This window comes from Salvelinus fontinalis, chromosome 1 (assembly GCF_029448725.1).
Source record: "Salvelinus fontinalis isolate EN_2023a chromosome 1, ASM2944872v1, whole genome shotgun sequence".
Taxonomy (NCBI): Eukaryota; Metazoa; Chordata; class Actinopteri; order Salmoniformes; family Salmonidae; genus Salvelinus; species Salvelinus fontinalis.
Genome location: NC_074665.1, coordinates 41,805,099 through 42,079,735, shown reverse-complemented (window position 1 = coordinate 42,079,735; position 274,637 = coordinate 41,805,099). Strand labels below are relative to the sequence as shown.

Genomic DNA, 274,637 nt, shown 5'->3' with positions numbered 1-274,637 from the left:
TTGTCTTTTAATATTGGATGAGATGAAATAACTGCAGTGAATAGATGCAGCACAAAGCTATTACATGAAATGAAGAGCCTCTATGTTGTGTACACCTCTCCTCAGCTAGCATCAAAGCAGACTCAGGGCTCTACAGTGCATTCGGAAAGTATTCAGACCCCTTGACTTTTTCCACATTTTGTTACATTACAGCCTTATTCTAAAATGGATGAAAACATTTATTTTCCTCAATCTACGCACAATACCCGATAATAACAAAGCAAAACAGGGTTTTCTATTTTTTTGGAGCAAATATAGAAAAATATAATTTAAAAAATAACATTTTCACTATCACAATTATCAGCGCACTTGCTTATGTTGGCCGAAAGAGATGGGTTTTGAGGAATAATCAAGTTGTGGGTGTGTCGAGGCTTGGCCAATCAGAATGTGCTCCATGGCAAAATATGTGGTTGCTTCCAGTTGTGTATTTACGGTATTTTATGGAATCAACTCCAATACCAATGTAGTCCGTTAAAGTTTGTTAAATGGCTTACAGAAACTAAATAACAAAATGTAGACCAATCTTTGCTAAATACGTTAACTTGAACCCTCATGCAGTCCACATTGTTCTAAGTAATTGCATGGCTTCAACAGCATTCACATGGATATAGGGGCTAGGCCAACTGTAAATTGCATTATGGCTGAGCATGGGCATGCCAAACATTGTTAATAAGCATTATTGAATTCATTATTGATAAGGCCTAAAAAGATAATGAATAATTCTAGTCAAATTTTTTACAAAACTTGTTTTAAATACACTGTCACACTTACAGGCACAATAGTTTCTCCCCGTGAGCATATCATTGTAAAACATTGCAGACTATGAGGGTTTTATGCACATCCAAACTTTTCACAGCAGCTGGTCAAAGATCCAATATAAAGAGAAGGGGAGAATGTCCAATCACTGTTAAACTGCTCCCAAATAGGCCTATGTTTTCTGAACATAATCAGAACCATTTTACAGATCATAGATTGCATTCACACATCTCCAGAAGTTGCATTTCATGCATGCCAAGGACGTTGTAACCATCCAACCAGGAAGGTGAATCATTCTAATAAGATTGGTTGTAATAAAATGTAACTAAAAACAAGCACTGTTTTTTTAAACAACAATAATAAATACGTGTCAAATGTAATGATATCATAACATCGTCAGGATAAAAAAAAAAATGCATTATTGTTGAACGAGCCTTCGTTAAAGTAGGCCTAAGGAAGGGCTTGGGTTTTGAACATATGAAATGGAAAACAAGCAGTTCTTACAAGTTACAGATCACTTCACCAAAATTCTCCTCTCTCTTCTCATGATGGGCATGGACACATCATGGACAGGGTTTTACGCACGTCCAAAACGGGACCTTCATGGCCAAAGTAATGTGGGCCTGCCTACAATGCATAGATTAAAAGGGAATGTCAGCTCACTGTTCTACTCATCTCAAGCTTTATATTTTCATAAAGCTTTGATGATTAAGATTGACTTTCAAGCGATCTCAGGAGCCAAACCTTTTATCGACAGTCTTGACTACTTCCCGATTGCATTGGGCAGGACAAAAAAAGCCTTCATTGAGAGGAGTGGAGATTTTTAACCAAATGCAATGAAATGGGAGAAAAAACACACGTTTTTTATGTTTCTAAATAGGTCGACCGATTATGATTTTTCAACGCCGACACCAATTATTGGAGGACAAATAAAAGTCTATACCGATTCATCTGACGATTTTTATATATATATATATATTTGTAATAATGACAATTACAACAATACTGAATGAACACCTTTATTTTAACTTAATATAATACATAAAAATATATTTAGTCTCAAATAAATAATGAAACATGTTCAATTTGGTTTAAATAATGCAAAAACAAAAAGTGTTTGAGAAAGTAAAAGTGCAATATGTGCCATGTAAAAAAGCTAACGTTTAAGTTCCTTGCTCAGAACATGAGAAAGCTTGTGGTTCCTTTTAACGAGTCTTCAATATTCCCAGTTAAGAAGTTTTAGGTTGTAGTTATTATAGGACTTTTTCTCTCTGTACCATTTGCATTTCATATACCTTTGACTATTGGATGTTCTTATAGACACTATAGTATTGCCAGCTTAATCTCGGAAGTAGATAGGCTTGAAGTCAAACAGCACTGTGCTTCAAGCATTGCAAAGAGCTGCTGGCAAACGGAGGAAAGTGCTGTTTGAATGAATGCTTACGAGCCTGCTGCTGCCTACCACTGCTCAGTCAGACTGCTCTAGCAAATATCACATCATATACTTAATTATAATATAATAAACACACAAATACGAGCCTTAGGTCATTAATATGGTTAAATCCGGAAACTATCATTTCGAAAACGAAACATTTATTCTTTCAGTGAAATTCTGAACTGTTACGTATTTTATTGAATGGGTGGCATCCATAAATCTAAATATTACTGTTACATTGCACAACCTTCAATGTTATGTCATAATTAGGTAAAACTCTGGCAGATGAATTACGGTCTTTGTAAGGAAGAAATGGTCTTCAAATGTTCGCAACGAGCCAGGCGGCCAAAACTACTGCATATACCCTAACTCTGCTTGAACAGAACGCAAGAGAAGTGACACAATTTCCCTAGTTAATATTGCCTGCTAACATGAATTTCTTTTAGCAAATTTCAATTTACACAAAAAAAAAAAGTTTTAAACTTTTGAGCTTCTAGTCATGAAATCTAAGCAGCCTACTCAATCACTTTTTATAGCTACTGTTTACAGGCCTCCTGGGCCATATACAGCATTCCTCACTGAGTTACCTGAATTCCTATCGGACCTTGTAGTCATAGCAGATTATATTCTAATTTTTGGTGATTTTAACATTCACATGGAAAAGTCCACAGACCCACTCCAAAAGACTTTCGGAGCCATCATCGACTCAGTGGGTTTTGTCCAACATGTCTCTGGACCTACTCACTGTCACAGTCATACTCTGGACCTAGTTTTGTCCCATGGAATAAATGTTGTGGATCTTAATGTTTTTCCTCATAGTCCAGGATTATCGGACCACCATTTTATTACGTTTGCAATCGCAACAAATAATCTGCTCAGACCCCAACCAAGGAGCATCAAAAGTCATGCTATAAATTCTCAGACAACCCAAAGATTCCTTGATGCCCTTCCAGACTCCCTCTGCCTTCCCAAGGACGTCAGAGGACAAAAATCAGTTAACCACCTAACTGAGGAACTCAACCTTGCGCTTTTAACCTTGCGCAATACCCTAGATGCAGTTGCACCCCTAAAAACAAAAAACATTTGTCATAAGAAACTAGCTCCCTGGTATACAGAAAATACCCGAGCTCTGAAGCAAGCTTCCAGAAAATTGGAACGGAAATGGCGCCACACCAAACTGGAAGTCTTCCGACTAGCTTGGAAAGACAGTACCGTGCAGTATCGAAGAGCCCTCACTGCTGCTCGATCATCCTATTTTTCCAACTTAATTGAGGAAAATAAGAACAATCTGAAATTTATTTTTGATACTGTCGCAAAGCTAACTAAAGAGCAGCATTCCCCAAGAGTGGATGGCTTTCACTTCAGCAGTGATAAATTCATGAACTTCTTTGAGGAGAAAATCATGATCATTAGAAAGCAAATTACGGACTCCTCTTTAAATCTGCGTATTCCTCCAAAGCTCAGTTCTCAACTCTGCCAGGACCTAGGATCAAGAGAGACACTCAAGTGTTTTAGTACTATATCTCTTGACACAACGCTGAAAATAATCATGGCCTCTAAACCTTCAAACTGCATACTGGACCCTATTCCAACTAAACTACTGAAAGAGCTGCTTCCTGTGCTTGGCCCTCCTATGTTGAACATAATAAACGTCTCTCTAGCCACCGGATGTGCACCAAACTCACTAAAAGTGGCAGTAATAAAGCCTCTCTTGAAAAAGCCAAACCTTGACCCAGAAAATATAAAAACTATCAGCCTATATCGAATCTTCCATTCATCTCAAAATGTTTAGAAAATTCCTTAAGACAAACAATGTATACGAAATGTTTCAGTCTGGTTTTAGACCCCATCATAGCACTCATACTGCACTTGTGAAGGTGGTAAATTACCTTTTAATGGCGTCAGACCGAGGCTCTGCATCTGTCCTCGTGCTCCTAGACCTTAGTGCTGCTTTTGATACCATCTATCACCACATTCTTTTGGAGAGATTGGAAACCCAAATTGGTCTACACGGACAAGTTCTGGCCTGGTTTAGATCTTATCTGTCGGAAAGATATCAGTTTGTCTCTGTGAATGGTTTGTCCTCTGACAAATCAACTGTACATTTGTGTTCCTCAAGGTTCCATTTTAGGACCACTATTGGTTTCACTATATATTTACCTTTTGGGGATGTTATTCGAAAACATAAGGTTAACTTTCACTGCTATGCGGATGACACACAGCTGTACATTTCAATGAAACATGGTGAAGCCCCAAAATTGCCCTCCCTGGAAGCCTGTGTTTCAGACATAAGGAAGTGGATGGTTGCAAACTTTCTACTTTTAAACTCAGACAAAACAGAGATGCTTGTTCTAGGTCCCAAGAAACAAATAGATGTTCTGTTGAATCTGACAATTAATCTTGATGGTTGTACAGTCGTCTCAAATAAAACTGAAGGACCTCGGCGTTACTCTGGACCCTGATCTCTCTTTTGACGAACATATCAAGACTGTTTCAAGGACAGCTTTTTTCCATCTACGTAACATTGCAAAAATCAGAAACTGTCTGTCCAAAAATGCAGAAAAATTAATCCATGCTTTTGTTACTTCTAGGTTAGACTACTGCAATGCTCGACTTTCCGGCTACCCGGATAAAGCACCCGGATAAATAAATTTGATTTGATTTAACTAAATATGCAGGTTTAAAAAAATATACTTCTGTATTAATTTACAAAAAGGCATTGATGTTTATGGTTAGGTACATTGGTGCAACGAGTGTTTTTTTATGCACTTGTTAAATCATCACCCGTTTGACGAAGTAGGCTGTGATTCAATGATAAATTAACAGGCAAAACATTGATTATTTGCAAAGCAGGACAAGCTAGTTAACCTAGTAATCATCAACCATGTGTAGTTAACTAGTGATTATGTTAAGATTGATTGTTTTTTAAGTTAAGTTTCATGCTAGCTAGCAACTAACCTTGGCTCATTGCTGCACTCGCGTAAAAGGTGGTCAGCCTGCCACGCAGTCTCCTCGTGGAGTGAAATATAAATCGGCGTCCAAAAATGCAGATTACGAAAACTTAAAAAATCGGCCGACCTCTAGTCCCCTCTAACTCAGTTGCCGGAAAGGAAGGAAACCGCTCAGGGATTTCACCACGAGGCCAATGGTGACTTTAAAACACGAGTTTAATGGCTGTGACAGGAGAAAACTGAGGATGGATCAACAACATTGTAGTTACGCCACAATACTAACCTAAATGGCAGTGAAATAAGTGCAAATATGAATCTTGTTTGTAATAAGGCACAAATGTAAAACTGCAAAAAATCTGGCAAAGAAATTCACTTTATGGCCTGAATACAAATTGTTATGTTTGGTGCAAATCCAACAACTCATTACGGAGTACCCCTTCATATTTTCAGGCATGGTAGTGCCTGCATCATGATATGGCTATGCTTGTCATCTGCAAGGATTAGGGACTTTAGGTTAAAAATAACAAATAGAGCTAAGCACAGGCAAAATCCTAGAGAAAAACCCATTTTCGGTCTGCTTTTCAACAGACACTGGGAGACAAATTCACCTTTCAGCAGTACAATACCCTAAAACGTAAGGCCAAATATATACACTGGAGTTGATTAGCATGAGGACATTGAATGTGCCTAGTTAACAGTTTTGACTTAAATCTACTAGAAAATCCATGGCAAGACATGAAAATGGCTGTCTAGCAATGATCAACAACCAACTTGACACAGCTTGAAGTGTAAAAAGAATAAATGTGCAAACATTGTACAATTCAGGTGTGCAAAGCTCTGAGACTTACCCAGAAAGATTCACAGCTGTAATCGCTGCCCAAGGTGATTCTAACATGTACTGACTTACGGGTGTAAAATTATGTATGGAAGATATCTGTATTTTATGTTCAATAAATTTGCAAACATCTCTAAAAACATGTTTTCACTTTGTCATTATGGGGTAGTGTGTGTAGATGGGTGATAAAATCCATTTTATCCATTTTGAATTCCGACTAACAACAAAATGTGGAATAAGTCAAGTGGTATGAATACAAAACATGTTATCACACAATGAACCAAGACTGTGCTGCATTCATTACAAAATAGCTGTGGTTTATTCCTTAGGGAAGAAAAAAACGGCAATAACTAAGCATTACCAGACATGTCTACAGGAAAGAAACGGTTAATTTGCAGCCAGGTAAAAACCGTAGTGAATTATTAGATTTTATACTTAGTTTTCACATTCTGGTTATTCTCTCCCCCCCCCAAAAAAAAACTGCTTTTCAATTTTATGGTTGAAATGTTTTGTTTACATTGTTCAAAAATACATTGTGTGTGTCTGTACAAATTCCTATGAAAAACAATGAGGACAGTTCTGAGGAAAAACAACTAGAAAGTAAATCACAAAAAATATATATACAAGCCTGATTGAAGCCAAATGTAAAATTGTAACTGATGCACAATATCTTCTCTGGGTTGTTTTCAAACAGAAATCCCGAGATTTCAAGACAGATCCACACACAAAATTACAATTAGATCATGAACCCCCCCCAAAAAACATTTTACATCCACTCTTTCTTTTCTATTGATAAAATAAGATGCAGATCAAGCAACATTCCATATAGGAGAGGGTTTTCTTTTCTTTTTGTGTCTTTTGCAGAGAATTTAGCTTTAATCCTCAAGCTTCCAACATATTTTACATATGTGGATTTCCAACTGTTTAGCGAAACAATGGAAGTGGTAGGGGTTAATGCATGCTTAAAAGAGTAAGCCCAAATCCTCAAAGTCACATTAAATCAAATTGTATAGCAACCAAAATATCTTAACAAGTGACATGTAAAATATTATACAGATGTAGGATCTTAAATTTGGTCACCCTGTTGTTGCAGGAAACGTCCTGCACAGCAGGTAATGTTAACTTGTAGAGTATTCGAGGTTTAAAAAGGATTTTTAAGTTTATAATTTACGCATAAAAATTCAGACTTGATTTGCTTTAAAACATTTATCAACCCCTACAAAAATGTCCATTAATTATAATCCACATAATAATTGACATTTCCTGTTGCTGCAGGAGCACTTTCCTGATGTAGCAAACTGTCTCAAATTAAGATCCCATATCTGTAGGAATTCTGGTATTTATATAGCATTTCCATAGAATTTTTTCTTCTGAGAATACACACCAATACAGCACTATATGTACATTCAGAGAATAGCTGGTTTCTGTATTACAGTTCTACCAAGTATTCATACCACTGACAGACTTTTATAAAAGGTGTTTTGACTGCAACTAAATCAACTGTAATTTGGATTTTGTATACGCTCATACCTAGTAATAACCAGTTATAACCAATGCGAGTACATAAGGTGCTCCATCTCTGCAGGTGATCCGTCTTTCAGGACAAGATCACTGCAACAGGTTCCCCTCCACCCTATGATGATATGCATTACTTAATATTATGTCTCTAGAGAAACCTGATATCACAACTTTTTTAGATTTTCCCTACAATAACTACTTTTTGGATAATACACCAATACGACTCTCTGTGTAGATTCAGAGTATCTGAGTTCTGTATTACAGTTCTATCAAGTATGTATACCATTGGCAGATTTGTATTATGCACAAATATAAGGAAATTTTGGTTTTGTACAGTCATAAGATACGTGGTATAGAAAAGTACAATCTTAGGTGAGTACATGGAGAGCTACAGGAAACTGCCAAAATAAAAGGAAACACTTGAGCAAATGAGGAATACAAAGGATACTGAAAGCAGGTGCATTTACACAGATGTGGTTCCGGAGTTAATTAAGCAATTAACCGCCAATCATGCTTAGGGTATAAAAGGCCCAGTTGCCTATTATTTTGACTAACATGGCTAGAAGAGATTTCAGTGACTTTGAAAGAGGGGTCTCAACGGAGCATAGGACGATAAACCTAAAATTAGACACCGGCATTGCTTTGCTCTTACTGAAGCATTTTCCATACGTAGGCAATGTTCTGCTTTTCTGTAGCTTGTTCTAAAACCATTATTGGGACAACAGTAATAGCCTATGCATTATGCTGATTCCTGCTATTTAAGTGTCTGCCTGTCCACTCACTCTCCCCACTGTGCGCACGGAGCAGGGAGAGATGCATTCAGAGAAGCACAAGCATATGACCAATGCCCAAACTGCAATTGTGGGAAAAATTGTTTTCAAAGCATCTACTATCGTTCTAGTTAAGAGAGGAGAGCCAGAGCTTTGTGAGTATATCATTTATTTCTCACTTCTTAATATTGAGTTCAAGGCACCACTTTACAACCGGAGGAGGCTATAGTTTTGATGCAGAGCACACCATGTGCAGTAAATAGGCCAACATCACATAGCCTAGGCCTAGCGCTGCAAAGTGTTTGTAGGATATTAGCTGATGTTTACTGCTATATTAATAAATAAGCCTAAATGGCTATCTAGCAACAATATCATATTTAGAGTTAGCAATCTAGCTAAGTGTTTTGAGACCCCACTTCCTCAGGTGGTGAATAATATAGCCTATTAAGCCGATATGCACAAAAATGTCAGCAAATTCTCTGATGAGCCTAAAATAAATCTGATCATTCGGGATCCTATTTTGACAGGTTGCAAATAAAAACATTACAAATCATGCATTCCCTGGATGTTAAATCAAATCGCTTACTTTTCGAATCATAGGGTACCAAGACAGACAACTGAGATGGTAGCCTACCTGTCTTGACACCCTATTAAGACACGTTATGTTGGCGGTTCCTTTATTTTGGCAGTCACCTGTATACAGCATTTCTGCAAATGATCTGTCTATCTGGTCAAAATCACAGATACAGGTCTCCCTCCACCCTCTGATGGTATGGCTAACTTGTTTTTAAAAAATGACTCCAAAGCAGTATAATTTTTTTAAGAGTCCACATTGATACAGAAACACTAAACAATGATTTCGATTTATTAAGAACAAGTTGATTGATAAAGTCATGAAAAATTTAAAGAATTTAATAAACCATCTCTGGGCTATGATTAAAAAATATGCCTCAGGAGTCAAAATGACCCATCGCTAGCTTGAAGGTTAAAGGGTATTTGTCCTTGGCGGTCCAACGGTTTCGCCCACTAAGCTTGCGTTATGTGTGCTTCTCTACTACAGTACTCTGTATCACTGCAGCTGCAGCGGCATTTGACAAAGGGCTGACCTGTAACATTAGTGCAACATTTTCCCCACTACTTTAAAAACAGGGTTTCCACAGTCTTTGAACAGGCCCTTGGCCCTGGGCTCCTAGGTCATCCTGGTAAACAGGCCCATTCCTTCATGCTGCCTCTACTTAACCAGTCTATCAAATAGGCCCTTTTCGCCCTTTTTTCGATTGACACCTGCGCCTATGGTTGTCAACCAATGAGAACAGAGAAAGGGACAGACAAAGCTAATCTACACATGTGCAGTGAAGGCCTTGCTATGCGCCAATCCACTTTGCTCTTGTCCTCTTGTATCCTCCATGTTCGAAAGAGTGTTTCTTGTGGGCTTGGTTGGATTTGTCAATTTCTTCCCCCCCAATCTCCTATGCAGTTGGTAGACTGCATGTCATCGAAGGACGCAGGCCTTCTTGTGGTTACGGGTTCACAACAAACACCGACCTCATTAAGCCAGAGCTGAGGAGAAAGAGGGTTTTTAGCGTAGCCTAGCAGCTCATTGTAAACAAAACATCCCCTTCTTATCCTGACTGTTGGCCCTCTCCTCCATTTCCCCCCTCTATCTCAGAAGACAAATACAGCAGGTTCAGATATGGGACGGAGGGGTTGAGGGAGAGGCGTTAACTGTGGTGGGGAGGGATTTCCCCTGTGCGTGCGAGGAGGGCGGGTGGTGGCATGTGTGTTAAGACTGTTTGAGGCGTTTCCGGGGCGGTCCCAGGAAGGGGTACTGGGCCGAGGCCAGTGAGCGGTAGGCTTCGGCCACCAGGTGAGGATGGGACGCCACCATGGACTTCCAGCCCGCCGTCTCCATAACCTCGGCAGCATGGCTAGAGAGAGAGAGAGGGGGGGGACAATTTAAAAAAATAAATGTGCACTGGGTACCCTGGAACAAGATTAAAAGCTGTTGAGGACAGAGGGCGCTGTTTTCACTTTGGGGGAAAATCGTGCCCAATTTAAACGGCCTCGTACTCAATTCTTGCTTGTACAATATGCATATTATTATTACTATTGGATAGAAAACACTCTCTAGTTTCTAAAACCGTTTGAATTATATCTGTGAGTAAAACAGAACTCATTTTGCAGCAAACTTCCTGACAGGAAGTGGAAAATCTGAAATCGATGCTCTGTTCTAGGGCCTGCCTATAAATGTCCTTGATATTTAATAGTATACATGCACTTCATACGTCTTCCACTAGATGTCGACAGGCAGTGAGAGAAGAATTGGAGTGTATAACTTGATCTGGGGTCGAATAAAAGCTCTTTGTATGACGTGTCACCAGTTTCCTGTTTTCTGGAGCGTGCGCGAAGGGACCTGGTATTGCCTTCTGAAAAGCTGTCGTTATAGACGACTAATATCTCCGGCTTTGATTTTATTTGATAAATGTGACAATATCATCGTAAAGTATGTTTTTTCAATATAGTTTTATTAGATTATTGAAATTTATTCGGGACGTTAACCTGTTGAGGCTAGGGGGTGCTGTTGTCACTATTTATGTAAATCGTGTAATTTTTTAAATTGCTTCCTACTAAATTCTTGATCGTACAATATGCATATTATTACTATTATTGGATAGAAAACAGTCTATAGTTTCTATAGGCGTTGGAATTTTGTCTCTGAGTGGAACAGAACTCATTCTACAGCAATTTCCCTGACATGGAGTCAGATTTCACACATTTTGGCCCCTGATCTGAAGTCAGTTAAAAGGCCACTGTTATTGCTATGAGTATACAGACACTGCTTACGTCTTCCCCTGGATGCCTTTACGTGATGACGATTTGAATGGTGTCGATTGCCCAATCACAGCCACTATAAATAAAAAAAACCTGTAGGTAGGAACTCTTTTCTAGCTGCGTCAGGCGCGCGGTGGCCACACTTGTTCCAAGCATTAGTGTAGGGAGTAATATTTCTCCGGTCATGTTTCTACTCGTTATAGGAGTTAAAAACATCATAAGGTAGTTCATTTAAACCGTTTTATAGCAATTTATACCCGTTTAGTGCGATTTTGGGACATTTATTTCTGAGACACTGTGAATCTCTGGGCACCGTTCCAGTTCATGCCGAACGCAATGTGCATTTCTACATGGCAAGAGGACAGCTTTCGACCAAAAGACGATTAGACCCAAGAAAGGATTCTTTGACCAAGATTCTGATGGAAGAACAGCTCAAAGTAGGAACAATTTATTATGATAAATCGTGTTTCTGTCGAAAAATGTTAATGGCTTAGGACGCCATCTTGTTTGACGTAGCTTCGCTTGGCGCAAACTGTATCGAAAAGTAAGGATAATTTAAAAAATGCAATTCCGCGATTGTATTAAGAATTAAATTGTCTATCAATTGCTGTCCACCCTGTATTTTTTAGTCAAGTTTATGAGTATTTATGTATAAGACTAGATCACTGTCTAATATGGTGCACGACATTGTCTGACCAGCTGAGCTACTTTTGTCATTGTCTAACCATGATTTTGGTGGCTAAATATACACATTTTCGAACAAACTGTATATGGATTGTGTAATATGATGTTACAGGAGTGTCATCGGAAGAATTCTGAGAAGGTTAGTGAAAAAATTAATATATTTTGGCGATGTTTACGTTATCGCTCTCTTTGGCTAGAATCAATGCTCTGGTAACGTTTGCATATGTGGTATGCTAATATAACGATTTATTGTGTTTTCGCTGTAAGACACTTAGAAAATCTGAAATATTGTCTGTATTCACAGGATCTGTGTCTTTCGATTAGTGTATGCTGTGTATTTTTACGAAATGTTTGATGATTAGTAGTTAGGTAAACACGTTGCTCATTGTAATTATTCTAGTCCATTTGTGACGGTGGGTGCAATTGTAAACTATGACATCTACCTGAAATATGCACATTTTTCTAACAAAACCTATCCTATACCATAAATATGTTATCAGACTGTCATCTGAGGAGGTTTTTTCTTGGTTAGTGGCTATCAATATCTTAGTTTAGCCGAATTGGTGATAGCTACTGGTGTTGGTGGACAAAGAAAAAAATGGTGGATTATGCTAATGTGTTTAGCTAATAGATTTACATCTTTACATATTGTGTCTTCCCTGTAAAACATTTTAAAAATCGGACATGTTGGCTGGATTCACAAGATCTGTGTCTTTCATTAGCTGTATTGGACTTTAATGTGTGAAAGTTAAATATTAAAAAATAAAAATAAAAATAAAAGAATTTCGCGGCTCTGCCTTTTCAGTGGGGGTGGGGGGGCGGCACCCCAGTCCTAGACAGGTTAAGCGTGTTGCGTTGTGTGCCTTTGTTCAGGAAGTAGAGCTTCGCGCCACTTTGCTAGCTTTCTGTGCTAATTGACTGGAGAAGAGGACATTCTAAAACCAAACAACGATTGTTCTGGACAAAGGACCCCTTGTACAACATTCTGATGGAAGATCATCAAAAGTAGGACCCATTTTATGATGCTATTTCATATATCTGTCGAACATGTTGTACTAGTAGTTTGCGCCCAGATTTTGGGCACGCTCTCGCTATAACTAAGCTGGATGTCATAATGAAGTTATTTTTAGAATTCTAACACGGCGATTGCATTAAGAACTAGTGTATCTATCATTTCCTATACAACATGTATTTTCTAGTAACGTTTATGAATAGTTATTTGGTCAGAATAGTTGAGTGTCATAAAAATATCCGCACATTCTGGGAAAAAGATGCTACGTTAGCACAATGTATAACCACTGATATCAGCTCTAAATATGCACATTTTCGAACATAAGTGTATGTATAACCTGATGTCATAGGACTGTCATCTGATGAAGGTTTATGAAGGTTAGTGAAAATTAATATCTTTTGCTGGTTTATTCCCTAACGCTAACGTGCCTATTGCTATCGCTAACGTGCCTTGATGAATGAATGCGGTAGTGTGGTAGGCTATTTTACTAAGCTAATATAATGCTATATTGTGTTTTCGCTGTAAAACACTTTAAAAAAATCTGAAATATTGGCTGGATTCACAAGATGTTTGTCTTTAATTTGCTGTACACCATCGATTTTTCAGAAATGTTTTATGATGAGTATTTAGGTATTTGACGTTGGTGTCTAATTACTCTGGCTGCTTCGGTTCTATTTCTGACGGTAGCTGTGATGGTAGCTGCAATGTAAAACTGATTTATACCTCAAATATGCACATTTTTCGAACTAAACAGATTTATTGTATAACATGTTATAAGACTGTCATCTGATGAAGTTGTTTCTTGGTTAGTTAGGTTGGCTTTGTGCATGCTACCTGTGCTGTGAAAAATGTCTGTCCTTTTTTCTATTTGGTGGTGAGCTAACATAAATATATGTGGTGTTTTCGCTGTAAAATATTTTAAAAATCGGACGTGTTGACTGGATTCACAAGATGTGTATCTTTCATTTGCTGTATTGGACTTGTTAATGTGTGAAAGTTAAATATTTCTCAAATATTTTTTGGAATTTCGCACTCTGCCTTTTCAGTGGAATGTGGGAGGAGTTCCGCTAGCGGAACCCCGGTGCCAGACAGGTTAAGAAACACTGGTATAGGAGACTGCTAGCTCGTTGTGCCCCCCCGAACACACACAGTAGTTAACTCACTAGTTGATGAAGTCCACAGCCTGTGTTTTGAGCTGGTCGGCGCTGTGCAGGTCTGCCAGGATGAGGATCTCTGCAGCGTTCTCCACAGACAGACTGGTGCACAGCGCATCCTCACACATCACCTTCAGCCTCTCAAGAGCATACTGAGACGCACAGAGAGACAGACAGAGACACAGATGGATGAGGTGGGTTAGGGAGAGAAGGAACATGAAAACGAGGACAAACAAAACACTAAAGGAAAAATGTATCTTCTATGAAAATTGTTCTTCTAAGTGGCAGGCAATGTGCTCAGGTGGAGGCATAGGGTTTTTACAGACACAATCTTTCACGGGTATTGTACAGGGCTCGACAACCCTCCAGAGCAGTTCATCATCCATGTCAGAGGCCCGCCTGGGCTTGTAACACTTTGTTTTGTAATAATGCAATTTTCAATCTAGGCTAAATAATTGATAGGAAAAAAAGACGAATTCCTAAAGCCATTAGTTCGTTAAGTAGATTCTTTATCACACTCGCGCCGCACACATAACCTAGTTTGAGCGGAATAATCCGTCAGGTAGCCAGAGAGTGCAGCTCTTAACTGGTTGTCGCGTGGAGCAGCTCACATAATTCAAAACGTTTGGTCTGAAGTCTTGGGTGAGTCTTTACGATGCGCAATTCAGTCATCATTCTCCATTTGAATGAACATTTCTTAAGGCTTTCCCAACAAATCTTCCCAATTAAATGTTTACTGCAAAGTAGGCCTACCTGGCAGAATGATACTACTACCAATCTTGGGGTATTGGTTTTGCAAACTCTGCTGTCACATGTAGCCTACACTTTTAGTGCATTGGCGTACAGTACAAAAACACAGTACAGAAATACAGCTAGCCAAACAATGGTCTCTTGCTAGGTGCACAATTGAATTTAAGGACAACTACACCTCCTACATGTTTCTTTTTTATTGTTCCATGAATTTAGCAAAATATACGATTTTATAGTCCCCTACAACAATAGACTGCTGACTGTTCAAAATCGCTAACAATAACACCCTTTTTACCCTCCAAACAATCTATGTTAATATGATATTGACAAGTTAAATTGTAACTATTTGTGTATGAAGGGTAGGTCATTATAGGCTATAGGCTACTTACTCAGCCAGAAAACTAAAGATAAAATGTAAATTATGCTTTGAGTTGGCACTGGCCCAGTATACTGGCAAATTTACCTCAATGTCAAACCCTGTTTCAAGAGTAGATTCAGCCCAATTGCGTAATTTTATATAAATGGGGTACACTGTACATTTCACGTCTTTATAAACATCAGGTTTGAAACATATCCTTCAATGTATTAGTGTTATTGAGGGGGAAGAAGAAGGGGGAGGCATTTCAAAGACATTGTTGGAAGGAATATTTTGAAAACGGTGAGGAACTGCCCGATTCATACGCAAACAGAAGAAAATCGGAGGGACTATCAGCATTTGTACAATAAGAAACACTTGAATTCATTTTCTGTGTGTCTTCATGAAAACGACCGTGAACTTGTCCCCAGAAAAAAATGGTTTTGTTTTCCATTGTGAAACGTTGCTACAGTGGGCTCTACCGAAGACCACTCTAATTTTTTTACATGACACCACAATTTGCATACCGCCCCAACAGATCCACTGACGAAGTAAACGCCATCGCACTGCTCTCCCACCTGGACAAGAGGATTACCTATGTAAGAATGCTGTTCGCCAATTACTACAGCTCAGCCTTCAACACCATAGTGCCCTCCAAGCTCATCACTAAGCTCAGGGCCCTGGGTCTGAAGCCCTTCCTGTGCAACTGGGTCCTGGACTTCCTGATGGGCCAACCCCAAGTGGTGAAGGTAAACAACAACACCGGGGTGTGTGCTCAGTCCCCTCCTACACTCCCTGTTCACCCATGACTGCCTGGCCATGCACATCAACTCAAGTTTGTTGATGACAACAGTGGTAGGCCTGATTACTAACAACAAGACAGCCTACGGGAAGGAGGCGAGTGCCTTGGCGGAGTGGTGCCAGGAAAATAACCTCTCCGTCGTCAATGTCAACAATACGAAGGAGCTGATTGTTGACTAAAGGAGACCGAGAGAGCATGCCCTCATCCACATCAACAGGGCTGCAGTGGATGGTCAAAAGCAGAGGTTGGGACAGAAGGAACAGAAGACCGGAAAATAACTAAATCAGAAACGAAAGTGATATCTATACTGTTCCCTATCTGAGCATGAGAACCGGTTAATGTTCTTTCACGTTTCGGGCATTTTTTTCAGTCCCACAAAACAAGGCTCCTATAACAAAGCCCTCACTCTGTCACTCAGAAAGGTATTCCAGTGTCTGCCTGTCAGTTGAAAATCTTTGTGTGCATGTGTAGGCAACGTGGATTATCTTTTTCAATGCTAGTTAAGGATACTATAGTTCACATTTCACATTGAATTTATTAACTATAAAAAGGCAAGACGTGTTTTTAATTCGGTTTCCGCTCTGCACACACACAAGCTTGTTAGCTCTAGTCCAACTCTCGGAAGTTCAAAGATATTCAAAAAGTATATCTTCCCCCATAGAAGCCGCTCCTCCGTAAGTATAATTCTGTGGGCCTAATTAAGATAATGTATGTCATAAGATCTCTAGCGCTTCAAGCCATGCCTCCTACTCCTCAACCTTCTCTCGCAACCTGCAAAATCCAGTCGCAACTCACGCCCTACACTTGGTTGTCCATCGCGCATGTAAACAACTATAGCCTAGGCAGCCAATAGCGCCTAGGCTAAAACAACTATAGTTTGCCCGCTCCATAGCAAGCTGCTCTATCCCCGGTGAAGTAATTTAATGTTGAGCTAATGTAAAAAAATGAAATAAAATAAAAAAGGAACAGAAAGGAACTATACAAACCGGTACTTTTTGTTGTTGTTCGAACCAGTTCAGAAATGCATTTTGTATGTTGGAAGAATGGAATGAAACAAAAAAAATAACCCAACACCCTGCAATTCTATCAATTTTGCTATGGGGGTTTGTAGTGTATTTATATGCTGTATTCTTCACATAGCTCATTCTAATATTTCTACTACTGTAAATTGCATTTTAGTTACACTGTTTACACACACACCACATATTGAATTATATTCTGAATTCTTGAGTTTACTGTATCTACTGCTGTACATTTAATTCCTAGTACATCTTGTGTAAATGCATCTGGTGTAGATTGCATTTGGATTACTGTTAGTGCTATTTGAGTTGTTGTTTTTTCTTTTGTTGTTTTATTTAGTTAATTATTTGTGTACCTGTCTTGACATTTTACTGCATTGATAGGTGCTAGTAATATAATCATTTTGCTGCACACGCTATAACATCTGCTAAACTGTGTACGTGACCAATAATGCTTCATTGTCGCTACGGGGTGAAGTTTCCCCTAGGTACAGATCTAGGATCAGCTGCACATTACTTTTTGCCCTAGCAATACACAGTGGATTCAAATAATAAAAGCTTAATAATGAGTTGGTTATTTCAATCCGCTGTGTTGTGCTAGGGCAAAAACAAAAAAACGTGCGCCCCTTAGGATCCCCCAGGACCAAGAATGGGAACACTGGTCAAGGGTCAACTTCACCCTACCTTGTCAGCGGCTGCTAGAAGGTCGTCAGCCATCTTGTCCAAGTTGGGGGCCTTGTCTGTGTAGATGAAACACATCATCTCCTTGAAGACCTCTGGCTCCACGTCGTTGATCTCCACTCGGTTCTAGAGAGGTGGAGAGAGCAGGTGAGAGAAAAACGGTGAGGCAGAGAAAGGGGGAAGGAGAAAGCCAGAGAGAGATTCGATACATGTAAATTGCACAGTTTTAGTAGTTTAATATTGATCCACGTGAGAGGAAGCCGAAGTGGAATAACGTACAACATGTGCATGATACATGTTTTTGTGGGGAACTTTGAGAGCTGCCCTTTCAATTACAAAATAGGAAACACAACTAAAACATCAGAGAAAATAGATTTCGGCGTCTTCCCCCTCATCGCTGTTCATTGACCATTGTGTGTCTGAAATTGTAAAAGGTGGACCATTTCTTTCGGTTTCAAAAAAGTTCAATTTGAAAAAAAAGAGAAAAAAACCTTGCTCCATGACTGAAAAATGGCCTTGTTTTCTGAAAAGGATTTCAGAATGGTTGAGGCATCTCACACAATTTAATTTCTTATTGTTGCAAGCACACAAAGGATAAGAAACGCAATTCCTGGGATCGGGCTTCCTGAGATGATTCTATTTTAGAAACCCTATTGTTGGGTTTCGTCAAACAGCCTTGTGCAATAGAATGGTCTACGAAACACCTTTCACTATGAACTGACAGTAAGTCGCTGCAGATACTATAAGTATCTGCATTCTGTTAAATTATGCCATTACACCAGCAGATTGGGAATAAAATAGTGAAGCAACCATTTTTTACAGAAATGTTTTAAGCCAAGAACAAAAAACATGACTTTGAAGTCAATATTATAAAAGAGGATGATTTACCTGGCTAAATAAAGCCAGGAATATATTTTTAGACGTACAAACATGTTAAGAGGATCCAAATGAAGGAAGATTGAGGAAAGGGGCCCCTGACTCACCTTTTTGCTCTCCTCCATCTCATGCTCAAACATGGCACTGAAGACAGGCGAGCGTGCTGAGGAAAATACAAATATTTATTTAGATTAAAAGATTAGATCATGCCACTGGGCCTCAATAGAAATTGGAGGCGTCTGCATTTTATGAATGTGTGTGTGTGTGTGTGTGTGTGTTCTGTCTGTACCTGCTAATATGGCTTTGTGGGCCTGGAACTCCTGCCCGGCCACACACAGGGAGCAGTCGGTGAAGCGCGAGTTCTCCCACAGCCCGCCCAGCTCATCAGCCAGTCTGCAGTCAGGCACCTTCACCATGTTCATGGTGTTCTGACCCGAGATGTTCACAGAGTCCTGCACCACACTCACCTTGAGAAAACAGAGGCCGCGTTTAGACAGGCAGACCAATTCTAATCTTTTTTCCGCTATTTGGTCTTTTGATATCAGACCTGAAGACCAATTTGTGAGAAAAAAAAAACAGAATTTGCCTGCCTGCCTGTCTAAACACAGCCAGAGAGTAAGCCCACCAAACCAACCTGGTCACAATTATCAACAATGTGAAGCCACTAAAGCTGCTCTGTCTAAATACATACTGCCTGAAGCAGAAATCAGCAAGTCCACAGATGATGAGAAGCGATAGTCCGGAGTCCCATTGTGACATATCTGACACCACCATCTGTGGGAGACGCACAGCCCGAACATGCACCTCCCCACAATTCCCAACAGACATGGCTCCGGTAAGAGTCCTGTTAACAGCTGGAAAAATAGCTTGAGCTGCACTGAGAAATCTAAAAGTATGAAAGCCAAAAGGTCCAATATTCTAGAATAGTTTTGGACTATGATAGATGCTTTGCCCAACGATCAAACGGATCCCATCAAAAAGAGACATTTATATTAACTAAGCCTTCCAATGTGCTCCAATGAAACAAAGACAACCACATCGACCCCCCAAAACAACTAAATCATTTAAAACAATGACAACCGCAGCAGCCCACCCAACCTCAGAGACATGAATAGCTGAGATACAGGGAGAATGTAAACCAGGCCACCTGAAATGAACACAAAGGACAGTCTGTACACTCTTGAATTTTCCCCATCTTCTTGTTTAAAGGAACATTTCACTACAAAATCAAAGTTTGTCAGATGTTTTCAGACCTGAAAAATAGCCTAATGTCTAAAGATGATTCATTGATTTGACAGGAAAATTTCCCCTTTTAAGCCTATCTCATTTAGTGGAATGGGGTCTTACCTCACAAAACAAGGTGAGCTTGTCGTCAGGCAGAAGACCGTTGGCCTCGTCCAACAGGAAGTCTCGGCGGATGAACTTCTTAAAGCCCCAGTCCTTCCCCTGGACAAACCGATATGCTCTCTGGCTTTCTGCAGAGGCAAGGAGAGAGGAAACGTTTGTGAGAAACACTTCTATTTATACATAGACTCATGTGTTGAACTAGAGTAAGGGTTTTCAACAGGCAGGCGGCCGATGAGCCAAATCTGGCCGGTGAACTGATTTGACCCGCTAAAAGGTTGTCTTGATAATACTTCAACAATTTGCAAATCTACTTTAGTTTATTTCATGATGTACACATTTGCAGCTAAACGCTGAATTGCAATGCAGACAAGAGAGACCAATGACAAAAATGTTCAAGCATACTATTCTAAAGGGGTTTGCCGATCTGGCCATACTAGTATTTGTAATCGTATCGTATACTCGTAATAGGAAAAACGTAAGTGCTTCAAAATGGTTCTTGGCAATAGCCTAGACCTACCTAATAATCTCCTTGCATGTTTATAGACCACAAAAAGCTCCAGGAACAGCGGAGGTGTGTGTGTTCTCAGAACTTGCAGCAGGCATGTTTGCTGTCACTCAGCATGGCTTCATATTTTTTTCCTACATCCTCGCTCACTTATTTTTTATCATATAAACAGCTGGCAGCAACAATCTAAATGACCGGAGCAAAACGTGAGAGGAGAACTGACTGAAGAAACTGTCATGCAATGAGGAGCTGAAGAGCGTTACAGCTGCGCTCTATCCAATCGTAGCAGCAGCATCAACATACAGCCCACCCATTTCTTTTTTAGACAGCTGAACGATCCAATTGAGTCATTAAGAGCATGCAGCATCTCTGACGTGAGAAAGATGCGTGCTGGCAGCTGAAAATGACTTTTTTACGATCACAAAAAGACTTGTATCACAATTGTATCTGGAAAATGTCCCATATATGTTACGACACTTGTTTTATCCGAGTACTCGGCACACCCATCCTATTCTTTACATTTCTCAAAGCTCTCCATCAGAGTGGCTACTGCTAACCCCACTCACCCATGGCTTTGGTCTCCTCTCCCTTGGCGTTGAGGATGGAGAACTTGAACTTGGCACGCACCTCAGCCTTGGGACAGCTAACCAGGAGCAAGTAGAGGGAAAGGTAGTCTTTGCTCTCCTCATCCAGCCCTTTAGGGTTCACCCGCAGACACCTGTTAGAATTATGAGCGAGGAAACAGTCAATATTCAACAGTTAAACACAGCACTCTCATCAAAGAGGTTAGCTACCATTGACACAAGAGTTGGGCTGTTAGCAGCAAAATTTGCACTGGTGCCATTGCTAACTCTCCAACCAACAACATCTGGTGATAATGCCTTAGTCATTGTGTCGAATTTTGATGGTCTTTCATAACAAATGCAACATCTTGAAACATGTAAAGAAAAATATTTTCCACCACGCACCATTTGAGCTTGTCATTGGCGCCTGAGGAGAAGGTGGAGCTCTTAATGACCTCGCCCATCTCCTCGCGACAGAAGCTGAAGTTGTTGATGGTCCACATGTAGGAGAATTTTACCACTTTGATCTGTGGGGGGGAACGCCGCCAGAGATGGGAGGCAATATAATGAAGAGATGTGTGCTCTGACCTCCTGAGAAAATAATTATTCTAATCCCCAACCCCACACTTACACCCATCCCTTACCTGAGTGTAGCACCAGCTCTCCGCCACAGGCCCGCTGGACATTTCCGCAGGGGGAGGGGGACTCGGGACTCTTGACATCGCCAGGGTGGCAGCAGGTCGTGGCGGAGTGTGGGAGAATCTGTTCTTTCAGAGGTCCAGATTCACGCCAGAGTCTAAGATGTGTCGACAAACCTCAGGCGGTAACAATTTGTGCCCTAAAAAAAACAGGGGACAGGTCTGAGCAGGACTTTCAAACGAACATGTTCCAACTCCTGACGCAGCCTTATGTAAATAGAAAATTATCCATTTCATGTTTCTTTTTTAATTCCTGAATTATATAGACCACTTTCCCATCTAGCCCAGGCTAGCGCTCCCAAGTCAGCAGTCTGAAAAATATGCAATTGATTGACCTCACCAGAAGCCTAACCACCATGCAACATCCTCCATACAACGCCCAACAAGGATAGATGCTGCCCATATCTCATTAGTCTAGACCAGGGTTTTCCAAACACGTTTTAGTTTTTGCCCAAACACTACACAGATGATTTTAATAAATCAACTAATCATCAAGACTTAATCATTTGAATTAACTGCGTAATGTTAAGGGAAAAAAACAAAAAACGTGCACCCCTTGGGGTCCCGAAGACAAGAGTTTGGGAAACGCTGGTCTAGACTCATGTAAACTCAATATAATTTCAATTAATTCTCCCTAACTCTGTATGAGGCAGTGCTGCACACCTAGAGATTGCCAGTGAGGGCCATGATTCAGGCTGGATAAATTGTCCATGACCCTTTGGGGACAGCGGACGATTGATGCCCATGGCCGGGCCACTCCAGGATCAATAACCTCCACAATGGCAATTAAGTCTCAAAATGAACTGTAAATAAACCAGGGAGAGCTACTCCTGTGTGGAATTCGCTGCCGACCTCTCAAGCGCTAGCGAGCCACACAAACAGTTTGTTAGCCTACTGCTCATAGGATGAGAAATTATGGACAATTAGCCTTGCGAACAAACTGACCGTGTTTTCTAAGCAGTCTGACAGTATACACTACATGACCAAAAGTATGTGGACACCTGCTTGTCGAACATCTCATTCCAAAATCATGGGCATTAATAATAAGGAGTTGGTCCCCCATTTGCTGCTATAACAGCCTTCACTCTTCTGGGAAGGCTTTACATTAGATGTTGGAACCTTGCTGCGGGGACTTGCTTCCATTCAGCTACAAGAGCATTACATGCTGACCACACAGGTAGCGTCGCATGAGCGAGCGTTGCAAAATATATGTACACATACATGTTATTCAATCATTGCACCCACACTGCTCACGAGCGTCTGCGTTGCCAGGTGCTAAAATTGCCAGGTGCTAAAGTGGATTCTATTTGTGGACGCGCTGCAAGTCCTGTCTCTCCAATCTCCTCATTGGCTTTTAGAAGTATATACCCACGTGGCATCTCCTCATTGGTTACACCTACGTGGGTGCTTGAAAGATGAACTGAGGTCAGTTATGGTAATACACCTTCTGAAAATTTGTTACCAATTGCCATATAAAGTCCAAAAAAGAAAAAGCCTGGAAGGAGGAGAGATGACTAGAAACGATGCGGTTGACTGTTGTGTGTGGATTAATTGTCCGAGTAGTGGACCTTGTGCATTTCAGGGAAAATAAGTCAATGTATATATCCCAGGACAAATTAGCTAGCAACAGCAAGCTAGCTATCTAAATACAAGGTAGTTTTGTGTCCATGGTATCGCAACACGACAAGTAAACCAAATATCTTGTTTGTATTTTCCTAGGATTCAAAGCCTATGTCAAAGAATTGTCATGGAGCACGTGTGCGACTAAGTTGAAAGATGTTGGCGCACCAAGAAATTTAGGAACAGAATAAAACATATTTGCGATATTAAAGCAAGAATCGTACATTTTTCTAGGTGCACTAGTGCTCCCAAATAAAATTCCAGGTCGCAGAGCAAAATACTTAAGCGCATATGCGAGTAAAATAGTCACATTGTACAGCAGTGTAGAGCATTTTTCCCCAAAAAATGTTGCCGTCTAAAGAGCACAAACTTGAATGTTGTGCAAATTCTGTGCAACTTCCGGCGTGCGTTTACTGTGAACACAGAGGCTGTACCAGCTTTAAATGTACTGTTTTAACAGTGACCAATTAGGCTACTGTGGCTATTTGATCATAATGTAGGCCTACCAGATGTAGAAAATGTACAGAACCGACACTGAATCGCAGGAGCTAACTTCTAGCTATGTAGAAGATGGACGGAAGAACCACCCAGTGCTGTTTACCTGAGATTCCATCATCACACAGTCCTTCTCGTATGTGTCCGCTATGACTGCCTTTGTGTCGGAAAGAAAGGCTGAACAGTATTGGTTGTAGCCAAATTGACACTCAAATAATGGCTGACCAATGGACAAGCATCATCCACACCTCCCACTAAAGCCCGCCCACAGCTGTTGGGTCAAAAGTGCACACGAAGAACGAGTGTTTCAATCCCCCAATAATAAAAAAAAAAGCAACAACAAAAAAGCACTGCAAGCAAAGGGGGCAGCCTAGCCAAAATGGAGCGTGGTTGATAGCGAAATTAAATTGTTTTGTTTTCAAATACATTTTTTGTTTGAAACATTTTTTGGGAATAAATTGCATAGTTTATTGCTGTATTACAAAAAATATTGATTGCAAATTATTATATTTTTTTTTACTTTGAAGCATCGTTTTTTTGCTTTCAGAACAATTATTTTTGATTGAAAATAAAAGTTTTGCTATTGACAAAAAGACACAAATGTACCTCCATAGAACATAGTCCTAGAGAGAGAATCAGCAAACTCACACATGCACACCCCCGTAAAAGCACCCGTCAATCAAAGCCATCCGCGTACAGTCCCTTCAGAAAGTATTCAGATCCCTTGACATTTTCCAGGTAGGTTACAGCCTTATTCTAAAATGTATTACATTGTTTTTTACTCTCAATCTACACACAATACCCCATAATGACAAAGCAAAAACAGGTTTTTAGAAAAAGTTTCTAATTTATAAAAAAAATTACTTAAATATCACTAGGGTAGGTGGCAGCATTCAACATTTTGGATGAAATGCATGCCCAAATTAAACTGCCTGCTTCTTGGGCCCAGAAGATATGATATGCATATAACTGGTAGATTTGGATAGAAAACACTCTAAAGTTTCCAAAACTGATAAAATAGTGTCTGTGAGTATAACAGAACTGATATGGCAGGCAAAAACCTGAGAAAAATCCATTCAGGAAGTACTTTTTTTGGTTTTGTAGTTTTCTATTCAATGCCATTACAGTATCCATTGACTTAGGACTCAAATTGCAGTTTCTATGCCTTCCACTAGATGTCAACAGTCTTTAGAAATTGTTTCAGGTTTGTATTCTGAATAATGAGGAAGTAAGAGCAGTCTGAATGAGTGGACCCTAAAGTGTCACAGAGCTTTTTCATGCGCGAGACCGAGAGAGTGCGTTTCTTGTTTACGTTATTGTCCGGGTGAAATATTATCGATTATTTAAGCTAAAAACAACCTGAGGATTGAATATAAAGATCGTTGACATGTTTCTATGAACTTTACGGATACAATTTGGATTTTTTTTGTCTGCCTGTTTTGACTGCGTTTGAGCCTGTGGATTATTGAAGAAAACGAAAGAGGTTTTTGGATATAAAGAGACTTTATCGAAAAAAAGGAACATTTATTGAGTAAATGAATGTCTGCTGAGTGCAACCATATGAAGATCATCAAAGGGATTAATTGTATCTCTATTTCTGACTTGTGTAACTGTTCTACTTGGCTGGTTACTGTTTGTAATGATTTGTCTAGTGGGCTATGTTCTCAAATAATCTTAAATTATGCTTTCGCCGTAAAGCATTTTAAAAATCTGACACTGTGGTTGGATTCACAAGAAGTTAATCTTTAAACCTTTAAACCACAAGAAGTTAATCTTTAAATCTTTAAACATATGTAAAATATGTTTTGTTATTTGATATAATGAGTATTTCTGTATTTGAATTTGGCGCCCAGCAGTTTTCACTGGCTGTTAAAGAGGTGGGACGCTAACGTCTCACGTACCCAAGAGAGGTTAATCAGTACTTTGTAGAAGCACCTTTTGCAGCGATTACAGCCTCGAGTCTTCTTGGGGATGACGCTACAAGCTTGGCACACCTGTATTTGGGAAGTTTCTCCCATTCTTCTCTGTAAATCCTCTAAAGCTGTCAGGTTGGATGGGGAGCGCTGCTGCACAGCTTTTTTCAGGTCTCTTCAGAGATGTTTGATGGGGTTCAAGTCCAGGCTCTGGCTGGGCCACTGAAGGACTTTGAGACTTGCCCCGAAGCCACTCCTGCATGGAGTGAAGCAGGTTGTCATCCCAGATCTCTCTGTACTTTGCTCCATTCATCTTTGCCTCAATCCTGCCTAGTCTCCCAGTCCCTGCCGCTGAACAAAATCCCCACAGCATGATGCTGCTACCACCATGCTTCACCGTAGGGATGGTGCCAGGTATTCTATTCTCATTTTGTTACATTACAGCCTTATTCTAAAATGGATTTCAAAAATATATCTTCATTCTACACACAATACCCCATAATGACAAAGCGAACAAGTTTTTAGAAAGGTTTGCAAATGTATTAAAATAAAAAACCTCATTTACCTAAGCATTCAGACCCTTTGCTATGAGACTCAAAATTGAGCTCAGGTGCATTCTGTTTCCATTGATCATCCTTGAGATGTTTCCAAAACTTGTACGTCCACCTGTGGTAGATTCAATTGATTGGACATGATTTGGAAAGGCACACACCCGCAACACTTTATAGTAAAACATTTATAAAAACCCTTGAATGAGTAGGTGTGTCCTAACCTTTGACTGGTACTGTGTGTATATATAGCCACCCTTTGCCTTGATGACAGCTTTGCACACTCTTGGCATTCTCTCAACCAGTTTTGAGGTAGTCACCTGGAATGCATTTCAATTAACAGGTGTGCCTTGTTAAAAGTTAATTTGTGGAATTTCTTTCCTTAATGCGTTTGAGCCAATCAGTGATGCCTTGACAAGGTAGGGGTGGTATACAGAAGATAGCCCTATTTGGTAAAAGACAGTCCATATTATGGCAAGAACAGCTCAAATAAGCAAAGGGAAACGACAGTTCATCATTACTTTAAGACATGAGGGTCAGTCAATACAGAACATTTCAAGAGCAGTCACAAAAGCAGTCACAAAAACCAACAAGCGCTATGATGAAACTGACCCTCATGAGGACCGCAACAGGAAAGGAAGACCCCGAGTTCCCTCTGCTGCAAAGGATAAGTTCATTAGAATTACCAGCCTCAGAAATTGCAGCCCAAATAAATGCTTCAGAGTTCAAGTACCAGACACATCATAACATCAACTGTTCAGGGGAGAATGCGTGAATCAGGCCTTCATGGCTGAATTGCTGCAAAGAAACCACCACTAAAGGACACCAATACAAAAAAACTTGCTTGGGCCAAGAACCACAAGCAATGGACATTAGACCGGTGGAAATCTGTCCTTTGTGATTAAACTGGTGGAAATAACCTACTCTGTGTCTTCTTGAGAAGCAGAGTAGGTGAACTGATGATCTCCACATGTGTGGTTTCCACCGTGATGCATGGAGGTGGTGGTGTGATGGTGTGGGGTTGCTTTGCTGGTGACACTGTTGGCGATATATTTAAATTAAGGCACACCTAACCAGCATGGCTACCACAGCATTCTGCAGCGATACGCCATCACATCTAGTGTGCGCGTTTACATTTTTGAATTTTTTAAACCGTTATTTACCTAGGCAAGTCAGTTAAGAACAAATTCTTATTTACAATGACAGCCTACACCGACCAAACCCGGACGACGCTGGGCCAATTGTGCGCCGCCATATGCGACTCCCAATCACGGCCGGTTGTGATACAGCCTGGATGATACAGCGCTTAGTGGTACTATCATTTGTTTTTCAACAGGACAATGACCCAAAACACACCTCCAGGCTGTGTAAGGGCTATTTCACCAAGAAGGAGAGTGATGGAGTGCTGCGTCAGAGGACATGGCCTCCACAATCACCCGACCTCAACCCAATTGAGATGGTTTGGGATGAGCTGGACCACAGAGTTAAACAAATATATATATATTTAACCTTCATTTAAAAATAGGCAAGTCAGTTAAGAACAAATTCATATTACAAATGACAGCCTACCGGGGAACAGTGCTTTGTTCAGGGGCAGAACGACAGATTTTTACCTCGTCAGCTAGGGGACTCGATCCAGCAACCTTTCGGTTACAGGCTCAACGCTCTAACCACTACGCCACCTGCCGCCCCCAAAAAGCAGGCAACAAGTGCTCAGCATATGTTGGAACTCCTTCAAGACTGTTGGAAAAGCAGTCCAGATAAAGATTGTGCAAAGCTGTCAAACGCAAAGGGAGTCTACTTTGAAGAATCTAAAATATATGTTGATGTTTAAGACTTTTTTGATTACTACATGACTACATATGTGTTATTTAGATAATTTTGAAGTCTTCACTATTATTCTACAATGTAGAAAATAGTCCAAAAAACCCACAAAAAAAACTTGAATGAGTAGGTGTGTCTCTAGGAGAGAACGCGTCTCCTTCCTGAGCAGTATGACGGCAGCGTGGTCCCATGGTGTTTATACTTGCGTACTATTGTTTGTACATATGAACGTGGTACCTTCAGGCGTTTGGAAATTGGATGAACCAGACTTGTGGAGGTCTACAATTGTTTTTCTTAGGTCTTGGCTGGTTTCTTTTGATTTTCCCATGATGTCAAAGCAAAGAGGCCCTGAGTTTGAAGGTAGGCCTTGAAATACATCCACAGGTACACCTCCAATTGACTCAAAGGATGTCAATTAGCCTATCAGAAGCTTATAACGCCATTTTCTGGAATTTTCAAGCTGTTTAAAAAGGCTCAGTCAACTTAGTGAATGTAAACTTCTGACCCACTGGAATTGTGATACAGTGAATTATAAGTGAAATAATCTGTCTGTAAACAATTGTTGGAAAAATTACTTGTGTCATGCACAAAGTAGATGTCCTAACCGACTAGCCAAAACTATAGTTTGTTATCAAGAAATTTGTGGAGTGGTTGAAAAACGAGTTTCAATGACTCCAACCTAAGTGTATGTAAACTTCCGACTTCAACTGTATGTATGTATGTATGTATGTATGTATGTATGTATGTATGTATGTATGTATGTATGTATGTATGTATGTATGTATTTACCCCAAAAATATGGGGGATTGGAAATGATACAGCCACAATCTGCAATATATGAAAAATGCAATTATGTAATTCTGAGCCTTCATTCAACAGAGCAGTACAGACTTTTGTTGCACTTAATTAACCTGTAGTCTATTTGACCGAAGCACCTCTGCCACTCGTTATACTGTCCAGCTTAGGCTGCAGCAGAAGCAAACTCCTTTGTTAGAGACGTTTGCCCGCGTGCATTGGCTGATTAACGGCTGGCTCACGGAGAAACTCGTAAAGGCTCAATTTTTTTTACTATTTTGATTAAGTATACCATGTTAATATTATTTCATACCTTGATAGCGCTTCTTGGTCTATAAAAAAAATCTGAGCTGAATGTGAAGTCACAGGAAGCATAAGCTGCATTCGTTCACATGTGCAGAAAATATTTGGATGGTTCAAGGCTGACATTTGGTCATTTCAATAAAATAAAAAAAACACTTTGTAACATGACTAGCTATAGAAATGGAAACATTGTGATTTTAGTGTGCGCAGAACAGCTGGCTGGGGAACTAATTTACACGCACCTATAGGCCTACTATATCTAGGCCTATATCTAGTTTCTACAATGTTGACAGAATAAATACAGGAAAGTGTACATACTGTGTGATGATAAGACTTGGGCAGTATCCAGATTGTCATATCGACCTTGTGCCATTCTGGGATATTCGCTAATACCGGCACTCTACACAATGGACACCATTTTCAAACCTCACTTTGCCTCTGTAATCCAAAAGGTTAGCAATTCTAACAAGTCCATGTAAAATACGACAGAGAAAGCAAACTAAATGCTAATGAGCGTACCGAACATTTTATAGTCTCTGACCTAAACTATTTGCAGGGCCGACATCCCAGCTCCTAAAGTTATACAAGTAACAAACAAAACAATGCTACTCAAACTTTCCTGCACACACAAAACAAATATTAGATAGCAAAGCTCTTGATTAAGGAGGGGATTCTTTGCTATCACCTATCACATAGGTTATGAAATGTCATGACAAAGAAATATTTAATTATTGCCCTAGTTCTATTGTTGTTAAACCCAATGTGTCTCTCCTCACTGATGTCAATGAATGATCAAATGGTGAATGTGACTTGAATTATGTGAATAGCCTAATGATAAGGATGATGGCGAGAGCCTACAAACAGATTGACTGTAGTCCCCTTAAATCATAGGATATTGTTATATTGTGTCTCTAAAATCACAATGTTTCAATTTCTATACACGTAAGCCTATTTGACAGATCCCATAAAACCATAGAAAATTAGAGGTTAGAGCTGTTCTGTCGGAACAGAGTTTCCGTTGGGTAAATTAAAATTCTGCAGGCACCACATTTTCCTGACACTGAAGACATTTACAGGACCCATAGGCATTGGGTGCGTAACCTGATTAGGGCATCCACCCACAATGCTCAGAAAGACAGAAATCACATTTAGATTATGGTAATTCATCTTAATAGAACATGCAACTCGAGGATGTAAAGGGGTGCGTCCTTCTTACCAAATTGCGATGCGCAATTTGAAAATCCAATTATTGTCCATGTTCACTTTTCCTCATCCAACAAGACAAGTAACCAACAGCGAAATAACTAGCCGATGTAGTAGAAAAAAAAGTGTACTTATTCTATTGGTCAGCTTGTCGTTCTGGGCGAAAAAAATAAAATAGCCCATTCCAAAACAGACTCTAGGACAGTTGTGGGAAGATAGATAGGCTACATAAAAAAAACATTAAAGCCTCCCGAGTGGCCGAGTTGTCTAAGGCACTACATCGCAGTGCTAGCTGTGCCATTAAAGATCCTGGTTCGAGTCCAGGCTCTGTCGCAGCCGGCCTTGACCGGGAGACCCATGGGGCAACACACAATTGGCCCAGCATCGTCCGGGTTAGGGGAGGGTTTGGCCGGCAGGGACCTTCTTGTCCCATCGCGCACTAGCGACTCCTGTGGCGGGCCGGGCACAAGGCAAGCTGACACGGTCGCCAGGTGTACGGTGCTTCCTCCAACATATATTGGTGCGGCTGGCTTCCGGGTTAAGCGAGCAATGTGTCAAGAAGCAGTGCGGCTTGGCTGTGCTTCCGAGGACGCATGGCTCTCGGCTATCACCTCTCCCGAGTCCGTACGGGAGTTGCAGCAATGGGACAAGACTAACTACAAATTGGATACCATGAAATTGGGGAGAAAAAGGGCTACATTTTTTAAATAAAAATATAAATTGCTCATGCATTGCTCATGCAACAGATCAGAACGTTTAGCTTAAAATGTTGATAAACTATTATTTCTTCACATTATAAGCGCAGCAATGCGCAAAAGGCAATAAACAACACGCAAATGTTAGTTCCATAATACAATTAGCATCGCATATGCGAGTGAGACAAAGATTAAAATATCGGTTCAATATTTTAAGAGGGGAAAGCTAAAGATGCAACAACTAGCATGGGTTGCTTATATCACTAGGATTATGCCTTTGGCTACTAGACAATGAAAGAAAGTTGATTTTGAAAACCAATAGAACATGAAAGAAATAGGCTACTGGTTTCAATGGCATCTGGTAGTATTTATAAAAAAATTGCCTTCAGGTTTGGTTGGATTTTGCCAAGGCTATTTTGAAGCAAGGTAAGACATGCCTCAATGTAGTAACACGTTCAGGTTTCAAACAATTAAGTATATGATTTCAAAATGCATACTGCCTCCAACTAATTGCAAAGTAGTGTGTGTAAGCTGGAGCCTGCTTAGTTGCCTATACACATGAATGGGGAATGGGAAACGTGCTTCAATTGCCAGTTGAGAAAATAAAAAATATTAACTCTAACTTCTTTGGGGTAGGGGGCAGTATTTTCACGTCCGGATGAAAAGCGTGCCCAGAGTAAACTGCCTGCTACTCAGGCCCGGATGCTAGGATATGCATATTATTAGTAGATGTGGATAGAACACACTGAAGTTTCTAAAACTGTTTCAATAATGTACAGTATATCACAAAAGTGATTACACCCCTCACATTTTTGTAAATATTTGAGTATATCTTTTCATGTGACAACACTGAAGAAATGACACTTTGCTACAATGTAAAGTAGTGAGTGTACAGCTTGTATAACAGTGTAAATTTGCTGTCCCCTCAAAATAACTCAACACACAGCCATTAATGTCTAAACCGCTGGCAACAAAAGTGAGTACACCCCTAAGTGAAAATGTCCAAATTGGGCCCAAAGTGTCAATATTTTGTGTGGCCACCATCATTTTCCAGCACTGCCTTAACCCTCTTGGGCATGGAGTTCACCAGAGCTTCACAGGTTGCCACTGGAGTCCTCTTCCACTCCTCCATGATGACATCACGGAGCTGGTGGATGTTAGAGACCTTGCACTCCTCCACCTTCCGTTTGATGATGCCCCACAGATGCCCAATAGGGTTTAGGTCTGGAGACATGCTTGGCCAGTCTATCACCTTTACCCTCAGCTTCTTTAGCAAGGCAGTGGTCGTCTTGGAGGTGTGTTTGGGGTCGTTATCATGTTGGAATACTGCCCTGTGGCCCAGTCTCCAAAGGGAGGGGATCATGCTCTGCTTCAGTATGTCACAGTACATGTTGGCATTCATGGTTCCCTCAATGAACTGTAGCTCCCCAGTGCCGGCAGCACTCATGCAGCCCCAGACCATGACACTCCCACCACCATGCTTGACTGTAGGCAAGACACACTTGTCTTTGTACTCCTCACCTGGTTGCCGCCACACATGCTTGACACCATCTGAATCAAATAAGTTTATCTTGGTCTCATCAGACCACAGGACATGGTTCCAGTAATCCATGTCCTTCGTCTGCTTGTCTTCAGCAAACTGTTTGCGGGCTTTCTTGTGCATCATCTTTAGAAGAGGCTTCCTTCTGGGACGACAGCCATGCAGACCAATTTGATGCAGTGTACGGCGTATGGTCTGAGCACTGACAGGCTGACCCCCCACCCCTTCAACCTCTGCAGCAATGCTGGCAGCAATCATACATCTATTTCCCAAAGACAACCTCTGGATATGACGCTGAGCACGTGCACTCAACTTCTTTGGTCGACCATGGCGAGACCTGTTCTGAGTGGAACCTGTCCAGTTAAACCGCTGTATGGTCTTGGCCACCGTGCTGCAGCTCAGTTTCAGGGTTTTGGCAATCTTCTTATAGCCCAGGCCATCTTTATGTAGAGCAACAATTATTTTTTTCAGATCCTCAGAGTTCTTTGCCATGAGGTGCCATGTTGAACTTCCAGTGACCAGTCAGTAAGAGGGAGTGTGAGAGCGATGACACCAAATTTAACACACCTGCTCCCCATTCACACCTGAGACCTTGTAACACTAACGACATTTTCACTTAGGGGTGTACTCACTTTTGTTGCCAGCGGTTTAGACATTAATGGCTGTGTGTTGAGTTATTTTGAGGGGACAGCAAATGTACACTGTTATACAAGCTGTACACTCACTACTTTACATTGTAGCAAAGTGTCATTTCTTCAGTGTTGTCACATGAAAAGATATACTCAAATATTTACAAAAATGTGAGGGGTGTACTCACTTTTGTGATATACTGTATGTGAGTATTACAGAACTCATATGGCAGGCAAAAACCAGAGAAAAAAATCCAACCAGGAATTGGGAAATCTGAGGTTTTTAGTTTTTCAACTCATTGCTTATCCAAGATACAGTGGAAATGGGGTCATGTTGCACTTCCTAAGGCTTCCACTAGATGTCATCAGTCTTAAGAACCTTGTTTGATGCTTCTACTGTGAAGTGGGGGCGAATGAGAGGGGAATGAGTAAGGTCTCTCCCAGAGTGCCACGAGCTGACCATGCGCGTTCATGTGAGAGTTAGCTTGAGTTCCATTGCATTTCTGAAGACAAAGGAATTCTCCAGTTGGAACATTATTGAAGATTTATGTTAAAAACATCCTAAAGATTGATTCTATACTTTGCTTGACATGTTTCTACGGACTGTAATATCACTTTTTGGACTTTGTCCGTACTTTCCTCTGGACTTGCACGCGCGTCGTGAGTTTACATTGTGTACTGAACTCGAACAACAAGGAGGAATATGGACATTATCGAACAAAATAAACATTTATTGTGGAACTGGGATTCCTGTGAGTGCATTCTGATGAAGATCATCAAAGGTAAGTGAATATTTATCATGCTATTTCTGACTGTTGACTCCAAAACATCTTTATGGCTTATTTGGGCTCTGAGCGCTGTACTCAGATTATAGCATGGTGTGCTTTTTCCGTAAAGTTTTTAAAAAATCTGACAGCGGTTACATTAAGGAGAAGTTTATCTAAAGTTCCATGTTTAATACTTGTATCTTTTATCAATGTTTATTATGAGTATTTCTGTAAATTGATGTGGTTCTCTGCAAAATCACCAGATGTTTTGGAACGACTGAACATAACGCACCAATGTAAACTCAGATTTTTGGATATAATTATGAACTTTACCGAACAAAACATACATGTATTGTGTAACATTAAGTCCTATGAGTGTCATCTGATGAAGATCAAAGGTTAGTGATTAATTGTATCTATATTTCTGCTTTTTGTGACTCCTCTCTTTGGCTGGAAAAATGGCTGTTTTTCTGTGACTTGGCTCTGACCTAACATAATCGTTTGGTTTGCTTTAGTCGTAAAGCCTTTTTGAAATCGGACACTGTGGCTGGATTTACAACAAATGTATCTTTAAAATGTTGTAAAGTACATGTATGTTTGAGGAATTTTAATTATGTGATTTCTGTTGTTTTGAATTTGGCGCCCTGCAGTTTTCACTGCCTGTTGATGAGGTGAGACGCTACCGTCCCACATACCCTAGAGAGGTTAAAAACAGGACCATCAAAACTGTTAACACGCGATTGCATTTAGAATTGTTGCGCAATGATTTGACTTATAAAACGCGTTTCACTCCAGCAGCATCAGGAGCTGTAGCAGCAGCTCTCACACTAGATTGACTGGCATTTCAGTCAATAAATATGAAAATGCAATATAATAAATATAAAATGCATTATTTCAGTGATTTTTTTTATTCGACCATGACAATTGATCGGCGCCAATTATATTTATCGGCTTTTCATTATTATTATTTTTAGCAAAAAGCCAGCTATTACCGGCTAACAGAAACCCTGCACCGGAACAGGTTTTGTGGGATGTCTAAATCTGGGGTGAACAATTCTAGTCCTCGGGGGCCTGATTGGTGTCACAGTATTGCTCCTCCCCAGCTAACACACCCGACTCCAATGATCACTTAATCATGATCTTCAGTTTAGAATGCAATTTGATTAAATCAGCTGTGTTTGCTAGGGATGCAGAAAAAGTGTGACACCAATCAGGCCCACCCTTGGTCTAAATCAAGCAGCCTATAGGGTCACATTGTCTTATATTGAACCAATTCCTCCACTAAAACATTTTTAGGAAGAGAAAGTCCTTTCCTTTAAGCCCCAAATAAATATTAGTTAAAAACATAGAAATGCTTCCAAAAAGCAATAGTCAATTGATGTTGAGCAATTGCAATTAAAATCAGGAACAAAATGCCACTTCAAAAAACAATTTCCTGTACAGATTAAAGAGTAGAAGAATACAGGCATTTCTGGTGGCAATGTCCAGCAAAAAATCGAACTTGTCGAAGTGTTAGCGAACACAAGGTCTGTCAGTGTTCACGCTGCATTCATTTAGCTGTGGCGATACGCCACTGCAAAATCATTGCCGCCACCAGTGGAGACCCAAAATTCAGGGTAGGTGGGTCAGAAGCCCACCAGTTGAGCCCCACCTGTTTATTCCCAAAAATAATAATTTGCCTGTTATTTTTTGGCATTAATACGTGCTCAGCACTTCTGTGGGGGTGGGGCAGCCAGCGAAAAATACGTAACGTATGGGTTGGTAATGTTCTTTAGTTGCGCCGTGATTGGATTAGTGTTCTGTCACTCATGGGGACACTACGTCGACCTGAATGCCAAGCATCAAGACTGGAGGATGGTGATGGAAGCATCATGCTATGGGGATGTTTTTAAGTGGTAGGGACTGAGAGACTAGTCAGGATCGAGGGAAAGATGAACAGAGCAAAGTAGAACCTTGATGAAAACCCGCTCCAGAGCGCTCAGGACCTCAGACTGGGGTGAAGGTTCACCTTCCAACAGGACAATGACCTTAAGCGCACACATCTTTGAGTGGCCAAGCCAGAGCCCAGACTTGAACCCAACATCTCTGGAGAGACCTGAAAATAGCTGTGCAGCGATGCTCCCCATCCAACCTGACAGAGCTTGAGAGGATCTGCAGAGAAGAATGGGAAAAACTCCCCAAATACAGGTGTGCCAAGCTTGTAGTGTCATACCCAAGAAGAATGGGAGAAACTCCCCAAATACAGGTGTGCCAAGCTCAATCCTATAGAAAATGTGGGCAGAAATGAAAAAGAGTGTGCGAACAAGGAGGCCTACAAACCTGACTCAGTTACACCAGCTCTGTCAGGAGGAATGGGCCAAAAGTCACCCAACTTATTGTGGGAAGCTTGTGGAAGGCTACCCAAAATGTTTGACCCAAGTAAAACAATTTAAAGGAAATGCTACCCAATACTAAATTGAGCGTACGTAAACTTCTGACCCACTGGGAATGTGATGAAAGAAATGAAAGCTGAAATAAATCACTCTCTACCATTATTCTGACATTTCACATTCTTAAAATAAAGTGGTGATCCTAACTGAACTAAAACAGGGAATTTTTACTAGAATTAAATGTCAAGAATTGTGAAAAACTTAGTTTAAATGCATTTGGCTAAGGTGTATGTAAACTTCAGACTTCAACTGTACATGTAGTCCCTAACAGTTTGTTGGCACAGTTTGTCACTGTTATAGTGGAATTAGTCAGACTGTTCTCTCTGCTACCGCACGGCAAGCGGTACTGGAGTGCCAAGTCTCCATCCAAAAGGGTCCTTAATACCTTCTACCCCCAAGTCATGAGACTGCTGAACAATTAATCAAATGTCCACCGCCTTTGTTTTTACAGTGCTGCTACTCGCTGTTTATTATCTATGTATAGTCACTTTACCCCTACATCCTTGTACAAATTACCTTGACTAACCAGTACACTGACTCGGTAGCCCCTGTATATATCCTGCCTATTTTGTGTTACTTTTTATTTTATTTAGTAAATATTTGCTATACTATTTTCTTAAAACTGCTTTGTTGGTTAATGGCTTGTAAAGTAAACATTTCACCTGCTGTATTTGGCGCATGTGACACATTTTATTTGATACATTTAGTGTTGTATTGTGTAGTGGCTTTGCTGGTATGCATCTAAAACAATTTTTAGAGTTTGCCCCATCAAGAGGTACATGCTACAATCGCCACTGGCCGCCACGCCCTAAACAAATATGAAACATGAAAAAATATTTCTGCCGAGGTGCACTTTGAAGATGCTAGAACAATCCACATTTTATTTATCTGCAATCAAAACGAGTAATGAATAGACAACCCCATAGTAGAATATTTATCTATTTACCTAGTCAGCTTGTTGTTGTGCGTTCAATGCAAGATAAATATTCCTCTTACGGTGCATTCATATTGTGAATGCCACAGGGAGGGAAACATGCATTCTGGACAAGCATTCAATGCTTGTCCATTCATACTGCAATCACAGGGAAAACTGCCGTTTTAATGGCCTTTGTTAAAAAGATGGGGGTCCCAGCTTTCCATTGCTACTTATTTATTTCTCGACTCCTAAATATGTGTGAACTACAACATTTTAGCTTTTAGCAGAGGCAGGGTTAAGTACTTTCACAGCTCAGCAATTTGCCATGAGTGCATAGGGCAGAGTTGGATTGAATGTAACATGTGTCAATTGTAGTGTTACTTGAGGTAACTAAAAAAAATATGATTAGGGTTAATTGAGATGAGACATGACATTTTTAGTTGTACAAGAGTAGTGGAAACCAGGGAATGTGTTGGGGGGGGGGGGGCAGTGGTTTCAGTGAAAAGTACAAGCAGGGTGGCGTTTACCCCAATTTCCCCTAACAGTCAGGCCTACATTATATTCACTGTGTTTATGCAAGTTTTTTGGGAACATAAAATGTATCAATATAATGCTCCTTAGTTAAAAGAACACATGTGGGATCTAGCTAATGATTAGCTCAACAGGCTAAATGCAGATAGGCTAAAGCATGGGGATGCCCATTTATAGCCACTATGGTGCTATCAGTTGGGGGGCTACAGGTGATAACGTGTATTGCTAATAACATACCCGATAATATGGACCATGCATAGTAAAACTGGGCCACATGGACAAAAATCCATGTCGAGATAAATTGCCTGAATTGATGTGACAACGATAAATTTAGAACATTAATGTGCACCAGTTCTCTTTGTATTATCCTTAACTTCTACTGCACTGAACAAAACAACAATTATCAAGATTTTACTGAGTTTCAGTTCATAAGGAAATCAGTCAATTGAAATAACTTCATAGGCCTAATCTATGAATTTCACATGACTGGTATTACAGATATGCATCGGTTGGTCACAGATACCTTAAAAAAAAGAGGTAGGGACGTGGACCAAAAAAAAACAATCAGTATCTGGTGTCACCACCATTTGCCCCATGCAGCGCGACACATCTCCTTCGCATAGAGTTGATCAGGTGATTGTGGCCTACGGAATGTTTTGCCACTCCTCTTCAATGGCTGTGCGAAGTTGCTGCATATTTGCAGGAACTGGAACACTGCCGTACACATCAATCCAGAGTATCCCAAACATGCTCACTGGGTGACAGACCATGGAAGAATTGGGACATGTTCAGCTTCCAGGGGCTGTGTACAGATCCTTGCGACATGGGGCCGTGCATTATCATGCTGAAACATGAGATGATGACGGCAGATGAATTGCACGACAATGGGCCTCAGGATCTCATCACGGTATCTCTAAATTCAAATTGCCGTCGATAAAATTAAATTGTGTTCGTTGTCCATAGCTCATGCCTTCCCATACCATAACCCCACTATGGGGCACTATGTTCACAACGTTGACATCATGCAAACCGCTCACCCCCACAATGCCATACCAGGATTTATCAGTGAAGAGCATACTGCTCCAGCGTGCCAGTGGTCATCAAAGGTGAGCATTTGCCTACTGAAGTCGGTTACGACACAGAACTGCAGTCAGGTCAAGACCCTGGTGAAGACGAAGAGCACGCAGATGAGCTTCCCTGAGAGGGTTTCAGACAGTTTGTGCAGAAATTCTTCGGTTGTGCAAACCCACAGTTTCATTGGCTGTCTGGTCTCACACGATTCCACAGGTGAAAAAGCCAGATACAGTGGTCTTAGGCTGCCGTGGTTACACGTGGTCTGCGGTTGTGAGGCCGGTTGGACATACTGCCAAATTCTATAAAACAACGTTTGAAGTGGCCTATGGTAGAGAATTGAACATTAAAATGATCTGGCAACAGCTCTGGTGGATATTCCTGCAATCACCATGCCAATTGCACACTCCCTCAACACTGGAGACATCTGTGACATTGTGTTGTGTGACAAAACTGCACATTTTAGAGTGGCCTTTTATTGTCCCCAGCACAAGACGCACCTGTGTAATGAGCATGCTCTTTATTCAGCTTCTTGATATTCCACACTTGTCTGGTGGATGGATTATCTTGGCAAAGGAGAAATAGTAACTAACAAATGTGCACAAAATGAGAAGCTTTATGTTCATACAGAACATTTCTGGGATCTTTGATTTCAGCTCATTAAACATGGGACACTTTACAGGTTGTGTTTATATTTTTGTTTGGTGGTTGTAGCCATCAATTTTCCTGCCATAAGTGATCGGTATGGTTGGTGTCGATCATTTTCGGTTTATCTTCCCAGCTCTAATGCATAGGTGTTAAGCATGGTTCATTATATTAAAATAATTTTTACCAAGCCTATGTCATTGGGCTCATTTCTGGAGGTGGAAATTCTATTTTAGCATAATACATTAGTATTTACATCCTTTTAAAAAGTCCCCAGAACCAAGCTTCTCAATCCTGAGCGTCTCAGAAGAGACACGGGTCTATCTCCAATGCATCAGTCATTAAAGACTGCGCTGTCACAGACAAAACCTTAAAAAAATAATTGGGAAATTCCACACCAGGAAGGCCAGGAAATAGTTTTTGTATCTCAGATTGTTCTGGCAATTTCCACATATAAACTTAATAGGGAGGTAGGAAGTTTGATATGCTTTTTATATTTTACACAAACCATTTTTTGTTAGACCCTTTATAACCATATACATGCCTCCTACATTAAACGTACATGATACAGACAACATCTTGGTGTCATTACACTTCTAATAGTGTGCTCTAAAATATGTTTAGATTACGAAATACATTTTACTTTAATGTATTCAATAGTCAAAATATTAATATGAATCTCAAAAGAACCCTTTTTGAGTTAAATTTGTTTAAATATATTGTTTTAAAACATACTCTACAAGTAGGCTACATAAAACTTCCAAGGTGGGTGCGCTGATACTTTTGAAGTTAAGATCAGTTTTATGAGCACCACCAACACAGTGAGCGGCGGAAAGTATTCGAAGGAAACTTCCTCTGCTGGTGATTTGCTGAACGTGATTGATTAATGACCTATAATGTCAATTTCTATAAATGGGTCAAATCTTCAAAAGTAGCAGAGCACCCACTCTGGTAATTTGACGTGTTTGAAGTAGAGGTCGACCGATTGTGATTTTTCAATGCTGATACCGATTATTGGAGGTCCAAAAAAAGCCGATACAGATTAAATCAGCCGATTTGTATAAATATATGACAATTACAACAATACTGAATGAACAATGAACACTTATTTTAACTTAATATAATACATATATCAAAGCAATTTAGTCTCAAATAAATAATGAAACATGTTCAATTTGGTTTAAATAATGCAAAAACAGTGTTGGAGAAGTAAAAGTGCAATATGTGCCATGTAAAAAAGTTAACGTTTAAGTTCCTTGCTCAGAACATGAGAAAGCTGGTGGTTCCTTTTAACATGAGTCTTCAATATTCCCACTGTTGAGGACAGAGGGCGCTGTTTTCAATTTGGGGGAAAATCGTGACCAATTTAAACGGCCTCGTACTCAATTCTTGCTCGTACAATATGCATATTATTATTACTATTGAATAGAAAACACTCTCTAGTTTCTAAAACCGTTTGAATTATATCTGTGAGTAAAACAGAACTCCTTTTGCAGCAAACTTCCTGACAGGAAGTGGAAAATATGAAATCGATGCTCTGTTCTAGGGCCTGCCTACCTTTTCTTAATAGGGGGTGCTGTTTTCACTTTGTAAAAAAAAGGTTAACTTCTTATGGCTGCAGGGGGCGTATTGAAAACCTGGAAAATATGTGCCAATTTTCAAACGGCCTCTTAATCAATTTTTGCTCTTACAATATGCATATTATTACTACTATTGGATAGAAAACAGTCTCTAGTTTCTAAAAACGTTTGAATTATTTCTCTAAGTGGAACAGAACTATTTTTACAGCCCATTTCCTATCCGGAATTGAGATTTCCAAAATCGATGTCTCTCTTCAAGACCTTGTCTATAAAAGGGCATGTCACTTAGGACTGTAGAAACACGTCATACGCCTTCCTCTGGGTGTCATGCGGAAGTGAGAGCAGAAAGGACTTGAATATCTCGTCCTGGGGTTGAACACAACCTCTTGGAGTGAGACTGGCGCACTTTATTTTTTTTTCTGGGCGCAAAGTAGAACCTGGACTCGGCTCCTGGAAAACGCTCGTTAAAGGTGAATATGATCTCCGTCTTTGATTTGATTTAAAACATGTCACAATATCATCCTAAAGTATGTTTTTTCAATATAGTTTAATTATATTATTGAAATTTATTCTGGACTTTAGACGTGATGCGACGCAAGAATTTTGTCAAGATGGAGAGGTTAGCGTCGCAATGCCAGTGTGCTTGCTAATTCAAGAGGGAAATCGTTCGTTCTGGATCGAAATAAAGACGTTTCTGAACAAAGGACCCCTTGGAGAACATTCTGATGGAAGATCAACAAAGGACCCAATTTGGGATGCTTTTTCATATATCTGTCGAACTGTGCTATGCTACCGTTTGACTAGAATCAATGCTGCTGTGTGCTAGCTAATGTAGTAAGCTAATATAACAATATAGTGTTTTTCGCTGTAAAACACTTCAAAAATCGGAAATATTGGCTCTATTCACACGATCTTTGTCTTTCATTAGCTATCCACCATATATTTTTCTGAAATGTTTTATGATGTGTAATTAGTAGTTGACGTTGGTGTCTGTATTTTCTCTGGCTACTCCCGTGCGATTTCTGACTGTAGCTATGATGGGAGCAGTAATGTAAAACTGATTTATAGCTAAAATATGCACATTTTTTGAACAAAACATAGATTTATTGTGTAACATGTTATAGGACTGTCATCTGAGGTAGTTTTTTTCTAGGTTATTTAGGTTGGTTCTAGGTTAGTTAGGTTGGCTTGTGCATGCTACTTGCATCCTACTTGTGCTGTGAAAAATGTCTGTCCTCTTTTTTATTTGGTGGTGAGCTAACATAAATATATGTGGTGTTTTCTCTGTAAAACATTTTTTTTTAAATCGGACATGTTGGCTGGATTGACAAGATGTTTATCTTTCAAATGCTGTATTGGACTTGTTAATATGTGAAAGTTAAATATTTAAAAAAATTAGATTTTGAATTTCGCGCCCTGCACTTGAGGTGGATGTTGTCATAGGTGTACCGGCGTCGCGCTGCAGCCATAAAAGGTTAATGTCCTTGATATTTATTAGTATATATGCACTTCATACGTCTTCCACTAGATGTCGACAGGCAGTGAGAGAAGAAATGGAGTGAATAACTTGATCTGGGGTCGAATAAAAAAAACATCAGCCAGGAAGCATAGGAACTGAGAAGTGGTCTGTGGTCACCACCTGCAGAATCACTCCTTTATTGGGGGTGTCTGGCTAATTGCCTATAATTTCCACCTTTTGTCTATTCCATTTGCACAACAGCATGTGAAATTTATTGTCAATCAGTGTTGCTTCCTAAGTGGACAGTTTGATTTCACAGAAGTGTGATTGACTTGGAGTTACATTGTGTTGTTTAAGTGTTCCCGTAGTTTTTTTGAGCAGTGTATAATAAACGCAGAAATACGAGCCTTAGGTCATTAATATGGTCAAACCCGTAAACTATCATTTCGAAAACGTTTATTCTTTCAGTGAAATACGGAACCGTTCCGTATTTTATTGTAAAGGTGGCAACCCTAAGTCTAAATATTACTGTTACATTGCACAACCTTCAATGTTGTCATAATTATGTACAATTCTGGCAAATCAATTACGGTCTTTGTTAGGAAGAAATGGTCTTCACACAGTTCGCATCGAGCCAGGCAGTCCAAACTGCTGCATATACACTGACTCTGCTTGCACTGAACGCAAAAGTGACACAATTTCCCTAGTTAATATTGTCTGCTAACATAAAAAAAATTAAAACTAAATATATAATAAAAAATAGGCATTGATGTTTATGATTAGGTACATTATTGCAACGATTGTGCTTTTTTCACGAATAGGCTTTTGTTAAATCACCACCGGTTTGGCGAAGTAGGCTGTGATTCAATGATAAATTAACAGGCACCGCATTGATTATATGCATCGCAGAAAAAGCTAGTTAACCTAGTAATATCATCAACCATGTGTAGTTCACTAGTGATTATGTGAAGGTTGATTGTTTTTATAAGATAAGTTTAATGCTAGCGAGCAACTTACCTTGGCTCCTTGCAGCCACAAGGTCCTTTTGATGCTGCACACGCATAACAGGTGGTCAGCCTGCCATGCAGTCTCCTCGTGGATTGCAATGTAAATCGGCCATAATCGGCGTACAAAAAGGCTGATTACTGAGTGTTATGAAATCTTGAAAATCGGCCCTAATTAATCTGTCGACCTCTAGTTTGAAGAGTATATTACTCCAAACAATATCTCAAAAAATAAGCTAAATCAAAAAGTATACTTTTGAGACATTCATTACTTTGAATAAATGAATGTGAACATTTTTATTTCAGAATCTAGACATACTCCCTATTTTAGAGCACACTATAAAGGACTATAATGACACCAAAATGCTGTTTGTATCATGTGCTGTTATCAGATCATAGGGTCTTACAAGAGGCTTAATAGGGGCAAAAATGGTCACTTTCCACGTGTGGAATTGCTCAATTGGTACAGGCACCAGAAATCAATAGCACAGTCCACATTGGACCTCTATGGGAGCGATTTTATATTCTGCCCTTGCTCATAGTCCTTTCCTAAAAATTCAATCTCAGAAAACATTTAAACTGTTGATTGTTTTTAACTGCGATCATCTGGACTCGCTTTCATCCCCGACTTTGCACAATTGTACTTCCTCACACAAATCCCATCACCTTTACCAAGCAAAGGAGGTTATGAGGTGGTGGAAGGGAGATTAATGCATATAGTACATTCGGAAGGTATTCAGACCCCTTGACTTTTCCCACATTTTGTTACGTTACAGCCTTATTCTAAAATGTATTAAATAGTTCCCCCCCTCTTCAATCTACACACATTCCATCATAATGACAAAGCAAAAACAGGGTTAGAAATGTTTGCAAAATTGGAAAACCTGTAAATATACATTTATATAAGTATTTAGACCCTTTACGCAGTACTTTGTTGAAGCACCTTTGGCAGCGATTACAGCCTCATGACTTCTTGGGTATGACGATACAATCTTGCCACATCTGCATTTGGGGAGTTTCTCCCATTCTTCTTTGCAGATCCTCTCAAGCTCTGCCAGGTTGGATGGAGAGTGTCGCTGCACAGCTATTTGCAGGTCTCTCCAGAGATGTTTGATCGGGTTCAAGCCCGGGCTCTGGCTGGGCCACACAAGGACATTCAGAGACTGCTGCGTCTAGCTAGTCTCCCAGTCCCTGAAAAACATCCCACAGCATGATGCTGCTGCCACTACGCTTCACTGTAGGGATGGTGCCAGGTTTCCTCCAGACGTGACACTTGGCATTCAAGCCAAAGAGTTCACTCTTGGTTTCATCAGACCAGAGAATCTTGTTTATCATGGTCTGAGAGTCCTTTAAGTGCCTTTTGTCAAATTCTAAGCGGGCTGTCATGTGCCTTTTACTGAGGAGGGGCTTCCGTCTGACCACTCTACCATAAAGCCTGGATTGGTGGAGTGCTGCTGAGATGGTGGTTCCTACCATCTCCACAGAGGAACTCTGTAACTCTGTCAGTGACCATCGGGTTCTTGAACACCTCCCTGACAAAGGCACTTCTCCCCCTATTGCGCAGTTTGGCCGAGTGGCCAGCTCTAAGAAGAGTCTTGGTGGTTCCAAACGTCTTCCATTGAAGAATGATGGAGGCCACTGTGTTCTTGGGGACCTTCAATGCAACATAAATGGATCTGTGCCTCGACATGGTCGATCCTGTCTCGGAGCTCTACAGACAATTCCTTCGAGCTCATGGCTTGGTTTTTGCTCTGACATGCACGGCCAACTGTGGGACCTTATATAGACAGGTGTGTGCCTTTCCAAATCATGTCCAATCAATTGAATTAACTACAGGTGGATTCCAATCAAGTTGTAGAAACAGCACAAGGATGATCAATGGAAACAGGATGCACCCGAGCTCAATTTTGAGTCTCATAGCAAAGAGTCTGAATACTTATGTAAATAAGGTATGTTTTATTTTATACATTTGCAAAAATTTCTAAAAATGTGTTTTCACTTTGTCATTATGGGGTATTGTTTATAGATTGATGAGAATTTTTTTTTAAATCCATTTTAGAATAAGGCTGTAACGTAACAAAATGTAGAAAAAGTCAAGGGGTCTGAATACTTTCCGAATGCACTGTATCTAATGTCATCTTCTATTTGATGCTATTACTAACAGTGCAGCAGCACCTAGAGGTTACACAGGTAAATCCATTTGAATTCAATCACTTTTTGACAGCATCCCTTTGGATTTAAACAAAACTTTCCATACATGTTTTCCCATGGAGAAAGTAGTCAGAAAGTGATGTTTTGGACCCGAATACCAAAACAATCAGGAGATATAGGTTTCTTAGAAAAAAATTGACAATTTACATTGCTTATAAAAAAAAAATATCTAAAAACGTGTAAACGCCAATTTTTCATGAGGTCTTTGTGTTGTGCCCACCATCGGTTTAAACACAGCATGCTTTTGAATACAGGGTGGGTGTCATTTCAATCATATATCCATTCTATGAATTATATTTCTATCCATTCAGACCACTACAATTTAGCTGTAACACCATTGAAATTTAAATTGATGAAATTGTACTTTAATTACTACAACAAAGATGGCCACTGGACCATACACCGTTGAATGTCAATTTAATTATCTATATTTTTCAATGTTTGCAATAGTTTTCCTATGGAAGACAGAGTATAATTTAATACAGATATTCTGCATTATTATTCTGCTTCTACACCTGCATTCTAGCTGTTTGGGGTTTTAGGCTGGGTCTCTGTACAGCACTTCGAGATATTAGCTGATGTACGAAGGGCTATATAAAATAAACTTGATTGATTGATTGAGATATTCCCAATCAAGCCAACATTATCTGATGTGTGGACCTCCAACCATCTTGTGGTACCATTTGAAAGTTGACGTTTAAATTATATTCCCATTTTAGTAAATATATCAGCCAAAACATGACACCCTCCCTGTATTGAAGAGCATGTATCTCAACCGATTGCAGGCACAACCCAAAACCCTCAGACGATGTAAAATAGGGTCCAAGCTACAACATATGCGAATAAGAATACTTTTTTTTCTCGTGTAATATAATTTATGTTTAAGGTAATGTTTAAGTTACTATGAAATAGTTTGATAATCTTGTTTGTAATCTTTTAAAATGATACCAATCACAATCATTTAAGACATGGATGTCTCATGGTATGGTGGGGTATGCACAATACACTTAGTGCACAAAACATTAGGAACACCTTCCTAATATTGCGTTGCACTCCCTTTTGCCTTTCAGAACAGCCTCAATTCAATGGGGCATGGACTCTACAAGGTGTCAAGTGTTCCACAGGGATGCTGGCCCATGCTGACTCCAAATGTTTCAAGTTGGCTGGATGTTCTTTGGGTGGTGGGCCATTCTTGATACACACAAGAAACTGTTGAGCGTGGAAAAACCCAGCAGCGTTGCATGTTCCAGTGCACCATACCCAGTTCAAAGGCATGTACATCTTTTGTCTTGCCCATTCACCCTCTGAATGGCACACATACACAATCAAGGCTTGAAAATCCTTCTTTAACCCATCTCCTCCCCTTCATCTACACTGATTGCTTTCAGCTTTCACCTGGTCAATCTGTCATGGAAAGAGCAGGTGTCACAAATGTTTTTTATACTCACTGTGGCCGCCATCATTATCTCTTTATCTAAATGTTTTGACATTTGAAGCTACCGGCCTAATTTGTCCCTTCATTTGGGGACTGTGGGCAGCTTTTAGGTCATATTAAGCTGTATAAACTGTCCGGTCTAGGAAGTTAGAGAAGAAAATGTGTTATTGGGGAATATGGGTCCAAAAGATCAGTTAATTTCTAAATGTCATTATCAAGATGGAATGTTTCATGTCAATCTACTGCACTAACTAAGCCGCTACTATTGTTCTTGTGAGGTGCAATGCAGTACCTAACTGCACAATGGATGCAGGCTGGTACTACCTAACGTTAGCTACATTTCCTGAATACATTTCCTTCTCAGCTATACTGTCTGTATTGTGTTAAAATCACCATCTTCAACTTGCCAATTTCCAACTGGCAGAATGGCATGTGCATTAGCCAACATGAAATGATAACTATAGGAAAAGTTTATGGCAGATGTTCGTCCACAACACAAGTCGGGGGGCTGTCTGGCTAATCAATCAACCCAAAGTACGGTTAGCACTTAGCTAGCTACCTATTAGGTACATGGCCATCTAACGAACGACCTAACGTTAGGTTCATAGCTAGCTAACAACACTTGAACGCCAAACCAACGCCTTGGATGGATGGGTGGGTGGCTAGCTAGCTAGCTAACGTTACGGATGACTAACAGTTGGCTAACACCAAAACTTGAAGAGCAAGTTAGCTAGCGTTAGCTAATTGAGCTAGCCATTTGTCGATACGTCAACTGTTAAAAATAAATAAAGTACCTTGCTGACGAACTACAACATGGCGAAATTAGTTTTCATGCATTTAAAACTCTCATGCGATGTTAAGGGCATGCATGTATAACTTGGCTAACAAATATCTGCGGTACATTGAATTAGCCCATTTTAAACCCCTAGTTTGCTAGCCAGTAAGTTGGTGCTAACTAGCGGCGGTAGCTAACGTTAACTTCAAATTCCCATACTAACGTAGCTACTGATTGCAACTCATTGTTTATTTTGAGAAATGGCAACATTGTTTTCAATTTCATAACGACAAAGATATTAATTCATATTTCCATTAAATCTTTGTAAAAATCTGTCTTGTTAGCTACATTTTCGGTAAACTCACCTTTTAACTGGCTGTATTTGCGCAGATCTTATGTTATTAACGTTAGCTGCTGCAACATCGACAAGATTCCATCATTGGATTTCAGCCAAAGCTATTTGCATACACAGCGCTATCTACTGTTTTGGAGTGGAAGTCCGAGGACCTTGCAACCAGGCCCTAATGTCCATATTTAGGACCAAAAAAATAGTACACGTTTACAGTGTTGATTGATTGAAACACCAAGTTGCACTTTGAATTTGCTGAAAATGAATCAACCTTTCAGGTTTTGGTATACACTGACATTTGGGGGTCAGTGTTTTAATTTAATTGGACCAATTTATCTTAATTCAATCTGCAGAATTGGTGGGCTATTCCCTCACTTTAATTACAATGTCCCAAGATTAAAGCACTAACAGAGGCTGATATGGGTGTATTTAATTTGCACATGGATTAAAATTAATAGCAGCATCTCCCCTCTGCGGACACTCAATTACTCAAATGTTAATGTTCAAGGTTAGCAACCAACTAAGCCTCAGGAGACTGAAAAGATTTGGCACGGGCCATATGATCCTCAAAAAGTTATACAGCTGCACCATCAAGAGCATCTTGACTGGCCACATCACTGCTTGGTGCAGACGGTCCAGTACATCACTGTGGCCAAGCTCCCTTCCATCCAGGACCTCTATATTAGCCGGTGTCAAAGGAAGGCCCAAAAAATTGCCAATGACTTCAGGCACCCAAGCTGTAGACTGTTCACTCTGCTACCATCCAGCAAGCGGTACCAGAGCATCGGCTCTCAGACCAACAGGCTCCGAGACAGCTTCAACTCCCAAGCCATAAGACTGCTAAATAGTTAATTTAATATGAACACATACACAAATACTTTCATAATCATCATATGCTGCTGCTATTCTGTTCTTTATTTTACTCGTATTATTATCTATCCTGATGTTTAGTCACTTTACTCTGCAAATAAAATTGTATTTGATTTAAGCTGCATCTATGCTGATGAACTCCTGAGTGTCCACAACAAAACCTAATACACACAATCTAGTAAAGGAATGGGATGAGAATATATACACTACCGTTCAAAAGTTTGGGGTCACTTAGAAATGTCCTAGTTTTTCAAAGAAAAGCAAACTTTTTGCCCATTAAAATAACATAAAATTGATCAGAAATACAGTGACATTGTTAATGTTGTAAATGACTATTGTAGCTGGAAAAGGCTGATATATAATGGAATATCTACATAGGCGTACAGAGTCCCATCACTCTTGTGTTCCAATGGCACGTTGTGTTAGCTAATCCAAGTTTATCATTTTAAAAGGCTAATTGATCATAAGAAAACACTTTTGCAATTATGTTAGCACAGCTGAAAACTGTTGTGCTGATTAAATAATTAATAAAACTGGCCTTCTTCAGACTAGTTGAGTACCTGGAGCATCAGCATTTGTGGGTTCCATTACAGGCTCAAAATGGCCAGAAATAAATAACTTTCTTCTGAAACTTGTCAGTCTATCCTTGTTCTGAGAAATGAAGGCTATTCCATGCGAGAAATTGCCAAGAAACTGAAGATCTCGTACAACGCTGTGTAATACTCCCTTCACAGAACAGCGCAAACTGGCTCTAACCAGAATAGAAAGAGGAGTGGGAGACCCCGGTGCACAACTGAGCAAGAGGACAAGTACATTAGAGTGTCTAGTTTGAGAAACAGACGCCTCACAAGTCCTCAACTGGCAGTTTCATTAAATAGTACCCGCAAAACACCAGTCTCAACGTCGACAGTGAATAGGCGACTCCGGGATGTTGGCCTTCTAGGCAGAGTTGCAAAGAAAAAGCCATATCTCAGACTGGCCAATAAAAAGAAAAGATTAAGATGGGCAAAATAACACAGACACTGGACAGAGGAAGATTGGAAAAAAGTGTTATGGACAGATTAATCTAAGTTTGAGGTGTTCGGATCACAAAGAAGAACATTTGTGAGACGCAGAAAAGTGAAAAGATGCTGGAGGAGTGCTTGACACCATCTGTCAAGTATGGTGGAGGCAATGTGATGGTCTGGGGGTGCTTTGGTGGTGGTAAAGTGGGAGATTTGTACAGGGTAAAAGGGATCTTGAAGAAGGAAGGCTATCACTCCATTTTGCAACGCCATCCCATACCCTGTGGACGGCGTTTAATTCGAGCCAATTTCCTTCTGCAACAGGACAATGGCCTAAAGCACAGCTCCAAACTATACAATAACTATTTAGGGAAGAAGCAGTCAGCTGGTATTCTGTTTATAATGGAGTGGCCAGCAGTCACCGGATCTCAACTTTATTGACCTGTTGTGGGAGCAGCTGTAAGAAGTGCCCATTAAACCAATCCAACTTGTGGGAGGTGCTTCAGGAAGCATGGGGTGAAATCTCTTCAGATTACCTCAACAAATTGACAACTAGCATGCCAAAGGTCTGCAAGGCCGTAATTGTCGCAAATTGAGGATTCTTTGACGACAGCAAAGTTTGAAGGACACGATTATTATTTAAATGAATAATCATTATTTGTAAACTTGTCTCGACTATATTTCCTATTCATTTTGCAACTCATTTCATGTATGTTTTCATGGAAAACAAGGACATTTCTAAGTGACCCCCAAACTTTTGAACGGTAATGTATATGGAAGTAGTTTAGTGCCACAAAAAAAAGGGGTTGAATATGGGTCCCAAAAAACAGTAATATAAGATTATATTGCTCAGATACAGGAGACACTTCAAAACACACTTCCTTTAGATGTATTTTTTGACTATCTGTTGTACCATGTATGAATATGCTAATTCAATGCGTTTTCTATGGGCTAATAGCAGTAAAGCCAAATTCAATGATCAATAAAATAATGTATTTGTATTTTTTGGTGACACCTATGGGGGTACTAATATTCAAAATCAAATACCAAAATGATCCATGGTATGACCATCTTAAAACAATTCCATATGTTAGCTTAGTAGAACACCCCCAAGGCATAGACTTTTAGGGGTTTTAACCCGGCCATTACGTAGTCCTTGATCAAATACAGTCCCCTGCTGTTTAAGTTTATGGTACGGTATAGATCATCATATTGCCTTATCACATCAAATCAAATTGTATTTGTCACATGCATGGAATACAACAGGTGTAGACCTTACCGTGAAATGCGTGAAATGCTTACTACAAGCCCTTCACAAACAACGCAGTTAAAATAAAGTTACTAAATAAACTAATGTAAAAAATTTTTTTTTTAAATGGCAACAATAAAATAAACAATAAAATGAAATGGTCATTACACAGGTGCACCTTGTGCTAGGGATAATAAAAGGCCACTAAAATATGCGGTTTTGTCACAACACAATGGCACAGATGCCTCAAGTTTGAGGGAGCGTGCAGTTGGCATACTGACTGCAGGAATGTCCACCAGAGCTGTTGCCAGAAAATGTAAATGTTTATTTCTCTACCATAAGCCGCCTTTAACGTCGTTTTAGAGAATTTGGCAATACATTCAACCGGCCTCACAACCGCAGACCACGTGTAACCACACCAGCCCAGGACCTCCACATCCGGCTTCTTATCCTGTGGCATTGTCTAAGACCAGCCATCTGGACAGCTGATTAAAACTGAGGAGTATTTCTGTCTGTAATAAATACCTTTTGTGAGGAAACCTCATTCTGATTGGATTGGGCCTGGCTCCCAAGTGGGTAGGCCTGTCTCCCAAGTGGGTAGGCCTATGCCCTCCCAGGCCCAAACATGGCTGCGCGCCTGTCCAGTTATGTGAGATCCATAGATTAAGGCCTAATTTATTTATTTAAATTGACTGATTTTCGTATATGAACTGTAACTCAATAAAATTGTTGAAATTGTTGCATGTTACGTTTATATTTTTGTTCAGTATAGTTGGTGTCGGTAAAGTTCTCTGTCATCTTTTGTGGAGCAAAATACTTTTTGGGACTGGGGAGAAAATATAAAAAAGCAAAAACAAACGGGAAAGAGTTTCTGTGCAAAATGTAAAATTACATCAGTTTGACCTTGAACATGTTTAGGATTTAAGTTCGGCTTTGATGCATATTTTTTGTGGTTGAAATACTATCAGCTTTTATTATGCTCTTATGATGAAGACGGCACCTCTAACTGAGCATTGCATTCTCTCAAGATGCAGAAAGAAAGAAATCCTATTTCTACACTCCTGTTCCCAAGTTCCCATGTGGTGTATAATTTTACTGCAAGAAATGTTTTATTCTGCATTAGTTATTATTTAGGCCCTATTTGCAGAGGACTAGTATTAATAGAGAACGTTGGTTATGTATTTATTACCGCAGAATGTCCATGTTCCAGAGGACGATTAGGACGGGATAAGATTTTTGTAATTCTTCCTTCTTATATATACACACTATCAGTCAAACGTTTGGACACACCTAAAGGTTGTTTTTTGTTGTTGTTTTATTGCTATTTTCTACATTGTAGAATAATAGTGAATACACCAAAACTATGAAATAACACATATGGAATCATGTAGTAAACAAAAAAAGTGTTAAACAAATCAAAATGTATTTTATATTTGAGATTCTTCAAAGTAGCCACCCTTCGCCTTGATGACGGCTTTGCACACTCTTGGCATTCTCTCAACCAGCATCATAAGTTAGTCACCTGGGACGCATTTCAATTATTAACAGGTGTGCCTTGTTGAAAGTTAATTTGTGGAATTTCTTTCCTTATTAATGCGTTTGAGCCAATCAGTTGTGTTCTGACAAGGTAGGGCCGGTATACAGAAGATAGCCCTATTAGGTAAAAGACCAAGTCCATATTATGGCAAGAACAGCTCAGATAAGCAAAGAGAAATGACAGTCCATAATTACTTTAAGACATGAAGGTCAGTCAGTCCGGAACATTTTTAAAACTTTATTTTTGCATTAATACGTGTCACATATCAGTTTACAAACAATGTAAAAAAAATAATAATAATTGAGTTAATAAAGCTGCATACAAACATGAACTGTGTTCAAATACCCATAGTAACATACTGTTTATTACATACTTAATGTGTATATACTACATACTATTAGTTCATTTTAGTATACTGTAAAGGAAACAGTATCCTTTCAGTTGAGCGTATTAGCGCTTCGCCTGTCTACCGGAAGTTGATGCTGTTGCGATGCAACCTCTTACTAGCTTGTTAGCGTAACAAATTACTAGCTAGACATCTTACAATTCCGGATGTGTTTGTAAATTTAAATCTGGAGTACCAGAGTGCATTCTGGGCATTCGTAAATTCAGAGCACTGTCAGATTGTACATTTATAAATTCAGAAAATTTTGCACTCGGAGTGTTTAGAGCGCACACTGGATGCTCTGGCGGCGGTAAAGGGTTGATCTGAGAGTTCTGACCTCGCAACGGCAGATGAGCACCCAAGTTAACTGCCTATAGTTGGCTAGCTTGCTAGCTACTTCCAGACACAAATGAGAGAACACCACACTCTGACCATTTTACTAGCCCAAGCAGAGCTGGTTAGGCTGTTTTCATGTTATCCAGAGCACAAACATTTCATTACACTCACAATAACATCTGCTAACCATGTGTATGTGACCAATAAAATGTTATTTGGTGACTGTAACTGTGCTGCTGGCAACAATTTAATTAAGTTTTTTTGATGATGTTTACAGATATATGAAGAGAAATTATAGATAAAACGTGTTGGTGCTCATCGGACATTGTGGGGCAAAAAAGTATTTAGTCAGCCACCAATTGTGCAAGTTCTCCCACTTAAAAAGATGAGAGAGGCCTGTAATTTTCATCATAGGTACACTTCAACTATGACAGACAAAATGAGAAAAAAAATCCAGAAAATCACATTGTAGGATTTTTTATGAATTTATTTGCAAATTATGGTGGAAAATAAGTATTTGGTCAATAACAAAAGTTTCTCAATACTTTGTTATATACCCTTTGTTGGCAATGACAGAGGTCAAATGTTTTCTGTAAGTCTTCACAAGGTTTTCACACACTGTTGCTGGTATTTTGTCCCATTCCTCCATGCAGATCTCCTCTAGAGCAGTGATGTTTTGGGGCTGTTGCTGGGCAACACGGACTTTCAACTCCCTCCAAAGATTTTCTATGGGGTTGAGATCTGGAGACTGGCTAGGCCACTCCAGGACCTTGAAATGCTTCTTACGAAGCCACTCCTTCGTTGCCCGGGCGGTGTGTTTGGGATCATTGTCATGCTGAAAGACCCAGCCACGTTTCATCTTCAATGCCCTTGCTGATGGAAGGAGGTTTTCACTCAAAATCTCACGATACATGGCCCCATTCATTCTTTCCTTTACACGGATCAGTCGTCCTGGTCCCTTTGCAGAAAAACAGCCCCAAAGCATGATGTTTCCACCCCCATGCTTCACAGTAGGTATGGTGTTCTTTGGATGCAACTCAGCATTCTTTGTCCTCCAAACACGACGAGTTGAGTTTTTACCAAAAAGTTATATTTTGGTTTCATCTGACCATATGACATTCTCCCAGTCTTCTTCTGGATCATCCAAATGCTCTCTAGCAAACTTCAGACGGGCCTGGACATGTACTGGCTTAAGCAGGGGGACACGTCTGGCACTGCAGGATTTGAGTCCCTGGCAGTGTAGTGTGTTACTGACGGTAGGCTTTGTTACTTTGGTCCCAGCTCTCTGCAGGTCATTCACTAGGTCCCCCCTGTGTGGTTCTGGGATTTTTGCTCACCGTTCTTGTGATCATTTTGACCCCACGGGGTGAGATCTTGCGTGGAGCCCCAGTTCGAGGGAGATTACCAGTGGTCTTGTATGTCTTCCATTTCCTAATAATTGCTCCCACAGTTGATTTCTTCAAACCAAGCTGCTTACCTATTGCAGATTCAGTCTTCCCAGCCTGGTGCAGGTCTACAATTTTGTTTCTAGTGTCCTTTGACAGCTCTTGGTCTTGGCCATAGTGGAGTTTGGAGTGTGACTGTTTGAGGTTGTGGACAGGTGTCTTTTATACTGATAACAAGTTCAAACAGGTGCCATTAATACAGGTAACGAGTGGAGGACAGAGGAGCCTCTTAAAGAAGAAGTTACAGGTCTGTGAGAGCCAGAAATCTTGCTTGTTTGTAGGTGACCAAATACTTATTTTCCACCATAATTTGCAAATGAATTAATTAAAAATCCTACAATGTGATTTTCTGGATTTTTTTTCTCATTTTGTCTGTCATAGTTGAAGTGTACCTATGATGAAAATTACAGGCCTCTCTCATCTTTTTAAGTGGGAGAACTTGCACAATTGGTGGCTGACTAAATACTTTTTTGCCCCACTGTAAACATTTCACAAGTTGGAAATCACAAATTCAAGAACGAGTGGTTTGGATTAAATCAGTGGCTAACGGCAAGCATTGCAAAGCAATCCCTAGCCTGCTATTCAGTGGATTGGGTGTGAATTTCAAGTCTGGGTTTAGTGGTCTCTTTTCCAAGTTTAGAAGGATAAACATTCATGCTGTCAATCCAGCATGATTTCTGCCCGTTGAAAACAACTGGAAACTCGGAACTGGGAAATTTCACTCTTCAGCGAGTACAATAGAACTGGGAACTCTGAAAAAAAATTAGCTCCGACTGGGTAAATACGTTTTGAACGGTCATCAAACTTGGAATCCCAAGTCGGGAACTCAGACCTCTTTCTAGAGCTCCGACCTGAAGATGAATGACGTCATGATTCAGCCTTGTTTTATCAGTTGTCTTGAAAGCACCAAAATTTGCCCACAAGAAGGATCACCGCGGCACCTTTCTGTTCAAGTGAGCACAGCACAACAAGGTGAGTCTAAAAATGTATTGTATTCTGGAGCATAAATTAAGTAATATGCCGGGGAGATAGTATTACTTTCTTAGCTACAGTATACATAAGTGTATGTCACGTAGTAAGCTGTTAGTAGCCCATGTGCCTTACCCTAATAATTTGGTCCATTTACCCCTTATAACATAACCTAATGTTCTGACTTGGTGGTGCACATGTAGCCTATAACCTGTTTTAGAGAAACGTAATTAAATATTTTAAGAGCTTTCATTGTCTGCATATACAGTTGAAGTCAGAAGTTTAAAAACAGCTTAGCCAAATACATTTAAACTCAGTTTTCCCAATTCCTGACATTTAATCCTAGTAAAAATTCCCTGTCTTAGGTCAGTTAGGATCACCACTTTATTTCAAGAATGTGAAATGTCAGAATAATAGTTGAGAGAATTATTTATTTCAGCTTTTATTCTTTCAGAAGTTTACATACACTCAATTAGTATTTGGTAGTAATGCCTTTAAATTGTTTAACTTGAGTCAAATGTTTCAGGTAGCCTTCCAAAAGCTTCCCACAATAAGTTGAGTGAATTTTGGCCCATTCCTCCTGACAGAGCTGGTGTAACTGAGTCAGGTATGAAGGCCTCCTTGGTCGCACACACTTTTTCAGTTCTGCCCACAAATGTTCTATTGGATTGAGGTCATGGCTTTGTGATGGCCACTCCAATACCTTGAATTTGTTGTCCCTTTTCTCACAACTTTGGAAGTATGCTTGGGGTCATTGTTCATTTGGAAGACCCATTTGCGACCAAGCTTTAACTTCCTGACTGATATCTTCAGATGTTGCTTCAATATAGCCACATCATTTTCCTCCCTCATGATGCCATCTATTTTGTGAAGTGCCCTCCTGCAGCAAAGCACCCCACAACATGATGCTGCCACCCCCATGCTTCACTGTTGGGATGGTGTTCTTCGGCTTAAAAGCCTCTCCCTTTTTCCTCCAAACATAACGATGGTCAATATGGCCAAACAATTTCATCAGACCAGAGGACATTTCTCCAAAAAGTCTGATTTTTTGTCCCCATGTGCAGTTGCAAACCATAGTCTGGCTTTTTGATGGCGGTTTTGGAGCAGTGGCTTCTCCCTTGCTGAGCGGCCTTTCAGGTAATGTCGATATAGAACTTGTTTTATTGTGGATATAGATACTTTTGTACCCGTTTCATCCAGCATCTTCACAAGGTCCTTTGCTGTTGTTCTGGGATTGATTTGCACTTTTCGCACCAAAGTACACTCATCTCTAGGAGACAGAACGCGTCTCCTTCCTGAGCGGTATGACGGCTGTGTGGTCCCATGGTGTTTATACTTGCGTACTATTGTTTGTACAGATGAACGTGGTACCTTCAGGCATTTGGAAATTGCTCCCAAGGGTGAGCCAGACTTGTGGAGGTCCACAATTCTTTTCTGAGGTCTTGGCTGATTTCTGTTGATTTTCCCATGACGTCAAACAAAGAGGCACTGCGTTTAAAGGTAGGCCTTGAAATACTTCCACAGGTACACTTCCAATTAACTCTATTTATGTCAATTAACCTATCAGAAGCTTCTAAAGCCATGCCATAATTTTCTGGAATTGTCCAAGCTGTTTAAAGGCACAGTCAACTTAGTGTATGTAAACTTCTGAGCCACGGAAATTGTGATATAGGGAATTATAAGTGAAATAATCTGTTTGTAAACAACTGTTGGAAAAATGACTTGTGTCATGCACAAAGTAGATGTCCTAACTGACTTGCCGAAATTATAGTTTGTAAACAAGAAATTTGTGGAGTGGTTAAAAAACGAGTTTTAATGACTCCAACCTAAGTGTATGTAATCTTCCGACTTCAACTGTATGTCCCCTTTATCCTACAGTTGGTGTACAAGGAGAATTCTGTAAACATGGCCCGTGTTGTGAATTCTGTCGCTGTACATTTCAAAAGTGCTGACCAAATACACTGCTCAAAGAAATAAAGGGAACACTTAAACAACACAATGTAACTCCAAGTCAATCACATTTCTGTGAAATCAAACTGTCCACTTAGGAAGCAACACTGATTGACAATAAATTTCACATGCTGTTGTGCAAATGGAATAGACAAAAGGTGGAAATTATAGGCAATTAGCAAGACACCCCCAATAAAGGAATGGTTCTGCAGGTGGTGACCACAGACCACTCAGTTCCTATGCTTCCTGGCTGATGTTTTGGTCACTTTTGAATGCTGGCGGTGCTTTCACTCTAGTGTCAGCATGAGACGGAGTCTACAACCCGCACAAGTGGCTCAGGTAGTGCAGCTCATCCAGGATGGCACATCAATGCGAGCTGTGGCAAGATGGTTTGCTGTGTCTGTCAGCATAGTGTCCAGAGCATGGAGGCGCTACCAGGAGACAGGCCAGTACATCAGGAGACGTGGAGGAGGCCATAGGAGGGCAACAACCCAGCAGCAGGACCGCTACCTCCGCCTTTGTGCAAGGAGGAGCACTGCCAGAGCCCTGCAAAATGACCTCCAGCAGGCCACAAATGTGCAAGATTTACATACTTGGGTACTGAGTTGACTGATACCTATGGATTGTGGATCAATGAAATGGGTAAGGCAGTACAGTGCAATATGAATGTCAATACACACAATAGGGTGACTGGGGAGGTGACTTCCCACAGTCAAAGTCCAGCAATCAGAGCTACGACGGTAATATTTGTGTAAACGCTTCAGTTGTGTTCTGTTGGTGTCACTGCATCACTTTCAAAGAGGGCCTTTTATTTTGAAGGCGAACCGCAAATTACATTATTGTGCCTAGCTTCACATAAGTGTGTCCTACCATAATTAATCAAATGAACCGACTTATACATGTGTGGTATTTTAGATGACACCGAGCAGATAGTTAGCTAGCTCCCTATAGCTACTGAAAAAGATTGTCGTTTTGCTACATTGTCTGCATTCATCAGCTAGCTAGCCTTGTTTCTGACCAGCACTGTCCCAGAGCTTGGGGATGTGTATCTGCGCTTGTCGGACAATTGAATGTTTACGATGTCACCGTGACAACCTTCTACAGACATGTTGGTTTACATTTGGTCTATCCACCTTTTTTACCGAGTTCACTTACTAGTCAGAACTGGCTCATTTTCGACCTGCTAACTAGTTGTAGTTAATTACGTGCCTCGTTCAATTTATTAACTAATCAGAAATGTCCGAATTTCCTATTCCCGACTAGCATATAAACGCGGAATTATTCCCATCAATACTGTGTTGTGATAGGCTATACATATAATGTAAAATCTGAATTATTGTAGTTTACATAAACGATATTTAATTCATTTGTCATGCCCCGCAGTTTCTATATAGTTTACATAAAACCTAGCAGCCATAGTGTGTAATGTATGTATTTAACAGAAACGTGTATTTTTATGTTATGTTTATTCTACAGACCTGTGTGACGCGCAAATCTGCTTCTTCATTTATGCACCAAACATTTCAGATTTTTTTTCTCGCAGGTTGCAGCACCTGTCTGTGTTAACAATAAAACCATGGGAGCTAGACGTGTATAAATTCTTACAGTAGGCTTATGCCTACATTTGACTTTTAACTCAACAGCAACGTAAAGAAACTATTTTTTATTATTGCCTAGTATCAATATGCCTATCAAAAAAAACCTATACAGCAACAATTATTGGGCTTTCTTGAGGCTACTGGATTGTTTTTGCCATTAAAGTACATGAATCTAAAATGATCAAATGAAAAATCGGCGCGCGTATATAATGGGTGGCGGAGCAGCCACTACTCCAAAACCCAAAGGCACGTTTCAAATTCATCAACAGGTTGGAACACTTACGTCTGGGTGGCTTTTCAGCGTCTTGGTTATAAAAGCAATCACGATTGTTGTACTAGATGATCCGTTCACCCCCAAATATCGGTTTAAATAATGGGAGAACCAAACATGTTGGGAAGCGTGCGCTGCGCGCGTTACAGGTGGGCAAATTGCAAAGACCCCCTCTTTTACCGTCAATCACCTGTATAAAGAACCAAGTAGGGGTGCCATAAGCTTGTGTCCCAAATGGAACCCTATTTCATAAGAAGGTGCCATTTGGGATGTAACCATAGAAAAGATGACACCTGGGAAATTCCCCCAAAACATTGAAAACGATTTCAATAATAACTATATAACTATACCGAAATGTGTTCAAACATAAAATAGCTGCCACAAAACCTTCTCCTTGAAGTAAATAATAATTCCCCCAAATACAATTTGCTTGTCAGTCCCCTAACATAAAACGGACAGAGTGGGGAACTGAAATGAACATCCAAACATACTTTTAAACCTTCTTTAGCTTATGTTGCAGATAACTGAAAAATATACCATAATACATTCATACACCAAAACAAGGTTACTCTAAAGTACAAAATAAACAAGAAAAATAGAAATGGCAAATGGAAAAAAATAGCTGTCACTTTGTGCAAAGATTCTCAATTAACTTGATCTTGTAACCTTGGTAGAGGAAGAAAAAAAAACATCAAGAAAATTATCAACATTTACCAATGAGATCAGATGATGACTCTAGACCACTACATAGGTAGTCAACAGTGTTGTAAGAGTCCTCACGGAGCTATACACACAACTAGAAGAGCTATGCTCTGATTAACATGTATAAATCGCCTTATTTGAAACAAAATAAAAGAGGCACTAAACATTAACAGAAATAGCACCAAACTTCTATAAATGTCTTCTTTCACCATCACGAGGAAAAGCAGGGGAAAAAAGGAAAACTAGTCACTAAGATTCATCTTATTACCTATATAAACTAGGCTATTAGAAAAATTATTAAAAAGCATGCAAGAAAGAAAAATATAATTCATCGAGCACTATGTTCCACTTAACACAAATGTGGCAAACTGATTTGTCATGCCTTGTTTGAGAACACTAAGATGGTTAAGGAAAACAAAACATCTGCATGTGTGTGTCATGGATGTTACTTTAAGGTTAAAAAAGTTTATTTCAATTGAAAATTCTATATAAATATCTTTAAATTCTAAAAGCAACCAGAATTTGGTGAAGAGCATTTGCCTCCTTTTCTAATAACTTAAATAATTAATTGGTATTTGAAAGCAGCCTTTTTTTTTTCTTTTTTTTTTTACAATACACAAACTAATTCAGAGCAGAACATTTCCAAAGAGTACAGCTTTCCCAAGACACCTTTCATACAAAGAGAGGGAACATCTGAATCACCGTTAAAAGAGAAGTGGGCCAACAGGCTCCTAAAATCCAAAACGAGAGTTCAATGTGCATAAAGTGAGGGGTGAAGCCTCGTCCCCTAGAAAAATCATAGGAAACATTGCTCTTCCAGAGAATAAAAGACGGTTTGGTCAAATGACAAGACTACCCTACACCATCCTGCCAAATGTTGAAGCAATGCAGTGTCTTTTGCGCATCATAAGATAGTTACTAATGAACATTAATACAAAAGATCAGCATTGTTGCAAAAATGAATAGCCATTGACAAGCCAATGACTCGCAGTGTTATATGTACCATCCTAACATAGAAAATCTAATTATGTTCCGATTCGAAACCCTTATGGACCGATCTGTTCTAAAAAGCAAATGTCGTCTTGGGGACTGATTCAAGCAAATAACATAACCTCACACATTGTCTATTTCTTCTTGTTATTTTTTACATTTTCTTTTTTAACAAAAAAAGTATGCTTGCCTCTCAGTGGCTATTGATCCACAAGTTAATACATTTCAGACCACCTTCAATGTGGCAGCGACTGTGGTTGGCACCCAAGGTTAAAGGCCAAAAGTCAGCTGGTGTGTCATGTCTTTTCTATACGGATACGGGGAAAAAGAGTCAGAGCACAGCCAATGACACTTTAAAAAAGCTATGATGAAGTCAAGAGAAATGAAAATGGAAGCCACAACTGTCCAAAAAAGATTCCCTGACATTTTTGGTCAACAGTAACGAGTTTATGAACTCATACTAAACTGGAGCATGGTTGGTAAAAAGGCTGTCTTCTCGAGCACTTTGAAACATTGTGTTTAATTTGGGGGGGCCACAATCAACAAGGCTGGGGGAAGTAACCAAGACGTCCTCATGATGTGTAATGTAGTTTTCAAAGCAGACAGCTGCCTTGACATTTCCCCCTTTAATGTAGCCCCTTTTACATGGCTGTGGTGACCGTGTCGGGGTGAGGCCCCAGGTACCCAGGCGAGGGGGCCTGGTAGTGGTCTGCACCCTGGCCAGAGCAGCCTGTGGCTGGGGACACAGCCAGGCTGCGGAACAGCAGGTCCATGGATGGGAGCAGGGGCTTGAGCAGGCTGACCGGGCAGAATGCAGAGCCGCCGTGGGGGGTGAAGTTCACCTTGTTGGGGTCGGGGCAGGAGGAGAGGAGGAGCGAGGACTGGGCTAGGTGTGGAAAGCTGTGGGAGAGAAAGAGACGGTTGTTAGGAGCAGGATCACAAACTGTTCAAATATGTCAGTAGACCTGCTATCAGGGTTCATACAGATTATAACATATGGAATTTAATGACTTTTCCTTTTAACCAAATTTCCATGACCAACAATTGACGGCGTCTCTGAAGTACAGTGTAAAAAAGTATGCGTAATGCGGTATCGACACTGGGAGGATGCTCTCTGATCAAATATACCATCTGTCGTTGAGCAAGGCACTTAACCCCCCACAAAGTAGAATACCTGTTAGGCAACAGTACAAAACATGTGGTCAACCCTCACTCTGGAGAGCTACCTTGATGTAAAACAAATAATTAGCTCATTCAATATATCAAAGATGAAATGGCCATAGTAGGCTACAAATCTTTTTATTCAGCTGAAGCAAGCCCCGAAATGTTCTTCATGAAATGTACCTTTTCTAGTTTAGTCATATTTATCTTAGAAGTGTTTACTTTGCAGGCTGACTACCATCTATTGCAACGTCCCATACGTTAGATGCTCAAATCAACTGGAAGCATATACAAGTTTTGAACCAACATAATCCAAAAGAAAAGCTACATATTTTTTACCAAAATGAATGTTCACAATTCAAATTATTTTGATTCAGATGATTAGATTCAATGCAATTAAACCGAATAGAATGGTGAAGTGAGTTGTTTGTTTCATCGAAAATAATTGTTTAAATGAATCATATGAATCGTTCCAAAAAGTACATCAACTTTGTATGGCCTTATTCGTGAGAGTCGGTGATACGTTTTTTTAAGGACATGACAAACATTTAATACATGCTAATAGCTAAACACTTAACTAGAGGGTACAAGATATGTTTTGATTTGGCTACCTAGTTAGTATGTTTATCATATTTTATAGGCTATGCCTACCTGCTGCTGAAATGTTCGACTCGCTCTCTCTCCTTGAGCAACGGCCCACTCGTCTCACACACATACAGGTGATGCACGCAAATACAAACGAGCTAAAGTGTTATTCCGATCCTGTCAGATATGTTGATTATTATTTTATTGATAAAAAATTTAAATAAATCCAATAACAGAAATTATTTAATTAATTTCCATTTCTTTTTTGATTTGATTGTTTTCTAAAACTTTTCCATGACTGGGAAACACCATTTTAAAATTCCATTACTTTTTCGGGATTTTCAGGATCATATGAACCCTGGGATATTGACACACCCAGTCTCCAATAACTTTGAAACCACTCGGGGTCAGTGCAGACTCAATCTAAGGAGCCATATGTTACTGTTCATAAGCTTTTTGGAATAAACGCATGCAAGTCAGAATGTTTTGTATTTATCTATGTACCAAAGCATACATCTGTCCATACATACACGTTAGTGTGTATTTACATTTATGTGGGCATGTACGTTTCTGTGCACATCAAACAATTGTGCATGTGTGTGCGTGTATGAGTATTAGCGAGAACCTACCTGGTCTCCTCACACACGCGGATCTTCTCGCAGCCCTCGGGGGGCTCCCTCTGGAAGCAGAAGCTCTTGTTGGGCCGGGGCGAGGAGGAGAGCAGCAAGGGGGATGGCTCCCACCCACCCTGGGATGACAGGGGAGACAGGAGACACAGCTCTGCACCCTCCGCCACACCTGAAACGGGGTGTGAGAATAGGTCCAATATCTGTGTTTCTAAATTCCTATCACTGATGCCCAGTTCAGATACAGCACCCGAGACAGTTTTATGCAGTTTGCTTGATCTGAACGGTCTAGCGGGAGTTTCCAAGGTTCAACATGTGAAATCTTAGCTAAAGACTTGCGACTGGCCAATCAGAACAGTGCGCTGACATTCTGTGTTTAGCGAAGCAGCTAGATAGATAGCCAAGCAGACAGTTTGCTGATATCTCACAAAGTGTGCCCTGTTTCTGGTGCATGTATTTCATGCTCCAACAAGTGGAAACGTTGTATCAAAGTTGTATCACGTCATTGTAAAGAGGCACCATTACTGTGGAAACTGTCAACCATTTATAGCCAATTTAGCTTTTCCTGCCTGGTATTACTCAATTATATGTTGAGAAACCAAATGGGTCTTGTTCAGTAGGGAGATAACGTTTTGAAACAGATAAACCCGGGAGATACACCCTGAACCTGTCCAATAAGAACACAGTTTTCAATTATAAAACATTTTGCAGGTTTGTGTGCACCTTACTGAACAAGTTTGTGTGTACAGTACTGAACATAACACTGCACTGATGTTGTTACAGGGCTATATTAGGGAGAGACTGACCTGGATCCTGATTCACAGGTAGGTCTTCTAGAGAAGAGGGGGAGAAAGAGGAGCAGGGTGAGTGTGTGAGGGAGAGGGGCGTGGTGGAGGGGTCGCTCTGGGAGCCACTGCTGCAGCTCAGGGGTGGAAGTGGAGCCCTGTGGCCGTCAGGAACCTCCAGAATCTGAGAGAGACAAATGAATGAACAGGACAAGAGTGAATGAACAGGACAAGAGTGAATACCTCATTGTTTCTGATGGAATTCTTATTGTTCCACTTTTGTCACAATATCGCCAGGCCCGATACTTGTTTTCCTTTGGCAATATCGAAGAATTTGAACACTGCTACTCAGACACTGAAAACTGCACCATTTGGCCCATAGTTGGTGCTGTATAAAAAAAAATCAGAGTGTAAGGCTCAGCCCCGCTGCCCCATTTGACGTAAAAAAAAAAAAACTTGGTATAGCAGTATTTAGCATAAGGAAAAAAACTTTGCCTCAAGGACCCATGACGTTCGCCATATTGGATTTTCTGCCCTGTCGATGTTTTATAAAATCATTTTAAAAAAACTTATGAACTGCAAATCTGATTGACTTGAAACTCAGAATGTATATTCATCATGTCAGCCTCTACTAAGTTTGGGAAAAAGCTAAGCAATACGTCAGATGGAAGAGAAAATTACAACTTTATAAAATAATATTCCATTCTCAATCAAACCCTAATAACTCAACTTATCTTTGCTCTATCAACTTGAAACAGTGTCTTGAGGGCATTAGTAGGAATGTTTATGTCGAAGCAGGTGTTGATATCTCAATAAACATGGAAAAAGCTAATAATTCATTTGTGAACCTGTTGTGGAAAATTACATAATTAGTTATGCTATCCCGTGTTTAACTGCTTAAAGAATAGTCTCTTGTTATATGCTAGTGTTTTTCTAACCTGATACAAACTTGTCTTTGAGTGACTTAGTCATAAGACTGGGCGTATAGCTAAGATCCGTTTAGGTGCGACTGCAGTATGCAAGACATCCCGTGGGTTTACTATCGGCAGGAAGTCAGCTGTGTGGAACCTTGCAGGAAGGAGCACATTATAGTGTGAACTGTGACAAAACGCAGATATACGGTTGAACTCTCGTGCTATCAACTTTGGGCTATCAAACTGCACAAACAAAACGCCTTTTTTTGTTTTACACTATGTTCTGCCCCTGTTTCCACACATCTGCTAAACTGCCACGTAGACAAAATAGGTTGTACTTTTTCTATAAAAGCAGAGACCCGACTATGTTAAGCTTTTCAACTCTGAACCATTCTTGGTGATGGTTGATTGCTTCATTTTTGGAAATCTTACACAATTGTTGTTTGAAAGAATCTGCAGTCTCTTTTCCTATAGAATTTCTCTGACAACCCTCAAACTTTAATAATTTATGTTTATGCTAAAAAGATGTCTAGGGAACAGCCCTGACACCTTGTTACACATACAACAACAAAACGTAAGGAACACATTTGCCTCAAGGACCCATAAGGTCTGCCATCTTGGATATTTCCTAAAATCTTCTCATGAGCCGTACATCCGATGGACTCCAAACTCAGAATACGTTCATGTTAGTCTTTAGTAAATTCGAAAAAAAGCTATAGGATACAATATTAATGGTACCCAAACTATCTTGCACTGACCCAACGCCCACCCACAATACACAAATATACAGTACCAGTCAAAAGTTCGGACACCTACTCATTCAAGGGTTTTTCTTTATTTTTTTACTATTGTCTACATTGTAGAATAATGGTGAAGACATCAAAACTGTTAAATAACAGATATGGAATCAAGTGTTAAACAAATCAAAATATATTTTGTATATTTGAGATTCTTCAAATAGCCATCAATTGCCTTGACAGCTGCACACTCTTGGCATTATCTCAACCAGCTTCACCTGGAATGTTTCTCCAACAGTCTTGAAGGCATTCCCATATATGCTGAGGACTTGTTGGCTGCTTTTCCATCACTCTGCGGTCCGACTCATCCCAGACAATCTCAACTGGGATGAGGTCAAGTGATTGTGGAGGTCAGGTCATCTGATTTAGCACTCTACCACTCTCCTTCTTGGTCAAATAGCCCTTACACAGCCTGGAGGTGTGTTGTGTCATTGTCCTGTTGAAAAACAAATGATAGTCCCACTAAGCGTAGATGGGATGGCGTATCGCTGCAGAATGCTGTGGTAAGTGTAAATTGAATTCTAAATAAATCAGACAGCGTCACCAGCAAAGCACCCCCACACCATAACACCTCATCCTCCATGCTTTACGGTTGGAAATACACACGGAGATCATCCGTTCACCAACACCGCATCGCGAAGACATGGCGGATGGAACCAAAAATCTCAAATTTGGGCCCATTAGACCAAAGGACAGATTTCCACCAGTCTAATGTCTATTGCTTGTGTTTCTTGGCCCAAGCAAGTCTCGTCTTCTTGGTGTCCTTGAGTAGTGGTTTCTTTGCAGCAATTCGACCATGAAGGCCTGATTCACAGTCTCCTCTGAACAGTTGATGTTGAGATGTGTCTGTTACATGACCTCTGAAGAATTTATTTGGGCTGCAATTTCTGAGGCTGGTAATTCTAATGAACTTATCCTCTGTAGCAGAGGTAACTCTGGGTCTTCCTTTCCTGTGGCGGTCCTCATGAGCCAGTTTTTTGCGACTGCACTTGAAGAAACTTAAAGTTCTTGAAATGTTCTGTATTGACTGACGTTCATGTCTTAACTTCACTAGGGTATGGGGCAGCATTTGGAATTTTGGATGAAATGCATGCCCAAATTAAACTGCCTGCTTCTCGGGCCCAGAAGATATGATATGCATATAACTGGTAGATTTGGATAGAAAACACTCTAAAGTTTCCAAAACTGTTAAAATAGTGCCTGTGAGTATAACAGAACTGATTTGGCAGGCGAAAACCTGAGGAAAATCCATTCAGGAAGTACTTTTTCTTTGTTGGTTTTGTAGTTTTCTATTCTATGCCATTACAGTATCCATTGATTTAGGACTCAATTTGCAGTTCCTATGCCTTCCACTAGATGTCAACAGTCTTTAGAAATAGTTTCAGGCTTGTATTCTGAAAAATGAGGGAATAAGAGCATTCGGAATGACTGGACGCTAAAGTGTCGCTGAGCTTTTTCATGCGCGCGACAGAGAGATAGCAATTCTTGTTTACCTTTTAAATTGACAACGTTATTGTCCGGTTGAAATATTATTGATTATTTAGGCTAAAAACAACCTGAGGATTGAATATAAACATCGTTTGACATGTTTCTATGAACTTTACGGATACAATTAGATTTTTTTGTCTTCCTGTTTTGACTGCGTTTGAGCCTGTGGATTACTGAAGAAAACGCGAACAAAACTGAAATTTTTGTAAATAAAGAGACTTTATCGAACAAAATAAAGATTTATTGAGTAAATGAATGTCTGCTGAGTGCAACCATATGAAGACCAAAGGTAAAGGATTAATTTTATCTCTATTTCTGACTCTGACTCTGTTCTACTTGGCTGGTTACTGTTTGTAATGAATTGTCTAGTGAGCTATGTTCTCAAATAATCGTAAGGTATGCTTTCGCCGTAAAGCATTTTTTAAATCTGACACCGTGGTTGGATTCACAAGAAGTTCATCTTTAAACCTATGTAAAATATGTTTTGTTTTCTGAATTTGTATAATGAGTATTTCTGTATTTGAATTTGGCGCCAGCAGTTTCACTGGCTGTTGAAGAGGTGGGACGCTAACGTCCCACATACCCAAGAGAGGTTAAAGTAATGATGGACTGTCGTTTCTCTTTGCTTATTTGAGCTGTTCTTCCCATAATATGGACTTGGTCTTTTACCAAACAGGGCTATTTTCTGTATACCCCACCCACCTTGTCACAACACAACTGATTGGCTCAAACGCATTAAAGAGGAAAGAAATTCCACAAATTTACTTTTAAGAAGGCAGACCTGTTAATTGAAATGCATTCCAGGTGACTACCTCGAAGCTGGTTGAGAGAATGCCAAGAGTGTGCAAAGCTGTCATCAAGGCAAAGGGTGGCTATTTGAAGAACCTCAAATATTGATTGATTTGTTTAACACTTTTTTGGTTAATACAAGATTATCAAATATTTAAAAAAAAATCTCATGAACTCCAAACTCAGAATTTATGTTAATCATGTCTGTCTCTAGTACATTTGAGAAAAGCAATACATCCAAAGATTAGAAAATGGCATCTTGTTTAGAATTGTTACATTTACACAATGGATTATGTATACTGCTTCCTCTCAGCCTGCACATAAGCCAGCACCTCTTATTGCTACTTGCAGCTATATTTAAACATTCTGTTTAGGATTGAGATTTTCTGCAACCCTGTTAAAACAACTCTTGAACTGACAGATAGTGCCTTCAAAGCTCATCACTAAACTAAGCACCCTGGGACTAAATACCTCCCTCTGCAAATAGATCCTGGACTTCCTGGCTGGCTGCCCCCAGGTGGTAAGGTAGGTAACACATCTGCCACGCTGATCCTCAACACGGGGGCCCCTCAGGGGTGCGTGCTCAGTCCCCTCCTGTACTCCCTGTTCACCCATGACTGCATAGCCAGGCACAACTCTAACACCATCATTAAGTTTGCCGACGACACAAGTGGTAGGCCTGATCACCAAAAACCGGGGTTTGATCCCAGGCAGCCAACCGCGACCGGGAGAACCATGAGGCGTCGCACAAGCGTTGTCCGGGTTAGGGGAGGGTCTGGCCGGCCGGGATGTCACTCTAGCAACTCCTCGCGGCAGGCCAGGCACATGCACGCTGACTCGTGTCGCCAGTTGAACGTTGTTTCCTACGACACATTGGTGGGGCTGGCTTCTGAGTTAAGCGGGCAGGTATTAAGGAGTGCGGTTTAGCGGGTCATGTTTCGGAGAACGCATGACTCGATCTTCACAGTTACAGCAATGAGAAAAGATCGTAATTGGATCACAATTGGATATCACGAAATTGGGGAGAAAAAGGGGGTAAAACGTATATTTATTTTAAAACTAGGAACTAATTCAGGAAACCAGGTAAGGTAACGAGATGGATAATCGCAATATAAAGAATATATTTTCCCTTGAGGAGTATTGTAAGGCTGCATTGGAAATTAGCACAATCTAAACATGTAAATGTCTTACCCAGCACTGGTGGTGGGGCGGCTGGCACACGAACATGCCCTCCAGCTCCTGGTTGAGGCCCTCCACACTGCGGCGCAGACGAGGGGTCAGCTTGTACAGGGGGGTGGGTGGGATGGGCTGGGGGAGAAAAGAGAGAGAGAGAGGCATCAGCTGATTTAATACATTGAATTCATACTTCAAAGTTGACTGACAATCAGTGGAAGACTACAGTAAAACGAGACAACAGAACAATACAGTAGGACATAAAGTACACATTCATAATGTATGTGCAATGCATAGAGTAAACAAAACATTGGCATAGACAAACAAGCAAGCGTAGGGCATAGGTACACTAAATAGACACTTGCAACATGCAAGTATGGACACACACACACAGACAAGACACACACACCATGCAAACAGACAAAGCACATAAAAATGACATATCGCTCCAGTACACATCCTCCAAGTTATCAGTTAGTGACTAAACTTCGGAAATGTAAAGAAATTAAGAACCCAGGTTTAAATAAGCCTAGTAGTGGAAATCGTTCAAAGCTTTAGCTGTGCTTGAGTGAGTTAACCTAGAGCAATCGAACCATAGCAAAAGTACAAATCCAGCCTATCCGGCAATAGGCAGGCTCAAGCAAACACTCAAAGAATTTGAAAGATAGTATTTTGCTATTTGAACCCAGGTTTGATATATTTTACAATGCATTATAACTATCACTGTGCTTTATTTCTAGTCTTCATATGTTTTGATGAGAGTAGGTCTATTTCGGAAGTGTGTATTGGCCTATACTTCCTTCTCTCCTTGCACAATGACGATAATGCAGTGCATATGGGTTGAAGGCCTATAGAAGGGTCATGTTCATTGTGTATCTTCCCTTTCAAGACTATTCGACTCGTATCTAGATCCATGGGCTCCGATACAGAAAATCTAATGTTTTGTTTAAAATGAATCGATGCGGTTTGATTAGAGGAACAAATTGGTTCGGTGCATAACATTTGTTGCATAAAGACATACATTTTCAATTACAAATTAAAAATCTGCTGCTAATTGAGCTCATGAGTTGGGCCTCTGAGCTGGATCTGTCTGAGCTGACTTCACAGTGTGTGTAAATAATGTTATTGACTATGGTGTATGTAGTCACCTGAGCTAAGCCATGAAGGAGACTAGCGGGCATCTTCTACTCCACTATCAGATTTGGGGGGGGGGGGGGGGGGCAATGTATGCTTTTTTACTCCCCACTTAAAAAAAAATCTGAAATCACCATCACCCACTTAAAACTTTGTTATGACGTAGGCAATGAATACAGTGCTCACCTCCCTGACCAAGGCCCATCTCCCCCAATTGCTCAGTTTGGCCAGGCGGCCAGCTCTAGGAAGAGTTTTGGTGGTTCCAAACTTCTTCCATTTAAGAATGATGGAGGCCACTGTGTTCTTGGGGACCTCCAATGCTGTAGAAATGTTTTGGTACCTTTCCCCAGATCTGTGCCTCGACACAATCATGTCTCGGCGCTCTACTGACAATTCCTTCGACCTCATGGCTTGGTTTTTGCTCTGACATGCACTGTCAACTGTGGGACAGCTGTGTGCCTTTCCAAATCATGTCCACTCAATTGAATTTATCACAGGTAGACTCCAATAACGTTGTAGAAACAGCTCAAGGATGGCAAAGGGTGTGACGACTTACGTAAATAAAGGTTTGTTTTTTACCTTTAACAAACTTGCAAAAATATTGATAACGATCAAAACAAAGTTCATCCATTTTAGAATAAGTCTAACATAACAAAATGTGGAAAAAGTTAAGGGGTCTGAAAACTTTCCAAATGCACTATATATAGCACAATGTTGATTTTCACACCGTCTCAAAATGGAATGGTTTTGACTGTTTGGAAGTTTTTACAGAGTGAGCTTCACTTCTCCACCCACTTCGACCGGGCTCACACAAGTGATTGCTGTCCTCGTCATGAAATTATCAACTTTACCCTGTATATCTAAAAATGACCATATACAGATTTTTTTAAACAAAACTGCTGGTGAAACTTAATAGAAATAAAATCGAATGTAAGCCCCGATTAGCAGGTAGGCTATAGCCAGATGAGTTGTCTCCGGTACCTTGCTTGTATTTGGGTAAAACAACATTTTTAACAGCGCATTTGATAACTAACCTATCAAATTACATTGGTTGCATCTCAACTAATAAAGCCTAATATTGCTAAAGCCATTTGAATGCTGAACATGCCGCGCACCAAGCAGCACAGTTTGACTAGGCTACTGATACTGCCTGGGGTTGTTCGGCATGCAAAATGACTTGCAGATCAACATAGCAACGTGCATGCCCCGCCCACCTGAGGATCTGTCTACTATATCCATCCATTTCCTGTGTTTGATGGAATCAAATTCCACTCGTCACTTAAATCTCACTGATTGATTGCTTAAATTTTTCTCCTGCTACTCGTTCATGCTCTTGCTTGTGCCTGTCATTTTCCCCCATTAACATTACAGAGGAAATGTTTTTAATGACGTGTCAAAAAACAAAATGGGCTCAATGGAATACGTTCTCTTTTGTTGTATCTAAGAAACGCTCAAACTTAAATCTGGGATTTAACACACCTACGTCACAAGAAAGTGAAGACAACTTATTTTGATGGGTGTCCATTTTCTGTGCAATTGAAAAATAGTTATCATTTAGTACAGTTTAAATGTTTACAAATTAGATGCGCTGCAATGAAAGCCACTTCCGAAACTAAAACATTTGGATTATTGATATGTCTGATCTCGCAAACAATGTTGAGTATGTGTCGAGCGTGTTGATATTTAATCCGAGGGCATCCTGTTGACACCTCCGTTGAATTACGAAAGAGAACGTGACAACAGTAATTAGAGGCAGTCTAGACAACACAGGTGAATTCAGATAGGGTAGACAGAGCAAGTGTTGGGTGGTTGCAGCCCTGTTCCACCCCTTTATGTTAATGTATTTACATATGCAAATACACCAATATATTTATGCACGTCTATTTTAACATATACAATAAGAAAATGTATGCATTAGTGCATTTAGAAGAAAAAAAAAGCTATTTGACAAATGTAATACCTGAATTCCCACCAAATTCCCTAGTAGTAAAATATTTGATGTATTATAATTCAGTTAATATCTGATGGATCTTCATCCCTTGTCCAACTGTTGAATTAATTAGAATAGTTTTTTTGCTTTTTCCCCCACAAATGTCATTGCAGTTACATGCTTATTTTAACACTGAAGGAGAGGAAGCATCAGTTGTCACAAAATATTATGTATTTTAAGAACGTAGAAAGAAAGTAATATGAGCAAAACTAATTTGGGAACCGACAATTCGTAACATTTGAATGGGTTTTCTGACCGATGCGTGCTACATTTGGATTGGTTTGGGCTCCAGCAGACTGATGCACTCTTATCTTAAACATTTGAACCGGGAACCGATGAGTATCGTGCATCTTCAAACTAAAGAAAACAAGACTGAAAACAGGGCTATACTAGCTGGACTTGACCATTAAGAAATGCTCATTTTCATTTGTTGCAAAACGTTTAAAACATTTTGGGCTGTGTGCCCTAATGAACACAACCCACTTCTACAGGCTGGCATCGGAAACAGTATGTTCCACAGCTGGTGCAGAAAGCAGAAGTGGGTAGTGATATCGTCACTTTCCTGTTGCTTCACTAGTCGGCTATTTGATTCACTTCCTCTGATATGCTGCTTTGCTTATTGACTGTGTGGTCCACCACTCAGTTCTGTAAAATTGACTGTGGTCCACCGCTCCTGTTTCTGTAAAAATCTGATATGGGACTGGATAAATGTAACCACTATCAAATGCATAGACTGAGCTATGGATGCAAGGACTGACCATCCATGATATCAAAATGATTGTTTCTACCATGAGGCTAAATGTTTTTTCCATTTACTTTGTTTACAAACATTGGAGTAAAACAAGCTTATATTTTGGGTTCTGATGGGGTACACAACAGTTGAAGTAAGCTCACGAGGCATTTATAATTTATATTCTGGAAGAATCAATGGGTGCAGAGCATTAATTTATAAGTCCAAAAATGGATGTAGCAACTGCTGATTGCCTCAGAGAATATATGGCTTAAAAATAGTTTGCATAGATTGAGTGGCTAGACACAATGTGCACATTCCCAGTACCAGAATATGTTTACTTAATAAGTATAGGAAAAAAAGGTACATACATTTTGTTATTTTAACAATGAGTATACCAAAAATGAGGAACACCATCCTAAAATAAGTTTTACCCCCCACTTTTGCCCTCAGAACACCCTCAATTCATCGGGGCATGGACTCTACAAGGTGTTGAAAGCTTTCCTGAGGGATGCTGGCCCATGTGGACACCAATGCTTCCCACAGTTGTGTCAGGTTGGCTGGATGTCGTGCGGATGGTGGACCATTCTTGATACACACGAGAAACTCGTGTGAAAAACCCAGCAGCGTTGCAGTTCTTGACACAAACTGGTGCGTCTGGCACCTACTACCATACCCCCCCTTTCAAAGGCACTAAAAGCATTTGTGTTGCCCCTTCACCCTACCCATGTCTCAATTGTCTCACGGCTTAAAAATCCTTCTCTAATTCTGAAGACTGGGTCTAAACTGACATATAGAAGCTTACATAAGGAATTGTTTTAAGATAAATGATCCATGGTATGACTCATTTAATTTACAGTGCATTCAGAAAGTATTCAAACCGCTTGACTTTTTCCACATTTTTTTAAGTTACAGCCTTATTCGAAAATGTATTAAATCGTTCCCCCATATCAATCTACACACAATACCCCATAATGACAAAGCAAAACAGATTACATTTTTGCAAACGTATATATATATAAAAAAACTGAAATATCACACTTACATAAATAAGTATTCAGACCCTTTAAGCAGTACTTTGTTGAAGCACCTTTGGCAGCGATTACAGCCTTGAGTCTTCTTGGGTATGATACTACAAGCTTGGCACACCTGTATTTGGGGAGTTTCTCACATTCTTCTCTGCAGATCCTCAAGCTCTGTCAGGTTGGATGGGGAGCGTCGCTACACAGCTATTTTCAGGTATCTCCAGAGAGGTTCAATCAGGTTCAAGCCCGGGCTCTGGCTGGGCCACTGAAGGACATTCAGAGACTTGTCCAAAAGCTACTCCTGCATTGTCTTGGCTGTGTGCTTAGGGTCATTGTCCTGTTGGAAGATTAACCTTCTCCCCAGGTCCTGAGCAGGTTTTCATCAAGGATCTCTGTACTTTGCTCCATTCAACTTTCCCTTGATCCTGACATAGGGATGGTGCCAGGTTTTCTCCAGGCGTGACGCTTGACATTCAGGCCAAAGAGTTCAATCTTGGTTTCATCAGACCAGAGAATCTTGTTTCTCATGGTCTGAGTCCTTTGGGTGCCTTTTGGCAAACTCCAAGCAGGCTGTCATGTGCCTTTTACTGAGGAGTGGCTTCCGTCTGGCCACTCTACCATAAAGGCCTAATTGGTAGAGTGCTGCAGATATGGTTGTCCTTCTGGAAGGTTCTCCCATCTCCACAGAGGAACTCTGGAGCTCTGTCAGAGTGACCATTGGGGTCTTGGTCACCTCCTTGACCAAGGCCCATCCCCCCCAATTGCTCAGTTTGGCTGGGCGGCCAGATCTTGGAGTCTAAGTGGTTCCAAACTTCTGCCATTTAAGAATGGAGGCCACTGTGTTCTTGGGGACATTCAATGCTGCAGAAATTCTTTGGTACCGTTCCCCAGATCTGTTCATCGACAGAATCCTGTCTCTGAGCTCTACGGACAATTCCTTTGACCTCATGGCTTGGTTTTTTCCCTTGCTCTGACATGCACTGTGAACTGTGGAACCTTATATAGACAGGTGTGTGCCTTTCTAAAAGCAGGTCCAATCATTGAATTTACCACAGGTGGACTCAAATCAAGTTGTAGAAACATCAAGAATGATCAATGGAAACAGGATGCACTAGAGCTCAATTCTGAGTCTCATTGCATAGGATCTGAATTCTTATGCAAATAAGCTATGTTTTTCATTTTTAATGTATTTGCAAACATTTCAAAAAATGTGTTTTCACTTTGTCATTATAGGGCATTGTGTGTAGATTGCTGAGGATTTATTTATTTATTACATTTTAGAATAAGGCTGTAACGTAACAAAATGTGGAAAAAGTCAAGGGGTCTGAATACTTTCTGAAGGCACTGTACATATGAAGTGGGTAAAACAGCATGCAAACATTATTAAAGTGATCAGTGTACCATGACTATGTACATAGGAGCAGCAGCCTCTAAGGTGCATGGTAGAGTAACAGGGTGGTAGCCAGCTAGTGACAGTGACTAAAGTTCAGGGCAGGGTACTGGGAGGAGGCCGGTTAGTGATGACTGTTTAACAGTCTGATGGCCTTGAGATAGAAGCTGTTTGTCATGGAAAGAGCAGGTGTTATTAATGTTTTGTATACTCTGTGTTTGACTACAATAAGAGAAGTCGTACACTCGTCTAGAATACTAAGTTCATAATACATAATAAAATACATACATTTGGACCAATTATGAATGAAGTGAGCAGATGCAGGACAAAGATCACCAATGGTGGAGTGTGAGAGTCATACCTGTATGGTGCCTGGGGAGTAGCTGCCTTGAAGGTAGTTGTGGTGGCGGACCTTTTCGTTGCCCCCCGATGCCCCGGTTTTGGGGAAGTGCTGCTGCAGCAGGTGTTTCAGCTTGGCAATCTGTGACGGGCAGAGTAGTGTCAGTCAACCTCAAAACACAAAACAGTCTCTAAGGCTGCAAGAGCTGCATTCCCATGGATTATTTCAGAACGGTTGTCTTTGTTATGTAAGTGTTATCTATTGTTTTAAAATCCCATCTGTTGCACTATTCACAAACTCATCACTTATTCTGTTTCATGTTCAGTAGCCTACCTCTCCTCTCGTGTTGGGTGTGTGAGAAAATGCACCGAGGCTTGGTCTCAATTAAAATTGCCTGTAGGCTATATGCATGGGCAGACTAGCACACGCAGTTGTCTTTCCATGGAAATGAACTTCTTAAATATGTTAGGCTATAGTTTAGGCGCCGACATTGACTAGAAATAAATATTAATAATATATTTGAGTCTGCCTGCAAATTGTCCTGCTCCCATCAAAGTTATGCAAGATTATTTTGATTAGTTCTTTGTTTTGTAGGTTATTTGTTATCTATTGTATTAAAAGCAACTGTCGCAATATTCAAACTCAAAGCCTAATTCTTGCTGATTTACATTCAGTAGCCTACCCTTGTCTTTTGTTGGGCGGGCGAGATCAAGTTTTGGCAAGTCGGTTAGGACATCTACTTCGTGCATGACACAAGTAATTTTTCCAACAATTGTTTACAGACAGATTATTTCATTGTATCACAATTCCAGAAGTTGGGTCAGAAGTTAACATACACTAAGTTGACTGTGCCTTTAAACAGCTTGGAAAATTCCAGAAAATAATGTCATGGCTTTAGAAGCTTCTTTAGAAGCTTCCAATTGACATCCTTTGAGTCAATGGGAGGTGTACCTGTGGATGTATATCAAGGCCTACCTTCAAACTCAGTGCCTCTTTGCTTGACATCATGGGAAAATCAAAAGAAATCAGCCAAGGCCTCCCGGGTGGCGCAGTGGTCTAGGGCACTGCATCGCAGTGCTAGCTGCGCCACCAGAGTCTCTGGGTTCGCGCCCAGGCTCTGTCGAGCCGGCCGCAACCGGGAGGTCCGTGGGGCGACGCACAATTGGCCTAGCGTTGTCCGGGTTAGGGAGGGTTTAGCCGGTAGGGATATCCTTGTCTCATCGCGCTCCAGCGACTCCTGTGGCGGGCCGGGCGCAGTGCGCGCTAACTGAGGGGGCCGGGTGCACAGTGTTTCCTCCGGCACATTGGTGCGGCTGGCTTCCGGGTTGGAGGCGCGCTGTGTTAAGAAGCAGTGCGGCTTGGTTGGGTTGTGATTTCGACCTTCGTCTCTCCCGAACCCGTATGGGAGTTGTAGCGATGAGACAAGATAGTAATTACTAGCGATTGGATACCACGAAAATTGGGGAGAAAAGGGGATAAAAAAATGTAAGAAAAAAAAAAAGAAATCAGCCAAGACCGCAGAAAAAAATTGTAGACCTCCACAAGTCTGGTTCATCCTTGGGAGCAATTTCCAAACGCCTGAAGGTACTAGAGGTCGACCGATTATGATTTTAACGCGGATACAGATATACAGATTATTGGAGGACCAAAAAAAGCCGATACCGATTAAAATCGGCCTAATTTCTATTTATTTACTTATTTGTAATAATGACAATTACAACAATACTGAATGAACACTTTTATTTAAACTTAATATAATACATCAATCAAATCAATTTAGCCTCAAATAAATAATGAAACATGTTCAATTTGGTTTAAATAATGCAAAAACAAAATGTTGGCGAAGAAAGTAAAAGTGCAATATGTGCCATGTAAAAAAAGCTCATGTTTAAGTTCCTTGCTCAGAACATGAGAACATATGAAAGCTGGTGGTTCCTTTTAACACGAGTCTTCAATATTCCCAGGTAAGAAGTTTTAGGGTTGAGGTTGTTATAGGAATTATAGGACTATTTCTCTCTATACCATTTGTATTTCATATACCTTTGACTATTGGATGTTTTTATAGGCACTTAAGTATTGCCAGTGTAACAGTATAGCTTCCGTCCCTCTCCTCGCCCCTACCTGGGCTTGAACCAGGAACACAGACAACAGCCACCCTCGAAGCATCGTTACCCATCGCTCCACAAAAGCCGCGGCCCTTGCAGAGCAAGGGGAACAACTACTCCAAGTCTCAGAGCGAGTGACGTTTGAAACGCTATTAGCGCGCGCCCCGCTAACTAGCTAGCCATTTCACATCGGTTACACCAGCCTAATCTCGGGAGTTGATAGGCTTGAAGTCATAAACAGCTCAATGGTTGAAGCACAGCAAAGAGCTGCTGGCAAACGCACAACAGTGCTGTTTGAATGAATGCTTACGAGCCTGCTGCTGCCTACCATCGCTCAGTCAGACTGCTCTATCAAATATCACATCATAGACTTAATTATAATATAATAACACACAAAAATGACCCTTTGGTCATTAATATGGTCAAATCCGGAAACTATCATTTCGAAAACAAAACGTTTATTCTTTCAGTGAAATACGGAACCGTTCCGACACAATTTCCCTAGTTATAAGAAATTCATGTTAACAGGCAATATTAACTAAATATGCAGGTTTAAAAATATATACTTGTGTATTGATTTTAAAGAAAGGCATTGATGTTTATGGTTAGGTACACATTGGTGCAACGACAGTGCTTTTTTCGCGAATGCGCTTCATCACCTGTTTGGCAAAGTAGGCTGTGATTCGATGAGAAATTAACAGGCACCGCATCGATTACATTTTTAAAATGTATTTGGCTAAGGTGTATGTTAATTTCCATCTTCAACTGTATGTGTGGTCTCAATTAAATTGCCTGTATACTATGCTACAATGGTGGAGAAGTTGTCTAACTTCCATAATATGGTAGGCTACAGTTTAGACATGGACTGGAAATAAATATGACATGCATTTCACTCTGCTTGCAAATCATCCCGCTCCTAAAAGTTATGCAAAATGTGGCTCAAGTAAAGTGTTCACTCCCCTATATTTCACCTCAACTTTTTCAAACTACACTGAACAAAAAAGATCAAACGCAACAATTTCAAAGATTTTAGTGAGTGAATTAGGAAATCAGTCAATTGAAATGAATTCATTAGGCCCCAATCTATGGATTTCATTTCTCTGGTGTCATTATCAGAATGGGTCAGATCAGACTGGTTGGGGAATGGAATACAACCAGACTGGTCGTAACATGTAATGGAAAAGCCCTTTAGCTGTCAGGTTTTCATCCAATCTGATGTAAATACAATATAAATAATGAGGAAGGCATTTTTGTTAAGATAGAAATGTGCTTTTAGGAGTCATAAGATAGAAATGTGCTCTTAAGAGTCATAAGATATAACTTCTAATCATAGTCTTTGCACGTTAAGTAGCCACGCCCTGAGTGAGGTCAGAAGAGCGTGCCAGACGGACGGAGCCATCCCCTTTGGCCAGAGTGCTTAAAAGGACTGGCTAAGTATTACCATATCAGACCAGAAAGACGTGAGACCGTGGTCCACATGTTGAAATGGTTAACTCTCAACACGAGGTGAAGAAAATTAACTTACCAGACCAGGACACCGCTAGTCTGCAGCTGCGTGAGTAAAGTGGTTTGGAGCTTTGACTATCTACCCGAAGAAGAGGAGAAGAAAACTTCCCTCTCAGAAAATCATGGGTACGGCTAAGTAGCTGTTCTTAGGAAACAGCCCATTGGAGACCGCACAACTAAGGAGGACAATGTGACCTCTGGTGGACAATCAAAGCATTTACAAGTGGCCCACAAGAAAGGCTCACCAAACCAACATTCTTCCGAAAGGAGGGCTTGTTCAGACAGAGAAACAGCGAACTGCATTCAACACGTAAATACATTCATTACTTCTTATTCTGAACGGGTGGCGGTTCGTGTGCAAGGTATATGATTAATGAGAGGACAGTCCTACATTGTATCCACGATAAGACTCCCTTTTTCTCACTCTATTTTCCCCACCCCATCTATGTGTAACAAGCCGTCATACCTTGTCAGTCCACTAGGGACCTTTGTCCAATGTAAGTGTGTATGTGTATTCTGTGTAATTATTTAGTTAGTAAATAAATAATTAAACCAATTTGCGTAGTACTGAATGATGCTCAAGGTTGGGGTTCTTGCAGATCCAAGAAGGTTACGACTGTTCAGAATGAGACTGATATGAGGTAATGATTAATAAGTGACTGTAATCAATACATAACATATCCTCTAGAGCAGTGGTTTTAACCTTATTGGAGGTACTGAACCCCACCAGTTTCATATGCGCATTCACCGAACCCTTCTTAAAACCTCTTCTGGCTGCAGGGTGAATATTGAAAAAACTGGAAAATATGCGCACATTTTCAAACGGCCTCTTAAGAAATTTTTGATCTTACAATATGCATATATTTACTACTATTGGATAGAAAACAGTCTATAGTTTCTAAAAACGTTTGAATTATTTCTCTAAGTTGAACAGAACTATTTTTACAGCCCATTTCCTATCCAGAATTGAGATTTCCAAAATGCGATGTCTCTCTTTAAGACCTTGTCTATAAAAGGTCATGTCACTTAGGACCGTAGAAACACGTCACACGCCTTCATCTGGGTGTAATGCGGAAGTGAGAGAAAAAAGCAGTCGAATATCTCTTCCAGGGGCTGAACACAACATCTTCTAGTGAGACCTGCGCAGTTTAATTTTTTTTCTGGGCGCGAGGTAGAACCTGGACTCGGCTCCTGGAATACGCTCGTTAAAGGTGAATATGACCTCTGGCTACGATATTATTTGATACATGTCACAAAATCATCCTAAAGTATGTTTTTTCAATATACTTTAATTATATTATTGCAATTTATTCTTGACTTTAGACGTGATGCTTTGGAAGAATTTTTTGAAGAAAGAGAGATTAGCGCCGCACGGCCATTGTGCTTGCTAACCCAAGAGGGAAATAGTTCGTTCTGGAACCCAACTAAAGACTGTACTGGACAATGGACCCCTTTACAACATTCTGATGGAATATCAACAAAGATAAGGACCCAATTTGGGATGCTTTTTCATATATCTGTCGAACTGTGCTATGCTAGCGTTTGACTAGAATCAATGCTGCCGTATGCTAGCTAATGTTGTAAGCTAATATAACGATATATTGTGTTTTCGCTGTAAAACACTTCAAAAATCGGAAATATTGGCTCTATTCACACGATCTTTGTCTTTCATTAGCTATCCACCATATGTTTTTCTGAAATGTTTTATGAGGTGTAATTAGTAGTTGACGTTGGTGTCTGTATTTTCTCTGGCTACTCCCGTGCGATTTCAGACTGTAGCTATGATGTAGCTATGATGGGAGCAGTAATGTAAAACTGATTTATAGCTAAAATATGCACATTTTATGAACAAAACATAGATTTATTGTGTAACATGTTATAGGACTGTCATCTGAGGTAGTTTTTTCTAGGTTGTTTAGGTTGGTTCTAGGTTAGTTAGGTTGGCTTGTGCATGCTACTTGAATCATACTTGTGCTGCTGCTACATGTCTGTCCACTTTTTTATTTGGTGGTGAGCTAACATAAATATATGTGGGGTTTTCTCTGTAAAACATTGAAAAAAATCGGACATGTTGGCTGGATTGACAAGATGTTTATCTTTCAAATGCTGTATTGGACTTGTTAATGTGTGAAAGTTAAATATTTAAAAAAAATAGATTTTGAATTTCGCGCCCTGCAATAGAGCTGGATGTTGTCATAAGTGTACCGATATCGGGACAGCCCGCCTAACAGGTTAATTGGAAAAATAAAATATGATTTTTCTCAAATTCAAAACATAGGTATGTATTTTATACTGGTGCACAAAATGAACCGTGCATCAACATCAACACTGTGTGTTCAAAGAACAAAATCATCAAAACATGATTCTCACACAAAAACATAATAATGAATATTTACTGCAAATCAGTGTGACTTCTGCTGTTGCCTTTCAGAGACCAGTTCAGAAATGCGCGGCTTCACCTTGGCAAGTGCCACTATCATGTCATTTTCGCAACAAAGTCTGTTCCTTTTCTTTGTTTTTATGTCCAGCATGCTCGAAAAGGATTGCTCGCAAAGATATGTTGTAGCAAACGGTATGAAAATCTCCAGAGATTAGCAATAACAGGGTACGTTACCATTTGTTGACACCAAAACGTTGAAAGCGTTGTTGTTCTGAAGAGTTGCTCTCTAGAGTCTAGAGTTTAATTCAGGAGATGGCAATTCGTTAAACAACTTATAGCGTGGTGCCCCAAAGCCTAATGAGTCAATTGTTACATGATTAATAAAAAATACAAATCGGGTAACAATTAACCTGTCTAGCCCCGGGGTTCCGCTAGTGGAACTCCTCCCACATTCCACTGAAAAGGCAGAGCGTGAAATTCTAAAAATATTTTTGAGAAATATTTAACTTTCACACATTAAAAAGTCCAATACAGCAAATGAAAGATAAAGATCTTGTGAATCCAGTCAACATGTCTGATTTTTAAAATGTTTTACAGCGAAAACACCACGTATATTTATGTTAGCCCACCACCAAATTCAAAAAAGCACAGACATTTCTTTCACAGCACAGGTAGCATGCACAAAACCAACCTAACTAACCAAGAACCAACCAAACTAACCAAGAAACAACTTCATCAGATGACAGTCTTATAACATGTCACACAATAAATCTATGTTTTGTTCGAAAAATTTGCATATTTGAGCTATAAATCAGTTTTACATTGCAGCTACCATCACAAATAGCACCGAAGCAGCCAGAGTAATTATAGAGACCAACGTGGAATACCTAAATACTCATAAAACATTTCTGAAAAATGCATGATGTACAGCAAATGAAAAACAAGCATCTTGTGAATCCAGCCAATATTTCAGATTTTTTAAGTGTTTTACAGCGAAAACACAATATAGCATTATATTAGCTTACCACAATAGCCAGAAACACAAGCCATTTACCAGCAGCAAAAGTTAGCGATCGTAACCAACCAGCAAAAGATATATAATTGACTAACCTTGATAAGCTTCATCAGATGACAGTCCTATAACATCAGGTTATACATACACTTATGTTTTGTTCGAAAATTTGCATATTTAGAGCTGAAATCAGTGGTTATACATTGTGCTAACGTAGCATATTTTTCCCAGAATGCGCAAATATTTTTCTAAAACTCACCTATTCTGACCAAATAACTATTCATAAACATGACAAAAAAATACATGTTGTATAGGAAATGATAGATACACTAGTTCTTAATGCAATCGGCGTGTTAGAATTCTAAAAATAACTTCATTATGACATCCAGCTTACGTTATAGCGAGAGCGTGCCCAAACTCTGGGCGCTACCTAATAGTACACATGTTCGACAGATATATGAAATAGCATCATAAAATGGGTCCTACTTTTGATGATCTTCCATCAGAATGTTGTACAAGGGGTCCTTTGTTGGGAACAATCGTTGTTTGGTTTTAGAATGGCCTTTTTCCCTCGCGAATTAGCAAGCAAAACTAGCCAAGTGGCGCTAAGCTGTCCATCTTCACCAAACGCAAAGAACGCAACACGTCTAACGTCCCGAAAAAATTTCAATAATCTAATAAAACTATATTGAAAAAACGTACTTTACGATGATATCATCACATTTATCAAATAAAATCAAAGCCGGTGATATAAGACGTCTATAACGATTGCTTTTCAGAAGCCAATACTGGTGACCTTTATGCGCTTCCTGAACAAACGAATTCTGGGGTCATGTCATTCCAAGCTGTCTCTTTTGACCATAGAAAGAGATTGAGACCCCATTTCACCTCACAGCCTATTGACATCTAGTGGAAGGCGTATGAAGTGCATGTATAGTCACAAATCTCAAGCAAAATGATAGGGAGGACCTGGAACAGAGCCTCGATTTGAGATTTTTCACTTTCTGACAGGAAGTATGCTGCAAAATAAGTTCTGTTTTACTCACAGATATAATTCAAACGGTTTTAGAAACTTGAGTGTTTTCTATCCAATAGTAATAATAATATGCATATTGTACGAGCAAGAATAGAGTACGAGGCCGTTTAAATTGGGCACGATTTTCCCCCAAAGTGTAAATAGCGCCCTCTATCCAGGTTTTAAACATAGTTGATAAATAACAATCATCAGATTAATGAAAGTCACTACACAGGGAATACAGATATGCATCTGTTGGTCACAGATACCTTAACAAAAAGGTAGGGGCATGGGTCAGAACCTGGTGTGACCACCATTTGTCTCATGCAGCGTGACATCTCCTTCGCATAGAGTGGATCAGTCTGTTGATTGGGGCATGTGGAATGTTGTCCAACTCCTCTTCAATGGCTGTGCAAAGTTGCTGGATATTGGTGGGAACTGGAACACGCTGTCGTACACGTCGATCCAAACATGCTCAAATGGGTGACATGTCTGGTGAGTATGCAGGCAATAGAAGAACTAGGACATTTTCAGCTTCCAGGAATTGTGTACAGATCCTTGCGACATGGGGCCGTGTATTATGCTGAAATATGAGGTGATGGCGGAGAATGAATGGCGCGACAATGGGCATCAGGATCTCATCACGTTATTTCTGTGCATTCAAATTGGCATTGATAAAAAGCAATTGTGTTTGTTGTTCATAGCTTATGCCTGCCCAAACCATAACCCCACCATGGGGCACTCTTAAACTGCTTTCCCACATGACGCCATACACGGTGTCTACAGTTGAAACCAGGATTCATCTGTGAAGAGCACACTTCTCCAGCGTTCCATTGGCCATCAAAGGTGAGCATTTGCCCACTGAAGTCGGTTAAGATGCCAAACTGCAGTCAGATCAAGACCCTGGTGAGGACGAGCACGCAGATGAGCTTCCCAAGACTGTTTTTAACAGTTTGTGCAGATATTCTTCGGTTGTGCAAACGTAGTTTCATCAGCTGTCCGTGTGGCTCTTCTCAGACTATCCCGCAGGTGAAGAAGCCGGGTGTGAGGCCAGTTGGACTTACTAACAAATTCTCTAAAATGATTTGAGAGGCAGCTTATTGTAGACAAATGACCACTCAGTTCTGGCAACAGCTCTGGTGGACATTCCTGCAGTCAGCATGCCAATTGCACACTCCCTCAAAACTAGACATTTGTTGCATTGTGATGCAAGGTGAATCTGTGTAATGATCATGCTGTTTAACTTTTTAGGGATAGGGGGCAGCATTTTCACTTTGGATGAATAGCGTGCCCCGAGTGAACTGCCTCCTACTCTGTCCCAGATGCTAATATATGCATATTATTATTACTATTGGATATAAAACTCTGAAGTTTCTAAAACTGTTTGAATGATGTCTGTGAGTATAACAGAACTCATATGGCAGGCAAATACCTGAGAAAAAAATCCAAACAGGAAGTGAGAATTCTGAGGCTGGTCAATTTTCAACTCATCGCCTATTGAAATCCCTGTGGGATATGGATCTGTTTGCACTTCCTACACCTTCCACTAGATGTCAACAGTCTGTAGAACGTTGAATGAAGCTTATACTGTGATGTTGAGCCGGATGGGAGCTGTTTCAGTCAGTGGTCTGGCAGAGAGCCAAGTCCTGGTCACGCGCATTTCACATGGTAGCGACTTCGTTCCATTACTTCTACAGACACAAAGGAATTCTCCGGTTGGAACGTTATTGAATATTTAGGATAACAACATCCGAAAGATTGATTCTCTACTTAGTTTGACAAGTTTATTCGACCTGTAATATAACTTTTTTACGTTTTCATCCGATGTTATGCGGGACCTGCACGAGCGTTTGGATATGTTTACTAAACGCGCTAACAAAAGTAGCTACTTGGACATAAATAACAGACATTATCGAACAAAACAACAATTTATTGTGGAACTAGGATTCCTGGGAGTGCATTCTGATGAAGATCATCAACGGTAAGGGAATATTTATATTGTAATTACTGTCAGCCTGTTGTAATTAATGTTGACTCCAACATGGCGCATTAAAAAAAAGAAATTCTGAGCGCCGTCTTAGATTATTGCATGGTTTGCTTTTTCCATAAAGTTTTTTTGACATTTGACACAGCGGTTGCATTAAGAACAAGTGTATCTTTAATTCTATGTGAAACATGTATCTTTCATCAAAGTTTAAGATGAGTATTTCTGTTATTTGATGTGCCTCTCTGCAATTTCTCCGGATATTTTGGAGGCATTTCTGAACATGACGCCAATGTAAACTAAGGTTTGTGGATTTAAATATGCACATTATCGAACAAAACATACATGTATTGTGTAACATGATGTCCTATGAGTGTCATCTGATGAAGATCATAAAAGGTTATTGATTAATTTTATCTCTATTTCTACTTTTTCTGACTCCTATCTTTGGCTGGAAAAATGGCTGTGTATTTTTTTTTGACTTGGTGGTGATCTAACAATCATATGTTGTGCTTTCGCTGTAAAGCCTATTTGAAAGTGGACACGGTGGGTAGATTAACAAGATGTTTATCTTTCATTTGCTCTATTGGACTTGTTAATGTGTGAAAGTTACATATTTCTAAAAAATATTTTTGAATTTCCCGTGCTGCCTTTTCAGCGGAATTTTGTTGCGGGGTTCCGCTAGCGGAACGCGTGTACTAGACAGGTTAATCAGCTTTTTAATATGCCACACCCGTCAGTTGGATGGATTTTCTTTGCAAAGGAGAAATGCTCACTAACAGGGATGTAAACAAATTTGCGCACAACATTTGAGAGAATTAAGCTTTTTGTGCTTACGGAAAATGTATGGGATCTTTTACTTCAGCTCATGAAACATGGGACCAACACTGTACATGTTGCTTTTATTCAGTATACGTCAACCCTATTGGCTGATATAGCCCAATAATACAATGGGTCACGTGAGAATCTCGGATATATTAACCTATTTCTTAGTTATGATTTTCATACGCACATTTTCATGGAACAGTTTACTTTCAATAACGGTTTAGTTTCTCAAAATCATTGTTGTGATTAATCATAAAAATCTGAATTAATATGATAAAAATCTGAAAGTAAAAATTAAACTAATGTGAGAGCACCAACCTCTTGATACACCGTGATCCATCGGCAGCTAAAGAAATGTGCGCATGGAACTCAGAGATAAGCCTACTGCTGCATTGGCCCGTAGGCTATAAATTCCATTGTCAACTAAGTGAAATACATAAACCTAACGCTGACAAATTAAAAAAACTCTAGAAAATATTGATAAATTCAGGTTCTTTCATTCGCATTCATCTCTCTACTCCGCCCGTCTGCCTCCCTTTCTATCCATCTGTCTTGACTTGAGCATCACTACTGAAGTGCAACATTGTATCAAATTAATCCAGCCCTCTAGCGAAGTTGCAACATTGAATCAAATGGATCCAGCCTGAATGCCATTGCTATGGAACTTGCAACATTGTATTAACTAGCCTATTCCGGGGGCTCAGTTTCCCATGCCAGTGAGCTTGGGACAGACAGCTATTTTTGCACAAGGGAAACTTTTTTCAGGTATTTTATGACCTTTCCACTGGACATATGGGATCATCAGATCATGATATTTTGCTCTCACACTGAGGCTTGGTGATTATCGAAGCCGGGAGAGTATTGGAAAGACTTTTCAGATACTGCGAGGACCTATTCGCAATGGATGTTGAAAAACAAACTTTGTTGACTTAGTTTATTAAGTCATGGTGAGTTAAGCTATGGTGGACATGGTGAGTTAGGACAAATCAGACATTCCCAAATGAGCACTTTCCTACATTTGCGCGGAGCAGGCCAGGTACTTCTATGCGTGCTCAGGCGTGCGTGCTCCCTAAACATTATCAGAAAAACCACGCTCATTGCTCACATTCATTTTAGTCATTTAGCAGACACTTATTTGGAGTGACTTACAGAAGCAATTAGGGTTAAGGGCCTTGGTTAAGGGCACATCGATAGATTCTTCACCTAGTTGGCTCGGGATTCAAACCATTGCCCTTTCAGTTACTGGCCCAACACTCTTAACCGCTAGGCTACCTGCCGCCCCACACAGAGCAGTACAATTTTTATTTTTACAAAACTCAAAATTATGGTTATGAAATAAACCAAAACTTGTGTTTCTTGCAAAAAGTTTCCGCTACAAGCTTGACACAGCTGTATTTGGGGAGTTTCTCCCATTCTTCTCTGCAGAGCCTCTCAAGCTCTGTCCTGTTGGAAGGTGAACCTTTGCCCCAGTTTGAGGTCCTGAGCGCTCTGGAGCAGGTTTTCATCAAGGATCTCTCTGTACTTTGCTCCATTAATCTTTCCCTCAATCCTGGCTGGTCTCCCAGTCCCTGAAATAAATTCCCACAACATGATGCTGCCACCACCACCACCATGCTCCAACGTAGGGATGGTGCCAGGTTTCCTCCAGACGTGACGCTTGGCATTCAGCATTGAAGGTCCCAAAAGAGTTCAATCTTGGTTTCATCAGACTAGAGAATCTTGTTTCTCATGGTCTGAGTCCTTTAGGTGCCTTTTGGCAAACTCATAGCGGGCTGTCATGTGCCTTTTACTGAGGAGGGACTTCCATCTAGCCACTCTACAATAAAGGCCTGATTGGCGGAGTGCTGCAGAGATGGTTGTCCTTCTGGAAGGTTCTCCCATCTCCACAGAGAAACTCTGAAGCACTGTCTGAGAGACCATCGGGTTCTTGGTCACCTCCCTTACAAAGGCACTTCTCCCCCGGTGGCTCAGTTTGGCCGGGTGGCCAGCTCTAGGAAGAGTCTTGATGGTTCCAAACTTCTTCAATTGAAGAATGATGGTGGTCACTGTGTTCTTGGGGACCTTCAATGCTGCAGAAATGTGTGGTTACCCTTCCCCAGATCTGTGCCTCGACACAATCATGTCACGGAGCTCTACGGACAATTCCTTGACCTCATGGCTTGGTTTTTGTCCTGACATGCCCTGTCAACTGTGTGACCTTATATAGACAGGTGTGCGCCTTTCCAAATCATGTCCAATCAATTGAATTTACTACAGGTGGACTCCAATCAAGGATGGTTAGTGGAAACAGGATGCACCTGAGCTCAATTTCGAGTCTCATAGCAAAGGGTCTGAATACTTATGTAAATAAGGTCTGTTTTTATTTTATAAATTTGCTAATATTTCTAAAAACCTATTTTTGCTTTGAATTATGGGGTATTGTGTGTAGATTGATGAGGAAAATGTTTTAAACCATTTTACAATAAGGCTGTAACGTAAAAATGTTTCAAAAAAGGGAAAGGATCTGAATACTTTCCTAATGCACTGTAGCCAATGAATATAAAACACAACTTTGGATTTCACCCCGGTTATCGCAAATCAACTGATTCTGAACACTTGGAAGTTTTTACAGAGTGATATTGCCAGCTCCTCTCGCTTTGGCCACGCAGAGCACCTCTCAAACGGGATTGCTGTCTATAAAATTTTGAAACTTTAACCTGTATATCTAAAAATGACCATATACACTGATTGTTTGAAGCAAAACTACCAAAACTATTGCTGATGGAGAACCTGAACAATCAAATAAAATGTATTGTAAGCCCTGTTAAGCAGGTATAACCAGATGAGAGTTGTCTCTCCAAGTAGCTACTTTAATACTGGCGAAACACAATTTCAACAGCACATCGATAACAATAACCTAGCAAATTACATAGGTTGTCACAACTAATAAAGCCTAATATCACATAAGCCATTTGGGCATTTATTGCCTGGGGTTGTGGGGCATGCAAAATGACTTGTAGATCAATGACTGTCAACACAGTTACATGCAGTTTGACACATCAGTTGTCACAAAAGATTAGGTATTTTCAGAAGGTAGAAAGAATGTAATAGGAGCCAAAGAAAAATACGAACCGCCGATTTGTAACATTTGAATCCATTTTCTGACCAATGCATGCTACATTTGGAACAGTTTGGGGTCCACGGACCCATACACTTGTATCTTAAACATTTAAAATCGGGGACTAAAGCGCATCGGTCAATTGTTACATCCTTAATTAATATATTTTGTATTATTATTCAAATATAAATTACCAAAGTTTCCATAATTTCCTTAATTACCAAAATGTCCAAACAATGTGCTAACTTTGGTAAATTACCGGGAGTTTTGCAACACTATATATATCGTTTTGAGACCCAGAAGCTTTCAACTCCTGTTCTCACACAACACTTGTGATTTCAACACTTGTGACTTCATGCGATGTGAGTGGGTGTCAGTGCAGTACATGCCTCCTGTAGGTGCTCAGCACTGCCCCACGATGCAGAGCGTTTGTGCCCTTCGCTGCCTTTCCTGTTCGAAGCCTCGTCTGACCACGAGTCAGGCGTCTGGAGGAGGAAGAGCACAGTGTCATGATTATCATCTTCCTAAGTCACACGTTATTCCATGTTATGAGGGGTTCAGCACATGGAATCAAAAACATTTTATCCATGCCTAATGCAAGTTAAAAACACATAACTGCATTTGTGTTTTTTTTTAAATGTTTAGGGCATTGAATAATGTCTAAAAACGTGCAACATTGATCTTTTGACTAGGACAAAGGAGGGGACATGTAAGACACATTGTGTCATGTCCATCATCTATTACCAGATGTGCTTTATGCTTAAGTGACATTACACCATGCATACGGTGTTGAAAACACAAATCTTTGCACAGAGAGCAGAGCAGAGCATAAGGGCTTGAGGTAAGAGACTCACACCGTACCCCTACACACACCCATTCTGCTTGCTGCCTCTCAAGCCTCAGAGAGATGGAGAAAGAGGGAGAGGATGTGGGCTAGTGGCGAGTCCCTGCAGAGCGCAAGCACACAGATAGGATAGGTGCAGCCTGCTGCGCGACAAAAAAAGGCCCTGTCAGCTGACTCCAGACATGTTCACACGACTGTGGTTCTCACTCCTTCAGAGAGCAGAACCCCCACTTAACACAAATTTTTCTGTCTCTCAGTACTTGCCTTTTCGCTCACTCTCAATCCTCTGCTACAAGCCCAGCCCTAAATGCAACCTCTCCAAAGCCTAGACAAATACTTTTACAGGTAATTTACGGTCACTTGTGCTGGCTATTATTAACCTCAAAACATGACTCGAATGATGTAGGCATAGCATATTGTAGATAATTTTGTCTGTTTTTATTCTACATACATATAACTTAATTATCCTAACAAAGCCTACCTAGCAGAACATCTATAACTACAATCCCTTGGCTTAAATTAAAAACTTTGTGACTTTCCCCATTCAGATACATAAAATGGAGGAAATATAACAAACGGATATTGTCAGAGGATTCAATGGGAGGTAGTCACCTGGGTTGATTGGTTCTTCCTGCAGAGGCCTGCCTGACCCTCGGGCTCTTTGGGCCAGTGGCCCTGCAGGTAGGGGCCCACAATGGCATCCAGAGAGAGTGTCCGCCGCATCCCAGGGGTCACCTGTCGCGCTTTGGTCTTCTTCTCTGATAACAATGAAAGGAGGGGAATTTTAAGATGCATAGTTGGGAAAACGTGTATAATGTCAAGTCTACATCAATCATGTCTTTCATTTTGCAGCTGCTGAAATAAGATTTTACCTAGGCTAACATGCACTGTTGGTAGTGTCCGATAATACTGTAACATTACAGCAACTGCCCAGTGTGTCCAGATTTCTATTAAATATGACATATAATTATACTGAACAAAAATATAAAAATGCAACATGCAACAATTTCAGAGATTTTACTGAGGAAAAGTTCATATAAGGAAATCAGTCAATTGAAATAAATGAATAGGGCCCAAATCTATGGATTTCACGACTAGGCAGGTGTGTAGCCATTGGTGGGCCTTGGAGGGTATAGGCCCACCCACTTAGCAGCCAGTGCCAAACCACTGGGGAGCTGGGCCCAGCGAATCAGAATGTATTTTTCCCCACAAAAGGGCATTATAACTGACAGAAACACTCCTCAATGCCAATTGCAAGAACAGTTTGGCGGGAGCTTCATGAAATGGGTTTCCATTGCCGAGCAGACGCACACAAGCCTAAGATCACCATGCGCAATGCCAAACGTCAGCTAGAGTGGTGTAAAGCTCGCCGCCATTGGACTCTGGAGCAGTGGAAACACGTTCTCTGGAGTGAAATCACACTTCACCAGCTGGCAGGCCGATGGACAAATCTGGATTTGGCGGATGCCAGAAAAATGCTTCCTACCGAAATGCATAGTGCGAAGTGTAAAGTTTGGTGGAGGAGGAACAATGGTCTGAGGCTGTTTTTCAGGCTAGGCCCCTTCGTTCCAGAGAAGGGAAATTCTAATGCTAAAGCACACAACAACATTCTAGACGATTCAGTGCTTCCAACTTTGTGGCAACAGTTTGGGGAAGGCCCTTCCCTGTTTCAGCATGACAATGCGCCATTGCACAAAGCGAGGTCCATAAAAAAATGGTTTGTCGAGATCGGTGTGGAAGAACTTGACTGGCATGCACAGAGCTCTGACCTCAACCCCATCGAACACCTTTGGGATGAATTGGAACGCCGACTGCGAGCCAGGCCTAATCGTCCAACTTCACTAATGCTCGTGGCGGAATGGAAGCAAGTCCCCGCAGCAATGATCCAACATCTAGTATTACTAATTCATTATAAATTATTAATGCCCATGATTTTGGAATAAGATGTTCGACAAACAGGTGTCCACATACTTTTAGTCATGTAGCGTGAGTGAAACAGTTTTCCTTCCAAAACATTGTCTTTATTAGGGATGTTTAAAAGCTGCTTTTCAATGTGGGAGAGGATGGGCATACCCCAACAACAGAATGATGTGGGTGTATACTGGTCATTAAAAATATTCATGCATGACCGCTGATTGGCCAGCTCATCCTCCTCAGGGAGATCATCATGTTCTATGAGGAAATAGCAAGCAATTTCGAAACTGTCTATTTGAAATACGACTTTAAGGTGGAGTTTTTGTTGTTTTTTCTCTAATTTATCTTTCAGGAGCATGCCGTCTATTTAAAATCAGGCAATGCCCACATTATTCGGACACATTTTAGAATGTAAAAATAATGTGAATGTCAATGCATAATGCCATTGGGTAGGCCTATAAAGAATATATATATTTAATATTTATTTAACTAGGCATGTCAGTTAAGAACAAATTCTTATTTACAATGACGGCCTACCCCGACCAAACCCTACGGGACTTCCAATCACGGCCAGTTGTGATATAGCCTGGAATCAAACCAGGGTCTGTAGTGACACTTCTATAGATGCAGTGCCTTAGACCTCTGAGCCACTCGGGAGCCCATATATATATATATTCTTAAAAGCGGTAATGCATACCATTTTGCATACATTTTCAGTGGATTTTTTTCCCTATAGGCTAAAACAATTAGATATAAAATGTACAATTAAAATGAAGTGCTTGAAAAAGTATTTGAAATTCCTTGAAATTTGACTTGTCAATATTTATAAGCTCTGTATAAATAAAATCACCTGCTATTACATTTACATTACATTTAAGTCTTATCCAGAGCGACTTACAAATTGGAAAGTTCATACATATTCATCCTGGTCCCCCCGTGGGGAATGAACCCACAACCCTGGCGTTGCAAGCGCCATGCTCTACCAACTGAGCCACACGGGACCGTGTGCACACATCATTCACTTTCCAGTCAGATTTGACCGGGACAGTAATTAAATATTTTGGGGCCAGTATCATTCAATTGCATGTGCAGTGAGCATAGGACCTATATGTCCACTACTTTGCGTAGCCATTAACGATGCTATTGATAGCATAACCATTTTCGGGTAGATGGAAAGGAACATAAAAATGTAACTACAAAGTGCGCTACAGAAACACTGCTTGTCAAACAACTGTCTGACTGGTGTGCACCTGAATTAAACGGTAACACACACAACAAAAAATAAGACATTTCTCAGATTTTCCCCAGACCTCATAAATGGTCACCCGATGTGGTTTGACGTACTGTGGTTGACATTGAAAAACAACTAAATTGTTTTTGAAATTCTGCTCTCTAGAGGATTTCGACATCTGCAATGAATACATTTTGCACTTTATTTGAGCAGTCTCTTTTCTTTGCTGTTACAGTAAATCTATCCAAATCAATGTAGCTCACAGATCACTGCACCTGTACATAGCCCATCTGTAAACAGCCCATCTATCTACCTACCTCATACTGTATTTATTTATCTTGCTCATTTGCACCCCAGTTTCGCTACTTGCACATTCATCTTCTGCACATCTACCATTCCAGTGTTTAATTTCTATATTGTAATTACTTCGCCACCATGGCCTATTTACTGCCTTAACTCCCTATCTTACCTCATTTGCACTCACTGTATATAGACTTTTTGTTATACTGTATTATTGACTATGTTCTGTTTATTCCATGTGTAACTCTGTGTTGTTGTATGTGTCGAATTGCTATGCTTTATCTTGGCCAGGTCGCAGTTGCAAATAAGAACTTGTTTTCAACTAGCCTACCTGGTTAAATAAATAAAGGTGAAATAAAAAAATATATAAATAAAAATGTAAGAACAAGGGCATGGTAATTTAAAAGATGAATAGTCATTATTAGCCTGGTTCTGTACGGAATGCAGGCACATTATAGGACTCAAACTAGATCAATTATCTTTTTTTTTTGTTAAAACAAGTGTGTGGACCAAATCATGTGCTGGTGCCACCAGTGGAAAAAGTGTTGAACCCCATTACACCTCTTTTAGTTGTATTTGGTGATGGGGAGACTGATACTTCATGAAGCCCAGAAAGGTGTTCAACCTGTTTTAACTAGTAACTGTTGTCGGAAGGTTCCAACAGTACAGCTGTATTACTACCACTGCTATATGACAGTTTCAAATGAAGTCATACAATCTAAGTTATGTAGCGTAGAGTAATATTACAGTAATTGCTGTATATTACAGCCATTTTGTCTGTTTTTGTTCAAGTGACCTTATTCAGCATTGGATGGTTGAAGGGGTGTAACATTGTTTCAACCATTTCCTTTGTCAGGCAATTTTTACATTGTTCTGTTGTACAATTTACTGGTTGTTATCAAATGAAAGCATAACTTTTGAAAGCAGTTACCATAAATTAACAATTAACAGTATAATTGCAAGACCTTATTTTCTCATCCACGCTCATTTCTACCACTGTTTGTTTGAGTTTATGTTGAATGAGATACTCAATGAAAATCAAAACATGTAGTTAACCTTAGCTAGCTACATCTGTACTGTCTGTGTTTACCATACCTGACTTGCCATTTTTCAAGCTGGTCTGTGCTTTGCTGTGCAGCTGGAATGGAACTGTTGCTTTCAAGGGCTGTGGACCAGAAGAGTCTCCCCGGATCTGGCTGACTCCGCTTCGGCAAGACATCTTCCCAAGACGGCTGCAACTCAAGGTTTAGTTAGCTCGTTGAATTTCTGGTAAATGCTAGAATACCCAACTTTTAGAACTTGACTAGGGAGGTCTCACTCAAGCTAAAACAGCGGCTACCTGTTCCCTCTGAGATCTTAGCTACTTCACGATGATAACTATTCAAGTCAGTACATGTTTTTAATGGGTAGCTAGCTAAATAGTGTTCAAATTGGGCTATGCCTAAGAAATAGTTAAATGGATCTTCTTTGCTCTCTCGCTCGTGCGAGTTAGCTAGCTAGCCAGCCAGCAGAGTTCCTTTGTGACGATATTGAGCAATTTCAGCACTTTTGTCAAAGAAGGAAGCAGTCCAACCTCAGTAAGTTAATAAACTACATATCATTAGTCTTCTTAGTAAACGATATATCATCATAATTATTCGCAGTGGAACTTATTTTTATCACCAACTAAGTTGAGGTGGTCACGGTGGAGTTTCTTGCGTTGTTGATTCACGCCAACTCAAACAACTTTCACGCTCGTGTAGATGTAATTATGCGGGGTGGGTCCAGTTTTGAATCTGAGATTTGGTTGGTTAGTGAAATGTATTACCATAAGTCCATTGAGCAACTCACTACCAATCTATCACTGTGACAGAAAAAACATGTCACTGCCCAATTAATTTATCATATTGATTTCAACGTTCTCTTGTTTTTGTTTCAATACTGGTATAATCAAACTGGACACTGATTCAAAATCGTATCACATAGCCTAGGGCTATTCAAGCATATAAAATGTTGCATTTCAATAGTGTTGTTTAAAATGACTTTTAACCTGAAATCCTGAAATAATATTTGTTGTGCACAATGGGCAGTCTTCATATGACATTCATCTATATATCCATTATTAATTAATTAATTCAATGCATAAGCATATCTTCATTCATTCTAATAACGGGCTCACTCTTATGCAATCAGTGTGTTAGTGTGTTTGTGTGTGTGTCTGAGGGTGGACAACGAGGTGTATCTCCGCAGAGGGGCGATTGTGGAACATGGGTGGTGTGTGTCAGTGTGCGTTGTGATAGATAACTGTCCCTGAGCTGTGAGAGAGGGAGTGCCAATGCTGTGACCGGAGAGGGGATAGAGATAACACTCAAACCAGAAGTAGTAGCCTTTAACCACAAATTCTAGATCAGCTTTAACCAACCTATATTAAAAGGTTACCCACTGGTAGGTACAAAGCAAAACTGACCCTAGATCAGAAATTCAAGTGAAACTTCAACCTACACCAGAGATAACAGACCATTGCATCGGCCTCCCTGAAATGGGAGGGAGTGAATGAGCAGCATTATCACAAAGGGTCACTCTCACCACCTCATGTCCACGCACACAGTGTACATACTGTATGTCTTGTGTTGCTGCCCTCACAAGTCAAAAAGGGTAATGACAGAAAATCACTTACCCTTCGCAAACCTTCCATGACCTATAGCATAGCCCACATGGGGTCATACCATAGATGTGTGTGCGAGTGCGTGTGTGTGTATACATCATTGGGTTATACCTAGGGAACTAATAGGAAAGTATGTCAACCAGGAATGTGTCCTCACTCCTCCACATCATCTATTACCATCTTCCATGAGAGACCTACAGCAGTTGTTTGCTGTAGTCAAACAGACATAGAGGTCTGTTTGACTGTGCTAATTAATGAATGACTCTATCCTCTGACCCCAGTCTTTGTTCGGCTGGTTCCTTTTTTTAAAGGGGAGGGGTGTTGGTTTACTAAAAGTTAGAATACAAAAGGAGGAAGACTACAAAAGGGGAAGATCTGGTGGGTTTGGTGAAGTACAAAACAGTGTTGGTTCTCTTCGATCTTATGGGTTTCATTTTGAATTTAATGGCGGAAACATAACAGAGCATTGTCGCATCATCGCATTTTGTACTTCCATTCAGGTCAAATACGAAAATGCACTGAAAACAATGCAAGATAACTTTTAAATCAGGCTCGTAGAAACTGGCACGTCTTTCAGAACTAGAACCCATTGTCATGCTCTGACCTTAGATATCTAAGTTTTCTTTATATTTTGGTTAGGTCAGGGTGTGACGAGGGTGGGTATGCTAGTTTTTGTATTGTCTAGGGTTTTTGTAGTTCTAGGGGTTTTGTAGGTCTAGGTAATTTGTATGTCTATGGTGGCCTGATATGGTTCCCAATCAGAGGCAGCTGTTTATCGTTGTCTCTGATTGGGGACCATATTTAGGTAGCCCTTTCCCTTTTGTGTTCGTGGGTTCTTGCTCTATGTTTAGTTGCCTGTCTGCACTATTCATATTAGCTTCACGTTTTGTTGTTTGTTCAGTGTTCATTCTTTTAATAAATATAGAATGTATGCATACCACGCTGCACCTTGGTCCGATCTTTATGACGAACGTGACACCCATATATGAACCTACATGACACAAAGACACATATCATTCAACAAGAAGAATATATACGAGTCGTGCACTACAGTAGAGATAACATTATATTGTGACATAGCAAATGCAGTAAGTCAACATATAGTACCTTCAAAAGGTACTCATACCCCTTGACTTATTCCACATCTTGCTGTGTTACAGCCTGAATTCAAAATGTATTAAATATGTTTTTCTCACCCAACTACACACAACCCATAATGACATAGTGAAAACATGTTTTACATTTTTTCCCAATGTATAAAAAAAATATTTAAAAAATATGACATTTATATAAATAAGTATTCACTCCTGAGTCAAAACATGTTAAAATCACCTTTGGCAGCAATTACAGCTGTGAGTCTTTCTGGGTAAGTCTCTAACATGCTGACCACACCGGGAGCGTTGCACAATAAATGTACATATACCTATTATTCAATCGTTGCACTGAGGCACACACTCCAGTCTAGTTGGTTGGTGGTGATGCACCTTAAAGTTGGTTGCTAACCACCATATAAAGTCCAAAGAAGAAGCCTGAAAGAGGAGAGATTACTAGAAACTGTCAATTAATTGTGGATTAATTGTCAGCATAGAGGACCTTGTGCATTTCAGGTAAAATAACAACCTAATGTTTATATCCCAGGACAAATTAGCTAGCAACAGCAAGCTAGCTAGATAAATTGCTCTAAATGTATAATGCTTTTTTACCTGTCCCCAAATTAATATAGATGGTTCAGACGTTGATACTTCAACCTGAGTGTCCTGATTACGGCTGGTGTGGGGGGACAAAATCAACATGTGTGCGATGTCACCTGTGCCGTCTGGTCAGCATGTAAGAGCTATGCACACCTGGATTTTACAATATTTTAACATTATTCTTTTTTAAATTCTGCAAGCTCTGTCAACTTGTTTGTTGATCATTGCTAGAAAGCCATTTTCAAGTCTTGACAGATTTTCAAGCCTATTTAAGTCAAAACTGTAACTAGGCCACTCAGGAACATTCAATGTTATCTTGTTCAGAAACTCCAGTGCATATTTGGCCTTGTGTTTTAGGTTATTGTCCTGCTCAAAGGTGAATTTGTCTCCAAGTGTCTGTTGGAAAGCAGACTGCACCAGGTTATCTTGTAGGATTTGCCTGTGCTTAGCTCTATTCTGTTTATTTTTATCCCCAAAAAACTCCTTAATCCTTGCCAATGACAAGCATAACCATAGCATAATGCAGCCACCATCATGCTTGAAAATATGAAAAGTGGTACTCGGTGATGTGTTGTATTTGCCCCAAACATAACACTTTGTATTCAGGACATGAAGTTAATTTCCTTTCCAAATGTTTTTGCAGTTTTACTTTAGTGCATTATTGCAAACAGGATGCATGTTTTGGAATATTTGTATTCTGTACAGTCTTCCAATGTCTTTTCACTCTGTAATTGAGGTTAGCATTGTGGAGTAACTACAATGTTATTTATCCATCCTCAGTTTTCTCCTATCACAGCCATTAAACTCTGTAACTGTTTTAAAGTTACCATTGGCCTCATGGTGAAATCCCTGAGGGGTTTCCTTCCTCTCCAGCAACTGAGTTAGGAAGGACACCTGCATCTTTGTAGTGACTGTGTGTATTGGTACACCATCAAAAGTGAAATTATTAACTTCACCATGCTCAAAGGGATATTCAATGTCTGCTTTTTTTTTTACCCATCTACCAATATGTACCTTTATTTGGGAGGCATTGGAAAACCTCCCTGGTCTTTGGTTGAATCTGTGTTTGAAATTCACTGCTCGACTGAGGGACTTTACAGATAATTGATAAATGTGGGGTACAAAGATGAGGTAGCCATTCAAAATGTGTTAAAGACTATTATTTCACACAGAGTGAATCCATGCAACTTACTATGTGACTTCTTAATTAACTTATTGTGGCTGCAGGGGTAGTATTGAGTAGCTTGGATGAAAGGTGCACAGAGGTACCCAGAGTAAACGGCCTGCTCCTCAGTCATAGTTGCTAATATATGCATATTATTATTAGTATTGGATAGAAAACACTCTGAAGTTTCTAAAACTGTTTGAATTATGTCTGTGAGTATAACAGAACTCATATGGCAGGCAAAAACCTGAGACAAAATCCAAACTGGAAGTGGAAATTATTAGGCTGGTCAAGATCCCATTGAAATTACAGCGAGATATGAATTAGTTTTCACTTCCTACGGCTGTCACTAGATGTCAACCGTCTGTAGAACTTTGTCTGATGCCTCTACTGTGAAGGGGGCCGAATGAGAGAGGAATTAGTCAAGTCTGCCATGACCTGACCATGCTTTCACCATGCGCGTTCACATAAGAGGGGGCTCTGTTCCATTGCTCATCTGAAGTCAATGTAATTCTTCGGTGGGAACGTTATTCAATGTTGTTTTTATTTATGTTAACAACATTCTAAAGATTGATTCAGTACATCATTTGACATGTTTCTACTGACTGTTACTGAACTTTTTGACATCTCGTCAGCTTTTAGGGAGCGCGCTTCGTGACTTTGGAATTGTTTACCAAACGCGCTAACAAAAGTAGCTAAATGGACATTAATGACGGACATTATCGAACAAATCAAGCATTTATTGTGGACCTGGGATTCCTGGGAGTGCATTCTGATGAAGATCATCAAAGGTAAGGAAACATTTATCATGTAATTTCTGGTTTCTGTTGACTCCAACATGGCGGCTAATTTGACTATTGTTCTGAGCACCGTCTCAGATGATTGCATGGTTTGCTTTTTCCGTAAAGTTTTTTTGAAATCTGACACAGCGGTTGCATTAAGGAGAGGTATATTTATAATTCCATGTGTATAACTTGTATTATCATCTACATTTATGATGAGTATTTCTGTTGAAACGATGTGGCTATGCAAAATCACTGGATGTTTTTGGAACTAGTGAATGTAACGCGCCAATGTAAACTCAGATTTTTTTATATAAATATGAACTTTATCAAACAAAACATACATGTATTGTGTAACATGACGTCCTATGAGTGTCATCTGATGAAGATCATCAAAGGTTAGTGATTAATTTTATCTCTTTGTGCTTTTTGTGACTCCTATCTTTGGCTGGAAAAATGGCTGTGCTTATTGTGGTTTGGTGTGACCTAACATAATCGTTTGTGGTGCTTTCGCTGAATAGCATATTTGAAAACGGACACTTTGGTGGGATTAACAACAAGATTACCTTTAAAATGGTATAAGACACATGTATGTCTGAGGAATTTTAATTTTGAGATTTCTGTTTTTTGAATTTGGCGCACTGCACTTTCACTGGCTGTTGTCATATCAATCCCATTACCGGGATTGCAGCCCTAAGAAGTTTTTAAGCAAACTGTGGAAAAAGTCAAGAGGTGTGAATACTTTCTGAAGGCACTGTACCATAATTATCCCTACTTTAGCAACAACACAAGCAATGTAATGTTTAACAAAAAAGGTTGTTTTATTGCTGTTTTAAATTACATATATCCAAACTCCCAACACCTGGGATGAGATAGCGATCTACATGAAGTTAAATAAAACGAGTAAGTATAATAGGAATTCATCATAATACAAAATAAATAGCATACACCCCCAAAAAAAATTGCACCATCCAATACTCATACAAGTAAGTCCTACACTCACACAAAAACGCACTCACAGACAGACAATTCAATCAAAACAATTCAATCCAGGTCAGAAGGATAAGTGAAAGGCAACATCCGTCCTGCGCAGCAACACAGCCTTGAATTGATATGCAGTTATGTCTCTTGTTGTTTCCCACACTTAAATTCCATGCATTCGTGCAGTACAAGAGCAATTTCATTTTCGCCATATCCTGAAAACCTGGATAACAGAATTGACTGAGTCGGGCCCAAAGCTTCATAGATACTTACTTGGTAATTTGAAGCACTGCTAATTTATTCTTCACAATCAGTGGCCACTACTGTATGTTTAGAAATGATATAATACAAATCCTTTTGCATCCCTCAATGTTAGCTTGTGCTAACAGACTTGTAATAATGCCACGTCAGGTGTAATATGGCAACAACAAAAAAGGGTTAAGCTTCTGAATGGTGTCAAGGTGGTCCTGACAGTTCAAAGTTCTGCACTGCAAGAGTTCACAGTAGGCAGAAAGTAGATACTAGTACTGATACTACTACCGACAGACTTGTAAGACTGAAGACAGAGACAGACGAACACAGACAGATAGTTGTAATTCTACAGTACAAGCCTCTAGGGAGGTTAAATGTTTTGGTCAACGGGAGAGATACATGTTTGTAGTTGCTGTAAATTGTAAATTACGACCTGTAATTGTATAATGGCTATGTTTTCAAGTAAGCAACCATATTTCCCATCTATAGCAGGTGGTCCGCAGTTCAGCCGAGTAAAGACATTGAAAGACAGTGGAATTGAAGGGTTTGGGCAGTACTGCAGCTCTTCCGGTTGGTTTTATTTTTTGACACGATTGGAGATGCATGTGATAGACAGGCTTTTCAGTCAGAGATGAGACGGTCTTATAGAATGACAGTGTTTTGAAATGAGAGAGTGTTGGATTTGAGGAATGATGGTGGAATAAAGGGAATTTAAAGGTTTATTGAGGGGGAACATTGTCCTCCTTTTGACAGCAGAAGAAAAAAAGGAAAATGAGTGTTTATTTTTTGACAAGTCCAGGGAGTCCCTCCCTGTTTCAGTTTGTCTTCACCCATTTGGTGCTTAATGAACACGACCCAGGTTTCTCATGTTGGGTTGAGCTGTGTCCCCCAGTGTTTGTGAATGGCAGTCGTTCTTTGGTGCCCTCTAGCTGGGAGAGAGGGCAGGGCTGTTGTCTGTGCTGATGTGGACCAGGCACTCACTGGACTTAAGGCTTGCCAGGGACTTGCAGCTGGGCAGGGAGTTTAGAGAACCACACAGGACCATCATGGAAGGGGTGTAGTCTTTATCTAGGGGAAGGACATATGTTGTCAAAACCAACATGAGATGTGTGTTAGCTGTAGGCGTGTTCGTGTTTTTATTTTTATGAGAGCACAGGAGTGCGTGTGCGTGCACATGTGCATAATTTCTGCACGCTTGCGTGTGTGGCGATCTTATTCATGCATGTGTCCATGGGTCCATAGAGGCGTTGCTGTCTGTGTGTGGTGTATCGTCATGTATCCTTATTTGTGAACAATACGGGTAGTGTGTATGAGTGTGTGACTACAGCACCTGCTGTGCACCACGCCTCTCCATTCTGCTGCCCTGCGGTATTCTGGGAGTCGGAGTCCAGGCTGACCACTGACAGCAGCTCTGTGCTGGGGAAGCTCCTCCTACAGGCATATGGGGACATAGTAAATATACTCTCGTTCTTCTTTTCACACTCCCTCTCGCTCTCTCGCTCTCTCAGTGCTGACACGATCCCCGATTCTACATGACAAACAATCATATCTACCTCATATCGTTAATTTCAATCTGAAAGTTCTGTCGTGTTTCAAGGCCAAGCAGACAAATATTTAAAAAACAAACATAATTGCTGCACCTTTTCCTCCTTATTTCAATTGACTGATGAACAAAATAACCTCTTTATGAATGTAGGAACTAATTAAACCAAACTGTTGCTACATAGATGCAGTACAAAGACAAGCATTTTGTCGGGAGGATGTAGTCACACCTGCGAAAGAGCTTGCCATCGTCATGATTGTTGTAGGGCTGTTGCCATTGGTTGACGAGAGGGATTGACAGGTTTTTGGCCAAAATGTTGGAGTCACACGGAATCAGGCTCGTCCTGAAAAACACAAGAATCCCAGTATAACCAAAGCATATCCAAATTGTGTCAATATGGTAGGTTTTACAGTGATATCCCTGTACTTCACTGTGAATATGTCTACGCCACACCAAGCAAAAAATTCTAGGGAGAGAGAACATTTTTGTAAAGTTACCCGTAATGTTACCCTAATGTTTGAGTGTCCAGTTTTCTGTTAATTAGGGGAACATTCTATCTATGTTACAATGTTCTTAGAATATACAAGATATAAGATATTACTGTTCCAATCACATTTCATGAGAACGTTGCAAGAACATTCCTGTGTCCAGTTTTCTGAGGGTTAGTAGAATATTCCACCACCGTCCCACCAAACATACACAGAACATGGTTGCCATGTTCTCACAATATAAGATATTAATGTTCTAGACACGTTTCATGAGAATTTTGCAAGAACATTCCTGTGTCCAGTTTTCTGAGGGTTAGGAGAATATTCCATTGATGTCACATCAAACATACGCAGAACATGGTTGCCATGTTCTCAGAACGTAAGATATTAAAGTTTGAGACATGTTTCATGGGACCGTTGCAAGAACATTTCTTGTGTATCATTCAGGATGTCACCTGATGGTCCCACGTTTTCCCCCCAAAAGAATCATTACATATCATGCCTGGTTACTACGGCCAAGCACATCAAGGGCCTGATTGGTGATACACGGCTCTTTTTGTTTGTTAGCAAGGGATACCCACACACGTGGATTTTAACATAGTGTTTTTTATCTTACATACTTGACACGCATGATTACATTGTGCATGTTCATTTAGAGTGCATTTGGAACATTTTCAGACCCATTGATTTTTCCACATTTTGTTACATTACAGACTTATTCTAAAATTGATTCGTTTTTTTTTCATCAATATACACACAATACCCCATAATGACAAAGCAAAAACAGGTTTTTAAAAGTGGTTGCAAATGTATTAAAAATATAAAACAAATAGTTTATTAGTTTAGTTTATTAGTTTAGTTTATTACATAAGTATTTTGGACCCTTTGCTATGAGACTCAAAATTGAGCTCAGGTGCATCCTGTTCCCATTGACCATCCTTGAGATGGAGTCCACTTGTGGTTAATTCCATTGATTGAACATGATTTGGAAAGGCACACACCTTTCTATATAAGTTTCCACAGTTGACAGTGCATGTTAGAGCAAAAACCAAGCCATGAGGTCGAAGGAATTGTCCCTAGACAGGATTGGATCGAGGCACAGATCTGGGGAAGGGTACCAAAAACCTTTCTGTAGCATTGAAGGTTCCCAAGAACACAGTGGCCTCCATCATTCTTAAACGGAAGAAGTTTGGACCCACCAAGACTCTTCCTAGAACTGACCGCCCGGGCAAACAAAGCAATGTAGAAAGAAGGACCTTGTTCAGGGAGGCGACAAAGAACGCTATGGTCACTCTGACAGAGCTCCAGAGTTCCTCTGAAGGATAACCATCTCTGCAGCACCCCACCTATCAGGCCTTCATGGTAGAGTGGCCAGACGGAAGTCACTCATCACAGTAAAAGGCACATGACAGCCTGCTTGGAGTTTGCCAAAAGGCACCTAAAGGACTCTCAGACCATGATTCTCTGGTATGATGAAACCAAGATGGAACTCTTTGGCCTGAATGCCAAGCGTCACACTTGGAAACCTGGTACCATCCCTACGGTGAAGCACGGTGGTGGCAGCATTATGCTGTGGGGCTGTTTTTCAGCGGTAGGGACTGGGAGACTAGTCAGGATCAAGGGAAAGATGAACGGAGCAAAGTACAGAGAGATCCTTAATGAAAACCTGCTCCAGAATGCTCAGGACCTCAGACTGGGTCAAAGGTTCACCTTCAAAACAGGACAATAACCCTAAGCACACAGCCAAGACAAAGCAGGAGTCTCTGAATGTACTTGAGTGGCCCAGGCAAAGCTCGGACCTGAACTCGATCGAACATCTCTGGAGAGACCTGAAAATAGCTGTGCAGCGACAAAGCTTGATCTGCAGAGAAGAATGGGAGAAACTCCCCAAATACAGGTGTGCCAAGCTTTTGGCATCATACTCAAGAAGACTGTAATCATTACCAAAGGTGCTTCAACAAAGTGCAGAGTAAAGGGTTTGAATACTTATGTAAATGTGATATTTCTGGTGATTTTTGTACTTTTTACCCCTTCTCCCCAATTGATAGTTACGGTCTTGTCCTATGGCTGCAACTCCCGTACGGACCCAGGAGAGGCGAAGGTCGAGAGCCATATGTCCTCTAAAAGATGACCCTGCCAAGCCACACTGTGTCCATGCGCCCGGCCCGCCACAAGGAATCACTAGAGCGCAATGGGACAAGGTCATCCCGGCCGGCCAAACCCTCCCCTAACCCAGACGATGCTGGGCTAATTGTGCGCTGCCTCATGGGTCTCCCGGTCGCGGCTGGTTGCGACACAGCCCGGGATCGAACCCACGTCTGTACAGACGCCTCAGACACTGCGATGCAGTGCCTTAGACTGCTGCGCCACTCGGGAGGACCAGTTTAAAAAAAATGTTTATACATTTGCAAAAATGTATAAAAATCCTGTTTTTGCTTTGTCATTATGGGGTGTAGATTGATGAGGCAAAAAAACTATTTCATTAATTTTAGAATAACAAAATGTGGATGAAGTCAAAGGGTCTGAATACTTTCCTAATGCACTGTATACAGTAATTATTAATTATTATTCAACATGTCCTCACCTGGGATTTGAACTCACAACCTCTTGGTTCACGGCATTCAGATCTTCCTGCCAATCCATCATGTCTGTGTCAGTTATCAGTTAATTTGACTATTCTCTCATCATTGATTTGATTTACTTTTTTCAACCATTTAAGGAGGAGGGGTTTCGTCTGGATAGAGCCTAACTATAATGGCCCTGTAAGAAAAAAGGCTACCCGAAACGTTTGACCCAAGTTAAACAATTTAAAGGCAATGCTACCAAATACTAATTGAATGTATGTAATCTTCTGACCCATTGGGAATGTGATGAAAGAAATAAAAGCTGAAATAAATCAGCCTCTCTACTATTATTCTGACATTTCACATTCTTAAAATAAAGTGGTGATCCTAACTGACCTAAGACAGGGAATCTTTACTAGGATTAAATGTCAGCAATTGTGAAAAACTGAGTTTAAATGTATTTGGCTAAGGTGTATGTAAACTTCTGACTTCAACTGTATATAGCTGAGCATCTCAAAGAGAACTCCATAGTATATTTGAACTCCACCGACCATGTAGAACAAACATCTGTCATTGAGAAACCTATTTTAATTAGATCAGATAGGTGCATTGCTGTTGCCATAACGAATCAGTTGGATGGGAATTTGATTTCCATAAGGGGGCAAATTTTTTCATGGGACCTCCTGCATGTGCAGGCGCTTAAGCTTGCACACATTCTTGAATGGGTGTTACAGTAAAGACCATAGGCGGCACGTGAGTTTCAAGTTTGGGGAAGCTTACAATTTATAATACCATTTCTACCGATCTCTGTGCCAGTTATGATTTTCATATGCGTATTTTCGTGGAACAGTTTAATTTCAATAATAACGGTTTCATTTCTCAATCATTGTCACGTGGTTAATCATTAAAATCTTAATTAAAATGGCAAAAATCGAAAAGTTAAAATTCAACTAATGCGAGAGCACCAGCCATATAACACATTGATACACTGATCGATTGGTGGTTAAACAATTTTTTTCCTATAGGCCAATGCAGCAGTAAGCGTATAACTTCCATCCTCAACTAAGTAAAATACATAGGCCTAAAGCCAAAAAATAAAAACAGCAGAGAATATCCTCATGAAAATCCAGGTTCTTTTAACCACATGAATCTCTCTACTCAGCCTATCTGCCTCTCTATCGGTCTTTACTTGAGCTAGCGTTGTATCAAATCAATCCGCAAACTTTCAACATTGTATCAACTAGCCTATTCTGGGCCCTCAGAGTTTTCCATGCCAGTGAGCTCGGAACAGACAGCTGTTTTTGATCAAAGGAGAAGTGTTCAGGTATTTTATGACGTTTACACTGGATATATGTGATCATCAGATCATGATATTTGGCTTTGTGATTATCGAGGCCGGGAGAGTTGGAAAGATTTTTAAAATACTGTGAGGAACTATTATCATTCGCAATGGATGTAAAAAATATATGTACTTTTGTTGACTTACTGTGTGAGGTGAAGAAAAAATTAGCGCGAAGCTCAGCTTATTAGCGGTGGACATGGTGAGTTATAAAAGGCCAGAAATCAGATATTTCCCAAGGGGCACATTCCTACATTTGCGCGTAGCAGGTCAAGTACTTCAATGCGTGCTCAGGTATGCACGCTCCCTCAGTATCATCAGGACAGAGAAACCAGACACATGCTCATTGCTCACATGGAGCACTCCAAACAAAAGCCAATTACATTTTATTTTTTTTACAAAACTTGGAATTGATGATTATGAAATAAACCAAAACTGGTTTCTTAGAAGTGTAGCAGGTTGTGAACTCTGCAAATAACGTTTCCACCCCGACAATGAGAATCATAAATCACTGTAATTAATACATGCATTAACAGAAATTAATGTAACCAAATGATGGGGATTAAAGGTGTTGCGCAGCAACTCACTGCCTTCCTGAAGACAAACAATGTATACGAAATGCTTCAGTCTGGTTTTAGACCCCATCATAGCACTGAGACTGCACTTGTGAAGGTGGTGAATGACCTTTTAATGGCGTCAGACCGAGGCTCTGCATCTGTCCTCGTGCTACTAGACCTTAGTGCTGCCTTTGATACCATCGATCACCACATTCTTTTGGAGAGACTGGAAACCAAAATTGGTCTACACGGACAAGTTCTGGCCTGGTTTAGATCTTATCTGTCGTAGATATCAGTTTGTCTCTGAGAATGGTTTGTCCTCTGACAAATCAACTGTACATTTCGGTGTTCCTCAAGGTTCCGTTTTCGGACCACTATTGTTTTCACTATATATTTTACCTCTTGGGGATGTCATTCGAAAACATAATGTTAACTTTCACTGCTATGCGGATGACACACAGCTGTACATTTCAATGAAACATGGTGAAGCCCCAAAATTGCCCTCGCTAGAAGCCTGTGTTTCAGACATAAGGAAGTGGATGGCTGAAAACGTTCTACTTTTAAACTCGGACAAAACAGAGATGCTTGTTCTAGGTCCCAAGAAACAAAGAGATCTTCTGTTAAATCTGACAATTAATCTTGATGGTTGTAAAGTCGTCTCAAATAAAACTGTGAAGGAACTCGGCGTTACTCTTGACCCTGATCTCTCTTTTGACGAACATATCAAGATTGTTTCAAGGACAGCTTTTTTCCATCTACGTAACATTGCAAAAATCTGAAATTTTCTGTCCAAAAATGATGCAGAAAAATGTATCCATGCTTTTGTTACTTCTAGGTTAGACTACTGCAATGCTCTACTTTCCGGCAACCCGGATAAAGCACTAAATAAACTTCAGTTAGTGCTAAATACGGCTGCTAGAATCCTGACTAGAACCAAGAAATTTGATCATATTACTCCAGTGCTAGCTTGGCCATGTTCTGTTATAATCTCCACCCGGCACAGCCAGAAGAGGACTGGCCACCCCTCATAGCCTGGTTCCTCTCTAGGTTTCTTCCTAGGTTTTGGCCTTTCTAGGGAGTTTTTCCTAGCCACCGTGCTTCTACACCTGCATTGCTTGCTGTTTGGGGTTTTAGGCTGGGTTTATGTACAGCACTTCAAGATATTAGCTGATGTACGAAGGGCTATATAAAATAAACTTGATTGATTGATTAAAGTGCTGGTGACATATGTAATGCTGGTGACATATGTAATGGGGAATTTATCAAAATAACCATTCAAAGGGCAAATAATTCACACAAAGAAACAATGAAAGCGCAAGGATTGGCTGTAGACATCTGAGCACATTCTGGAGAGCTGAGTGCATGCACTCTAGAGAGAGACACGTCATATCTTCACCAAACACCCATCCCCTTCTTGTCTCAATATTTTAATTATACTCAAGACACATTCTCTTCACACACATTTAGATGCTTTCACTGACAGCCACAACCCAATAATCCCGTAGGCTGCCCAAATTGCTGGCTTCCCAAATAGGCATAGGCTTACGTGATTTGAAAGAATCCACAGCATTTTTTACAAGAAGCTAATAATCCTCTGTTGGCTAAATCATGCTCTCTGGTGAAGTATATTGAATGATTGTATATAGACAGGTGATATTATATCATTTTGGTAAAACATCAATTTACTTTAGGGGAAGCCAGCACTGTGTATCCGCCAACGTTCCTTTCCAATTCGCAAGTGGCTGGAACAACAATGAGAGTCATTGGGAGTCGTTGTCCCAAAAGCATGAAGGCAGGCGACAAGCTTAGGTCTGCATATTAAGCTCATAGAAACGCATCAGGCTTATTTTGATCATATTTTGGCGAGAGTGAGCCCTCTCGCTTCTCCTCTTCCTCTCTGCTGAAACTATCTCACCTGAGAAAGCATCCGAGCGAGTGAAACGGCGCCCCTTTGTCTTACTATATGTAGCCCATGTATCTGATGCTGTCAGGACAAAAAGAGTATGACGTCCAAACAGCATCAGATACATGGTCTACACATAATGAGACAGAGCATCAATCGCTCGTATGCTTTATCTGAGATTATTGCTTCTTTCTGTCAGCACGCGTCTCGTGAAATAAATTATCTGTATTTCAATAGTTTATGTGTACCGGCAAGAGGGTACGGCAGGGCGGGCCAGGCCCTCTAAAAGCGTCCACGTGCTTCCCAGACGAAACAGTTCGGAAGAGTTTGTGCATATATTATGACAACATTTTGTTAGTTTTGGACTTCGGTAAGGGTTTTGTTGGGTGTTCGGGCACACACATTTTTTTATCGAGGCCTGTCGATGTTCGGGAACCGAAGTCTACGTCCCTTCGTCTGTGATTGGTCAACTGTTTGTCACACCAGCCTTCGCTTTGGCCGTACGCCTTCGCTTTGGCCGTACTGCAGGCTACAACACCACCTTCCCAGCTCCTCGCAACAGGGTCTTTACTCTTACTGCGGGGAGTCAGACCACCCGCGGAACACCTGTCCCAGAAGGAGAACCAGGCAAGGAAGCGACAGGCCGAGGAGGGCTCCTGCACCTTCACAGGTAGGCGTGGACGTGCCTTGCTCCTCTCTGTCCACCCAGCCCGACCTCTCCCTGAATATCCTGGCCCCCCACTGAGTCCAGCCCTAGTGGACTCAGGTTTTGCAGGCAATTTCCTAGACCGGTCAGTGGCCTTATCATTAAGCATTCCTCTAGTCCCTTTACAACCCCCTATCCCAGTCCGTGCCCTAGACAACCGTCCCCTAGGAACAGGACTGGTGAACCAAACCACGATTCCCATTTCCCTCACAGTTGCTCACAACCACCATGAACGCATCACTTTCCTCATCTCAGACTCTCCTGCACACCCCATAGTTTTAGGTCTCCCCTGGCTACAGCTGAATAACCCCAGTATATCGTGGACAGGGAGGAGGTTGTTGGGTTGGTCGCAGGAGTGTCAGGGGAGGTGTCTCTTTGTGTCAATCTGTGCCACCTCCATGGAAAGTCCGGACCAGGCCAACCACGTCCCTATCCCGGAGGAGTACCGGGACCTACAGGTGGTCTTTTCGAAGACTCGTGCCACGTGCCTGCCCCCTCATCGCCCATGGGACTGCACTATCGACCTACTGTCTGGTTCAACCCTCCTATGGGGGCACATCAACCCTCTCTCGCATGCAGAGACCGAAGCCATGGAGGCCTAGGTCCAGGAGGCACATGGTTCCAATCCCCACTCTATCAAAGTATATACACTACCGTTATGGAAGTATATACTACAGTTCAAAAGTTTGGGGTCACTTAGAAATGTCCATGTTTTTTGAAGAAAAGCATATTCTTTGTCCATTTTTAAAATAACATCAAATTGATCAGAAATACAGTGTAGACATTGTTAATGTTGTAAATGACTATTGTAGCTTAAAACGGCATATCTTTTAAATTGAATATCTACATAGGTGTACAGAGGCCCATTATCAGCAACCATCACTCCTGTGTTCCAATGGCACATTGTGTTAGCTAATCCAAGTTTATAATTTTAAAAGGCTAATTGATCATGAGAAAACCCTTTTGCAATTATGTTAGCACAGCTGAAAACTGTTGTTCTGATTAAAGAAGCAATAAAACTGGCCTTCTTTAGACTAGTTGAGTATCTAGAGCATCAGCATTTGTGGGTTCGATTACAGGCTCAAAACGGCCAGAAACAAAGACCTCTCTGATGAAACGTCAGACTATTCTTGTTCTGAGAAATGAAGGCTATTTCATGCGAGAAATTGCCAAGAAACTGAAAATCTTGTACAACGCTGTGTACTACTCCCGTCACAGAACAGCACAAACTGTCTCTAACCAGAATAGAAAGAGGAGTGGGAGGCCCCGGTGCACAACTGAGCAAAAGGACAAGTACATTAGAGTGTCTAGTCTGAGAAACAGACGCCTCACAAGTTCTCAACTGGCAGCTTCATTAAATAGTACCCGCAAAACACCAGTCTCAACGTCAACAGTGAAGAGGCGACTCTGGGATACTGGCCTTCTCGGCAGAGTTGCAAAGAAAAAGCCATATCTCAGACTGGCCAATAAAAAGAAAAGATTAAGATGGGCAAAAGAACACAGACACTGGACAGAGGAACTCTGCCGAGAAGGCCAGCCTCCCGGGCCACAAGCACCAATGAGGAACGACCTAAACACTGTCCCAATAAGGGTTATTTCATGGGCATGTACTTATTGGGCCAGTAGAGTTAGGCCCTGTCCAGAAGAAACCCTAACCCCTCCTCCCTAGGCATTTACACTTATGTGGATGAAACAACTTAATAGTGTAAGCAATAAGAAAATATATTTTATCGATCATAGTGATTCAGGAGTATCATTAAAACAGGTTAATATGCCCAACCAACATTAGACAACTATACAGAAAGCCCTTAAATTGCTGAAATAGGTCAATCAAATCAATGATCAGAATAATCATATTAACCGACACTTGACATAGACATGGTGTCACGTTCCTGACCTGTTTTCTGTTAGTTTTGTATGTGTTAGTTGGTCAGGACGTGAGTTTGGGTGGGCAGTATGTTTTCTGTTTCTATGTTTGTTTAAGGGTTGCCTGGTATGGCTCTCAATTAGAGGCAGGTGTTTGGCGTTTCCTCTAATTGAGAGTCATATTAAGGTAGGTTGTTTCACATTGTTTGTGGTGGGTGGTTGTCTCCTGTGTCTGTGTATGTCGGTGTGCCACATGGGACTGTTTCGGTTTTGTTTGTTCGTTCGTTTTATGTAGGCAGTTTTCGTGTTCATGCGTTCTTCGTGTTTCATGTGAGTTCGTCGTTCAGGTCTGTCTACATCGTTTATTTGTTTTGTAACTTTAAGTGTTCGTTCGTGTTTTTCTGTTTTGTTTATTAAACATTATGTCTAAGTATCACGCTGCGTCTTGGTTCAATCCATGCTCCTCCTCTTCGGATGAAGAGGAAGAGGAGAACCGTTACAGAACCACCCACCAATCCAGAACCAAGCAGCTTGAGTTCGAGCAGTGGACATGGGAGGACGTGTTAAATGGAAAAGGCTGCTACACATGGGAGGAGATCCGAGCTGGAAGAGATCGCCTTCCATGGGAACAGCTGGAGGCGATTAGGAGAGCGGAGGCAACGGGAGAGAGAGACCAGATTTATGAAGGTAGGCGGCTAGCACGGAAGCCCGTGAAGAAACCCCAAAAATTTCTTGGGGGGGGGCTAAGAGGTAGTGGGTCTAGGGCAGGTAGGAGACCTGCGCCCACTTCTCAGGCTAACCGTGGAGAGCGGGAGTACGGGCAGACGCCGTGTTACGCAGTAGAGCGCACGGTGTCTCCTGTACGTGTGCATAGCCCGGTGCGGGTTATTCCACCTCCCCGCACTGGTAAAGCTAGATTGAGCATTGAGCCAAGTGCCATGAAGCCGGACCTACATATCTGCCCACCAGTACGTCTCCTTGGGCCGGCTTACATGGCACCAGCCTTACGCATGGCGTCCCCGGTTCGCCTACATAGCCCGGTGCGGGTTATTCCACCTCCCCGCACTGGTCGGGCGACGGGGAGCATTCAGCCAGGTAAGGTTGGGCAGGCTACCACAGGTACCACCAGTGCCTACACCACGCACCAGGCTTCCAGTGCGTTTTCAGAGCACTGTTCCTCCTCCACGCACTCTTCCTATGGTGCGTGTCTCCAGCTCAGTGCCTCCAGTTCCGGCACCACGTACTAAGCCACCTGTGCGTCTCCAGAGCCCTGTACACACTGTTCCTTCTCCCCGTACTCGTCCTGAGGTGCGTGCCCTCAGCCCGGTGCCACCAGTGCCGGTACCACACACCAGGCAAATAGTACGCTTTGAGAGTCCAGTGTGCCCTGTCCCTGCACTAGCATGAAGGTGCGTGTCCTTAGCCCGGTGCCTCCAGTTCCGGTACCACGCACCAGGTCTACAGTGCGTCTCATCCGGCCAGAGCCATCCGTCTCCCCAGCGCCGTCTGAGCCATCCGTCTCCCCAGCGCCATCTGAGCCATCCGTCTCCCCAGCGCCATCTGAGCCATCCGTCTCCCCAGCGCCGTCTGAGCCATCCGTCTCCCCAGAGCCGTCTGAGCCATCCGTCTCCCCAGAGCCGTCTGAGCCATCCGTCTGCCCAGCGCCGTCTGAGCCATCCGTCTGCCCAGCGCCGTCTGAGCCATCCGTCTGTCCCGAGCCATTAGAGCTGCCCGTCTGTCCCGAGCCGTTAGAGCCGTTAGTCAGTCAGGAGCCGCTAGAGCCGTTTGTCAGTCAGGATCTGCCAGAGCCGCCAACCAGACAGGATCTGCCAGAGCCGCCAACCAGACAGGATCTGCCAGAGCCGCCAACCAGACAGGATCTGCCAGAGCCGCCAACCAGACAGGATCTGCCAGAGCCGCCAACCAGACAGGATCTGCCAGAGCCGCCAACCAGACAGGATCTGCCAGAGCCGCCAACCAGACAGGATCTGCCAGAGCCGCCAACCAGACAGGATCTGCCAGAGCCGCCAACCAGACAGGATCTGCCAGAGCCGCCAACCTGACAGGATCTGCCAGAGCCGCCAACCAGACAGGATCTGCCAGAGCCGCCAACCAGACAGGATCTGCCAGAGCCGCCAGCCAGACAGGATCTGCCAGAGCCGCCAGCCAGACAGGATCTGCCAGAGCCGCCAGCCAGACAGGATCTGCCAGAGCCGTCAGCCAGCCATGAGCGTCCAGAGCAGTCAGCCAGCCATGAGCGTCCAGAGCCGTCAGCCAGCCATGAGCGTCCAGAGCCGTCAGCCAGCCATGAGCGTCCAGAGCCGTCAGCCAGCCATGAGCGTCCAGAGCCGTCAGCCAGCCATGAGCGTCCAGAGCCGTCAGCCAGCCATGAGCGTCCAGAGCCGTCAGCCAGCCATGAGCGTCCAGAGCCGTCAGCCAGCCATGAGCGTCCAGAGCCGTCAGCCAGCCATGAGCGTCCAGAGCCGTCAGCCAGCCATGAGCGTCCAGAGCCGTCAGCCAGCCATGAGCTGTCCAGAGCCGTCAGCCAGCCATGAGCTGTCCCTCAGCCCAGAGCGGCCATTAATCCAGAACTGCCCCTCAGCCCAGAGCGGCCATTAATCCAGAACTGCCCCTCAGTCCAGAGCTGTCTCTCTGTCCGGAGCTGCCTTTCAGTCCGGAGTTGCCCCTCAGTCCAGAGCTACCTCTCTATCCTGACCTACCTCTCTGTCCTTAGCTATATCTCTATCCTGAGCTATTACTCTATCCTGAGCTATTACTCTATTTTGACCTACCTCTCTGTCTTGAGCTATATCTCTGTATTGAGCTACCTTATCCTGGTGCTGCCCCTTATTTTGAAGTTACCTATTAAGTTAAGTAGGTGTAATAGGAGGGTGGTCATGTTAAGGGGGCGTAAGCTGGGATTGACTATGGTGGGGTGGAGCCTGAGCCACCACCGTGGTCAGACGCCCACCCAGACCCTCCCCTAGACTTTTGGTGGTGCGTTCGGAGTACGCACCTTGAGGGGGGGGTTATGTCACGTTCCTGACCTGTTTTCTGTTAGTTTTGTATGTGTTAGTTGGTCAGGACGTGAGTTTGGGTGTTATGTTTTGTTTATTAAACATTATGTCTAAGTATCACTCTGCGTCTTGGTTCAATCCATGCTCCTCCTCTTCGGATGAAGAGGAAGAGGAGAACCGTTACACATGGTGTCATACCATAGCGGGAAAGATCGGAGTACCATGAACCAGGAGGTTGTGAGTTCAAATCCCAGGTGAAGACAAGTTGAATAATAATTACTCTATAAACATGCACAATGTAATCAAGTGTGAAAACGTGTAAAAACACTGTATGTTAAAAGTATCCCTTGCCAATCGACAAAGCGATATGAATGTATCAGTCGTTCACCAATCCGTGCCTTGATTGGCTCAGTGACGTGATGTGTAGATTTTTTTGTGAGTGGACACAAACAGTCTTGCAATGTTCCCATGAAACATGTCTAGAACATTAATATATTATGTTCTGAGAACATGGCAACCATATTTTGTGTATGTTTACAAAAACTGAGAAATTTCATAATTTGGTGTGTCTCAGGTACTTCTCTAGAATGTCCCATAATTGTTCAATTGGGTTAAGATCTGGTGACTGAGATGGCCATGGCATACGGTTTACATCGTTTATGCTCATCAAACCCTTCAGCTTTGTATTTACTGCAGTTTACGTTGCCCTCTAAGAGGTTGAGTGGACCTAAACCATGCCAGGAAAATACACCCCACACAATAACAGAGCCGCCGGAACCCTACCCAGCTAACAATTCTAGGGAGAGAGAACATTTTTGTAATGTTCCCCTAAGGTTTTCCATTAGTTAGGGAAACTACTAAGAATGTGAGAGTATATACTGTGTCCTTAAAATGTATATACTGTGTCCTTAAAAAATATACAGTTGAAGTCGGAAGTTTACATACACCTTAGCCAAATACATTTAAACTCAGTTTTTCACAATTCCTGACATTTAATCTTAGTAAAAATTCCCAATGCACTTGTGTAAATCTGAAACAACTTGATAGGTGTAAGCAATAGGATTAATTCCATTTGAAGTAAATCTCACCCCTCTTAAAAGTACACTCAAGAAAATATTTTATTGATCATAGTGATTTAGGAGTATGATTAAAACCAGTTAATATGTCCTACCAAATTAGACAACTATACAGAAACCCAGCTAATCATTCTAGACTCTAGAGGGAGGGAGTTTTTGTAATGTTACCGTAATGTTCCCCTAATGTTTGAGTGTCCAGTTTTCTGTTAGTTAGTGGAACATTCTATCCATATTAGCAAAAACCTTCTGATAACCTTTTTTTAATCATGATTTGGCATTAGAGTTAGGAAAAAATGATCGTAATGTTAAACACAACATACCCATAAATATTCCTGCAACAATCCCATGAAACGTGCCTAGAACACCAATATCTTACACTTAGAAAAAAGGGTTCTAATAGGGTTTTTCCACTTTTCCCCATATCATAACTCTTTTTGGTTCCAGGTGAAACGCTTATTGGTTCAAGGTAGAACCATTTTGGGTTCCATGTTGAACTCTCTGTGAACCCAAAGGGTTCTACTTGGAACCAAAAGGGTTCTACCTGGAACCAACAAGGGTTCTTCAAAGGGTTATCCCATGGGGACAGCCGAAGAACCCTTTTAGGTTCTAGATAGCACCTTTTTTCCCAAGAGTGTATGTTCTGAGAACGTGGCAACCATGTTCTGTGTATGTTTTGTGGGACGTTGATGGAATATTCTCCTAACCAACAGAAAACTGGACACATTGTTCTTGCAACGTTCCTATGAAACGTGTCTAGAACATGAATATATAACATTCTGAGAACATGGTAACCAAGTTCTATTTGACATTAAGGGAATGGTCTCTTGGAAACATTCCTTGCACATCACAGGAAAAAATTTATGAAAATGTTAGTTAATGACCTAATGAGGTTCTTAGGGGAATGTACTCTAAAGTTGTGGGAATGTTTGTTGTTAGCTGGGTACCTGTATGTGTCTCTGTAGTTGTGTGTATTGTGTGTGTATGTTTGTCTACATGTACGTCGTATCTGCATGTGTGTGTGTGTGTGTGTAGCCACTCACAGCTGCTCCTGCAGCTCCAGCACGATGGCCTCCAGCTCCCTCTTCTCCTGCTGGCTCTGCTCCTCCAGCTCCACCAGCCTCGCGTTCAGCTCCTTGTTCTCCGTCTCCACGTTTGTCAACTGGGATTCCCGCAGACGCACCAGCTCCTCCAAATAGCCCTGGAGACAAGCACACATCAGGGCTACTTTTTAATGGAAGAAAACAGGCTGAAATGGAGTAAAATGGGGAGGTACTTGTCAAATAAGAAACCATTTTTTTGGTTTTGAAATGTTTTGCTACAGTGTGCCCAGCTACACATATCCAATGATGCCTTCCATCTACTTCTGTCTTATCAATGAGTCCTATGATTGACTACAGAGAGCAATTTGTGAGCCACATTATCTCTTGCAGATGAGGCATTTCAAGTGTTGGTTGGGCAGGAGCAACATCTTCATAAGAACAAACTGTGCAATAACATTCAGCCCTGATCTCCGAGGTAACAGTCATTTGGGGCATGCCTGGGCACGTGTATACACCACAATATAGACCTAGTGTCTAGTGTGTGAGTATACACCAAGGGCTAGTGTACAAGGATACACCTATAACCTAGTGTACACCTTGGAGCAACCTACCCTATGGAGCAAGTGAGCTGGGAATAGTTATTACAGTACTTGAAGAAAGACACCCAACAACGACTATCTTGTCCCCTGTACTTGAGTGCCACTCATAGGCTTACTGTGGGGCTCTACAAAGATACAAAATGGCTACTCACTTTCTGAGCGTAGACAATCTTGAACCTCTGCTCCATCTTGCGGCACTTGTTGGCCCAGCTCTCCTCGTTGGTGACCAGCGGGACGTAGGGGTGCTCAGGGACACTGTCATCGCTGGTACTGCTGTCGATGCTCCGACGGTCGTCATCACTCAGGTAGTCATAGCTACACAGACAACAACACATGTCAATAATAGGCCTATTTAGGCTATGTAATATTGGGCCAGTTTCCCAGACGCATATTAAGCCTAGTCCTGAATTAAAAAACTTTCTCTATAGATGATCACCATTAAAAGCATGTTTTAGTGTTGGCCAACGCAGCCGTTTTTATATCAATATCAAATAATTTCTGGGTAACAATCAAGTATCTTACTGTTAATATTTATTTTCAATTAAAATGGTCAAAAATAAACAAAAATAGCTTCTTAGTAAAGAGCAATTTCTCAAGCAAGAAGGGTTGCTAAGACTGTCTATCTGTGGTCTGAGTGGGGAGGGGAAAACTGAAAACTAGCTGTTATTGACAGAGAGGTTTGGAACTCTCTTTCTTACTGGGCTATTAACTCAATTTACCTCCTGGTGATGTAGGCAGGCAGGCCAAAACTCCATCCCACCCAAACATGCTGAAATTTCAGGCGGTCATTTGAAACAGCTCTTACACTGTTCAACTTAATAAAAAAAATGTTTTCCTATCTCAAGGTTGAATAAAGAAATGAATCAAATACAGTAAGTGCAAAATAAAGTAACATGGTTGATGGTAACTGGGTTGACGATTTCATCTTAAATCAGCCATAAATCCCCTTGTGACAGGGGGAATGGAAGCTTGTTGTCTGCAACAGGGAGGGGCAATTGAATGCAAAATAATAATAATCATTAACAAAAAAATGTTAAAAACATTTCTAGCCTGTCCATCTATGGGTAACAGTGTTGACGTGTTATGGTCGACCCGCTCAGTTTTCCACCACGAAACACCAGAATATGGCCAAAAATAGTAGAACGAGCTCATCGGCTTTTGGGTCTTTCTATAAATAAAGGGGCCAATGTGTGACATCAGGGTCAACCTTTTTAAATGTGATCTTCTTGCATCTTCACATGTGTAGTGTGAGGAATAAGAGTCTAGATAGATACAATGAGACCATAACTCTTACCAACAACAAAACATCTACATGTCGTTCAAAATGTCACATGAAACATGGACACTGCATGTTTCTCTGTTACTTTTGCCTAGTAGCCAGGTCTGTTTGTGCTTTAGTCAACTTTTCTATTATATATAGCCATGGTAAAGATAGTAGAATAATGAAAATGATAAACAGAATTTCTATTTTTTTTTTTTAAATAGTTGATGTAATACAATAATAGAATACAATGGGTTCTGTCGACAAAATCATTGACCATAATAATAACCAATAATGAAATCAATAAACTCTTCAAGCTGTGTGTGTGTGTGTGTGTGTGTGTGTGTGTGTGTGTGTGTGTGTGTGTGTGTGCGTGCGTGCGTGCGTGCGTGCGTGCATGCGTGTGTGAAAACTAGGAAAGAGGATGCAACACATCAAGGAAATGCAATCGAGATTCTCCCAAGGAAGGAGGAAGCAAGTATTTGACAGCTATTAAAATGGTTTGACAGTGCCAGACTGACTATAATACCCATGGCCTGTCCAGAAACAACCCCTAGCCCCTACTTGCCAGAATCTAGACATGTGTAGATCTGAGAGGGATTGACTTGTGGTGACATGGTGAGAGTTCCACCTTACCCTCTGGTAGGCTTATTGGAATGTTGGTGGTATTACTTACACCTATCCAATTCTCTCAGATCTCCACAAGTGTCTTGGGGTAGGGGCTAGGGGTTGATTCTGGACAGGACCCCACAACCCTTTGAGTGTGTGGTGGACCTAGAGCACGACACTTGAGGCATTGGTTGAATGTTTAATTCCATTGGTATACGCACGCAGATTTGTGTAAGCTGGACACACCCACGGCACCGTATCAGGCTGATCAAACAGGTCAGGGTAGCTGGAGACCTGCTGTAAACAGTTAAAGGATATAATGTCTACTATTCACACCCGTGCTTCATTCCAGCGAGATAGATGTGCAACCACTGACTAACTATAGCTAGGCCATATCTCTAATCAAATCAGATCAAATCTTATTGGTCACATACACGTGTTTAGGAGATATTATTGTGGGTGTAGCGAAATGCTTGTGTTTCTAGCTCCAACAGTGAAGTAATATCTAGCCAGTAATATCTAACAATTTCACAACAATACACACAAAACAAACAAATCCAAGTAAATGAATATCCACATATCCAGAGAGAGCCATGTTTCCGTGAAACAGAGAATGTTACAATCTCTGATGTCTCTCTGGAAGGCAACCCTTGCTCAAATTTCATCTACCTTGTTGTCAAGTGACTGAACAATGGCTAGTAGTGTACTCCGGAGCGGTGTGCGATGTGCACGTCTACAGAGCCTGGCCAGGTGGCCGCTTCGTCTGCCCCTTCTGCGGCATTGTTGTTTTGGATCGCCTACTGGAATTAGCTCCATTGTCCTGGGGGGTGGTCCGAACAGAGGATCCGCTTCGGGAAAGTCGTATTCCTGGCCGCAATGTTGGTAAGATGACGTTGCTCTTATATCCAATAGTTCTTCTCAGCTGTATGTAATAAGACTTAAGATTTCCTGGGGTAACAATGTAAAAAAACAAAATACTGCAGAGTTTCCTAAGAACTCAAAGCAACATCAACTGTTCCGAGGATACTGTGTGAATCAAGCCTTCATGGTCAAATTGCTGCAAAGAAACCACTTCTAAAGAACACATTAACAAGAAGAGACTTGCTTGGGCCAAGAAACCCGAGCAATGGACATTAGACCGGTGTAAATCTGTCTTTTGGTCTGATGAGACCAAAATTTCGATTTTAGGTTCCAACCGCCATGATTTTGTGAGACGCAGAGTAGATGAACGGATGATCTCAGCATGTATAGTTCCCACCGTGAAGCATGGAGGAGGAGGTGTGATGGTGTGGGGGTACTTTGCTGGTAACACTGTCAGTGATTTATTTAGAATTCAGGGCACAGTTAACCAGCATGGCTACCACAGCATTCTGCAGCGATACGCTATCCCATCTTAGTGGGACTATCATATGTTTTTCAACAGGACAATGACCCAACACAGTTCCAGGCTGTGTAAGGGCTATTTGACCAAGAAGGAGAGTGATGGAGTGCTGCATCAGATGACCTGGCCTCCACAATCACCCAACCTCAACCCAATTGAGATTGCTTGTGATGAGTTTGACCGCAGAGTGAAGGAAAAGCAGCTAACAAGTGCTCAGCATATATGGGAACTCCTTCAAGACTGTTGGAAAAGCATTCCAGGTGAAGCTGGTTGAGAGAATGCCAAGAGTGTGCAAAGCTGTCATCAAGGTATAGGGGGGCTAAAATATATTTAGATTTATTTAACACTTTTTTGGTTACTACATGATGCCCTTGTGTTACTTCATAGTGTTGATGTCTTCACTATTATTTTACAATGTAGAAAATAGTAAAAATAAAGAAAAACCCTTGAATGAGTAGGCGTGTCCAAACTTTTGACTGGCACTGTATATTATTTAGTATATGAAAAGGAATGATTAAATTAAGAATAGTCTGATGGGTGACAATATTAGCCTATCCCTCGTGAATGATATACTGATATATATATATATATATATATATATATATATATATATATATATATATATATATATATATATATATATATATATATATATATATATATATATATATATATATATTAGGGAAGGGAAAGGGAAAGGGAAACAGGGATGCCTAGTCAGTTGTACAACTGAATGCCTTCAACTGAAATGTGTCTTCTGCATTTAACCCAACCCCTCCATGTCTTCGGCGCCTGGGGAACATTACTCAGGGGCAGAACGACAGATTTCTACCTTGTCAGCTCGGGGATTCGATCCAGCCACCATTTGGTTATCACTTGCGAATGATGCCCAGATTATGTGCAGTAAGGCAAGAAACAGCGTATGCCTTTTTTTAAATGACTTTTTCAAATCATAGTCGCACACCTTATGTAGCCTAGCCCATAGGCCTATATGTTTTGGTAAGGTTTGTTTCACAACTAAAGTGGCCAAATAACTTCTTAAAATTAAGCACATTCATTCTCTTTACAACTGGTGTAGAACCTAACTGTTTGGGGAAGATCATTTTCACCATAAAAATGCACCTTTATACTAAAGCATTACATGCATAATCACATTTGCGGTCACTTTTGAAAATGTTTTTTTCCTGCAAATGTATTACTTTTGGAACTTTCGCATGTATGTGCAAAATAGATGTGCGCACAGTTGCGCTTATAATGTGAAGAAATAGCCTAATAGTTTATCAACATTTTAAGCTAAACATTCTGATCTGTTGCATCAGCCTCATTGCTTTAAAAAATGTATTTTTGATGCGAGTGGTTGTATTAATTTGGGATCCCACAAGTGTCCCAGATTGTGTTTGGAATATTTATTTCTCACACAGAAGGACACGTTCACCAATAGAATAGGTCAACTTTTGTACTATGGGGGATAGTAGATTGACATAGGCTAGTGCTTTTGCTGTTCATTAGGCCTACTCATCTTGTTGGCTGACGAAAAGTAATTGTGGACAGTTCTTCTTACATCTTCAATATGAGCCTCGGAATTCGATAAGAAGGATGCACACAGTTGTGTCCCTGATGTGTCTGTCTTCACTTGTAGCCTACTTCGGTGTGGAGATGTCTGTGAGAAGGACCTGATCACGTGATGGGCATTGGCTCATAGGAATTGAGATACAGTGCATTCGGAAAGTATTCAGACACATTAACTTTCCCCCATTTTGTTACGTTACAGCCCTATTCTAAAATGTATTCAATAGTTTTTTCGCCTCATCAATCTACACCCAATACCTCATAATGACAAAGCAAAAACAGGATTTTAGAAATATTTTTAAATGTATTAAAAACAAAAAACTGAAATATCACATTTCCATAAATATTCAGACCCTTTACTCAGTACTTTGTTGAAGCACCTTTAAAAGGCTTGAGTCTTCTTGGGAATGGCGCTACAAGCTTGGCACACCTGTATTTGGGGAGTTTCTCCCATTCTTCTCTGCATATCCTCTCAAGCTCTGCCAGGTTGGTTGGGGAGGGTCGCTGCACAACTATTTTCAGGTCTCTCCAGAGATGTTCCATCGGGTTCAAGTCCAGGCTCTGGCTGGGCCACTCAAGGATATTCAGAGACTTGTCCCGAAGGCACTCCTCCGTTGTCTTGGCTGTGTGCTTAGGATCGTTGTCCAAGTTGTAGAAACATTTCAAGGATGATCAATGGAAACAGGATGCAACTGAGATCAATTTCAAGTCTCATAGCAAAGGGTCTGAACAGTTATGTAAATAAGGTATTTTGTTTTTTTATTTTTAACAAATTTGCAAACATTTCTGAAAACCTGTTTTTGCTTTGTTATTATGGGTTATTGTGTGTAGATTGATGAGGGAAATATAGTATTTAATGTGAGTGAGAGGTGCTTCAGAGCACGGCGATTGGCAGCCGGGAGAAGGGAATTATAATTATTATATTCAGCCCAAGGGCACAACGGCCACTGGCCGCAAAAGGCATGGATTTTTTTAGGGGCATTACGGCCACACAAGGGGGATGCCGCCGGGAAATTCGAGGCATTATCCAGTGCTTGTCAAATTGCGAATGAGAGACTGATGAAGTGTGTGCAGCCTGCGCAAGAAACAAAACAGCTCGTGCCTTTCATGAGACTTTTTTCAAATCATCATGTCACATCATGCAACCTTAGAATGTATTAAAAATCAAAACATATAGCCCAATGTTTGTATCACAACTAAAGTTGCATAAATAACTCAAATTTAAGTACATAGGAGGACCTGTTTCTTTGTTAACCGCTCTATACAGAATAGCCGCATGTGCTCACTCCCTCAGAAATCGCTTGGAGAAGATATCCTTTCTATTTTATTCAGCGATGTTTAATTGTATTTGTCATACTATAAAATATTGCAACCGAATCTTGTCTGTTAAATGAACTAGTGTAGCCCACAACTATGTGGCATTAGGCAGATCTGTGCCTAACATAAGGACAAGAGTATGCTATTCTGTTCTTCTGAAATAGACTACATTTAGTTCATATCATGTTTCTTAAGACCTGTCTAAAATAAACAATGGATTTATTGTGAAGGTGTAGGCTATATTACAGGGTCTGCTTGTAGGCTATGCTTGTAGGCTATGCTAAATGTGTTTATGTTAATGAACGGTAAATTACCATGAGACCGGCAGTTATTTGCGTGACAATCACTGGCTGGCAAAATGTCATGACCGCCACAGCTCTAGGAACGAACCCCCCTAAATTTCAGTTCAGTTGAATTTCGTTCATACTGTATGTCCCGTTCTATAGTCATTTATCAATGAAAGCAAATTAATACACATCCCACTGGTTGAGGAGCTGGACCACGCATGAGAAAGTAATTCCTTTCCACAACATCGACACACTCCCAGCAGTGACTTATTGGTGAGATGCACAACACAAGGGCAATGTTTCAATCCCAATTGGGATCTTACGCTAAAAACAAGGACAATATTTACCCCGTCAAAGATTCCAATAAAGATCCATATTATTTACTTAGGATTATTTGTAAAAAAAAATAAAAAAAATAACTAACATGTTCAAACCTCATGATTATTTAAACTGTCTAACACTATCATAACACCAGGTTGTAATACACAGGGTTGTTTATGTTTTATGGTCATTTCAGTCTTTATAAACAATGTATAAACAATGTAATGTCCAATGTTTGTTTAATCAAGATTGTGGCTTTAACATAGCTCTACATTACCTCTGTGTGAACTTTAGGTATGGTGTGTAGTCGATGACAGCAAAGGATTTTCCATCCAGGGCCTCCCCCTTTAGACAGAAACTGTGGACAGAAAGTCATAACCCAATCAAACATGGACCTATGGACAGCAACCTTGTCATATGACTATGTCCATCACAGAATAATAAGGCCCTCTTGAGTTCCTCTCCTGGTTTCTCTCTGCCATTGTTGCTGTAACTTCCTCAAACTTTCTCAAGGCCTTGTTTTTGAAAAGCATTTTCTGACAAATGCATTTTTTTAAAGCACTAGAAAAACAATTGATTTCTCTGATTTCATCGAGCATGTTCTCCCAGCCTCACCTGAAGTCTATGGCTCCGAGTCCAATAAGCATCCCTGTTAGGACCGTGGCTTCTTCCCTTAGCATGATGGCCCCATCACCATAGAACCTCCTGTAGCACACACACACACACATAAATATAGGTGTGTCAGGTACCCTAGGTGTTTGTTGGGATTGTTAGTTGTCATTAAGGTTGTGGCGGTCATGACATTTTGTCAGCCGGTTATTGTTATGCAAAAGACTGCCGGTCTCACGTTAATTAACATAAACAGGTTCAGCATCTCCAGTTCTCCACAGAGTCCACACATACAAGCCACAGATGCACGCATTTAGAACATTTTAAAAAGTCGAAGAAATCAATTTAATATACACCATCACAATAAATCCATTATTTTAGTCAGGTCTAAAGAAACATTATGATGTGAAGAATGAACAGAATATGAGTTGGCCTACTATATGTTAGCTGGCTATGTTCAATGCTATAGGCTGTAAGCGTGTTCATTTAAGTCCCGTGCCATTATTTTATATTGTACGATTTTATAGTAAGAAGAATATAATTGAACTTATCTGAATAAAATAGAAAGGATATTTTTCCCATTCTAGAGTGAGTGTGCATGTGAAGTGGCTATGTTGAGTGCAAAATGGTTTGAAACAGGGCCTATATGCTTGATTTAGAGTTATTTGGCAACTTTAGTTGTGAATGATACAAACCTTCGAAAGTCTTATAAATTAAAACATATATAGGCTGCATGATGCGACTATAGGTTATTGATGAATTGAAAAAGTCGCAAAAAAAGCTTGTGCTCTGTTCCTTGCCTCAGGCTGCACAGCTGTTCTCTCTTCAAGAGATCATATATTAACACACATGATGTCAGCTGGTCCTTTTGTGGCAGGGCTGAAATTCAGTGGAAATGTTTTTGGGGGATTCAGTTAATTTGCATGGCAAAGAGGGTATTCATCTGATCACTCTTCATAACATTCTGGAGTATATGCAAATTGCCATCATACAAACTGAGGCAGCAGACTTTGTCAAAATTAATATTAATTAAAACTTTTGGCCACGACTGTATATCCACATTAAAACGAGTCCTATATCGACATAACCTGAAAGGCCGCTCAGCAAGGAAGAAGTCATTGCTCCAAAACTGCCATAAAAAAGCCAGACTACGGTTTACAACTGCACATAGGGACAACGATCGTACTTTCTGGAGAAATGTCCTCTGGTTTGATGAAACTAAAATAGAACTGTTTGGCCATAATGGCCATCGTTATGTTTGGAGGAAAAAGGGGGATGCTTGCAAGCCGAAGAACACCCTCCCAACCGTGAAGCACGGGGGTGGCAGCATCATGTAGAGGGGTGTTTTGCTGCAGGAGGGATAGGTGCACTTCACAAAATAGATGGCATCATGAGGCAGGAAAATGATGTGGATATATTGAAGCAACATCTCAAGATATCAGTCAGGAAGTTAAAGCTTGGTCACAAATGGGTCTTCCAAATGGACAATGACCCCAAGCAATCTTCCAAAGTTGTGGCAAAATGGCTTAAGGACAACAAAGTCAAGGTATTGGAGTGGCCATCACAAAGCCCTGACCTCAATCCCATAGAAAATTTGTGGGCAGAACTGAAAAAGCATGTGCGAGCAAGGAGGCCAACAAACCAACAAAGACTCAGTTACACCAGCTCTGTCAGGAAGAATGGGTCAAAATTCACCCAACCTATTGTGGGAAACTTGTGGAAGGCTACCTGAAAGGTTTGACCCAAGTTAAACCATTTTAAGGCAATGCTACCAAATACTAGTGAGTGTATGGGAACTTCTGAACCACTGGGAATGTGATTGAATAAATAAAATCTGAAATAAATCCTTCTCTCTACTATTATTCTGACATTTCACATTCTTAAAGTAAAGTGGTGATCCTAACTGCCATAAGACAGAGATTGTTTACTAGGATTAAATGTCAGGATATGTGAAAAAACTGAGTTTAAATGTATTTGGCTAAGGTGTATGTAAACTTCCGACATCAACTGTATATATACATATATATGTATATATATATATACACACAGTGGGGAGAACAAGTATTGGATACACTGCCGATTTTGCAGGTTTTCCTACTTACAAAGCATGTAGAGGTCTGTAATTTTTATCATAGGTACACTTCAACTGTGAGAGACGGAATCTAAAACAAAAATCCAGAAAATCACATTGTATGATTTTTAAGTAATTCATTTGCATTTTATTGCATGACATAAGTACTTGATCACCTACCAACCAGTAAGAATTCCGGCTCCCACAGACCTGTTTTTCTTTAAGAAGCCGTCCTGTTCTCCACTCATTACCTGTATTAACTGCACCTGTTTGAACTCGTTACCTGTATAAAAGACACCTGTCCACACACTCAATCAAACAGACTCCAACCTCTCCACAATGGCCAAGACCAGAGAGCTGTGTAAGGACATCAGGGATAAAATTGTAGACCTGCACAAGGCTGGGATGCGCTACAGGACAATAGGCAAGCAGCTTGGTGAGAAGGCAACAACTGTTGGCGCAATTATTAGAACATGGAAGAAGTTCAAGATGACGGTCAATCACCCTTGGTCTGGGGCTCCATGCAAGATCTCACCTCGTGGGGCATCAATGATCATGAAGAAGGTGAGGGATCAGCCCAGAACTACACGGCAGGACCTGGTCAATGACCTGAAGAGAGCTGGGACCACAGTCTCAAAGAAAACCATTAGTAACACACTACGCCGTCATGGATTAAAATCCTGCAGCGCATGCAAGGTCCCCCTGCTCAAGGCCAGCGCAAGTCCAGGCCCGTCTGAAGTTTGCCATTGACCATCTGGATGATCCAGAGGAGGAATGGGAGAAGGTCATGTGGTCTGATGAGACAAAAATAGAGCTTTTTGGTCTAAACTCCACTCGCCGTGTTTGGATGAGGAAGAAGGATGAGTACAACCCCAAGAACACCCTCCCAACCGTGAAACGTGGAGGTGGAAACATCATTCTTTGGGGATGCTTTTCTGCAAAGGGGACAGGACGACTGCACCGTATTGAGGGGAGGATGGATGGGGCCATGTATCGCAAGATCTTGGCCAACAACCTCCTTCCCTCAGTAAGAGCATTGAAGATGGGTTGTGGCTGGGTCTTCCAGCATGACAACAACCCGAAACCCACAGCCAGGGCAACTAAGGAGTGGCTCCGTAAGAAGCATCTCAAGGTCCTGGAGTGGCCTAGACAGTCTCCAGACCTGAACCCAATAGAAAATCTTTGGAGGGAGCTGAAAGTCCATATTGCCCAGCGACAGCTCCGAAACCTGAAGGATCTGGAGAAGGTCTGTATGGAGGAGTGGGCCAAAATCCCTGCTGCAGTGTGTGCAAACCTGGTCAAGAACTACAGGAAACGTATGATATTTGTAATTGCAAACAAAGGTTTCTGTACCAAATATTATGTTCTGCTTTTCTGATGTATCAAATACTTATGTCATGTTTTAGATTCCGTCTCTCACAGTTGAAGTGTACCTATGATACAAATTACAGACCTCTACATGCTTTGTAAGTAGGAAAACCTGCAAAATCGGCAGTGTATCAAATACTTGTTCTCCCCACTGTATATATATATTGGTCATGGCTCCCGGGTGGTGCAGGGGTCTAAGGCACTGCATCTCAGTGCCAAGAGGCTTTACTTCAGTCCCTGGATCGAATTCAGGCTGTATCACATCCGACCGTGATTGGGAGTGCCATAGGGCGGCGCACAATTGGCCCAGCATCATCTGGGTTTGGCCGGGGTAGGCCGTCATTGTAAATAAGAATTTGTTCTTACCTGACTTGCCTAGTTAAATAAAGGTTACATTTAAAAAACAACTAGCGGCAACCGCGGCGCAATCAATAGGAGGGGAACAGTGGCTGGTGCTGAAAATATAGCTAACTTGTTATGCAAGTGTTGCACACCAACAGATGGAGAAAACCTACACCAGTCGAGCAATTAATTTCAACAATAATCTTCATTTTAATTTGGCTTTACAAACAACAAGATGGCTTAATTGGAGTCTATTTATTCGGAGCCCAGACCTTTATAAAATAATAACTGGCTGAGGTAGTCTATGAGGCTTAACAGCCTAATAAAAGTTTTTTTTTTTTAGTAGGCCTAGTTACAATTGCAACTGGTCAAAAATGTAGCATCCTACATAAAACAATCATTTAAAGAAAATAAGTCTGCACGTTCGAACTAAAACAATGTAACTGATAATGAAAAGCGTACATTTGTAAAGTAATTGGAAAGGTAGATACAAATGATTTGTGACATTGTGGTTACAACAAAGTATGTAAACAAGATGTGAACAAGATGATGTGTTTTTATTTACAGTAGTGATGGACAACTGGAAACAGTTTGAAAACAATTTGAAAACAGGTTTTCAAACACTTGTTTTTCACAAATGTACTGTAGTACTGTAGCAGGTGTAGCACATCATGCAAATGTTTCCTATTAGCAGGACGATAGAATTTTTATAGCGCGGCTAATGTTGTGAAAATCCCTCAACTTGCAATGTATTCGATGCTTAAGCACTCTAAAGTGTTACGTTTCTAACTCAAAACAACAGTACAGTATTTCTTCATCAACATCTTTATGCTTTCGTTAATAGAATAACATTCAAATGCGGATGTGTATTTGAACTACATTTTAGTCGCACTTCCACCTATTTCCACGACCACAGGTAAAACCTTGCTGAGATGATCAATGTATTTGTTGCATTGTTGTATCGTCATTTTCTCTAGACAAAACATCTTGATGGCCTTGACCAGTTCATCTTTGCTTGTCGGCTTGGCAGAGTTACGGATTAATGTTTTCAGTTGATGCCGAACAAGTTAGATCAGGTTAAAATCAGGAGACCTACATGTAGAGATAAAAAAAATTAGATATTCCGTAGGCCTACCATAGGTGTTGTAGGTCTTTAATTCCTTATTTTATTTTACCTTTATTTTACTACGTAAAGGTCTACTTACTCTGCTGGCATCTTGACCCAGTTTTTTCCCTCATTTGCAATGCAAACCCTCATTGTCTGCATTTGGAGAAGAAATAAAGACATTTAGCCTAACAGCCAACATTAGGTACAATAATAGAAATATACATGTAAATAGGTATAAACATAACAAAATATTGCTATAATCCTACCTTGAAAGAAACGATGTGGTCCCAGAAACACCTCTCTGACATAGGGTCCAGCATCTCTTGATGATTTCTTCCTCAAAGAAATCTCGAGCCATGATACCTGAAAAACGAGGCAAGAGTGAATTATTGTGGAACACATAACAGTCCGTGAGGTGTAGGCTACAATATTTGATGTACCTTTTGCTTTGTAAATAGCCAAACTTACCATAAAAAATCAAATGTGGGCCTTGTCTGGCGAGAAATTGCCCCCCACACATGGAGTTTGAGCGGATGCTTGGGCCTCGGTATGCTTGATATTCTTCCTTTTTTTCTGTAACAATTTTGAGCAAATTGCTCAAGGGCCATCCATGGTTGATTCGTCTGCGAAGATGACATCATTGAATGTCTTGCCAGCTTTGATCCATGCCTGGGCCTGCAGGATGCGAAGTTCTTTGTTTGTCAGACGAATCATTGGGTCGAAACTACAGAACATTATGGCTATTAGCAGGGCTATATTTTGGCCTTTGTAAATATTATTTTGGCCTTTATTCAGATTATAATCGCTCACTGTCACTTTTTTTTTTAAATGAAATAATCTCCAAAATATCGTAATATATTGGCTTATATCTTCAAAATGCTTTAAATGCTTTATTGTACAAATGTAAAAGCATATATTGTACAGTACTGTATTTCTTCATCAGCATCTTTATGCTTTCATTAATAAAATAATGGTAAAAATACTCTTTCAAAATGCAATGTTGATTTAGTTATGGATCCATAACAAATTACTATGGGAATAAATATCACCGATTTACAGAAATATTGGAACAAAGTTGTCTAATGAAGGCAAACAATTTAGAATCCTCCAATCCTCATATGCTGTAGCCTACTCCCAACCGTCACATTGTACAGCGCCATATTTTCCATTCCATCTTAACTGAAACCCTGAGGGTTTTGTTTTTCTCGGAATAGAAACACCATGATATTAATCAAATTTATTAAGCCAAATTTCTTAAAATCAATCCTATGTACTATGTTACGACAAAGGTTTTAAATTCTCTAGTAATGCCAACATGGGAGACTATCAAATGCTTCTCAATGATGCCCTCTGTTGGTCAAACTAGCACTAACTTGCACTAACGTAAAAAATGACTGACAATTATATAACGTGACATAGAATGCGGTGTGCTGCAGTATGAAGCAACTTATAAAGGAGGAACTATTGTATGTAGATATTCCATTAAAAATCTGCCATTTCCAGCTACAATAGTCATTTCCAACATTAACAATGTCTACAATGTATTTCGGATCAATTTTATGTTATTTTAATGGACAAAAAATGTGCTTTTCTTTCAAAAACAATGACATTTCTAAGCGACTCCAAACTTTTTAACAGTAGTGTATATTAATTACTTTGTATATGTAAAGACACAATTAAATCAAGAATAGTCTGATGGGTGACAATATTAGCATATCACTTGTGAATTATATATTGTTATTTGTAAATGATGCCCAGCGTAAGGCAAGAAACAATCCCTTTTTTGCGTGACTTTTTTAAATCATAGTCGCACACCTCATGTAGCCTAGCCCATAGGCCTATATGTTTTGATAAGGTTTTTATCACAACTAAAGTGGCCAAATAACTTCTTAAAATAAAGCACATTAATCCGCTTTACAAGGGGTGTAGAGCCTAACTGGCATACATAAGTAGCACGTGAGTTTCAAGTTTGGGAAGATAATTTTCACATAAAAATGCACTTTCATAATAAAAGCATTACATGCATAATCGCATTTGCAGTAACTTTGATAATGTTTTTTTACCACTAATGGAACATTTGCGCTTATAGCCTACTGCCGTGTACGCATTGCTGCTCTTATAATGTGAAGAAATAGCCTAATAGTTTATTTAAAAAATTTGTTTGGAATATTTATTTCTCGCACTGAATAGAATAGGTCAACTTTTGTACTATGGGGGATAGTAATTTGACATAAGCTAGTGCTTTTGCTGTTTGTTGGACTACTCCTCTTGTTGGCTGACGAAAAGTAAATGTGGACAGTTCTTCCAATATCTTCAATATGCACCTTGAAATTGGATAAGGAAGCGTGCAGTTGCGTCCCCGATGTGTCTCTCTTCACTTGTAGCCTGTGAGAAAGACCCGATCACGTGATGGAGAGCCATGTGAGTGAGAGGTGATTCGAGTCACGCAGCACTCAGGGAAAAAGGCACAACACAGCACTCTGGGCCATGGGCACAACGACCACTAGCCGCAAAAGCCATGGATTTTTTTAGGGTGCATTACGGCCACACACAGGGGATGACGGCGGGAAATTTGAGGCAAAATCAAAGGCTTGTCAAATTGTGAATGAGAGACTGATGAAGTATGTTCAGCCTGCGCCAAAAAAACAAAGCAGAGCTCATGCCTTTCAAGCAACCTTTTTCAAATCATCATTAGAGTCGCATCATGCAGCCTTACAGTGTATTAAAAACCTAAACATATAGCCCAACGTTTGTAAAACAAAGCATATAAAAGTACCTATTTCTTTGTTAACCGCTCAACACAGAATAGCCGCATGTGCGCACTACCTCAAATCGTTTGGAGAAAATATCCTTTTTAATTTATTCAGCTATGTTCAATTGTATTCTTCATATTAAAAAATAATATAAAACAATGACATGGAATTATAAGCAAATCTTGTCTGCTAAATTAACTAGTGAAGCCCACAGACATTTGGCATAGCCAGATCAGGACGTAACAACTCAGAGTATGCTACTCTGTTCTTCTGCAATAGACTACAACTTCTTCATATCATGTTTCTTTAGACCCGTCTAAAATAAATAATGTATTTATTGTGAAGGTGTAGGTTATATTACATGGATTTATTAGACTTTTTAAAATGTAGATGTTCCAAAGGTTTGCATCAGTGGCTTATAGGCTATGTGTGGAGGCCAGGAGATGCGAAATGTGTTTATGTAAATTAACGCTCAATTACCTTGAGACCGACAGTTATTTGCTTGACAATCACCAGCTGACAAAATTTTGTGGCAGTCGCAGCCCAAGTTCTGACTCATGACTGCCGGTGCAGCGGTAATACAGTCAAAGCAACAGCCCTAGTTGTCATGCTATGTACCCAGTTTGTGTGCCTGACATTAGTTGTTTGTGCACACTGTATGGTTGTGGCTTAGTTCAGGTATGGTTGTATTGTGGACTTTGGTGAACATTGTATAGTCATAGTGGCTGTCAATAGTTGCTCATGATCATGTGATGAGGTAGCCCCACCTGCGAACTTCAAAACCAGTCTCTGCCCTCAGACCAAGATGGAATATCCTCTTGGTCTAACACGTTGGTTGCTCCCGTGGGTCACGTCTTAGACCGTTAGTCCAAGAGGAAATTCCCTCTTGGTCCGAGGGCAGACACTGGTTTTGACGTTCGCAGGTGGGGCTACCTCATCACGGGACCATGAGCAACCATGCCAGACTCATATCCGCTACAATAGCATGGTTGAGGCATGGTTGCATTGTACTCAGAGCATACTGCTGACCTGGTTGTCCGACTGTCCCTCAGAGCAGTGGATATGTATTCAGAGAGTCTCTTCTCCATCAGGGCTACTCGAATCCAGGCTCGACCCTGCAGAAGACAGACAGGCAGACAGCCAGACACTATTAATCACATTTATGTATTTGTTTATTTGTCAGGGACCATGTACAACATGCCATTGCACCAGATTTAGCTTGATAGCTACATTTAATCTGTAGTCTCTGCCAAATGCCAGTGAGAAAAACATAGTGCTACTAGGCTTTAAGTAAGTAAGTAAATAAGTAATTAAGAAGTAAGTCAGTCAGTTATTCAGTCAGTCTAAGTAAGTAAGGATGCCGATCTCTTGCCTTGGCCCGCGAGGTGCTGATGTTCTCCATGTTCTCAATGCTGCTGATGCAGCTGTTCTGGACTTTTCCGCAGGCCAGCCTGATGAAGTCCCAGTAGCTGCGCTGTCCATCAAACCAGCTGCCCGACCCTGACCCCACCAAAAAGAAAGGGTCACTCTCAAAACACTGCTTTTTGGAATGCATCCCTCTTCTGATTGTGATACTTTTAAATGTTATGTCTTTGTGTACTGGCAACTATTCAAATGTATTTGATAATATGTCAATGTTCTATGGTTTATGCTAGTTTTACCTGTGAAGCCGTGGCTGAGGATGTGCTCGAGGACAGCTGCGAAGTTGATGAACTCCTCTGATGAGTCATCGATGGGCTCGGCGGTGTACTTCTCCAACAGAGTCTTTACTGAAAACCTATCAGGAAGAGAGAGATGGTTAGGTCACTACTAACTGATCGTTTTTCCACCAATCAACACAAAGATTGTTTCATGTGAATGTTGAGGGTGGTAACAGACAAACAATTACAAACTATACTTGAAGCAACTTGTCATAATACCTTCATAAGACTGTAATATCATTACAAATTCAGAAAACCAAATAATGATGACAATAATTTTATAATGAACAGGAAGGAGTCTGTCAGGAAGCTCTCAAATGAAGAGTCAATCAGCTTTTACCGGGAGGCTCAAATTTACAACACTGCACGAATAAGACACTTGTAGGAAATTACTCAGTGAGGAAAGAAAACAGCACATGGTCCAACAAAAGTAACAACAGTATAATTTGTAAGTTCAATGTGACAAAAACAAGATCTGCCTATTGTAGGCCTATATGTTCCTCTACATACAATGCATTTTTCCTTTTACCAATCCGTTGTTATGGTAACTAAGAGATATTTCTTGCAGAGCAAAACACTCATGCACTAAATTTCACGCTAAATAATTCAGGAAGTCCTTTCACAGAATGTCCAATGAGACGGAGCTATATTACTGGGTGAAAATAGCCATTTGGTCGCACTGACCCCTGTTGAATAACCATTTCCAACCTCCGACATTTCCTATGGTCATTAGACTCTGATGGGTAGGCTACTGCAGAGCCAGATAGATAAGGATACTATAATAGAGTCTACAGTCTCAGTGTTTCGTCTTGTTTTGCACCCTAAAGCACTGCTCAGAAATATTAGTGTGACACTGTATGTAAATGGAGGGCCATTCATGTTCAGGTGGTCAGTCACTGTGATGAATTTCAGGGAGGGGAGCAGTCAGTCAGTCAGTCACAGTCACACACACACACACACACACACACACACACACACACACACACACACACACACACACACACACACACACACACACACACACACACACACACACACACACACACACACTGTTGAGTAATACATCACAATGCTTATTCTAACGGTAGTTTGGTAACAAGCCCAGGCAGAGAAGCAAGTGATTTCACTCTCCATTGTTCGGAGGGTAACAATGTCTCCTTCAGCAACACTGGGGCATCCCGGATACAAGAGAATAATTGGTTGACAATACGGGAAGCCAGCAGTGTATACATTCACCTGATTTTTCATTGTACTTAAAACGAGCTAGGGCAAGACATGAGAATTGATATCCATGTTCAGGTAGTCATTTTTTCTTCTAATTCTAATGTGTTCTACTGGATCTTAATGTAGAATATGCTCTATATTTACAGCTCTGATGCAACTATAAGAACACTAGTGGCACCCCACACTACGAGCGGTAAATCATTGGATCTGATTAATTTGATTCAATGCAATTCAATCTTTGAGGACTGCAACCATAGAAATACAATGTATTTAAGCTACTAATAAGATAATGTCAACTTCCTGTCTATGGTTATTTTGCTCACTGCTCATTGTCAATTTCTCACTGTCAACCTATGAGTGCAACTATTATTGATTTTGCACAGACATTTTTGGGGGTTTCAAACACAACTGGAGCCAAGTCAATTTTAGGCAACTAATTTCGAATTCACCGGTGGCACCTTGACTGACTATAAAAGTCTGTCCGCCACCAGGCACAGTAAAATAATTTGTTTGCAAAAGTTACATCATAGAAGGCCCTTCAAAATAGAATTACTATTGTGATGCATAATTGCTATGGTAATTTGGAATGTTCAGTCAATGAGCCCCACTGGGCACAGATGTCAATTCATTGTCTATTCTACATTGGTTCAGCGTAATTTTATAAAATTAAATTACATGGAAACAACATTGATTGAACCAGTGTGTGCCCAGTGGAGCATTATGGGTAAGGTAGTCAGTCTACAGTTTACAAATTGCCCCACAAATGCATACATCATATACATTGTGACAGCACTGTTACCTATTGCAACTGTGGCATTCCAAAAACAAAACATGGGGGGAAAAAACAATGATACAAAACACAGCGGAATATAAAGTGGCCAGTGGCATGTAACAGGGTGATGCGCTTCTTTTGTGCCTAAAATTAAGAAAAATGCTGCAAAATTGTAGGAGGCGATTCCCCTGTTCTGTGGCTTACTGTATAAAACTATAGAAGACTGGAGCCTTAAAAAGACTAAGGACCACTTCTAATGACATTGCATTTCCAAGGACTCAACATTGCAATAGCCTATTACTCATCTTCCTATTGTTGGCAATTTTAAAGGCCTGGTGAGCCTATGTATCCTGACTCCCTGGGGTACCAGCTGCTATTATATGTCCTTGCCCATAGAAGGTTGTCGTCATAGCAACGACACCATCCGCGAGGAGACGATAAATTACACATGATGATGGCATGAGACACTCTCAACTCACAAGAGCCAGGTCGATGGAAAGGATTCATTAACAACTTTAAAAAACAGTCACGCTTGTGCTGTGTTAGTCTATATGTAGGTTCGCTCATGAACATTAAATAATAAAGATACCCCCCCCCCCCCCCCCATTCAAGTCATCTTGTTACAGTATAGGCCTATGGATGACGTAATTGCTTCACAAGCTACAGTATGGCTGCTGTAGCCTATCTTGCAAGTGCTCTGTATTGAAGGGGTGGTGGAAATGCTGGGTCTCTTAGTTTTGAAGGTTGTCTGTAAATGTCAAAATTATTCATAAGAAAAACAGGAGATAGCTATTGTAGACCTAAACCTAAGGAGTGAGCGAAATCTATAGGCACACCCATTTTGTAATAGCCTACATCTTAAAAATGCGCACATTACCTGCAAACGGTGATGAGATTCTTGCGCTCCACGGCAACACTCCGAGAAATAGAGGATGTTTTTTTTGAGACATCAAGCATAGCCATAGTTGCCTGCACACAACTCGGCTCCATTCGGAGATGGCGGCGCCGCTCAGCCTACTGCTATGAATCCTGCACCACAGGACCCCTCCCTGCCCAGGCGATGCTCCTCATCCACTTTTCTGTTGTTGGTGATGAAAAGAAATTACGCTTTTTTTAAAGACACCCTCGCATGCCTCCACGTTTAAGTCTACAAGCTGAGCCTCGGGACATTGACAATAACAGAGAGCCAAATAATCTATACCGGTATTCCACTCTCTTCTCAATCAGCGAAATTTCCTTCCGTAGGACGAGGGTCTCGACAATGAAACCGTTGGGTGATTGGTTTAGCTTTCTTGAGTGGATGACGTCACACAGATGCTATACATAGCTGTCTGTTATTTTTATTTATTTATTTAACTAGGCAAGTCAGTTAAGAACAAATTGTTATTTTCATTGACGGCATAGGAACAGTGGGTTAACTGGCTTGTTCAGGGGCAGAACGACAGATCTTTATCTTGTCAGCTCAGGGATTTGACCTTGCAACCTCTCGGTTGCTAGTCTAATGCTCTAACCACTAGGCTACCTGCCGTTAGCTAGCTCATCCACTGGCATGAGCAGCATCACATACCTAATGATCTGGGAAACCCAACTTCAGCTTTTGATCGCTGAATTAATTGGGAAATAAATTCAAGCTTCACCAGCTCTACCAATTAATTTTAGTTTCACTGTCCAAATATTCCAAAAATGTGCCCACTAATTGTAATATTTACCTTTCCACAAACTGTCTGGTATGTGTTGCTTGATATGAGCAAATGTATCAACGAGTAGGGCATGAGTCCATGATTAGTTAATGACTAGCGCTACTGCCTGGCCATTGAGCTAGCTAGCTAGCCACATTTGAGTAATCCTGAATGTTGATAAAAGATGAGTTGAACATATTTGTCTGAAAACAGACCAGTCGACAGTTATTGCCCGTCGTGAAATCATGTCTAACCAGTTGGCTAATGTAGCCTGTGTGCCCTGGCATGAGCTCCTGACCTGATAGGTCGTTATCAAGTTCGCAAACGTCACAACATGTTGTCAAACACACTCTAAACTACATTACAAACTTAAAATAGTAAAATGTCACAAATTGCCAACCTATATAGATTGTTATCAATAAAACTTCACAATACGATGCAGAGTGTTCAATTTGGCTGCTGGGGGGCAAAGAGACCTCTAGTGGACTAAACTCCACTCCATGGTGAAGGAAGTTTATGATGAACATCACCAACATAGTAGAGCAGAGACCAGGCTTTGTGAAATCTAGCTCCGACTACATCGATTCACCCAAGATCAATACTTTAAAAAATTTAAATCACGAAACGCCTGCCTTGTACCTATGTTTAACCTCTGTTGTTGGGTGTGTGACGCACACAAAATGTATGGTCACATTTGTGTTTATGTATTGTTTCTTTGTATTGGGAAAGAATGCTTTTACTGAAATGTCAGTCCTCCAAGGTTTCGCCATTGCGATGCATTTATACTACTGTTGGCCAGTAGGGGGCAGTGAGACGTGTTCGCTTCGCACTGGGACTATATGCGATCCTGTACCTGTGTGTTCTCATAATTGAGAGAACCTTTGAAAGAGAAGCTACGTTCTCCTGTTTCATCTTTTATCCTGTGTTACAGGTCAGTAAAGTGCAAAAATACACTGAATACCACACGATCGTTTTGTAACTTGCCTATTGAAGGGAATGTAATGGTTTTCAACAACATAGTAATTGTATAACGTTGTACTAGACAGAAAATGTATTTCGAGTGTAAAATCAAATGATGGTGGTGCATTCCTTTGATCTAGAAAATAATTAATTGTTAACTCCTGAACATTTGTATTTTTCAAAAAGACACGCCTAACAATATCCTAAGGGTTTATATAATTTAAGGTTGTAACTCTGATGTTTAAGAACTTTGTAAATGTTGTACTGTAAATGTTAGAAAAGCTGCTAGCTTAGAGCTAGCTCTGGTTAGCTTTTGGCTAGTTCCGGTGTTGTGCTGAAAAGCTCCCCCCTGCCAGAATCCCCCCATCGCGTGAGTACGCACGCACTCAATTCTTCATTGCTACAACTTGCTTGCTAGTTGAGATTTCTGATCACGTTCACGTTAACTCTTCCCTCTATATATGTGCTAGAATTTCTATTTGTAGCATCTGTAACACATTGTTCTTAAGTGAGAGTTCCAGTGTTTTGGAATCTTTGTCTTATATTAATAATGAAATGTTTAACAATGGTTGTTCAAAATGTTTGCATTGAAATATTGTTTTCATACATATTTTTTTTATTTTTTTTTACATAGACCACACCTTGTCATTTCCATCACAACCCATATTTTGGAGGTAGATGGGTATATTATGTATAATATTCATACATTTATTTGTTTTAGACATGGAAATCATATGGTTGTTATCATAATCTCACAAAAAGGTTGGGTGGAAATATCTTATTTTTCATTATAAATAAATGTTTTCAGCTGTCACCAAGGCAAGTTAATACATTCAGACGTCGTGTTTAATTTTTAATATTAGGAAAACCTTAAAAATCACTTAAAATAATATTCAATACAACTTCATGTACAAATGTATAAGAAATCCGTTATAAATCAATTGTATGATATTTCATTTTCAACTAAAATGGATGTTTAATGACGTGATGGAAATTACATTTGTCTATGGCTGTCTGGGGAAAATGACAAAAATATATAAATTCCTGAATAGTACGATCGCAGCCGTTATCAGATATAGTTTCTAGACAAATCAAAGACAAGTACAATACTGGTAAAATGGTGTTTGAATAAATAAAAAAATCTGAAAGTTTGCATGGCCAAAGTGCCCGAAGTTGCATAATCACCCAGGCACATGATTAGACCACAGGTTACAATAACTGGCAGCTAGTTCATTTTCTGACAAATATTTTCAACTCCTTGTTAGTTTATCCACTGACCACCTCATGAAGGAGGATAGCTACCGTAATTACTGAAATGTAGCTAGCTAGATCACTGGCCAGGCAGTAGCCACTAACTAATCGTGGACGCGTTACCTATTCTTTGATATATTTGAGTTAACTTGCTCATATCAAGCAACACATACCAAATTGTTTGTGGAAAGGTAAAAATAACAATTACTGCACTCGTTTTGTGAATGATCGGACAGTGAAACAAAAATAGATTACTAGCTAGCTGGTGAGATTTTCATTTATTTCCCAATTCATTTGGTGACCAAGCTGAAGCTGGGTTTCTCAAGTTGTTGGGTCGGTGCTAACTGCTCATTCCGGCGGCGCCAACTAAACAGACGGCTCTGTAGACGGTCCCCCCATCTTTGACATTATGGTGATCTCAAACCACATCACAGAAATTGATGACGACTCAGCACAAAAAAGCTGTTGAATGATATCACTGTCAAGACAGCTATATTTTCTTCATCGTCCTCACATTCACATTAAAATATATGTAAGAAACACCCACACACACACACTGTAATGAAATTAACAATTTAGTAGGCAATATTTTCACCACAGCCTTTGCGATATTCCCATCCCCCACACAATTAACCATGAACTGGTGATGAGAAGTTCGGTTCTTTTTATTGATTCAGATCTTTTTGACTCGTTCAGTCAAAATAACAAATCTTTCGACTCATTTCGTTCATTTGAGTCAGTCATGCCCAGAGCACACAGGACCCCCTACTGGCGAACAATGAACTGAAAACTTGAAATTCAAGTTTCTACAAGCCTCTCGTTCACCATAGGGGGCTTATTGGAGTTGTCATTTGTGACTGAGCCTTGTTGACGTGTGCTTTAAACAATGTACATTGTTTAAAGAAATAGAAATACGATTATTTCTTGATACATTTTAAACAAGGTCTAGACTAGTTGTAGCCGCAACCGGACTAGATTGTAAACGACTCATGGCGGAATGCATTCCTTGACTGCTGTGATAATCACAATGTCGTTCGTGAACTGCAGCCCCCCAAATGATTAATTATCGAGTTTGAGTTTATTGACCTGAGGCTGGGTATGTTTTGGTTCTACAAAGCTGTGTCCATCATAACATTCAATAATACACTGAATTAAAATATAAAAACGTAACGAATAGTTTTGGTCCCTTGTTTCATGAGCTGAAATAAACGACCCACTGGTACGCTCCCTAGCAATAATTGTATTGTTTAACTTTCTGACATCGTTCTGACTAAGAACTTTTTCATGTTTGAAAATAACATGTTCATTCAACAGAAGGGAACTGCTATGGGTAATAAAATGGCCCCAAATGATGCCAATCTTTATGTGGGGTTGTTTGAGAATAATGGGATTTTCACCCCTAACAATCCATTCATGCGCCATATCAAGCTCTGCAAACGCTTCATTGATGACATATTCCTTCTATGCCAGGGCACAGCAGAGGAACTTCATCGATTCCACTCCTTCATCAATACAAGCAGTGAACATTTGAAATTCACCTTCCCCTTTGATGTGCATGAAACAAGTTTTCTGGACATTTTGATAAAGACGGAGGGGGGTGGCTTTAGCACGGACCTATACAGGAAGCCGACGGACATTAATTCCCTGTTACGCAGAGCTTCCACCCTACACCCCTAAAAAAAGAGCCTCCCCATGAGCCAATATAGTCGCATACGCAGGATTTGTAGTACACAGAGTGACTATGACAAACAAGCCGACTGTCTGGATGAGCGTTTCAGACAGCGGGGTTACCCAGAGTGGCTGTATGAGGCAGGATGACAGCCTCACGCCCAAACCACCCCACCCTCCTGACCAACGCATTCAATGCTTCCTTCAATACTCCCCACTTGGTAAACAGTTTGACCATATCATTAAAAAACACGGGCACATCTTAGGCACTGATCCACAACTGGAAAATACGTTTAAAGAACCCCCACGGGTAGTCTTCAGATGCGTCCCCCAACATCAGTCAAATGGTGGTGAGGTCTGATCTCCCACCGGTGCCACATAGCACCTTCCTAGACAATGTGTCTGACGGTAATTACAGATTTGGCCGATGTACCCAGTGTAACTTAACGAACAAATGCACAATGTTCGATCACCATATCACAGGCAAAGGCCATTAAGATTAAGGGAATTATTACGTATTCCACCAAAAATGTGATATACCTGATCAAGTGTATTTGTGGTCTATGTTATGTAGGGAAAACGAAAAGACCTCGGAAAACAAGGATCGCAGAACACAGGAGTAATATCAGGACCCTTGACCTGAGAAACTCTGTGGCTGCGCATTTCACGGAGGCTCGGCACAACATTAGCTCTCTGAGATACATTGGTATCGAACATGTTAAGACTCCTAGGATGGGGGGGTGCTGATAATCTATTATTGAGAAGAGAATTGTATTGGATTCACTGTTTGTGCACCATGTCTCCTAAAGGTCTGAACCAGGAGTTTGATATCAGACCATTTCTTACATGAATATGTCACTTTGCTTTGTCTTGCCTTCCAGGTCTCCTACTTGGTCATTATACGATTCTGTAACTACTACATGTGGCCACCTCATTGATACCAAATTATTAGAGATAAACAAATTGTTTTTGAAATAGGTCACTGGAATGATATCTAAGGCCAAAGTTCCTCCGACGCATAATGGTCATATGGGCGGGTATTTCAACAGTTTCCAACAGAATATTTTTTTTTATTTTTTTTTACTGTTGCCTAGGTTTTAACTTGAACCCATATGTATGTATCTAATCTTTTATGACAAAATGTACCTCTGTGATTCATTTTGATTGATTAGGGAATTGAATTGTTTCCATTGCGCTAATGTGAGTGAGTGCTCACTTCCCAAAATATACACATTTCACCTCACATAACAATTGCGCATTAGCCCAATGGAAACAATTAAATTGTTTGTTTGAACTGATGAAGATCCGTTTCAGATCGAAACGTTGTCAATAAAACTGGATTTGGGAGATTTAACAGTGTCTGGGCCTTCATGTTCTTTACTGAAATAAAAGATCCCAGAAATGTTCCATACACACAAAAAGCTTATTTATTTCAAATTTTTGAGAATTTGGCAGTATGTCCAACTGGCCACACAACCGGAGACCACGTGTATGACATTGTGTGGGCGAGCCGTTTTGCTGCTGTCAACGTTGTGAACAGAGTGCCCCATGGTGGCGGTGGGGTTATGGTATGGGCAGGCATAAACTACGGACAACGAACACGATTGAATTTTATTGATGGCAATTTGAATGCACAGAGATACCATGACGATATCCTGAGGCCCATTGTCGTGTCATTAATCCTCTGCCATCACCTCATGTTTCAGCATGATAATGCACAGCCCCATGTCACAAGACCTGTACACTTCCTGGAAGCTGAACATGTCCCAGTTCTTCCATGGTTGGCATACTCACCAGACATGTCACCCATTGAGCACGTTTGGAATGCTCTGGATCGACGTGTGCAACAGTGTGTTCCAGTTCCCGCCAATATCCAGCAACTTTGCACAGCCATTAAAGAGGAATGGGATAACATTCCACAGGCAACAATCAACAGCCTGATCAACTCTGTGAAGGAGATGTGTCACGCAAATAAATGGTGGTCACACCAGATACTGACTGGTTTTCTGATCCATGACCCTACTTTTTTTATTTTTTTAAAGGTATCTGTTACCAACAGATGCAAATCTGTATTCCCAGTCGTGAAATCCATAGATTAGGGCCTAATGAATTTATTTTAATTTACTGATTTCCTTATAGGAACTGTAACTCAGTCAAATATTTGAAATTGTTCCATGTTGTGTTTATATTTTTGTTCAGTATAAATGAATTGCATTCATTATTACACCATGCCATCAATTGTCAGTTCTAAAAATGTATTTTTCTTTTCTAGGCTCATGATCTATTTTCCTGCATGAATATGACAGATAGTTGGAGGTTGGAGAAGGTCTCGGTAGCCGCTGAGCTGGAGGAGCGTTTATTAATCCTGCTGTAGGGCTCATTGCGGCCAGCACTAGTAATTCAAACAAACGACTTCAATGAACGAGTCACTCAGATAAACGAATCATAACTCTCGAGTCAGTAAAAAAAGGTCGCGAAATGCACATCACTACAATGAACAGCTGTTTGCAGAAGTGGGCAAGAGCAGCAAGGTTGCTGTAGACTCCCACATTCACCAGTTGTCTTTGACAGCTGATTTATGGGATACTAGGCCATACATATGTATGGTAAAAATAAGGCTGAGCTTTAGGAGAGGAAAATCCATAGGCCTACAGTTGTAAGGGCAATTGGACAATTGTATCCTACACAAATGTCAACACCCTTTTTACAGGTTTACATATGAGGACTAAACCCTCGCCAGACCCACTCCAGGTCATTCCACAGAAGCCAGAGCCATGCATGCACGATTGCACATTGAAACTGAGGGTCCATATGCCCATTCATTTGTTAGGAGAGAAATATACAAGATATAGCCTACACAAAAATGTATGCAAACATATTGCTTTTGGATACCATTTAGAGCATTTGGAGCATGTGGCACTGACATCTCTATAAACCCTCAACTTCACACTATTATTTAACCTCTGCATTCAATTATTTATTTAAAACCTAATGCGTTCTTATAGGAAATCATTCTAGGCTGTTTCACTGTGGCATGAATGGCATCAGACCTTTCCATTTGGCCTATTTGTTCTCATAGTTGGCCACCAGATGGTGTATGTAGACCATATTTTATCCATTAAATTGCACAGTTTGAAACTATAGTATAAGGAGGGCTTGAATCACATTTGGATGAAGTTAGATTATTTATTTTTTTTAGATATAAATTAGCAATATATGAAACCTACACAGCCTGACATAGTGTATGTAGGGCAATTTACAACATTTACGGTTTTCTTTCTTGCAAGAAGCTGGTAATTGAAATGTTAGTTGAATGTTAATTTCGACTAAAGGCTACACTATAGTGTGTAAGTATGACATGTGTAGACAGCCTGGAGAAGGATGTTCAGGAGGTCAGTGTGTCTGCTCTAAGCAAATAGGAAGAGACTAGACCAGAGATAGAGTTGAAGGGAAAGAGAACCACTATGTCTACCAACTTGTATGTCACTGACTGGGGAAAAAATTCACAACCAGGGTCAATATCACTTCAACAGTGCCTCTTCTTGTGTTCTCTGCAATGGTCTGGGAAATTGAAGTGATTCCAAAATGTTTTCAAAGGGCCATCCAACTTTGTTGACTGTTAACAGTAATGGGATTCCTTTATTTCCACTGATAATTAAGGAATCTCTATTATATCAAAGGAGAATTGCAAGAATGTTACAAGAGTCATTCCAAAACGTTTCTAACCAATGAACTATTATTGGATTATTTGGAGAATTCAGTCTCTTGCCATGTTCATTCGTACTCGCATGGGCTGAAATGTCCTTCTTGGCTTGCCAAGTTGCCTTTGAATCCCCCATTTGTTCTAAAACAGGTATTATTAGATGTCTTAGCCACCACCACCATTTTGTGTTGGTATTTATCTTCGCTGTGCTATGTGGATGAGAGACGCTGGTGGGTTATGAGTCAGGTTTTGCCACTAAGACTCGACTCCTGCAGACACAGCCTGGCTACATCTTGCTCTGGGACGAGACCTCATGGCTGGCTGTGAAATTCCAGACCCGGTCGCGAGGGCGTTTGGGACAGAGAAGGGTTTTGGGAGCGAAGGCTTTAAGTTGCCCTTCCAGGTGCAGAAGCTTCCACTGACCACCTCTCTTGGTCCTCTTGTCTGTAACCCCAGTTTTCACGCACATTGGAGTTCTGGGGGCAGTACTGTCTCGAAGGCAGAAACAAATGTTGTTGGTTAAGATTAGGCAAGTAATCACAATTGGTTAAAGTTAGGTTAAGGGGTTGGGTGAAGTTTAATAAATATATGAATTGGTTAAATTTAGGGGTTGGGATGAGGTTAGAAAACAAAAAACAAACCAGCGACCTTGAGTATGGCAACCCACGTATATCTGCAATTAATATTCAAGGTACACAAGCCTGTAACAAAAGGAGAGTTTAGACTGACCATTGTGGAAATAATACAGTCAACTGTGAGAGAAAAAAAGAAAGCGATGAAAAACTCTTTTTTTCCCATCACCAGCTTGGGTAAACCTTCCCTGAAACGTACAGGTCAATATTTGCCAGCGGCGGAAACGTGATCATCTCTAAAGCAGGCCTAGCAGGAATACAGTCAGTGCGACAGAATGCCTTTTGCGGTTAATGACGAGAGAAGGTGTGTGTGTGTGTGTGTGTGTGTGTGTGTGTGTGTGTGTGTGTGTGTGTGTTTGTTTACGTCCCACTATTGACATTTTGGTAATATTTGGTTGAGATGTTGATCAAGGAGAATTCAACCTTTATTCACCCACTCAAAAATACAGCCAGAAGTTAGCTGAATTCCCAGTGTTATCACTGCGCTTTCAACAATTAAAAAGCACAAAGTTCAAATGGGATGTCAAATATTTTGTATTTATATAACAACTTAATGTTATCACTGTGCTTCATCTAATAGCACATCCAAATTACATGGATTGCAGTTGAGATTAAAGGAAAGTATGATTATTATAGCAATTGTGAAAATCTACACCAATGCATGGAATGTTGAACATGCACGCGTTTTAAGATTGCATAAGAAGACATTGCTAGTTACATTAAGCCTTCTGTAATGTGGCCATGGATGTGTTACTCATTTTAAGGTTTAATAAATACTGTTACATTAGTTTGTAAGATAGTGTTAACTTTCGGCTATTTCCTGTATTACAAAAGTATTATTGAATTGTGTTTGGTTGGCAACGCAACCAAATATCAACATTTCAAGGATAGCTAATGCTTGGATAGTTTCATCTGAACCACTGGTTAAATCCTATTTTTTTACTTACATTTTTGGTTTAGTTGGAGACGTGAATCCAACATAGCCTATTAACTTGTTAACAAATTCTATTTACTGTGTTGCAAAGTGATACCGAATTGATGAATTGAATTGATACAGTACCTTTCGAAAGTATTCACACCCCTTGACTTTTTCCACATTTTATTGTGTTACAGCCTGAATATAAAATTAATTCAATTTAGATTTTGGGTCACTGCCCTACACACAAGTTAAATAAAGGTTAAATACATATTTTCTCATAAAAAAACAATACCCCATAATGTCAAAGTGGAATTATGTTTTTATACATTTTTACAAATTAAAATGAAAAGCTGAAATGTCTTGAGTCAATATGAATTCAACATCTTTGTTATGGCAAGCCTAAATACGTTCAGGAGTAAAAATGTGCTTAAGTCACATAATAAGTTGCATGGACTCTGTGTGCAATAATAGTGTTTAACATGATTTTTGAATGACTACGTCATCTCTGTATCCCAGACATACAATTATCTATAAAGTCCCTCAGTCGAGCAGTGAATTTCAAACACAGATTCAACCACAAAGACCAGGGAGGTTTTCCAATGCCTCGTAAATAAGGGCACCTATTGGTAGATGGGGGGGGGGGGAGAAAGCAGGCATTGAATATCCCTTTGAGCATGGTGAAGTTATTAATTACACTTTGAATGGTGTATCAATACACCCAGTCACGACAAAGATGCGGGCGTCCTTCCTAACTCAGTTGCCAGAGAGGAAAGAAATCACTCAGGGATTTTCCCACAAGGCCAATGTTGAAAAAAGAAGAAGTTAACTTTATGTCCTGAACACAAAGCGCTATGTTTGGGGCAAATCGAACACAACACATCACTGAGTACCACTCTTCATATTTTCAAGGGTGATGTTGGCTACATCATGTTATGGGTATGCTTGTCATCGGCAAGGACTAGGGAGTTTTTGGTGATACAAAGAAATGAATAGGATAACCTGATTCAGTCTGCTTTCTAACAGACACTGCGAGACAAATTCACCTTTCAGCAGGACAATAACCTAAAACACAAGGTCAAATATACACTGGAGTTGCTTACCAAGACAACTCATGTTCCTGAGTGGCCTAGTTACAGTATTGACCTAAATCCGCTTCAAAATCTATGGCAAGACATGACAATGGCTGTCTAACAATGATCAACAACCAACTTGACAGAGCTTGAAGAATTTTTTAAAAAATGTGCAAACATTTCTAAAAACATGTTTTCACTTTGTCATTATGGGGCATTGGGTGTAAATGGGTGAGAAAAAAATATTTAGAATTCAGGCTGTAACACAACAAAATATGGAATACGTCAAGGGGTAAGAATACTTTCTGAAGGTACTGTATATGTACTGTATTGTCTATTTATTGTTGAACTCTAGGTTGAATTGAAGCAATAGCTGTTGATGACTTTGCAAATCATCAAGTCAACTCAATCATCAAGTTTGCAGACGACACAACCATAGCAGGCCTGATTACCAACAATGACAAGACAGCCTACAGGGAGAAGGTGAGAGACCTGCCGGACTGGTGCCAGGAAAATAATCTTAACGTCAACAAAACAAAGGAGCTGATCGTGGACTTCAGGAAAAAGCAGAGGGAGAACAACCCTATCCACATTGATGGGACCGCAGTGAAGAAGGTGGAAATCTTCAAATTCCTCAGCGTACACATCACTGACGATCTGAAATGGTCTACCCACATAGACAGTGTGGTGCGCCTCTTCAACCTTAGAAGGCTGAAGTAATTTGGCTTGGCCCCTAAGACCCTCACAAACTTTTACAGATGCACAATTGAGACCATCCTGTCGGGCTGTATCACCGCCTGGTACCGCAACTGCACCGGCCGCAACCGCAGGCCTCTCCAGAGGGTGGTGCGGTCTGCCAAACGCATCAACGGGTGCCCACTGCCTGCCTTACAGGAAGTTGCGATTTTAGCATGTAAATCTTGGTGGGATAAAAAAAAAGTGGGATGCATGCCAGCAAAGCCACTACACAACACAACATTAAACAATACATGAATTGCACTATAACAGTGACAAACGGTGCCCACAAATTACTAGGGCCTACATAAAGCTGTCCCAACAGCAGTCCCAACACCTTACCACTGCTACACCTAGCTCTTAGCGGAGTCTTGTCTGGCAGCAAAACAGCACATTCAGCCTCATTTACTGCCTCTTAAAAAACATAGCTGATATGGCTGACTTGCTGAAACAAATGTGTTTAAACTGACAATTGACATGTACAAACTATGGCATAAGGGGATGAGAAGCAGATAAGAGGCAATCCGTAACTTCGATGAAGACATTAATGAGCGAGCTAGGACGGACGTAGTCAATATAACTATTTGTTCAGCACTTTTGAAGTGTACAGCGACAGAATTCAGGCATGGGCTGTTCTTACAGTGTTCTCCCTGTACACCAATTCAGAACCGTAGGATAAATAAAGGGGACATATAAGTAGACAATGAAAGCTCTATCAATATTCAATGATTACATTTCTCAAAAACAGGTTATAGGCTACATGTGCACCACCAAGTCAAAATAGTAGGTGAAATTAAGAGGTGAAAATAGACCAAATTATTAGGGTGAGGCACATGGGCTCCTAACAGCTTACTACACAACATACACTTAGTATACCTTTCTTAGCTACAGTATACATATCTCCCTGGCATATTACATCATTTATGCAGCAGCATACAAGACATTGTTGGACTCTCCTTGTTGTGCTGTGCTCACTTGAACAGGAAGGTGGTGTGGTGGTCCTTCTTGGCCAAATCTTGTCATCAAACTTTGTCATAAAAGTCTGTAATTCTCTGGATTTATGGTGCTTTCAAGGCAACTGGGAACATGGAAAAAAAGGTGAATCATGATGACGTCAGTCGCAGCTCTAGAAATAGGCCTGAGTTCCTGATTTACAATTCTGAGTAATATGAAAGTTCAAAATGTATTTTCCCAGTCGTAGCTCGTTTTTCCAGAGTTCCAAGTTGTCTTGAACTCACTAAAGTCAGATTTTGCAGTTCTGAGTTAACAGCTGTTTTGAGCATGGCATAAATCATGCTTCATTGACAGCATGGCCAGTGTTGAATGTTTATAATTTAAAACTAGGAAAAGAGACCCTTAATCTTAGACTTGGGACAGCACAGCCACTCCACTGAATAGCAGGCTAATGATTGCTTTACAATGCTTGCAGTTACCCACTGATTCCTTCCAAACCACTCATTGTTGAATTTATGATTTCCAACTTGTTGTGTAATGTTTATGTTCAATGGCCGATGAGCACCGATACGTTTTATCTATAATTTCTCTTCGTTATTTCTCTTCATATGACAAGGATTAAAAAGGACTTGCCAGTAGATTGTCGACTTTATTCATTATGATGACTGCTAGCTAAGATTTTGAAAGTATGATGCTGACATCCAATCAAAGCTACTGTTGATATAACGGGATTTGACGTCATTTTATCTGTGGCCAATGACCTTGAGCCTTCTTGGATGGGCACTTCTAATGTAACTCTATGGCAGCACCCAAGGGGCTAGAGTGCTTGAGCTCTACCCTATGAGTGACAGAACACTGAGCCAATCACGGCGCAAAGCTCCGTATTTTCTGCTGGCTTGCCCCACCACCACAGAAAGCACTGCGCTAGGCTGAAAGCCCTGCATTTTGGAGCTCCCTTACTCAAGAAAACAAAAAAGAGACCGTGTTTGTGTGCAGCTTTATTATCCCAATGTAAACTAATATGTGACACATATTAATGCCAAAATAACATGCCAAACAGGCAAGCCCTTTTTTACATTTTTGCTAAAAATGTGGGGCTCAAAACAGGTGAATGACGAGTCGCCACTGTCTCCAGGACACCTACAGCACCCGACATTACAGGAAGGCCAAAAAGATCATCAAGGATATCAACCACCCGAGCCACTGCCTGTTCACCCCGCTATCATCCAGAAGGTGATGTCAGTACAGGTGCATCAAAGCTGACCGAGAGACTGAAAAACAGCTTTTATCTCGAGGTTATCAGACCGTTAAATAGCCATCACTAACCGGCTACCACCCGGTTACTCAACCCTGCACCTTAGAGGCTTCTGCCGTATATACATAGACATGGAATCACTGATCACTTTAATGTTTACATACTGTACAGTATATAATGTATTCTATGCTACTGTATTTTAGTCAATACCACTCCGACATTGCTCGTCCTAATATTTATATATTTCTTAATTACATTATTTTACTTCTAGATTTGTGTGTATTGTTGTGAATTGTTAAATATCACTGCACTGTTGGAGCTAGGAACACAAGCATTTCACTACACCCGCAATAGCATCTACTAAATATGTGTGACCAATAAAATTTTATTTGATTTTATTTGAAATGCTATAGAGGCCTAAATAGTGTCATTGATGATACATGACTCATAAAGTATGGGTTACCTTTCATTTGCACTTATGAACCTACCCTTTGGAATGACTTTGATAGCAACAGTGAATATATTTTGTTATTAAGAGACCTCTTAAAACCCTGGATGGCAGACCAAATTAAAAGCTGTAGATAGATCAACTCACCAGTAGGAGGTGCTGCCCAGCCTTTAGTTTTTTTCTGATAGTGGATATAACGTTGAAGATCTGACGTTGTTTCAAAGGTACAAATTCAACATTTTATGCAAGGTTGGTCTATGTTGAAAATTGGTTACATGGATGACATAATCCCAGTGGTGGAAAAAGTACCCACTTGTCATACTTGAGTAAAATTAAAGATACCGCTAATAGAAAATTACTCAAGTAAAAGTGAAAGTCATCCACTAAAATACTACTTGAGTAAAAAGTCTAAAAGTATTTGCTTGTAAATATACTTAAGTATCATAAGTAAATGCATAAATAGTTTCAAATTCCTTATATTACAATTTTTTCCAACTGCTTACACACGTTTTCAAAACTGTCTCCTTTTTTCAAAACTCTACACACAATTCCCAAAACTGCACACACAAAATGCAAAACGCCTCACATCTCCTTCAAAATGTAACACCGCGTTCAAAATGCCATAAACACATGTCAGAATGAAGCATTGGGGGGGGGGGGGGGGGTAGTCACCAGTGCTAAGCTACGCTTCATCTCTTCTCCGGCCTGGGTCTGGCCACAATACTTCGTCCACATCACAAGATACGTTTTCTCTCGCCAAACATCGAGGGAAGTATCTCCTAGCATGGCGTATCCAACCTTGGACAGAGGCAACCTCTATGTCCCCACATGCGTCCTCTATTGCCTGGAGAAGCGGCATAGGGTTGGCGATTATACACTTTCCAGCGCCAGGCTGAGAAGAATTCTTCTATGGGATTTAGAAAAGGTGAATATGGGGGTAGGTACAAAACTACAAATTGTGGATGGGTGGCAAACCAGTTTTGGACCAGAACAGCCTGGTGAAAACTAACATTGTCCCATAAAACCACAAATCTAGCAGGGTCCTGATCTGGATCAGGGACAAGCATTGTGTAAATTGCATCGAGAAAAGTGAGCATATGGCCGGTGTTGTACGGACCTAGTGTGGCATTGTGATGGAGGACCCCGTTTTGAGTGATGGGAGCACACATAGTTATATTACCCCCACGCTGTCCAGGGACATTGGTAATTGCCCTCTGTCTTATTACATTTCTTCCGCGGCGCCTGGTTTTGGTGAGGTTGAAGCCAACCTCATCCACATAAATAAATTCATGGCGAATTACATGGGCATCCAGCTCCAATACTCTCTGAAACAGACAAAAGGATATACAGATGAGTAAATATGGTATGTCTGAAGTACTGGAAGTAGTGCTGCATACATACCTCTACAAAGTCATGTAGCATATTCTTGACTCTGTCAGAGTTTCTCTCAAATGGCACCTTGTAAAGTTGTTTCATCGTCACTCGGTGCCGTTGGAGGATGCGTTGTATGATCGACAGGCTTACAGCATTGATGTTGTTAAATATGGTGTCATTATTCAAGATATGCTCTCTTATCTCTCGAATCCTAATTGCATTGTTGGCCAAAACCATATTTATAATTGCAGTCTCTTGTACATCTGTAAACAAGCGTCCTCGTCCTCCATGATGTCTTTGCCTTTCCACTCTGTACAAAATTCAAACACCGTATGTGTTCAGCATAGGAACTGTAAACCATGTACAAAAAAATGTAGTACAGCATGATAACCAACCTTATTCATTCAATGCAGTGCAGTAAATGGATGGCTTAGAGTTACAAATGTTTGCAGTCATACGTATTTTACAGTACATTAGTGTAATGCTAAAATAGTCATTAGATAGTTGCATACCTGTTCTCATTTCTGAAGGTTCGAATTATGGACGCCACTGTAAATCGACTCAAGTTGGGCTGGACTCTCAGTCCAGCCTTTCTCATGGTCAAACCGTGGTTGATCACATGATCAACAAGTGTTGCCCTAATCTCATCAGAGATGGCTCTCCTTCCTTCTCTTCTTTGCCCTCGTCCTCTTCTTCCTCTCCCTCCTACTCCTCTTGCTCTCTGTCCATTGTTGGCATCCATTGTTCAAAACAGGTTATCTGACCTTTGACCTATTTATAGGCCTATACTACAGTAAAGCAGTGATTGGTTAGTGATCAGTTAAGCTATTAGTGTTTGCACATGTAAGGTGTGTGTGTGTGACCTGGTGAATAAGTGTAGCATTTTGATTGGTTGTGTTTGGACAAGGAAAGCAAGTCACTTCCTGTTAGATTTTTGTGTTTTAGATAGAGAATTGTGTGTAGTGTTTTGAAAAAAATGTTTTATGCAATTGACAACTGTGTTAAAGGTTGAGAAATAGCTTATGGTTTTGGATATTTGATGTGTAGTTTTGCACTTTGAGTGAGAGGTTTCAAAAATCGTGTGACATGAAAAGATTTTGTGTGTAAGCAGTTGGAAAAAACTGTAAGCAAACCAGACGGCACCATTTTTATGATATTTGTTTTAATTTACAGATAGCTAGGGGCACACTCCATCACTCAGACATAATTTACAAACGAAGCATGTGTTTAGTGAGTCCGCCAGATCAGAGTCAGTAGGGACGAAAAGGGATATTCTATTGATAAGTGTGTGAATTGGACCATTTTCCTGTCCTGCTAAGTATTCAAAATGTAACGAATACTTTTGGGTGTCAGGGAAAATGTATGGAGTAAAAAGTACATTATTTTCTTTAGGAATGCAGTAAAGTAAAAGTAAATAGTAAAGTAAAGTACAGATACCCCCAAAAAATTACTTAAGTAGTACTTTCAAGTTTGTTTACTTAAGTACTTTACACCGCTGCTTAATCCTATGGTTGAAATTTCACCCACTTTTTTCAAATCCACTATATTTTACAAGTAGATTCCACGTCACAATACGTTGACAGATTGCGTTGAAACAACGTTGATTCAACTAGTTTGTGCCCAGTGGTGTGTGTGTGTGTGTGTGTGTGTGTGTGTGTGTGTGTGTGTGTGTGTGTGTGTGTGTGTGTGTGTGTGTGTGTGTGTGTGTGTGTGTGTGTGTGTGTGTGTGTGTGTGTGTGTGTGTGTGTCACTCACACACATTATGCAATATATAGTATTTTCTATGCTCCTATGATGCCCAGACTGTGTAAATGTTTTTGTAATTGTGAGATGCAAGGCTCCCTTGCAAAAGAGACCTTGGTCTCAATGGGACCTTCTGAAATTCGGCCCAAGTCAGAACCTTCAAGAGACAACCAGGGAGGGTCAGCTCTCTTCAACCAATCATCCCACCCTCCTCCTCCCCTCCACCCCCTACACCAGACAGCTGAGTCCAGCCTGGAAAAGACAACACAGAAGATCCAAGATGGGAAAAATCACAAAGTCTCACTTTTTTTGCACATCAGAGCAACTGTTCAGGAGCCGCACTTTCCGATTGCTAATTGGAAAAAAAGGTGTTGCTGTTCTGACACCTCAGTGTACATTGGAACGTTTCAGTGGCAACTAATTGCAATGTCTGGCTACTTCAAGGGGCACCTTTCTTGCCCACCTAAAGTTGTGGCGGTGGCGCTGAAATCTTCAGATCAGGTCCATTTGTCTACAACAACAAAAATGTCTATCAATCTGTCTGTCTAATGCATCTTAATGCACGTCTTCCCTCACCATGTGCCCCATTCAGCCTTTTAACCACCCATTCACCATTTATCCATTCCTCCATCTCCCCATCCCATCAACCATTTATTTACTTACTCACTCTAACAAAGGACACAGAAAGTCTCCGGGCCTCCTGTAACAGTACCTAACCTGTGGGAATAAGAAGTTATTTTACGAAAGCCACTTTTCTCTCTTTTTGACTTCTCTTTTGAGGCAGCAGGACTGAAAATGCTCTTGGGCTACTTGTGCACATAATCTGTGCAGACACTGGCCCTGTTTGCCCAAGCCTGGCCTGGCATGCCTTGGCATGGAGTTAAGACAGTGGAGTGAAAACACATCCAGCAATGTGCAGTGGTGGGAAAACTACACAATTGTCAAAAGGAAAGATACCTTTAATAGAAAATGACTCAAGTAAAAGTCACCCAGTAAAATACCACTTGAGTAAAAAATCTTAAAGTATTTGGTTTTAAATGTACTTAAGTATCGAAAGTAAAAGTATAAATCATTTCACATTCCTTACATTAAGCAAACCAGACGGCACGATTTTCTTGTTTTTTAAATTTATGGATAGCCAGGGGCACACTCCAACAGACATCATTTACAAATGAAGCATTTTTGTGTTTAGTAAGCCCACCAGATCAGAGGCAGTAGGGATGACCAGGGATGTTCTCGTGATAAGTATGTGAATTGCACCATTTTCTTCTCCAGCTAAGCATTCGAAATGTAACGAGTACTTTTGGGTGTCAGGAAAAATGTATCAAGTAAAAAGTTGATTATTTTCTTTAGGAAGGTAGTGGAGTAAATAGTAATGTAAAGTACAGATACCCCAAAAAACGACTTAAGTAGTACTTTAAAGTATTTTTACATAAGTACTTCACACCATTAGAAATGTGGCACTTTTATCTTCTCCAAAACGTTGTAGTGCCCACAACTGTACTGTACATCCCCAATACCCCTTGACAAGCCTCTATTTGCTCAAAAGGTGAGCAAGACTGAAGAGCAAAAATGCAATTCTATGGAGTAAGAGTTTGACAATGCATGGTTTATGTAATCAATACCACAATATACCGTACATAATCTGTCAACACTTTTCCCCAAAGATAAACACTGAAAAGAGGTGTTACAAAAGGGTGAGTGATCTTTAAGGATTGAAATATACAATTCTTCATTTGATTCTTTTTAAATTACAATACAAACCTGACTGCCTAATATAGCCAATTACATACAGTGCATTCGGAAAGTATTCAGACCCCTTCACTTTTTCCATATTTTGTTACGTTACACCTTATTCTAAAAGGAAAAAATAAATAAAACATCTCACAATCTATAAGCAATACCACATAATGACAAAGTGAAAATAGTTTTTTTGTAATTTTTGAAAATGTATTCATAATAAAAACAGAAATAACTTATTTACATAAGAATTCAGACCCTTTGCTATGAGACTCAATAAAATTGATTGGATATGATTTGGAAAAGCACACGCCTGTCTATATAAGGTCCCACAGTTGACAGTGCATCTCAGAGCATAAACCAAGCCATGAGAAACAAGATTCTCTGGTCTAATGAAACCAAGATTGAACTCTTTGGCCTTAATGCCAAGCGTCACATCTGAAGGAAACCTGCCACCATCCCTACAGTGAAGTATGGTGACAGCATCATGCTGTGGGGATGTTTTTCAGCAGCAGGGACTGGGAGTCTAGTCAGGATCGAGGGAAAGATGAACAGAGCAAACTACAGAGAGATCCTTGATGAAAACCTGCTCCCGAGCACTCAGGACCTCAGACTGGAGCGAAGGTTCACCTTCCAACAGGACAACGACCCTGAGCACACAGCCAAGACAACGCAGGAGTGGCTTCGGGACAAGTCTCTGAATGTCCTTGAGTGGCTCAGCCAGAGCCTGGACTTGAACCCAATCGAGCATCTCTGGAGAGAACTGAAAACAGCTGTGCAGCAACTCTCCCAACCCAACCTGACAGAGCTTGAGAGGATCTGCAGAGAAGAATGGGAGAAACTCCCCAAATACAGGTGTGCCCAAAATATTCAAGGCTATAATCGCTGCCAAAGGTGCTTCAACAAAGTACTGAGTAAAGGGTCTGAATACTTATGTACAGTAAATGTGATATTTACGTTTGTTTTATTTTTAATACATTTGCAAAAATTGAAAACATGAAAGCCTGTTTTTGCTTTGTCATTATCGGGTATTGTGTGTAGATTGATGTTTTTTTTTATTTTTATCAATTTAATATAAGGCTGTAACGTAACAAAATGTGGAAAAAGTGAAGGGGTCTGAATACTTTCCCGAATGCACTGTACATATCAAGTGTGCTATCACTATCCAAAATAAACATTTCTTTACATCTGTAAAGAAGGTAAATCTGTAAAGAAGGTCAATCCTGAGCTGATATTTTACTGTTTTAGACATGTGTTTTTGTTATTTTATTAATCTATTATTGTTTTATGGTAAAGTGTATTGGGATTTTAAATGCACTAGTTTTGCTCGTTGGGTGATGGGCCTCAGGTAAGGATGCCTTCAAATGCAGCCTACTGCTGCTTATTCATCGCTGTAAAAGCTTAATTTCCACGTTTTTCTCCGATAAAAATTACATCTCACTACAATAGACAAATAGTGCATGAATTGTTATGCAGACAGAGAAGAGATCAGAGAAAGCAGACAAGCAGACAAACAGGCAAATATAAAAGGAAAAACAATAGTCTGACTAACGATGATACCAAATGCACCTGACAAACAAATATGACACGTGTAGAAAGGCATGCAGCAACTCACTAGTCATTGGGTTCTTTATTACAACCACTGATTAAATCACCAATTATGCTAAAGGTACATGTTATTTCTTCATGATCAATGGACCAATGTTCCATTGGTAATCGTGTCATCAGACCAGTTTACAGACAATGATTCTTTAACCGCAACTAAATGTACGTAGCTAAGTCTTCAGACATCAGTCAATCAAACAAGGGATTCAGGGGAGATTCAAATAGGTCATTGGAGATCACTTGAATGGAGCCTTGATATGGATCCATGGCAGGAATCTGGATAAGTGCTGCTCTCACTGTTAGACACCATCTAACAGTTCCAGTTCACAAGATGGTCTCTAGTTCCTTTAGAGACAAAGAGCAGCAGGGATCCTCGTCTCCCAACCGCTGGGGCACAGAGACTGCAGTCTCTGTCTTGGCTCCACCACCTCCTTGGATCCCCTCGCTAGCAGCCCCGGGGTGCCTGGGAAAGGCATCAACAGCGGCCCCAGCTCCAGCCCTCACCCCAGGCCTCCAAATTACAAGTTTCTGCCTGGGGGTCTCCGTGTTGCTGGGCACGTAACCTGGCAGGTTGGTGAGGGGGTGGAAGGTGGAGGTGAGGCGTGGCTGCCTGCTTCCCCCGCCCCCATAGCTTCCCCCAGCTCCTCCCACCCCGGGGGCCCCTCCCCCATTCAGGGACATTCCTCTGGGATTGGCCACAGTCAGACTCACGCTGTGGGTGGTGGTGTGTGACATCATGCCGCCATAGTAGCAGCTGCCCCCGCCCCCACTGCTGGTCACCCGGGTCTTCTGTTTGAGGTCCAGGGCCAGGCTCCGCCGTAGCCATGCCTTCTTTACCTCCGCCTGCACCTGGGAAGACAGGTTTTAAAGTTGAATCTTATAAAAATCTGTTAAATTTTCTGACAAGCGAACACTTAGATATGCTCGTTTTCATAAATTCATTCATATTGAATGACAGACTAAGGCATTTGTGAAAATTCTATAGCAATAAACAATGAGAAAGCGGCCGTGTGTTTGGACAATTAATAGACACTGCTGTAAATGAAACCTAATAAAAACATCTGTCTCATCCAGGACCGGAGTCTACGCAGACAGGTGCACCATAACCAATCAGAGCTACAGTAGCCCTTTATGCAAAAAAGCTATTTGCCACACGGGCCTGCCATCATTCACTTTGAACTGGACTGTGTGTTTACAGGCAGTAGTAACAGCACGACTTTAGATTATTAGAACGCATTCGGCAAAAGCCACAAAAATATGTAAATATCACGGGAGTCCTCTTACATTTGGGAACTTTACAGTCCTATTGATCAAACAACCATGAAAAGGTAGGCTCTCTCTCCCTCTCTCCCTGCCTGGCTGTGGGGCACGTAGCCAGGCAGACAATTGCCTGTCAAGCATTGTTCAGGGTTTAAAACATCAACACAGCCACAGCGCTCCTTGATTAAGTGATTATTGTGCATCTGAACAAATTATTAGATGATGTGTGTAACTTTTGATTATATCTTCATCTCGACAAAACAATTTTTGTTATGTTGTGACTATGAGATAAGTCGTGACCTCGACATAACAAGGGGAAATGATTTTTTATTCATATGTCCTCTCTGGACTTCCGTAGATATTCAAAATGAGGTAGATTGTTCTGCATTTACCTCCCCATTGCAGAAACAGTAGATGAATGCCACAAAGAATCCCTGAAAAGATAAAAGGGAAAAAGCCCAAGTTTAGAAAAAAGAAATACATTTAGTGCTGTTCAACATTTATGAACAGGATTTTTAGGATATAACATAAATCTGCCATCAATAGTCATCAACAGTTGATGGACAATAGCCTGCATAAATTTCGTCATGAGTTTTGTTCTGGAGGCAGCTCTGCAGAGTGGTGTCTAGCTGACACAGCCACAAAAAAACACACTGCTAACCATAATGCCTAACCCTAACCCTTCTTTAGGGCTAGGCCCCTTTTTTTCCCTCAATTTCCGCCTGAATGACGTGCCCAAAGTAAACAGCCTGTTCCTCAGGCCCTGAAGTCAGGATATACATATAATTGGTACCATTGGAAAGAAAACACTTTGAAGTTTGAAGAAATGTTAAAATAATGTAGGAGAATATAACACAATAGATATGGTAGAAGAAAATCCAAAGAAAAACCAAGCAGAATTTTTTTGTTGTTAAGAGACTATCCTCTTAGAATGGCAAGTATAAGGTCAAATTGAAAATTAGCACCCTGGATGCAATTCTTATGGCTTCCACAGGGTGTCAGCAGTCTATGTTCAAGGTTTCAGGCTTGTAACTTCAAAAACAAATACGAAATATCAGTTTTAGTACAGGGACACAGTCTTGGAAATTCGTGTTTGCGTGTGCCATGAAGACAGGACGCACCTGCTAAAATCAGTTACCTATTGAACATACTTCTTTCCATAAGAAATATTATAGTTTGATTACATTTTAGGGTATCTGAGGAGTAAATAGAAACATATTTTGACTTTTTGAAACAAAGATTCGATTTTCGGATTCCTTTCTCTGCAAGTTGAACAAGTGGATTACTCAAATCGATGGTGCCAACTAAACAGACTTTCTGGGATATAAAGAAGGATTTTATCTAACAAAACGACACTAAATGTTATAGCTGGAACCCTTTGGATGTCAAATCAGAGAAAGATTTTCAAAAAGTAAGTGAATATTTATTCGCTATTTGTGAATTTATGAAACCTGTGCCGGTGGAACAATATTTTAATGTGGGGCGCCGTCGTCAAACAATCGCATGACATGTTTTTGCTGTAATAGCTACTGTAAATCGGACAGTGCAGTTAAATTAACAAGAACATAAGCTTTCAACTGATATAAGACACTTATATGTACCTAAATGTTTATATCCATAATTTATGATTATTTAGTTTCACAGGAAGTTGTCGCGCTAGCGGGACGCCTATCCCAAATTAAATTAAGACCAAATATCAAATGTTTGTTTTTATGAATTTTTACAATATAGCCAATTGTTATTTTTCAGCTGGCCTATCTATGGGGAAATCACTCAGTTCTGCCTCCAGGACAAGACTCATGACAATAAACGTCAACCTGCGATCAAAACACAAAAAAATATATGTTTTTCTCTCAGGGAGTATTTGCCCTTTGGGGTGTCTGACCTGGGAAGAGTTGAAGAACATCTCGTAGTGCATCTGCACCTGCCACAACAGGCCCGTAACCTCAGTGTAGGGTAGAGCCATAAACACCATATAGTGCACTCCAAACAAGGGCATCAGGACAAGGGTGGATTTCAACAGCTTCCTGTGGACAGTAGCAGACACAATTTTACAGATAATATTACAGCATTATAATATGCTATTTATCTATGTTTGAATAAAGTGGCCTTGATTTAGAGAAACGTGAAGCTATGTAAGACAACATAGGATTTATCATCAAGACACAGCCATTGTATTCCCATACCATGCATGGTGATTTCCGATTTCAAATTATATTTTTCAAAACACACATTTACAGGCACATGTCATGCAATCAGGAAAAACTAGCCTAGGCTCTATCGCAAGTGAAGAAACGGTGGGTTGTATCATATGCATAAAGCATGTATCCATTCATCTATCCATGCTATTACCAGTACAGTTTATTACAAGTGCATTACTAGTTTATTACTAGTCTATTGTCAGTCTTTTACTGTTTATTATTAGTCTAATGCAGTCCCTCACCTGTACTGCTGACGGGGGTCCAGTTTGCCTGTGTTGGTCTCCCACAGCTTAGAGGCCAACACTCGTATGATGTTGAGGAACAGGAAGAAGTTCACCTGTAGGAAGAGTTAGAAATACATGTAAGGTGTCCATATTAAGACAGTGTCAGAGTCACAAGGAGTTGGTGTAACAGTCCTTCTGACTTCGGACACCGTGTTCATGGTATAAAGTTGAAGATCAGCGGAAAGCGGGAGACATTCAATAAATAGTACCTTTCAGCTTTTGAGTTTATTTGGATTATGTCAAATAAAATGTTTGATGTGAAATCAAGGACGCTATCAAACCATAAAAAAAAGGGACAAGAGACCAATGCTTGTGAAGTGCATGAGTCTAGGTGAAAAGGAAATATTTGCTTACTACAATGGCTGCAAGAATTGGGACTTGATAGATCCACTTCAGATTTCCCGCACTGATGTCCCAGCACCTGCAAATGTGTGTAGAATAGCTACTGTTAAGTGTGATTATTCACTTCAATGTGATGTACACACAATTATGTATAAAGAGACTCACTGTGTGTCTGCCAATGATGCTCGCGCACTGACCCAAATGGACACAAACACCGCAGGGACACCTATGAGAGAGGGAGGCAAAGCGGTAGGAGGGTGAAATAGAATAAATATTGAATAATGTTGAATTCCCATCTGTGCTATCTTACATACACAACAACGGTGGCTTTCCAGGGGGTCTTTTCCAGCGGCAGAAAAAGTACCCAATTGTCACACTTGAGTAAAAGGAAAGACACTTTAAAGAAAATGACTCAAGTAAAAGTAAAAGTCACCCAGTAAAATCCTACCTGAGGAAAAGTCTAAAAGTATTTGGTTTTAAATATACTTATGTATTAAAAATAAATGGAATTGTTAAAATATACTTAAGTATCAAAGGTAAAAATAATTTAAAATTCCTTATATTAAACAAACCAGACGGCACCATTTTCTTTGTTTTGTTTAATTTACGGATAGCAAAGGGCATGCTCCAACACTCAGACATAATTTGCAAACAAAGCATGTGTTTAGTGAGTCCACCAGATATTTTTGTTATTTTGTATTTAACCTTTATTTAACTAGGCAACAGATCAGAGGCAGTAGAGATGGCAAGGGATGTTCTCTTGATAAGTGTGTGAATTAGACTAGTTTCCTGTCCTGCTAAGCATTCAAAATGTAACAAGTACTTTTGGGTGTTAGGGAAAATGTGTGAAGTAAAAATACATAATTGACATAATTGTCTTTAGGAATGTAGTGAAGTAAAAGTACAAGTTGTCAAAAATATGAATAGTAAAGTTCAGTGCAGATACCTAAAAAAACAACTTAAGTAGTACTTTCAAGTATTTTTTACTCAAGTAATTTACACCTCTGGTCTTTTCCTGCAGGTGCACTACTCACATAATCTGATCTCGCAACACATGGAGGAGTGTTTAAAGAGGCAATCTGTGGCTACTTTTAAACCCTTTTTGGGATTTTTAGATTAATGATATATACCCAGTGGCGACCAGTCATTCAGGGCAGTTGTTTTGAGCCCCACAGTTTTAGCATTAACATGTTTTGCATGTTCTTTTGGCATTAATACATGTCACATATCAATTTACAATGTAAAAATAATATACATCATTGAGTTAATAAAGCTGCATACAAGCAGGGTCTCTTTTTTGTTTTCTTGAGTAAAGCAGCTCCAAAATGCAGGTGTTGCAGCCTAGCGCAGTGCTTTCTGTGGTGGTGAGGCAAGCCAGTAGAAAATACAGAGCGTTGCGCCGTGATTGGCTCAGTGTGTGGCCACAGATAAAATGACGTCAAATCACGTCATATGCACAGTAGCTTTGATTGGACTGATCATGTCAACATCATACTTTCACAATCTTAGCTAGCAGTCATCATCATGAATCAAGTCGACAATCTACTGGCAAATCCTTTTAAATCCTTGTCATATGAAGAGAAATAATGAAGAGAAATTATAGATAAAACATATCAGTGCTCATCGGCCATTGGACATAAACATTTCACAACAAGTTGGAAATCGCAAATTCAACAATGAGTGGTTTGGAAGGAATCAGTGACAGTGGCTCTGTGGTCCCAAATCTGCGATTAAGGGGTTATTTTCCAAGTTTAAAATGATAAACATCCAACATTGGCCATGCTGTCAATGAAGCATGATTTGTGCCGCGCTCAAAACAACTGTTAACTCGGAGGACCCGCCGCGCCACCTTCCTGTTCAAGTGAGCCGAGCACAACAATGTGAGTCCAAAAATATATTGCTTGCTGCTTCATAAATGATGTAATATGCCAGGGAGATATGTATACTGTAACTAAGAAAGTAATGCTAAGTGTATGTTGTGTAGTAAGATGTTAGTAGCCCATGTACCTCACCCTAATAATTTGGTATATTTACCCCTCTTAATTTCGCCTACTGTTCTGACTGTTCTACTGTAGTCTATAACCTGTTTTAGAGAAATGTAATCATCAAATATTATAAGAGCTTTCATTGTCTGCTTATATGCCCCCTTTATTTATCCTACGGTTCTAACTTGGTGTACAGGGAGAGCACTGTAAGAACGGCCCATGTTCTGAATTCTTTTGTTGTACATTTCAGAAGTGCTAAACAGATTGTTATATTGACCAATATAACAGTCCTAGCTCGGTCATTGTCTTAATCGAAATTATGGATTGCCTCTTATGCGCTTGTCGTCCCCTTATGCCATAGTTTGTACATCTCAATTGTCATTAGAAACCACATTTGTTTAAGCAAGTCAGCCATATCAGCTATGTTTTTTTTAAAGACAGTAAATGAGGCTGAATGAACTGTTTTGCTGCCAGACAAGGCTCTGCTGATAGCCAGGTTTAACAGTGGTAAGATGTTGAGACTGCTGTTGGAACAGCTTTATGTAGACCCTAACAGTTTGTGGGCACCGTTTGCCACTGTTATAGTGCAATTAATGTATTGTTTACTGTTGTGTTGTGTAGTGGCTTTGCTGGCATGCATTCCCCTTTTTTTATCTTTTGCCCCACCAACATTTACATGCTAAAATCGCCACTGTATATACCCATTGATTCTTGAAGAATATCACTAATAAATGCCTCATTAGTTTAGTTCAACTGTCATTCCCCGTCAGATCCCAACATATAAGCTTGCTTTACCAATTTTTTTGTAAACAATGTAAATTTGGAACAAACACTGTATTGCCTCAAGACATGATTAAAACTATAATTTTGAAATCATGGACGGCCAGTCCTTAGTGTGGCCTGTCCTTGCAGCCTTGGCTCTGTCTATGATTTTGAGAGTGGTTACATTTCTCCAGCCCCATCCCCAGCTGTTTACTGAAACAGTGACGGGGTGCACGCTTTGTTATTGTTTTGTGCTGCAGATTGCCACTTTAACGCCTCAGGAACACAATTCATACGATATATCAATCTTCTGAAATGGCTGCAAAAAATACAACTCGAAACGTCAATGGGCTGAATCACTGGTCTACACGCGTAGAAAAAAAGGTACCATAAAACCTTAAAGGATTCTTTGGCAATCTCTGGAGAACCATTATTTGGTTCCATAGTAGAACCCTTTTTGGTTCTAGAACTTTTTTAGGTTCAAGGTAGAACCGTTTCATCATAAAGAGGTTTTTGAGGGTACCTCGTTAGGTGAAATGGTCCTACCTGGAACCAGAAAGTTGTATCCTGCAGGGAGTGTAGAAAAACTCACCCCAGCCGATGATGGTGAGCGCCCACAGGTAGTTCTTGTCTGAGAGGAAGGCCATGAAGATGAGGCTGTGCAGGTACAGCCCCTCCACCAGGATCCAGTAGTGATTGGTCGCCAGGAAATACAGGAAGAGAGTAACGGCCACCTTACAGCCCACCTATAGGGTGCCAGAGAGAAGAGAGGTGTCATGTTCATATTGTTAATAAGGGACTTGGGACATTCAACATATCTTCAGATAATGGTTCCAATGGACCAATGGGTTAAAGCAGGTGAGGAAAACTATGGTTTCAATCCGTAGCTTAAACTACGGATTGGACCTATATATTTTCCAATAACCTCCCTTTTTCTGCCCCCCTGGGATAGAGCACGGTGTAAGGAACATCGAATTGTGGGATTGAATCCCGCATGCGCCACATATACTGAATGTTTGTGTCACTGTCAATGTTGACATTTCTGTAATTAACTTTGGATAAAATCCTCTGCTAAATGAATATCTTATTTTTACTTGACATTTTCAGAGACATCAAGACTTGGGAGGAGTTTCATCGCAGGGCCTATCACCAAGGGCAACTGAACACAAAAACCAACATCTCTAGTTGAAAACTGTGTCATCGATGTTGGTCAGAAACATTTATTCCAGTGCCAAAACTGACAAAAAAGTGTAAGTAGGATAACGTTGGTCATAAAGTGAATATATTACAAAACAGAGTTTTGTGTGAGATTAGTGTAAATGAGATCGCAACGACTTACATGAGGGCTGGGTTTTGATTTTGATCATTCCCACTTGCCCACTAACACAGGATGGTAATGCCTAGGGAGAATTGTCATGCACGGAGTTTGCACACTATCCAATCGTACGGCAGAACCGACAGACAGTGAGACAGACCTGCCCACATTACGCAGCGCCTCAGACTTGTTTAGATAAGACAACACATTGCCAATGTTATGTTAAAAGAACACTTGGTCCCTAAGCCCTTGATGGAGTGGCCACTGCTGATGTGTTTGATAGTGACCACTCAAATCTACCACCGTTTTAGGAAAAATGAGAATTGAGACAATGCGCATCCCGACTGCCACTTGTCAATATTTCTCAATTCAAAACCTATTGGCGAGCATCCAATTTGGATATAAATAACCTCAAATTAAAGCTGAAAGTCTGCACTTCACTTTATCACTTCACTGCAATTCACTTTATGACCAACGTTATCCTAAAAAGTCTGCACTTTCAGCTCATATTCATTATTATTATTCACTTCACTTTATCACTTCACTGCAATTCACTTTATGACCAACGTTATCCTAAAAAGTCTGCACTTTCAGCTCATATTCATTTTTATTATTCACTTCACTTTATCACTTCACTGCAATTCACTTTATGACCAACGTTATCCTAAAAAGTCTGCACTTTCAGCTCATATTCATTATTTAATTTCATCTCCAATATGCTGTGGTAGACAGCTAAAATAATAATAACTTGGTCAATGTCCAAATATTTATGGACCTGACTGTATACAAGGGGGTACCGGTACCAAGTCAATGTGCGGGGGTACAGGTTAGTCGAGGTAATTTGTACATGTAGTTAAGGGTAAAGTGACTGCGTAGATAATAAACAGCAAGTAGCAGCACTGTAAAAAACAATGCGGGGGGGGGGGGGGGGGGGGTCAATGCAAATAGTCTGGGTAGCCATTTGATTAAATGTTCAGCAGTCTTATGGCTTGGGGGTAGAAGGTGTTAAGGAGCCTTTTGGACCTGGACTTGGCACTCTGGTACAGCTTGCAGTGCTGTAGCAGAGAGAACAGTCTACGACTTGGGTGACTGGAGTCTTTGACAATTTTTTGGGCCTTCCTCTGACACCGCCTAGTATATAGGTCCTGGATGGCAGGAAGCTTGGTCCCAGTGATGTACTGGGCAGTACGCACTACCCTCTGTAGCGCCTTACAATCGGATGCTGAGCAGTTGCCATACCAGGCGGTGATGCAACCAGTCAGGATGCTCTCGATGGTGCAGCTGTAGAACTTTTTTTAGGATCTGGGGACCCATGCCAAATCTTTTCAGTCTCCTGAAGGGAAAAGGTGTTGTCGTGCCCTCTTCAAGACATTCTTGGTGTGTTTTGACCATGATAGTTTGTTGGTGATGTGGACACCAAGGAACTTGAAACTATCGCCCGCTCCACTATAGCCCCGTCGATGTGAATGGGGGCGTGTTCGGCCCTCCTTTTCCTGTAGGCCACGATCATCCCCTTTGTCTTGCTCATGTTGAGGGAGAGGTTGTTGTCCTGGCACCACACATAAAAGGCATTTAGCTCATCTGGTAGGCTCGTGTTACTGGGCAGCTTGCGGCTGGGTTTACCTTTGTAGTCCGTAATAGTTTGAAAGCCCTGTCACATCCAACGAGTGTCAGAGCCGGTGTAGTAGGATTCAATCTTAGTCCTTTATTGACGCTTTGACAGTTTGATTGTTCGTCTGAGGGCATAGCGGGATTTCTTATAAGCGTCTGGATTAGTGTCCCGCTACTTGAAAGCGGCAGCTCTAGCCTTTAGCTCGGTGTGGATTTTGCCTGTAATTCATAGCTTCTGGTTGGGATATGTACGTACGGTCACTGTGGGGACCACATCATTGATGCACTTATTGATGAAGCCAGTGACTGAGGTGGTATACTCCTCAATGCCATTGGATGAATCGCGGAACATATTCCAGTCTTTGCTAGCAAAACAGTCCTGTAGCGTAGCATCCGCATCATCTGACCATTCCGTATTGAGCGAGTCACTGGTACTTCTTGCTTTAGTTTTTGCTTGTAAGCAGGAATCGGGAGGATAGAATAATGGTCAGATTTTCAAAAAGGAGGGCGAGGGAGAGCTTTGTACGCATCTGTGTGGAGTAAATGTGGTCTATGGTGATTCAAGAGGGACAAACAACAATAGCAAACATAACGCACCCACATCGAACCACATTTCTTAATGAGCAGCAGAAAAGCCCAGGGAAAATTGGTGAGTTCAGCCACACTTTAAGAAAAATTCTATGTAGCTTCCTCCTATATGTGCAGGTGTGGGGGTACTACTTATATCTTACTGTTAACTGTTGTTTGCTTCCTGCTGTATTTTTCTATGTGGTTTATGTATGTGTGAGCTGTGGGAAGATGTTCCTCGTGTAGGTAGGACAATAAACTTCAATCTAATCTAATTTTCGTCAGTACATAAGTGCACAGTACCATATGGGGTCTCTCTGCCAATTCCTCTGCTTCAGTCTTTCCGTCGTCAGACATGGCATAGAGGACAGCATCCTTCACAAAGATACTGATGGCCCGAAACACAAAGGAGGTGAAGAGGTGAATGTGGATGTAGTTCCGTGTACAGTGGAGACGCCTGAAGGGAAGAGAGAGAGAGCGAGAGTGAGAGATAGTAATGTTTGCAATGCTTCTTTCACTAAATCAAACAACAGCTCAAATAAACGTTTCTCATAGTAACCATCCAGAACATGTGAAACAAACAAGAAAAACGAATCCTCCAAAACAACCCACTGAAGACACATCAGATCTCAGCCGTCTGATAACCTTGTTGAGAAGTAATTCCAGTGCAGATTACAATAGGTTCAGAGGCCCCAACAGCTACCTATGAGGCCTACACTTGCCACATGCTCATCACATGAATAACAGATAGGTATCTTAGTGTGCATTGTTAAATTATGAGCCTACTTGGTTTAGCCACAGAAAAATGGGGCAACCTTCCCGCTAGCCATGATTGGCTGAGATAATGAGTGGGCTAGACATGCCGAGAGATGAGTTTGGATTGGTCCGCCATGTAGCGGGCTTCTGTCTATTTGAGATGGTCAGTATGTGTTGGTAATCCTGTCTAACGTGGCTTTTTTATGTACACGTAGTAAAACTGCATAAGTGTTGCTCTCCACTTTCTAATTCCACTGAACCGAGTTCAGTGGAATTAGAGTATGCTAAGGAGATGGAAAAAACACCTGTCTCCGGATTACATCTTCAAACTAAGGACAACCATGGCACCCGTGACAGGAGATGCGTCCATCTATGATGTACACAGGTAAGAAAGTAGTTTCATTTCAAGTTAAAGTGTACCGTTAGCGGGGGAACACGTGATGCCGCGGAGCTGAGCAGACGTTGACAAACCGAGCTCTTCAAAGTTATTCTATTATTACCTAAATAACAACGTTGAAAGAATATTCTAACATCGGCTGATAAATTGTCAAGTACTTACCTTCCCAAAGAGCCATGGACCTCCGACCGAGAGGCAAGAAGGACGACCAAAACGTTGTTGATTCCCAAGATAACGCTACAGCTAGCAAGATTAGCATTAGCCCTCATAACTCAAACGACAGTTCCAGACTGTTGCTCTCGGCCTCTTGCGAGCCTGCCGACATGCTGGCTACTGTCATCCGGGAAATTCAGGATGGTAACAAAGGTCTTTCTATGAAAATCGATAAGAAAACGGCTGAACTCCATTCTTCCATTGACGACCTGAAATCCTCCATGAATGATCTCCTTTTGAGAACGACTGAGGCAGAGTTGCGCATTAGCACAGTTGAAGACACCATCGCTCGACATGACCATCGCTCGACATGACCAGGTCTTGATACAACTGCAAAAGGACAATGCCTACCTCAAAAACAAGGTAGATCAGATGGAGAACCAGAGCAGACGTAGTAATATCCGTGTGGTGAGATTGAAAGAGGACAGCGAGGGCCGTGACCCGGTCCGTTTCTTCACTCAATGGATCCCGGATGTCCTAGGCATAATCAACTTCACCAAGCCACTGGAAATCGAACGCGCCCACAGAACATCAGCGCCGAAACCCCGGCCAGATGAGCCCCCACGGGCCGTCCTGATCAGGTTCCTCCGTTTCCAAGACAGAGAGAAGGTACTGCAACTCGCAAGAGCCAAAGGGGACATCACCATTGATGGCAAGAGGGTCAGCCTTTTCCCGGATATGAGCGCGGATCTCGCAAGACGTCGCAAACAGTTCAGACCTGCCGCCAAAGCACTGAAGGAGAAGAACATCACCGGCTACCTCATCCACCCTGCTTGGATGAAAGTTCAGTACAAAGGCCGAAGCCATCTCTTCAACACACCGGGAGAAGTGTACACTTTTCTAAAAGAACTGAGCAACGTCTGAGCCAGGACGGTCTCTCTGGGGGATAAGATGCAGTTTGTTTGTTTTCTCTTATCCGGACTGAACCGCTGATATCCTCCGGTCGCTATAATTGATTTGTACATTTTCAACTAACCGTATCTTTCCGGGGTGAGTTCTATTACATTTACAGGAGAGTATATTTTGGTTTAGTCCATATTACTGGGCGAAGCAAATAAGTGGGTTTAGGCCCACTGATTTCCCCCTCATTTATGTTAATCTTTCGAAAAGAGACTCAAGCAGCCCTTACCGTGGGCAGTAAATATTCAGCCATAAATGTTTATTCACAACGTTTGTTTTCAATTTAGAGAGCTCGCAGGTTTTAGTTTACGCCGAGGTTTAGCTAGTAAGAGCAAGATGGAAAGCGAGCAGCAACGTATCTCTACAAGTGTATTCATGTTTGATTGGTGGGATTGTGGTTTTAGTCTAACAATCGGGGTGGGTGGGATTCTTTTTTTTTTTTTCCTTTTTTCTTTGTTTATTGTTTCCTTCCTAAAGAGACACATAGGTCACTTCTGTGTTCAAACCAAAGTTGAAACATTTCCTAACTATCTACATATGATAGATTTCCATTCAGTTACATATTTGAAACCCAACTATGCTTAATCCACTAAAATATGTCACATTCAACGTAAAAGATCTTAACAGCCCGATTAAAAGGAAGATAGTCTATACATACCTTAAGAAATTAAAGGCTGACATTGTGTTTTTACAAGAAACACATCTTACAGCCAGTGAACACAAGAAATTGAAGAGGGAATGGGTAGGACAAGTTTTTGCGTCCTCTTTTAACTCCAAAGCAAGAGGAACTGCAATTTTGATAAGTAGACACATCCCCTTCTGCGTCAACAACACCATCTCTGATCCCTCTGGCAGGTTTGTTTTGGTGAAGGGGCATATGTTTGACCCTATTGAATATCTATGCTCCTAACTTCGATGACCATATGTTTATTCAGAATGTCTTCCTTCAGGTAGCTCAAGCACCACCAGGATGGTTACTGGTTGGAGGAGATTTAATTTTTGTTTAGATACAGTTCTTGATAGGTCCTCTGATAAACCCTCACTTCTTACTAAAGCCAGCAAGCTCACCATGTCATTCATGAAAGATCTCAACTTACTAGACATCTGGAGACAGTTGCACCCACAGGATAGGGACTACTCTTTTTATTCACACCCACACAAGACACACACACGCATAGATAACTTTTTACTATCGACACAACTGTTTCATAAAGTGTTAGATGTCGAGTATCTCCCCAGATTGCTTAGTGACCATTCTCTTCTGGTATTATCAATCTCCATTCCTACCAAGGTAAATGGAGCATAAAGATGGAGACTAAATTCTACACTCCTAAAGCAACCTGAATTTTGTGCATTCATCAAAGAGCAGATCAATGTTTTTACTTTGACAAACAAACCCTCCGCTCCTGACAGTTTCATTCTTTGGGACACATTGAAGGCCTATCTGAGGGGACAGATCATTTCCTATACTAAAGGGCTGAAGAGAAAACACGGTGCGGAACTGAGTGCCCTTGAATCTGTAATCTCAGAGTTAGAGAAAACCTACCAAAGAGGCCCGACTAAAGATCTATACAGGCTTTTGGTAAATAAAAAACTGAAATATAATATTCTGAACACATATCAAGCCGAGAGGGCCATCACTAAATCAAAACAGCGTTATTACGAGCTTGGAGAGAAAGCTCACAAAGTATTGGCATGGCAACTGAAAGCAGAGGAAAGTAAGAGGACAATTAATGCTATAGAAACTCTTACTAATGAGATATCTTTCGACCCTACTGAAATTAATAACACTTTTAAGAAATACTATGAAGACCTCTACACTTCCCAATCAAGCGATGATCTATCAGAGATCGACTCCTTTCTCTCCTCTCTCAACCTCCCATGCCTGTCAGGGGAAGACAGTGAGCGCCTGAGTGAACACTTCTCAGTTCCTGAATTGTTGGAGGCCATTAAATCCTTACCTTCTAATAAATCTCCTGGGGAGGATGGCTTCCCTCCAGAGTTCTATAAAGAATTTAGGGAGCTGTTGGTCCCCTACCTAATGGAGGTACTTAAAAAAGCCAGGGAAGACAACTGCTTTCCAGAGTCTTTCTCTCAAGCAGTGATTACTGTAAAAAATCCACTAAAGTGCACCTCATATAGACCAATCTCTCTCCTTAACACAGATTGTAAACTGGTCACCAAGATGCTATCTAAGAGACTGGAGTCATGTCTTCCCCTGTTGGTCAACCCAGATCAGACTGGCTTCATAATTAATAGATTGTCCTCCAATAATCTCAGAAGGTTCTTTGATATAATTCACCTTGCTAACAAAAACAAAATACCTAGTGTCGCAGTCTCCCTCGACGCTGAAAAGGCCTTTGATAGGGTTGAATGGCCATACCTCTTTCGCGTCTTGGAAAAGTTTGGTTTAGGTACCGGGTTTGTAAATTTGATAAAGTCACTCTACAAATCTCCTAAAGCTAGGATTGCTACCAATGGGATTACTTCCTCCTCTTTCCCTCTCTATAGGGGGAACAGACAAGGTTGCCCAATTAGCCCCCACCTCTTTGCCCTCGCCATCGAACCGTTGGCTGAGGCCATTATAATGTGCCTTGACATACATGGCTTTGAGGTGGGCCCCCATACCCATAAATGATCACTCTTTGCGGACGACCTTATCTTATTTCTAACAAACCCAGAACACTCCCTCTCTCACTTGCAGATCCTACTACAGTGTTATAGTTCTTTCTCTGGATATAAGGTCAATTTTGATAAAAGCGAAATCTTACCGTTGTCTGTCTTTGACCATCATACCATCAAGCACAAGTTTCCTTTTAGATGGGCTTCACATATTTGGGCATAACGGTGGATGGTAACCTGAACAACCTCTATAAACTCAATCTGGCCAGTTTGTTGCAAAAGGTGGAGGGTGACCTTTGTAAATGGATGGACTTACCGCTCACTCTACTGGGTAGAATCAATGTAATTAAAATGAATGTCCTGCCCAGATTTCTATATCTGTTTCAATCTCTCCCTATCCCTGTTCCCGCAGCATTCCTTTCCTCTCTCGACAAGCTGACCAGGCGGTTTATCTGGCACGGCAAAACCCCTAGGGTTGGCCTGGATAAACTGACCCTGGATTACAGTCAAGGGGGCTTAAACCTCCCCAATTTTAGAATGTACTACTGGGCAGCACAGTCTAGGTTTCTGGCTCAGAGGTTTGACAAGGGTCCCTCTCCCTCATGGTTGAACATTGAAACGCTTGAGGTAAATGATGACACTGGGGCAGAATTGTTTTACAAATGGGACAGAAAATCTATAAAAGCCATCACAGACAGCCCTTTAATCATACATTCTGTCCTGGTATGGTGCAAACTGCATGAGCTGTTCGGACGAGGGGGATTCCTTTCCCCTAAAACCCCTTTATGGAACAATAGATTGATTCCTATGTTTTTCCAGAATAGTAACTTTAGACCATGGTCTGATAAGGGGATCACTCTTCTGGAACACTGTTACGAGGAGGGAGTTCTTATGTTTTTTGATCAGCTGAAACAGAAATACCACTTGCCTAACAGGGACTTCTTTAGCTACCTACAACTACGACACTTTATTAGGGTGTCTCTCAAGGGACAATGGAACCTACCTAAGATGTCACCTATTGAACAACTCTGCCACGCAGACCAACCACTGTTCAAGACCATTTCCCGTGTTTACGATGCTCTTATGTCAGGACTAACACTGCCTGGGCTAGATAAACCCCGACTTAGATGGGAAAAAGATCTGGGTATTGATCTTGATGAGGGTCTATGGAGTGACCTATGCAGGGATGGTGTTACATCCACATTGAACTCCAGATACAGACTGATCCCGTTTAATTTCCTCCATCAGCTCTATATCACCCCATCTAGACTGCACAAGTTCAACCCTGATATCTCCTCCCTATGTTTTAGATGTGGCTCAGATGAAGGAACATTCCTCCATTCCAATTGGCAGTGTTCAAAACTACACGGTTTCTGGCGGGGGGTATGCGATACCATATCCTCAATTCATGGGGTTGCATTCCCTTTAGACCCGGAGGTCTGTCTACTGGGCAACTTTACTAACACCAATCTTAGGCAAAGCCATACTATAAAGCTAACAGAAATATTGCTAGCGATTGCCAAGAAATGTATTGCCTTGAAATGGAAATTGGATTCCCCCTGTCGGTTGCAATGTGCCTATCAGAAGTTAATAGTTGTATCCCACTGGAGAAAATGACTTACCGCTTGTGGAATAAGTTAAATACATTTTACAGAATTTGGCAACCTTTTATTGACTATATGGAGAATCTCCCCCACATCACATTGAATGAATCTCTATATTATCCTTATATAATGTTTCACACGTAATGTATAATATGTAGCCTACGGCAGGTGACCATATGATCCAATGTCTCATTATAATTTTTTTAGTGCATGTTTGTATATATAATTATAATTTGTTTTATTTTTTCTTTCTTTGTTACGCTCATCTGTTACTGTCACTTTGTCCTATTGTTGTCTAATATCTTTTCACGTTTGTCTTGACTGTTGTTAATTGGAAAATGCAAAAAAAAAAGTGTACCGTTAGCTATCTAACGTTAGCTGGCTGGCTGGCTAGCTAACGCTACATGTATGATCTTATTATTCGTATCTCAGAGCCATTTGCATGGCTAGCTAACATTGAACCTGGTTGGTTAGCTACCTGCAGATTCATGCAGAGTAGTAACGTCATGAGTTGAGATTATGGTTCATTGTTTAGCTACCTAGCTAGCTACATGTCTTAAAAGCTTTTGTCAATAGGGGGGCGCTATTTTCACTTTGTAAAAAATCGTGCCCAAATTAAACTGCCTCGTACTCTATTCTTGCTCGTACAATATGCATATTATTATTACTATTGGATAGAAAACACTCTTAAGTTTCTAAAACCGTTTGAATTATATCTGTGAGTAAAACAGAACTCATTTTGCAGCAAACTTCCTTTTAGGAAGTGAAAAATCTGAAATCGAGGCTCTGTTCCAGGGCCTTCCTATTCATTTGCTTGAAATCTATGGATATACATGCACTTCATACACCTTCCACTAGATGTCAACAGGCAGTGGGAGGTGGAATGGGGTGTCTAGCTTGATCTGAGGTCGAACAAGAGCTCTTGGAATGACGTGACCCCAATTTCCTTTGTCTAGCAAGGCGCGGGAAGGACATCGACATTGGCTTCTGAAAAGCGTTCGGTATAGACGTCTAATAACTCCGGCTTTGATTTTATTTATTACATGTGATAATATCAACGTAAAGTATGTTTTTTCAATATAGTTTTATCAGATTATTGAACGTTTATCGGGAGTTTTGGCGTTTTCCGTTCTCTGCGTTTGGTGAAGATGGACATCTTTGCGCAACTTGGCTAGCTAAGGTTGCTAATTCGACAGGCGAAGAGGACATTTTAAAACCAAACAACGATTTATTCTGGACAAAGGACTCCTTGTACAAGATTCTGATGGAAGCTCAGCAAAAGTAGGAACCATTTATGATGTTATTTCGTATTTCTGTGGAAAATGTTTAGTTCTATTTTCCGCCCTCATTGCAGGCGCTGTCTCGCTATAACGTACGCTCTATGTCGTACTAAAGTTATTTTTAAAAATCTAACACGGCGATTGCATTAAGAACTAATGTATCTTTCATTTGCTGTACAACATGTATTTTTTAGTAAAGTTTATGATGAGTTCTTTGATTAGATTAGGTGACTGTCCAAAATATCTCTGGATAATTTTGTGCAGTTTGCCTACGTATTCACATTGTAAAACCACGATTTGTACTGCTAAATATGCACATTTTCGAACAAAACATATATGTATTGTGTAACATGATGTAACATGATGTTATAGGACTACATCTGATGAAGTTTGTCAAGGTTAGTGAATAATTTTACATCTTTTGCTGTTTTTTTGCGATCGCTACCTTTGAGGTGAATGAATGCGGTTGTGTGGTTGGCTATTGTGGTAAGCTAATATAATGCTATATTGTGTTTTCGCTGTAAAACACTTAAAAAATCTGAAATATTGGCTGGATTCACAAGATGTTTATCTTTCATTTGCTGTACACCATGTATTTTTCATAAATGTTTTATGATGAGTATTTAGGTATTTCACGTTGCTCTTTGTAATTATTCCAGCTGCTTTGGTGATATTTTTTTATGGTAGCTGCAATGTAAAACTATGATTTATACCTCAAATATGCACATTTTCGAACAAAACATAGATTTATTGTATAACATGTTATAAGACTGTCATCTGATGAAGTTGTTTCTTGGTTAGTGACTAATTATATCTCTATTTGGTCGGTTTTGTGATAGCTACCTATGCGGTAAAATAATGGTGAAAATATGCGGTTGAGTCTTTTGCTATTGTGGTTAGATAATAGAAATACATATTGTGTTTTCGCTGTAAAACATTTTAAAAATCGGAAATGATGGCTGGATTCACAAGATGTGTATCTTTCATTTGGTGTCTTGGACTTGTGATTTCATGATATTTATATACTAGTATTTACTTGTGGCGCTATGCTAGGCTATGCTAGTCAGCTTTTTTACTGATGAGGATGCTTCCGGATCCGGGATGGTGACCAAGTAGAAGTTAACAAAAGCCTCCACTATGCAAGTATGCATTTCAATAGAATGTCACTGCGACAACTGTTGAAAGATGTTGGTTAGCTACCTGCAGATTCATACAGGGTAGTAACATCATGAGTTGTGATTATGGTTCATTGTTTAGCTAGCTACATGTCTTAACAAAAGACTGCAAGTAACCATTTCTGGCCATCTAACGTTACTCCGATTTCAGAGCACTCTCGTCTGAGTGTGCCAGAGCGCAGAATAACTGATGAATTTACTAATGCTCAACACCAGTTGAATATGGCCAGTGTCAGTAAACATTGGCAAGAAAGCGTAATTCAATTGTTGCCAGCAGCAGTTACAGTCACCACTCCTCTAGACAACATGAATACAGCCTAACCAGCTCTGCTAGGGTGAGTAAAATGGTCAGAGTGCGGTGTTCTCTCATTATGTATCTGGAAGTAGCTAGCAAGCTAGCCAATGTTAGCCAGTTAGCTTGGGTGCTTGACAGCCGTTCTGTTCAACCCTAGTCATCCGCCAGAGCATCCATTGTGCACTCTGAACGCTCCGAGAGTGAAACGCTTTGAATTTACGAACGGACAATCTGACAGCACAGTTGCAGTCACCAACGCTCTGGATAACATAACAGACTAACCATTTCTGCTAGGGCGAATAATGTTCAGTGGGCTGTTCTCTGATTTCTGTCTGGAAGTAGCAAGCAAGTTAGCTTGGGTTCTTGACTGCTATTTTTTATTATTATTATTATGAACAAAACCAATTCAAAAACAGAAATACAGTTGAAGTCGGAAGTTTACATACACTTAGGTTGGAGTCATTGAAACTCATTTTTCAACCCCTCCACACATTTCTTGTTAACAAACTATAGTTTTGGCAAGTCGGTTAGGACATCTACTTTGTGCATGACACAAGTCATTTTTCCAACAATTATTTACAGACAGATTATTTCACTTATAATGCACCGTATCACAATTCCAGTGGGTCTGACGTTTACATTCACTAAGTTGACTGTGCCTTTGATGTCATGGCTTTAGAAGCTTCTGATGGCTAATTGACATCATTTGAGTCAATTGGAGGTGTACCTGTGGATGTATTTCAAGGCCTACATTCAAAGTCAGTGCCTCTTTGCTTGAAATCATGGGAAAATCAAATGAAATCAGCCAAGACCTCATAAAAAAATTGTAGACCTCCACAAGTCTGGTTCATCCTTGGGAGCAATTTCCAAACACCTGAAGGTAACACGTTCATCTGTACAAACAATAGTACGCAAGTATAAACACCATGGGACCATGCAGCCGTCATACCTCTCAGGAAGGAAACGTCTCCTAGAGATGAAGGTACTTTGGTGCAAAAAGTGAAAATCAATCCCAGAACAACAGCAAAGGACCTTGAGAAGATGCTGGAGGAAACAGTTACAAAAGTATCTATATCCACAATTAAACGAGTCCTATAACGACAACCTTAAAGGCCGCTCAGCAAGGAAGAAGCCACTGCTCCAAAACCGCCATAAAAAAGCAAGACTATGGTTTACAACTGCACATGGGGACAAAGATCGTACTTTTTGGAGAAATGTCCTCTGGTCTGATGAAACAAAACTAGAACTGTTTGGCCATAATGACCATCGTTATGTTTGGAGGAAAAAGGGGGAGGCTTGAAAAAAGAACATCATCCCAACCATGAAGCACGGGGGTGGCAGCATCATGTTGTGGGGGTGCTTTGATGCAGGAGGGACTTGTGCACTTCACAAAATAGATGGCATCATGAGGTAGGAAAATTATGTGGATATATTGAAGCAACATCTCAAGACATCAGTCAGGAAGTTAAATGGGTCTTCCAAATGGACAATGACCCCAAGCATACTTCCAAAGTTGTGGCAAAATGGCTTAAGGACAACAAAGTCAAGGTATTGGAGTGGCCATCACAAAGCCCTGACCTCACGCCTATAGAACATTTGTGGCCAGAACTGAAAAAGCATGTGCGAGCAAGAAGGCCTACAAACCTAACTCAGTTACACCAGCTCTGTCAGGAAGAATGGGCCAAAATTCACCCAACTTATTGTGGGAAGCTTGTGGAAGTCTACCTGAAACATTTGACCCAAGTTAAACAATTTAAAGGCAATGCTACCAAATACTAATTGAGTGTATGTAAACTTCTGACCCACTGGGAATGTGATGAAAGAAATAAAAGCTGAAATAAATCACTCTCTCTAATATTATTCTGACATTTCACATTCTTAAAATAAAGTGGTGATCCTAACTGACCTAAAACAGGGAATTTATACTAGGAGTAAATGTCAGGAATTGTGAAAAATTGAGTTTAAACGCATTTGGCTAAGGTGTATGTGAACTTCCGACTTCAACTGTATACAAACAAGAGTACATAAATAGACGGGTATTACATATCGAGATACATTTTCAATTTGTGAAAACGTTTTATGGTACGTATTGCTTTTTTGTTTTTACACTTACTAATAATTTCAAAATCATTTCAATTCTATCTTAAACAAATGAAGAGGGGTTTGTTCTCTGCCCACTTCATTTTATGAGTAAAGAATCTGTCATGAAAAATAAACAAATGAACAATGATAGTTAAATCAGGGTCCATATAATTTGGAACAAAATAAAACATAATATCAGAGTCTTTCAAATTGACATTATTAGCAGTTTCTTTTAAAATCTTATCTCACTCCAAATTCTTCTGACATAAGAACAGTCCCAAAATAAATGGTCAAGAGCCTCTGGGTCACAACCACAAAATACACATTTGTTTTCAGTAGCTATTTTGAATCTGTGTATAATAAAGGTCTTTACAGGGGTGCTTGACTGCTGTTAGTACAGAACGCTCGGATCAACCCTTAAAGAGATGGGCGGGGATAAAGGTTAAGAGGATGTGAACGATGCTGAATGGGCGTAGACAAAGAAGGGCTCTTCAGTAGTAGTACCAAAATATTCAAAGGCCATTTTCTCAAAGGTGAGTTTACAAGTTTATCAACTTTCAAAGCAAAATGACTTTCCCATTGTTCCTCAAATGTAGTGTATGATATACAATTTTGTAGCTGAGTCTCTACTTTTATCCAATGTAAAAAATACAATTTCACATTTTGCTACATAAGACCGATTTGAGCCTGTCAGTCACATTTTTGGTGTACAGTGAAATTGCCCCTAGACACTGATCTTAGGTCAGTTTTGAACATCCCCCACTAAATGGGTAGTTACACCCACAACCCACACATAAAACACCAGTCTCAACGTCGACAGTGAATAGGCGACTCTGGGATGCTGGCCATCTAGGCAGAGTTGCACAGAAAAATCCATATCTCAGACTGGACACTAAAAGGAAAATATTAAGATGGGCAAAAGAACACAGACACTGGACAGAGGAACGCTGCCTAGAAGGCCAGCATCCTGGAGTCGTCTCTTCACTGTTGATGTTGAGACTGGTGTTTTGCGGGTACTATTTAATGAAGCTGCCAGTTGAGGACTTGTGAGGCGTCTGTTTCTCAAACTAGACACTCTAATGAACTTGTCCTCTTACTCAGTTGTGCACCGGGGCCTCCCACTCCTCTTTCTATTATGGTTAGAGACAGTTTGCGGTGTTCTGCGAAGGGAATAGTGCCCAGCGTTGTACGATATCTTCAGTTTCTTGGTAATTTCTCACATGGAATAGCCTTCATTTCTCAGAACAAGAATAGACTGACGAGTTTCAGAAGAAAGTTATTTTTTCTAACCGTTTTGATCCTGTAATCAAACCCACAAATGCTGATGCTCCAGATACTCAACTAGTCTAAAGAAGGCCAGTTGTATTGCTTCTTTAATCAGGACAACAGTTTTCAGCTGTGCTAACATAATTGCAAAAGTGTTTTCTAATGATCAATTAGCCTTTTAAAATTATAAACTTGGATCAGCTAACACAAAGTGCCATTGGAACACAGGAGTGATGGTTGCTGATAATGGGCCTCTGTACGCTTATGTAGATATTCCATAAAGAATCTGCCTTTTTCAGCTACAATAGTAATTTACAACATCAACAATGTCTACACTGTATTTCTGATCAATTTTATGTTCTTTTAATGGACAAAAATGTGCTTTTCTTCCTAAAACAAGGACATTTCTATGTGACCCCAAACTGTTGAACGGTAGTGTAAGTATTCAGACCATTTGCTATGAGACTTGAAATTGAGCTCAGGTGCATGCTGTTTCCATTGACCATCCTTGAGATGTTTCTACAACTTGATTGGAGTCCACCTGTAGTAAATTAAATGGATTGGACATGATTTGGAAAGGCACACAACTGTCTATATAAGGTCCCAAATCTGGGGAAGGTTACCAAATAAATTCTGCAGCATTGAAAGTCCCCAAGAACACAGTGGCCTCCATCATTCTTAAATGGAAGAAGTTTGGAACCACCAAGATTCTTCCTAGAGCTGGCCACCTGGCCAAACTGGGCAATCGGGGGAGAAGGGCCTTGGTCAGAGAAAATCTGAGTTTTGTGAAGATGGGAGAACCTTCTAGAAGAACAACCATCTCTTCAGCACTCCATCAATCAGTCCTCTATGGTAGAGTGGCCAGGCGGAAGCCACTCCTCAGTAAAAGGCACATGACAGTCTATTGGGAGTTTGCCAAAAGGCACCTAAAGATCTCTCAGACCATGAGAAACAATATTCTCTGTTCTGATGAATCCAAGACTGAACTCTTTGGCCTGAATGCCAAGCGACACATCTGGACAAAACCTGGCGCCATCCCTATGGTGAAGCACGGTGGTGGCAGCATCATGCTGTGGTATGTTTTCCAGCGGCAGGGACTGGGAGACTAATCGAGATTGAGGGAAAGATGAACAGAGCAAAGTACAGAGAAATCATTGATGAAAACATGACAACAGCCCTGAGCACACAGACAAGAAAGCGCAGGAGTGGCTTCGGGACAAGTCTGTGAATGTCCTTGAGTGGCCCAGCCAGAGCCCGGACTTGAACCTGATCAAACATCTTTGGAGATACCTGAAAACAGCTGTGCAGCGACGCTCCCCATCCAACCTGACAGAGATTGAGAGGATCTGCAGAGAAGAATTGGAGAAACTCCCAAAATACAGGTGTGCCAAGCTTGTAGTGTCATACCCAAGAAGACTCGAAGCTGTAATCACTGCCAAAGGTGCTTCACCAAAGTACTGAGTAAAGGGTCTGAATACTTATGTAAATGTGATATGTTTTTATTTTGAATAAATTAGCAAAAATGTTTGCTTTGTCATTATGGGGTATTGTGTGTAGATTGATGAGGAGGAAAAACTATTTAATCCATTTTGGTATTACTATAGTAACACTACTGAAGAGGAGCATTAAAGGGGTCTTACTTGAAGTAGCAGAGAATCGAGACAGCCACCAGTAGGGATACCAGAGAGATGGAGTAGCCAATGGTGTACATCAAGTGTAGCCGCTCAAACACCTCCTAAAAATGGAGAACAAATACACTCAGCAAATGAGCGTATGTGTGTGTGTGTGTGTGTGTGTGTGTGTGTGTGTGTGTGCGTGCAATTGTGCATACGTGTCTCTGCATGTGTGTGTGTGTGTGAATGTGTGTGTGTGTGTGTGTGTGTGTGTGCGTGTGAACAGGAACAAAGTCAAGAATATGCTGTTCACAAATGGCTACGGTCCACTGCTGAAGACCACAGCTCGTAGTGGGTGAGTATCATGATGGACTGATGAATTCCACATAGGGTTTTGATGTGATTATTTTTTTTATGCCTGAAAAAGATTCTTGCCACAAGCAAACTGCTTGGTCAACACAGGGTTACTAATTCATGCATTGTGGTTGACACTGTGATAACTGTTCACTTCAAATAGACAGAGAGGGCTTTGTTCAGGTGAAAATCCCCCCTCAAAAATAACACACACTACCATTTGAGTCATTTAGCAGCCACTCTCATGCATTTTCATACTTTTTCCTTACTGATCTCCTGTGGGAATCGAACATCCAACCCTGGCATTGCAAGCGCAATGCTCTACCAACTGAGCCACACAAGACTGACACACACACAAGCGCACAAATGTGACCACACACGCACAGCACAACCACACACACAACCACAACCACACACACACAGTCTTGTACAGCTAACCTTGTGGGGACACACAATTCAGTTCCATCCAAAATCGTATTTTCCCTAACCCCTAAACCTAAACCTAAACCTAACCCTAACCCTCTCCAGACCGGTCGGATGTACAATATAGAAACAGGGCAGAAAGTTGCAATAGGCCGTGCAACCCAAGTTTTGATTCCAGCATAAACAGAAACTCTCTAAAACCTAATCCTAACCTTAACCCTAACCCTAGAAGGGCTACCAACACGAGGAGGAAGTTCAATAAGAAATTATGTATTTATTTGCTCAATCTGGTTTTGTATTTTTTTATTTTTTATTGTATTATATATATAAAGCACATTAACATAGCATTTATTTTTGTCCCACTTAATCCCTTCATCCCTTGGTGTAATTTCCAATTATGTACTTACTTATTGAATTGCTTATCTATTAATTTATTGATCCAGTTTGTATGTTTTATTATGATTTAATATAACATTTGTTTTCAAATTAAACTTGTTTACCCCCACCACTTTATCAACAATTGTCTTCCTCCTGTTGTTGAACTGTCATGGGTGACCCCTCGGAGCTCTCGGCCTTTCATGTTCTCTCACCTTCTCCTAACCAGTCTGATGTACAATATAGAAACAGGGCAGAAAGCTGCAATAGGCCAGTGCAACCCAAAGTTTGATACCAACATAAACAGAGATCCTCTTAAACCTAAACCGAATTCTAACCTTAACCCTAAACCCCCTAGAAATAGTATTTGACCTTGTGGAGACTAACAAAACGTTCCCAGTAGGTCAAATTTGTGTTCGTTTACTATTCTACACACACACACACACACACACACCTCCTCCTGGCTTCTATGGCTAGACAACAGGTAGGTGGTACACTCAGTGTAGTTGGCCCAGGTGCGGTTGATGCTAGGCACCTGCTCCCAGTTCCCTGAGGCATCACACTGACGATAGGCTTGACCTGGGGGATGGGGAGAAGAGGGATACCATCAGCATTAGTACAATAGCCTTAAAAGGGGCAAAACAGAGCTTTTGCCTCAGGAGGGGCTCTTGAGGTCCCTTAAATGCACAGAAATATTGCCCAGAAATTAAAAAGACCCACCTCCCAAGCCCATGAGCAAAAGCATACACTGAGTGTATAAAACATTAGGAACACCTTCCTAATATTGAGTTGCACACCTTTTGCCCTCAGAACAGACTCAATTCATCGGGGCACAAGGTGTTGAAAGCGTTCCACAGGGATGCTGGCCCATGTTGACTCCAATGCTTCCCACAGTTGTGTCAAGTTGACTGGATGTCTTTTGGGTGGTGGATTAATGGTAAATTGCTGAGCTGGAAAAACCCAGCAGTGTAGCCTTGCACCTACTACCATACCCCGTTCAAAGGCACTTAAATCTTTTGTCTAGCCCATTCACCATCTGAATGGCACACATGCACAATCCATGTCTCAATGGTCTCAAGGCTTAAACATCCTTCTTTAACCTGTCTGCTTCCTTCATCTATTTAACAGGTGACATCAATAAAGGTTCATAACTTTCACCTTGATTCATCTGGTCAGTGTATGTCATGAAAAGAGCAGGTGTTCCTAATGTTTTGTACACTCAGTGTATATTGTTAGACTAAAACTGAGGATTGTGTGCTTTTGTTGTATCTTATGTGTATGAACCATACAGACAACATTCAAGCCAGAATGTGATATTAACAACTACTGTAGCTACTAAACTTCCATACTGTATATTTAAAGCAAGGCTGATACGTGTTACATCTAATGTAATGTGAAGTTAGACTCCTTATGATATAGTTTGGGACTGTTGTAAACACATGAACAAACTTGAGTATGCATGCAGATGTCTGTAAGTACTGTGCAAAAAGAGTACTTGATTTGGGACTGGTGAACTGCATAAACTGAATTTGCATTTCGCAATGTGCACTTATAAGGAATCGAGTTGCTAGCTGTGAGGCTGCTGGTTTTGTTTGGTGGCCATGAGGCCTTTCGTTTGTTTTTTTGTTTTTAGTTTGGGCATGCCTTTGGTATTTTTCCTTTTTGTACATATTTATGTTTTGTCACCAATTTAACAAAGAATAATTTGCTTGGACTGGCTGACCAAGAGGTCAAGAGAGACAGAGCTGGCCAAGGTAAGCTTACTGTTTCCCTGGGAAAATGTACATTCAACACTTAGGCTTATATGCTGATTTCTCACATAGATGCACATAATTCATTCAAGTTACATCATGTAACTAGGCCTATGACCCCTAGACAAAGCGAGTGCAACAATATCCGTAGGCTAGTTATTGGTTTCGTAACACAATACATTTTACATTTAAAAACCTGAAGACCAGTGTCTGCTGGTAAACGCAATCTATCACTGACTTGTCATGATTACGTAAGTGATCGATGTATGTGGACAATGTACTATATTTCCTTCTACTGTATGGGGTTTGTCCATTAGTGTATTTAAAAAGAACAAAGCAGCTATTGAGCTTTAGGTTAGTGATCTAGTCATGAACCAGCCCACCTCTGTGGTTGAAGTCGTAGATGTATTCTGGACATAGCACCGAGACCAGCTGACTAGGCTTCCCTCTGGGCCAGCAGATAATCCCATCCCACTCCGGTACACAGTCATCTTCTGCAAAAATACAACAGCACAGATGGCCATTTTGTATGAGTCATTGTGCTCTTACTTTAATAAAAGGAGTAGAAAATTCAAACGACATTTCATTTCATAATATACAATGCATTCGGAAAAACTCAGACCCCTTGACTTTTTACGCATTTTGCTACGTTACAGCCTTATACTAAAATTGATTCAATAGTTTTCCCCCCTCATCAATCTACACACAATACCTCATAATGACAAAGCAAAAACAGTCTTTTATACATTTTTGCAAACAGAAATATTACATTTACATAAATATTCAGACCCTTTACTCAGTACTTTGTTGAAGCACCTTTGGAAACAATTACAGCCTTGAATCGTCTTGAGTATGACGCTACAAGCTTGGCACACCTGTATTTGGGGGAGTTTCTCCCATTCTTCTCTGCAGATCCTCTAAAGCTCTGTCAGATTGGATGGGGAGCGTTGATGCACAGTTATTTTCAAGTCTCTCCAGAGATGTTTGATCGGGATCAATCCCAGGCTCTGGCTGAGCCACTCAAGGACATTCAGAGACTTGTCCTGAAGCCATTCCTGCGTTGTCTTGGCTGTGTGCTTAGGGTTGTTATCCTGTTGGAAGGTGAACCGTCGCCACAGTCTGAGGTCCTGAGCGCTCTGGAGCAGGTTTACATCAAGGATCTCTCTGTAGTTTGCTCCGTTCATCTTTCCCTCGATCCTGACTAGTCTCCCTGCTGCTGAAAAACATCCCCACAGCATGATGCTGCCACCACCGTGCTTCACCGTAGGGATGGTGCCAGGTTTCCTCCATATGTGACGCTTGGCATTAAGGCCAAAGAGTTCAATCATGGTTTCATCAGACTGGAGAATCTTGGTCTGAGAGTGGTCTGAAAGTCCTTTAGGTGCCTTTTGGCAAACTCCAAGCTGTCATGTGCCTTTTACTGAGAAGTGGTTTCCGTCTGGCCACTCTACCATAAAAGCCTGATTGGTGGAGTGCTGTAGAGATGGTTGTTGTTCTGGAAGGTTCTCCCATCGCCACAGAGGAACTGGAGCTCTGTCAGAGTGACCATCGGGTTCTTGGTCACCTCCCCGACTAAGGCCCTTCTCCCCCTATTGCTCAGTTTGGCCAGGTGGCCAGCTCTAGGAAGAGTCTTGGTGGTTCCAAACTTGTTCCATTTAAGAACGATGTAGGCCACTGTATTCTTGGGGACCTTCAATGCTGCAGATTTATTTTGTACCCTTCCCCAGATCTGTGCCTCAACACAATCCTGTCTCGGAGCTCTACGGACAATTCTTTCAACCTCATGGCTTGGTTTTTGTCCCGACATGAACTGTTAACTGTGGGACCTTATATAGACAGGTGTGTGCCTTTCCAAATCATGTCCAATCAATTTAATTTACCACAGTTGGACTCCAATCAAGTTGTAGAAACATCTGAAGGATGATCAATGGAAACAGGATGCACCTGAGCTCAATTTCATGTCTCATAGCAAAGGGTCTGAATACTTATGTAAATAAGGTATTTCTGTTTTTTATTTGTAATAAATTTGCAAACATTTCTAAAAACCTATTTTTTTGCCTTGTCATTATGGGGTATTGTGTGAAGATTGATGAGGATTTTTTTTATTTAATCCATTTTACTATAAGGCTGTAACATAACACAATGTGGAAACAATCAAGAAATCGGAATACTTTCTGAATGCAATGTATCTCAGATGATACGATACGTCTGTAATTACATTTCTAACAGATGGCCATTCACAATCTGTATCAAGACTCCGCATCATAACTCTGCGTCACGTGACCGTGAGTCGAGCTGGTTTTCCTATCATTCATCTCACATCTGACCTTCTGTTACTATGGAAATGCTTCACTCCAGGATATTGGATTGATATCGCTTTTGACTGTACTTGAACAGGACGAAGCGACAAACAATCTTATTTGTAATCAATTACACTTTATCCTATATTGGACTGATGGTGGTTGACACAAGACAAGCTGATTTTACACTTTAACAAATCATTCATAATCTGGACAACCACTGCACCAGAAACCTTTTCTGTCCCTTGATTTTCAGTTGGGTGCATAACTGAAGCCAAAGGGGATCCCAATATAATCATAAAAAAGTATAGGCTATGTTCTGTAACAGTGTTTCCCATACCTCTCCTCCAATACAACCAGACTTTCCATGTATTTGATGTATTCTAGAAGTATACCAAGGTTTGAGAAACACTGTCCTATAACTTGCGATGCGTTTAAAGTAGTTAACACACCTTTGACTATGGCCAGCTGTGAATGGATTATCCTCTCACACTTGGCACGGGGACCAATCAGGAGGTAAATCTGCTCGTCTCGTGTGATGACATCATCAGAGTCTATCTATGGTAGAGGGACAGAAGAAGAAGAAGATCATATTACCAAGTCAGAACTGTTGACTTGACCCCAACGTGACACATGCCATGATTTAGGCGAGACAGTTGGCTAGCAGCCAGCATAACAACCAGTCAATGGTCAGACTGTCCACTGCTGCGTGTGACTTGACATTAAAACGTTGTGATGTCTCAAATGATGTGGCTCTCGAATGACAGTTGTCATGTTCGTGAATCATTGCATTATGTTGTGTTTGTTTAACAAGTAGGATTGTGTGTGCAGACAGGGCGACATTTGTTTTATCCTTCAGGTGTGAAGTCTAAGGTCTATCTTCTTCTTATCTTACCATTTGTCTGATCATGCCCGTAGGTCCAAAACTTCCACCAATGAAATCTGAGCGACAATTAACCCCTCAATCCAAGCCTGGAAATCCAAACTGAATCGCTTTGTTTCACAGTTGTTTTACTTTATCGACTCAGTATGGCCATCTTCTCATTAAAACCGTGTGTGCCTGTAAAGAGCGGCATTGTTCAAAACTACTTTGTCAGCAATTAGATCACCTTTAACCAATCAGAAAACATCCTAATCCAAGGCTTTTGGACTCCTGGAAGAGCAGCTGTTGTGATTGTTTATTTGGATCCCCATTAGCTTTTGCAGAAGCAGCAGCTACTCTGCCTGGAGTCCACAAAAACGCAAAACATGACAAGAAACAAAACACTGATACACTGATAAACAAGGAAAGTCACACAAATGTCAAATCTATAACTAGATACAAGCAATGCAACAACAAAAATCATACAAACAATACAACACAAAAAAATGTGTGTGTTAGTGTCTGTGTGTGCCTGTGTTTATGTGTGTGTCCCCTCACAGTCCCCGCCGTTCCATGAATCGTTTCTCCATCTGTTTTTTGAAGGCTATTGTGCTGTTTGATTGAGTGATTGCAGATGGAAGGGAGTTCCATGTGATCACGGTTCTGTAGGAAACTGTGCATTGCTGTGAATTTGTTTTGGACATGGGGACTGTGAAGAGACCCCTGGTGGCATGTCTTGTGGGGTATGTATGGGTGTCTGAGCTGAACATTATTTGACTATGCAGACAATCTGGAATTTTTATTACAGTGATATTTCTCATAAAAACTAGAAGAGAAGCAGTTAATCTCTCGTCAACCCTCAACTAGGAAAGACTGGCATGCATGTTGTTGATGTTAGTTAAGTATGTGCAGTTAAGGGCAATGCGTGCTGCTCTGTTTTGAGCCAGCTGCGACTTTGCTAGATTTTTATTTTCTGCAGTTGACCATATTACCGGACAGTAATCAATATGGGACAATTCCAGAGCCTGAATAACTAGTACAGTTGATTTTTTGTGTAAAAAATGCATAACATCTTTTTATAACAGACATACCCCACCCAAACTTCACAACAATTTTGTCAATATGACTTGCCCATGATATTTGACCAGCCTATGTTATAGTAAAATCTAATGGGGATCCCCAAAAACTAAACTCAACATTTGGGTTTTCTTGCTCAAGCTATCTATAGGTCCTGTGATGACCCTCCCTCTCTGTCTGCCGAATTCTTTCTCTTTGCTCTTGTTTTGCTTAGTGGGGTGTCGGTGGGTCGAGCCGGAAGGGTCGTCAGCGAAATGGGACACATCTGGGCCGAGTGTGTCCAGGGATAAATTCACCTTTCCCCATTCATGGAGGGGACTCTCTCCATGCAGACATGCTGTTGGATTTTGGTTGTGGCATTATTATATATACATTTTTTTAAATGTATATAAAATCAATTGTGGCTTGTCTGTCTGTGCAGCCACTCACTTACACTACTGACTATATGCACCATTGTTGATTGTATATACAGTTGAAGTCCGAAGCTTACATACACTTAGGTTGGAGTCATTAAAACTCATTTTTCAACCCCTCCACAAATTTCTTGTTAACAAACAATAGTTTTGGCAAGTTGGTTAGGACATATACTTTGTGCATGACACATGTAATTTTTCCAACAATTGTTTACAGACAGATTATTTCACTTATAATTCACTGTATCACAATTCCAGTGGGTCAGAAGTTTACATTCACTAAGTTGACTGTGCCTTTAAACAGCTTGGAAAATTCCAGAAAATGATGTCATGGCTTTAGAAGCTTCTGATGGCTAATTGACATCATTTGAGTCAATTGGAGGTGTACCTGTGGATGTATTTCAAGGCCTACATTCAAAGTCAGTGCCTCTTTGCTTGACATCATGGGAAAATCAAAAGAAATCAGGCAAGACCTCAGAAAAAAATTGTAGACCTCCACAAGTCTGGTTCATCCTTGGGAGCAATTTCCAAATGCCTAAAGGTACCACGTTCATCTGTACAAACAATAGTCCGCAAGTATAAACACCATGTGACCACGCAGCCGTCATACCACTCAGGAAGGAGATGCATTCTGTCTCCTAGAGATGAACGTACTTTGGTGCGAAACGTGCAAATCAATCCCAGAACAACAGCAAAGGACCTTGAGAAGATGCTGGAGGAAACAGGTACAAAAGTATCTATATCCACAGTAAAACGAGTCCTATATCGACAACCTGAAAGGCCGCTCAGCAAGGAAGAAGCCACTGCTCCAAAACTGCCATAAAAAAAAGCCAGACTACGGTTTGCAACTGCACATGGGGACAAAGATTGTACTTTTTGGAGAAATGTCCTCTGGTCTGATGAAACAAAACTAGAACTGTTTGGCCATAATGACCATCGTTATGTTTGGTAGAAAAAGGGGGAGGCTTGCAAGCCGAAGAACACCATCCCAACCGTGAAGCACGGGGGTGGAAACATCCTGTTGTGGGTGTGCTTTGCTGCAGGAGGGTCTGGTGCACTTCCCAAAATAGATGGCCCTGACCTCACTCCTGGACAGAACTGAAAAAGTGTGTGCGAGCAAGGAGGCCTACAAAACCTGACTCAGTTACACCAGCTCTGTCAGGAGGAATGGGCCAAAATTCTCCCAATTTATTGTGGGAAGCTTGTGGAAGGCTACCCGAAACATTTGACCCAAGTTAAACAATTTAAAAGCAATGCTACCAAATACTAATTGAGTGTATGTAAACTTCTGATCCATTGTGGAATGTGATGAAAGAAATAAACGCTGAAATCATTCTCTCTACTATCATTCTGACATTTCACATTCTTAAAATAAAGTGGTGATCCTAACTGACCCAAGACAGGGAATTTCTTCTCGGATTAAATATTAGGAATTGTGAAAGACTGAGTTTAAATGTACTTGGCTAAGGTGTATGTAAACTTCCGACTTCAACTGTCGGTTACTTCGATTGGTGGAGGTGTTTTTGTTGTTCCTTGGTCTCTATGTTGTCTCCGTTTTTGTTGCGGGCTTCGAGCTGGTTCGTGACAAGTGGGGGCTTGTCTGAGATCATAGGGTTGGTTCCTAGACATTTTGGCGTATAGTACTTTGTTGCATTATGACGGGCTCATGCTAATTGGGATGTGCTTTGGTTGGTATTCACTGCATAGTCTTATAAGTGTTTTGGTGTTGTGCCTTAGCGTTATCAGTGATTTTGGTGTGTTCGGTGATGTCATCAATGTGTTGCCTGTAAGAGTATTCCAGTAGGACCAATACGAGTGTCATTAGGCTAACTGGTATGAGTATTTTGTTTCGGAGAAAATGTTGTTATTGTTCGATAAACTCTGTAGGTGCTTTGTTTGCATCTTGTAATATTTGTTAGGCCCAGTGTTGGTTCCCTTTGTTTGTTTGGTAAACTTGTTGGTTGTGTGCTGCATTGGAAATAGTAACATTGGTTAGTTTCCAGGCCCCTGCCCAGGCTGGCAACTTTTGCTCTACTCGCTGTTGGGACATCAGTCGGAGGTGAGTGCAATCTGTTGTGTACCTCAGTGGGTAGGGCAGTGTCATTTGCTACCTGGACCTATAGCCTTTCTTTTCCCCCGTTAGGCTTAGCGATGTGTTTCACTTCGGAATACGTTTGGCATGGTTATTTCATTATTTTTGTGTGGTGTCTGTGGACTGAGCAGTTGTCTTGGGGGCACATCCGTGGCTTGGAGGAATCTGCCGCACGAAGGCTAGGGTTGAGTTATTGTAGGATTCAGGGAAGCTCCTTATATATCACATCTCTCTCCTGTGGTGCCCAGTGTGATTGGTGTGTCTCTTGTTGTGGTCCGGTCTGGTGTGCTCACAGAGGGGAAGAGCGAGTTTGTTTTTAGCAGTTATTTGTGATTATGGTGTCTTATGTAGAAGAGTTTATTTACGTTCTATCAGAGGAACTGTTCGAATTATGTACGAAAGAACAACTGTTGAAGATTGCTGATTACTACCAGGTTGAAATGACTGATAAACGTCAAAAAAAATTGTTAGGTTGATATTGAAGGCCAATCTGATGGAGAGTGGTATACTAGAAGTTACCACTAGGGCAGCCAATGCCGAGGACTCGCCACCTCCCCAGCCGTCTCCACCGTTTTGCTACAATGGCCACTCCGTCTGTTAGCCCTAGTAGTCTTTCTTTTGAACAACAGAAAGAACTGCTTCTGTTACAACTGGAGCATGATCGTGAGAATGCTTGCGTTAAGCTGGAGCATGAGCTAGAACATGATCGTTTTAAGTGTGAAAAGGAATTGGATTTTAAACAGGATTTGGAGAGTGCTAAAATCAAGCTGCAACAAGAGCGGCTAGAATTGGTTAGGGAAGGAAAGCTCTCGGGGGAGAGTTTGCTTTGGGAAGGTGACCCAGAGTTATCTAGGAGTCGCTCCTCTAGGTCATGCCCTGGACTCATTTGATATTGTTGGAAACTTATGGTTGTTGCCAAAATTTCATGAGAAGGACCCTGAGATGTTCATTTCGTTGTTTGAGCGTGTTGCTGATGCTAGGAGTTGGCCTGATTCTGATCGCACTTTAATGTTGTGGTGTGTGTTGACTGGTAAAGCGCAGGAAGCATATTCAGCTCTTTGTGTTGCTGACAGTGTCAGTTATGATAAGGTTAAAATGGCTGTGTTACAGATTTACAAATTGGTTCCTGAGGCTTACCGCCAATGATTTAGAACTTTAGAAAGGACTGACAAACAGACTGATGTTGAGTTTGCGCAAGAGTTATCTTCAGTTTAATCGCTGGTGTTCCGCCTCTGCGGTTATCCAGGTGATCTGATTATGCTAGAGCAATTTAAGGACACAATCCCTGATCGTGGCTGACGAGTATGTTTTGACACACAAAAGTGTCTTTGCAGAGTCCCGTATTCGGGATGAGTGGGGGCGTTCAGAGAGATTTGGGTCTCGCCCACCGAGACACTCTGGTTCACGGGCAGAGTGTCATTCTACTAGGGTGGAGCCTGGCTCGCATGGTAAAGCTGATTTTGGTCAAGAGTGTTACTACTGTCAGAGTTCAGGTCATTGGAAAAACGAATGTCCTATTCTCAGGGCTAAGGCTAAATTCAGGACTCACACTTATATTAAACCTAAGCCTATGATGTTAGCAGCGCCTGTCCCACATCAGTTCACTCCATCTCATGCCCGGGGGCATGTGAAAGTCCACATTGAACCAGATTATTTACCTTTCATTATGGAGGGTTTTGTGTCAATCTTAGGAAGTGACAACCTTGTGCCAGTGAAGATCCTGAAAGACACAGGTGCCTCTGAGTTGTTTGTGTTAGTCTGTGTCACCCTTCTCTGCTGAGACTGATTTCGGGAATAGTGTTTTAATTAGGGGAATAGGTTTGAACACTGTCAGTTCCATTGCATAAACTGATGTTGGATTCTGAACTGGTGAAAGGTGAGGTTGTTGTAGGGGTGCGTCCTTCATTGCCTATTGAGGGTATCGACGTTATCCTTGGGAATAACTTGGCTGGTGAGCGTGTATGGCCTGTTGTGTCTCCATCTCTAGTGGTTTCCGCTAAGCCGTAATTTGTAGGGATTCTCGATGAGTGCGTGCAGAGTTTCCCAGAGGTGTTCTCTGCATGTGCGGTGACGCGTTCCATGAGGCGTGGCGACCTGGTCACTGCTCCGGCTAACGATGATGGCACAAAGAAATATGTCACTACTTTCCAGTTCTGTACCCCGCTCCAATCAAGGAGCAACGGGCTGACCCCACATTAGAAGAGTTGCGTGACCAAATTGTGCCTCTGCAACAGTTGGGAGATGTCGCCCAGGGCTATTTTCTCCAGGATGATGTCCTGATGAGAAAGTGGGTGTCTCAATGTAGTTGTTTTGTGGGGGAGGCTATTAGTTAGGTTGTTGTACCGTTTAAGGTTTGTGAGTTGGTGCTGAAAACTTCCCACAACGATGTTGCTGGACATCTGGACATGAGGAAAACCTACAATCGCATACTAGGCCATTTCTTTTGGCCTAGTTTTAAGAGGGATGTTTCTGAGTTTATCAAAACCTATCACACCTGTCAATTAACTGGTAAACCTAATCAAGCTATTAAGCCGGTCACACTCTTTCCTATTACCGTACTCAGCCAACCTTTTGAGTATCTGATTATTGACTGTTGGTCCTCTGCCTCGCTCTAAGAATGGTAGTAGTTACCTGTTCACTCTGATGTGTCAGACCACTAGGTTTCCTGCTGCCTCTCCTCTCCGGTCTATCACGACTAAGTCTGTGCCAAAAGCTTTGACTCAGTTTCTCACTGTTTGGAATCCCTAAGGTCATTCAGAGTGACCAAGGATCTAATTTCACCTCTAATCTGTTTGGTCAGGTTCTCCAACAGCTCCATATTAAACACAATTTAGCTAGCTCCTATCACGCGCAGAGTCAAGGAGAGCTGGAACGTTTCCATCAAACACTTAAGTCTTTGTTGAGAGCTTATTGTCCAGAGATGGATAAGGATTGGGAGGAGGGGTTGCCTTGGTTATTGTTAGCCGCCAGGGAGGTTTCACAGGAGAGCACGGGTTTCAGTCCGTTCATGGGTTTCAGTCCTTTCACGGGTTTCAGTCCGTTCATGGGTTTCAGTCCTTTCACGGGTTTCAGTCCAGTACCGTTATTTCGCTGGGTTCTTGTCATGCTAGGTCCGTACATGATGAGGAGGATGTTCCTGGTCCTGATGATTGCGTACTGCAGGGTAGATAGAAAAATGCAGAGACACTGGATGTTTTGTATAGCCTTCTCACTCATCTACCTGCTGATAGGCGAGACGAGATGGTCGGTCTGTTTCAGAGTTTTCCAGTTTTGTTTTCTGATACACCTACAAACTTAATAGAACACGATATCGTCAGTGGTTCTATAGAGTTTCTTCAGAGAGATGGCGTTGTCTGGATGCTGAGATCAGGTACATGCTGGATAGTGATATAGCAGAGCCTTCTTTCTCCAGTTGGGTTTCACCCTGTATCTTGATCAGTAAACCGGATGGAACAAACCGATTTTGTAGGACTACCGTAAGGTAAAGTGTCACTAAACCAGATTAATTTCCTCTTCCTCGGATGGAGGACAGCGTTGATCAGGTCGGCGCAGCAAAGTTTGTGAGCAAATTTGACCTGTTAAAGGACTATTGGCAGATGCCACAGACAAGTAGGGCAAGTGAAATCTCTGCCTTTATTACACCCTCCGGTCTTTACTCGTATTCCGTTATGAGTTTTGACCTTTATAATGCACCTACCACTTTTCAGCGACTTATGAATAGGGTGGTCTCCGGTCTGGTCGGGTGCTCTGTTTATCTGGATGATGTAGTGGTATATGCAGATACTTGGGAGGAGCATCTGTCCCGTATTCAAGCCTTGTTCGACCGCCTGGCTGCGGGTCACCTTACTATCAATATTGCTAAATGTGAGTTTGCTCAGGCGACCGTTATATACCTTGGTAAGTTGGTTGGGCAGGGTGAACTGCGTGCTGTTCGGGCTAAGGTGATAGCTATTGATGCTTTTTCACCGCCGACTACCAAAAAGGAACTGATGCGTTTCTTGGGAATGATTGGTTATTACTGTAGTTTCTGTAGGAACTTCTCTACTGTGGTCGCTCCCTTAGCTTTCAGTAAATCAGTCAAGGCGGTTTACGTCTGGTCTCCTCTCTGTCAACAGGCTTTTGAGGATGCAAAGACGTTGCTTACCTCAACTCCGGTGCTTGCTGCTCCTCGGGTGGATTTGTCATTCACCTTGCAGGTGGATGTCAGTCATGTGGTGGCAGGTGCAGTCTTGCTGCAAGCAGATATGTCTGGTGTTGAGAGGCCTGTTAGTTTATTTTCCAAAAAGTTGAGTGCTAGCACTCATATGGGCGCTACAACACTTCAAGGTTTATGTCGGGTTGGGTGTAGTACATATTGTGGTCTACACTGACCATAGACCTCAAGAAGGTGATAGGATTATGTGTCCTAACCAGAGGATAATAGTATTAATTCTTACAAACATTCCATCTCGATGTGCGACACATCAGGGGGACTGATAATGTCGTTGCTGACATGCTCTCTTGTGTGCCCTGTTCCTGAATGTCCACGTGACTTACCACTGTTTATTTTGTGTTTGGTATTGTCCTGTTCTGTCGCTCCTGTCTGTTCCCCTTCTGTTCTCGTTTTCTTCGTTCCTCTTAAAGGTTGCTTCCTGTGTGCAAAGATTGCTGAGGTCTGGGGAGGACGAGGTTGGCTAGTGCAGTGGGATAGGGGTAACCAGGGCAGTATTTTGTTGTTTATGTATGATTGGTGTAGAGTTTCGGGGTCCTTGTTGGCCCCCGATGTTTGGATATACTGGTTAAGTTTGGGCAGGTTGTTAGCTAGCTAGCGAATGAGGTAACATGACTGAACAAAGTGTTAACGACACCCGAGTAGTTTTAGAATGGCCCACTACATGGTTTATAATGTAAAATGCGTACTGGAAGATAGAAATGTTGCGCCAGTAGTATGGGGCAGATCTTTTGACCTGGTTGGTTTAGAAGCAAGTCATTTTCACTGTAGTAATGGTGCAACCGTAGCTAGGTTTCCATCCAATTGGCGACCGATTCATGCAAATATTTTTTTAAATGCATAAAGAAAATATGTGCATTTCCCCACCAATGGTTTTTCCACCGAACGGACCTGTTGTGGATAAAAAATGTGTGATGAAGTTCAATGTGTTTCCATCACATTTTCAACTCTACTGATAGTTTTGTCACAGAAACCTTTGTGTTAAATACCAAATGTCCCTACTGTGGTCTTGGCACATGTGCTCTAGGCCAGTCTAAAGGATGAGATTATTATGAATAGCCTAAGAGCATCGATCAGTCAAGCATTGATCATCAAGACGCTAGATATTTATTGTAGAGGTGCATCAATATCGCCGTGCACTTTCACCACCCTGTGAAGTTCATCCTAATAAACTGAATAATTTCCCATAGTAGAAGGACCACGCACACCATATCACCGCGTGACTCCAAGTTTACTTTGATATGATGGTTATTATATCAATATTTGCGCATTAGAGTTTCTATCGGCATTTCTCACATGAATTTTACCAACACAAAATAATCCCACCGTGTTGAACAAAAAATTCTGTCGGCATTTAAAAAATTGTACAGAAATTTCCTGTTTCCATCCCAGCTATCATGATGATTTTTTTAATATACGGTGTGACTTTACTCGCATAGAAACTGTGAATGGAAACGTGGTTCATGACGTTAATGAATCTGCACAAATCGTGTTTCACTAGGGCACTTGGAAACAATGGTAAAGCAAAGCCTTATCATTAGGCTGCATCAATTATTGTCTGGGAGATTTTTTTCATAGTTGCACAGTGCTCCAAAAATAAAACTCCTGGTCTCACAGCAAAAGATTTTGTCACATTTAGCTAGTTTTCCATCCAACTGTCAACAGATTTTCATGCGAATATTCTAAAATCTGCATATATAAAATATGAATATTAAAAAATTCACAGAGAAAGTATGTTAATTTCCCTCCAGTGGTGTTTCCACCAAACTAACTTGTTACAGAGAAACATCAGCGCGTGATGACATAGTACACACAATGTCATTTCACTTTTCATGTACCGATTTAAAAATCAAAAGTTCAATGTGTTTCCATCACATTTCCAACTCTACCGATAGTTTTGTCACAGAAACTATAGCGTTAAATAGAAAATGTGCCTACTCTCGTCTTAGCACATGCGCTCTAGCCAACAACTCGCAGATAGTGTAGGTAGCCTGTGCGGGTAGGCTATAGCTTCTTCGGGATAGCCCTCTTTTTTTCAATTTTCACCTAAATGACATACCCAAATCTGCCTGTAGCTCAGGCCCTGAAGCAAGGATATGCATATTCTTGGTACCATTTGAAAGGAAATACCTTGAAGCTGGTGGAAATGTGAATTGAATGTAGGAGAATATTACACAATAGATCTAGTAGAAGAAAATACAAGAAAAAAACAACAGTTTTTTCCTACCACCATCTTTGAAATGCAACAGAAAAGACCCAGTTCCAGCCATCACTCAGGTAATTCCAATGTTGTCCCCAAGACGGCAGCAAAGTTTCAGATGGATAACTTGAAGTATGAGCAAACTACATGACATTTAGTGTGAAGTCACCCAGGTACATTTGGGCAAATTGTGAATGAGACATTTGCAATCATATTACATTTTTCTGCAAGAATATCGTCAAATCTGTATACTTGGACTTTGATTTAGCTTTTCCAGTATTAGTAGCCATATTATAAGTTCCACATTTGCAAAACACCCAGTTTTCCTAACTTCATACCTCTGAATATTCTTATAATTTTTTCCTGTTGTACAACTTATATTTTTTTCCATGCTGTTGTACAACGTTAGTAGCTACATTTTACGACAGATACAGGGTTTCCAGATACTCCCGTAAAACCCTGCTCATTGGCTATCTAGCTAGCTTTGTTTGAAAGGCATCGCTCTCTGACCAAATATGGTGTCCTATAGGATATACTACACCCCTAATGATATAGTGAAGTCTGGTTACATTCTAGGATCTCTGAGGAATACAGATAAACATGATTTGATTGGTTGAAACAACGTTTAGGGTTAGATTTTCACAGATGCCTTTCTTTGCAAATTGAATGAGTGGAAATACAAAATCTATTGTGCATGCTATATGGACCTTTTTAGGATATGAAAAAGGATTTTATCTAACAAAACGACACTTCATGTTATCTCTGGGACCCTTTGGATGATACATCAGAGCAAGATTTCAGAATGTAAGTACACATTTCACCATCGGAGGTGAATTTATCAAACCTATCGCGTTGAAAAAAGTGTTTTGTTGTTAGGAGCTCTCCTTAAACAATAGCATGCCATTTTTTCCGCAGTAATAGCTACTGTAAATTGGACAGTGCAGTTATATTAACAAGAATTTAAACTTTCAGCCAACATAAGACACTTATATGTACCGACATTTGTTGTTTCTCTAAAATCTGCGCTGCATCCCTAAGAAGCTCTAGTCTACATGATGAGATTATGGATAAGAGAAAAAATATTTGTATTTGTCAAACGACAGTCAAGCATCAATGATGTCACCAGAATAAGACCCTTGATATTTATTGGAAAGGAGCATTAAGCTCATAGCTTGCAACACCCTGTGAAGTTCCTCATAATTTACTTCATCTATAGACTTATAAATTGCATGGTTTCCCGAGTCATAGTGGGAGGACCACACACCATATCACGTGACTACAAGTTTACTTAGATATGATGGTTATTAGGGGGAGTATTGGTAAAGTGGAACACTTACACTTTGTAATGTATATCTTCAATTGTGTACAATAACATACCCAAAAATCTATGCCTGTGTGTTAGTGAAGTATGTGATGATAAAAAAATGGGTTCAATTGTTATGAAGTCATCATTGTGGGCGTGGCATCCCGTTTAATAACACATGTCTGTAGAGGGATAATGGTAAGTAAAATGACATAGGGTTCTGAGGAAAATAATGTAGGTTTATAAAAAATTAAAAAAACTAAGGATATTCACTGTTTCATTACAACATACAGAATTTTGTAATGGGATGTAATTGTAAAAAAATGACTCTAAATGGTTTGCTTACTACTTTCACCTTTTTAGAACATTGACATTTTGACTGTGTTCCGGGTGCCAATCGCCTACTGTCAAACTGGGACACCCTGTTACTGTCAAACTGGGACACCCTGTTACTGTCAAACTGGGACACCCTGTTACTGTCAAACTGGGACACCCTGTTACTGTCAAACTGGGACACCCTGTTACTGTTAAACTGGGACTCTCCTCTAGGCCATTTTAATGCAGATTTTTTTATTCTTCTGGGGATTGTGAAATACATGTTTTCTTAACAGAAATCCTTTTCTAAATAGGATCAAACCAACGTAGAAAATCATAGCTAGCTACAGTATATTCATAGGTATATGATGCAAAAACATTATAGTTTGCTGTATTCGACTCTGGTGACAATTAAACAGTCTGTGAAATTGTTGAGGGGGGAGGTCCACTAGAGTGTAGTGTTGAGAGTGTTGAGCTGATAGGCCTAGATGAAGTTAATTTTATTTTATTTATAGGCTAAACAATTACATATAGGCTACATCATGTAATTATAATCAAGTATGATGATGATTATAATAATGGATCATTCTTAATGTTACACAAAAATACCTAAATGTTTTAATACATTTCATTTGTAATTATAATTTAAGTTTATCATTAAAATATTGAAATTACTCATACTCTTTAATTTATCCTTCTTTTACAATAAAGAATTAAGTGTCCCACTTTTTCATTCAAGGTGTCCCAATTTACCAGTATCAACTGAAAAGGACAATTTGTGTTTGAAGAAGAGTCATTCATCCTGTGTTTAATTTCTCTTTCTTTTGTATAGTGTAGTAGAGTTCTAAAACTGTTTAGAATGGTATCATGATGGGAGTCAATGGGATGATTCTGTAATGTGTTCCGGAAAGCACATTTTCAGAAAGTGTCCCACTTTACCAATACTCACCCTACCAGTACTTGCGCATAAAATTATTTCCACCACCATTTCTCGCGCGATACATTTTACAGACACAAAAAGATCACACCATGTCGAATTAACAAATTATCTGTCGGCATTTATAAAATTGTACCAAAACTTCCTGTTTCCATATGTGGTTTATGTCGCACTTTAGAGCCATGCTCCCGAGGAGCTGATGTGCTGCCTCCAGGTGTTGTGAAATAGTTGAACTGGGATGCAGTATGTGTCGATCCCTCTTGAACCCTTTTTTTCTGTGGCTCCTGGGTGCCTTGTCCTCAGGGCCCTTGCCTTGCAAGGGCAAGCGCAAAACAAAGACGCTTTGTGAGCCCGGTACATTTCACAACCACACAGCAAAACTAGCAGCTAGTCAGCTAGCAATGACTAGCTATACTAGCCATAAGAGAGAGAGCAAGAGAGAGTGATTGACAGAGAGAGAGATATACAGTGTATTCGGAAAGTATTCAGACCCCTTCCCTTTTTCCACATTTTGTTATGTTACAGCCTTGTTCTAAAATGGATTAAACTACAACAAAAAATGTAAATCTAATCAATCTACAAACAATACCCCATAACATATGACAAAGCAAAAAATGTTTTTTAGACATTTTTGCACATACAAAAATAAAATAATACAGAAATACCTTATTTACATAAGTATTCAGACCCTGTGCCATGAGACTCAAAATTGAGCTCAGGTGCATAGTGTTTCCATTGATCATCCTTGTTGATGTTTCTACAACTTAATTGGAGACCACCTGTGGAAAATTAAATTGATTGGACATGAAAAGGCACACACCTGTCTATACAAGGTCCTACAGTTGACAGTGCATGTCAGAGCAAAAACCAAGCCAGGAGGTCGAAGGAATTGTCCGTAGAGCCCGAAACATGATTGTGTCGAGGCACAGAACTGGAGAAGGGTAACAAAAAATGTCTGCAGCATTGAAGGTCCCCAAGAACACAGTGGCCTCCATCATTCCCAAATGCAAGAAGTTTGGAACCACCAAGACTCTTCCTAGAGCTGGCCGCCTGGCCAAACTGAGCAATCGAGGGAGAAGGGCCTTGGTCAGGGAGGTGACCAAGAACCTGATGGTCACTCTGATAGAGCTCCAGAGTTCCTCTGTGGAGATGAGAGAACGTTCTCTGCAGTACTCCACCAATCAGACCTTTATGGTAGAGTGGCCAGACGAAAACCACTCCTCAGTAAAAGGCACATGACAGCCCGCTATGAGTATGCCAAAAGGCACCTAAAGGACTCTGACCATGAGAAACAAGATTCTCTGGTCTGATGACACGAAGATTGAACTTTTTGGCCTGAATGCCAAGTGTCATGTCTGGAGGAAACCAGGCACCATCCATTCGGTGAAGCATGGTGGTGGTGGCATGCTGTTGGGATGTTTTTCAGCGGCAGGGACTGAGAGACTAGTCAGGATCGAGGAAAAGATAAACGGAGCAAAGTACACAGAGTTCCTTGATGAAAATCTGCTCCAGAGTGCTCAGAACCTCGGACTGGGGCAAAGGTTCACCTTTCAACAGGACAATGACCCTAAGCACACAGCCAAGACGATGCAGGAGAGGCTTCAGGACAAGTCTTTGAATGTCCTTGAGTGGCTCAGCCAGAGCCCGGACTTGAACTAGATCGAACATCTCTGGAGAGACCTGAAAATAGCTTATAATTAATTCCTAAGGCTTCCATTAGATGTCAACAGTCGTTAGAACCTTGTTTCAGGCTTATACTGTGAAGGGCTAGAGAATAAGAGCTGTTTGACTAAGGGGTCTGGCAGAATGCCATGAGCTAAGTCAGCCGCGCGGCCGTGAGAGCAGGCTCTGTTCCTTTTCATTTCTAAAGACAAAGGAATCGTTCGTTTGAAACATTATTGAAGATTTATGATAAAAACATCGTAAAGATTGATTCTATACATCGTTTGACATGTTTCTACGAACTGTAATATAACTTTTTTGACTTTTCATCTGGACCTAGTGCTCGCGCGTCATGAATTTGGAATTTTGAACTAAACGCGCGAACAAAAAGGAGGTATTTGGACATAAATGATGGACTTTATCAAACAAAACAAACATTTATTGTGGAACTGGGATTCCTGGGAGTGCATTCCGATGAAGATCATCAAAGGTAAGTGAATATTTATAATGCTATTTCTGACTTCTGTTGACTCCACAACATGGCGGGTATCTGCTTGGTGGCTGAGCGCTGTACTCAGATTATTCCATGGTGTGCTTTTGCTGTAAAAGTGGTTGCATTAAGGAGAAGTATATCTTTAATTCCATGCATAACACTTGTATTTTCATCAATATTTATGCTGACTATTTCTGTAAATTGATTTGGCTCTCTGCAAAATCACCGGATGTTTTGGAGGCAAAACATTACTGAACATAATGCGCCAATGTAAACTGAGATTTTTGGATATAAATATGAACTTTATCGAACAAAACATACATGTATTGTGTAACATGAAGTCCTATGAGTGCAATCTGACAAAGATCATCAAAGGTTAGTGATTAATTTGATCTCGATTTCTGCTTTTTGTGACTGGAAAATGGCTGTGTTTTTGTGACTAGGCGCTGACCTAACATAATCAGATGGTGTGTTTTCGTCGTAAAACCTTTTTGAAATTGGACACTGTGGTGGGATTAACAACAAGTTTATCTTTAAAATGGTGTATAGTATGTTTGAGGAATTTTAATATTGCGATTTCTGTTGTTTGAATTTGGCGCCCTGTACTTTCACTGGCTGTTGTCAAATTGATCTCGTTAACGGGATTTCAGCCGTAAGAAGTTAACTTTCAGTACACTTTCAATGTCACCATATATCACTCTGATCGTGGCAATAAAACCAGAGCTGGAACCAAACACCTCAAAAGTGTTCAAATCGGTCAAATGCCTTTTCCAGATCAATTGAAATTAGACCAGTATCCAACCTAATAGCCTTAGAGACGTCCAAAAAAAACTGAATCAGAGAAATGTTTTCCCCTATCTACCTGCCTGGAACACAGTAGGAATGGTCCGTATGAATGATTTGCCCCATCACCTCCCTCAGCCTGTTGGACAAAGCCTTGCACAATAAAGTCATTGGCCTACAGTTCTTCACCTCCCTAGGGTCACCCTTTTTCGGAAGTAAGGTGAGGACAGCCCCCCTGCAGCTTATCGGTAGTAACCCTCCGGTCAAAGTATTGTTAACTACTGCTAGCCAATCCTCTCCCCAAAAAGTAAACGGGAAACCCATCAATGCCTGGTGCCCTTCCATTTTCCATGCACTTTAATGCAGTGTATAGCTCCTGCAAAGACAATGGTTGCTCTAGCTCAACCTGAACTTCTGCAGCCCATCAATGAACTGTGATGTCACTGTTTTATCCTCTGTGTATTCACACAGAGGATAAGCTCTGTGTGTACTCACACAGAGCTCAGCATAGAACTCTACTGCCCTCTTTCTAATTTCACTAGGGCTAATGATCACTAGGGCTAGTGAGCTCTTGTCCGACAGCTGATTTGAGGCAACGAATAATTCTTCTTTGTCCATTCTTTTTCTCTAACCCAAAGAAAATGTTGGATGAGGCATCCATTTCAGAGATTCCCTGAAACGTACTTCTCACCAATGCCCCCTGTGCTTTGATACCCAGCAGGTCTGCCAATGTTGCTTTTTTTTCACTTGGGGCCTGAGTATGGCCTCAATCTGAATCTGGATTTTCCCTATTTCCCACCACTGTTGAAGGGATACAAAACTGGCTTATTGAGACCGCCCCCTCTCCCAGAAAAAAACTAAAACATTTCTGGAAGTGAGCATCACTCAATAAAGTTATAATAATATGCCAGTATGCGCTTTTGGGGTTTACAGCGTTAATGAAACTGTTATGAAACAATGATCAGAAAATCCCACTGGGGTTATCACACTTGATTTACAGACATGTGGTTTTATTGTTTTGAGCAGCAATCGATGTAACCTAGCCAGAGAATATGGTGTTCTCTCTCTCACATGGGCCCATGTGTACTGTCTCGTGCCTCCATGTTGGCTCTGCCAAATATCACACAGTTCATGTGTTAAAATAAGTCATTTTAAAAAAGTCCTTGAGGCTATATGAGGTTCTTTGTGGTTTCTATCTAAACCACTGAGGCATATACATTTGTTAAACACATAGTGATGTTTTCATATCTCGCTCTAACTTTGAATAACCTCCCCTCAACTACCTCTTCAACTTCATATGACAAAGGCAAAAACCGTTTTGAGAACAGGATAGCCAACCCCCCACTTTTTTAGCTTGTATGACTACACCCCCCCCCCCCCCCACACACACACACACACACACACTCCTGTTCCCACATAATTACATTTTCAATATTACTTCGTGTGTCTTGCATAAAACTTATGTCACTTCCATTTTCCTTCATTAACTCATTCACCACGGCTCTTTTTTAACATCTCTTGCCCCATTTACGTTTAAAAAAGAAATCTTAGAAATTGGATTCCTCCCTGCCAGTTGCAATGTGGCTATCAGAAGTTAATAGTTGTATCCCACTGGAGAAAATTACTTACCGCTTGAGGAATAAGTTAAAGACATTTTACAGAATTTGGCAACCTTTTATTGACTATATGGAGAATCTCCCCCCACATCACATTGAATGAATCTCTATATTATCCTTATATAAGGTTTCACACGTAATGTATAATATGTAGCCTACGGCAGGTGACCATATGATCCAATGTGTCATTATATATTTTTTTTATTGTATGTTTGTATATATAATTATAATTTGTTTTATTTTTTCTTTCTTTGTTACGCTCGTCTGTTACTGTCACTTTGTCCTATTGTTGTCTAATATCTTTTCACTTTTGTCTTGAATGTTGTTAATTGGAAAATGCAAAAATAAAATATTTAAAAAATTTAAAAAATCTTAAAACTGCTCAAGGCTGAAAAAAAAATACAGAAGAAGAGACAGAAAACACATCTCTTTACAGATTTAAGGCTGTGAATGAACTCTTTCATTTCCCTTAAATCACTTGTCACTCTTGTGACAACTTTCTTGAGTCAAGTAATTTCAGGACTTGTCAAACCTCCCCCCGTAAATTCTTTTTGATTCAATAAACAATTCACTTTCAGGGAAAAAATCTGTTACATTATAATCCTGCATATAGTTCTTCCCTTTTGTCAATTTCAGAAATTGACGTACCTTCTGAATCCCATACCTCCCTTCCACCCCATTTCTCTCGCTGTTTTGTTGTGATGCGTCAAGATGATTCTCTCTATCCTCCCCAGAGGAAAACTCCACCTCCCCAGAGGAAAACTCCACCATCACTATAACCTGATTATCCTCAACTGATTTATCAATTTCTACTTTCCTCTTAGAATTAGAACCTTCATCACCCCTTAAATTCATCCCCTTAATCCTCGGTACTTTTAAAACAGCTGCTTCATTTTCCATTGTTTCAATCTCCTCTAGGAACTCCAAATTCATTTTCCAGCACCGACTCAGCGACCCCATTCGCAGTCTCACTGGCTGTTTCCCCTCCCTCTTTGTTCTGATCTACCACAATTGCCCCCGTAGCCACACTGCTTTCCTTTCCTACTTTTCCAACCATATCTGCCCATCTTCTTCCTTCCCCTGAACCCTTAGCATGTTCATCCCTTCGCGGTGGTGCATTAACTGCACCAGCGCTAGAGATAATACAGGGCTCTGCACGCTCGTTCTTGGGACAATGACGTACCAAATGCCCCTCTCTTCCGCAGCCAAAGCATTTAATTGATTCAGTAGAAGCGTTGAACACATAATCAAATCCGTCAATCTTAAAACTGAACGCTAAATTCAGTTTGTCAGTATCCTTCTTTAAAATCATATGCACATGTTTCAGCAAAGAAAAGGCATTTTTATTGTAGATACAAGTTGACTATGACGAGATAACTCTCGCTCCAACACTTCATCTCTAACAAAGGGTGGCACGTTAGACTTTCTAACTTTCTTCTACGGATTAATTAGAGGAAATACCGACGTCTGTGTATCCCGCAATGCCAACACCACTCTCAACTATCGTATTCACCTTTTCAATGGAATCTAAGAATATCACTACAGTGCTATTCATACTTGAGGCTGATTTTATGATATCATCCACAATGATAGTGTCAACTGCTAAGCTACATTCTTCCAACTAACACCCCGCCGCGGCAGGAATCTTTACTCCACGCCGCCGACTAAGTTTTTCAAACCCCAAACCTCCGCGAGTGGCCATTGCTACCAGCCCCATCCGCTGGTTGCACCCTCGAGAAAAACAACCTCAACGATCACAATCCCCTATACGTGCTTAGAGTGAGACAAGATAACATTAAAACAACTAATTTAATCAATATGTATACACACACACACACACACACACACACTGAAAACACCGAAACCCAATAGAGTGAAAAAAAATTCACAATCGCTCCTGCTTCCCGACTCACTCCAGCATGCACTCCGACGAGAGAGAGAGAGGACATCACAAGCTATTATGGTAAACACACATTAGAAGAGGGGGAGAGGGGAAGACGGATAGATAAAAGGAAAGTCCATAGGCATGAGGTACTGTAGATACACCAGTGCGCATATTTTCATCAACTACGTCAACTTCGGAGTAGGGAATTTTGTGTATATAGTGTCATTTTTTTTCTACAAGACACGTACACACATTTCACAGCACTATAATGGCTGCCTCCCAGAAAAGTGAAAGAAAGCCGTTTCTGTGTCTTCGAACAAACCAAGTGGAACAACTCATAAATGTAAAAATGTGACAATCACATTCTATGCATCATTCGCATAAACAAACTGCCTGTGAGAGAACAGTATTTTAGATATCGAGCACATGATCAATATCACCAAAAGTATGTTTACACGATATCATCTCCAAGTGTGACCAGGCAAATTATTTTCATAATTGACATTAACAAACTGCCTGGGAGTGAATAGTAGCTTAGATACAGCATAGAGCACATAATAATCAATATCACCAACAATATGTTTCAGTGATATCATCTCAACCCATGACTTGATATTTGAGAGGCCACAATGTTACTTTTACATCCCGGTCAAGCCAAAGTCAACACAGACACCTAAGTTACTGTGAGAGTTTTACTGTTTTACCGTTAACTGTAGACACATACTGGAAGTGTCGACAGTGCAACGCTGACAAATTCTCTGCTGTGTGTATGGGCGTGTGTGTGTGTGTGTGTGTGTGTGTGTGTGTGTGTGTGTGTGTGTGTGTGTGTGTGTGTGTGTGTGTGTGTGTGTGTGTGTGTGTGTGTGTGTGTGTGTGTGTGTGTGTGTGTGTGTGTGTGCGTGTGTACTGAACCCCCCCCCCCCCCAATTGTCTCAAGGCTTAAAAATTATTCTTTAACCTGTTTCCTACCATTCATCTACACTGATTGAAGTGGATTTAACAAGTGACATCAATAAGGGATCTTAGCTTTCATCTGGATTCACCTGGTCAGTCTGTCTTGGAAAGTGCAAGTGTCCTTAATGTCTTGTATACTCAGTGTATGCTTGAATGATTAAAAATAAAAATAAATGCTTATAAAAAAAATGCTTAGAACCTATTAAATCCTGTGACTCTGCAGGCATAATGTACACTACATGCCCAAAAGTATGTGGACACATGCTCGTTGAACATCTCATTCCATAATCATGGGCAATAATATGGAGTTGGTCTCCTCTTTGCTGCTATAACAGCCTCCACTCTTCTGGGGAAAGCTTTCCACTAGATGTTGGAACATTGCTGAAGGGATTTACTTCCATTCAGCCACGAGCAACAGTGAGGTTGGGCACTAATGTTGGGCAATTAGGCCTTGCTCGCAGTCGGCGTTCCAATTCATCCCAAAGGTGTTCAATGGGTTTGAGGTCAGGGCTCTGTGCAGGCCAGTCAAGTTCTTGCACACTGATCTCAACAAACCATCTCTGTATGGACCTCGCTTTGTGAATGGGGGCATTGTCATGCTGAAACAGAAAAGGGCCTTCCCCAAACTGTTGCCACAAAGTTGGAACCACAGAATCATCTAGAATGTCATTGTATGCTGTAGCATTAAGATTTCCCTTCACTGGAACTAAGAGGTCTAGCCCGAACCATGAAAAACAGCCCCAGACCATTATTCCTCCTCCACCAAACTTTACAGTTGGCACTATGCATTGGGGCAGGCAGCGTCCTCTTGGCATCTGCCAAACCCAGATTCGTCCATCGGACTGCCAGATGGTGAAGTGTGATTCATCACTCCAGAGAACGCGTTTCCACTGCTCCAGAGTCCAATGGCGGCGAGCTTTACACCACTCCAACCTACGTTTGGCATTGCACAACGTGATCTTAGGCTTGTGTGCGCCTGCTCGGCCATGGAACCCATTTAATGAAGCTCCCGACAAACAGTTATTGTGCTGATGTTGCTTCCAGAGGCAATTTGGAACTCGGCAGTGAGTGTTGCAATCGAGGACAGACGTTTTTTACATGCTACTTTTTTCAGTACTCGGCGGTCCCGTTGTGTGAGCTTGTGTGGCCTACCACTTCGCGGCTGAGCCATTGTTGCTCCTAGGCGTTTCGACTTCAAAATAACAGCACTTACAGTTGACCAGGGCAGCTCTAGCAGGGCAGAAATTTGATGAAATGACTTGTTGGGAAGGTGGCATCCTATGACGGTGTCACGTTGAAAGTCACTGAACTCTTCAGTAAGGTTATTCTACTGGCAATGTTTGTTTATGGAGATTGCATGGCTGTGGCTCGATTTTATACACCTGTCAGAAATGGGTATGGCTAAATAGCTAATCCACTAATTTGAAGGGGTGTCCATATACTTTTGTATATATAGTGTATGTAGATACAGTGAGGGAAAAAAGTATTTGATCCCCTGCTGATTTTGTACGTTTGCCCACTGACAAAGAAATGATCAGTCTATAATTTGAATGGTAGGTTTATTTGAACAGTGAGAGACAGAATAACAACAAAAAAATCCAGAAAAGCGCATGTCAAAAATGTTATAAATTGATATGCATTTTAATGAGGGAAATAAGTATTTGACCCCTCTGCAAAACATGACTTAGTACTTGGTGGCAAAACCCTTGTTGGCAATCACAGAGGTCAGACGTTTCTTGTAGTTGGCCACCAGGTTTGCACACATCTCAGGAAGGATTTTGTCCCACTCCTCTTTGCAGATCTTCTCCAAGTCATTAAGGTTTCGAGGCTGACGTTTGGCTACTCGAACCATCAGCTCCCTCCACAGATTTTCTATGGGATTAAGGAATACCCATCCACGACCCATTTTCAATGCCCTGGCTGAGGGAAGGAGGTTCTCACCCAAAATTTGACGGTACATGGCCCCGTCCATCGTCCCTTTGATGCGGTGAAGTTGTCCTGTCCCCTTAGCAGAAAAGCACCCCCAAAGCATAATGTTTCCACCTCCATGTTTGACGGTGGGGATGGTGTTCTTGGTGTCATAGGCAGCATTCATCCTCCTCCAAACACGGCGAGTTGAGTTGATGCCAAAGAGCTCCATTTTGGTCTCCTCTGACCACAACACTTTCACCCAGTTGTCCTCTGAATCATTCAGATGTTCATTTGCAAACTTCAGACGGGCATGTATATGTGCTTTCTTGAGCAGGGGGACCTTGCGAGCACTGCAGGATTTCAGTCCTTCACGGCGTAGTGTGTTACCAATTGTTTTCTTGGTGACTATGGTCCCAGCTGCCTTGAGATCATTGAAAAGATCCTCCTGTGTAGTTCTGGGCTGATTCCTCACCGTTCTCATGATCATTGCAGCTCCACGAGGTGAGATCTTGCATGGAGCCCCAGGCCGAGGGAGATTGACAGTTCTTTTGTGTTTTTACCATTTGCGAATAATCGCACCAATTGTTGTCACCTTCTCACCAAGCTGCTTGGCGATGGTCTTGTAGCCCATTCCAGCCTTGTGTAGGTCTACAATCTTGTCCCTGACATCCTTGGAGAGCTCTTTGGTCTTGGCCATGGTGGAGAGTTTGGAATCTGATTGATTGATTGCTTCTGTGGACAGGTGTCTTTTATACAGGTAACAAGCTGAGATTAGGAGCACTCCCTTTAAGAGTGTGCTCCTAATCTCAGCTCGTTACCTGTATAAAAGACACCTGGGAGCCAGAAATATTTCTGATTGAGAGGGGGTCAAATACTTATTTCCCTCATTAAAATGCATATCAATTTATAACATTTCTGACATGCGTTTTTCTGGATGTTTTTGTTGTTATTCTGTCTCTCACTGTTCAAATAAACCTACCATTAAAATTATAGACTGATCATTTCTTTGTCAGTGGGCAAACGTACAAAATCAGCAGGGGATCAAATACTTTCCCCCCTCACTGTATACAGTGCATTGATCGATATATAGACCATTCATTTTCTGTCATTGTCAGTGTGGTATTTTTGCTGACAGGAAGGATGTGCTTCAAAAACAATTAGTGCAGGACCTCTCCTTGACATTGTCTCTTAATTAGGTTTTTTTCCCAACCCAAGTGATTTTCAGGTTGGCTGAGCAGTGTACGGCTGGCTGTATGTCTGCCTCAGGTCGACACTGATCGACTTCAGGAGATGAAGAGATGATGGAGCATAGATTAGTGGTACAGACACCAATTACAGGAGGGGATAGAGGTCAGGGATGAGAGGTAATTGCAGAGCTTTGTGGTTATGATTCTGACGTAAGCCAGACTTCAGGAGCTTTGGGCATATAGATGGCTATCTCTAAAAGGCTTTTGTGATGGGGGAACACCAGCTGTCTTAACAAATCAAAACAAGAAAATAAGATCAATGACTCGTTAAGAACAGTCGCACGGGTTCTGTTAGGAAATGTTGTGTTGACTTGATGGATCACTCATAACGGCGATATTGACTATTCACAATGACATAGGCACTACGATAAGCACAGACACTATAGCATAAGCACTGTGCAAAAGCACAAGAACTGTTTATACCCCCATTCGGTATTAGATAGAACGCCCACTTTGGGAGAAAACCAATGAATGGACAAAGCCATCGATCCCGTGACACTTTTCATTCCTATGTGAAGATATAGCGCATTGAAAGCCAAATGCAGTCGGTTAAGATGGCGTCTCATGGAGACATAACATGCGCAGTTTGACCGACTGGGGTACGGCAGGTACCGTTAGCATTACTTCTTCTGTGTGTGATTTTAATATAATCGGTTCAAGGACATACAGTATATGCAATTATTGGTACCATGAGTGTCTTTCAATTTTTTTTAATGAAGATTGACATTTTTCCATTCACTATGATGTGGGATCCTGTTTTCTTTTAACAATGCCTGCAGAGATTAACAATAGCAGGACCTAACCAAGATGGCGGACTGAACACAGCGGTGCAGATCGTATCAAGATAAAAAACATAACATTCAATATCTGTAAGATAGAGTAAATATTAGCACTTCACATAATCGTGGGTAATAACCTTCAATCTGGATAACAACACAAAACAAATCATTAAGCTAGAGAAATGTATCGACAAATAATATGAAAACAGCAACACCCAAACATGACGGAGAGTAAACAAGGAGAACCAATCTCCAAAAGAAAACGTGACTCCTTGACGGACACAGACGATTTATGCTTTTCACCACCGGGAATGGTAATGGTGGAAACGGATCTGTTAAAATCGATAAATGACAAACTGGGCATACTTGAATTAGTCAGGAAAGATATAAAGGAGTTGAAAGCGAGCCTCAAGATGAGTGACGAAAAAGCTGCGACAATGGAGAAAAAAAAGAGCTAAAAGGAACAGCCAATAAGATTGAAACGGATGTTAATGAACTTAAAAAGGAGAAAAATTTTCTGAGAGAAGCCTTACTTGACATATAGACTAGATCTATGAGAGAAAATTGGGTACTTACCGGTATCCAAGAAAAAGAAGGACAAGTTCCTGAAAGTGTGGTGAAGGTATTCTTTCTTACAGTGCTTCAGATCCTACACGAAGCTGTCGACCAAATCCAACTCGGATGTGTACACCGTTTCGGACAGAGAAGACAGAGATATGAGAGCCCAATCATTGCCAAATTTGCTTTCTTTAAAGATAAAATAATGGTTAAAAGCCTGGGTAAAAGACTCACTGGCACAAAAATAGGCACAAACGATCAGTTCCCAAAGGAAATTGCAGAACGGCACAAAGTTCTGTGCCCAATCTTCAAGGAGAATAGATTAAAAGGGAAACGTGTAGCTCTCGTAGTCGAAAAACTGTATATAGATAACCAAATGTTCCGAGACACAAAGACTACTTTATAGCTATTCTAAATATTACAAAGTTTCCATAGAGGAATCAAATAATGGAACACCCAATACTAGCCATGGTAGGGATTGTAATAAAAAAAAATAGAAAAGCAATAAAATAAAACAATTGTTAAAGAAATAAACTCCAACTACACTATACCATTCTAAATAGGGAGTGTTGGAAAATAATTAGCATTAGACTTTCCATGTATAGTATTTCATAAATTGATAAGACAGCATTAGAAGAAAGGATCATTTGTGAAATAATACATCTTCAAATATAAGGAACTGGAACACAAAAGTACTCAATCAACATGGTAGAGATAAAAAACAGCAAACAGGGGACATAGAAGCCACAGTACATGGGTGTGTGTGGATTTATTGTGATGGAAGGTGGCGTGTGTGCTTTTGTGTTTGGAAAAGTGTGGAGTTAAGTGAGTGAAAAAGGAACAAGGTTGCAAATCCCAATTGCAAATTTCAATTTTGTGCATTCATTTTTGTTGATTTATTTATTGTGCTATCATGATGGAACAGTCCACAACCCTATACCCTTGACACCCACCTGAGAGACCTATACACTAAGGAGAAGTCCTTATCTGTGCAGTGGTTCCTCCTTTAAAGTTGCGAGCTTATGCCATGGGACTCAGAGGTCATTTGTGGTTTAGTACGGTACCCTGCGTCACCACTTCATTGCTCAGGACCAGCGCAAGGGGGAGCTAGAGCACTGATTATGCTTTTGGGTCCTATTGTGTCTCTGAATGGGCGACACAAACCTAAATAGAAACTGATAATTGTGCACAACTTCAGTATTACTCAGTGTAACAACAGTTTTCGTAAGGTTTTTATTATTTTATTTTGCTAGGATTATTTTGCTCTTACTGTAGGCCACTACTGACCGGTTGCATTGTACAGTGCCTGAGTGGCGCAATGGTCTAAGACACTGCATAGCAGTGCAAGCTGTGTTGCTACAGATGCTGGTTCAATATCTATGCTGGCCTCAACTGGGACACCAGTGAGATGATTGTAGGTTTTTGTTTTTTCTCCCTCTAAAAACAGAAATAAATAATTCCACATAACAAACTGGCTTTATTTACAAATTAGTAACAATGTCTCACCCAATTGCTCATTCTACATTATTTGAAAACAAAATCATCTCCAAAATTTTTAAGGGGCATTGCACTAATAATGGCGCTGACTAGGGAAACGTTCCCGCTGTTCTTAGTGCCAGTCTGCACATTCAAACTAAATTGAGTTTGATAAAGCTAACACAACGTGCCATTGGAACACAGGAGTGACGGTTGCTGATAATGGGCCTCTGTACGCCTATGTAGATATTCCATAAAAATTCAGCCGTTTCCAGCTACAACAGTCATTTACAACATTAACAATGTCTACACTGTATTTCGGATCAATTTGATGTTATTTTAATGGACAAAAACAAGGACATTTCTAAGTGACACCAAACTTTTGAATGGTAGTGTATATTTACAAAACAATAAATGTGGATTGAAAATGATGCAAACAATTACATTGATGGAAGCTACAAACTATCTGCAATATTAAAGCTGATCTACCCCCTAAAATAAAATAACAATGCCTGCAGTAATGCGTTCGGCCTTGTACTTCCGTGGCTTCAATGAGAGCAGACAGTTGTTCTCCCATGGCGAAAACAACCTGTGGTTACCTTGGTTACTCCATCAGCTCAAAGCAAAAAACTTGACCTTTTTCAAACACGATTTTCTTGATGTCTGCTTGTTTTAGTCAAATTAATTTAAGAAAAGTACAATGTCTAAAGATTACTTTTCAACATTGCTAACTCCCCAGCGTTCTCGCTACTTAGAAACTCTTAATATTGTTGGGCTACCCTGTCCCTGATGAACCATTTTCATGACGGCGCTAGCCCCGTGAATGAGTGCTAGGTAGCTACCGACCACAACATTACGAATCTAGCCAAGGCCAACAACACAAGCAAACGGACTATACAGCTTCAAGTAGTGAATGTCTTACTTGTGATTATATGTTTTCCACACACATAGCTATGTGTACTTTCCCACTCTCCCTCAATGAATAGCCTGAAGCCACAGGGCTCTCCTTGCAGGATAAGAAATTGGTTCTTTTTTATAATGGGGGTCAATAGGGAAGACCGATTTTTTCCCGGCAAGGTGTGGGTGGTTTAGGGGAATTCCTTCTTATTACGTGAATATCGACAGGGGAGTATAAGCACAAACACTATGACATAAGCACTGTGTAAAAACACAGGCACTATGATATAAGCATTATGCAGTGCCTTCAGAAAGAGTTCACACCCCTTGACTTTTTCCACATTTTGTTGTGTTACAGCCTGGATATAAAATGTATTAAATTGAAATGTTCTGTTACTGATCTACACACAATACCCCATAATGTGACGCATTACTCAACCTTCGCATCTCCCGAGCCCGTTGGGGAGTTGCAGCGATGAGACAAGATCATAATTGGATCGCAGTTGGATATCACGAAATTGGGGAGAAAAAGGAGGTACAAAAAATATGTATTAGAGCTAAGCACAGGCAAAATCCTAGAGGAAAACCTGGTTCAGTCTGCTTTCCAACAGACACTTGGAGATAAATGCACCTTTCCGCAAGACAATAACCTAAAACACAAGGCCAAATATACACTGGAGTTTCTTACCAAGACGATATTGAATGTTCCTGAGTGGCCTAATTAAAGTTTTGACTTAAATGAGCTTGAAAATCTATGGCAAGACGTGAACATAGCTGTCAAGCATTGATCAACAACCAACTTGATGGTGCTGTGATTTTGTCGCCTGTCAATCTGGAGAGGTCACTTTATCGTAACAATCCTATTATACATAGCACAGTCCGAATCTGGAAGCAAATTAAAACCCACTTTGAGCTTAGACCAATGTCATTCATGCTCCCTGTTGCCAGGAACCCCTCCTTTGCCCCCTCTAACCTTGATAACACCTTTGAGCAATGGGGAGAGTTGGGGATAAGTACCATAGGGGATTTATATATAGAAGGGACCTTTGCTTCCTTTGAGTTGCTGAGGGAAACTTATAAACTTCCCAGAAGTAACTTTTTCAGATACCTACAAATCAGAGACTATGTTAGGAAACACCTCCCAACATTTGGGAACGCTAAGCCTTCCATGTTTGACGGATGCATAAAAACATCCCCCACCTCAGACAAACTGATATCTCGTTTATATGATGCTTTTCAATCTGTTAGCACACCTTCTACAGATGCCATTAAGGCAAAATGGGAGGAAGAACTAGGGACTGACATTTCGGTGGCAGACTGGGAAGATAGCTTGGAGTATATCCACACCTGCTCCATTAACTCCAGACATCGTCTCATACAATTCAAGGTATTACACAGATTACACTATTCCAAAACCAAACTGCATAGGATATTTCCTGATACATCCCCTATGTGTGATAAATGTCAGGCTGCACAGGGTACACTACTCCACTGCTTTCCCCTATGCTCTAGCTTGTATGGTTACTGGTGTGGAATTTTTAGGATCCTCTCTGAAGTTCTGGAGACTTCAATTGACCCAGACCCGCTTCTGATAATCCTGGGAGTGTCTGATTCCCTAAACGGATTAACCAACCCTCAAAAACAACTCATCTTTTACAGTCTCATTTCGGCAAAAAAACTAATCATGTTGTTTTGGAAAAAGAGGGAAGCGCCCACTACCAAATTATGGCTCAGCGAATTGGCAAACACTGTACACTTAGAAAGAATTAGATATATTTGATCAAATCTGGCAGCCTTTCCTCTCTTACATGGACCATTCGGCGCTGGGAATTTGTACTTTTTAACGCACTCTCAATTGTAATATTTGAATCCACCTTTGGGCAGCATGTGCTGGCACTGCCACCCGAGCAGTCGGGAGGGGAATAAGGGGAAGGGATAAAGGGGGGGAAGAAGTGGGGGAGGGATAAAGGGGGGGAATAAGTGGGGGGTGACACCTACCCTCTTTCTTTCTACCTGTCCTTGTTCTGTATGTCTTGTTTTGTAATATTTGTTTTGTACCCAGAACTCTGGGTCTTTTTGTTTCTGTCTGCTCTTTTATGTTTAGATAAGAATTGTATACCTGTCTTTTATACCTATACACCATTCTTGTGTGTGTTCAATAAAAAATATTTGAACGAACAACCAACTTGACAGAGCTTGAAGAATTGTTTAAAGAATAATGGGTAAATATTGTACAATCCAGGTGTGCAAAGCTCTAAGAGACTTACCCAGAAAGACTCAGCTGTAATCGCTGCCAAAGGTGATTCTAACATGTATTGACTCAGGGGGTTGAATACTTTTCTAATCAGGATATATTAGTGTTTTATTTTCCATAAATGTTTAAAAAAATATTATCTTTTTTCTTCCAGATTACTGTGTGTTGATCGTTGACAAAATGACAATTAAATCCATTTTAATCTCACTTTGTAACCCAACATAATTTGGAAAAATTCTAGGTGTGTCAATTATTTCTGACAACACTGTATAAGAACAGACACTATATAAGATGAACACTGTGTATAAGCACAGGCATCATTATTTTATACTTGTTTATGTATCATGATTGTGACTTTAAAGCAATGATTGGCAATGGACTAGCCTTGTGGCCAAATGCTAACATACTGTAGCAAATTTAGCTAATTGTAAGATACTGGAAATCCAGCCATTTCATTGTTATTCAAGATCCTTATATTTCTGTTCCAAGCCCCCATTTACACAGTTAGCCATGTAAATCATGTTGGATAAAGAAATATTAGCAATGTAAAGAGTAGAAACTCAAGAGTGAATGCTGCACTTCAGGGATTTTTGGTCTGATTATGAAAAGTTATTTGCCATACACACACCTTTCCTTACGGTCATCTGTGTGAAAATACACACTTCACTACAAATCTGTGTTTAGGCTTAGCACATAAAAGAGCTGCAGCACTCTGTTTGCATGGATAACTAACTAGTAAGTCAATTGACTATTCATGTTTGCATGGATAACTACTCAATTGACAATTTATTTTAATAGCAATGCACATAAATGATGTGAGTTATTGATTTTGTCTTATTGATGACGGGCTTCCCAGAACATATGACATACTCAGAAGATTAAATGCCCCAGCAACAGTATTACACATCAAAATGAATGCACTCATTATTTTGTATGTAATTTAAATTTGGTCATTTAGCAGACGCTCTTATCCGGAGCGTAAATTTTCATACTGGTCTGCCGTGGGAATCGAACCCACAACCCTGGCGTTGCAAGCACCATGCTCTACCAACTGAGCCACACAGGTCACCAAATGCAATGTAGCTACTTACCATTTTATGGCATTCAAACATGGTGTGAAATATGCATGATATTTTCTGTCATAGTTGTGAATGAAAGAGGTAGGGTGAAAACTTGACAAGTCCTTTCATAAGAAATTTGTCAAAAGTGGAATAGCAGCAACGTGTAGCCTATTGCATAATACAGTATGATCACTGACTACATTGTTTCAACAATGAGCTACATCTCAATTATACAGTGGCAGCTATCTGAATATTTGTAAAAGCATATCCAACATAATTCTATCTCCATCTCATGCGTGTTGTAGATAATCAGTTAAAATCACACATGATCAGTGTCTTACAGGAGAAAAACAAATTAGGCCTAATAAACTTACTATTAATAAATATGTATTTCATTACTTGGAAACATTTATAAGCATTTGATAATGTGAGCATGTGGTAATATATAAAGCATTTATAACGTCTTACTCATATTATAAAGGGTTACCGAAATACATTGAATGCTTTCTTAAAAATTGCTAATACATGAATGAATGAATGGATCAATCAATTCAATTAATCAATACAAATTATTAAGCAGTTAGGATGGATAGGATACTTACCACTGCACTGACATTCATCAATACGCAGCAGAGAACAATTCTGATTCTCCCCACGGACACCATGACTTCCTTTTGACCTTCAACCTGAACCAAAACTTTTAATCACCAAGACACCTCCTGCTCACAACTCCTTATCCTCTCTAGGGTGCAGAGAAGGGAAACGTCCCCCGAAACATGTAGAGTGGTGGTCCTCGAGGCTGTGTCCCATTGCCGCTCCTATTACCTTGGTGCCTGCACACGTCTCACTGACAGTGATGATGATGTCGTAACTTTGTTTCACAAGAGGCTAAACGCTTAGGTAGGAGGTGATCCAGATAATACTTCTCATGAATGGCACCCCATGAACCATGGCATTGTTGGATGGGAAGTTATTCAATCAACACGTCCAGCTTCTCCCCCACAGCTGAGAGTGACAGTAGAATCAGTTGTGGAAGTTAAGTAAAGGATTCTCTATAACATCTGGTGTTCTTCCAATGCGCGCTCTCTTCTCTTTTTTCAATCTTCTGTATGTAGTGCTTCTCTTGTGAACAATGAGCATTGGTAAGGTCAGGTCCCAGTGACTAGGTATGGAATTCCTCATGTATCTCAGGGATGAGTACCTCTACCATGTTCCTTTGTGTGAGCATGATGTTAGTTAGTAAGGGGAGGAGGGAAGAGTAGGAGAGCCGCTCATCTACTGCAGCTCCTTCCATTGTTGACTGTGGGAATTGGCTGTCCTCTTGGCGTTCCACCTCAGTTAACTCTTTGCTGCCTGGTGCAGCCAACAATCCCCATCATGTATCTCTCTCTGTGTTTCTCTCTCCTCCACACCTCATTTTCTGCTGTGTAGACTACTCTCCCTATCTGCCTCTCCAGGTGACTCAGTATCTCAGGTTTATTCTCTATTCTCGCAGTATCTATTTTTCTCCTTCTCTAAAAATGCTCTGTTCAATAGGCCATAATTATCTTTTAGAATGTATATCATCAGAAATGCCATAGTCCATCAAAGACGGGGGGCACACACGAAAAACATACACCATGGAGCAAATGCATCCCATTGCATTTTCACATGCTTAAAACAACAATGTCATTCAATGAGAACAATGTATTACTCTAAAAAAGATTTGAAGTCATACAAATAATTAGCTTATAAAGTCCTCTACAACAAAAACATTAACAAAGAAAATGGTCCTTGTTTTTTTATATCATTCAAAATATATGTATTTAATGGAAATTAAATCTTAGAAACTGGCTTTAATATGATTATAACAAAACAACGTGCATTACTTTACCTCCAATTGTATCACGAAGACATTTTGAGAGGCTATAAGAAATGTTGGCTTGGTTTTTTTACAACCAAGACACACTTTAAATAATGTCTATACAAATGCTGACGATAACATTTACTGTTGGAAATATTGTCTGTCGCCCTCTTGTGGTAACAGTAAAGCTTTAAATGGCGGACTTTTATTTTGAAAGGTCCGCTTCTTTCGTCACTAGACAACCCGGAAGCGTCAATTTGACCTCAAAGGACACCAACACTTACTCTTTATAAAGTGTACGTTTACGGAAAATGTGATACATTCAATAATTCATAATTCAATAATTCGTTTTCCATTAGGAACAGGCATTATAGCTAGTAAGATAGCAGACCTACTGTTATGTGGTCTTCTTAGCAGCAAGTAGTAACGTCAGCTAGCAAAGCTTATCAAATGTAGGTACTTTTTTACGTGGTCTTCTTAGCAGCAATAGTAACGTCAGCTTGCTAAGCTTATAAAATGTAGGTAATTTTTTTACGTGGTCTTCTTAGCAGCAATAGTAACGTTAGCTTGCTAAGCTTATAAAATGTAGGTAATTTTTTTATGTGGTCTTCTTAGCAGCAAGTAGTAACTTTAGCTAGCTAGCTAAGCTTATCAAATGTCGTTTTTTTTGTTTTACATAAAAGCGAGGCAACTGTCATAAGCCATTTTTACATTTGCACATACGTCCACGTGTTTCTTCTGGTTCTCGCATGTATACCAAACATATAATACTGTTTGTCAATGCAATGCCCTTACATTTTCCTTTTCTGACTCAGAGCAATGGGATGGCGAGTGGTGTTGAGGGGTTTCATGCCTCTGTGTTTACGTCGACTTGCCTGCTTGACCACCAACAATTACATGGGCGCAAGGATTCGTCCAGCCCGCACAGACCTGACGGTGACATGTCCCTACCCTCTTTGGACAACCCATCCTGTAAGAACACTACATCTGTGCCCTAACTTGTGTGCTGGTCATAATAAGTGGTCAAAGGTGAAAAATATAAAAGGACCCAAAGATGCAGCCCGGAGTCGAATGTTCATGAAGTTTGGGATGATGATAAGAATTGCAGTCAAAGGTAAGTGTGACTGACAACTTGTTTGCTCCAATTCAATGCACTACATGTGAGCATTATGAGGAATGCTTTGACTGGTGCTGCATCAACCATTCCTGTGATTTGCTTGTTAATTCTGTTTTCTACAGACGGGAGATCTAGTAATCCAGAATTCAATCTAGCATTGGCGAATGTAGTGGAGCAATGCCGAGGCAAGAACATGCCCAAAGCGTCCATAGAAGCTGCCATCAAGGGAGCGGTAAGTTGACTGACTGATCAAAGTGAAATGTTTTTGTAACACTTATAACACTCGGATATAATGCATTATGATACAATTACACTGAACAAAAATATAAATGCAACAATTTCAAAGATTTTACTGCGTTAATATAAGGAAATCGGTCAATTTAAATAAATTAATTAGGGCCTAATCTATGGATTTCACATGAATGGGAATAAAGATATGGATCTTTTGGTCACAGCTACCTTTAAAAAAAAAAAAGTAGGGGCGTGGACAGAAAACCAGTCAGTATCTGGTGTGACCACCATTTGCCTCAAGCAGCGCGACATTTCCTTCGCATCGAGTTGATCAGGCTGTTGATTGTGGCCAGTGGAATGTTGTCCCACTCCTCTTCAATGGCTGTGCGAAGTTGCTGGATATTGGCGGGAACTCCCCCACCTCCACCATGGGGGACTCTGTTCACATCAGCAAACCGCTTGCCCACACGACAACATACACGCTGACGTCGTTGAGATCTCGGGATTCATCCGTGAAGAGCACACTTCTCCAACGTGCCAGTGGCCATCAAAGGTGAGCATTTGCCCACTGAAGACGGTTAAGACGCCAAACTGCAGTCAGGTCAAGACCCTGGTGTGTCTAAAGATTTCTTACAGTTTGTGCAGAAATTCTTCAGTTGTACAAATCCACAGTTTCATTAGCTGTCCGGCTGGCTGGTCTCAGACGATCCCACAGGTGATGAAGCTGGATGTGGAGGTTCTGGGCTGGCATGGTTACGTGGTCTGCCAATTGCATACTACCTCAACTTGAGACATCTGTGGCATTGTGTTGTGTGACAAAACTGCACATTTTAGAGTAGCCTTTAATTGTCCCCAGCACAATGTCCACCTGTGTAACGATCACTTCTTGATATGCCACACCTGTCAGGTGGATGAATTATCTTTGCAAAGGAGAAATGCTCACTAACAGGGATGTAAACAAATTTGTGCACAAAATTTGAGACAAATAAGCTTTTGTGCATATGGAACATTTCAGTGATTTTTTTATTTCAGCTCATGAAACATTTGTGAAATCGAGTCAGACTCGAGTCCACACCTCTGCTTTTGTCCTCTTCTCAGGAAAAGTCCAAGGCAGGAACCCAGCACATGTATGAAGCCAGGGGGCCTGGTGGCTGCATGCTGCTCATCGATATGCTAACTGACAACAACACCCGAAGTCACCAGGAACTCAAACATCTGCTCAACAAACACGGGTCAGACTGGGGGGGGGGGGGGGGGGTTGGTAAATGTTTTAAGTGTTTCTTATGTTCAGTTTAGATAGTTTTCATTATGTTTTGAGTAATTGCATCATGTCAGAGAGCCAGAGTCTGTATGTTTACTGATCCATTGTTTATTTTTCTGTGTTTGTCCACAGGGCAGCGCTGTGCGACGGGGTGCGTCATAACTTCAGCAGGAAGGGGGTGGTGGTGGCGCAGGGGCAGGGTGTGTCGTCCGAGCGAGCTCTGGAACTGGCCATCGAGGCGGGGGCCGAGGACGTCCAAGAAACAGAGGATGAGGATGATAAGTCCCTCCTACAGGTGAGATGTGGTTAGGGTCAATAGATGCAGGAGTGCACTGATTTAGCCCTCGAGGGCTGGACTATGGAAAAACCAGGGCTGTGTTCATTAGGCACCAAACACGAAAAAAATGATTGAAATAGGGTCTACCTGGATGATTTTTCCATTGCAAACCATTTTATAACACCCTAATGAACACAACCCAGGGGGTTTTACATCAATGTATAACATGAGTTGAACAAGGAAATATTGTGCCAGGGACAAATTCAAACCTGACCTCGAGGGTCTGAGTTGTACACCCTTGAACTAGTGTCCTATCCAGCATCAATACATTACTTTGTCTCTCTGTCAGTTTGTGTGTGACATGACAGAGCTGAAGAAGGTGCGGACCTCGCTGGAAGAACTGGGGGTGCGCACTGTGTCCGCTAGCCTGGAGTTTGTGTCCCACAAACCCACGCAGCTTCCACAAGCCCAGCTGGAGGCAGCCTTATCTCTGATAGAAGCCCTGAGTGACTGCCTAGACGTGGTGCGGGTCTGGGACAACATCCAGGCCCATGACTGACAGTCATTATGTACTATTGTCATATTACATATTATGGACATTTCACGTTAGGATATATTGCATGTTTGGACATTTGAATTGAGCAGACAAATCTTAACACCAGGTCTGCTCATCTATGGACTGTACAAAAGTCATGGTTGCAGTTATTTTAAGAAGACATTGCGTTTGTCAGTGCCAAGAAAAATGCATTTATCTGGAAGCTCGGGAGCAAGAGAAGTTGGACAGGATTCAGACTTGAGATCTTTGTGTTTAACTCAAATTTTCACCCAAGTCTCCCAAGTCTGAGTTGCAGGTGCTTATTTCAACTCTGAATCGTCCCGATTGTGACTAGCCAGACTGAGTCTGTGAGGTAAAAGGAGTTTGTGTCAGGAAACCATGTGAAACCTCTTGTGTACCTGCTTAAAGGATATCTTGGATATGAATGTAAAAACAACTATCATGTCCAAATAAAACTATTTAATTTCTGTGTAAACTGCTCAGAACTCTGGAAGGACTTGGCTACAATGTCACTGCATGAATGTGAAGTTATCAAACATGCATTATCTAATACTGTTTGTTTCAGCACTGTTGATATAGTAAATCAACACGTAATCATTTCAGCCTTTCTTGGAACAAATATGATGGGGAAACTATTCCTAAACAAAATGTCAGTTTGGTTTATTGTTTTCCATGATAAACATTACATCAGGAGGGAAAAGGCGCAACTCGCTCGCGATTAAAAACTTGGTACTTTATTTTTCTAAATATTACAAATTGTGACGTTTTGCCAGTCAATGGCCTTCATCAGACTCATGATAAATGTTACAAGTCTTTGTGCTCATACGATATAGAACATAAAACCTACCTATAATGTTCTCAATCATAAAGGGTGCTGAATTGATTTCATATTTCTATTAGTAACATTTAATATAATCAACATCTGATCTGGCAAAAAATTGCTTATTTTAACTATTACTTTATTTTGTGACAGGAAACGGTCTGACCTTTACAAAGCCTGCTCCCAGATATGTTTGTGCTTTTTCCCACTCCATTGATGTCATTGTCAAGCCAAACATGACAAGGAATTGTCATGATAACACAAACAGACTGGAACTCTGGCTAAGTCCTCCATCCATCTCAGTGGCTTATCTTGTACACCACATCTCCAACCTGCAGGATCCCAGTCTTGCTGATGGTGTACATCTGTCCAAACAGTGGCGATGTCTTATAGATGTGCTTCTCAGCTTCATCACACAGTCTGTAGTTTTTCAGCGTCTCCAGTGGCTGTTTCCTACTGATGACTCCTGTTTCAGGGTCGACAGTGGTGAAGATGCACCTTCCGCACGCCATCACGCGGTGCATCCGCACATCGCCAATCTGGATGTCTTCCCAAGAATCCTCATCAAAGGCTTCGCAATTGCTAACAATGATATTTGGTCGAAAGCGTGCAACTGTGACGTCATTCTCCAGCCTGCTGTTTAGATCTTTCACAGAGGCTTCAGACAGCAACATTATCGGGCCACAATCAGGGTACGCAATTTTTTCCCTCTGAGGATAGAGAGACTCCGTCTCTGCTGGCCTCCTGGGCTTCATATGGGGCTCAAAGTGCACCAAGCGAAAGGTTTTTCCAGCAGCCAGGTAGCCTGTGAGCCAGTTAGACACTTCGTCGCCACAGTCCCTGCCTTGGATATCGCTGCTAAACACCCTGCAGTTGATGATGGGATTGTCAGGCTGCAGAATGGGGAACCTCAGCTGCTCCATGCCGGGTCCATTCAGACACATCTGTGCCCCGTCACTGGTCAACGCCACCAGCACCAGGCGAGGCTCTTGCCTCCCCGTCACCATGTGGCCATCCTCAGTGATCACCAGCCAGTGCCTGCATTAAAACACAAAGGGGGGAGGGGGGGCCAGCCATTATCACCTCGCTTCAGTCACCTCAGTCAATAGGGGACTTTCTTTTCTATGCACACTCAGACTCACTTTTCTCCCTACCCACATGTAAAAACTGTATTGCCTCAATTACCTCATACCCCTGCACATTGACTCGGTACTACGAGCTCAGTACGGTATTAAAACTCTAGTTTAGTTTCATGTCAAGACAACAGCAGGTACCTAGAAATGCATTTATTAATGTCTACATTTGTTTTTGCCACAGGTATTATATTACAGACACCATAATGCATACTCTTAAATTATATTATGGGAACTAAACATAAAAATATATATTTTTAATTAAAAACTATTTCAAGTATAATTTTTAAAAAGTATTAATGTTACTGTCCCCACTACAACAACAACAAATACTTAAATACATACAATTTCTCCTTGAAACATTTAAATGAAAAACTATGGAACTACATGTTGGGGGTTCAATTACTATCACCCGGTGGACCATGTAAGCAGGTTTTGCAATGGGTGAACAATGATTCCATTCGTTTTGGAACCGGGCTGCCTCCCGGGAGTGAGCCAGGTGCTCCGTTCAAAACCCATGGCAAAGTCAGCTATAAACAATGTGAAGTGGGAGCACGTAGAGTAATGAGTAGATTGATGTGTTTTCACATGGAAAAGTGATGCAGCCTTGTTGACAAAATGGCACAGATTACTGTTTGATTTCAGAAGGGCGCTCCTCCCCTCTTTTGTCCGATGACATAACAGGCTTTTTTTAAATTTAACCTTTATTTAAAAAGTGCAAGGTGCCAATATATTTAACTGGATCTGTACATTGTTGAGTGGTACCTCATCAGAATGACCACCACAACATTTCCATGGCATGTTCTGACCTTTTACTTAAGTGATTCACTTGAATAATTGATAAACATACTATTTGTTATTGTTGTTGTTAGGGTTAGGCAACATGCAATTACTTCGATCAATAAATGTGAGAGGATTATTACAACATAAAATACAGTCGCTGTTGACATGGCTTATGTAACGTTTTGGGACCAGTACAAGCAGTGCATTAGCGCCTTGTAAAAAAAATTTTTTTTAAACGTATTGCAAAAATATATTAGGAAAAAATCCGAATAAAATGTTACTAACCTATCTCGAAGTTCACCGTACTTCAAACCGATCGGTTGACATTCTGCAAGGGCCACGGACACAGCTCTACCCGACTTCATTGGGTGAATGAGTAGCTGTGACACAACGCCCACACGGTTAAGTTTATTCGGCCTGAGTAAAAACTTATATCCAAGTCCAAGTGCGACAACAGTAATACCACCACCTACAGCCCAGAGCTGCGCTTTCTTATATATAAATGTAAACGCATTTCTCAACACCTCTACTAAGTTCATCTTTACTTTTAGAAGGCGCAACAGATATACATTGAACTTGGCAAAAAATAACACCTCAGTAAAGGGGGCTGGTCTGTGTGACGTCGGAGAACCGTAAGTTACAGGCCATATTGCCGCGTTCAAAACAACTCGGGAACTGGCAAATCGGAAATCTCAGACTTTTGACTTCAGTGCTTTCAAAACAACTGGGAACTCGGGAAAAAACGAGCTCAAACTGGGAAAAATCGATGTGAATGGTCATCCAACAAGGAATTCCAACTCGAGAACCTAGTTGTTTTGAACGCAGCATTAATGCTGTGTTCATGCGCTAGTTCGAACTAGGAAACTCTGAAATGTCCGACTTGATAAATGATTGGAGCTATTTGAAGTCGGGAAGGTTACATACACTTAGGTTGGAGTCATTAAAAACTCGTTTTTCAACCACTCCACAAATTTCTTGTTAACAAACTATAGTTTTGGCAATTCGGTTGGGCTGTAAGCCCAACCCCCACCTGTGGACGTCGGGCCCTCATACCACCATCATGGAGTCTGTTTCTAACTGTTTGTGCATGAAACAAGTCATTTTTCCAACAATTGTTTACAGACAGATTATTTCACTTATAATTCACTGTCTATTTATTTCTTGTGACACAATTTTTATTTTATATTTTTCAATCTTTGTCTTTAACTCTGCATTGTTGGAAAATGACACAGAAGTACTTTTATTTGTTTGCTTCACTTTCAATGAGGGACATTAATTTTGAAAGCAAAACACACACACACACACACACACACACACACACACACACACACACACACACACACACACACACACACAGAGGATGACAGTGGCCAGTGACAATAGCAATGGAGTACATAAACATTGCTATAACACCAAAAGCATGCATAATAAGTATTTACAGTCAACAAAAATTATTAACTGAAAAATAAATTAGAAAACAATTATTTGTGTTGTTAGATGTGACTGTAAACCAATAAAGGCCATGTTAGCTGACTGATATTATCTCATTGTAGAACAGGGCTAACATTTTTCTAATATCTTTTTGTTAACTGTCCCTTTAATTGCACATTTTAGTTAATTGTCCCTTTAATTGCAGGCACCTCTGAGCTATAGAGATGTATAGAGATCACAACGTATCAGTCCACAATGGTGCTGCCTTTCGTAATATAGGCTTTTGGGTACCAGAGATCTCTGTACATCTCTATGCTCTGAGCAATCCAGCTCTACTGCTTCATGGCAAAGGAATCGCTGAATGTCTTGAGCAGACGGATCTGAATACATAACTTTCATAGCTCTACAATAAAGAATGCAACCTACACACTTCCTTAAACCTAAAATAAGTAAAAAGGTAATTTTGTGTGGAAGTCAAACATTTTGTTTTACGTCGGAGGTAGACACATTGCATATGCTCAGAATGACAAATCTATCCCTTTACATAGCCATTCGCCCCTTTGTCTATAGGAGGGACGCATGCTGTTTAAATGGCCCAAATGTTGATTTTTAGAAGTGAACAGATTTTGACAATCACCAATGTCATGATGTTTGGTAAAGTAATAAAGGGGAAATATTTATGTGTGTGTGTGTGTGTGTGTGTGTGTGTGTGTGTGTGTGTGTGTGTGTGTGTGTGTGTGTGTGTGTGTGTGTGTGTGTGTGTGTGTGTGTGTGTGTGTGTGTGTGTGTGTGTGTGTGTGTGTGTGTGTGTGTGTGTGTACACCTGTCAAAAGTTTAGACACCTACTCATTCAAGTTTTTTTTTTTTTTTTTTTACTATTTTCTGGATTGTAAAATAATTGTGAAGACATCAAAACAATGAAATAACTCATATGGAATCATATAGTAACCAAAAAGGTGTTAAACAAATCAAAATATATTTTAGGTTATTCAAAGTAGTCACCCTTTGCCTTGATGACAGCTTTGCAAACTCTCTCAACCAGCTTCACAAGGTAGTCCCCTGGAATGCTTTTCCAACAGTCTTGAAGGACGTCCCACATATGCTAGGCACTTGTTAGCTGCTTTTCCTTCACTCTGTGGTCCAACTCATCCAAAACCACCTCAATTGGGTTGAGGTCAGGTGATTTGTGGAGGCCAGGTCATCTGATTCAGCACTCCATCACACTCCTTCTTGGTTAAATAACCCTTACAGAGCCTGGAGGTGTGTTTTGGGTCATTGTCCTGTTGAAAAACAAATGATAGTCCCACTTAGCGCAAACCAGATGCCTTCTCCTCCATGCTTCACGGTGGGAACAACACATGCAGAGATCATCCGTTCACCTACTCTGCGTCTCACAAAGACATGGCGTTTGGAACCAAAAATTGCAAATTTGGACTCACCAGACCAAAGGACAGATTTCCACCGGTCTAATGTCCATTGCTTGTGTTTCTTGGTCCAAGCAAGTCTCTTCTTATTATTGGTGTCCTTTAGTAGTGGTTTCTTTGCAGAAATTCGACCATGAAGGCCTGATTCCAGCAGTATCCTCTGAACAGTTGTTGTTGAGATGTCTGTTACTTGAACTCTGTGACGCATTTATTTGGGCTTCAATTTCAGAGGCTGGTAACTCTAATGAACTTATTCTCTACAGCAGAGGTACATCTGGGTCTTCTTTTCCTGTGGCAGTCCTCACGAGAGCCAGTTTCTGAGGATCTGAGGATCCATGCCAAATCTTTTCAGTCTCCTGTGGGGGAATAGGTTTTGTGGTGCCCTCTTCACGACTGTCTTGGTGTGCTTGGACCATGTTAGTTTTTTGGGGATGTGGACACCAAGGAACTTGAAGCTCTCAACCTGCTCCACTGCAGCCCCGTTGATGAGCATGGGGGCGTGCTCGGTCCTCCTTTTCCTGTAGTCCACAATCATCTCCTTTGTCTTAACCACATTGAGGGAGAGGTTGTTGTCCTGGCACCACACGGCCAGGTTTCTGACCTCCTCCCTATGGGCTGTCTCGTCGTTGTCGGGGATCAGGCCTACCACTGTTGTGTCATCAGCAAATTTAATGATGGTGTTGGAGTTGTTTCTGGCCGTGCAGTCATGAGTGAACAGGGAGTACAGGAGGGGACCGAGCACGCAACCCTGAGTGGCCCCTGTGTTGATGATCTGCGTGGCAGATGTGTTGTTACCTACCCTTTGCACCTGGGGGACAGCCTATCGGGAAGTCCAGGACCAGTTACAGAGGCAGGTGTTAAGTCCCAGGGTCCTTAGCTTATTGATGAGCTTTGAGTGCACTATGGTGTTGAACGCTGAGTTGTAGTCAATTAATAGTGTTCTCACATAGGTGATCCTTTTGTCCAGTGCGGATGCTGCCTGTAATCCATGGCTTCTGGTTGGGGTATGTACGTACGGTCACTGTGGGGATGACATCATCGATGCACTTATTGATGATGCCAATGACTGATGTGGTGCTCCTCAATGCCAATGTTGTCAGCACATTCAACTATGTAAAGAAAAAAGTATATACAGTGGGGAGAACAAGTATTTGATAAACTGCCGATTTTGCAGGTTTTCCTACTTACAAAGCATGTAGAGGTCTGTAATTTTTATCATAGGTACACTTCAACTGTGAGAGACGGAATCTAAAACAAAAATCCAGAAAATCACATTGTATGATTTTAAAGTAATTAATTTGCATTTTATTGCATAACATAAGTATTTGATACATCAGAAAAGCAGAACTTAATATTTGGTACAGAAACCTTTGCTTGCAATTACAGAGATCACATGTTTCCTGTAGTTCTTGACCAGGTTTGCACACACTGCAGCAGGGATTTTGGCCCACTCCTCCATACAGACCTTCTCCAGATCCTTCAGGTTTCGGGGCTGTCACTGGACAATACGGACTTTCAGCTCCCTCCAAAGATTTTCTATTGGGTTCAGGTCTGGAGACTGGCTAGGCCACTCCAGGACCTTGAGATGCTTCTTACGGAGCCACTCCTTAGTTGCCCTGGCTGTGTGTTTCGGGTTGTTGTCATGCTGGAAGACCCAGCCATGACCCATCTTCAATGCTCTTACTGAGGGAAGGAGGTTGTTGGCCAAGATCTCGCGATACATGGCCCCATCCATCCTCCCCTCAATACGGTGCAGTCGTCCTGTCCCCTTTGCAGAAAAGCATCCCCAAAGAATGATGTTTCCACCTCCATGCTTCACGGTTGTGATGGTGTTCTTGGGGTTGTACTCATCCTTCTTCTTCCTCCAAACACGGCGAGTGGAGTTTAGACCAAAAAGCTCTATTTTTGTCTCATCAGACCACATGACCTTCTCCCATTCCTCCTCAGGATCATCCAGATGGTCATTGGCAAACTTCAGACGGGCCTGGACATGCGCTGGCTTGAGCAGGGGGACCTTGTGTGCGCTGCAGGATTTTAATCCATGACAGCGTAGTGTGTTACTAATGGTTTTCTTTGAGACTGTGGTCCCAGCTCTCTTCAGGTCATTGACCAGGTCCTGCCGTGTAGTTCTGGGCTGATCCCTCACCTTCCTCATGATCATTGATGCCCCACGAGGTAAAATCTTGCATGGAGCCCCAGACCGAGGGTGATTGACCATCATCTTGAACTTCGTCCATTTTCTAATAATTGCGCCAACAATTGTTGCCTTCTCACCAAGCCGCATGCCTATTGTCCTGTAGCCCATCCCAGCCTTGTGCAGGTCTACAATTTTATCCCTGATGTCCTTACACAGCTCTCTGGTCTTGGCCATTGTGGAGAGGTTGGAGTCTGTTTGATTGAGTGTGTGGACAGGTGTCTTTTATACAGGTAACGAGTTCAAACAGGTGCAGTTAATACAGGAAATGAGTGGAGAACAGGAGGGCTTCTTAAAGAAAAACTAACAGGTCTGTGAGAGCCGGAATTTTTACTGGTTGGTACATGATCAAATACTTATGTCATGCAATAAAATGCAAATTAATTACTTAAAAATCATTCAATGTGATTTTTGGGATTTCTGTTTTAGATTCCGTCTCTCACAGTTGAAGTGTACCTATGATAAAAATTACAGACCTCTACATGCTTTGTAAGTAGGAAAACCTGCAAAATCGGCAGTGTATCAAATACTTGTTCTCCCCACTGTATATACACTGCTCAAAAAAATAAAGGGAACACTAAAATAACACATCCTAGATCTGAATGAATGAAATATTCTTATGAAATACTTTTTTCTTTACATAGTTGAATGTGCTGAAAACCACACTACAGGCTGATCCAACTTTGATGTAATGTCCTTAAAACAAGTCAAAATGAGGCTCAGTAGTCTGTGTGGCCTCCACGTGCCTGTATGACCTCCCTACAACGCCTGGGCATGCTCCTGATGAGGTGGCGGATGGTCTCCTGAGGGATCTCCTCCCAGACCTGGACTAAAGCATCCGCCAACTCCTGGACAGTCTGTGGTGCAACGTGGCGTTGGTGGATGGAGCGAGACATGATGTCCCAGATGTGCTCAATTGGATTCAGGTCTGGGGAACGGGCGGGCCAGTCCATAGCATCAATGCCTTCCTTTTGCAGGAACTGCTGACACACTCCAGCCACATGAGGTCTAGCATTGTCTTGCATTAGGAGGAACCCAGGGCCAACCGCACCAGCATATGGTCTCACAAGGGGTCTGAGGATCTCATCTCGGTACCTAATGGCAGTCAGGCTACCTCTGGCGAGCACATGGAGGGCTGTGCGGCCCCCAAAGAAATGCCACCCCACACCATGACTGACCCACCGCCAAACCGGTCATGCTGGAGGATGTTGCAGGCAGCAGAACGTTCTCCACGGCGTCTCCAGACTCTGTCACGTCTGTCACATGTGCTCAGTGTGAACCTGCTTTCATCTGTGAAGAGCACAGGGCGCCAGTGGCGAATTTGCCAATCTTGGTGTTCTCTGGCAAATGCCAAACGTCCTGCACGGTGTTGGGCTGTAAGCACAACCCCCACCTGTGGACATCGGGCCCTCATACCACCCTCATGGAGTCTGTTTCTAACCGTTTGAGCAGACACATGCACATTTGTGGCCTGCTGGAGGTCATTTTGCAGGGCTCTGGCAGTGCTCCTCCTGCTCCTCCTTGCACAAAGGCGGAGGTAGCGGTCCTGCTGCTGGGTTGTTGCCCTCCTACGGCCTCCTCCACGTCTCCTGATGTACTGGCCTGTCTACTGGTAGCGCCTCCATGCTCTGGACACTACGCTGACAGACACAGCAAAACTTCTTGCCTCAGCTCGCATTGATGTGCCATCCTGGATGAGCTGCACTACCCGAGCCACTTGTGTGGGTTGTAGACTCCGTCTCATGCTACCACTAGAGTGAGAGCACCGCCAGCATTCAAGTGAACAAAACATCAGCCAGGAAGCATAGGAACTGAGAAGTGGTCTGTGGTCACCACCTGCAGAACCACTCCTTTATTGGGGGTGTCTTGCTAATTGCCTATAATTTCCACCTGTTGTCTATTCCATTTGCACAACAGCATGTGAAATTTATTGTCAATCAGTGTTGCTTCCTAAGTGGACAGTTTGATTTCACAGAAGTGTGATTGACTTGGAGTTATATTGTGTTGTTTAAGTGTTCCCTTTATTTTTTTTGAGCAGTGTATATATATATGGGTTATTCATTCACACTTTTGTAATCCTAATTGTATGTTTATTATACTTTTAATTAAGGTGAGATAAATAAAAATACTTTTGTGTACTAGATCACATGGGTTGAAACGTGTTATTTCTTTTCTCAGACAAATAATTCCAGGCGAAAGCAAAAAGTCATAGCTTTCTGGGGGGGAACACTACTACAGCAATAAAATATTGCCCTCTTGTTGAATTAATTAAAACCATATCAAAGCAGTGCAAACTGTCTGTCAGCTCAACTGGTTAAACCAGAATGTTTAAAACGCTAAATCATAGAGGCAGAGGTGGGACCAAGTCACAAGATTCAAGTGTCAAGTCAAGTCCCAAGTAGAACGTGTCGAGTCAAGGCCAAGTCATGAATTCTAAGAGCATGTCAAGTCAGAAGTTTTTTCAAGTCAAGTAAATAAAATTCTATACAGGCAATCTACAAATATACATAAACAATCTTTGTCAAATTATTGAGGCTACCAGACATCCCTTTTCATTATGTAGTCTACAGCATATATGATTATTCAATAATACATTTTAACAAATTTCAAATGCAGGCTTCATGATTAAATGATTAATTTCAAGCAATTTTGACATACCAAAAGACCAGTAGGCCTATGCTAGTAATTGTTGCTTGATGACCCATTGCTGGTGAGCTTTCCAGGTAAACAGTTAACATTCTTGATCATCACTCTTTTATTTATTTTTATTTTGGAGCTGTATATTTATGGCAATCCTCTCTCGCTACAATTTGACGGTTTTCAAACTTTTTAACTTGACATCCAAAAAAAAAGTGGTACAAAGCTTGCAGCCCACACACATGCACGAGCGTGCTAATGTAGCCTGTCATGTAGCCTGCCATAAACAGTAACGCATTTTCAAAACTCAAGATACAGAAATAAACTGTGTTTTACACCTGCACATGACACCCAAAAGTACTTTTTACATTTTGAATGCTTATGTAACCGATGTGAAATGGCTAGTTAGCGTGGTGCGCGCTAATAGCGTTTCAATCGTTGACGTCACTCGCTCTTAGCCCGTGACGCAGTTGTTCCCCTTGCTTTTGTGGAGCGATGGGTAACGATGCTTCGAGGGTGGCTGTTGTCGATGTGTGCAGAAGGGTCCCTGGTTTGAACCCAGGTAGGGGCGAGGAGAGGGACGGAAGGTGGTATACTGTTACACTTAGCAGGACAGGAAAACGCTTCACACACTTATAAAGAGAACATCTCTGGGCATGTCTTCTGCCTCTGATCTGGCAGACTCACTAACCACACATGCTTCGTTTGTAAATTATATCTGTGTTTGAGTGTGCCCCTGGCTAGCCATAAATGAACAAAAAACATTGTGCCGTCTGATTTGCCATAATATAAGGAATTTGAAATTATTTATACTTTTACTTTTGATACTTAAGTATATTTTAGCAATTACATTTACTTTAGATACATAAGTATAATTTAAACCAAATACTTTTAGACTTTTACTCAAGTAGTATTTTACTGGGTGACTTTCTGCAGATTCCAATAGCAGTCCGTTTTCATTAAAGACCCATTGCAGTAAAAAACATGTTTCCCTGTGTTTTAACCTATATAGAATTTCCACGCTATGAGGTTTGAATAATACTGTGAAAATGATAATAATGCCCTTTTAGTGTAAGAGCTGTTTGAAATGACTGACATTTCTGCCTGTTTTGGTGGGATGGAGTTTTGGCCTGCCTGGTGACATCACCAGGCAGTAAATTAGTTAATAGACCAATTTTTTTTTTTTCATTTATTTAACCAGGTAGGCTAGTTGAGAACAAGTTCTCATTTAAAACTGCAACCTGGCCAAGATAAAGCAAAGCAGTTTGACACATACAACACAGTTACACATGCAATAAACAAACACACAGTCAATAATACAGTATAAAAAGTCTATATACAGTGTGTGCAAAGGAGGTAAGTTAAGGGAGGTAAGGCAATAAAATAGGCCATAGTGGCGAGGTAATTACGATATAGCAATTAAACACTGGAGTGATAGATGTGCAGAAGATGAATGTGCCAGTAGAGATACTGGGGTGCAATGGAGCTAAATAAAAAAATAAATACAGTATGGGGATGAGGTAGTTGGATGGGCTATTTACAGATGTACAGGTGCAATGATCTGGGAGCTGCTCTGACAGCTGGTGCTTGAAGTTAGAGAGGGAGATATGAGTCTCCAGCTTCAGTGATTTTTGCAGTTCGTTCCAGTCATTGGCAGCAGAGAACTGGAAGGAAAGCGGCCAAAGGAGGAATTGGCTTTGGGGGTGACCAGTGAAATATACCTGCTGGAGCGCGTGCTGCGGGTGGGTGCTGCTATGGTGATCAGTGAACTGAGATAAGGCGGGGCTTTACCTAGCAAAGACTTGTAGATGACCTGTAGCCATTGGGTTTGGCGACGAGTATGAAGTGAAGGCCAGCCAACGAAAGCATACAGGTCGCAGTGGTGGGTAGTATATGTGGCTTTGGTGTCAAAACGGATGGCACTGTGATAGACTGCATCCAATTTGTTGAGTAGAGTGTTTGAGGCTATTTTGTAAGGTGCTTAATATGGCTTAATGTGGGTCTGAAAGGAGAGTTTACAGTCTAACCAGACACCTAGGTATTTGTAGTTGTCCACATATTCTAAGTCAGAACCGTCCAGTAGTGATGCTAGACTGGCGGGCAGGTGCGGGCAGCGATCGGTTGAAGAGCATGCATTTAGTTTTACTTGCATTTAAGAGCAGTTGGAGGCCACATAAGGAGAGTTGTATGGCATTGAAGCTCCAATAAGAAAGAATTCCAAACCTGTCTGCCAATAACAGATACTTTTCAGTTTTCCTCTCCCCACTCGGACCACTCCCAGACAGTCTTAGCATAATTCTTGCTTGAGAAATTCTTCTATTTTTGTTGCATTTTGAGCATTTTAATTGAATACAATCACAGTAAGGTACTTAGTTGTTACCCTTAAACACTAGCGGTGCATAGATAAAATCACTGGTGAAGCCAAGCCAGAGAAAAAAGCTGTATTACAACCTGTGTTGTGATAATTGTGGTGTTTGCTCTATAACCCATTGGTCCGTGATACTGTATACAATAACGCAGAGAAAACAAATAGACAAAAGCCACACTATGGCGGAATAAATTCAACCACGTGTGTTTTATCACAAAACCGGAGAGCAACATCTGTCTGGTGAAGTCCACAAAGCCAATATTGCATGTAACAAATAGTTACATGACCTACACAGCATGGTCAATCAACAGTGGTGTAAAAAGTACCCAATTGTCATACTTGAGTAAAAGTAAAGATACCTTAATAGAAAATGACTGAAGTGAAAGTCACCCAATAAAATCCTACATGGGTAAAAGTATTTGGTTTTAAATCTAAAAGTTCACCTCCGGATGAAAAGCGTGCCCAAAGTAAACTGCCTGTTACTTAGGCCCAGAAGCTAGGATATGCATATAATTGGTAGATTTGGATAGAAAACACTCTAAGGTTTGTTAAAACTGTTAAAATCATGTCTGTGAGTATAACAGAACTGATATGGCAGGCGAAAACCTGAGAAAAATCCATCCAGGAAGTGAAATTATTTTCATGTGGCTGTTTTTCAACTCAATGCCTATAGAGAATCCAATAGGTTAGGAATCAGATTGCAGTTCCTATGGCTTCCACTAGATGTCAACAGTCTTTAGACATGGTTTCAGGCTTTTATTTTGAAAAACGACGAGTAAAAAGCCATTTTGATCAGAGGACAGAGGAAGTATGCAGACCTGATTTTGGTGCCCTCCCGTGAGCGTGCCGTTTGTTATTTTTCTTTTCTATTGAAAACGGTATTGTCCGGTTGAAATATTATTGATTATAAAGACAATAAACAACCTGAGGATTAATTATAAACATCGTTTGACATGTTTCCGACGACCTTTACCGGTACTTTTAGTATGTATTCGTCTGCCTGTTGTGACCACCTTGGAACCATTGGATTACTGAACAAAACTCACCAACAAAACTGAGTTTTTGGGACATAAAGAGGGACTTTATCGAACAATACGAACATTTACTGTGTAACTGGGAGTCTTGTGAGTGCAACCATATGAAGATCATCAAAGGTAAGTGATTAATTTTATCGCTATTTCTGACTTTAGTGACTCCTCTACTTGGCTGGTAAATGTTTGTTTGCTTTTTTACACGGGGCGCTGTATTCAGATAATCACATGGTATGCTTTCGCCGTAAAGCCTTTTTGAAATCTGACACAGCGGCTGGATTAACAAGAAGTTCCTCTTTAAGCCGATGTATAACACTTGTATATTGTATAATGCTTATTATGTGTATTTCTGTATTTTGAATTTGGCGTTCTGCAATTTCACCGGATGTTGGCCAGGTGGGACACTAGCGTCCCACATACCCTAGAGAGGTTGTATCAAAAGTAAAATAATAAATCATTTCAAATTCCTTAAGCAAACCAGATGCACCTTTTATTTTTTTACTGTTAGCCAGGGGGACACTCCAACCCTCAGACATAATTTAAAAATGTCTTTAATGAGTCTGCCAGATCAGAGGCAGTAAGGATGACATCTTGATAAGTGTGTGAATTAGATCATTTTCCTGTCCTGCTAAGCTTTAAAAATGTAAAGAGTACTTTTGGGTGTCAGGGAAAATGTATGGAGTAAATAGTACATAATTTCCTTTAGGAATGTAGTGAAGTAAAGTATAAAGTTGTCAAATATAAATAGTAAAGTACAGATAACATAAAAAACTACTTAAGTAGTACTTTCAAGTATTTTTACTTAAGTACTTTACATCACTGATAATCAAGTTAATGTAAACAACTACTGTTTTTGGACCATGTAGAATTTACCGTTAGCACAAAGAAAACAGGAGCACTGCCTCCGCTATTCCAGCACCATTTCAACTTAAACATTTCAACGTCATCAAATCAACTAGGCTATATGCTTAGCTTAATATAGTGAAAACCTATAGATGGCAAAAACTATTTGGTTCAATCAACATTGCTAAATATCATGTGGCTGTCCTTGGTACTGATTTTCTGTGTGTGTGTGTGTGTGTGTGTGTGTGTGTGTGTGTGTGTGTGTGTGTGTGTGTGTGTGTGTGTGTGTGTGTGTGTGTGTGTGTGTGTGTGTGTGTGTGTGTGTGTGTGTGTGTGTGTGTGTGTGTGTGTGTGTGTGTGTGTGTGTGTGTGTGTGTGTGTGTGTGTGTGTGTGTGTGTGTGTGGATGCACAGGTAGAGAAAACACGTTGATTCGCACTACTTGTATCCACTCTGACCTTTGAGAAGGAGGAAAAGATTATGCAACTGAGATTCTCCCTAGATGAACGCAGATGCCATCCTCTTTCATGTTAGCAAAACGGTCTATGACTCTGTCATATAGTAGTACACACGTTTAGTTTTTGTTGTCCTAGTCTAAGCTACCTGGTTCAAATGCTTGCTAGCCTAAGTTCCTTGAATGGGCAACAATGAACCAGCTAAGCTAGCTAGTTAATGTGAGCTTACTACACTAAACAAAAATATAAACGCGGCATGTAAAGTGTTTTCCCCATGTTTCATGAGCTTAAATAAAAGATCCAAGACATTTTTCATAATTACAAAAAGCTTATTTCTCTCAACTTTTGGGCACAAATTTGTGTACATCCTTGTTAGTGAGCATTTCTCCTTTGCCAAGATAATCCATCCAGCTGACAGGTGTGGCATATCAAGAAACTGATTAAACAGCATGATAATTACACAGGTGCACCTTGTGCTGGGGACAAAAGGCCACTCTAAAATGTGCAGTTTTGTCACACAACACAATGCCACAGATGTCTCAATTGTTGCGGGAGCGTGCCATTGCCATGCTCACTGCAGGAATGTCCACCAGAGCTGTGGTCAGAGAATTGAATGTTAATTTCTCTACCATAAGCTGCCTCCAACATTTTAGGGAATTTGGCTGACCGGCCTCACAACCGCAGACCACGTGTAACCACTCCATCCCAGAACCTCCACATCTGGCTTCTTCACCTGCGGAATTGTCTGACACCAGCCACCTGGAAAGCTATGTGAAACTGGTTTTGCACAACTGAAAAATTTCTGCACACACTGTCAGAAACCGTCTCAGGGAAACTCATCTGCGTGCTCGTCCTCACCGGGATCCTATTCCGAGTCGTAACAATTGCATTTTATTGATGGCAATTTAGATGCACAGAGATACCGTGATGAGATCCTGAGGCCCATTGTGGTGCTATTCATCTGCCATCACCTCATGTTTCAGCATGACAATTCACAACCCCATGTCGCAGGCATATGTATACAATTCCTGGAACCTGAAAATGTCCCAGTTCTTCCATGGCCTGCATACTCACCAACATGATTTCCTTATGAACTGTAACTCGGTAAAATGGTTGAAATTGTTGCATGTTGCATTTTATATTTTTGTTCAGTATACATCTAGGATACATATGGAACTTCATACGTCTCAGGCCAGTGGCACAATGTATAGATTTATGGTTAGACCAGAATTTCCTTTATAATCATTGGCCTGTACAAATCCAAATCTCCATCCATGACTAATGAAAGAGGCCGATTTGAGCTAGCTAGCTACTGCAGGACAACAACATAAGCAGACCAAGAACAGACAAGTTTTCTTTCTAACAATTAAGTTTAGCTTTTGATGTGATTTGATTGGTGTGAAGCTAAATCCAGACTGTGCTTCTTTGAGGGGTGGTTTTTGCTGTGCCAGCTCAATGCTGATTGGCTAATTCTTATATATTTTTTCATCAAGGGAGGCTAAATCCTAGCTGGCATCAATCAATCTAATGTTACGGGCGGCAAAATGTCAAACTCTTTTTGGCCAGACAACATCCGATACATGGGCTATACCTCATGAGACAGAGGGGCGCTCTTTCCCTCGCTCTGATGAATTCTCCTGTGAGATAGATTCAGCCACTAGGGAATTGAAGCTAAATCATAACAACACAGACACGAAAGAGATTATTTTACAAAATCACTTTTTCTGAGCAATTGTAGCTCAGTATTTTATACAGTCGTTTTTGTTCATCTTCTTTGAAAGAACGCGTCTCCTTCCTGAGCAGTATCACGGCTGTGTGGTCCCATGGTTTTTATAGATGAACGTGGCACCTTCATTCATTTGGAAATTGCTTCCAAGGATGAACCAGACTTGTGGAGGTCTACAATTTCTTTTCTGAGGTCTTGGCTGATTTCTTTTGATTTTCCCATGATGTCAAGCAAAGAGCCACTGAGTTTGAAGGTAGGCCTTGAAATACATCGACAGTTACACCTCCAAATCAGAAGCTTCTAAAGCCATGATATCATTTTCTGGAATTTCCCAAGCTGTTTAAAGGCACAGTCAACTGTATGTAAACTTCTGACTCACTAGAATTGTGATACAGTGAATGATAAGTGAACTAATCTGTCTGTTAACAATTGATGGGAAAATTACTGGTGTACTAACCGACTTGCCAAAACTATAGTTTGTTAACAAGAAATTTGTGGAGTGGTTGAAATATGAGTTTTAATGACTCCAACCTAAGTGTATGTAAACTTTCGACTTCAACTGTAAGTCTCCAACTTTAGTGACTTTTGCAATTCGTTCAAGTCATTGGCAGCAGAGAACTGGAAGGAAAGGCGGCCAAATGAGGTGTTGGCTTTGGGGATGACCAGTGAAATATACCTGCTGGAGTGCGTGCTATGGGTAGGTGTTGCTATGGTGATCAGTGAGCTGAGATAAGGCGGGGCTTTCCCTGGCAAATACTTGTAGATGATCTGGAGCCAGTGGCTTTGGCGATGAATATGTAGTGAGGACCATCCAATTAGAGCAGACAGGTCGCAATGGTGGTTAGTATATGGGGCTTTGGTGACAAAACGGATGGCACTGTGATAGACTGCATCCAATTTGCTGAATAGAGTGTTGGAGGCTATTTTGTAAATGACATCGCCGAAGTCAAGGATCAGTAGGATAGTCAGTTTTATGAGGTTATGTTTGGCAGCATGAGTGAAGGAGGCTTTTTTGCGAAATAGGAAGCCGATTCTAGATTTAATTTTGGATTGGAGATGCTTAATATGAGTTTGGAAGGAGTGTTTACAGTCTAGCCAGACACCTAGGTATTTGTAGTTGTCCAGATTTTCTAAGTCAGAACCGTCCAGAGTAGTGATGCTAGGTCGGCGGGCAGCGATCAGTTGAAGAGCATGCATTTAGTTTTACTAGCGTTTAAGAGCAGTTGGAGGCCACGTAAGGAGTGTTGTACGGCATTGAAGCTCGTTTGGAGGTTTGGTTACACAGTGTCCAAAGAAGGGCCAGATGTATACAGAATGGTGTCATCTGCGTAGAGGTGGATCAAATAATCACCCACAGCAAGAGCGACATCATTGAAATATACAGACAAAAGAGTCGGCCCGAGAATTGAACCCTGTGGCACCCCCATAGAGACTGTTAGAGGTCCGGACAACAGGCCCTCCGATTTGACACACTGAACTCTATCTGAGAAGTAGTTAGTGAACCAGGCGAGGCAGTCATTAGAGAAACCAAAGCTGTTGAGTCTGCCGATAAGAATACGGTGATTGACAGAGTCGAAAGCCTTGGCCAGGTTGATGAAGACGGCTGCACAGTACTGTTTTTTATCGATGGTGATTATGATATCGTTTAGTACCTTGAGCGTGGCTGAGGTGCACCCGTGACCAGCTCGGAAACCGGATTGCATAGCGGAGAAGGTATGGTGAGATTCGAGATGGTCGGTGATCTATTTGTTTACTTGGCTTTCGAAGACTTTAGAAAGGCAGGGCAGGATGGATATAGGTCTGTAACAGTTTGGGTCTAGAGTGTCTCCCCCTTTGAAGAGGGGAGACCGCGGCCACTTTCCAGTCTTTAGGAATCTCAGACGATACGAAAGAGAGGTTGAACAGACTAGTAATAGGAGTTGCGACAATATCGGCAGATAATTTTAGGAAGAGAGGGTCCAGATTGTCTAGTCCATCTGATTTGTAGGGATCCAGATTCTGCAGCTCTTTCAGGACATCAGCTGTCTGGATTTGGGTGAAGGAGAAGCGGGGGGGGCTTCGAGCCAGTTACTGCGGGGGGTGCAAAGCTGTTAGCCGGGGTTGGGGTAGCCAGGTGGAAAGTGTGGCCAGCCGTAGAGAAATGCTTATTGAAATTCTCGATTATCGTGGATTTATCGGTGGTGACAGTGTTTCCTAGCCTCAGTGCAGTGGGCAGCTGAGAGGAGGTGCTCTTATTCTCCATGGACTTTAGAGTGTCCCAAAGCTTTTTGCAATTAGTGCTGCAGGATGCAAATTTTCTGTTCTGTTTGAAAAAGCTAGCCTTTGCTTTCCTAACTGACTTGTGTATATTGGTTCCTGACTTCCCTGAAAAGTTGCATATCGTGGGGACTATTCGAAGCTAATGCAGTGCGCCACAGGATATTGTGACAAGGACCATGTTATTTTGCTATCCTTTGACAAAAATGTCTCTCTTTCAGCTTGTGGGATTTCTTCTTCATCTGAAGATGATGCATTGTTCTTTGGGTTGTATTCTTCCCCATCTTCTTTTTCTGATACCTCCTCTTCTATATCATTGTTCTCTTGTTCCTCCTGGACATCTGAAAAAATCAGATATACGACCTGTTGGGCACTGAAATGTGCACTCATGGCTTCAGCAAAGGGAGAACTGGGGGGACTGTCACTTGCAGCACCTTACAGTTTTTTCCGATTGCTGACACACTACAATTTAACTTTTCCCACAATTAGCAAAACCTTACACTCAAGGAGCAAAACACAAGGCTAGATTTGCACAACTGTAAGCACATTGTCAGCTTCACACTATTTGCAAAACATTACACACAGTGATTTGCAAAACACTAAACACACTTGTATACATCAGACACAGAAGTATATCATAATGTCACTTCCTTGCAATTCAAAAGCACTGACTGTCAAATTACCACACCTATGAGCCAATCTGTTAAACACAGCCATCAGGTGCACAAACACATGATTGCTAAATTGTAGACACACCAATCAGGTTTAAGCACTATAAAAATGCAGGAGGTAGGTTCACCTGCCTTCAACCAAAATGCCTTCAACCAATATAATCAATGTCACAGGGCAACGTGGGGGTAACATCACCCTTTGCGCTGCCATTTCACAGCATGGGGTTGTCCTCCATCATGCCAAAATGGGCCTTTACAACACACCTCACATTCTCTCATTTTTGGACCGATTGCACCACATCGTCACAGTAGGTAATGAAATGCACCAGATGCAATACACGGTCTTCTGGGACAATGTGTCATTCCACCGCTCTGCTTTGGTCCAGACCTGGTTTCAACACCATCCACAGTTGACAGTACTATACCTTCCACCATACTCTCCGTTTCTAAACCCTATCGAAGAGTTTTTCTCTGCATGGCGGTGGAAGGTTTACGATCTCCAGCCCCAGGCTCAGGTACCCCTCATTCAGGCCATGGAGGACGCCTGTGACCAAGTCGACGGCGCAGCTGTGCAAGGATGGATTCGACATTCAAGACGGTTCTTCCCGCGTTGTCTTGCTAATGATGATATTGCTTGTGATGATGAAATTCTCTGGCCAGATCCAGCTAGGCGAAGAGATAATGTATAGTATGTTTACTGTAGTATTTTCTGTACAATATTGTCAGTTTTTTTCTGATTATTTTTTATGTTTGTTGTTGTTGTTATTTACTGTAATTGTAACCTGTACTGGATACAGTATTTTAAGTTTATCTGTTGTTTGCTGAGCTAACAGTGTTATGCACACTACTGTAGTAGCATGAAAACTGGGACATGTTTTGTTGTGATTCTCCATGTTGACATGTTGACTGATTTGGGTATATGGAGAGAAATAAATGATATTTTCCTCAGTCTGCAGCGTTGGTCTTGTGTAGTGTTTGTATAGTTGCACTTTCTCTGTGTACTTCATTTACACTACTCTAATCACTGACAATTAGACTTGCTAAAAGTGTTTTAGGTTAGCAACAGCAGTGTGTAACTGGTTCAAAAAGATTGAAGTCATATGAAATGTGTGTGTTTCGTATGGTAACAAAATATCATTCTTATGAAGTCGTGTATAGTTTTGACAAAAGTGTTCCATTTTGCAAATGATCTGAAGTGTTGTGCTACTTTGGTGTAGGGTTGTGCTAATTGTGTGTAGTGTTTTGACAAACCGGGCCCTGTTTTCAAAATTGTGCTTAAACAATTGAAAAAAACTGTAATAGCCTCTGACTGCATTCCCCATTAGTAAACAATGCTTTCAAGAAATGTTTATTTTGTCTGAAATTGTTTTTATTTTGTCTGTGAACTTGAGCCATGTGTGGGGTCGTGGAGGGGAGATGCTGCACATGCACAAGAACGTTTCAATCAGTAGCACACATATTCTCAATTTCTCATCGTGTGTGTGTGTGTGTGTATGTGTGTGTGTGTGTGTGTGTGTGTGTGTGTGTGTGTGTGTGTGTGTGTGTGTGTGTGTGTGTGTGTGTGTGTGTGTGTGTGTGTGTGTGTGTGTGTGTGTGTGTGTCTGTTTGTGTGTGTGTGTGTGTGTGTGTGTGTGTGTGTGTGTGTCTTTGTGGTTTTTCTGGTGTGTAAATGATTTTATAACTGCCGGGTCAAAAATTACCCTAAGACAATCTTTGTACCTTGGTGGTGTACAGCTTTCATGGAAATATGAACAAAGGCGATGTTTCATTTTTTCTAATGTTGGGGTCACTAGGAAAAGTCAAATGTGTTTTACGTGCTGTTTTTGATGTAGAGTTCCCCACACATCACAACATTTTTCGGTGTCTGCGTGATACTTATAGCAAAACTGAAAGGGTCCATTGAATGTAGTGACAGGAATGTCCAATGTAATAACATTGAGACCATTTCCTGTTGTTATCCGTGATTTGGGATTGATTTTATTTGTCGGCGGCTCTCTGCTGTAGTCATTGATCAGTTCACTGTGTTAGTGAATGAGGCATAGAGGCATAGCCACGTGTTAACGCTAACCCAGTTAACTGGCCTGTGGGAGTCAGACTCTCGGAGGGTATGACGCTAAGAGAGATTGTCATCTGCGCAGATTAACGGAAAGCATTCTAATGTATATTATGAGCAAAAAAGGAACCAGAAAACAACTGGCAAACACTTTGACGAAATCTCTTCAAACTATTTACATAAATCGCAATTTTGGCAGACATTTTCTGAGGGAACTGGTTTTATACTGGTAAAAATTTTTGGGGAGGAGAGGAAGACCAACAGAGGACATTTTCTCAGAGGAGATACGATTTTAAAACTGTCTCTGACTTTTATTTCTGGTGGAACAAGTTGCTGAACCAGTTGCTTGTTGGAACATTCTGTGGAGGACCATCTTAGTGGAACTAGTATCCTGAGGGGATATCCTTTCTGTCTCTCCCAGGGACATGAGGGCGGATTGGGGAGCCCAGGGTGGGGAAGTGCACGTCACTACCAGTAAGTCCGTCTGCATTTGAAATTGCAACCTATTCCCTATGGGCAAAAGTAGCATACGTAGGGAGTAGGTGCCATTTCAGACATTCCCTCTGTCAGTGTTAAAATACATTCAAAATCAATTTTGTGCTTGCTCAACAGACCTGAGTTCAAATACTATTTCAAAAATCTCAATTACTTTCACATACATTTTGAAGTATGTATTTAGATATATTCTATTTGACAAGACAAGTAGTTTAATATTTTGTATTATTTGGAAATACACTTGGAAAGTATTTGAAAAACTGTAATACACTCACTCAAATACACTCCCATGCATTTAACCCAGGTATATGAAATAAGTATTTGAACATACTAGTTGGTTTTGACAAATAACCATTCAAATACTCAAATAAAAGTACTTGTTTAGGGCTGTGTACACAGAAATGATTTGAAATAGCAGATATTCAAATACACACGTATTTGAACACAGGTCTTTCGCTCACAGCCTAATAATAAAGTTTCCTTTTTAAAAGCCATTTTTCTAATGTTTGTTATAGTAATGTACATGAATTCTAGTCCTGAAATCAAGTCAAACATAGTCAAACATTTCCTCCCCCTAGTAAAATGGAGGTTGGAATTAATTCAAAGGAGTGTTTTAGCGCTGCGCGTGGCGCTACAGACAATGTGCCTTTTGAAAAGGCTATTTCCCTGACATTCTACATGTCTTTGAATGATTCCGACCGGAGGCCGTGAAAATAGGGATGTTTATGTGTATTCTGGTATGCATCTACATCAACAAGAGTGCAATTTGTCACAGATACAGTAAAAAATAAAAAATAAATGGTGTGATTGGGAAACACCCCCATTACCTCATTTAGCTGCCACAAATTAGGGGAGGGGAGATATACACCTTAATTTAGGTAATTATATGGATTTTTATAAGCATCACAACACTCCAAACTTGTGGGGATTTTTGAAAAGAGAAGGGGAGCTGAAAGGTTGAATTCTGCCACAATAGTCACTCTTTAATAGCATATTTGCAAATTCTAGTCTCTTGAGACAAACTTGGTTCTGGGTCAAGATAAGAAATCATTTTTTGGTTCTTCATCAAAATGTTAATAAGCAAATGCATACATAACCACATTGGGACTTGTGTCATTGTCTCTTTAACTAAACATGGGTGCCTGTTTTTCTTTGTCTCCTGTCATTGGCCCCGAATTACCTGTCTGGTGGGAACATTGGAGCTCCATCAGACCTCCAGCTTTGCCAGCTGAACTCCACGTCCGACTCGGACCTAATGAAGACTTGGGGAACAGCCAACCTTGCCCCCCCTCCCTTCAAACCCGACATGCTGTCCCCCCCGGCCTCCAGGGTGGAGCTCCTTTCCCCAGCCAAGGTGAAGGAGCGCACACAGAACGTCACAGACAAGGTCACACAGGTAGGGTGGTGTGTGTGTGTGTGTATATATAAGTATAGTATAAAAATGTATACAGTGTATTCACACCCCTTTTCCACATTTTGTGTTACAGCCTGAATTCAAATTGATTAAATGTAGATTTTGTGTCACTGGCCTACACACAATACCCAATAATGTCAAAGTGGAATTATGTCCATAAAAAAATGTCAAGCTGAAATGTCTTGATTCAGTAAATAGTCAACACCTTTGTTATACGGCAAGCCCAAATAAGTTCAGGAGTAAACGTTTGCTTTACAAGTCACATAATAAGTTGCCTGGACTCTCTGTGTGCAATAGTAGTGTTTAAAACATGATTTTCGAATGACTACCTCCTCTCTGTACCCCACACATACAATTATCTATAAAGTCCCTCAGTTGAGCAGTGAATTTCAAACACAGATTCAACCACAACGACAAGAGAGGTTTTCCAATGCCTCGCAAAGAAGGGCACCTATTGGTAGATGGGTAAAAAAAAAGAAACAGACATTGAATAGCCCTTTGAGCATGGTGAAGTTAATAATTACACTTTTGATGGTGTATCAATGCACCCAGCCACTGCAAAGATACAGGTGTCCTTCCTAACTCAGCTGCCAAAGAGGAAGGAAACTGCTCAGGGATTTCACCATGAGGACAATGGTGACTTTAAAAAAGTTAGTTTATTAATGGCTGTGATAAGAGAGAACTGAGGATGGATCAACAATATGACCTAAATACTAACCTAAATGACAGATTGAAAAGAAGGAAGCCTGTAGCGAATACTCCAAAACATGCATCCTGTTTACAATAAGGCACTAAAGTAAAACTGCAAACAAATTAACTTCATGTCCTGAATATGAAGTATTATGTTTGGGGCAAATCCAACAGAACACATCACTGAGTACCACTCTTCAAATTTTCAAGCATGGTGGGAGCTGCATCATGTTATGGGTATGCTTGTAATTGGCAAGGACTAAGAAGTTTTTTGGGATAAAAATAAATGGAATAGAGCTAAGCACAGACAAAATCCAATAAAAGAAAACCTGGTATGCCTGGTCTGGCATGACAACTGCTCGGCCTCCGACCACAAGGCACTACAGAGGGTAGTGCGTACGGCCCAGTACATCACCGGGGCCAAGCTTCCTGCCATCCAGGATCTCTATTCCAGGTGGTGTCAGAGGAAGGCCCTAAAAATTGTCAAAGACTCCAGCCACCCTAGTCATAGACTGTTCTCTGTGCTACAGCATGGCAAGGAGTACCGGAGCGCCAAGTCTAGGTCCAAGAGGCTTCTAAAACGCTTCTACCCCCATTTTCTTAAAACTGCATTGTTGGTTAAGGACTTGTACACTACCATTCAACTACCAGTTTGGGGTCACTTAGAAATGTCCTTGTTTCTGAAAAAAAGCACATTTTTTGTCCATTAAAATAACATCAAATTAATCAGAAATACAGTGTAGACAATGTTACTGTTGTAAACGACTATTGTAGCTGGAAACGGCTGATTTTTAATGGAATATCTACAGAGGCCCATTATCAGCAACCATCACTCCTGTGTTCCAATGGCACGTTGTGTTAGCTAATCCAACTTTATCATTTTAAAAGGCTAATTGACCGTTAGAAAACCCTTTTGCAATTATGTTAGCACAGCTGAAAACTGTTGTCCTGATTAAAGAAGCAATAAAACTGGTCTTCTTTAGACTAGTTGAGTATCTGGAGAATCAGCATTTGTGGCTTTGATTACAGGCTCAAAATGGCCAGAAACAAAGTACTCCTCACAAGTCTCACAAGTCCTCAACTCACAAGTCCTCAACGTTAACAGTGAAGAGGTGACTCCAGGATGCTGGCCTTCTAGGCAGAGTTACTCTGTCCAGTGTCTGTGTTCTTTTGCCCATCTTAATCTTTTTTTTTATTCACCAGTCTGAGACAAGGCTTTTTCTTTGCAACTCTGCCTAGAAGGCCAGCATCCCAGAGTCGCCGCCAGTTGTGAGGCATCTGTTTCTCAAACTAGACACTAATGTACTTGTCCTCTTGCTCAGTTGTGCACCGGGGCCTCCCACTCCTCTTTCTATTCTGGTTAGAGCCAGTTTCCGCTGTTCTGTGAAGGGAGTAGTATACAGCGTTGTACGAGATCTCTCTTGCCAATTTCTCGCATGGAATAGCCTTAATTTCTCAGAACAAGAATAGACTGACGAGTTTCTGAAGAAAGTATTTGTTTCTTAATATTTTGAGCCTGTAATCATACCCACAAATACCACAAACCCAGATACTCAACTAGTCTAAATAAGTTTTATTGCTTCTTTAATCAGAACAACAGCTTTCAGCTGTGCTAACATACATGCAAAAGGGTTTTCTAATGATCAATTAGCCTTTTCAAATGATAAACTTGGATTAGCTAACACAACCTGCCGTTGGAACACAGGAGTAATGGTTGCTGATAATGGGCCTGGGTCTATGTAGATATTCCATAAAAAATCTGCTGTTTCCAGCTACAAAAGTAATTTATAACATTAACAATGTCTACACTGTATTTCTGATCAATTTGATGTTATTTTAATAGACCATTTTTTTCCGCTTTTCTTGAAAAAACAAGGACATTGCTAAGTGACCCCAAACTTTTGAACGGTAGTGTATATGTATATTATATTTAACCATATTATATTTAAGTATTCCTCAGGATTCAGTCTCGCTGTGTTTGTATATCTCAGATAGCAACATTTGAGTTGGCTTATCAGAGTTTGGTATTGTGAGACAGCGTAAGCACTTGGAATTATTGTCATCATGAACATCTTAACTCCATATGACGTTACACATAGCGGTCAATTCGTCTAGTTAGTAATATCACATCATATTTCGTATCATGTCATATAATAGTAGGCATCATTTCCACTGTAGGGACAGGGGAATAGTGTAGAAATGTAGAAACTAGATAGTGTAGAAATGCCATAAATTAGCATAGAAAGGCAAAACATTCTAGGGGAAGGTCTCCACCTCCCCACACACACATTTCTAATCAAAGTTACACAACTAGAGCTGTCTCCGATCGCTCACTGAATTTATTTGCTCAATGCGATGCTTTGTTGGTGTATTGAGATTTGTCCTCTAACCCGTGACTCATACTGACTTGGCACCCTACAGGGAAATCATTGATGCCTGGTGTCAGTATTAGGGCACGTGGGAGGCAATGTGGTTGACCCGCTAGTGGAAAAATCACTATGGGTGTTGAATAGATGTTATATCTCCTGGGTGTGGAGAATGGCTGGCTGCCACTGTCCAATCTATGCCTGCTGGAGCCCCAGGGACAGCATCCTGGTTCAGTGTCATGGTATAATGTGTGTTTGATATCAGTGAAGGACAACAGGCTGTAGTTTTGTACTGTGCATTCTATAATGTATGTATGGGACCCATGGCCATGACTGTTGACCTTTCTGTCAAAAGGTGATTAGCACATTTAATTGAATGCAATTGAAATGGACATCAACTTAAAGGCTTCATAGAGCATTCCTAGTCTTCATGAGCCCTATATACAGTACCAGTCAAAAGTTTGGAGACACCTACTCATTCCAGGGTTTTTATTTATCTAGACTATTTTCTACGTTGTAGAATAATAGTGAAGACATAACTATGAAATAACACATATGGAATCATGTAGTAACCCAAAAAGTGTTAAATCAATATGTTTTATGTTTTATATTCTTTAAAGTAGCCTTGATGACAGCTTTGCACACTCTTGGCATTCTCTCAACCAGCTTCATGAGGAATGCTTTTCCAACAGTCCTGAAGGAGTTCCCACATATGCTGAGCACTTGTTGGCTGCTTTTCCTTCACTCTGTGGTCCAAATCATATCAATTGGGTTGGGTTGGGTGATTGTGGAGGCCAGGTCATCTGATGCAGCACTCCCTCAATCTCCTTCTTGGTCAAATAGCCCTTACACAGCCTGGAGGTGTGTTTTGGGTCATTGTCCTGTTAAAAAACAAATGATAGTCCCATTAAGCACAAACCAGATGAGATGGCATATTGCTACAGAATGCTGTGGTAGCCATGCTGGTTAAGTGTGCCATGAAATCTAAATAAATCACAGACAATGTCACCAGCAAAGCACCATCACAACTCGTCCTCCATGCTTCACGGTGGGAACCACATATGAAGAGATCATCCGTTCACCTACTCTGCATCTTTTAACCAGATAAGTTGACAAAGAACACATTCTCATTTACAGCAACAACCTGGGGAATAGTTACAGGGGAGAGGAGGGGGGATGAAAGAGCCAATTGTAAACTGGGGATTATTAGGTAACCGTGATGGTTAGAGGGCCAGATTGGGAATTTTGCCAGGACACCGGGGTTAACACCCCTACTCTTATGGTAAGTATCATGGGATCTTAAGTGACAACAGAGAGTCAAGACACCTGTTTAACATCCCTAAAAAGAGACAGAGACAGAAAGACAGCACCCTACATAGGGCAACGTCCCCAATCACAGCCCTGGGGGAATGGGATATTTATATATCTTTGACCAGGGGAAAGGGTGCCTCCTACTGGCCATCACCACTTGGTCTCCCATCCAGGACCAACCCTGCTTAGCTTATAGAAATGGTGCTGTAGGCTACAGTCAGAGTCATCAGATGTTTTTTGGGACAAGGTGCAGAATATTTTGGGGCCTAATTTAGATATGTTTCTGCTTATACACTGCTCAAAAAAATAAAGGGAACACTTAAACAACACAATGTAACTCCAAGTCAATCACACTTCTGTGAAATCAAACTGTCCACTTAGGAAGCAACACTGATTGACAATAAATTTCACATGCTGTTGTGCAAATGGAATAGACAAAAGGTGGAAATTATACCCAATTAGCAAGACACCCCCCAAAACAGGAGTGATTCTGCAGGTGGTGACCACAGACCACTTTTCAGTTCCTATGCTTCCTGGCTGATGTTTTGGTCACTTTTGAACGCTGGCGGTGCTCTCACTCTAGTGGTAGCATGAGACGGAGTCTACAACCCACACAAGTGGCTCAGGTAGTGCAGTTCATCCAGGATGGCACATCAATGCGAACTGTGGCAAAAAGGTTTGCTGTGTCTGTCAGCGTAGTGTCCAGAGCATGCAGGCGCTACCAGGAGACAGGCCAGTACATCAGGAGACGTGGAGGAGGCCGTAGGAGGGCAACAACCCAGCAGCAGGACCGCTACATCCGCCTTTGTGCAAGGAGGTGCACTGCCAGCGCCCTGCAAAATGACCTCCAGCAGGTCACAAATGTGCATGTGTCTGCTCAAACGGTTAGAAACAGACTCCATGAGGGTGGTATGAGGGCCCGACGTCCACAGGTGGGGGTTGTGCTTACAGCCCAACACCGTGCAGGACGTTTGGCATTTGCCAGAGAACACCAAGATTGGCAAATTCGCCACTGGCGCCCTGTGCTCTTCACAGATGAAAGCAGGTTCACACTGAGCACATGAGCACATGTGACAGACGTGACAGAGTCTGGAGACGCCGTGGAGAACGTTCTGCTGCCTGCAACATCCTCCAGCATGACCGGTTTGGCGATGGGTCAGTCATGGTGTGGGGTGGCATTTCTTTGTGGGGCCGCACAGCCCTCCATGTGCTCGCCAGAGGTAGCCTGACTGCCATTAGGTACCGAGATGAGATCCTCAGACCCCTTGTGAGACCATATGCTGACACATGCACATTTGTGGCCTGCTGGAGGTCATTTTGCAGGGCTCTGGCAGTGCACCTCCTTGCACTAAGGCGGAGGTACCGGTCCTGCTGCTGGGTTGTTGCCCTCCTACGGCCTCCTCCACGTCTCCTGATGTACTGGCCTGTCTCCTGGTAGAGCCTGCATGCCCTGGACACTACGCTGACAGACACAGCAAACCTTTTTGCCACAGTTCGCATTGATGTGCCATCCTGGATGAACTGCATTACCTGAGCCACTTGTGTGGGTTGTAGACTCTGTCTCATGCTACCACTAGAGTGAGAGCACCGCCAGCATTCAAAAGTGACCAAAACATCAGCCAGGAAGCATAGGAACTGAGAAGTGGTCTGTGGTCACCACCTGCAGAATCACTCCTGTTTTGGGGGGTGTCTTGCTAATTGGGTATAATTTCCACCTTTTGTCTATTCCATTTGCACAACAGCATGTGAAATTTATTGTCAATCAGTGTTGCTTCCTAAGTGGACAGTTTGATTTCACAGAAGTGTGATTGACTTGGAGTTACATTGTGTTGTTTAAGTGTTCCCTTTATTTTTTTGAGCAGTGTATAATGAACATCAATACAGTTGAAGTTGGAAGTTTATATACACCTTAGCATACTTTGAAACTCAGTTTTTCACAATTCCTGACATTTAATCCTAATAAAAATTCCCTGTCTTAGGTCAGTTAGGATCACCACTTTATTTTAAGAATGTGAAATGTCAGAATAATAATAGAGAGAATTATTTATTTCAGCTTTTATTTATTTCATCACATTCCCAGTGGGTCAGAAGTTCACATACACTCAATTAGTATTTGGTAGCATTGCCTTTAAATTGTTTAACTTGGGTCAAACGCTTCAGGTAGACTTCCACAAGCTTCCCACATTAAGTTGGGGGAATTTTGGCCCATTCCTCCTGACAGAGCTGGTGTAACAGAGTCAGTTTTGTAGGCCTCCTTGCTAGCACAAGCTTTTTCAGTTCTGGCCACAAATCTTCTATAGGATTGAGGTCAGGGCTTTGTGATGGCCACTCAAAGTCCAATACCGTGACTTTGTTGTCCTTAAGCCATTTTGCCACAACTTTGGAAGTATGCTTGAGGTCATTGTCCACTTGGAAGACCCATTTGCGACCAAGCCTTAACTTCCTAACTGATGTCTTGAGATGTTGCTTCAATATATCCACATAATTTTCCTACCTCATGATGCCATCTATTTTGTGAAGTGCACCAGTCCCTCCTGCAGCACAGCACCCCCACTACATGATGCTGACACCCCCATGCTTCACGATTGGAATGGTGTTCTTTGGCTTGCAAGCCTCCCCATTTTTCTTCCAAACATAATAATGGTCATTATGGCCAAACAGTTATATTTTTGTTTCATCAGACCAGAGGACATTTCTCCAAAAAGTACGATCTTTGTCGAAATGTGCAGTTGCAAACCATAGTCTGGCTTTTTTATGGCGGTTTTGGAGCAGTGGCTTCTCCTTTGCTGAGCGGCCTTTCAGGTCATGTCGATATAGGACTTGTTTTACTGTGGATATAGATACTTTTGTACCTGTTTCCTCCAGCACAAGGTCTTTTGCTGTTGTTCTGGGATTGATTTGCACTTTTTGCACGACTGTACATTCTTCTCTAGGAGACAGAACGCGTCTCCTTCCTGAGTGGTATGATGGCTGCGTGGTCCCATGGTGTTTATACTTGCGTACTATTGTTTGTAAAGATGAATGTGGTATCTTCAGGCATTTGGAAATTGCTCCCAAGGATGAACCAGACTTGTGGAGGTCCACAATTTATTTTCTGAGGTCTTGTCTGATTTATTTTGATTTCCCCATGATGTCAAGCAAAGAGGCACTGAGTTTGAAGGTAGGTCTTGAAATACATCCACAGGTACACCTCCAATTGACTCAAATGATGTCAATTAGCCTAACAAAAGATTCTAAAGCCATGACATCATGTTCTGGAATTTTCAAAGCTGTTTAAAGACACAGTCAACTTAGTGAATGTAAACTTCTGACCCACTGGAATTGTGATACAGTGAATTATAAGTGAAATAATCTGTAAACAATTGTTGGAAAAATTACTTGTGTCATGCACAAAGTAGATGTCCTAACCGACTTGACAAAACTATAGTTTGTTAACAAGAAATTTGTGGAGTGGTTGAAAAACGAGTTTTAATGACTCCAACCTAAGTGTATGTAAACTTCCAACTTCAACTGTGTAAACGCAACATGGAACAATTTCACTTAGTTACAGTATATATAAGGAAATCAGTCATTTAAAATAAACGTATTAGGCCCTAATATATAGATTTCACATGACTGTGCAGGGAAGCAGCCATGGGTGGGCCTGGGAGGACATAGGCCCACCCACTGCCGAGCAAGGCCCAGCCTATCAGAATGAGTTTCCCCCCACAAACAGGCTTTATTACAGACAGAAATACTCCTCAGTTTCATCAGCTGTCCAGGTGGCTGGTCTCAGATGATCCTGCAGGTGAAGATTTCGGATGTGGAGGTCATGGCCTGGCATGGTTACACATGGTCTGCAGATGTGAGGCCGGTTGGACGTACTGCCAAATTCTCTAAAACGACATTCAATTCTCTGGCAACAGCTCTGGTGGGCATTCCTGCAGTCAGCATGCCAAATGCATCTGTTGAATTGTGTTGCGCCTTAGGGTCCTGTAAGAACCCCCACCAACTAACTGCCCAACTGAAACTTTGGATTTGAATTTGAAAGGACAGCCGGTGCATTCACTTAACTGAAAAATGTTAATATCTCAATTTAAGTTAAGTGGCTGCACCTGCTGTCCTCTCAAATTCAAATCCAAAAGTTCCGTTGAGCAGTTAGGGTCCTACAAGAATCCTCACCAACTAAGGCGGTTCCTCAATGAATCCCACCTGCTATGGTGTTCTTGGAAGAACCTTTTAGGGGCTATTTTCAGTGACTAGAACATTGAGGATCTTAGAAGAACATAATTGCATAGCAATGTTTTGGGGCAGTATTACATGCTGACCACACTGCTCACGTCGCGTGCGCTGCAAAATACATTTACACATACATGTTATTCAATCATTGCCTCCCATTGCTCATGCGCGTCAACAAGCGTCTGTATAGCCAGGTGCTAAAATAGAACTTGGTTCTATTTGTGACACGCTGCAAGTCCTGCCTCTCCCATCTCATTAGTTTTTCGGATCATATACCGTGGGTGATTGAAAGCTGAACTGAGGTCCACACTCTAGTCAGTTGTGTTAATGCACCTTAAAGTTGGTTGCCAACCACCATATAAAGTCCAAAGAACAAGCCTGTAGGAGATTACTAGAAACTAACTCGGTTTAACGTTACCCTTTCATCTGTGGATTAATTGTCGGAGTAGAGGACAAATTAACTAGCAACAGAAAGCTAGCTAGCTATTGTCATAAATGTTTAGTACTTTTCGAACTGTTCCCAAATTAATATAGTTGGTTCAGAGTTTGTTTTGATATTTCAACCTGTGTCGCAATGGCGATCTGGTCAGCATGTTACTTTAGTGCCTTGTTGCAAACAGGATGCATGTGTTTGAATATTTCTATTCTGTACAGGCTTTCTTCTTTTCATTCTTCCAATTAGGTTAGTATTGTGGAGTAACTGCAATGTTGTTGATCCATCCTCAGTTTTCTCATATCACAGCCATTAGTCATTAAACAAATCGTGTTAAACACTTATTGCACACAAAGTGAGTCCTTGCCATAACAAAGGGGATGAATACTTATTGACTAAAAACAGTTGTTTTTAATTTGTAAAAATTCCACTTTGACATTATGGGGTATTGTGTGTAGGCCAGTGACAAAAAAAATCTGATTTAATCAATTTTAAATTCAGGATGTAACACAAAACGTGGAAAAGGTCAAGGGGTGTGAATACTTTCTCAAGGCACCATATCTGTTTACTGAGAAAAGCAATACATGAACATATACACAATCAATAGGCTACAGCAGGTTGCACTATTTGCCTTCAAATCAAAGTAATAAGTATTGATTAGTAATTGGTGTGCGAGCACTTGCTGAATGCCTCTGGCCCTCACTCTATGCTAATGAAACACTGAAATATAATTTGGATCTCTGTTAGGTTCTGTCTCTGGGTGCTGACGTCCTGCCGGAGTACAAAATCGAGGCCCCGGTCACCCACGCATGGACCTTGCTGCACTACAGCCCCGTCAAAGCGGCATGGGACTGGGTCATCCTGCTCCTGGTCCTCTACACAGCCCTCTTCACCCCCTACTCGGCCGCCTTCCTATTGGATGAGCGTGGGGACTCGCTGCGGCGGCGTTGCGGCTATACCTGCAATCCACTAAATGTGGTGGACCTCATGGTGGATGTGCTGTTCATCGTGGATATCGGGATCAACTTTCGCACAACGTTCGTCAACCCCAACGACGAGGTGGTGACCCAGCCGTGGAAGATCGCTGTGCATTACCTCAAGGGGTGGTTTGCCATCGACCTGGTGGCCGCCCTACCCTTCGACCTGCTTATCTTCCGCTCAGGGTCTGACGAGGTGAGAATAATGCAACCAACCTTTTTGGTGGGCTAACACTTTCCTTGAAGCCAACAGGTATAATGCATTATAAAGCATTTACGCCTTTAATAAGACATCAAAAGTGGGTTAACCTCTCAATGATCCTGAGTAAATACCAACCAGATAGGCATAAAATATTATAACCCTTATAAGACAATATAAATGTTTAAGCTTATTTAGCGGACATGAGTTGGGCTCATGGTCTCATGATGAGGTAACCATGTCTGCAATAAAAAAAAAGTCAGTTGCCATCAGTCCAAGAAAGAATTCCCTTTTGATCTAATGGTCAAGAGGCTGGTTTCTCCCATGGGAGAGCAGGTTTCAGATCCCACTAGGGACACCAAGCATGAACATTCCTGTGTTACTTATTTACAACAACATTTGCTAGTAACCTGTAGCCATTTTCCCATCAATTCATTCTGCTTCTCTTTTCCCATCTTCTCGCTACTATTCTCAATAAATGGCCACCTACTAAAGATGGCCACCTTGATTGGCCTGCTGAAAACAGCGCGGCTACTTCGGTTGGTTCGTGTGGCGCGGAAGCTTGACCGCTACTCAGAGTACGGGGCAGCTGTCCTCTTTCTGCTCATGTGCACCTTTGTGCTCATCGCCCATTGGCTGGCCTGTATCTGGTACGCTGTTGGCTACGTGGAGAGGCCCTACACTGAGACGGGTTGGCTGGACAACCTGGCTGAGCAGCTTGGCAAGGCGTACAACGCAAGTGAACCTGGCTCGGGTCCGTCCGCTAAGGACTATTACATCACTGCACTCTACTTTACCTTCAGCAGCTTGACCAGTGTGGGCTTTGGGAACGTCTCCCCCAACACCAATTCAGAGAAGCTCTTCTCCATCTGTGTTATGGTTATTGGATGTAAGTCCCTAAATGTTCGATTTACTCAGACCACATTCACAATCCATACACACTGCATTCAAAAGTAGTACATTTCATAAATACTTATGTCAACAACTGCAAGATATTTTTATTATGTCACTTATACTGCATTATCAACGTGCAATTGCTGACATAAGCCTTTATAAGCCCCATTGGCTCCTCCTCATCCTCCAGCTCTCATGTACGCCAGCATCTTTGGAAACGTGTCGGCAATCATCCAGCGCCTATACTCAGGGACGACGCGCTACCACACCCAGATGCTGAGGGTCAAGGAGTTTATCCGCTTCCACCAGATCCCCAGCGGGCTTCGCAACCGCCTGGAGGAGTACTTCCAGCACGCCTGGTCCTACACCAATGGCATTGACATGAATGCAGTGAGTAGAAAACCGGCCACCAAACTCGTAAGAAACACTTTCTTCGGTAACACTTTTCGTAAAACCTGCAGGTATAATGCATTATGATGCAGTTATAATGCATTGTAAGACTTGTCATGAGCATGTATGACCTCCTTATGTCTTATAATCCTGCCATCATGATCCTGACTAAATACCAGCCATTTTCAGTCAGTTAAGGTGTAGTACATTGAGAAATAACATATTATAAGCCTTAAGAAATTATAAAGGCTATGTGCTTATAACATGTTATAAAGCATTATACCTGTAGACTATCTTCTGGTCAACAAATCTATTCAAATCCCCAAGGCATCCAGCGTAATAAACTGCAGAGCTGAAAACTCAGTTTACATTGAGAATGCCCTATTGCAAAATTACTGATTTTGACATTTATGTTGACTTTCCATCTTCCTCCCAAGGTGCTGAAGGGTTTTCCAGAGTGCTTGCAGGCTGATATATGTCTGCACCTGAATCGCAGTCTGCTGCAAAACTGCAAGGCGTTCCGGGGGGGCAGCAAGGCCTGTCTGCGGGCTCTGGCATTGTGCTTCAAGACTGTACATGCCCCACCAGGGGATACACTCATCCACTCAGGCGACATCCTCAACTCTCTCTTCTTCGTCACTCGCGGTACCATCCAGGTCACCCATGATGATGTCGTGGTGGCCATACTGGGTAAGGAAGGCTATGAAATCTATTGTTCAGTTCGCTGCAGCTGGCGACTGGAACGAGCTGCAACAAACACTCAAACTGGACAGTTTTATCTCAGTCTCTTCATTCAAAGACTCAATCATGGACACTTACTGACCGATGTGGCTGCTTGGCGTGATATTGTTGTCTCTACCTTCTTGCCCTTTGTGCTGTTGTCTGTGCCCAATAATGTTTGTACCATGTTGTGTGCTGCTACCATGCTGTGTTGTTGTCGTGTTTCTGCCATGTTGTTGTCTATATGTAGTGTTGTGTTCTCGTAGTGATGTGTGTTTTGTCCTATATTATTTTTTTTAAATTCCAGCCCCCGTCCCCACAGGAGGCCTTTTGCCTTTTGGTAGGCCGTCATTATAAATAAGAATTTGTTCTTAACTGATTTGCCTAGTTAAATAAATACATGTGTCAGATCTGCTGCATTGGCTTTAGCTACATGTTAGTCATTGATGTCTTTCAAACTATTTTAGAAATGTAAATGTAGTTTCTGAAGATCATTCCCCTTCTCATGTCTATGGTTAACAGCAGAAAGAGGCTACATATTCTATTTAAGGTATTTTCAGATTTTATTGAACAGATATAGAATGACAGTGGGGGAAGGATAGTGAAGTTGTCAAAGGGATGTAGGCCAGACTCGAACCTATTCCGACACTGTATACGTGTGCTGGAGGCTGCGGCATTGCCACTAGACCAGCCAGACCACAGCTAAATACAGTATCCTCTTAAACAGATGTGAATCATATACAGTAACTACATCCTATAGTTCAGCATTCTTTAAAATAACAGTGATGCCATCCCCCTTAATGTACTCTCACTGTCCCCCTTCCTCCCTCTATCCTGTAGGGAAGAATGACATCTTTGGGGAGCCTATCCACATGTATGCAGAGCCAGGCAAGTCCAACTCTGACGTGCGCGCCATCACTTACTGTGACCTGCACCGGATTCAGAGGGATGACCTTCTCGAAGTTCTAGACATTTATCCAGGCTTTGCCGACAACTTTTGGGCAAACTTGGAGTTCACCTTTGACCTAAGAGACGTAAGAAGAAAAACACACACACACACGTGGCTAAACTCAGAAAATGGACACATTTTAGTTGGGATATTTATGCTATTGATGAACAAGATCCTTTTGGTTCACTGTGTCCAATGAAATGGGATTGTTGGCACTGTATCATTGTATTGGGATGTGTTCAGTTTGTGTCTTGCCATTTCTGTATGTCTGGTATGTCAGGCTGACCAGGTCCCACCAATACTGTTGGCTGATGATTCTGGTGATGATTGTGGATACAGTCGTAGTAAGCCACGACACAGGGGACACTCCCTGGACTGTCGCAACGGTCCTGGTAAGTTAAGTTGATTAGTTGAATCAGGGGCTGTATGTATCAAGCGAGCTAGCTGTATGGACTTATTTTTTACATTCTACTTTGGACAGACGGCATGGACCAGGACGACCCGTACCCCTACCGCCAACGCCATTCGGTCCCACAGCCCCCCTGGGAGGAGGGCTGCAGCTGTGAGTCGCCTTGCTCCCAGTCCAGCGAGGACCTAAACAAGCCCCTAACCCAAGGGGGCAAGGTGGAGCTGTACCCTCCGGACGACGATTGGCTGGAATACTCCCCCTCAGTGGTGCGGCTGAAGCCCCCTAGTGACGCCACAGTGGGCAGAGAGGCCCCCATGGACAGGGCTCAACCAGGTACAGTATGAGCAGTATGGTACCTCCATTTCAATTGTATGTTATGTAGCATTACTGGACCGGAGGGTTGCTGATTCGAATCCCAAAAGAATCAAAAAGACATCAGTTGATCAACAATAATGTTCTGTTATTTTCACTCTGTAAATGTTTCCAGCCACTTCTAACCTCTCACCGAACATGTCTGGGTATGTTCAATACTGGCCAGAGAGGCAGTCGGTCCAGTACTCCAACAGGCAGTGGCGCTCCTCTTCGGTTCGGACCTCATACCACCCGCCCCCGTTCACAGAGGAGAGGCCCAGTGAGCTGGAGTCCCGACTGGAACTACTACAGTCACAGCTCAACAGGTGCGAGGAACAACACGCTTACTATTACAAAACGATTTTCAACAGTTGAGCAAGACAAACAGCTGAGCCTGCACATTTTAGCTTATTTTCAACTTACCTAGGGTGCAACGCTGGCTGATACGATCTGAAATAAAATGTTTCCTGAGCTGAAATGAAAGATCACAGAAATGTTCCATATGCACAAAAAGCTTATTTAGCTCACATTTTGTGCACTAATTTGTTTACATCCCTGTTAGTGACAATTTCTCCTTTGCCAAGATAATCCATCCACCTGACAGGTGTGGCATATCAAGAAACTGGTTAAACAGCATGATCATTACACAGTTGCGCCTTGTGCTGGGGACAATAAAAGCCACACGTCTCAAGTTGAGGGAGCATGCAATTGACATGCTGACTGCAGTAATGTCCACCAGAGCTGTTGCCAGAGAATTGAATGTTAATTTCTCTACCATAAGCCACCTCCAATGTCTTTTAGAGAATTTGGCAGTACGTCCAACCGGCCTCACAACCGCAGACCACGTGTAACCACGCCAGCCCAGGTCCTCCACATCCTGCTTCTTCACCTACAGGATCGTCTCAGACCAGCCACCCGGACAGCTGATGAAACTGTGGGTTTTGCACAACCGAAGAAACAGGGAAGCTCATTTGCGTGGTCGTCCTCACCAGGGTCTTGACCTGACTGCAGTTCGGCATCGTAACCGACTTCAGTGGGCAAATGCTCACCTTGGATGGCCACTGTCACGCTGGAGAAGTATACTCTTCACGAATGAATCCCAGTTTCACCTGTACCGGGCACATGGCACATGTGGGTGAGCGATTTGCTGTTTTCAACGTTGTGAACAGTGACACATGGTGGCGGTGGGGTTATGGTATGGGCAGACAATGAACATAATTGCATTTTATCGATGGCAATTTGAATGCACAAAGATACCATGACGATATCCTGAGGCCCATTGTTGTGCCATTTATCCGCCACCATCACCTCCTGTTTCAGCATGATAAATGCACAGCCGACGTTGCAAGGATCTGTATACAATTCCTGGAACCTGAAAATGTCCCAGTTCTTCCATGGCCTGTATACGCACCAGACATGTCACCCATTGAGCACGTTTGGGATGTTCTGGTTCAATGTGTACAACAGCGTGTTCCAGTTCCTGCCAATATCTTGCAACTTCGCAGAGCCATTGAAGAGAAGTGGGACAACATTCCACAGGCAACTTTATGCAAAGGAGATGTAGCGCTATAGGAGACAAAATGGTGGTCATACCAGATACTGACTTGTTTCTCTGATCCACACCCCTACCTTTTTTATTAAGGTATGTGACCAACAGATGCATATCTGTATTCTCAGTCATATGAAATCCGACTGATTTCCTTATGAATTGTAGCTCAGTAAATTGTTTTCATTTGCACTTTACCTTAAAAGGGACCATCTCTAATTCAAACAAAAGCAGTTCCTGTACCCCCACTCCACACATTAACAAACTGGAGCTTATGGAGTTAGACTAACTTTGACCAGAGAGACATTCCACTTAGTTATCTGGAAGGTCTTTAATGGCAACGGTGAATACATGACTACTACGTAATCCTCCTTTTCCTTCCCTCTTTCTGCCCCCTTTATCCCTCCATTACCAGACTGGAGATTCAAATGACTGCCGATATCAACGTCATCCTGCAGCTGCTCCAAAGGCAGATGACGCCGGTACCGCCCGCTTACAGCACTGTGTCAGCCATAGACTCACCTGGCCTATATGGGACGGGTGCGCCAGTGTTGCACACCATGTACCAGATCCCACCCATACAGATGGACAACCAAGCATCCACGCAGGTAGGAAAAAGCACCTGAAACCTTCACAGAAGCTGTGTTACTGTAGTTAAACCTCCAACCTGTGACTGCATACTCACCCTTGATTGTTTTGTTGTAGAGCTCTGCCCAGCCTGACCTCAAGTTGCCCCTGAAGTCCCAGGAGTCGCTGTCCAGCGGTATCCATCTGACTGTTGAGTCCGACGACACCATGTCCGTCACCCCGGAGATGGAGCCGACTGTGTCACTCTCCTCCCAGCCGACGGTCAAGCGGTCACTGTCTCTCATGGAAACGTCCAGACTAAGTGGCAGCCTCCGCTTCCCCTCATTGCCCGGGAAACTGGACGCCTCAGGGCAGGCGGAGATCCAGAAACATCTCTCAGATCCTGTGCTTTCTGTGACCTGAGACCCCTGTCCCTAGTTCCCCAAACCTGGGATCCTACAGACTGCTTCCACTCATATACGGATTGCAAGATAGTAGCAAAACATGTCTTTCCAGGCCCTGTCCTTTAACAGCCCCTATCCCCTATGTACTGAGATCGGAGTAGGTGGATGAGATTAAACAGTCGTTAAAGTCCTGCTAACTTTAGCCACCACTAGACAAAAAATCTGAAATTGATGGGGACATGGCATGCGGAACTGTACGAAAAAGGTAAAATCATGTAACATCAAACCAAATAATGAGTTGATTACAGTTGTTTTGGCAATGTTTATACAAGTACTGAATGCCCCCATCACTTTCATAGATTTTTTGCTAGCGTCGGCTAGGGTTAGCTGAAGATTTTAATGGCTGTTCAGAGAAAACCGAACCATGAATACGATTCTCATGGCTCATAAAATACTTTCAGGGTGAAAAACCATCTAACATTAAGTTGGAAAACACTGAACTTCCCCTTTAAGATTAAGTGCCTAGGGGAGGGGGTTGAGGTTGTTTATGGAAAGGCTGAATTCCATGTCACTCCCTTCCCCTTGTCCTTCCATTTGCGCATTCACCCGCTCGTCCGACATATGCAAATGTCCCAAAGCAGAGGGAGTGAAAATTAGTGGGTGCAGGGGCTAATTAGACCCTCCAATAGCCACTTCAAATCAAATGTATTTGTCACATACGTGTTTAGCAGATGTTATTGTGGGTGTAGCGAAATGCTCGTTTCTAGCTCCAACAGTGCAGTAATATCTAACAATATACACAATCTAAAGTAAAGGAATGGAATTAAGACTAAATAAATATTTGGACGAGCAACATCAGAGCAGCATAGACGAAGATACAGTAGAATAGGATAGAATACAGTATATACACATATGAGGTGAGTAATGCAAAATGTGTATACATTAAAGTGACTAGTGTTCTATCATTTAACTGGACAGTGATTTCAAGTCTATGTATATAGGGCAGCAGCCTCTAATGTGCTAGTGATGGCTATTTAACAGTCTGATGGCCTTGAGATAGCTGGTTTTTCAGTCTCTCGGTCTCAGCTTTGATGCACCTGTACTGACCTCGCCTTCTGGATGATAACGAGGTGAACAGGCAGTGGCTCGGGTGGTTGAAGTCCTTGATCTTTTTGACCTTCCTGTGACATCGAGTGCTGTAGCTGTCCTGGAGGGCAGGTAGCTTACCCCCGGTGATGCGTTGAACAGACCGCACCACCCTCTGGAGAGCCCTGTGGTTGCGGGCGGTGCAGTTTCTGTACCAGGCAGTGATACAGCCAACAGGATGTTTTCAATTGTGCATCTGTAAAAGTTTGAGGGTTTCTTCACCACACTGTCTGTGTGGGTGGACCATTTCAGACCATTTCAGTTGGACCATTTCAGTGATGTGTACGGCGAGGAACTTGAAGCTTTCCACCTTCTCCACTGCGGTCCCGTCTGTGGATGGGGGGGGGGATCTCTCTGCTGTTTCCTGAAGTCCACGATGAGCTCTTTAGTTTTGTTGACTTCGGGCGAGGTTATTTTCCTGGCACCACACTCCCAGGGCCCTCACCACCTCCCTGTAGGCTGTCTCATCATTGTTGGTAATCAGGCCTACTACGCATTCATAGGCCACGCATTCATAGGTGAACAGGGAGCACAAGAGGGGGCTGAGCATGCATCCTTGTGGGGCCCCAGTGTTGAGGATCAGCAAAGTGGATGTGTTGTTTCCCACTTTCACCGGGGGGGGGGGGGGGGGGGGGGGGGTCAGGAAGTCCAGGACCCAGTTGCACAGGCCTGGAGGATACTATGGTGTTGAATACTGAGCTATAGTCAATGAACAACATTCTTACATAGGTATTCCTCTTGTCCAGATGGGATAGGGCGGTGTGCAGTGCGATGGCATCGTCTGTGGATCTATTGGGCGATAAGGAAATTGAAGTAGGTCATAGGTGATATGATCCGACTAGTCTCTCAAAGCACTTCACGATGACAGAAGTGAGTGCTACCGGGCAATAGTCAATTAGTTCAGTTACCTTTGCTTTCTTGGGTACAGGAGCAATGGTGGACATCTTGAAGCATGTGGGGAAAACAGACTTGGATAGGGAGCGATTGAATATGTCTGTTAACACTCCAGCCAGCTGGTCTGCGCATGCTCTGAGGACGCGGCTAGGGATGCCGTCTGGGCCAGCAGCCCTGCAAGGGTTAACAAGCTTAAATGTCTTACTCACGTCGGCCACGGAGAAGGAGAGCCCACAGTTATTGGTAGCGGGCCCACGTCGTTGGCACTGTGTTAGTCTCAAAGTGGGTGAAGTCAGCTGCCGCTTCAGAGCAAAGCGGATTCAAATGTATTTATAAAGCCCTTTTTACATCATTAGATGTCTTAAAGTGCTTATACAGAAACCCAGCCTAAAACCACAAACAGCAAGCAATGCAGAAGCACAGCAGCTAGGAAAAACTCCCTAGAAAGGCAGGAACCTAGGAAGAAACCTAGAGAGGAACCAGGCTCTGAGGGGTGGCCAGTCATCTTCTGACTGGGCCGGGTGGAGATAAGAGTGCATAGCCATTAAGGCCAGATAGTTCTTAAAAATGTTCAAATGTTCATAGATGACCAGCAGGGTCAAATAATAATCACACTGGTTATAGAGGGCGCAACAGGTCAACACCTCAGGAACAAGTCTGTTGGCTTTTCATAGCCGACCATACAAACCTGGTATCCCATAACGCACCACTTTATTTTGTGAGTTTTACATAAAATAATTGAGGCATGCCTAATTATGAGCCACCTTTATTTGTTGGGTGTCTGATTGAGAATTGACACATGTAACATTTGAAATACCTCCCAAATTAAATGTTTAACTGTTAGAGGTCTTTTTTGTAAAATGATAAGAAAATTCAACCTGAATTTCATGCTCATTTTATTATTTAAATGTGGAACATGAACTGCATCATTCAAGTCACCAGTGTCTCCCGAACAGGGGAGAATGACTGCCCTCTCTTATTGAAGCCACAAAGTTCAAGGCTGATGGCAGTACTGCAGGCATTATTTGCAGAAAACAGGATCCCCATTATAGAGAAGGGGGAAATGGCAATCTTTGTGTAAAAAATAAATACAAATGTAAGACAATAATGGTACCTATTATTACCAATAACAATTACTACACCAGATGAATGTCCTTGAACTAATGATTTTAACGTTGTAGCCAATAGCCTGCAGTACCCCAGTTGGCCTTCAACTTGACATACTCAATTAGAGGGGGAGGCACTGGAGTTGGCCAGGACTTCCTGGACTAGCTCAAACTGCGCATGTTATGGGAGAAACTCAATGCATACTCCTCGCGTCCTCGCCTTCTTAAAACCCATTGGATGAAAAAGCCAGAGGTCCATCCCAGAGTCAGAGGCTGGCTCTGACACTCGTCGGATGAGGCAACGCAAGCAAACTATCATGGATTACGAAAAGGAACACAGCAGCGAGCTGCCCAGTGGTACGCGCCTGCCAGATGAGCTAAATGACTTCAATGCTTGCATCGAGGCAAGCAACACTGAACCATGTATGAGAAAACCAGCTGTTCCGGACGACTACCTGATCTCGCTCTCCGTAGTTGATGCGAGTAAGACATTTAAAAAAGGTCAACTATCATAAGGCCGCGGGACCAGATGGATTACCATGACTGCACTGCTCTGATCAGCTGGAAAGTGTCTTCGCTGACATTTTCAACTTCTCCCTTACCCAGTCTGTAATACCTATATGTTTCAAGCAGACAACCATTCTCCCTGTGCCCAAGAATGCCAAGGTAATCGGTCTAAATGACTATCACCATGTAGCACTCACATCTGAAATGCTTTGAAAGACTGGTAATGACTCACATCAACTCCATCCCAGAACCACAACAATTAGCATATCGCCCCAACAGATACACAGATGATGCTCTCTCTATTGCACACCACACTGCCCTCTCCCACCTGGATAAGAGGAACACTTCAGTGCCTTCAGAAAGTATTCAGACCCCTTGACTTTTTCCACATTTTGTTACGTTACAGCCTTATTCTAAAATGATTTTTTTTTAAATACACCTCATCAATCTACACACAATATCCCATAATGACAAAGCAAAAACAGGTTTTTAGAAATTTTGGGCTAATATATAAAAATATAAAGATTCCTTATTTAAACAAAGTATTCAGACCCTTTACTCAGCACTTTGTTGAAGCACCTTTGGCAGTAATTACAGCCTCAAGTCTTCTTGGGTATGACGCTAAAAGCTTGGCACACCTGTATTTGGGGAGTTCCTCCATTCTTTCTGCAGATCCTCTCAAGCTGTCAGGTTGGATGGGGAGCAGAACGGCATAGCCATTTTCACGTCTCTCCAGAGATGTTTGATCGGGTTCAATCCCAGGCTGTGTCTGGGCCACTCAAGGACATTCAGAGACTTGTCCCGAAGCCACTCCTGTGTTGTCTTGGCTGTGAGCTTAGGGTCTGTGAGCTTGTCCTGTTGGAAGGTGAACCTTTGCCCCAGTCTGAGGTCCTGGTCGCTCTGGAGTAGGTTTTCATCAAGGAACTCTGTACTTTGCTCCGTTCATCTTTCCATCGATCCTGACTAGTCTCCCAGATCCTGCTGCTGAAAAACATCCCCACACATGATGCTGCCACCAACATGCTTCACAGTAGGATTGGTGCCAGGTCTCCTCCAGACATGACACTTGGCATTCAAGCCAAAGAGTTCAATCTTGGTATCATCAGACCAGAGAATTTATTTTTCTCATGACAGTGGAAGGCCTGATCACCAACTATGATGAGAAGCCTACAAGGAGGAGGTCAGTGACCTAGCAGTGTGGTGCCAGGACAAGAACAATTTCCTCAATGTCAGAAAGACAAGAGGAGCTGATCATGGACTACAGGAAATGGAGAGCAGACCACGCCCCCATCCACATTGACGGGGCTGTAGTGGAGCGTGTTGAGCGCTTCAAATTCCTCGGCGTCCACATCACTAAGGAATTAACATGGTCCACACACCAACACAGTTGTGAAAAAGGCACGACAATGCCTCCTCCCCCTCAGGAGGCTGAAAAAATGTGTCCGCACCATTTGAAAAGCTGCACCGATACCGTAAGATAGTGTACTTTAGACAAATTAAACACACTAGGCAGACGTGTGCAGAGGTTAACCTGTCTAGGATCAGCGTGGCGCTAGCGGCACACCCCCCCCCCCCCCACTGAAAAACCAGTGCCGCGAAATTCAAAAAAAAAATTTTTTTTTAAATATTTAACTTTCACACATTAAAGTCCAATACAGCTAATGAAAGACACAGATCTTGTGAATCCAGTCAACATGTCCGATTTTTAAAATGTTTTACAGGGAAGACACAATATGTAAAGATGTACATCTATTACCTAAAAACACATTAGCATAATCCACCATCTTTTATTTGTCCACCAACACCAGTAGCCATCACCAATTCGGCTAAACTAAGATATTTATAGCCCCTAACCAACAAAAAAACTCATTAGATGACAGTCTGATAACATATTTATGGTATGGGATAGGTTTTGTTAGAAAAAAGTGCATATTTCAGGTAGATGGCATAGGTTACAATTGCACCCACCGTCACAAATGGAATAGAAAAACTACTTAGAGCAACGTGTTTACCTACTTACTAATCATCAAACATTTCGTAAAAATACACAGCATACACGAATCGAAAGACACAGATCCTGTGAATACAGACAATATTTCAGATTTTCTAAGTGTCTTACAGCGAAAACACAATAAATCGTTATATTAGCATAGCACATAGCACATAGCAGCCCAGCATTGATTCTAGCCAAAGTGAGCGATAAAAGTCAACATCGCCAAAAGATATTAATTTTTTCACTAACCTTCTCAGAATTCTTCCGATGACACTCCTGTAACATCACATTACAACATGCATATACAGTTTGATCGAAAATGTTTATATTTAGCCACCAAAATCATGGTTAGACAATGTGAAATGTAGACAAGCTGGTCAGAAAATGTCCTTGCGCCACTTAGACAGTGATCTACTCTTATACATAAATACTCATAAACGTGACTAAAAAATATAGGGTGGACAGGGATTGATAGACAATTTAATTCTTAATACAATTGCGGTATTACATTTTTTAATTTATCCTTACTTTTCAATACAGTTTGCGCCAAGCGAAGCTACGTCAAAAAACATGGCGTCCTAAGCCACTAAAATGTTTCGACAGAAACACGATTTATCATAATAAAAATGTCCTACCTTGAGCTGTTCTTCCATCAGTATCTTGGGCAAAGGATCCTTTCTTGGGAGGAATCGTCTTTTGGTGGAAAGCTGTCCTCTTGCCATGTGGAAATGCCAACTGCGTTCGGGATGAACTGAAAGCGTGCCCACCTATTCACAGCGTTAAAGAAATAAATGTCCCAAAATCGCACTAAACGGATATAAATTGCTATAAAACGCTTTAAATTAACTACCTTATGATGTTTTTAACTCCTATAACGAGTGAAAAGATGACCGGAGAAATATAACAGGCTAAACTAACGCTTGGAACAGGAGAGGGTCGGTGTCCTCCACGCGCGTGACGCACCAAGAAAAGACTTGCTAGCTACAGGGTTTTTTGATTTATAGGGCCTGTGAACGCGCAATCGACCCCATTGGAATCGTCATCACGTAAAGGCATCCAGGGGAAGACGTAAGAAGTGTCCGTACAGTCATAGCAATATCAGTGCCTTTTTAACTGACTTCAGAACAGTGGCCAACATTTCTGAAATCTGAATCCATGTCAGGGAAATTGCTGTAGAATGGGCTCTGTTCCACTTAGAGACAAAATTTAAACTCCTATAGAAACTATAGACTGTTTTCTATCCAATAATAATAATAATATGCATATTGTACGATCAAGGATTTTGTGGGAAGCCGTTTCAAAAATTACCCAATTAGCATAAATAGTCTAAACAGCGCCCCCATCCCCAACAGGTTTTAAAGGGCAATCTGTAGTTAACAGATGCTGGATAGGGGAGGAGAAATGCAACCACTCACACAAAATCATTTTTTACAATGTTAGTGTAAAACAAAATAAAAAAAATGCTCACATTTTAGGCTCTGATAGGGCAAGAGGAATAAGGTATCCACAAGTCACATTATTAACCTCAATGTCCTCCCAAAATACCCACAACGAAATCCTCCTCCAACCAGTAAGTCACAGGGTGTCAAATACAGACTTGTTATAATAACAATGCCATCAGAGGGTGGACTGTTCAAAATAAGACCAGAATGGAGCCATGCATCATAAAACAGTTTGGAGTTCCCACATGTATTGAATAAGATTTTCTCTCGTTTCAGAGAGCACAACACATTTCCAACCCAATACTTATAAGATGGGGGAACTAAACTCAAAAAAAGAAAACGTCCTCTCACTGTCAACTGCATTTATTTTCAGCAAGCTTAACATGTGTAAATATTTGTATGAAAATAACAAGATTCAACAACTGAGACATAAACTGAATAAGTTCCACAGACATGTGACTAACAGAAATGTAATTATGTGTCCCTGAACAAAGAGGCCTACAACAGGCCTACAAGCCCTCAGTCCAGCCTCTCTCAGCCTATTGCGGACAGTCTGAGCACTGATGGAAGGATTGTGCATTCCTGGTGTAACTCGGGCAGTTGTTGTTGCCATCCTGTACCTGTCCCGCAGGTGTGATGTTCGGATGTACCGATCCCGTGCAGGTTTTGTTACACGTGGTCTGCCACTGCGAGGACGATCAGCTGTCCATTCTGTCTTCCTGTAGCGCTGTCTTAGGCGTCTCACAGTATGGACATTGCAATTTATTGCCCTGGCCACATCTGCAGTCCTCATGCCTCCTTACAGCATGCCTAAGGCACGTTCGCGCAGATGAACAGGGACCCTGGGCATCTTTCTTTTGGTGTTTTTCAGAGTCCAAAGAAAGGCCTCTTTAGTGTTCTAAGTTTTCATAATTGTGACCTTAATTGCTTACCGTCTGTAAGTGTTAGTGGCTTAATGACCGTTCCACAGGTGCATGTTCATTAATTGTTATGGTTCATTGAACAAGCATGGGAAACAGTGTTTAAACCCTTTACAATGAAGATCTGTGAAGTTATTTGGATTTTTATTATTTAACTTTGAAAGACAGGGTCTTGAAAAAGAGACGTTTCTTTTTTTGCTGAGTTTACCATCTTCCAGTTCTGGAGTACTAGCCGTCTAGCTAAAAGAGTTGTATAAGCAACAGTGTCCGACTGAATACGTGACAGGGGGGTACCTATGTGCAGTACTCCAAAAACGTCTGTAAGGGGAGACGGATCTATAACAGTGCCATTTACACACACATATATATATGATGAACATTTAAATATGAATTCCCAGAAACCAGACAGTTTATGACAGCCACAAAACATATGAAACAGTGTGGCTGGTTTCCGTTTTACATCAAACCCTAGTAGGATCAAAATATATTTTTCATAGTTTGGCCCCAGACCAGAGGATACGGTGAACGACCTTGAATTGAATGAGGCTGTGTCTAGTGATAAAAGAGGAAGAATGCACCCTGTTTCAGCACAGTTTCCCAGGTGTCATCCCCAAGTTCCTCCCCCAAATCCTGTTCCCATTGAGTCTTTAAAGGCAACAAAGGAGGGTTCTGTAAGTCATTAATTATTTCATACACATCTGAAATTGCACCCTTGGGAAGTTTGTTTTGCTCAAAAATGCTCTCTATAGCTGTACTCGCAGGGCTGTTAGGACATTCAGGTGTGTTAGTGATAAGAGAATTATGTTCTCAAGGTACATAACCCAATTTAATAATATTACTCAGTCTGCAAACCAGAATTTGTCTGGTCGAATGAAACAGACGGAGGCCCAGCTAAAATAGTCAAAAAGGTTTATTCACGGGAACATTCTGAAGTCAATACTAAACAATTAATTTTATACTGAGACCTTGTTCTCTCCCAAATCTCTAGTCAGGTTGGCACCGAGCTCAGACAGTCTGTGTTTAAAATACCATAAAGACATATTGTTTTACCCTAATTCTGACT

General features: G+C 41.2%; 7 protein-coding genes across 10 annotated transcripts; 2 read left to right on the top strand and 5 right to left on the bottom strand.

Annotated features, from left to right (window-relative positions):
- Window positions 1-6,312: 6,312 nt before the first annotated feature.
- Window positions 6,313-48,439, bottom strand: LOC129854626 (speckle-type POZ protein-like). Its single transcript, XM_055921891.1, has 10 exons — window positions 48,336-48,439; window positions 21,529-21,722; window positions 21,290-21,411; window positions 20,888-21,039; window positions 19,817-19,944; window positions 18,759-18,936; window positions 18,577-18,632; window positions 17,597-17,719; window positions 13,996-14,138; window positions 6,313-10,232 (listed from the first exon to the last, which is right to left on the bottom strand). Exons 2-10 carry the CDS (start codon window positions 21,604-21,606, stop codon window positions 10,088-10,090), a joined length of 1,125 nt encoding a protein of 374 aa, XP_055777866.1. The 5' UTR covers window positions 21,607-21,722; window positions 48,336-48,439; the 3' UTR covers window positions 6,313-10,087.
- Window positions 48,440-59,513: 11,074 nt separating this feature from the next.
- fam117ab (family with sequence similarity 117 member Ab) lies at window positions 59,514-96,529 on the bottom strand. The gene is made up of 8 exons (XM_055921880.1): window positions 95,861-96,529; window positions 91,933-92,078; window positions 90,866-90,961; window positions 76,574-76,693; window positions 69,962-70,078; window positions 64,804-64,966; window positions 64,001-64,169; window positions 59,514-62,525 (listed from the first exon to the last, which is right to left on the bottom strand). The coding sequence occupies exons 1-8, from the start codon at window positions 95,982-95,984 to the stop codon at window positions 62,267-62,269; spliced, it is 1,194 nt and encodes a 397-aa protein (XP_055777855.1). The 5' UTR covers window positions 95,985-96,529; the 3' UTR covers window positions 59,514-62,266.
- A 5,315-nt stretch (window positions 96,530-101,844) lies between these two features.
- rundc3ab (RUN domain containing 3Ab) lies at window positions 101,845-138,956 on the bottom strand. The gene is made up of 11 exons (XM_055921868.1): window positions 138,548-138,956; window positions 135,636-135,751; window positions 135,347-135,474; window positions 135,004-135,089; window positions 126,339-126,428; window positions 126,001-126,081; window positions 119,131-119,293; window positions 118,380-118,537; window positions 104,053-104,166; window positions 103,611-103,711; window positions 101,845-103,348 (listed from the first exon to the last, which is right to left on the bottom strand). The coding sequence occupies exons 1-11, from the start codon at window positions 138,658-138,660 to the stop codon at window positions 103,206-103,208; spliced, it is 1,293 nt and encodes a 430-aa protein (XP_055777843.1). The 5' UTR covers window positions 138,661-138,956; the 3' UTR covers window positions 101,845-103,205.
- A 17,379-nt stretch (window positions 138,957-156,335) lies between these two features.
- On the bottom strand, window positions 156,336-222,161 carry pth3r (parathyroid hormone 3 receptor). Its single transcript, XM_055921804.1, has 13 exons — window positions 220,727-222,161; window positions 189,592-189,697; window positions 187,223-187,333; window positions 185,543-185,667; window positions 183,964-184,058; window positions 170,037-170,190; window positions 166,833-166,986; window positions 163,659-163,719; window positions 163,506-163,572; window positions 163,110-163,204; window positions 162,552-162,693; window positions 161,059-161,100; window positions 156,336-160,255 (listed from the first exon to the last, which is right to left on the bottom strand). The coding sequence occupies exons 1-13, from the start codon at window positions 220,787-220,789 to the stop codon at window positions 159,731-159,733; spliced, it is 1,740 nt and encodes a 579-aa protein (XP_055777779.1). The 5' UTR covers window positions 220,790-222,161; the 3' UTR covers window positions 156,336-159,730.
- A 5-nt stretch (window positions 222,162-222,166) lies between these two features.
- Window positions 222,167-225,884, top strand: LOC129854591 (translational activator of cytochrome c oxidase 1). 4 transcript variants are annotated; one of them, XM_055921829.1, is made up of 6 exons: window positions 222,167-222,263; window positions 222,783-223,081; window positions 223,207-223,316; window positions 224,414-224,547; window positions 224,709-224,871; window positions 225,203-225,884. In XM_055921829.1, the coding sequence occupies exons 2-6, from the start codon at window positions 222,787-222,789 to the stop codon at window positions 225,410-225,412; spliced, it is 912 nt and encodes a 303-aa protein (XP_055777804.1). In that variant the 5' UTR covers window positions 222,167-222,263; window positions 222,783-222,786; the 3' UTR covers window positions 225,413-225,884. The 4 variants fall into 4 exon arrangements, with proteins under 4 accessions (XP_055777804.1, XP_055777830.1, XP_055777812.1 ...); XM_055921855.1 differs by lacking the exon at window positions 222,167-222,263 and adding an exon at window positions 222,330-222,419; XM_055921837.1 differs by lacking the exon at window positions 222,167-222,263 and adding an exon at window positions 222,402-222,485.
- A 237-nt stretch (window positions 225,885-226,121) lies between these two features.
- LOC129854584 (mitochondrial amidoxime-reducing component 1-like) lies at window positions 226,122-228,764 on the bottom strand. Its single transcript, XM_055921816.1, has 2 exons — window positions 228,431-228,764; window positions 226,122-227,267 (listed from the first exon to the last, which is right to left on the bottom strand). Exons 1-2 carry the CDS (start codon window positions 228,682-228,684, stop codon window positions 226,529-226,531), a joined length of 993 nt encoding a protein of 330 aa, XP_055777791.1. The 5' UTR covers window positions 228,685-228,764; the 3' UTR covers window positions 226,122-226,528.
- A 20,129-nt stretch (window positions 228,765-248,893) lies between these two features.
- On the top strand, window positions 248,894-267,309 carry kcnh6b (potassium voltage-gated channel, subfamily H (eag-related), member 6b; the record flags this gene model as incomplete). Its single annotated transcript, XM_055925479.1, has 11 exons — window positions 248,894-249,124; window positions 258,908-259,333; window positions 259,832-260,225; window positions 260,421-260,620; window positions 261,058-261,310; window positions 262,181-262,374; window positions 262,570-262,681; window positions 262,771-263,031; window positions 263,186-263,375; window positions 265,011-265,203; window positions 265,301-267,309. Coding segments are annotated over 11 exons (2,739 nt in total), but the record flags the coding sequence as incomplete, so codon positions are not given.
- Between the last annotated feature and the right edge of the window lie 7,328 nt (window positions 267,310-274,637).

Excerpts from the sequence above, each read along its gene's own strand:
- LOC129854626 (XM_055921891.1), bottom strand. The coding sequence starts at position 21,606 with ATGTCAAGAGTCCCGAGTCCCCCTCCCCCTGCGGAAATGTCCAGCGGG. Across the intron at positions 21,412-21,528 it reads AGAGCTGGTGCTACACTCAG|ATCAAAGTGGTAAAATTCTC; the intron begins GTAAGGGATGGG and ends TCCCCCCCACAG. Across the intron at positions 17,720-18,576 it reads AGATGGAGGAGAGCAAAAAG|AACCGAGTGGAGATCAACGA; the intron begins GTGAGTCAGGGG and ends CCACCTCTCTAG.
- fam117ab (XM_055921880.1), bottom strand. The coding sequence starts at position 95,984 with ATGTCTTGCCGAAGCGGAGTCAGCCAGATCCGGGGAGACTCTTCTGGT. Across the intron at positions 76,694-90,865 it reads GTGCTGAGCACCTACAGGAG|ATTGCCAAGCTGAAACACCT; the intron begins GCATGTACTGCA and ends TGCCCGTCACAG. Across the intron at positions 64,170-64,803 it reads ACCTGTGAATCAGGATCCAG|GTGTGGCGGAGGGTGCAGAG; the intron begins GTCAGTCTCTCC and ends ACCCCGTTTCAG.
- rundc3ab (XM_055921868.1), bottom strand. The coding sequence starts at position 138,660 with ATGGAGCCGAGTTGTGTGCAGGCAACTATGGCTATGCTTGATGTCTCA. Across the intron at positions 135,090-135,346 it reads TCAGCACCTCGCGGGCCAAG|GGTCGAGCCTGGATTCGAGT; the intron begins GCAAGAGATCGG and ends TGTCTTCTGCAG. Across the intron at positions 103,712-104,052 it reads GATGGCAAGCTCTTTCGCAG|GAGGAGCTTCCCCAGCACAG; the intron begins GTGTGACTACAT and ends ATATGCCTGTAG.
- pth3r (XM_055921804.1), bottom strand. The coding sequence starts at position 220,789 with ATGGTGTCCGTGGGGAGAATCAGAATTGTTCTCTGCTGCGTATTGATG. Across the intron at positions 184,059-185,542 it reads GCCATAGAAGCCAGGAGGAG|GAGGTGTTTGAGCGGCTACA; the intron begins GTGTGTGTGTGT and ends CTCCATTTTTAG. Across the intron at positions 163,573-163,658 it reads GCATCATTGGCAGACACACA|GTGCTGGGACATCAGTGCGG; the intron begins GTGAGTCTCTTT and ends ACACATTTGCAG.
- LOC129854591 (XM_055921829.1), top strand. The coding sequence starts at position 222,787 with ATGGGATGGCGAGTGGTGTTGAGGGGTTTCATGCCTCTGTGTTTACGT. Across the intron at positions 223,317-224,413 it reads AAGCTGCCATCAAGGGAGCG|GAAAAGTCCAAGGCAGGAAC; the intron begins GTAAGTTGACTG and ends TCCTCTTCTCAG. Across the intron at positions 224,872-225,202 it reads ATGATAAGTCCCTCCTACAG|TTTGTGTGTGACATGACAGA; the intron begins GTGAGATGTGGT and ends TCTCTCTGTCAG.
- LOC129854584 (XM_055921816.1), bottom strand. The coding sequence starts at position 228,684 with ATGAACTTAGTAGAGGTGTTGAGAAATGCGTTTACATTTATATATAAG. Across the intron at positions 227,268-228,430 it reads TACGGTGAACTTCGAGATAG|GCACTGGCTGGTGATCACTG; the intron begins GTTAGTAACATT and ends GTTTTAATGCAG.